This window comes from Panthera pardus, unplaced genomic scaffold, assembly GCF_024362965.1.
Source record: "Panthera pardus isolate Hobbes unplaced genomic scaffold, ASM2436296v1 HiC_scaffold_12, whole genome shotgun sequence".
NCBI classification, from domain to species: domain Eukaryota; kingdom Metazoa; phylum Chordata; class Mammalia; order Carnivora; family Felidae; genus Panthera; species Panthera pardus.
Genome location: NW_026526677.1, coordinates 102,371,500 through 102,633,480, shown reverse-complemented (window position 1 = coordinate 102,633,480; position 261,981 = coordinate 102,371,500). Strand labels below are relative to the sequence as shown.

The 261,981-nt window shown below is 37.5% G+C and overlaps 2 protein-coding genes and 2 non-coding genes across 4 annotated transcripts; 2 read left to right on the top strand and 2 right to left on the bottom strand.

The window, feature by feature from the left end:
• Window positions 1–58,002: 58,002 nt before the first annotated feature.
• On the bottom strand, window positions 58,003–78,732 carry NXPE4 (neurexophilin and PC-esterase domain family member 4). The gene is given in 7 exon segments (XM_053900637.1): window positions 58,003–58,715; window positions 61,604–61,810; window positions 69,278–69,288; window positions 69,552–69,801; window positions 69,804–69,950; window positions 69,953–70,274; window positions 78,634–78,732. Coding segments are annotated over 7 exon segments (1,569 nt in total). The 3' UTR covers window positions 58,003–58,182.
• A 13,394-nt stretch (window positions 78,733–92,126) lies between these two features.
• LOC128776272 (U6 spliceosomal RNA) lies at window positions 92,127–92,233 on the bottom strand. Its single transcript, XR_008421360.1, has one exon. It is a non-coding gene; the product is annotated as a U6 spliceosomal RNA (small nuclear RNA).
• Window positions 92,234–119,726: 27,493 nt separating this feature from the next.
• NXPE2 (neurexophilin and PC-esterase domain family member 2) lies at window positions 119,727–257,624 on the top strand. Its single transcript, XM_053900636.1, is given in 15 exon segments — window positions 119,727–119,750; window positions 181,407–181,498; window positions 181,500–181,829; window positions 181,831–181,896; window positions 181,898–181,938; window positions 181,941–182,124; window positions 187,890–187,951; window positions 203,298–203,412; window positions 203,414–203,505; window positions 203,835–204,323; window positions 223,900–223,961; window positions 231,781–231,940; window positions 249,444–249,612; window positions 257,116–257,194; window positions 257,562–257,624. Coding segments are annotated over 15 exon segments (2,028 nt in total).
• Window positions 126,192–126,294, top strand: LOC128776380 (U6 spliceosomal RNA). The gene has a single exon (XR_008421443.1). It is a non-coding gene; the product is annotated as a U6 spliceosomal RNA (small nuclear RNA).
• Window positions 257,625–261,981: the final 4,357 nt, after the last annotated feature.

Below are 261,981 nucleotides of genomic sequence, written 5' to 3'. Positions count from 1 at the left end.
TTTATATAGAAAGGCAAAGGTGTTAGCATAGACAGCACAATTTTGAAAAAAAAAAGTTTAAAGACTCACATTACCCTATTTCAAGTCCTAGTATAAAGCTACGGTTATCAAACAATGTGGTATTGGTAAGGAATGGAAACACTGAAGGGAACAGAATAGAAAGCCCCAAAGTAAACCTATATAGGAATTCTGGGGAAGATGGTGTAGGAGAACCCTAGGCTCACTTTGCCCCATGGATACAACTAGGTAACTCTCATATCAGTGTAAATAACCCAGAAAATGACCCAAAGACTGGCAAAACAAACTCCACTACTGAAGGCAGAGAAGAGGCCACATTGAAGAGAGTAGGAAGAGCGGAGACATAGTGGAAAGCTAAATCAACAGTGGCCATCTACAAGTGGGAGGGAGCTGGGGACACAGGAAAAAGAAACAGATTATCACACTGGGAAGCCCTCATGGGGAAGAAGAATCCCCATAGCATTTGGCTTGGAAAACTAGAGTGGACGAATTTTCTGAGTTCTTAAAACCAGTGGGACTCAAAGCCTGGAACATTAAAAGTCAGTGGGCTTGTCTCTTGGAGAGCCAGCGTGGCCATAGAAAGCTGAGTCCCCACGCTTGCAGAGACAGCAGGACAAACTGCCTGTAACTATATAGATTAAAAGCAGAAGTTTGAAAAATTTCTGAGGTACATAGGAGAGAAAGAGTTATTTACTCATCTCAGAGCATGTCCTGGGAGGCCAGTGTTCTCTGAGGGACTTGACTAGGAACAAAGGAGCTGGCAATTGTCATCTCTCTCCCCTGCCCCTCAGCATAAATACATGGCTACCTTCAGGAACCATAATGGCATGGACATTCACCACTTGTTTACATCTTGCCATGTCCCTTCAAGCCAAGACTGCCTCAGTCCTGGGGCTGTGGGTCCCCTTACCCAGAAGACTGGTGGTGCAAGCCAACGCTGTGTCTTCTGACTTTGTACTTTGTGGGACCTTGGTCTGTGTTGGTGGCCAGTCAACTGTGGAGGATACCTAATCAAAAGGGTATGCCCTGCCTACTACTTTCAAGAGCAGGAGATGTGGCTGACTTTTCTAAGTCACAGAAACATCAGAGAATTAGACAAAATGAAGAGACAGTGGAATATGTCTCAAAGGAAAGAACAGGAAAAAAATTACAGCAAGAAACCTAAGCAAAATGGAAAATGTAATATGCCTGATAGAGAATTTAAAGTAATAATCATAAAGATACTCAACTTGAGAAAGGAGTGGAAGGCATCAGTGAAATTCTTAACAAAGAGATTAAAAAGAACCAGAGATGAACACAGTAATTGAAATTAAAAATACCCTAGATGGAATAAATAGCAGACTAGAAGAAGCAGAAGAATGAATTGGTGACCTGGAGGACAGAGTAATGGAAAGTAATCAAGCTGAGCAGGTGAGGAAAAAAAAAAGTATGCAAAATGAGAGTAGACTTAGGGAACATAGTGACTACATCAAAGGTAATAACATTTGTATAATAAGGATCTCAGAAGAAGAGAAAAAGGGGCAGAAATTTTATGTGAAGAAATAATAGCTGAAAATTTCCCAAATCTGGAGAAGGAAATGGAAATTCAAATGCAGGAGGTAGAGAGATCCCCCTACAAAACAACCCAAGGAGGTCCATACAAAGACACACAATAATTAAAATGGCAAAATGTAAGTAATTTTAAAATCAACAAGAGGGGAAAAAAAAAAAACAGTTACATACAAGGGAACCCCATAAATCCATCAGATTTTTGAACAGAAACTTTGCAGGCCAGAGGGAGTAGCATAATATAGTCAAAGTATTGAAAGGAAAAAAACATGCAGCCAAGAATGCTCTATCAAGAAAGACTATCACTCAGATTAGAGAGATAAAGAGTTTCTCAGAAAAATAAAAACTAGAGGAGCTCATGACCAATAAACTACTCCTGTAAAAAATGTCAAAGGAGACTACATGAGTGGAAAGGGAAAACCATAAGTAAGACTAAGAAAAACAGGAAACACAAAAGAAGTAAAAATAACCAAGGAACTCACAATATAAAAGCATGTAAAATATGACACTAGATACCTATAATGTGGGGAGGAGTAAACTTAAGTGACCATCTACTTAATATAGACTGCTATATGCTGAAGATGTTATATACAAATGTAGTGGTAACCACAAATCAAAAACCAGTAAGAGATATGCAAAAAATATAGAGAAAGGGATCTAAATACACCCCTAAAGAAAGCCAACTTATGGTGAGAAAAGTGATCAAGGGAAGAAAGGAACAGAGAAGACCTAAAAAAAAATGACAATATATATATACCTATTAATATTTACTTTGAGTGTATATGGACTAAATGCTCCAATCCAAATATGTAAGGTGATGGCATGGATAAAAAAAAACAAACAAAAAACACTCATCTATATGCTGCCTATAAGAGATTCATTTCATACCTAAAGACACATGCAAATTGAAAATAGGGGCATGGAAAAACATTGATCATACCAATGGATCTGAAAAGAATGTTGGGGTAGCAATAGTTATATAAGACAAAATACACTTTAAAACAAAGACTTCAAGAGAAACAAAGAACACTATATAATCATTAAGGGGATATACAACAAGAGGACATAACAAGTGTAAATATTTATACATCCAACGTGAAAGCACCCAAATACATAAAATAGTTAATAGCAACCGTAAAGGAAATCACTGATAATAATACAGTAATAGCAGGGAACTTTCACACCCCGCTTACATCAATGGATAGATCATCTAAACAGAGTATCAACAAAGAAACAGTGGCTTTGAATGACATATTGGACCAGAAGGATTTAATAGATATATTCAGAAGATCCATCCTAACACAGAATACACATTCGTTTCTCTACATTCCTCAGAATAGATTACATATTAGGCCACAAAACATGTCTTAACAAATTCCAGAAGATCCAAGTTATACCATGCATCTTTTATGACCACAATACCATGAAACTAGAAATCATCAATAAGAAAAAATCTGGAAAGAGCACAAATACATGGAAGTTAAGTAACATGCTACTAAACAATGAATGGTCAACCAAGAAATCAAAGAACAAATAAAAAATACATGGAGACAAAGGAAAATAAAACACTATAATCTAAAATCTTTAGGATGCAGCAAACATAGTTCTAAGAGAACAATTTATAGCAATACTGGCCTACCTGAAGAAGAAAAATCTCAAATACCTTAACCTTGTACGTAAAGGAGCTAGAAGAAGATCAAACAAAACTCAGAACCAAGAGAAGAAATGAAATAATAAATATTAGAGCAGAAATAAATGATATAGAAACAAACAGTAAAATAGAATAAATAGCCTAGGAGCTTGTTCTTTGAAAAGATAAGCAAAATTCATAAACCTCTATCCAGACTCTTCAAAAAAGCAGAGACAGGACTCAAAGAAATGAAAGTGGAGAAACAACCACCAACACCAAAGAAATACAAAGGATTTTAAGAGAACATTGTGAAAATTAAATGCCAACAAATTGGACAAGCTTGAAGAAAATAAATTCCTAGAAACATACAACCTACCCAAACTGAAGCAGGAGAAAATACAAAATTTGAATAGAGTGATTACCAGCAATAATATTGAATCAACAATAAACAAAACTCCCAACAAACAAGAGCCCAGGACCAGAGGGCTTCACAGGTGAATTCTACCAAACATTTAAAGAAGAATTAATAGATATTCTTCTTGAACTTTTCCAAAAAACAGAAGAGGAAGGAAAACTTCCAAATTCATTCTATGAGGTCAGCATTACCCTGATACCAAAACCAGATAAAGACACCATGGAAAAAGAGAAACACAGGCCAGTATCTCTGAAGAACATAAATGCAAAAATCCTCATCAAAATCTTAGCCAACTGAATCTAGCAATACACTGAAAAAATCATTCACCATGATCAAGTGGGATTTATTCCTAGGAGGCAAGGATGGTTCAATATTCACAAAGAAATCAATGTGATACATCACATTAATAAAAGGGTAAAAACTTTATGATAATTTCTATAGATGCAGAAAAAGCGTTTGACAAAGTACAACATCCATTCATGATAAAAAACCCTCAACAAAGTAGGTTTGGAGGGAACATACCTCAACATAATAAAGACCTTATATGATAAACCCTCAGCTAACATCATACTCACCAGGGAAAACTAAGAGCATTTCCTCTAAGGTCAGGAACAAGAGAATGGTGTTCACTCTTACCACTTTTATTCAACATAGCACTGGAAGTCCTAGCCACAGAAATCAAACAAAAATAAGTAAAAGGAATCCAAATTGGTAAGAAGTAAAACATTCACTATTTGCAGATGACATGATAATATATATAGAAACTCCAAATCTATTAGAACTAAGGTCTCAGGATACAAAATCAATATATAGAAATCTGTTGCATTTCTGTACACTAATAATGAAGCAGCAGAAGGAGAAATTGAGAAAAGAATCCCATTTACAATGGCACCAAAAATAAAATACATAGAAATAAACATAACCAAAGAGATGAATGACCTATACTCTGAAAACTATAAAACACTGATAAAAGAAACTGAGCATGACACAAAGAAATGGAAAGATATTTCATACATGGACTGGAACAACAAATATTAAAATATCCATACCAGCCCAAGAAATGTACAGATTTAATGCAATTCCTATCAAAATATCAACAGCATTTTTCATAGAATTAGAACAAATAATCCTAAATTTTAAAGTTTTTTTTTTTTTTGAGAGAGGGGGAGGCAGAGAGAGAGAGACAGAGAGAGAACCAGTGGGGGGAGGGGGAGAGAGAGGGGGAGACAGAATCTTAGGCTCCATGCCCAGTGCAGAGCCCGACTCAAGGCTCAATCTGACAATTATGAGATCATGACCTGAGCTGAAATCGAGTCAAATGCTTAACCAACTAAGCAGCCCAGGTGCCCCTAAAGTTTTTATTTAAATTCCATTTAGTTAACATACAGTATAATAATAGTTTCATCAATCCTATAATTTGTATGAAATTAAAAAAGACCCCAAATAACCAAAGCAATCTTGATAAAGAAAAACAAAACTGGAGTTAGCAGAATTCCAGACTTCAAGTTCTATTACTAAGCTGTAGTAATCAAAACAATATGGTACTGGTACAAAAACAGACCCATAGATCAATGGAACAGAATAGAAATCCAAGAAATAAACCCAAATTATATGGTCAATTAATCTTCAACAAAAGAGGCAAGAGTATACAATGGGAAAAAGACAATCTCGCTAGGAAAACTGGACAGCTACCTGCAAAAGAATGAAACTCAACCTCTTTCTTAGGCCATACACAAAAATTAACTCAAAATGGACTAAAGATCTAAATGTGAGACCTGAAACTATAAAAATCCTAGAAGAAGAGCACAGGCAGAAATTTCTCTGACATTGGCTATAACATCTTTCTAGATATGAATACTGAGGCAAAGGAACCAAAAGTAAACTATTGGTACTTTATGAAAATAAAAAGCTTCTGCACAGCAAAGGAACACCAACAAAACTAAAAGACAACCTACTGAGTGAAAGAAGATATTTGCAAATTGCATAACCAGTAAAGGGTTAGTGTATCCAAAATATATTAAAAAAACTTATATAACTCAACACCAAAAACCAAATAATCCAATTATGAAACGGGAAGAATACATGAACAGATATTTTGCCAAAGAATTCATACAGATGGCCAACAGACATAGGAAATGATGCTCAATATCACTCATCATCAGGGAAATGAAAATCAAAACCACAATGAGATATCATCTTACACCTATCAGAATGGTTAAAATCAACAACTCGAGAGAGAACAAGTGTTAGCAAGGCTATGGTGAGGAAGGAACCCTGGTGCACATTTGGTGGGAATGCAAATTGGGTCGTTGCTGTGGAAGACAGAATGGAGCCTCCTCAAAAAATTAAAAATAGAACTACCCTATGATTTAGCAATCACATTACTGGGTATTTACCCAAAGAACATGAAAACACTAATTCGAAGGGATATATGCCTCCCTATGTTTATTGCAGCACTATTTACAATAGCCATATTATGGAGGTAGCCCAAGGGTCCATCCATAGATGGATGGATAAAGAAGTGGTTTATGTGTACACACACACACACTCACACACAATGGAATATTATTCAGTTGGGAAAAAGAATGAAATATTGCCATTTGTGACATGTATGGATCTAAAGAGTGTAACAGTAAGCAAAGTAAATCAGATAAAGACAAATACCATATGATTTCATTCATATGTAGAATTTAAGAAACAAAAACTAACAAAGGAAAAAAAAAGAGAAACCAAAAAACAGACTCTTAACTATAGAGAACATAGGGTTACCAGAGGGGAGGTTGGTGGTGGGATGGGTAAAATGGGAAATGGGATTAAGAATATACTTATCTTGGGGCACCTGGGTGGCTCAGTTGGTTAAGCATCTGACTTTAGCTCAGGTCATGATCTCACAGTTTGTGAGTTCGAGTCCCAGGTTGGGCTCTGTGCTGACAGCTCAGAGCCTGGAGCCCGCTTTGGATTCTCTGTCTCCCTCTCTCTCTCTCTGCCACTTCCCCGCTCTTTTCTTCTCTCAAAGATAAACAACAACAAAAAAGAGTATACTTATCTTGATGAAGACTGGGTAATATATGGAATTGTTGAATTGTTATATGATATACCTGAAAGTAATGTAACACTGTATGTTAACTACATAGGAATTAAAAAAAAAGAGTAAAGAAATTAACTTATACAAATATCATCAACGAATGTTTGACTAAGGCAATTTAATGGGAAAATGATAGGCTTTTCAACAAGTAGCTAGCACTAAACTTAGATGTCCACCAGCAAGTAATGAGTCTAGACACAGACTTCATAATTTACATATTTATCTGATTTGAAAACTTACATCCACATGAATACCTCCACATTAACGTTTACTGCAGCTTTATTCAAGATTGCCAAAAACTGGAAGCAACCAAGAAGTCCTTCAATAGGTGAAAAGATAAAAAAATTGTAGTGCAGTCATACAGTGAAATATTACTCAGCAATAAAAAAAGATGGATCAGCTCATGCAAGAACATGGATGAAACTTAAATAAATATTGCTAAGTGAAAAAAAGGCTACATACTGGATGGTTGCATTAATAAAACATTCTGGAAGAAATACTGTAAGATGGAAAACTAATCAGTGATTTACAAGGGTTAGGGGAAGGGTTAAATACGTGAAGCACAGGAATTTTTTTGGTGTTTCTGGAAAATTTTAACACTTTTTTAAGAGCAATGTTAAATTCACAGCAAATTTGAAAGGAAGGTATAGATCCTTCCCATATGCCCCCTGCCACCACACATGAACAACCTTCCTCATTATAAACTTCCTTCTTGGTCAGAGTGGTCCATTTGTTAGACTTGGTTGACCTACATGTATACAACATAATCACACTGTCTATAGTTTATATCACAGTTCAGTCTTAGTGTTATTTGCTCTGTGGATTTGGACAAATGTATGATGACACGTATCCATCATTACAATATCATGCAGAATCGTTTTACTGCCCTAAAAATTCTAAGCACAGGGGATTTTTTTTAGGGCAGTATTCTGTATGATAGCGTAGGGGTAGATACACGACACTATGCAAAAGCCCAGGCAACATTATAGCACAAACAACAAATCCTAATGTATGGAAAATGTAAAAACAAATCAATTAGGAGACTGAGGGACCCAAGGATGGAATGCAGAGTGTGACAAAATCTAACCATATTATAAATGTATGATGTAACTTCACCGAGGGGCTGGGGCTGGGGCTGACCTTATTAATTTTGAAAATGAGTTGTAGATACTTTAATACTAAAGACACAAGGAATTGCTTATAAGCACTGTACTATTTGCTAACAATTCAGAAACCATTGTATATGTATAATGCAATTGAACAAATAAGCAAATGGATGGTGGCTGGTAGAAACCAGATTTTTCATTGTTGGAGTGGAGAGTTACACATAAGAGAGAAAATATTGAGTGAACCAAATGATAATGGGTAAGAGAAATATTAGTATGAATTCATGTTTAACTTAGTATTGGTTCAGATTATATATGTGTGTGTATGTCTACATATAAATATATATGTATGTATATATGCATGTGTTGTTGGTTAGTATCCTATGTATTTCTGAGTTTTGTTTTCTGAGAAGGGCTAGGAGCAAAGACACTCCAATAGTAACAAACATACTGAGTGCCCAGATCTTGATTTATAATACCATTGTCCAATAAGAGAAACCAGGGCTCCTTGAGTAAATGGCTGATTCTGGGACAGGGCAAGGAATGTACAAGATGAACCTGAAGCATATTATGGTGCCAGCAAATAAGTAAGTACTAAAAAACAAAGAGGAGCCAACTGAAAGAGCTCCCAATGGTCAAAGCTATAACAACTGGAACAACAAAATAATGTAGTGTTGGATTATAACCCAAGGTATGAAATAAATGGTCAAAATAGACCTACTGGCTAGGTCTGGCTACTGGCTAATTGAATTAACACACAGGGAAGAAATATACAAATATACACAAATATACACAATTTAGAAATCTTATGAGGAAAACCTCTAAAAGTCACAAGAGACTTTTTCCACAATTGTAAGCAAATATATATATGAGACTCTAGATAAAATGGATATTTAAGAAAATACAACTTACCAAAATTGATTTTAGTGGAGAAAGAGTCTAAATAGATAAATTCATCATAGAAAAAATAGAAAAAAAGTAAAGGAGCACTCCCACAGCAAAAGCACAAAACTGAATTGGAGGAATTCTACCAAACTTTAAACATCAGTCAATTCCAAAATTACTTAAACACTTTCAGCATGCTGGAACAAAAAACAAACACTCCCAAGTTCATTTTATGAAGTAAGTATAATGTATCTTCCCCAACTTGATAAAATGTGTATCAAAGAAAACTATACATTTATAAATATGTATGTATAAGTCTCAAAATATTAGCTAAAAAAATCCAAATGAATACTAGAATATCATAACCTAGAGAGTTTTATTCCTGGAATATAAATTTGAATCCGTTATAGCAAGTCCTTTAATATAATCTATCATATTCATATAGCTAATGAGAAAAGTTATGCAATTAATCTCCATAAATACATAGTAGGACTTTGACAAAATTAGCACTGATTCACATTACAAACACTCAACAAAAAGAAATTGATCGATTTTCTTTGCACATAAGGAATATACTTTAGCTCAAAAGCTAGCATCTTACATATGGGAAAGCATTAGTAGCTTTGCCACCAAAACCAGGAATAAGAGAAGAATATCAACTATTCCACTACCTTTTAACACTGGGTTGGAGATATAGCTAATGCATTTATGTAATAGAAAGCAACTAGAAACATGAGAATTAGAAGACTTAAACAACTTTTGTTTTCAGGTGCAATGGTTATTTATCATAAAAACTCCAAAATATCAATGGAAAAATTACTTTAAACAGTAAAAGCATTTAGTAAAACAGCAGTGAATAAAATTAATGCATAAAAAACCCACAACCTTTGAAAACAAGTCCACACACACACACACACACCCACCCCAAACCGCACGTGGGGGTACTTATGTCAGCTTAATAATTTCCAGAACTTGGAACCAATCAAAATGTTCCATAGTAGGTAAGTAGATAAATAAATGGTGGTACGACCATGGAATATTTTTCGGCACTAAAAAGAAATGAGCTTATCAAGCCATGACAAGTCTTGGGGAGGGCACTTGAATTCATACTACTAAATGAAAGAAGTCCATTTGAAAATGCTATACATTCTGTGATTCCAATTATATGGCATTCTGAAAAAGGCAGAGCTATAGAGACAAAAGATCACTGGTTTCTGGAGTAAGGGGAGGGATGAATAGGCAGAGCACAGAGGATTTTTGGGGAAGTGAAAATATTCTGTATGTTATTATAATGATGGATATATCTACACATTTGTCCAAATCTGTAGAACTTATAACATCAGAAGGGAACCCTAAGGTAAACTATGGATTCTGGGTGATTAGGACGTCTCAGTATAGGTTTATATTTGGTGACGAGTGTACCATTCTGGTGAGTGATGTTGAGAATGAGGGAGGCTGTGCATGAATGAGTGCAGGGGATATCTGGGAAATCTCTGTACCTGCCTCTCCATTTTCCTGTGAACCTAAAACTGCTATAAAAAATAAAGCCTTTAAAAACAAATCAAAACAAAACACTCCATAGCCTTTATATACAGACAAAAAGCAGAGAGAAGACAAAGTGAACCAGGTAAGATGGCCTGATATAGGATAACAAAATAACAGTAAAGCACTTAGGTACAAATTTAGTATCAATGTCCCAGACTTCTTTGGAGAAAACTCACAGTTTTCTGTGAGTTACTACTAAAGGTAACAAAATTAGACTTGAGCAAATGGATATGAAACCTTGTTTTTGGATAGAAAAATTTAACATTATAAAGATATTATTTCTTCTGTAGTTAATTTATACATTTGATGAAATTACAATAAAAGAAGAATGTTTTTTTTTTTTTCCTGGAGCTGGAAAGATCATTAGAGTACTAATTTAAAAGGAAAATAAGAATAGCAGGAAATATATGGGAGATAAAAAAAATCCAAGGGTGTAGGTATGGGGAGGGTTAGACCCACTAGATCTTAAAACTTGTCCATCAAATCTCTGTAATTAAAATCGGGTTGTATTGGCTCATGAATAAAAAGACAATGGAACAGAATAGAAAATCAGAAATAGACATAATATATACAAATTTAGGATGCTATTGAGGCAGCACTCAAAATCAGTGGATGTATAAGATGGAATTTTTAATAAGGAGATTCAGATAACTGAACAGCCTTATAGAAAAAGGTAAAGTGAGACCAATAATTCATGCCATTCAACAGGATCAATTCCAAGTGAATTATACATTTAAAGAATGAAACGATGCAAGTAAAAAAAAAACCAGGTAAATTCCTGTATAACCTTAGAGTAGGAAAAACTTTTCTATGACTCAACATTAAGAAACAATAAGGGAAACTTTAAAAATCATTTCTGCATGAAAAAGAAATCATAGATGAAAAGAAAAACCAAATTTTTATTTAACAGTAGTACATACACCTGCATTTAGTGACAAGGAAGTCAAGGCCTTATCAAGGGTTATGTAGAACTCTGATTAGCATGGATTGAAGATGGATGGAAAGAAAGGAAATGGATACAGCAGAGAAGGGGAGAAGACAGAGCAGAGTTGAAGGAAAAGGAAGAGAGGACTGGCTGTCTGCGACTGACTTGAGTGAGACATGTCACACAGAAGGGACCTTCAGGTCAAACCGGAGAAAACTCTTCCTACCTTTGTGGAGTTTTGGGAAATTATAAAAATATCCAGGATCCAGGCAGCTACTAAAAAAGACACCAACATGAGCAGCATTTTCCAAAGCATCATATTTAAAAACATGATGAGTGCCTTAGGAGGGGAGATGCAAGAGAAGAAATGATGTAAGAAGTGAATCTCTGTACATTGTTCTGTTCTTAGTGTGTAATTCACCTGAGATTTTGTTCCTCCTTTGTGAACCACTTTCTTCTTATTCTCTTAACCTACAACTCATACCTTCAACTATTTTGCCCACCTATTGTCTACCCATCAAATTTTTAAGTGAGGATTATTGCTTCTGCCTTTCATTATTCTGAAATGGGAGTCAGATACCCCTCATACACTATTTTCTTGCTACACTCTATTTTCTTAGTTCTAGCACTTATCACAATTACAACAAGAAGCAGAAAAAATTAATTCATCAGCTTCTCTTTTGGGGAGGACAGGATAGCTGACGGGCTTATCAGAATATGCTTATGTTGTAAAACGTTATATATTAAGTGCCCTTAAAGAAAGTTGGTCATGTTAACTGAGTGGGGAGGTCGAATTGGTAGCTTTTGTTTTGCTGAGCACTGAATATGAATTTTGGAAGGAGAAACTCCTTCAGGATTGAATTGCTCTGCACAATAAGGAAGAGATGACCTGACAAAACTAGGTACTGTGGAAGGGAAAGAGAAGGAGGTATAGAGGAGAAAGAGGTAAGGGAGAGAAAGGGAGAGAGCACAGCTCTATCTGTATGTTTATGGTAGTGTGGTCAGAGACAACAGAAATCAGATTACATGCATTTTAAATAGCTTGCATTGGGATACACAATGTAAAGCCCCTCCTACCTGTCCCTTGCCAAATTCCCAGTGAAATCCAGATAGTGCGAAAAGCTTTTGCGTGAATGGATTCCTTTGGTGGAACTCAGAGAGGTTCTATGTTTGAATCTGGTTGGCGCAGATCAGAAACAAGGACTGCACATGCAAAACAGAAGATAGATAACAAAGGGTCAGCTTCTATCTGGTTAATCTTCGGGCAGCCCAAGGTGAAATTGTTTGTTTTATTTTTATGTTTAAAAAAATTTATTATTTATTTTGAGAGAGCAAGCAAGCAGGGGAGGGGCAGAGAGAGGGAGAGAATCCCGAGCAGCATCCTCACTGTCAGCACAGAGACTGACTTGGGGCTCAATCCCATGAAATGTGACCTGAGATGAAATCAAGAGCTGGATGCTTAACTGACTTAGCCACCCAGGCGCCACCCCCCACGAAGATGAAATTGTTTTAAATAAGGTGCAATACACAGTTGCAGCCCATATTAAATTACCACCTGTAAGACTGAACTATGGCTTCTTCCAAACTCCTGAAGCATGGTTAGAGGGAATGTGTATAGATATTGAATTCTGGGTCTAGATTGGTGTGGAAAGAAAAATAAATCAATGCAAGAGAGAGGACAAGGGGACAGTTAGAACTGTCACACATTACATTGCAGCAGTTTACTTTCTGATCACCAAAACTGTCAATTACTGGAGAATGGGAATAATGTCGCTCTCATTATTGTATTCCTAGTGCCTAACAGTGTTAGACAAACACATTCATTTAATGAATTCCTTTTAAAACCAAATCTTGCTCTCCACACCAATTTCAATTTTTATTCACTCAAGCTGGATTTTCTCAGAATGTACAGATAGCATAGTTAAACAGGGCAAAAAAAAATTAGAGTCAAGGGCTACTCGGAGTCCCCTTCCTTACCACCACTTCAGAAATTGACCCAGGTCTTCTTGCTTTTAAGTGAATTCAGCAATGTGTGAGTTTCACTGTTTGGTCTGATTTATTATTTTTTTTCTGACCAATAAATCAGTGGGTGTGGATGTTTCATCCATCTTAAATTTAAAAAGTACAATTAAATTGCACTTATGAATCTTACACTCTGAACTTCCTTTTCGTAGATCTTCAAGCTTATTCTGCTTATTTTAAAATATTTTTTAATATTGTTAAATATTCAGTACTTAGCAAATAGCATCAGGTACCATGGAATGTACTGTATAAAGAGAGTCAACAAAATAAACACTGATATCGATTTAGCGTTCAGTAGTGGAAATACCAAGTTCTTGTTGGTCTCTGAATAAACCTTACTCTCCCATGTCTTTGCCTGAAAGTCTCATCACTTCTTCCCTCTTTTATAGAAAGATTATTTTCAGCTGATTATTTTGAGAAACTGCAGGTACAGGAGAAGCTAGAAGGACTATGCGAGAAAGAGGGCTATTACCAGAGATAACTTTTTCATCTCCGAGATTTATCTGCATGGCAGGGCAAACTCTGTTTACCATACATTTCCTTTGCTTACCTTTCTGTGAATCCCTTCCCTACTTGGAAGCTCCGGACCCCTATCTCTTTCCTTAGCTATCAGGATGGGATATAAACCTCAATTGTCTGGCTGCCATTTGAGTCTCCTATCTCTGTGGAACTTCGGTACATATGTAATTAAATTTTTTGTGTGTTAGTTTGTCTTTTTATTATAGAGGGATCGCTGCCAACGACTTAGATAGGTAGAGGGAAAATTATGTTTCCTCCTCTAAAATTTGGTGACCACGAAAGGATCTCCTGAGAGTCCATACTTGCTCTGGAGCCAGTATATGGGATCCTGGAAAACTGGAAGGAGTCAGCCAAGGGTAAGAATTCCTATCAAAGTTAGCACTTCTGGATCTCTAGCTGTAGTGCCTAGTCAAGAAAGTATGGTAAAAGTTCTGTGTTGTCCCTTCCTTTCCAAATTCAGATTACCAGGAGAAAATCATTTGTGAGAATTTATTCTTTATGTTGTGAGTCTGGTTAAAATTTGGTTTTGGGTACTCAGTGGTTATTGATTCTTTCCCTCCCAGGGATAGCTGTTATTTTCCTGTTTGCCTTGTTCTATGTTCTGAGAACTTGTGTTGGCCTTCTGCCTGGGGCATGCAGGTTGTTGGAGCTGTATGTGTAGGCAGCTTTACTGTCAGGATGGGGGACCTGAAAATATGGGTAGACAGAAATGTGGGTTGCACATCATTTACAGTTAGCGTCTTACCGACTGTTGCCGGCTCTTAGGGGGAACTAAGTCTTTTGGCTACTTTTGGGAATGGCTCTGGATCTTGAGAGAGCTGTGTCTCTTGTGCCCTTTTTGGGGATGCCTCTTTAGTTGGTGGTTAAGTCCTAAAAGGCTGAGTCATCTGAGGTATGTCTTTGGTTTAAAAGAAAAAGGTAGGGGGTGGGGGTAGGGAAGCACTTCAATACTGCCAGAAACATTTGTCTGTCCTAGTTAAATCTTAATAAGATGTTTTAAAAGATTTTTTTTATAGAGCTGTATAGTCAGAAATGGCCAAATTAGAGGCAAATATCCAGAGTATGATAGGAACACTTTTAAAAGTCCTTCTCTTCTAAGCTAAAACAAAACTACGTACTCAGAAGAGAAAAAGATTCTGCAAGTTTTATAGAAGGATTTATCAAAATATTCTAAAGACACATAGCTCTAAATCTAGAACATAGGAATCTTCTAATTTCTTAGTTGGAAATCTTCTCCCTCATACAAAGAAGAGGAAAAAAATCTATTTGAATGGGTAGGTCAGCCCTCTGGTATCATCCAAGCTGCAATCCAATTCTTTGAGGATTAAAAATAACTGTCCTTAGCTTACAAACAGAGTCTTTATATAACCAGAAATGTGGCTCTAGAAGCAATTCAAAGTCCTCCTAGGCTTACCAACCCCAAACCTCCCTTATTAATCTCAAAATGTTGTAAATATTTTAAAAGATCAGGACACTAAAAACAGAACTTTCCAACACTTAAGAAAAAGAAAGACAACTTTAAATAGTAATTATCATAGATTTCTGATAGTACACAAATATACCCCAAATACCCTAGGATAAAACATATTCTTTCCCTGTCCTTTAAAGATCTAAGTCTTACCATGTCTTCCAAATGTAAACATTCCATGAGATAACTAAAACACTGCCTGAAATTGCCTGAGATTAAAGGGGAGGAAAAAAAGGAAAAAGAGGATTTTTAAAATCTAAATTTCTATAAAAGTTCCTTTGTCCCAAATCTAGTTCACAGACTCCCTAAGATTACTTGTCAAGGGTGAATACAAATCTTAAAAGTCTTTTCCATAAACATAAGTAAAAAAACTTTAACCATCTGAGCAGGTAAATGTGTTCCACCTGTTAGAAACACCATGTGGATTCAACTGTTGTTTCTAAAGTAGTGAGTTTTGTATTATTATACCTGACTCATAGCTATTTTTTTTTTTTTTTGAGAGAGGGTGCAAGTGAGCGAGGGAGAGGGAGAGAGAGAGAGCGGGAGAGAAGGGGGCTCACCCAGAGCTCGTATTTTACACAAAGTGGGGCTCGTGCTCACCTGAAGCAGGGCTCAAACTCATGAACTGTGACATCATGACCTGAGTCTAAGTCAGATGCTTAATGACTGAGCTAATCCAGACACCCCACATGGCTAACATTTTAGAATGAGCTACAAGGTCTCAATATCTGTCTCTCTGTTTATAGATGTCTGTGGACGTGTGTTATGTATACATGATATTTTTCTAACTTTGGATGATATAGCCAAAATTAATTTGTAAAAGAGCTCTAACCGGCACAAAGAAAAGGGCTTATATAACCTAAGTATTCCTAAAACTCCCAGAAATAAGAAATTAACCCAAATGTTTCTCAAGTTCACATGATTTGGGATAGTCTTCAGTAAAAAAGCTACTTTATATTAGTTGGCTCGATTAAAATAGGCATGTCTTCAGAGTTATCAGCATTAAATATAATGCAGATATACAATTTTATTCTAACTCAGTTTACTAATCAAACCCATACTATCTCTGCTACAAAATTTGTCAGCAAGAAAAATTTATGGTTTATGGCTTCATGTAGTATCTCATAAAATTTTCGTGAGTAACCTAAACATAACTGTAAAGAGCAAGTGAATTAAATAAAAGTAAAATAAAAACATAAACTTTTCAACAATACAATATATCTACTTAAATACTTCCCCAAACGTCTTTCATGACTTACACCCATAGAGTTTTGCTAAGTTAAATGATAAAAATTCACTGAAAGTCTAGACTTTTAAAATGCAGACACATTATTTATTGAATATAAATGTACCACTTTGGGCTTCCAATTACAGAGGAACTAAAGATATGTGAATCTGTTAGTAGACATGTCATGTGCCACACTAAAAAAATTATACTATGAGGAAGCATATGCGTCTATAAATTGTAAAATGTATTCATATATTTGTCAATCTAAAGAATGCTGATGTAACAGAGACAGTTCACAATTAGTTTTCACTAGAAATTAAGTTTTTTGAAAGTGAAGCATTCTAATTAATATATGCAATTAAAACTAAAATTTATAAAAGGAACAACTGTGTATGCAAGGAATGTAGGATGTGTTTTTAGCTGAGAAAATGTATGAGGTATGGAGATGTGTTTTTGTAAGTGAAAAAAAATGTTCTTCTAAAGTTCAATAACTGGTTGTTTCAGAATGAGAAAGAGGAAAATAAATGATAATAAATGGATGTAGTGAGTTGGGAAGAGAGGCATTCTTATCTTGTGTAGTCAAGCTGGGTGTAACTGAAAAATTTTATTGTAAGGTTTTTAATACTAAGATTTAATACGAACAGTGTACTTTTGTAAAACTAAAAATTATCTTACATCTGCTAAAAGGGCAAAGCTTTCTTGAACTATTGGTACATTCTTGATAAGAGACTGTGAAAGCTCTTCTATACCTTTTAAGGAATCCATCGAGAAAACAAAACATTTGTGTCTTCCTTAAATGAGTTCCTACACTTCATGTTGTCTTTATCAGGTCTTCGATTACTTAAAAAAACCAAACAACCCCAAACTAAGTCTGCTCAATATTAAAAGAGCTAAGTTTTGCACAGAACTATGTCACCTTCAATATCTGCGTTTAAATTATATGTTACTTTTGGGGCGCCTGGGTGGCTCAGTCGGTTGGGTGTCTGACTTTGGCTCAGGTCATGATCTCATGGTTCGATTCATGAGTTCGAGCCCTGCATCGGCCTCTGTGCTAATGGCTCAGAGCCTGGAGCCTGTTTTGGATTCCATGTCTCCCTCTCTCCCTCTCTGCCCCTTCCCTGCTTGTGCTCTCTCAAAAACAAATGAACATTAAAAAAATTTTTCATTGTATGTTACTTTGGTTAAGTACACAGTTAAGTATTGTTTCATGGTGATCTGTTGTCTTATTTGGTCAAGTGTCCAAAATCTTTTGATATTTTGACAAACACCTCAAATTAAAATTCGTTTTATCATTTTGGTTTCTGGACAAATTTTGGGATTTTTAGCAGGATCCCTTAATTTCAAAATATTCATTATTTCTCTTTATAAAAAATAAAAACAAAGTTGTTACACACTTAGGTTTATTTGTTATGTTAAATTACATGGGAAGCATCATCAAAGAAGTGATACTATTTAAGTTTAGATTTGTATGGATTACTAATATTAGCATGCCAGAAATCATATAAAATTCCGAGAAATCCGATATGTCTTGCTATAATATTATCAGATATAATTCTAGTTATTATCTTAAAATATATGTGACAAAATAACCAAATTCCCCTATCAATTGCATTAATATAAACTCTCATCAGATCTTTAACCATGGCCGTTTTTAAAAATTGAAATATAGCCGACATACAATTTTATGTTAGTTTCAGGTATAAAACATGGTGATTTGACAATTATATACATTATGTTATGCTCACCTCCATAGGTGTATTTATCATCTGTCAACATACAATTTTGTTAAAGTACTATTGTCTATATTCCTTGTACTGTACTTTTTATCCCTATGACTTATTTTATAACTTAAATTGGTACTTCTTAACCCCCTTTACCTATTTTGCTCATCCCCCAGACTCCTCCCTGCTGGTAACCACCAGTTTTTTCTCTGTATTTATTCTTTTTTCCTCTTTTAATTTTTACATTTACATCCAAGTTAGTTAGCATATAGTGCAACAATGATTTCAGGAGTAGATTCCTTAATGCCCCTTACCCATTTAGCCCATCCTCCGCCCCCCCCCCCCCCAATCCTCCAGCAACCCTCTGTTTGGTCTCCGTATTTAAGAATCTCTTAGGTTTTGTCCCCCTCCCTGTTTTTGTACTCTTTTTGCTTCCCTTCCCTTATGTTTATCTGTTTTGTATCTTAAATTCCTTATATGAGTGAAGTCATAGGATATTTGTCTTTCTCTAATTTTGCTTAGTATAATAACCCTCTAGTTCCATCCATATACTCGCAAATGGCAAGATTTCATTCTTTTTGATTGTTGAGTAGTACTCCATTGTATGTACATATACCACATTTTCTTCATCCATTCATCCACCAATGGAAATTTGGGTCCTTTTCATACTTTGGCCATTGTTGATAGTGCTGCTATAAATATTGGGGTGCATGTGCCCCTTTGAAACAGCATACCTAGTATAAATACCTAGTAGTGTAATTGCTGGGTCATAGGGTAGTTCTATTTTTAATTTTTTGAAGAACCTCCATATTGTCTTCCAGATTGGCTGAACCAGTTTGCATTCACACCAGTGGTGCAAAAGTGTTCCTTTCTCAGCATCCTCACCAACATGTTTTTGCCTGAGCTGTTGATGTTAGCCATTCTGAGGTAGTATCTCATTGTGATTTTGATTTGTATTTCCTGATGATGAGTGATGTTGAGCATCTTTTCATCTGTCAGCCATCTGGACGTCTTCTTTGGAGAAGTGTCTATTCATGTCTTTTGTCCATTTCTTCACTGGATTATTTGTGTTTTGTGTATTGAGTTTGATAAATTCTTTATAGATTTTGGATACTAACCCTTTATCAGATATGTTGTTTGCAAATATCTTCTCCCATTACCTCAGTTGCCTTTTAGTTTTGCTCATTGTTTCCTTTGCTGTGCAGAAGCTTTTTATTTTGATGAGGTCCCAATACTTCATTTTTGCTTTTGTTTCCCTTGCCTCCTGACATGTGTTGAGTAAGAAGTTGCTGCAGCCAAGGACAAAGAGGTTTTGCCTGCTTTCTCCTTGAGGATTTTGATGGCTTCCTTACATTGAGGTCTTTCATCCATTTTGAGTTTATTTTTGTGTATGCTGTAAGAAAGTGGTCCAAGTTCATTCTTCTGCATGTCGCTGGCCAGTTTTCCCAGCACCACTTGCTGAAGAGACTGTCTTTATTCCATTGGATATTCTTTCCTGCTTTGTCAAAGATAAGTTGGTCATATGTTTGTGGGTCCATTTGTGGGTTCTCTATTCTGTTCCATTGATCTGAATGTCTGTTTTTGTGCCATTTTTCTCTGTATTTATAATTCTGTTTCTGGTTTGCTCATTGGTTCATTCGTTTTGTTTTTAGATTTCCACAGTTAAGAGATAACATAGGTTATTTGTCTTTCCTTGTGTGACTGATTTCATGTAGCATAAGAGATAAACTTAGGTTCATCTAAGTTTTTGGAAATGGCAAGACCCCATACTTTTTTCTAATACTCCTTTGTGTGTGTGTGTGTGTTAGATTCCACATAGGTGTAAACATATGGTATTTGTCTTTGATTTATTTTGCTTAGTATAATACCCTCTAAGTCCATCCATGTTGTTTCAAATGGCAAGATCTCATTAATGGCTGGGTAATATTCCTGCATGTGTTTGTATATATATATCACATCACATCTTCTTTATTAACGGACACTTGGGTTGCTTCCATATCTTGGCTATTGAAGATAATGCTGCAAAATATAGGGGTGCATATATCTTTTTAAATTAGTGTTTTCGTTTTCCTTAGGTAAATACCCAGCAATGGATTATCAGATATGGTATTTCTATTTTTAATTTTTGAAGAACTCTTTTATGTAGTGGATGTACAAACTTATATTCCTACCAAAAGTATGTGAAGAGTCTTTCTCCACATCCTTGCCAACACTTATTGTCTTTTTGATACTAGGCATTTGGACGGGTGAGACGTAGTATCTCATTGTGGTTTTGATTTGTATTTCCCTGATGATTAGTGATGTTGAGCATCTTTTCATCTGTCTGCTGGCCACGTGTATATCTTTGGTAAAGTGTCTATTCAATGCCTCTGCCCATTTAAAAAATCATATATTAGGTAGTATGAGTTCTTTATATATTTTGGAAATTACCCCTTTGACATATTATTTGCAAATATCATCTCCCATTCAGTAGATTGCCTCTTCTTTTTGTTGATGGCTTCCTTCATTGTGCCAAAGCCTTTTATTTTGGTTTAGTCCCAGTAAGTTTTTGATTTTGTTTCCTTGGCTTGAGGACACATATCTAGAAAAAAGATTTCTAATGCTGACGTCCAAGAGATTCCTACCTATGTTACCATTAAGGAATATTATGGTTTGAGGTCTCACATTTAGGTGTTAAATCCATTTTGTATTTACTTTTGTGTATAGTGTAAAAAAGTGGTCCAATTTCAGTGTTTTGCATGTAGATACTTAGTTTTTCCAACACCAGTTTTTAAAAGACTGTCATTTCTCTATTGTATATTTTCCCACCTTTATTATAGATTAATTGCCAGTGTAAGCATAGGTTTATTTCTGGGCTATTCTGTTCCATTTATATGTGTGTCTGTGTTTATGCCAGTACCATACTGTTTTGAATACTATAGCTTTGGAGTGTATCTTGAAATCTGGAATTGTGGTACCTTCAGCTTTGTTTTTATTTTTCATGACTGCTTTAGCAACTTAGGTACTTTTGTGGTTCCAAAGAAATTTTAGGACTATTTGTGCTAGTTCTGTATTTTATTGTTTTTGTTGTAATTGTAAATTGGATTATCTTTATTTTTGCTACTTCATTACAGTATACAAATGCCACAGATGTCCATATATTAATTTCGTGTCCTGCAAATTTACCGAATTCATTTATTAGTTCTAATAGTTTTTTGGTGGATTCTTAAGGTTTTCTCTATATAGTATCATGTCATCTGTAAATAGTGCAGTTTAACTTGTTTCTTATCAGTTTGGATGCCTTTTATTTCTTTTTCTTATCTGATTGTTGTGGTTAGGACTTCCAGTACTATGTTGAACAAAAGTGGTAATGGTGGACATCCTTGTTTTGTTTCTGATCTTAGAGGAAAGGCTATTAGTTTATCACCATTGAGTATGATGTTAACTGTGGTGGTTCATATATAGCTTTTATTATGTTAAGGTGTGTTCTCTCTAAAACTACTTTGGTGAGAGTTTTTATCATAATTGTTGTATTTTGTCAAATGGGAAGAAAATCTCGATTGTGGTGAATGGTTCTTTTAATGTATTATTGAATTCAGTTTGTTAATACTTTGTTGAGTATTTTTGCATCTATGTTAACTAGGAATATTAGCCTCCATTTTTTTTTTTTTTTTGCAGTGTCTTTTGTTTTCATAGCATGGTAATGGTAACATAAAATGAATTTGAAACTCTTCTTTCCTCTTCCATTTTTTTGAAATGTGAAAAACTAAGTATTAACTCTTCTTTAAATGTTGGTAGAATTCACCTGTGAATCTGTTTGGTCCTGCTTTTGTATGTTTGTCTGTTAGGAGTTTTTTGATCACCGATTTAATATTGTTACTAGTAATTGGTCTGTTCAGATTTTCTATTTCCTCCTTATTCAGTTTTGGAAGATCGTATGTTTCTAAAAATGTATCCAGTACTTGTAGGTTGTCCAATATGTTAACATACAATTTTTCATAATAATCTCCTGTAATCCTTTCTATTTCTGTGATGTCAGTTGTTACTTTTCCTTTTTCATTTCTCATTATATTTGAGTCCTCTCTGTTTTTATTGATGAGTCTGGCTAAATGTTAACAAGTGTCTATTTTATTTCTTTTTTCAAACTAGTTCTTGGTTTCATTTTTTCTGTGTTTTTTTTTTTTTTTTTTTTTTTTTTTTTTTTTTTTTACTTTCATTCATTTCTGCTTTGATCTTTATTACTGTCTTCCATTTAATAACTTTGGGGTTGTTTGTTATTTTTCTAGTTCCCTTGAGTGTAAAGTCAGATTGAGATTTCTTTTTTGTTTCTTGAGATAGGCCCATATCACTCTAAACTTCCCACTTAGAAATGCTTTTGCTGTATCTCAAAGATTTTGGACTGTTGTGTTTTTGTCTTCATGAATTTTTCCTCTTGACTTCTTCATTGACTCATTGCTTATGTAGCATGTTGTTTAGCCTCCATGTGTTTGTGTTTTTTTCCAGTTTTATTCTTATAATTGATTTCTACCTTCAAACATTGTGTTCAGAGAGTATTTGGTATCATTTCAGTCTTCTTAAATTTATCAAGATCTGTCTTGTCGCCTAATATATGACCTGTCTTGGAGAATGTTTCATGTGTACTTGAAAAGATTGTGTATTCTGATGTTTTTGGATGCAGTGTTCTGTGTGTGTGTGTGTGTGTGTGTGTGCATATGTGTATTTTTTAAGTTTATCTGGTCTAATGTGTTGTTCAAAGCCATTGTTTCCTTATTGGTTTTCTATGTGTGTAATCTTTTCATTGATGTAAGTTGGGTGTTAAAGTTTCCTACTATTATCGTATTAATGTCAATTTCTCTCTCCCTTTATGTCTGCTAATATTTGGTTTATGTGTTTAGGTGCTCTTGTGTTGGATACAAAGATATTTATAACTATTACATGCCCTTGTTGGATTAATCCCTTTATCATTATGTAGTGCCCTTATCTCTTGCTACAGTCTGTCTTTCAAAGTATGCATTATCTGTTATAGGTATTGCTACCCTGGAATTTTTAAAATTTTACTTCCATTTGGGTGAAATATCTTTTTCCATCCCTTCATTTTTGGTCTGTAAGTATCTTTAAGTCTGAAGTGAGTCTCTTAGCAGTTTTGTTTTAATCCATTTGGTCACTCTATGTCTTGATTAGAGCATTTAGACCATTTAAAGTAATTAATGATAGTTATGTACTTATTTCCATTTTGCTGTTTCTTTTTGTTTTGCCCAGTTTCTTTGCGATAGATGACCGTATATAGTGTTATGTTTGGATTCATTTTTCTTTACTATTATCATTTTTGTATATCTATTCTGAGATTTGGTTTGTGGTTACCATGAGGTTTATATTTAACATCTTGCATATATTCCAGTCTATTTTAAGTTGATGGTCACTTAAATTAGAACACATCGTAAAAGAACTACATTTTAACCTCCCTTCCTTATTTGTGTTGTCATGTTTTGTATCTTTTTATTGAGTCCTCTTATCTGTTTTCTGATATAATTAATTTTACTTTTGTCTCTTAACCTTCATATCAGCTTTACAAGTGATTGATCTAGTATCTTTATGTTTGCTTTACTCATAAAATTTTTAAAAATAATTTTCTTACTTGTAATTATTTTTTTCCCCTTAAAAAAAACTCCTTTTCTTTTCAGTCTGGTTTAGTGGTGATGAACTCCTTTAGCTTTCATTTGGGAAAATCTTTCTCCTTCAATATTGTGATATTCTTGCTGGGCAGAGTATTCTTGGTCATAGGTTTTTCCCTTTTGGCACTTTGATGTCATGTCAATGCCTTCTGGCCTACAAAGCTTCTGCTGAAAAATCAGCTGATAGTCTTGTGGGAGTTTAGCCATGCCCATTTTTTTTTTTCTTTTGGCATTAAAGACAGATTTGTTTTACTCTGATATTTTTTTCCAGGAGATTCATGGAAAGGTCTCTTAACAAGGACATTGTTCTGATAACTTTCCAATTGTACTACTGAACTGGATAAGAATTTACAGAACTCTAATGTTGGAAACCTGCTAACAAAAGATCAAGATCAACATGAATTAATTACATGGAACTGAATATACTGATGAGGATAATTGTAATTATTTATGACTTTTTCTTTGAAACATTTGCTGGTTTGTAATGCTTTGCTTTTCCAGATACAAGGAAATCTTTTTCCCTTTTTTCTCAAGCTTTCTATGACTTACAGTAATTTGGTAAATTATACCTTGGAGAACAAAAATGAAACAGTTGCTTTTTCTCCATTTCCCCCAGAATTCAGAAACTCTTAGAGTGTTCTCATTTTTGTGGCAATATAGTTATTTGTGTAAGTTCAATAAAAATATGTTTTTCCTGTAACAGGACACACTTGGAAACATTGGTCATATTACCAAGTCTTTGACTGTTATCTTTGAGAATAATGGCCATAGGATCATATATGACCAGACAATTTTAAGGAACTACAATTGACTTTATAGAGCCAATAAATTCACTTTGGAAAATTGGGCTGTTTTCTTGCTTAGTTGGTTCCTTACATCCTTACCAGGTGAGTAGGGAAGGTCACTTCCTGGTAGCTTCAGGTACCTCAGGATATTTTGGGCACCTTGAGAAGAATCAGCCCAAATCTATAGATATTATAGGCAAATTCTAATGGCAAGTCCTTGAATTGGATTCCTAGCCTTAAGAGGCTTTTAAAAGCCCAATCTGAGATTACAAGTTCCAGAAAAGCCCATATGGTTATTTTCTATTTCAAAGAGCCTATATTCACTATTCTTGCTGTACTTTCCTAAATAATCAGGCCAAGTGTAATGAGACTAGAATAATTTGTTTGCAAAATCAGTCTTAGATTATCTCTGGTAGAAATAGGGGTGACTACAGAAAGAAAAAATTATGTTTCAATGGGAAACTATAGCACACATTTGTGGATATTAGATTCTAGACCTATTCATTGTTTTTAAGATTTTCTTATCCATCCATAAGCTGGACTGGATCCTAAATTCTTCTAGCTTCTTCAAATATCTGGCAACATCTCTCCAAACCAACATTTTCAATTTTTTCCCTACCCATCTGACTTGAGGTCACTAAGAACAAAGACTGCTTTTTTTCCCTGCAAGGAGAAACTGGACAACTTTATATAAACTTCAGTGAAATCACCACAGCAGCTCATGTATGGGGAATTTTTGTGCTTTTGCAGTGTGAGACACTCACAAAGATCACCAGAGACATTCAAACTGCAAACCAAGAAAATCTCTCCAATTGTCACTGCCTGCCTTCATTTCATTTGAAGAGGCTTTCAGCCCAACATCTAGAAATCTTACTGACTAGCTTTCCTCTGTACTCAGAATAGATTTATAGTCTGCTCCAACCATTAAGCATTGTTTTTCTCTTGTTCTCAGAGAAATGCCTCTTTTTAAATACTATTTGCTGGCACCATATAGGCCTAACTTTGGGAGCCCACTTGCATCACCACTTTCTAATGAGATAAAGCCCTGTAACTGAACTGACCTATTCTCACGACTATTGAAATGACCTGTTCTCAGGAGTTAGAGACTGATTCAATGAGATAGGGAGCAGTCTGCCAACTCATCTTCTGAACTGTGAAAATTCTTGAAAGCTTCAAAGACGGGAATAAAGAGTATGAGAATATGCCACTCCCAAATATACTTTTTTTGACATAATTCCCAGACCCTTTATTTCTTTCCTTAGCCTAGAAGTATAAATCCACATACTGCAAGTGGTATTGGCATAGTAAAAACTTGCTCAATGAAAAAAGAATCATGAGCAACCTTGGCCGTAGAGTCCAAGGATTTTGTTGGGCAGCTGTTGCTTTAGCAACAGGTTCTGCAGTATCTTTAAGAATTAAGGAAAAGCCTTAATTAAAAGAATTAAAAGAATTAAGGATCATAGCCTCATTTGCACTTACTCCTAGTGAGGGGCATACATATTTGCCAAAGGAAGCACATTTTGAATTACAAATGCCTCCTGGTAATTCCCATTTGAATCTGTGGCTTGAGATTAAAAAGGTGACAGCTGTGGGGCCAGTAAAACTTTAGGAGATGTAGACTACGTAGATGGTTTTATTCTGGTCATCCTGGCCTTATGTCCCTTATGTACAGAGCCTTGATGCAAGTTTCTCTGTGTTTGGGTTGTTAACCAGTGACAGGGAAATTGATCTCAAGGTTTAGGGAACCTAACATGGTGGATAGAGGGCTGAGTTTGTTCCAGAGAAACAAGGTTTTTGAAAATCAGGGAGACATCTGTGACAGGCAGAACTACAGGATCAACAGCATTGTGGCAAATCCAACAGTTATTTGGAGATTAACTTACCCCCTTGCAATGGCCTGAGAGATGTTAAATGTGGACAAAAGAATTATAAAGATCTTCATGGTGTTAGAATTTGGAAAACGGTGGTTAGAGAGTGAAGAAGGAATGAAAAGAAGCATTTTGGTATCACATCATGGGAGGAGGCTGTCTACTTCAGTGTCGACTATTTCTTTTCCTAGTCAATGTGATTTTTGAGGTCTCCACCATTTGCACAGGACCAGATATCAGGAAGAGCATTCTTCAGTTGTGAAATATGCACATAAAGTTTAACACATTGTAATTTAGCAGCATTGTCAGTGGTCAAAAATACTTGGTAGGGTCCTTTCCGTGAATCTCACTTTTGCAAAAGCATCCGAATAAAGCAAAACTGTTTGTAAGTGACAAGACGTAAACGTGTCTATGGTGAAAGACCTGATAAAACTTCATTATAATGGAATTGACAAGGAAATTTGGTTATTTCTGTGACATACAACATTTTAAGGTAATAACTCGAATTATGAGTGATAACATTATACCAGGGCATATCAGATTTTTAGGTATTTCACACAATTTTTAGAACTATTATAACATGCATCCATACAAATATAACCTAAGTGTTTATCACCACTCGTTTGACAATGCTTCTCACGTAGCTTCACGTAACAAATAAACCTAAATAATTTAACATCTCTTTTATAATGTGAAATATAAATCTTTTGAGATTGTTCAGGGACTCTGTGGAAATCCCAAAGTTACTCTGAGGTCAAAAAGACTGCATTTAGAATTTAATTTGGGAAAGCTGTCAAAATGTCAAAAGATTAGGACATTTGGCTAACAGGATCAAAGAACATTATAAAATAATAGATAATTATCTATTTAATTCATGTGAAAATAGATTTTAAAAACAGATACAGAAGGTTACACAGTAGTGAACCAAAGTTAGCTCTTTTAATACCGTAAAGACTGAGTTTTCTTAAGTAATCAAAGCCGTGATAAAAACAACACAAAGCACAGTAAATTATTTTGGTAAGACCAAAATCATTGCTTTCCAAGAAGATTACCCAAAAGGTTTAAAAAACACACACAACTTTTCCAATATCTTATCTAGATTAGACCAACAGGCCAAGAAAACTTTGTGCTATTAACAGAGAATAAAACAAATCCTAATTTTGCACTAGCATATTGACACTAAAACTCACTTAAAAAAAAAAACTTTAAGTCCATTCTAATCTTAGCCAGCTTGACCACATATAACACTCCTTTTCCAAGATTCTTTTTCTACAAAACTTACACAACTTTTTAGGTCCATTCATAATTTGTCTTGTCTTTTTCCTTTTTATAATTCTAGAACAATCAATTTTACTTATCTTACCTATTTTTCATACACAGTTGTTTCCCTTCACCCATATTATTTCTTTTTTTTTAGTGTTTATTTGAGAGAGACAGAGACAGAAAGAAAGAAAGAAAAAAAGAATGAATGTAAGAAAGGAAGAAAGAAAGAATCCAAAGCAGGTTTTGCAGTGTGAGCACAGAGCCCCATGCAAGGCTCGAACCCAAAAACTATGAGGTCATGACCTGAAGTCAGACACTTAACAGATTGAGCCACCCAGGAGTCCCACGCCCTTATTATTTCTAAATAGTTTCAGTTACATATATTAATTAGCATTCTTAACCCTTAGAATGCTTAATTCCCGGTTCAAACTAAGAAGTAAATGTGGACTATTACACCGCATTCTGTGGACGGGTAAATTTATAAATACATTTTCTAATATCTAGAAATAAATTCTTCCTCATACTACATTTTTTAATGTGGCACAAAAATGTTTCCTAACAGACCCAAATATCTGTAGTTCTTCTGTAAAAGGAAGCCAAAGTGGACAAACCTATCTTCAGTGATATTTCAATATCTTGTATTTGGAAATGATCTAGGTATTTAATGACTATATCATTTAACTTACCTCCATGTAACTTAAAAATTTCAAGTTACTAAAAAGATTTGGAAACTATTTATAGGTAGACGTACCATAAAACCTAACCATTGTTGAAAATTTCACATAAACTTTTATCTTACTTACATCTATTTACTTATTCTTAACAATGATGTTTACGTTACTGCAAGATTTATGAGATATTAATCAGCTAATCATCATCTTAAGTTATTTTTCTTGTTGATAAGTTCCGTAACAGAGATCATGAAGTAATTTAATCATTAGTAAACTTAAGTAGAAGCTGTATGTCTGCATTATATTTAATGCTGATAACTCTAAAGACACACCTATTTTGATGAAACCAACAAACTTAAACTAGCCTTTATTTATTGAAGATTATCCTGGATCACATGAACTTGAACAACATTTGGGTAGTTTCTATGTTCCTGAGAGAATATTTAATTTAAGCCAATCAAATAGAGTTCACAAATCAATTTTGGCAGTATCATCCAGAGGTAAAAAAAAAAAAAAAAAAAAAGTCATATGACTATGTAACATACATTGATATGTGTATTTAACAGACATACCTAAACATAGAGATACCAACATAGATCTTATAGCTTTTGTTTTAAAATTTTAGCCATGCATGAGACAGGTATAATCATGGGAAGTTAACTAGTTTATTTAAAAAAAAAAAAACATAACAGTTGTATCTAAATTATGTTTCTGGCAGATGGAATAAGTTCAGGTTAATTGCTCAGATGGCTTAAACTTTTCACTATTTGTGTTGAAGATTTTTAAGATTTTTATTTGCTTACTTTCCCAATAGCCTTCCCTTTCCTTCCCTTTCTTTTCCTTCTGATAAAAATTACTTCTCTGAAGTCTGCATTTCAAAGCGTTGGCCCTCATTTCTGACAGAAAGCAGGGTAGAATATTTATATCTCAAAGGCACACAAAAAAGAATGAAAGTTCCTCCAAGAAGGACTTTTGTTTCCTAAGACCAGAACTTTTACAGTATCTACAAGCCTTTTGAGATAAATAGGGGAAGTTTGGGGGCCGGTGAAAAGGACAGGTAGGCTTTTTTTGTGTGTGTTCTTGTAAAGACTCAATTTGTAAGACAAGTTGTACAAGTTGTCCTCAATTTTTAGGACAGTTATTTTTAATTCCTCAAAGAACTGGGTTGCAACCTGAATGATAAGATGGAAATCAAAAGATTCCTATGTTCTAGATTTAGGGCTGTTTGGGGAATGTTTTCATAAGTCCTCCCACAAAGGTTTCAGAGTATTGTTCTTTCCCTCTGGGGTCACAGCTTCATCTTGGCTGAGGGGAGAAGGCCTTTAAAAAAAAAAGTTCCTATCAGGTCCTATCAGCTGCCAGTTTGGCCAACTTTTGACCAGAAAGCTACTGAAGAGAAATCCTTTTGAATATCTTGCAAGGTTTCAGCCACTGCAACAGTAAATATTCCTGGCAGTGTTAAATAACTTCATAGACATGAGAAGTGTCCCCAAAGAGGGTGCAAAATATACTACTCTCCCAAGACCAAAGATAACCAAAAGAAAGACAGTCAGTTCCACCTTCGAGCTGCAACAGCTGGTAGGAACCTACCAGCAAATGGAGTACAGCCCAAATCTCTGTTCAGCCATATCTAGCTGGAAGTGGGGTGTGACCCACATTTCCATCCATCCATATCTGTGGGCCCCTCAACCTGATGGTTGTCAAGCTAAATCCTCAGGACATAAAATGAGACAAACAAGAAGGCAATAGCTGTCTGTGAAGCAGAAAATGTATACAACCAGTGGGTACCAAAAAGCAAATTCCTAAATCCCAACTCAAGATCTAATTCTTCCAAATATTTTTTACCTGCAAATCTGAATTTGGAAAAGAAGAGATCATGTGAAATGTGACCATTCTCTCTCAATCAGGCACTATCGGTAGAGATCTGGCAGAGCTGACTTTGGTAAGAATTACTCTTTGCAGGCTTCTGCCAGTTTTCGCAGGATCCCATATGCAGACTCTGGAGTGAGTAAGGTTGTCCCAGCAAGTGTCATTCTGGGCACCAGAAACTTAGAAGAGGAAAAATAATTTTCCTTCTACCCTTTATGGTAAGTGCTTCCCTGAGACTCCTTTTTTCCTAGGGTAGCTTCTAAATGTTTATCTACCTTAGAAGTTCTCCACCGTGGCTACTGTAATTTGTGATTATTTTTGATAAGGTTAACTTGTTGGTTCAGCCTTAAAATTGTATTCACCTAAGACCTCATGCTAGACCCAGTCCAGCCCCAGCCCCAAGTTCAGTTTCTAAGTCAGAGCCGGTCCAACTCCAGCCTGTTTCTGTAACCAGTGGGGAAAGAAATGCTCAAATAAAGTCTGAAAGTTCATAAATAACTGCAGAACTAGGATAAGAAAGGGACTTACCTACAACCACTAGTGGCAGCAAGAAGGCAGTGGGTCCCAGGGGCTCAGTGGGTACTTTTGCTTGTTTGCTCCTGAGGGCTCTCAGAGGTCTCATTCAGTTGCTTCTTCTGACACTAGCACTGTTAAAAGTAAACTGAGGCTAGAGTGGGAGAGAGCCAAAGCATAAGAGACTGTTAAAAACTGAGAACAAACTGAGGGTTGATGGGGGGTGGGAGGGAGGGCAGGGTGGGTGATGGGTATTGAGGAGGGAACCTTTTGGGATGAGCACTGGGTGTTGTATGGAAACCAATTTGACAGTAAATTTCATATATTAAAAAAAAAAATTTCCCAAACAAAAAAAAAAAAAAAAAAAAGTAAACTGAGGCATATTACAATACTTGAGAGTTTATCTGAGCCAAAAATTAATTTGAATCTGGCAGTATCCAATGTAGCAGACAGAAAAGGGCTCCGAGGAACTGTATAAAATGAAAAACTTTTATAGGCAGAAAGGAGTGGGAATAAGGAAGTTACTATAGTAGACAAAAAAGAAGATTGGTTTTTGCAAGGTTACTTTTCTTTCAGGGATAGCAAGGGTCTATCAGGCAGATTACCAAAATTGAGCTGATGAGGGAATTACTAATTGATTTATTTAAGATTCCATTTCTGGGAGAGCTGAAGCTTTAAGTCTGGGTTTGGTGACATAGGGCTTAGCATAAATGATTCCATTTTGGGCCCAATGTCATTTTTGTTTTTTAAAAAGAAAAAGAAACTTGTTCGTAGATAATTTCATTGATTCCAAAAATCAATGACTCACCCAGATTCTACTCCTGAACTTGAGCTCTGCATATGCGAATTTCATCAGAATGTTTCCACGTGGAAATCCTCACCTTCACCAGCAGGGGCGTGCAGGCTCATACGAGCTTGTGAGAGCTTATTGTGCTCATCTTTTCCCAATTCCTGTGCCATGACATCATCTTGATAGCCTGAAAGTGACCATGAGGGATAGATTTACATTATGGGAAGCAGCAATTCCTGCAAACAGGTTTTTCTCCTACCCCTTACCCCTCAGAAAGCAAGTTTATTAGTGCACTACTGCTTATAGGAATCTCAAAGTCAACTTGTCCAAGTGGAATGTTTTCTATTCTTTTGCTTCTTCCTTTACCTTTCTTTGTGATGGTATCACTAATCAGAAAACTAGCCACTCTCTTTGACTCATGTCATCCCCGTATGTTTATATCCAATTATCCTTAGACATGAGTGAGTCAATGTGCAGACTATAGTCTGTTGCTAGTAACAGAAATGTAGCTAGGTAATGGAATAGTGTTTATCTTAGGGTGGTATGCCTAGTGCCCTATCACGGTACCTATGAAGGAAACTAGAACATGTCACCCCCAAATTTGCCTCTTTGACGTAAAAATTATTTTGAGCTGCAGGCAATTAAGAAACAGTAAATGCAAACAAATAAACCCCTGATTTTATTGGAGATAGACTTATCAGCTCAGAGATGGCGTCAGAGGAATCTGCAAACAAACCCTGGTAAACTAACCCTTATCTATCTTAATTAGAAAGTTAAGGAAATTAACTACTTAAGGAAGATAGCAACTACCTAGCCATAGTTCAGCTGGCACTAGCCCAACCCATGTCTTGCCAATTCTTCACAAATTTATTGTTTGTCTAAAAGATGCCAACGCTTTCTGTTTCGGTTACTTTTTTGGGTATTCATTCTCTTGTGAAGACACCCATGTACATGTAAAAATTCAAAAAAAATTTGTGTGCCTTTCTCTTGTTACTGTCAGTTTAATTTTCAGACTAAACCAGTGACCTAAAGAGAGTTGAGGAAAACCCTTCCTCCCCAACACCTGAGAAACACAGTATTTCCCAGCGTCCATTGTGTTTGGGTGTGGCCATGGGACTGAGTTCTCTGAAGTGGAATATAGACAAAGGGTGATGTGTGCCATATCCTGGCCTTTCCCTTAAGGCCATAATATAGTTCCTCCATGCTCTCTTTTCTCTTCCTACTTGATCCAAACTAAATAGGGCAGCAGCCTGGCTTTGACCATGGGGGTGACAAAATCCTAACACAGTTCTTAAAACTTCTTTGTAACATGGTCCCTTTTGGCAGTCTGGTGAAGCCCTTGGATCTCTTCTGCACATAATGTTTTTAAACACATGAAATGTAGAGGATTGTAACAAAAGTTAATTACGTTGAAGTACAGTTATCAACATTTTAAATGACTTAATTATATAGTTATAAACACATTAAATATTTAGCAGCTGAGAATAATTTATGATAATTTAAGAGTGATGTTAGGTGTGAGTGATATTTCCAGATTCTGTAATAACTGAATTGTGATATCAAAATATCTGTGATTTCCATTGGTGACTGGGTCACAGGGACTGTCAATGCTACTGTGATTTGTTGTCACTATTTAAAATTAAAGAGATGACTCAACTTCATTTAGAAGCTAGTGAATATAAAGATGTAATTTTTTTCCCCATTCAAGTTTAAAAATTAACTAAATTCTGTCTGTAGGACGATTTGGGTCTCCATTGGTCTTAGGTTAAGACCACTGGCAGTGGATAACAGCTTCCATGATGGATGCCTGGCTTCCTAGATGACCTCAAGGATCAGAACCTGCCTGAACAGTTACATGAGTGAGAAACAAACCCCTGTCCTGTTTGAGTTATCATATTTTGGGAGTTTTTTTTCCCCCAGCAGTTCAACCTGCCTACATCTACTAAGTATCTCCTCAGTTTTAAGTCTTTTTTTCCATCAGTACTATTGCTGAGGTATTGCTTAGGAATTGTAACAGAGGTTTTTTTTTTTTTTTTTGTAGCTTTTTTTGTGATATAACTTGTATACAACACGTTCATTCTAAGTGAACAGTTTTATGAGCATTAACACATGTATACATTCGTATAGAATCAACATATGAAGTATTACCATTACCCCATCAAGTTCCCTTGTGCCATTTCCCAGTCAACTCTGCCCCCTCCTTGCTCCCACCTACTGTGCTTTGCTATTTTTATAGTGTTTTTCTTTCTGTATACATCCACAACAAAGACGATCAGAAGTGGCCATACTGGGAATCTCTGACTTGTTCTCATTGTTATTTTCATACTTCCCCATATTTGATTAAATGTATAATGTTTGGTGTAGGATATTTGCTGTTTTTAGTGCTTTCTACTGGATTAAGAAAGCTGTCTTCTCAGAAGAATTAAAACTGTCACTATTTGCAGATGACAAGATACTATATAGAGAAAACCCTAAAAAGTCCGATAAGTGAATTCAGTAAAGTTTCAGGATACAAAATTATATACAGAAATCTGTTGTGTTTTTATATACTAATAATGAATTAGCAGAAAAAGAAACTGAAGCAATTTCATTTATCCTTGCATCACAAAGAATAAAATGCCTAGGAATATTTACCCAAGGAGGTGAAAGACCTGTATTCTGAAAACTATAAGACATTAATAAAAGACATTGAATATGACACAGCCAAATGAAACGATATACCATGCTCATAGATTGGAAAAATTAATATTAAAATGTACATACTACCCAAAGCATTTTACAGATTCAATGCAGTTCCTATCAAAGCACCAATAGTATTCTTCACAGAACTGGAACAAATAATAGAATTTTTATGGAACCACAGAAGACCCTGAATAGCCAAAGCAATCTTGAACAACAAAGCCTGAGGTATCACAATCCCAGATTCAAGCCATACGATAATGGTATAGTAACCAAAACACTATGTTACTGACACAAAAATAGATACATAGATCAATGGAACAGAAAGCCAAGAAATAAACCCACTCTTACATGGTCAGTTAATCTATGACAAAGGAGGTGAGAATTTACAATGAGAAAAAGACATCTCTTCAATAACTGGATAGTTATGAGCAAAAGAATGACAGTGGACCACTTTCTTTTTTTTATTATTATTTTACTTATTAAAAAAATTTCTGTTTTCTGTTTTATTTATTTTTGATAGACAGAGAGACAGAGCACAAGTGGGGGAGGGGCAGAGAGAAAGAGGGAGACACAGAATCCAAAGCAGGCTCCAGGCTCTGAGCTGTCAGCACAGAGCCTGATGTAGGGCTCGAACTCACAAACCGCGAGATCATGACCTGAGCCAAAGTTAGACACCCAACTGACTGAGCCTCCCAGGCACCCCGACACTGGACCACTTTCTTATACCATATACAAAAATAAAGTCCAAATGGATTAAAAACACATCTGAACCCATAAAACAGAAGACATAGGCATTAATCTCTTGGACACTGGCTTTAGCAACATTTTTCTAGATATGTCTTCCAAGCAAGGGAAATGAAAACAAAACTAAACTATTGGGACTACACCAAAATACAGAACTTTTTCACATTGAAAGAAACCATCAACAAAATAAAAATGGCAACCTATTGGATGTGAGAAGACATTTGCAAATAATATATCTAATAAGGAGTTAATATACAAAATATATAAAGATCTCTTACAACACCAACCCCCCTTCAATAATCTTATTAAAAATAGGCAGAGGACCTGAATAGACATTTTTTCCAAAGAAGACATACAGATGTGCAAGAGACACATGAAAAGATACTCAACATCACTAATCATGAGGAAAATGCGTATCAAAACCACAATGAGGTATTACCTTACACCTGTCAGAATTGGTACTATCAACAAGAAATAACAACTGTTGGAGAGGATGTGGAGAAGAGAGAAACCTCATGCACTGTTGGCAGGAAGGTAAATTGGTGCAGCCACTCTACAAAAAACAGTATGGAGGTTCCTCAAAAATTAAAAATAAAAATACCACAAGATCCAGTAATTCTGTTACTGGGTAGCAGAACTTAAAGAAAATGAAAACACTAATTCGAAAAGATACATGTGCCTGTAGGTTTACTGCAGCATTATTTACAATAGCCAGAATATGGAAGCAACCAAATCATCCAATGACAGATGAATGGATAAAGATGATGTGGTACACGTACACACAATGGAATATTATTTGACTAAAAAAAAGAAGGAGATCTTGCCAATCATGACAACAAAGATAAACCTAGAATATTATGCTAAATAAAATAAGTCAGACAAAGTCAAATACCATGTATTTGCACTTATATGTGGAACCTAAAAAACAAAACATAGGAACAAACAAAAGAAAAAGAATTATAAATACAGAGGAGAAACTGGTGGTTGCCAGAAGGGAGGAACATGGCAGGTGGGGTGGGGAATGGGTGAAATAGATGAATGGGTCTAAGAAGTCCAAACTTCCAGTTATAAAATGAACAAGTCACAAAGGTGTTGAATACAGCATAGGGACTATCAGTAATGTGGTAATAACTTTGGGTGACAAATGGTTAACTATACTTATTGTGGGAAGCACTGTGTAACGTATGGGATTGTTAAAGCACTATGTTGTACATATGAAATTAATATAACATTGTATGTCATGTATACTTCAACAAAAAAGGAATCTATCTTCTGGACAACAGCTAAGTGTTTAATGGAAGTTGAATTAGTGGGAGGTGAATTATTCTCAAAGGCTTTCTTTCTGATTATAGAGGTGGTTATATGATTTCTCTCCTTTATTTTTAAATGTTTTCTAAAGCGAAACCACCCTACCTTGCTGGCGCTTAAACCCAAATGAGTCATAATATATATTGCATTTTTATACATAAGTCTGTTGTATTCTTGGTGAGTATAAAAACAAGTATAATAATTTTTTAATTTAAATTTTATTTAGTTAACATACAGCGCAATATGATAGCATTTTTTCCCCGTGAAATTGTGTATACTTATGTCCCAAGTCTACGCAATCCAATTTGAGTAAATCAGAGGACGTTTCAGTCACGTCCATAAAACAATCACTTTCAGAATTTGGTTTCAGTTTCCTGTGTATCTATGTGTGTGTTTGTATAGGGCCTTAGATGGACTTTAATTTGTATTACTACGAAATGGTTAAGAAATATGCAGTGGATGTGTAATGTGAGACACTACATTGCAGTTAGAAGCAACCTACTACATTTTAATACAACATAGAGGGTTGCTCAACACATTGCTAAGTGAAGAAAGAAATATTATGAATATTTATCACAAAGTTATTTATGTAAATTAAAACATACACACAAAATACAATATAAGCATACTCCTATATTCAAAGGCGCAAATCAAAAAATCTTCCTGCTTTTGTGACTTTATGACACGTCTTACTTTGGGATGGCTTGCCCTGCACCAATCCAAACTTGATGGGCAGTCAATCCCCAGCTTAGGACCCATCTTTATAGAAATCTTTCCAGAGTAATTCGATACCACATTTATCTCTCCCACATTCCAAATTCCTGTGGCATATTTACACATTTTCCACCCAATGTCTTATATGAAACAAGGTTAAAAAAAAAAAAAAGAATCAGCTGGAAGCAGGTATTTTTGACATACTTATTTCTCCAACTAGATGTTAGGTTGAATGACTGTATATATGCTTGCTCCCCATGGAGCACTGGGTACTTTGGATCATTGGTTATTAGAAAAATACATTATTTTCATGCCATGTCAGGAAAACTAGCCTGTCCTTGTTATGAAGAGAGGCTCTTGTAATCTTTTTTGTTTACCACATTTTTTCTTCCAAACTTTCCCTTTTTCTTCCTTTCTCTTCCTTGAAAAAAGATTTTGGCATAACATCATCTTTCTAATTCCTTTTTCTTTGCTTTTTCCTCTCCGCTACTGACCACAGGCAAGATTAGAGGTAATGAAGTCTCTATAGTTTTGCTTACTCACCTGTTTTAATGACTTCTTCATCTGGGTAGTTGGAAAAGTACCTGAGTTCTTAACTGTCTCTTGTGGCTGTACAAAACTTATTTTTTTCTTGTCCATGAAGACGTTTGTTTTCATCCATGTGTATTCACTGTCACTTGGTTTATGATTAACCCAGGGCATAAATTTGAAGAGACAATAAAGAATACGCAGTTAGATGGTGATATAATTCCACAGGTTCTGTTAACTGGATATGTCTCAGAAATTCTTTGAGATTCCTGTATCTATCCCCATATGTTACCAGAAGCCCTTGGGAATAGAAATTTCTTAGTTTTAAGACACCTAAGTCCTTGTGGCCATAGTGTAACAATACCCCGCGGCTCTAGTGCATGGTAGAATTTCCTCTGAAAACCTGGAGTCTGAAGATAACTCCACATAAGAGGACACATTGTCAGTGAATACCATGCAGAGACATGGTGGGTGGTTGAGCTATTTCTGTCCTGAGTCTGAAAAGGATCTAATAAATAGGAAGAACTATTTGCTCTGTAAGAGCAATTCATATTTCTGCTGGGTGGGGGCTCTTCCATACTTCACGCTCTTCCCCACCTAATACTTTCAGTTTTATCATGTGACTATTACTTTAGCTCTGAAAACTAACTCCGACTTCATCTGTCTTTTTATGCCTGGATGCCTAAAACCCCGTACCAATTCCTAAGATTTGGTCCTGAAGATTGTAAGTGATATATATTCAGCCAACATCCTTGGCACAAAACCTTTCAAACTACCTGTGGTGAAAGACAAGTTACTTATTTCCAAACTGTCAGCTACTGTGACTTTTGAAAAAAGTCTTAAAATCTGCATAGATGTCATGGCAATTGAAACTGTTTAGAAAGTTTCAAATACTTACCCTCAGTTTCCATATGGATCTTGATGAGGACCAGTAGAAGCATTCCGTGGGCTGGCACATGGACTGTATGTTTCTGTCTGTGGACCGTAATTTGAGAATCACTGCTGTAAAAGAAAGGCTGTGAGAGAAGAGAGGTGGTAGAAACACCCTCCAAGACAAGACATCACAGCAGAAAAGTCTTTGCTAGGGAGCATGAGAAGACAAGGCAGGGTTTATCTAAGCATTCTCATATCCCTATATCCCCTTTACACATTTTAGGCCTTTGACATAGAGAAAGTACAGCAATATTTACTGTATTGATAAATTCATTTATGTGTATGACAATGAAGAACTAAACCATTGTACTATACCATGTACATACATTAATTCACTCATTTATTTGTCCAACATTAACCTGATACCTATAATGTTTTAGGTGCTAGTGATTCAGATATGAATAATAAAACATTATCCTTCATCTTAAGAATATCATAATCTAGTTATCCCAAGGTTTTAATCTTTTATGGCATTAACAACATATTCCTAGAACAGCCCATCCTACCCAGAGTTTTATTTGCCTCACAGATATTCCTGTGTCTAGACATTCCCTGAAGACAATATACCATTCTAGTGACTCAAGTTTCAGGTGCCAGATCCAGAATGGAGATGTACTACTCTTGGCTCTTGATCCAGGAATGTGGTCTAAGTGGAAGATGTGGTCAGAGAATAGAAATATTAGTCATTATGTTCTCCCAAGAGTTCTGTATGTTAAAACAGATATTATAGCATCCCCTTTGTTTCTATTTAATATTTTCCGATTTCTTGACCTTCAACATTTTGGTGTCATTATGTTTTAGATGTATCTTTTGAACAGCTTAAAAAGGGATTTTATTTAATTCTAATTTATAAACTCACTGACATTGAACATTAAGGAGAATTTTGCCCACTTAAAGTTAGTGTGATTTGGGGTACATTTGAATTTATTTCTACCTTTTTCTTTTTTTGCTTTCTATTACCATGTTCTTCCCCCTCACTCCCTTTTCTTTCCTTTCCTCTTAACTGGAATAATTACTTAAACAATAGACTTTAAGAGCGTTTTTAGATTCACAAAACTGAGTGGAAAGTACAGAGATTTCCCATATGCCTCATCCACCCCTTCCCCCCTTCACTGTGTCTTCTACTATCAACACTATGCAGTGGAGTGGTACATTTGTTACAACTGATGAACCTACATTGGCACATCATTATTCCCCAAAGTCCATAGTTTATGTTAGATTCACTTTGGGTGTCATATATTCTATGGGTTTTGACAAATGTATAACGATGTGTATTCATGATTACCCTCTTACACAAAATAGTGTCGCTGCCTTAAAAATCCTCTGTGCTTCACCTATTCATTCCTTCCTAACTCCTAGTAACCAATGATTTTTTTTTTTACTGTCCCATAGTTATGTCTCTTCCAGAATGTCATATATTTGGTATCATATAATATGTAGTTTTTTTCAGATTCCTTCTTTTACTTAAAAGTATACATTTAAGTTTACTCCATGTCTTGTCATGATTTGGTAGCTCATTTCTTTTTAGCTCTAAATAAAATTCTCTTGTCTGGATGTACCACAGTTTATCCATTCACCTACTGAAGGACATGTTTTTTTTTTTTTTTTTTCCAGTTTTTGGCAATTATGAATAGAGCTACTACAAACATCTCTGTGCAGGTTTTTATGTGGACATAAGTTTTCAGATCATTTGGGGAAATACCAATGAGTGTAATTGCTGGATATTTTAAGAAGATGTTTAATTTTCTAAGAAAGTATGGAACTCTATCCCAAAGTGCTGTGCCGTTTTGCATTCTGACCAGCAATGAATCAGAGTTCCTGTTGCTCCACCCTCTGCCCAGCATTTGGTGTGGTTAATGTTTTGGATTTTGGCCTAATAGTGTGTTATGATATCTAATTCTTGTTACAATTTTCAACTTCCTAATAACATGAGGATGAGCATCTCTTCATATGCTTATTTGCCATCTCTATTTTTAATGAAGCAAATGTTTAAGTCTTTTGCCCATTTTTAAATTATTGTTGAATTTTAAGATTTGTATATTTTAGAAAACAGTCTTATCATATATGTCTTTTGCAAATCTTTTCTGCCACTCTGTGGCTTGTCATCTTATATTTTGATGATTACATTTTATCCTTCACCTCCCTTTAGAGTTTTACAAGTTTTACTATATATATCATAGATATGGATCATAGATATCTATATGACATATATATATACATACACACACACACATGTGTGTGTGTGTATGTATGTATGTATATATATATATATATATATATATATATCTCATTAGTGAATTAAAAGATTTTAGTATGCATATTTAACAAACTTTACAATCAATCTGTATCTTTTGCTCCTCTTATGCAAAGAAATATTTGGCTAGGGAGGTGTTAAGATGGCAGAGAAGTAGGGGGACTCTGGGCTTTCCTCAACCCTCAAACACAGCTGTATTGAGGTCAGATCACTTGGAACACCCAGGAAATCAATTGCAGAGTGGCAGAGGGATCTCCAGAATTGGAAGGAAACAACTTGGCAGGTGCAGGGTGGGTCGAAGTGAATTGGGGGAGAGAAAAACAGTGGTGCTGTGGAGGGGAAGGAATCCTTTCTGTGGAGAGACAAAAGGGAGAGAAAGGGAGAGAAAGAGAGAGGAGTTGAGTGATATCAACTTTGCACAAGAGGAAAACCTCTCTGGACCATAGACTGGGGAGTGAGAAGTAGTGAGTGTCCCAGTTATTTTTTTCAAATCAAGTTTGGAGCTCAAAGTCTGAGGTTTTGGAAGCCTGTGACTTTCTTGGAGTGGAACTGTGGCTTGCGCTCCTCAGAAGGAGGGAGCTGGCCCTGGAATGAAAATTGTGGTGTAGAGATAATCCGAGGTGCACTGGGAGAGAACATTTCCCTTCTTGCAGTACTTTTGGAAGAGGGTTTCTTACCTCCCCAAGGCCAGAAGCCTCTTCAGGTACCAGCCAAAGATCTTTCATCAGCTGGGTGGAGAGGCTGTACTCCAGAGCAGGGGTGGGGGGCGGTTCCGCACGGTTCCAAGTCCTTTAAAACTTCTAATTTTGAATCCCAGTTATGCACCAAAGGAAAAAAATGTAGGAGAGTTGTGGAGCAAGGCTAGCTGACTGTCCTTGTTCTTTCGTGAGGGCTGCCTGAACGGTGGGGCAGGGGTGAGATCCCCAGTCAGGGGATGAGAGATTGGGGTGGTGCCATTTCCCCCCCAACACCAACAGGGTGTAGCTTTAGAAAGCAACACAGCAGGCCCCAGGAAAGACAGGACACACTTACACCAAACCCCATCCTATGCCTGGCAACTGCTTATTTACTGGGGCAAGAGTGATTCTGAGCCAATGCAGTAGGCCTTTCCTCCAGAAGACCAGCACAGCCAGCCCCCCACCATGCACCAAGTGCAATGAAACCAAGTGCTTCAAAACGACACCAGTTTTTCCTTTTTTTCTTTCTTCTTCTTTCCTTTGGAATCAGGCTTATAGTTTCTTATTTGATTTTGAATTTCCTTTTCTCTTTCACTGGATCAGCCTTTTTAATTCTTTTTTCTTTTCTTCCTTTTTTTCTTTTTTTTTCCTTTCTTTTTGAGTCAGCCTTATAGTTTTTTGATTCTTTGTTTTTTTTTGGTCCGCTTTTCTTTTTGGGGGGTATCAGGCTCTTCGCCCCCCCCCCCTTTTCAGGCTTACTTCAACAAAACAAATCAAAGTACACCTAGTTAAAGGTCCAAACACCCTGCCACTGCAAGCAAGGAGGAGCTCTGCAGAGGACTGACCAGTGGCAAAGAGCAGCCAAAATGCAACAGCAGAGGGCACATGGCATACAGCAGAGACACTTCCGGAAGTGCCATGCCCTGGACAGTGTATGACCCCTTTTTAAGATAGCCGTACTCTCAGGTGTAGGAAACATAATAAACTTTTAAAACACACAAAAGACAGAGACTTAGCCAAAATAACGAGATGGAGAAGTTCTCCCCAAAAGAAAGGTCAAGAAGGAATCACAGGCTACAACTTTTTCAAAACAGATATAAGGAATATCTGAACAAGAATTTAGAAATACAGTCATAAGACTACTAGCTGGGCTTGAAAAAAAAGCATAGAAGACACCAGGAAAAACCCTTTCTTCAGAGATCAAAGACCTAAGAACTAGTCAGGATGAAATGAAAAATGCTATAACTGAGATGCAAAACAAATTGGATACAGTGACAGGATCAAAGAAGCAGAGGAGAAAATAGGTGAAATAGAAGATAAAATTATGAACATTATTAGGTCATGGGGGGAGACTTAGAGAACTAAATGATTCCATGAAATGAAACAATACCCATATCCTAGGAATCCCAGGAGAAGAAAAGCAGGGAAAAAGGGCAGAAGGTTTATTTGAACAAATTATAGCTGAGAACTTCCCTAACAGGCATTTAAGACAAAGCACAAAGAACTCTCCTCCAGATCAACAAAAACAGGTCAACACCATGACATATCTTAGTGAAACTTGAGAAATACAAAAAGAGAATTTTGAAAGCAGGTAGGCACAAAAGGTCCTTAACCTACAAGGGTAGATACATAAGGTTAGTAGGGGACTGGTCCATGGAGACTTGGCAGGCCAGAAGGGAATGGCAGGAAAAATTCAATGTGCTGAATGGGAAAAATATGCAGCCAAGAATTCATTATTCAGCAAGGCTGTCATTCAGAAGGACAAAGAATAAAGAGAGATAAAGAATTTCTGAAACAAAAAGTAAAGGAGTTCATGACCACTAAACCAGTCCTGCAAAAAATTTTAAGGGGGACTCTCTGAGTGAAGAAAAAAAAAAGACCAAAGCAACAAAGACTAGAAAGAACCAGAGAACATCACCAGAAACACTACCCCTACAGTGAACTCAATGGCGCTAAATTCATATCTTTCAATAATCACTCTGAATGTAAATGGACTAAATGTTCCAATCAAAAGATATAGGGTATGAGAATGGATTAAAAAAAAACCCCACAAAACCCAAAATCCATTTATATGCTGCCTACAAGGGACTTATTTTAGACCTAAAGACACCTGCAGATTGAAAGTGAGGGAATGGAGAAATATCTATCACGCTAATGGACCTCAAAAGAAAGTGAGAATAGCCACACTTACATCAGACAAACCAGGTTTTAAAACAAAGATGGTAGCAAGAGACGAAGAAGGGCATTATGTCATAATTAAGGGGTCTATCCATCTGCCAATTGATGCCCCCACTTAGAACAGCCAAATAAATAAATCAATTAAAAACAATCATAAAGAAATTTATTGATAATACCATAATAGTAGAAGACTTTAATAACTCACTTAAAGCAATGGACAGATTGTCTAAGCAGAAAATCAACAAGGAAACAATGGCTTTTAATGACATAATGGACCAGAGGGACTTAACAGATCTATTCACAACATTTTATCCTAAAGCAGAATACATATTCTTCTCAAGTGCACATGGAACATTCTGCAGAATAGATCACATAGTGGGTCACAAATCAGCCCTCAACACACAAAAAGATGGACATCATACCATGCATATTTTCAGATCACAATGCTATGAAACTTGAAATCAACCACAAGACAAAATTTGGAAAGCCGTCAGATACATGGAGGTTAAAGAAATCCTACTAAAGAATGAATGAGTTAACTAGGAAATTAAGGACGAAATTTAAAAAGCATGTGGAAGCAAATGAAAATGAAAACTTGACAGTCCAAACCCTTTGAGATGCAGCAAAGGCCCCTAAGTGGCAAGTATATTGCAATTTATGCCTATCTCAAGAAGCAACAAAAGTTGGGGAGGGAGCCAAACTGAAAGAGACTCTTAAAAACTGAGAATAAACTGAGGGTTGATGGGGTGTGGGAGGGAGAGGCGGGTGGGTGATGGGCATTGAGGAGGGCACTTGTTGGGATGAGCACTGGGTGTTGTATGGAAACCAATTTGACAATAAATTTCATATTAAAAAAAAAAGCAAGAAAGGTCCCACGTACACAAACTGGCCTTACACCTAAAGGAACTAGCAAAGAAGCAGTTTTAGCAAATAAAGCCTAAAGCCAGGAAAAAGGTATATAATAAAGATAAGAGCAAATAAATGATAAACAAACAAACCCAGTACAACAGATCAATGGAACTAAATGCTGGAGTTTTGAAAGAATAAACAAAATTGATAACCCCCTAGCCAGACTTACCAAAAAGAAAAGGGAGAGGACCCAAATTGATAAAATCACAAATCAAAGAGGAGAGATCACCACCAACACCACAGAAATACAAATAATTTTAAGAGAATTCTATTAAAAATCTGGAAGAAATGGACAATTTCTTAAAAACTCATAAACTACCAAAACTGAAACAGGAATAAAAAATATGAATAGGCCCATAACCAGTAAAAAAATTAAATCAGTTATCAAAAATCTCCCCCAAAAAACAAGAGGCCTGCGGCAGATGGCCACCCAGGGGAATTCTACCAGACATTTAAATAAGAGTTAATACCTATTCTTCTGAAACTGTTACAAAAAAATAGAAATGGAAGGAAAGCTACCAAACTCATTCTATGAAGACAGCATTATCTTGATTCCAAAACCAGATAGAGACCTCACTAAAAAGGAGAATTACAGGTCAATATTCCTGATGAACCATTCTCAACCACTCTTAGTAATTAAAATAATTATTCCCATGATTAAGTGGGATTTATTCCTGGGCTGCAGGGCTGGTTCGATAGTCACAATTCAGTCAACCACATTAATAAAAGAAAGGCTAAGAACCATATGGTTCTGTCAAGATGCAGAAAAAGCATTTAACAAAATATAGCATTTTTCTTGATAAAAACCCTCAAGAAAGTAGAGATAGATGGAACATACCTCAACATAATAAAACCCATATACAAAAGATGCACAGCTATTATCATCCTCAATGGGAAAAAAAATGAGAGCTTTCCCCCTAAGGTCAGGAACATGACAGGTATGTCCACTCTCACCACTGTTGTTCAATAGCTGCAAGTTCTAGCCTCAGCAATCAGACAACAAAAATAAGTAAAAGGCATCCACATTGTCAAGGAAGGAATCAAACTTTCACTGTCACAGATGACATGATACTCTACACAGAAAATCCAAAAGACCCTACCAAGAAACTGCTAGAACTGATACATGAATCCGTCAAAGTCGCAGAATATAAAATCAATGAACAGAAATTGGTTGCATTCCTATACACCAATCATGAAGTGGCATAAAGAGAACACAAGGAACTGATCCCATTTACAATTGCACCAAAAAAAACCCCTCTACGATACCTAGGAATAAACCTAACCAAAGAGGTAAAAGGTCTATATACTGAAAACTACAGAACACTTATAAAAGAAATTAAAGAAGACACAAAGAAATGGAAAAACATTCCACGCTCATGGGTTGGAAGAACAAATATTGTTTAAATGTTGATACTACCCAAAGTGATCTACACATTCAATGCAATCCCTATCAAAATGACACTAGCGTTTTTCACAGAACCAGATCAAATAATCCTAAAATTTGTATGGAACCAGAAACGACCCCCAATAGGGACCACAATTCTGGACGTCAAGCTGTATTATAAAGCTGTAATCATCAAGACAGTATAATACTGGCACAAAAACAGATACATAGATCAATGGAATGGAATGGAGAACCCAGAAATGGACCCATAAATATACAGCCAACTAATCTTCAACAAAGAAGGGAAGAGTATCCAAAGGAAAAAAGTCTCTTCAGCAAATCGTGTTGGGAAAACTGGATAGTGACATGCAAAAGAATGAACCTGGACCATTTTCTTACACCATACAAAAAAAAAAGTTCAAAATGGATGAAAGACACAAATGCGAGACAAGAAACCATCAAAATTCTAGAGGAGAAAACAGGCAACAACCTCTTTGACCTCAGCTGCAGCAACTTCTTTCTAGACATGTCTGTGGAGGCAAGGGAAATAAAAGCAAAAATGAACTGCTGAGACATCAAGATAAAAATCTGCACAGGGAAGGAAACAATCAACAAAACTTAAAGGCAAGAAGATATTTGCCTTTAAAGGGAGAAGACATTTGCAAATGTCATTTGGTTAGTATCCAAAATCTATAATGAACGTATCAAACTCAACACCCAAAGAACAAATAATCCAGTGAAGAAATGGGCAAAAGACATGAATAGACACTTCTTCACAGAAGACATCCAGATGGCCAACCGACAAATGAAAAAGTGCTCAACATCGCTCTTCACCAGGGAAGTACAAATCAAAACCACAATGAGATACCACCTCACACCAGGATGAGAATGGCTAAAATTAACAACTCAGGTAACAACAGATGTTGGCGAGGATGTGGAGAAAGAGGATCTCTTTTGCATTGCTGGTGGGAATGCAAACTGGTGCAGCCACTCTGGAAAACAGTATGAAGGTTCCTCAAAAAATTAAAAATACAACTATCCTATAACCCAGCAATTGCACTACTAGGTATTTATCCAAGGGATATAGGTATGCTGTTTAGAAGGGGCACATGCACCCCAATGTTTATAGCAGCACTATCAACAACAGCTAAAATATGGAAAGATCACAATGTTCATGAACTGATGAATGGATAAAGGTGATATGGTGTGTATATACAATGCAATATCACTTGGTAATCAAAAAGAATGAAATCTTGCCATTTGCAAAAATGTGAATGGAACTAGAGGGTATTATGCTAAGCACAGTAAGTCAGAGAGACAGCTATCACATGATTTCACTCATACGTAGAATTTAAGAAAGACAACAGATGAACATAGGGGAGGGGAAGGAAAAATAAGCTAAAAACAGAGTGGGAGGCAAACATCAGAGACTCTTAAATACAGAGAACAAACTGGGGGTTGCTGCAGGGGAAGTGGGTGGTGTGGATTGGGCTAAATGGATGATGGGCATTAAGGAGGGCACTTGTTGGGATGAGCACTGGGTATTATATGGAAGTGATGAATCACTGGATTCTACTTCTGAAACCAACAGTACACTGTATGTTAACTAACTTGAATTTAAATAAATAAATCTAAAAAAATTCTGAGCTATAAGAACACATTATACATGAATTTAATTGCAGGATTTTAATGTATCGGTGGTATATACACAATGATGTATTTTAAATAAATGGTATGTTAGAGTCAATAAAATATTTAGCTCCCATTTTCTCCTTCTATATTACATTATTTAATCTAGTATTTATTTCAATTCTTTAAGTTCCTCAAATTATTCAGTATTATTTTAACTGTCTAATAGAACAAATGTTTTTTACATGCTTGCCAAGTGTCAGGCATTGTTCAAATGATTGAAAAGAAACAACCCAATTTGTCTGTGCCTTACTATCATCAGTTTCCAGGTATATATCTCATAAGGCTGCTATTAGGATTAAATTAATACATGACGGCATTTAAAACAGTGCCTTGAACTTAATGTTCAGATTCATAGGAAGTTGCAAAGATTGTACAGAGAGATCCTCTCTGCCTTTCATCCAGTTTTCCCCAATGGTTATGATTTACATGGCATATGATCAAAACCAAGAATCTGTCACTGGTACAATGCATGCATGTAGTTCTCAGTAATTTTATCCCACATGTAAATTTGTGTTACTACCTCTATGACCAAGATATAGAACTATTCCCTCACCACAAAGATCTACCCTTTTGTAGTCACACCCTCCTTCTCCCGTACCATTCCTAACTTCTGGTAATCACAAATCTATTCTGTCTCTATAATTGTGTCATTTCAAGGATGTTATATGAATGGAATTATACATGGTGTTTTGAGATTGGCTTTTTCACTTAGCATATAGCATAGAGATCCATCCACGCTGTTGCACCTACCAATAGTTTGCTCTTTTGTGTTGCCAATAGCATTCTATTGTATGGATGTACCCAGTTCTCATGACCATTCACCTATTGAGGAACATTTGTTTCCAAGTTTGGGGTATGGCAAATAATGCTGATATCAACAATTGTGAACAGGTTTTTAGGTCAACATAAATCTTGCTTTCTCTGGGATAAATGTCCAGAAGGGAAATTCCTGGGATGCGTGTTAAGTACATGCTTAATTTTCTATTTTAACCTCAACTTTTTTTTTAATGTTTTATTATTTATTTTTGAGACAGAGAGACACAGAGCATGAGCAGAGAAGGGGCAGAGAGAGAGGGAGACACAGAATCCAAACCAGGCTCCAGGCTCTGAGCTGTTAGCACAGAGCCTGACGCAGGCCTTGAACTCACGGACTGTGAGATCATGACCTGAGCCGAAGTCAGATGCTTAACCAACTGAGCCACCCAGGCCCCCTAACCTGAACTGTCTTTTAACTAGGAATTTTACTCTTTTATATATAATATGATCACTGCAGACTTATTTCTACATTATTTTGTAAACCCAATTTCCAAGTCTTGCTTGGTTTCTTTATTATTGTTTCCTTTAAAACATTTATGTATTTCCTTTGTTAGATTTTTTCCTCTTCTGGCTTAAAATTAGATACTTCTTTATGAGCTGTTCTTAATTAAAAAAAAACCGATAGGCTTAAATTTATACTTTAAAAGATGCATCTAGATAGCACATAAAAATTTCCTATTGCTATATTGTTAGCACTCAAACCAGTATTAGTTTGCTGGAACTTCCATAACAAAATGCTACATACTGAGCAGGGTAAGCAACAGAAATTTATTTTCTCACAGTTCTAACGGCTCCAAGTCCAAGATCTTCTGAGGCCCCTATCCTTGGCTTGCAGATTGTCACCTTCTTGCTGTGTCCTCACATGGTCTTTCTTCTGTGCATGTGCCTCCCTGGTGTCTCTTCCTTTTCCTATGAGGGAGCAGAGCTACTGGATTAGGGTCCTACCCAAAGTGCCTGACTGTAACTTAATAACCTCTTTAAAGACATTATTTCCAAATACGGTTATATTCTGAAGTCCTGGAGCTTGGGACTTCAACATGAATTCATGAATTCAACATGAATTGGTGGGGGGACATAATTCAGTATACATTTAATATCATCTGGAATCTCAATGTTATTTTTAGGTTCACATCCTGGCTCTATCACCTACTAGCTCTGTGACAAATGGCAAGTTATTCAACTTTTCTGTGCCTCAGGATTATCGGTTTATAGGTATATAGCTGACAGGATTGTTAGGAAGATTAAATGAATACTTACACGGTATTTAGAACAGTGTTTTGTACTTGGTTTAAGCTCAGCAATTATTGTCCACTACTGTCATTACCACCTGTACTAATATTTATGCTTAAGTTTTACATATAATAGTTCTCAATTATAGCAATATTGTTTTGTAACTGGCTTCTCTAACCGATATTACTTCTAAAAATCTACTCCTATCTACTAAATTGATTTCTCCTCTTGTAAATTTTTTAGTGCTTTCGGAAAGGGCCAACACAACACTGAATAGGTTTTTGCTTTGCATCCACAAATAGTTAAGTCTATCTGGTATAGGATGAAAAGATGAAAAATATTTGTCTTGTATCTTTGAAGATGCTGTTCTATTTTCTTCTCGCATCTAATGTGACTGATGAGATATCCGATATCAATGTTAATATCCTTCTGGAACTTTTTAAAATTTTCTCTTCATCCTTGGTTTTATGAAATTTATGCAAATCTTTTATCTTATCTTTCTTGGTAGTTTTAATGGCTCATGACCCTTTACATCTGAGAACTAATATCTACTAACTTTCCTTTCACAATTTTGATCTCATTTTCCTTGTATTCTATATTCTGGAGGAATTACTGAGTTAATATTTCACCTTACCAGTGTATGGTTTTCATTTCGATTTTCAGTGTGTCCCTCAAGTTTTTTTTATTTCATCTATCTTATGTTTAGTTTAGCAAAACATCTAGCTAACTTTAAGCATGGCTGCAACATCTTCTCAGGTCACTCCAGAAATGAATTATACGGTTTCCTGAACGTGCAAATCTCTTCTCTGTGTTGTGCTTGATGTCTTTTCTTTCAAGTATTCACCTTTTTCAAATGATTGGTAATTTTGGTTAAGTATTCATCTTTGAATGTAAGATCTACTAGTAGCTTCCCTGTATAGACATACCTTATTTTATTCTGTTTCACTTAATCGTGCTTTGCAGATACTGCATTTTTGTTTTGTTTTACAACAACATTGAAAGTTTGTGGCAACCCTGCATTGAACGATCTATTGATGCCATTTTTTTCAACAGCATTTGCTCACATTGTGTCAGTCACATTTTGCTAATTCTTGCACTATTTCAAACTTATATTTGTTATGGTGATCTATGAGCAATGATTAGGATACATTGAAAAATTACCAATAGATTATTTTTTAAATGTTTATTTTTGAGACAGAGAGAGCAGATGAGGGGCAGAGAGAGAGGGGGACAGAGGATCTGAAGCAGGCTCAGTACTGACAGCAGAGAGCCTGATATGGGGCTTAAACTCACGAACTGTGAGATCATGACCTGAGTCAAAGTTGGGTGCTTAACCGACTGAGCCACCCAGGTGCCCCAGCAATAAATTATTTTTAAGCTAAGGTTTAAACATTATTTTTTAGATATAATGCTATTGCACACTTAATAGACTACAATCTTCTCAGGGCTCTCTCCTGAGCCAAGTATATGAAACTTTTGTGGCAATCCAGTCCTGAATTCATTTTGGACTGTAGTTTTCTAGTTTAATCTCCTCTCTTTTGATTTCAGTCTTTGGATTTTCTCACACTCTGTTGAAAGAAATTCTTCTTGTTTTCTGGCATGGTAAGGAAGTTTTATAAATCTCCTTCCAGACATTTCTGTGGACTTATTTTAGAGGGAAGGCTACAGCATGTGCCAAGTCCGCCATTTTGAGTAAGTTCGACAGTTTTTCTTATTTATTGTCAGCTTCCTACTTTCTGTTAGTATCTTGTTATCTCTTTATATTGTGAGTCACTTGTTTATCTTTTATTACTAGATCCTGTTTGTATAATATCTGATAAAAGTTTCTCCTAGACTGGGTTGAGAATCTTGGACAGGTTCTTAACTTTCTACTCTGTAGGCAGAATTTAGTGATCAGTAAGATGGGATATTAAGAGTTTATCTTAAGAAGATTCATAGCAAAAGATAGAAATACTATTATTTCAACTGTTTTCCATCAGGGTATCCAGAAAATTCTCTTTGGTATCAATCATAGGTCCTCGGCCTGTTTAATTCTGTTAATTTCCTAGAGTTTGTAATGACCTGAACAACTGCATCTGCAGTCTTTTATTATTGCTCTCCAGAGGCAAGTTGATCTTACAGGAACACACTATCCAGGACTCTTTCAATTGTAGTTTCCAACTCATGCTAGTAGTTTCCATGACAGCTAAAGGAAAAAGAAAAAAGGGAACTTAATGAGTCATCCAGGGGTTCAAATAAGGTAAGCAAGTTCTCTAAGCCTCTAGGCTCTCCTGTCCTCTCTTTCCTTAAATCCATTCTCAGACTGATTCATTTCACACTGTAGTCCCAAGAAGCTTAAGCCACACATGGGCTTCAGTGTTCAACTTTCACAATGAGAGGGGCCCACATCCTTCCAGAATTTATGTGTCACAGAAAAAAACACAAATAAGAACTCTGATGGACTCAATTGGGACCGATCACTTATGCGGTGGTAGAGTGCTTTGATGGATGAGTAGGATACAAAAATAGGGAGAACCACATGTTTGAGAGTTCCACTGGTATGATATAAAGTGGAGTAAATGCAGTTCTCTAGGAAAACAGGGGCTCTGTTACTAGAAGGAGGAGTACTGGTCAGGAAAGAAACAACAGATGTGCAGTACAAGAGGCAATACAGATGAAGGCAGCTAAGAGAGGGAGTCCTATTTCCTACCATTAACTCTTTGTTTAGGGAAGCTTTATCTGAAACTTTGTTCTATTCCTCACATGAGTCATAAGAGTTGTTCATTCATTCATGCATTCATTCATTCAGTCCCAAACATGTATTGCATGCCCTCGGTTGAAAACTTGGAAATAACTAGGAATCCAAGCATGGTCTCTGAGCTCCAAAGGTCAGGCATTGTTTATAAATGATAAAGGTATATTCCCTGCCCTCATGAAATATATAATTTAGTTTCAGTGTTATGTATGTTATCAGACACATACAGAATTATTTCTAATATATAACATCACAGCCATATGAAAATAGTGCTATGAGTGCACAGGAAAGGAGTGGTTGAGTATGCCTATATAGATCTGGGGCTTGAAGTTTGATGGTTCTCTTTAATTAGAGAATGCTATGAAGGAATTTCTTTCCATTAAAAAGGAACAGCTTGGACGATGGGTTTAAGGCAGGAACATATATTTACTATGATCCTTACCTAGTTCTGGAAGTGGGAAACCCATTTAAGAGATACTTTTAGAGGCTAATTTAGTGTGAGATATAGAAGTTTAGGCTATGCTGGCAGATCCTTGGTTTCATTTCTTAGTTATTTCCATACAAGTTTACCTCTTTAGTTGGATTACATATACTTTCTGGCAGAGACCAAATCTTATTCTTCCTTATTTTTCTAAGTGTGCCAAACCCTTTCCAGGAGACACTTGGAGCATTATCATTGTTCATGTTCCAAAAGAGCAAATCTTTCCTGGCAAACACAAAGGTACAACTGTTAACATATGTTCATATTTTTCTTTCTCTTTTAAAGCTTCAGTCACCAATAGGTAGTCATGAAAAATACCACCTTTGTTCCTAAATTTGAAATTTCTGACTCACAACCTGACAGTATTTCATAATACACATCTCATGGGCTTTTGCAGACTTGATGGATCTTGGAGTCTTTCTGGAATATCTAGATATATCCTCCTGAAAGAGAACATGTCTTTATAACATGCCATTCTATAAATAGCTGTATAATTATTAGCTATTAGCTAATAAGTGACTATTAGTCACTGTGGCATCCAGCTTCCTCCCTGACAAATGTAAAAGGAGTCTTTATTTTATTCAACACATACAGATTGAACCAATATAGTCTGGCTGTTTTCTAGATGCTGTGGACAAAACATCTAGTGAGCAACACAAGGCCTTTATAGTCAGGGAGCTTAGAATCTAGCATTGAGTAGAACAGGTAGAAATCACATATAAACCTAACTTAATAAGATCATCTTAGATAGTGATAGTCACATAAAAAGGGAACATGATAATATAACCGATAGACGGAGGGACCTACATCTAGTTTGTGTGGTCAGGAAAAATTATCTCTTAGGAGACACTTGCCCTGCGGCTGGATTTAGAATCCATTGAAAGATTTTATCTAAGGGAGTGAAATAACACAATCTACAGTTTCAAAAAATCAATCTGACTGCTGTGTAGAGAATGCCTTGAAGAAGTTTCAAGATTATAAGGAGAAAGACCAGTTGTTGCCTAACTCCAGGAGAGAGGTGGCCTGAGCCAGGATGATAGCAATGAAAGTAGAGAAGAGATAGATTATCTACGTTTAAAAAAATATGACAGGATTTTGAGGTGAGAGAAATGGATGAATAAAGAATAGCTTCTGACTATTATATGAGCCTTGCTAACATTTTGTGAATTGGAGAAGACTCGGACAAATGTGTTTTGGGATATAAATCAATGATTCTACTTTGATCATGGTGAGTTTGAGATGCCTCCTAGATAATAGAGTTAAGTAGGCAATTGGTTATGCAATTCCTAAACTCAATCAAGAGATCAGAGTTGGAGACGAATATTTGGAAGTCATTGAAATTTTAGGCAGTATGTAAACCACAGAGTGGATATTACCCAGAATGAAAGTGTAGATAGGGAAAAGCAGTGAAGGGGATGGAACTCCAGGGTATTCCAAATTTAGAGGCCAAGTAGTAGAGGTGGAATGGGCAAACGAGAGGGGGAAAAAGTCTCTAGGCAGGCAGGCAGAAAACACAGAAAATCATGTTACACAAAGGAAAGCGAGGGTCTGAATAAAGAAGGTGTATTCAACTTGAATGCTACCAAGAGTTTCAATGGTATGAACACAGACAAGTGGCCATTATATTTGACAACACAAAGGTGACCTTAAGACGAGCAGTGTAGAACATAAGCCAACATGGAATGTGTTGTAACAGAGAGTATGAGTCATGAGGACAGTGAATAAACAATCACATTTTGAAGCAGGCTTTGTTCAAAGAAGAGAGATGTGTGATGGTAACTGAAGAGAAATGTAATTTCAGGGATGGATATACACATACAAATACATGTATATATTTATATATATAGATTTTAAAATTTTTGTTCATTTTTTTAAAGATGCGAAGTATTATTAGAGCATGGTCTTCTTTCCTAAGGAAAAAAGGAATACACTAAAGACTGTAACAGTTATCAATTTATTTTCTCTCATGTCCAAACATTCCCTTCAATATACTCTCTGCAATAATGGACAGAATTCTCTCAAGCATGCCTCCTGTACAATGAGCACATTGTTTAGCTTTCTCAAGAGAGGGCACTGGAAAGACATTAGAGGAGGAAGGTGCTATCCTGCTATTTCCAGTGGCTACGCAGTGGGTTGGTGTTTTGGGTGTGGGACCATCTGGTGGAGCTCTTCCCCAGGCTTGCTCCCAGAACCTATCCATCATTTGATTGCCTTGCAGACTTGTTCTGAACTAGTGATAATATACCCTGGCCTTTCCTACACAGAAAATGATGCCACAAAGCTTCCTCTCTCCAAAGACCTCCTCCTTGTCTGGGCACTGATTACTTCTGCAGGTCTCCTGCACAGTTTCCCTGTGTTCCAGATCCCCACCTGCTCTGCATGCTCATGCCTCTGCTTGCCACTCACCTGCACCCTGCCCACCATCACCTGTACCCAGAAAACATACAGAAGGTGTTTTCTGCTTGCCTAGCAACAGCCCATGAACTGTGGTCTGGGAAAACCAACAATCTCTGTTACTTTCACCAACAAGGTCTGACCCTCAGCCATGGGAGGCTCCCTTCCAAGTTGCTCTTTCCTTGGATTCCCTCCCTCTACTCTAAGAGTACCATATGATTTCCTTATATGTTACAGTCACTCCTTTACCAGAGTTTGATAATTCTCTAGATGGGACTTTCTCAGTTTAGTTCACTGTATCGTTTCTACCTTCTAATTGGATCCAAACTTACACAACAATGAAAGAGTCTAACTACAGGAATTCAGCACTAAGTGGTACTTAGAAAATACCAGTTTTTGAAACATTTTCCTTGGAAAGGTCCCCGTATATGTAATTAAAAAACGCTTACCTTCTCAGTTTCTTCTCAGTATATTCTTTAACACCCTTGCCCCTTGATAATGGTTTCCCTTGGAAATATTCACCTCTTTGTTTCTTTCAGGAGTAGTTTTCCATGTGTAACAATTCATTCTATCAAAAAGGCTGGGTGCCATTTTTACCTTTTCATCCCGTTGGAAGACCAACTTGCATTTCTGGGTACATACTTGGCAATCATCTCAGACAGGAAATGACCACATCTAATGTCAAGGAGGCATAGCAACAGTTACTTCTATGTTTATGATGATTCAGTTTTTGGAAGAACCAAAAGTGCAAACTTCTGAGAGCTGTTCTGAATGTATTGCCCTATCTGAGCTTACATTTCTCTTAGGATTTATATGTTACAAACATATTTCTCTTTCTTTTCTTAAAAGAAATCTCTAGGTCTCATTCTAATTTTTAGTCTCTGTTCTAAAATTATAGCCCTCTGTGTGTTCTCTTTAAAAATCTGCCCTTTAACATGCCCTCTTATCCATTCTCCCTTCACTTGAAGAGTGATTGTGGAAAATCACTTTATTAATAGAAAACAACACATGCTGTTCCAGGTTTCCATGGTTTCACAACTCTTGTTCATTCTGACCTTAGCAACTGGAACAGTCTATGGTGATGCCCGAGTTAAGGTAACCAGTCCTTCCCTCCCTTACATTCTCTTTTCTTGCTCTATTGCTCCTTCTTTCTATTTTTCCATCCCTCTACTGCCTTCCAGTTGTAATCAGGATAAAATTCAAACTCCTTGCCAAAGGCTACAGAGGCCATACATGATTGGGTTCCTGCTTTCCTCTGTAACTTCTCCCTCCATATTTCCTGCATTGCCAATACTCCAGGCATAATGATCCCTGTTCCTTAAATAAACCCAGCTCCATTATGTCTCTTGGGTTTTGCAATTGTCATTTTTTCTGTCCCTACTTTCTCTCATGGATGCCTCATTTCCAGTATTTTGATCTTATTTGAAGTGCTTTCCCCTGAGAGGTCTTCTCTAACTCTACTTGTCACCTCCATCACCATCATGCCATCATTGTGCATTACATAACATTATATACTTTGTTTATACTACTTTAACAGGTCGGAATTATTTTATATCTACATTATTCTTATAATGTAAATTCTTTCATGGCAGAGAATTCATTTGCCTTTGTGACCACTTTATCACTACAGACTAGAATAGTTCCTGGCTCATGATGGATAAAATTTTTGACCATCTGAATGTGTACTGGGCACTGAACTGTGAACCCTTGTTCCTGGGCAAATAAGTAAATATTTATTATCCTTTACCCAGAAGAAACTGGATAAATAGATTTATGCTGTTTCTACTATAATTGTTCTTTCCTAGAAGTAGCAAGAGTAGGTCAGAGGCCCAGAAGTATGTGGGCATGGTTTGGAGTGAAAAATTAAGGAAGAATATGATGCGAGATTGTTTTTATGATAATGATACTTCCCCTTCCAACTGAAATTCTATCAATCATTATTTTTTAAAATGATTTTAAATTTTAAATGTTTAAGTGATTTAAATGATTACGTTTTGGGAAGGTCTGTTAAAATCCAAGTGAGAGATTAAAATGTTAAACCTCCATGTGTAGGTTACAGAAACCAGTGTTTTGATTATTGGTTTTCAAACAGTTTTAAGTAGTGGAGGCTTTTCAAATCAAAACCTTCCCAGAAGTCCAGCACACATATAGGTTAACATGGCTGATATGCTGGCTGAAATGGCGTAGCAGAACTTGTATTCTGCCCACCAGGCACCTAAGTCCTGTTCCTCCAAGCAGTACCTGAAGGACCACCCATAGCACCCAGATTTGTACAGAGCAAGGTTTGAAAATCACAAATCTTGGACCAACTCCTCTATCTGGGAAATAGGCCCAGAGAGCTGAAGTTGTCCAAAGTTGTAAAATTACTGTTGACAAAAGGACTGCAGCTCAGCTTCTTGAATGCTAGGGCACTGTGCTTTCACCTGCTATTCTATATTCCTGGAGGATAAATTCTATCAAATCAGGTTAGCTTCTAGCAGTGGGAGTTCTTAAAAGGAGAGAAAAGTCAAAGGATTTTAGTATCCAGGGGACCTCACTTGGAATTCTGCTCTTCTAGGACTGAGGACATGGTGAATTACCTCACAAGACTTCTCTTGCCACTTGGCAATCATCTTGAGTTGGTCTTTCACGGTAGAAAGAAGAAAATGGGACTTTCTCCAAATATTTTATGACTTTATTGCACTGAATGTCCATGAATCAGAAATTTTAACCATTTCTCCACATTCTTGCCATTAGAAGTATTGACTTCCCATTTGTGAAGAGTGGCAGGACTCTTATCAAGAAGTGTAGGTCCCTTTCATGAGCATTAAATTTTTTTTTCTCTTAAGTAGAAGCCCAATTAGAAAGAACTGATTTGGTTGAATTGGTGGTTTATGGATTAGCCATAGTGTAGATTATTTCATGCTGATTGGGAGTGCAGAGCCAAATACAGCATCTGACAGGACAGCGAATACTTCATAAATGTTTTTAATTAAGTGAATAAATTTCAGAGATGTTAGCTAGCAAATACAGTTTAACAATATATTAATTTGATTTCTGACTACAGATTGAGGTGGGTGGACACTATTTTGCTATATGCAATTGTTATATCAGACATCAATGATGCCCACATAGAGATCTTGAAAAATGTCCTTAATGGCAAGATACTGGATGTAACCATGAAAATCACTAAATCTTTCCACATCGGTGTTTATCTCCCTGATGTTTTCTGCCTTGATGATAACCATAGTGTCTGGGCTTCTCAGAAGATGACGCTGAACAGCTTTGTGGACACTGAGGGCCCTTCAGATAAAAACATCAGTGGGGAAGGGTATGAAATGCTGGCCCAGAGAAATAACAATGATGGTGTGTTTATCTCCTCCAGTTCTGTCAATGACTCTGGCAATGTACTCAATTTCTTTCACTGAATAGGCCAATGATCCAATCAAGGGATAACCATGTTTTTGCCACTGAATGTTGATATTCTCATCCAAGTCCACAGCAAGTTAGTGTTGAAATTTTCCAGCCTCAGGCAGATCCATTGACTTCAGTGCTGATGACAGGTAATCCCCAAAATCAAAGAAGTGTAAAATTATAAAGATCATAAAGACAGAAGAAAAGGTTTGGTGTTTATCATAAGTTAATCATGACTGATTTATTACTGGTTCAACTGAAAGAATAGCTTTGAAGACTGTTTGAATCAAAAGTGCTACGCAGATAAGAAATTATACATGCTCCCTTGTAGAGCCATGCAAAAGCAAATTGGGGATGGAAAAAATTCAAGTAACTTCACTGGAGTGTGATGTAGTTAATTTTTAAGGTATTATTTTTGTACATTTTGTGAGCTGTAGATTAAGCTTATTTGAGGATAGAGAAAGTACTAATTGAAGTATACATTTCAAAAACCAAATAAACCTAATACTCTGTTTCCTTAAGACTGGAATTATATTCTCTGCTTCTGCATTTCCTTTACCTATTCTTAGAATGGGATTGAGCATGTCATCTATAATAATGGTTTTACTATCCATTTGTGAAGGGCTTCATAGTTTACAAAGCACTTATTTGGATTTATACATTCATTCACCTCAAAGCGTGCTCCTCCTTTCCACACACATGTCCCCCTTATCCATTAAGAATACATTCCAAGACCCACAGTGGGTGCCTGAAACTGCAGATAGCACTGAACCGTATATATACTAGGTTTTTTCCTATACATACATTCCTTTGACAAAGTTCAATTTATAAATTAGGCACAGTAAGAGATGAACAATAAAAAGGAGAATAATTATAATATACTGGAATAAAGTTAGATAAATGTGATCTCTCTCTCTCTCAAAAGATCTTGTTGTACTGCACTCATCCTTTTTCTTTTCTTGTGATGATTTGAGATGATAAAACGCCTACATGAGGAGATGAAATGAGGCGAATGATGTAAGTGCTGTGACATGGCCTTTGGCTACTACTGACCTTCTGACAATATGTCAGGAGAATTATCTTCTGCTTCCAGACCACAGGTGATTGTGAGTAACTCCAACTGTGGAAAGTGAAACCATAGATAAAAGGGGGTGAGGGGGGAACTACTGTGTCTACACACACACACACACACACACACACACACACACACACACACAACTACCATGTTATAGAAAACCAAGAGATGAAATGACCTGCTCAAGATTATACAGCTAGTGACAGAATCTGCACTTGAATTTGAACTTCCTCCCAATTCTTGTGAAAACAGTCTACCCAATCTTAGAACCTATGAAAATGTAATATGAACAGAATAAAATGATGTCCTTCAATTTTTCATCCCATAAATTAGACCTTTATCAGACTATCGGGGCCAGCTGCTTTGTAGTTAGAACTTCTGAGGAAAATATATATAAGAGGATTATTAATGCTTTGTAACAAGTGCCATCTTTGAAGTAAAGGGCTACATTTAAAGTTTTAACCCAGGGGGTTTGAAAATGAAGACACTGGAGCATTAGTTGAATGAAAATGGAAGTATCATTGTCTTCATTCTGCTGCTAATTTACTTCAATATCCTTGCCCAAAGCATGCTGTAAAATTTAACTTTTAACAAAATGTGTAACACACATTTTGCTACAATTTAAAAGATTAGACAAAGAGGGAGGTAACTCAGTAATTCAGTACTTTCTATAACCTAAGAGATCCACTGGTACTGAATGTGATGCTAGAGATTACCACCAGACCCTTAATTGTTTAAAGATTACCACAAAACTGAGGTGTGGAGGAGTTCGGAGGTCACAATTTAAAACTCTCCCCTTCTGGTGGGAATTCTACATACTGCTTGGAGCCAAGGCCCTAACTGATTTTATAATGGGAGGATAAGCTTGCCTTCTAAGTTTGAGATCACAAGAGTGGCATCATTCCAGAAAGGCCATAATGGAGCCACATGAGGTGCACTGTCCCCAGTGATGACAGCCAGGACCCAGGACACAATGGGCAGACAGTAACAGTTTTATAGGTAAGAGTGCTAAGATCTACTAGTGAGTTCTGAATTACTTTTTGTGCATCCTTGGTTTAGTAAATAGAGACCGGGACTAAGATTCTAGCCACTGGATTCTAGCCCCAACCTGGATGTTAGATAACTGCATTGAAGTTTTCTAGGCACTTTCTATGTGTCTGTGTGCCTTGCAACGTGTTAAAAATTTTATAACTATTATCTCTTTTAGTATTTATAACTACCAGGTAGTATCATGTGGAGTTGATCGATGAGGAAAATGACGCACTGACAATAAGTAACATGCCAAAGGTCGTGGCTCCTAAGAGGCAGAGTTTATATATGATAATACTTAAAAGCATGTGTTTTTTTTGTGCCTAATTCTAACTGATGCAAAGTCATCACCTTGCTCCTGGCATCTCTCTTTTCATGTAATGATACAGTGATGATAGCTTATACTAAAGAGAACTTCACTATGTAACAAACAATTCTAAATGCATTGTATATAATACTTCATTTTACCAGGTGGGTACTATTTTCATCTGCATTTTACAGATGAAGAAACTGCGGGGGACACTAGTTATGTAAATTGCACCAGATTATCCAGGTAGGACATGGAGAAGTCAAATTTTGCTTCCAGGGCAACAGGATCTAAAATCCACACTCTTAAGCATCATCCCAACTGTAGAAAATGGGCAATATCTTATGGTATTTTCAGCTCTGTTAACAATTTTCTGAGCATGCTGGATACAAACTGAGGCATGTATTCTGCAGGGATAGGAATGTAATAAACCTTTTCTATACTTGCTCCCTTCCAGTCAGATAAACATATTGTTTTAAAGGAAAGGGAAGGATGTCTGGAAAAGTTTGGGTATGTTGTGATTAAGAAATATGAAGAAGAGGCATTTCTTATTGCTACCTTGAAATAAAAGTAATTTCTTTAAGAGATATAAATAGTAGCTTAGACTGTGGCATACTGCTGATACTGTTTTTGAAATATTCCATCCACTGGCAGATTGTGGAATCTCTCATTAGATATATAAAATTTCCTCTTAGGCATTCTTTCATTTTGATTGGAGCCAAACTACAAGAGACAGGATTCCATGTGTCTTTCCAGACATGTCCACCCGGGATTGTGGATGCCATTCCAAACTCACATTTCTTTTTCATTTGAACTGTTTTTTCTGCCAAAGAATCAGCAAGATAGGATCTTCGAAATATCACCTTATTCATCAGCATTTATTAAGAATCTATTATGTTTTCTAAGTATCCTCTTAATAGGTCATGAGGGAGGGGAAAAAGCCTATTGAAACATCATCTTTTAAATGTCATAGTTTTTTTTTAGTAAAATTTTTTTCTGATATGAATTTTCTAAGTGATGCCCATTAATGTTCATTATAGAGAACATGTTTTCTCCCCTTCCCTGTCTCCCCAAGAAAAAGAACACGCTGGGTAAAATTTAAGCATTTATTTGCCTTTCTATGAAAGTTACCAATTCTTGCTTAGTAATAAAAACTCAATTATTTTATCATTCTATCCCTCTTTACCCCCAAGTTTGCTACATTCTGTCACAGCACCTTAAATGCCATCATCAAACTAAATTCTTTGAACAGAGGGTACAGAACGGCAGCATAGGAAGACCCTGAACTCACCTTCTCCCATGGACACACCAAATCTACAATTACATATACAGCAATTCCTCCTGAAAAAGTGAGGGCTGATTGAACAGCTTCTGCATGACAAATGATAGAGGGACTACATGGAGAAGGGTAAAAAGATGGGAGCATGGTAACAATAGGAGCCTCATTCCCAATGCAACAACCTCATGGAGGGGCCCACATACAGACTTCCCTATCTAAGGGCACAGCAAAAACCAGCTATTTAAAAGGCAACTAGTTTATAAGTGAAGAAAATGCATTAACTAATCCTAGATCATCTGCTAAATAGACAAGGAGCTACTGAAACGCTTTCTGGGGCTGGAGATGCTGGTAAGTGCCATTTTTGCATTCTCCTTCCATCTTAATAGCATTGATGGGAGCAGAGTTCAAGTGCTCTAGCCAGCTTACTAGGGCTGCCCCAAGCAAGTCCTGTGCTCCTAGTTCACAACAGCTCCAGCTGCCCCTAGAAGAACCACCCCACCCTGCAACCCCCAGTTTGTGCCCTCCCCAGCTCCAACTGTCCTGCCAAGGGGCCCCAGAGTGGCACGCCACAGGATTTCTCCAGGCCATGCTTTACCCAGCCATCCTGCCAAGGTGGCCTAGACTGCCCTGGCATGATATACACCAGGAACCCCTGGCACGCACCCACTCCAGACTCAGCCATCTTGTAAGGGACTGTGTGTGACAGGATCTCCTGGCCCAGGCCCACTCCAGGTCCAGCTGTCTTAGCAGGGTGGCCCCAGCACAGTACACCCTAGAACCTCACGACCCATGCCTGCTCCAGCGCCAGTCATTCTACCAAAGCCACCAGGCACACAGTTTACACAGGGGATGCTCCTCCACAAGGCCACACTGTTAAGACTGAGAGACATGATTATTCTGCCTATTTCATAGAAAAAAAAAAAGAGTGAAGCAAAATGAGGAGCTAAGAATTATGTCCCAAATGAAAAAACAAAATAACCCCTACCCCAAAACCTTAATAAAACAGAGATAAGTAATGGTTATAATGATCAACAAAATGGAAGAATGGAGAACTTTAAGAGTTAGAAAATATATAAAAAGCAGAGCCAAAGAATACAAACTGAAATGGAAAATAAACTAGAGTAAATCAGCAGTAGAGTATATACAACAGAAGAATGGGATAGCAATCTGGAAGACAGAATAGTGAAAATCACCCAAACTGAATGACACAAACACTGAAACAAATTAAAAATATAAAAAATATAAGGATAGTTTAAGGTAGCCATGGGATAACATTAAGCATACTAACATTTACATTATAAGGATGCCAGAAGAAGAGAGAGAAGGAAATGGGCAGAAAGACTCTTTTGAATAAGTAATGGCTAAAACTTCCCTAAGCTGGAGAAGGAAATAGACATCCAGGTCCAGGAAGCACAGAGTCCCAAACAAGTTGAATCCAAAGAGATTCATACCAAGACATAGTATGCCAATCAAAATGGCAAAAGTTAAAGGTAAAAAGAGGATCTTAAATCAGGAAGAGAAGGATAACCATATACATAGAAACCCCATAAGGTTATCAGCTGATTTTTAGCAGAAACTTAGTAGGCCAGAAAAGAGTGGAAGGATATAGTTGGAGTGCTAAAAGGAAAAACTTACAATAAGGATACTCTACCTAACAAGGTTATCATTCAGAATTGGAGGAAATATGGAGTTTCCTGGACTAGCAAAAACTGAAGAAGTTAATCACCACTAGACTGGACTTACAAGAAATGATAAAGAGAAAACAGTAGGTCCTATCTGTGTGTGTGTGTGTGTGTGTGTGTGTGTGTGTGTGTGAGAGAGAGAGAGAGAGAGAGAGAGAGAGAGAGAGAGAGAGAGAATTTCATTAGTAAAGGCAAATAGGCAGTAAAGGTACTAAAGAGTCACTTAAAGAACTAATGAAAGTTAAACACAAAAACAGGTTAAGCCACTATAACTACAATAAGCATTTAAGGGATACACAAGATAAAAAGATGTAAAATAAGACATCAAAAAAAAAAAAACAGATGGGGGGAACAAAAAAGTAGTACTTTAGAATGCATTTGAACTTGAACTAACAGCTTAAATATATATATATATATATATATATATATATATATATATATGTATATATTTATACATATATAAATGTATATGTCTTGTTCCTGATCTTAGAGGAAAAGCTTTCAGCTTTTATATATATATATATATATATATATATATATATATATATGTATATATATATATATATACATATATAGACATATATATATGTATATATATATATACATATACATATATATACATATATACATATACACATATATATTTTAATGTACTGTTGAATTCAATTTGCTAGGATCTTGTTGAGAATGGTTCATCAGGAATATTGACCTGTAAGTCTCCTTTTTAGTGGGGTCTCTGGTTTTGGAATCAAGGTAATGCTGTCTTCATAGAATGAGTTTGGAAGCTTTCCTACCATTTCTATTTTTTGGAACAGTTTGAGAAGAACAAGTATTAACTCTTCTCTTTAACTGTCTGGTACAATTCCCCTGGGAATTCCCATCTGGCACAGGACTTTTGTTTGTTGGGAGATTTTTGATTACTGTTTCAATTTCCTTGTTGGTTATGACTCTGTTCAAATTTTCTAATTATTCCTGTTTCAGTTTTGGTGGTTTGTGAGTCACTAGGAATTTGTCCATTTCTTCCAGATTGCCCAGTTTGTTGGAATATAATTTTTCATAGCATTCTCTTATAATTGTTTGCATTCTGTAGTGTTGGTAGTGACATCTCTTTCATTCATGATTTGATCTATCTGGGTACTCTCTCTTTTCTTTTGGGTAAGACTGGCTAGGGGTTACTAATTTTGTTTATTCTTTCAAAGAACCAGCATTGGGAGGCCTGGGTAGCTCAGTCAATTAAGCATCTGACTTTGGCTTGGTCATGATCTCATGGTTTGTGGGTTTGAACCCCGTGTCAGGCTCTGTGCTGACAGCTCAGAACCTGGATCCTACTTCAGATTCTGGGTCTCCCTCTTGCTCTGTTCCTCCCCTGCTCATGCACACTCACTCTCTCAAAAATAAACAAACATAAAAAAAAAAAACCAAAAATAAAGAACCAGCATTTAGTTTCATTGATCTGTTCCACAGGGATTTTTTTTGTTTGTTTGTTTGTTTGTTTTGGTTGTTTGTTTCTATATCAAAGCTAGAAGCATCACAATTCCAGATTTCAAAGCTTGATTATAAAGTTGCAATCATTAAGGCAGTATGGTATTGACACAAAAACAGATCAATGGAACATTATAGAGAACTCAGAAATGGACCCACAAACATATGGCAACTAGTCTTTCATAAAGCAGGTAAGAGTATCCAATGGAACAAAGACAGTCTCTTCAGCAAACGGTGCTGGGAAAACTAGAGAGCAGCATGAAGAATGAATCTGGACCAAATTTTTACACTATACACAAAAATAAATTCAAAATGGATGAAAGACACAAATGTGAGACAGGAGGCATCAAAACCCTACACAAAAAAACAGGCAGTAACCTCTCTGACTTTGGCTGCAAGAACTTCTTTATAGACCTGTCTGTGGAGGCAAGGGAAATAAAAGCAAAAATGAACTATTGGGACCTCATTAAGATAAAAAGCTTCTATACCGCAAAGGAAACAATCAAGAAAACCTAAAGGCAACTGACGGAATAGAAGATATTTACAAATGACATATTGGATAAAGGCTTAGTATCCAAATTCTATAAAGAACTTATCAAACTCAACACCCAAAAAATCAAATAATCCAGTGAAGAAAGGGACAGAAGACAAGAACAGACACTTTTGCAAAGAAGACATCCAGATGGCTGACACATGAAAAGATGCTCAACATCACTCATCATCAGGGAAATACAAATCAAAACCTCAATGAGATACCACCTCACACCAGAATGTAAATGGCTGAAACGAACAACTCAGAAAACAACAAGTGTTGATGAGGATGCAGAGAAAGGAGAACACTTTTGCACTGTTGGTGGAAATGCAAAGTTGCAACCACTCTTCAAGACAGCGTTGAGTTTCCTCAAAAAATTAAAAATATAACTACCCTGTGACCCAGCAATTGCACTACTAGGTATTTATCCAAAGGATACAAAAATACTAATTCAAAGGGGAACATCCATCCCAATGTTTATAGAACCATCAGTAAGAGCCAAATTATGGAAAGAGCTCAAATGGCCATCAAGTGATGAATGGATAAAGAAGATTGGTAAATATGCATATACACAATGGAATATTACTGGGTGATCAGAAAGAATGTAATTTTGTAATTTGCAACAATGTTGATCAAACTAGAGTATATTATGCTAAGTGAACTAAGTCAGTCAAAGACAAATATCACGATTTTACTCAAATGTGCAATTTAAGAAACAAAACAGATGGACATAGGGGAAGGGAAGAGAAAATAAGATAAAAACAGAGAAGGAGAGAAACCATAAGAGTCTCTCAAATACAGAGAACAAACTGAAGGTTGCTGGAGGGGAGATGGGTGGGGGGATGGGCTAAATGGGTAATGGGCATTAAGGAGGGCACTTGTTGGGATGAGCACTGGGTGTTATATGGAAATGATGAATCACTGGTTTCTCCTCCTGAAACTGATTGTACACTGTATGTTAGCTAACTTAACTTTATTTAAATAAATAAATCAATTAAAAAAAACAAAACTGAAAAAAAATAGATGGCATTTGGAAAACTGGACAGCTACATGTAAAAGAATGAAACTGCATCATTATCTGATACCATATCCAAAAACAAATACAAAATATATTAAAAGACTTGAATTTAAGACCTGAAACCATAAAACTCCTAGAAGGCATAACTAATTTGACCCTGGTTTTAGCAATACTTTCAGGGAACAATTTCCTAAGACGAGGGCAACAAAAGCTCATACATACAAATGGGATCACGTCCAACTAAAAAGCTTTTGCACAGTCAAGTAAACCAACTAAACAACACAACAACCTACTGAATGGAATCATAATCCTGTAAGTAGTTAATATCCAATATATATAAAGAACTTATACAACTTAGTGTAACTCCTCCTACCCCCAACAATCTGGTATTGAGCACAGGACATGAAGAGATTTTGTTTTTCCACAGAAGACATAGAGATGTCTAAAAGACACATGATAACATGCTCAACATCATTAATCAATAGGCAAATGCAAATCAAAGCCACAATGAGAGAGCCAATTTGATGGCTGTGAAGTGTTATCATGAAAGATACAAAAACTAACAAGGATTGATGAGGATGTGGAGAAAAGGGAACCCTGTGCAGTGTTAGTGGGAGTGTAAATTGAAGCAGCCACTATGGAGAACAGTATGGAGTCCTCTCAAAAAAATTAGAAGGAGAAATAGCAGAAGAATCACTAATTCCACTTTGGGGTATTTATTTGAAAAAAACAAGAACACTAACTTGAAAACTCATATGCACCCCTATGTTTACTGCAGCAGTATTTACACTAGCCAAGATACGGAAGCAAGCTAAGGGCCTACCAATAGGTGAATGTATAAAGAAAAGGTGTGTATGTAAATATATACACACACATATACATTTTGTAAATACACACACACACACAATGGAATGCAAGTGAACCATAAAAAAGAATGAGATCTTGCCATTTACAATAGCAGGGATGAACCTACAGGGTACTATGCTAAGTGAAATAAGTCTGACAGGAGAAGACAAATAAATGCCCTATAATTTCACTTATATGCAAGCAAAAACCAAGAGGGGAAACTGTAATGAACTCTTTTTTTTTTCTAATTTTTGAGAGAGAGAGAATGTAAGCACACACACATGCACACACACAAGTGGGGGAAGGGCAGAGAGAGGGAGAGAGAATCCCAAGCAGGCTTTGTGCCATCAGTGCAGACCCTGATGTGGGTTTCAAAACTCATGAATGGTGAGATCCTGACTTGAGTTGAAATCAAGAATTGGACCCTTAACCGACTAAGGTGCCCAGGCACCCTCCCCCAACTTTGTTTTAATGAACTAACTCTTAGATGGTAGGTTGCAAACCTTTAGATGGTTATTTTTAGGTTCTTAGTGATGTGGGAAGGGGATGATGGTGGTGATGTGGAGAGGTAAACACCTAGGTGTAAATTGGGAGAGAATTTTGATATTTGAAGGTGACTGTGTTGGATGATCAGGTAATTTGTTGCCTATTAATAGATTAATGGTGAGTTACACTTCTTAAAACAGGTTTACGATAGCCTAGTGATTCCAATCATTCATTCACTTGGGTAACTGATATCTTGGCCCACCACAGAGAAGCCTGATACCCAGAGTACCAACAGGACTGATAACAATAAACAAGTCACCTGAAGAAAGAAACGCTTTAAATGGATTTAGTGGGGCGCCTGGGTGGCTTGGTCGGTTAAGCGTCCGACTTCAGCTCAGGTCATGATCTCACGGTCTGTGGGTTCGAGCCCCATGTCGGGCTCTGTGCTGACAGCTCGGAGCCTGGAGCCTATTTCAGATTCTGTGTCTCCCTCTCTCTGTGACCCTCCCCCGTTCATGCTCTGTCTCTGTCTCAAAAATAAAACATTAAAAAAAATTAAAAAAAAAATGGATTTAGTACTAGCACCTGGGCAGCTCAGTAGGTTAAATGTCTGACTTTTTGATGTCAGCTCAGGTCATGATCCTGCTGTCCATGGGATGAGCCTCACATTGGACTCTGTGACAGCATGGAGTCTGGGATTCCCGCTCTTCCTCTCTCTCTGCCCCTCCCCTGTATATTCTCTCTCTCTCTCACAATAAATAAATAAATATTGAAAAATAAATGGGCTTAGTATTAAGCACAAGTCATTAATTATCTACTGCTTCGGTTACTTCTTAATTCTACGAATTGACTACTGTACCCACAGTTCTAGGCCACTGATTATATTTCCCTTTCTTTGTTTACTAGTCCAGGGGGTGCAGATACCCAGAAGATGTGCAAGGTAATTTACAGAAGTAAGAATATACTCGAGCACTTACTTACATGTATATTTCTGATTCCCTTTTAAGTTTTTATTCTGTTTATGTACCTTTTTGTTTCAATGACAAGGGTTAAATATTCACAAGGATTGGGGACTACTGGAAAGTAAACACTGTCCCCAAATGAATTCAAAGACCTTTTCTAAAACGGCTCTTTATAGAGTCCCAAAATGGACATACACCTAGCACTTTCACTAGATCAACATGTAGGCTAAATCATTACCATATTTTCCCAGGTAGTCTCCAGACTATAATTATTTACCTTTCGAAGAGTCTCCATTCTTGTTTGCTGAGATAAGAAACATCCTTGTTTTTGGAATGCATGTGAGTGAGTGCAGCCCAGGGCATGTGCTGAGGTCTCACACAGTGGAAGGCTACTTGCTCCTGCGTATCCAGGTATGCACATAGCTCAGTGCTTGAGTTTAAAACCAGGCCACAATCAGTATTGACATGGGAGGTGCCCCTGGAAAACTGGCCTGTGAAGATCGCCCTGTCATAGCCTTGGTTCCTTGTCTCCAGAGAGCTGACATCCCTTCCCTGGGGTGGATGAGCAGAAGAGACAGAGATACCCGGCCTTCCCAGGGCGAAGCTGACAAGATGCCATTGTTGAAGTCTGTCGCCTTTCCTGAAGCACCTGCCTTCAGATCTGGGGAGGACATCCCGGCCTCAGGAAATCCCCACCATACATCTTCCTGTGTCCCAAGTGGCCCCTTACCTCCAGAAGGAGGTCTAGCTGATCCCCCCTGCAGTAGGCATCTCGAGGGTGAAGGACGGTGGCTCTGCTGTGTGCAGCACTGGTGGTGGTGTTCACGTAGGTGAAAGGTCTGGGTGGGATCAGCTGGTCTAGTTTCTCCATGATTCCCTTTATTCTCAGCTCAGTCTCTGCTGATCAAACTACTGGATGCAGTAGTACTTCAGGACATGAAGGCTTCATGATAAAATTCCAGTGATAGAGGGAGATGGGCGTCTTAAGTGTAGTCCATATCTGAGGTGATAATGAATACAATAAAGAACATAGACAATGTCTTTATGTAATATAATCATTTTTGGTAGGCTAGCCAACTTCGATCTTTTTAGAATAAGAGCAGATGCAAAACCTGAAATAAAATGATATGGAGATTTTATTATCATATATGTTTCATGGGAAAAATAAGTTTCCTCAAATTTGGTGGTGGAACTGCACTTTTCACCAGCTAATCTATTTTGGGTTCTAGGATCTTCTTCCCTAAAGTGGTGATGATAAAATACACTTTTACTGGGGCACCTGGGTGGTTCAGTTGGTTAAGCATCTGACTTCAGCTAGGTCATGATCTCACAGTTTGTGAGTTCAAGCCCCGCTTCAGGCTCTGTGCTGACAACTCAGAGCCTGGAGCCTACTTCAGATTCTGTGTTTCCCTCTTTCTCTGCCTCTCCCCCACTCTTGCTCTCTCTCTCTCAAAAATAAATGACCATTAAAAAAATTTTTTTAAAAATACACTTTTGCTGGGCAATTGTGAAGACAGGAAAAAAATTTTTTTAACTGCATAGCACACAATTTTTATTGCTGTTTTATTATTTAATCTTAAAGCTAGAACTCAGTCATTAAAAATATTCTTAAGAAAATGTTTAAGGGGCGCCTGGGTGGCTCAGTCGGTTAAGCGGCCGACTTCGGCTCAGGTCATGATCTCGCGGTCCGTGAGTTCGAGCCCCGCGTCGGGCTCTGTGCTGACAGCTCAGAGCCTGGAGCCTGTTTCGGATTCTGTGTCTCCCTCTCTCTGACCCTCCCCCGTTCATGCTCTGTCTCTCTCTGTCTCAAAAATAAACGTTAAAAAAATTTTTTTAAAAAAAGAAAATGTTTAAGATGCATGGGGATTTTATGTAAAATATGATTTTTTTTTCTGTTCTTTTATACTCTGCTTAAACATTTTATGCTATTAGTATTTCTCAGATTGTTCTAGTTAGGAGATAATCAACATAGGTTTATAAAAATATCTATTTTCTAATCATAAAATACCACTGATTATTAAAATGCTTTTTTTTAAGAGTTTATTTTGAGAGAGAGAGAGAGAGAGAGAGAGAGAGAGAGAGTGTGTGTGTGTGTGTGTGTGTGTGTGTGTGTGTGTGAGTGGGGGGGCACACATGTGAACAGGGGAAGGAAAGAGACAAGGAGAGAAAATCCCAAGCAGGCTCTGGGCTGTCAGTGTGGAGCCCAACATGGGACTTGACTCACAGAACATGACCTGAGCTGAAATCAAGGATCAGAAACTTAGCCCACTGAGCCACCCAGGTGCCCCTGAAATAACACTGATTATTAAAAATGGGAGATGTGAAACTGTATAGGGGATATAAATCAGTGATAATTATACCAACCATTGATAATTATTATTAATCTTACAGTGATTTTTCTTTCATTTTTCTGTATGCCATTTAACATGATTATGAACAAATTAAATATTACCAATGAATTTTGATTTAAAAATAGTATTGTTAAAAACTTCACCTTATGTCACTGGCTCATATAGTATTCCAGCCTATGGGTACAACTTAACAGTTCACCTATTTCCATCTTTGGATTTTTATTGCATTCAACTTTTACAATCCTGTGAAGAACACTTTTGGTATAAATCTTTGCAATCCAAGCTATTTGCTGAGAACTCAGAAACAGAATTATTGGTCCAAGGTGGTGAATACTGTTAAAGCTCTTAACACATGATGGCAAATAGTTTTCCAGAAATGTGGTGCTAATTTGTGCTTGAAGGAGAAGTGAATGAGAATTCTAGTCTTACAACATGCTTTCGACACTGGCTAGCTCAATTTTAGAGATATTTACCTGGATTAAAACCTAAGTCTGTCACCCACTAGTTACACAATCTTGGTTAAGTTTGTTAACTTCTCTGTTCGTCAGTTTCATCATCTAAAAAACTGAGTCATAAAGATACACACCTTATATGTTATTGTATTAATGGACTAACATTAAAAACATTGGGAATGGTACCTGGTACACACTAAGTGTTTGTATTGCCATCCCTGGTGTTTGATAAAAATGCTTTTATAAAGAAAAATATCAACATATCAAATAACAAAATGATAATCACAGTAATTATAGTAATATCTCACAATTTTCAATAAAGGCAGAATAACTTGTGTTAGACCAATTCTGCAGATAACAATAAACCAAAAATAAAGAAAATCCTTCCCATAGCGCTAGAGAGTTACCACTAGCAGCTTGACACTGGAGGGAAGTTGAAACTTGTAATAAGGAACAGCACTGGGCTTGCATTATAAGGGGTGCTAACTCAAGTTCTTCAAACAGAAGGGAAATTCAACAAATAGAAACATGGATATTCTGGAAGGAATGAAAAACACCAGAAATGGTAACAATAAGGATAAATATAAAATTCTAAATGTTTGTCTCCTAATTTAAAATGAATGTAATTATTATTATTTTTTAAAAGTTTTTTCTAAAGTTTATTCATTTATTTTGAGAGAGAGAGAACACGAGCACAGCAGAGGGAGAGAGAGGGAATCCCAAGCAGGCTCTGCACTGTCAGCACATAGCCCGATGAGGGGATCCATCTCATCTACCGTCAGATCATGACCTGAGCTGAAACCAAGAGTCAGATGCTTAACTGACTGAGTGCCCCAAAATGTTTGCTTATTTTTGAGAGAGAAAGAGCCCAAGCAGGGGAGAGACAGGGGCACAGAGGATCCAAAGCAGGCTCCATGCTGACAGCAGCCAGCCTGATGCGGGGCCTGACCTCACAAACTGTAATTTCATGACCTGAGCCAAAGTCGGATGCTCAACTGGCTAAGCTACCCAGGCACCCCTAAAATGCATGTAATTATTTAAAGTAAAAACCAATTTTGTAATAATATGAAAACTACAACATAAAGAATGGGGAGATGAGTCAGTGGAAGTAAATAGTTGAAAGGTTATTACAGATTACATGAAGTAGCACGATATTAACTATAAAAGAGTGTATATAATAATACCTACAAGAAACACTTAAAAAAAACCCTTATAGCTGTAAAAATAATAAAGAAACTAAAAGGAAATTCTAAAAAAATTCAATTCATCCCAAAAGAGGAACAGAAGGGCCAAAGAGAAAACAAACAGCAAGTTGGTGGATTTAAATCTAATGAATAATTTTATTAACAGTAAATTGCCTAGGGCACCTGGGAGGCTCAGTTAGTTCAGCGTCTGACTCTTGATTTTGGCTCAGTTCATCATCTCATGGTTAGTGATTTCAAGCCCCACATTAGGCTCTGCACTTACAGCATGGAGTCTGCTTGGGATATTCTCTCTCTCTCTCTCAAAATAAATAAATATAAACATTAAAAAACCAGTAAGTTGACTAAGCATATTTTTTTAATTTTATTTTTAAGTAATCTCTACATACAATTTGGGTTTGGACTCATAGCCCCAGGATCAAGAGTCATGTGCTCTATTGACTAAGCCAGCCAAGTGTCTCTATTTGCTGTCTAACAAGAATGTAGGTTAAGTATGAAGTTATCTACAGACTGAAAGTGAATGGATGGAAATTAATATACCATTTAAGCATAAAAAAGCTAATATTAAAATAGACTTCAAGACAAAACATGTTACCAGACATAAAGATGGACATTTACAAGTGCTAAGAGTCAATTTGCTAGAAACATAGGAATCATAAATGTGTATGTGCCTACACATCCATGTATTTATATGTGAAAAAAAATTGACAGAATTCAAGAGACAGATCAAGAAATTCACAATAATTAGAAACTTAAAAACCTATTTTAGTTGCTATAGGAACTAGATAAGAAATAAATAATAAACTAGAAGATAGGAACATTATCAGAGTAATTTCTTAATCATCAGATATTATCAGATAATTCTCAGAATTTTTAATTGTTATAACTTCAAATAAAAAATTTAAGTAATTTTTAGTATGACAGAATTATACTTCGTGCAAAAAACTTGTTGGTGAAAATAAATAGGAAACTCCTGATTCAAGAAGGAGGAGGACAAGGGATATATTATATCCTCAATTTCCCACAGAAATGAAAGACAGAAAAGTAAAAAACTTAAAACTTTCTAAGTATTCTTGGAAATAGGAAGAGGTACCTTAATTAGACCAGAATTTGTGAGAAGTCTGAAAAAGAGCAGGGCTTGGCTGGCTCAGTCAGTAGAATACATGACTCTTGATCTTGGGGATCATGAGTTCAAGCCCCACGTTGGGTGGAGAGATTACTTAGAAAGAAAGAAACAAAGAAATGTCAACAGTAAAATGCAGGAAAAGTAAAAGGCAGAGGAGATTAGATCAATGAAGAAAACCATGGCTCCAAATGCATGTCAGTGAGAGTTCTGCACAAGATGGAAACCACTTCAGGGCTACTACAAACCTGGAGGAAATTGATGATTGGATTAAGAGGTGGTAAAGGAGTGGCCCATAGGAGGAGTATTGGGATGGTTAATACTTCCCTATTTTTCCCCTTGTGCAAGGCCAGGCAGATAGAAATGGGAACTTTTGTACTCTACTGTGAGTAAAAGCTATAGAAATTTAAGTTTGAGGGTGCAGGGTAGGACCCTGCATGTGTGGCAACACCCTAGACAAATGCAGAGCATTTATTGCCTTGAGTACTTTCTGCAGCTGAGCTACAAACATGCTGGAGAAAATAGGTGACAGTACTCAGAGGCCTGGCCACCACAGAATCTTAAGTATAAGAATGTACACCCAGCCAAGAATTAGTGAAATTTTTATGAAAGCCAACTCATGAAAGAAAAGGTATTAAGTTCAATAAAGAGAAAACAAAGTAATAGACACAGAAAAAGCAAAACAAGACTTTAAAGCAAGTATATTTCTATCATCAGAGAAATTCCAGGTGATCTTTGCATCCATAAATTAATGAATCAGAGACCATGGAAAACAAAATCTTGTTGTTCAATATGCAAAAGTCAACTGTATTCCTTTACATCAGCAACAAGGAATTAGAAAACGTATTTAAAAAACACTATTTACAACAGCAACAAAAAATTATAAAATAATGCCTAGTTATAAATCTAATAAAAGATATACAAGACATATATGCAAAATTTTTAAAATTTACTGAATGATCTTAAAGACCTAAATAAATGGAGAGAGATTACATGGTGCTAAAGACCAAAATAATGTTATGAACATGTCAGTTTTCCCAAGTTGATCTACATGGTTAATATAATGCACATAAAATTTAAGTAAGATTTTTTCCAGCAAATTTGGCAGACCGACTGTAAAACATATAAAGAGTAAAGGGTTGAGACCAGCCAGGAACATTGTGAAGTAGGTTAAGCAAAGGTAACTTGACCTACAAGTTTTTAAGAGTAACTATGAAGCAAATTATTATTATATTAATTATAGCAATGCAGCATTGATATGGGGAAGATACATTAGTCAGTGGAGTAGTACAAATGAAGGAGGATCTGTACTTATCAGAAATTTTGATATATGACAAAAAATGTCATGACAAATCAGCAGTGAAGAAAACTACTACAAAATAAGAACGGAAAAGGTGATCATCCATAAGGAAACAAAAATCAGCCAAGAAAAAACTCAGATCCGTCACAGGATTAAATGTCTAAAGCAACCTTTAAAGGTTTAAGTAGAATATTTAGATAAATAATCTGACACCGAAATAGGGAAGGGTTTCTTAATACTCAAAAAGAATCAACTGTTTAAAAAGGTGGATTTTACTATATCAACATGAAAAGGTGTTGTGCAGAAATGTCATTAAAGAAATGAACAAACAAGCTACACATGGGGAGAAAATCATCACAGATGTGTATGTAAGTGACAGAGGAAGAATGTGTGCACGCGTGCGCGCGTGCGCGCGCGCGCGCGCGCGCACACACACACACACACACACACACACACACACACACACTCTATTATCCTCTCCTGTGCTCCGTAATGGTTATCAAACATGTTAGTTCTTCAAGGTTGTGTAAGCTTTTCAAATTCCCGTACTATGATGTATAACTCTGGTTGTTTGGACTTTCCTAGAACAGGTGAGGTAGGAAGTAAAATCATTTTTCTGTAAGACACAGAAAGAGATTCCCTTGTGGAGTGTTGGAAAACTGTAAACGTGATCCAGGAGGCAAATATAAACAGTACTAACAGTAACTTAGAATTTTTCATACTTGTCATGATTAGGATCCCACAAGAGAGAATACAAAACAAACACACAGCAGAAAAGAAATGCAGAAACACATAAAAAATGTCTAACTCCTGATTCTTTTGTCCTAAGTTTCTACCAGCACAGAACCCTGCCTCCCTCCCACCCCAGCATCTCTTACTATCCCACCAACGGCCACCTTTGGCTATCAACTTGTCCCTTCAACTGAAGCGCTATTCTGAGACATGAGAGCCCACCATGGACTCTATGAAACTGAGCTGTTAATGGCCGGTAAGATGCAGGATTGCTAATGTTGAGGTCAAGTCTCCTGGCTAGTTTTTCACCTAACAGGTTTATTATACTCTTCCCTTAAACACAAAATGTAGACACAGAACACCTCGGCAAATGTTGACCGTGATCGTCACATTATCCCCGGGCCCTTTTAATATCACTTGATTTTCCCAGCATCTTTATTATAATTTTTATTATGTTCCTTATTCTTAATTAGCCTTTTTAGTATCACTGAAGATTGAAAAGATTTTAAAACTTCTATTTAAAAACTTCAATGTTTTTCCATTGTTACATCTTAATTTCTGTCTTTGTGCAAGTACTTCAAGTTGTATTTTAAAAGCATATTGCTTAGTGGTTCTTGGATAGCTCATTTGGTTAGGCGGCTGACTTTGGCTCAGGTCATGATCTCATGGTTGATGAGTTTGAGCCCTGCACTGGGCTCTCTGCTGTCAACACAGAACTCACTTCGGATCCTCTGTTCCCATCTCCCTCTGCCCTTCCCCCACTCCTGCTCTTGCTCTCTAAAAAATAAATAAGCATTAAAAAAAAAGATTGCTCGAGTGCTTCCTTTCTAAAATTTTCCATCTTTTAAATGACTCTCCCCTAGAAACACCTCCTATCCCAGATTCCCAGTTGATACATAGACATTAGAAGTTTGGATACCCAAGAAAAAATGTTACCTTTTCCCTCACCTGCACAGTTGTGAAAATGTTTTCATACCTTTAAAGATTGTGTTTAATATACATAGAAACTACCATAAGCTGAGTGTTGAGGCTTTGTTCTGAAGCCACAAGAGTACAACTGGGGTGCATCTCCTCTGTGCCAAAAGAAAACACAGGCAAAGTTGCCTGCATGCTTTTAATTTGGAAACACAATCTTCTGCTTACTTCAGCAAAGCTATCAGGCATGCCAACTCCACCTTAAGGGGGTGTCTGAATCACAAGCTGTGGTTATCAGTTCATGCAGAATGGGGGAGGAAAAATGAAATTCTTCGAATAATTTTAATGTCTTTAGACTTTATTAGTCTAGTTATAGTACATACACAATAAACACCTGATGAAGTAAAGAGTGGATTTAACTCAATGATTCTTCACCTGAAAAACTGTAACTGCCTAGTTTCCATCTGAGCCTTGTCATCAAGACCCAGTTGCCAGGATTCAAGTGCATATTATCTTGTACATTGTAGGTACTCAATAAAATTTGAATTGAACTGATGGAACCTCAAATACAATGTAGGCAAGACAATGATATTAACTCTCAGAACAACAGCGTAATAGCTTACAATCATGAGTTTGAATCCATCTGGGATTTGGATTCTTAAATTTATAGAAATGGTGCCAGAAAGAGCAGGTACCCGAGGCAATCGTACCAGTGCCCATAGAAAGCAGTAGCTGATTACACTGTGGATCCCTCCACAGTCTCATTTGTGCTGTCCCACACAAGAAGTTAAGCATATTTAAACATGTCTGTTTGTCTATTTAAGAATCAAGATCTGTTTCATAAGCACATAGTTATCCTTTCAACATCTTTGATTATGCTTTACTGAACCGGCGTTAACAATACTTCTTTAGGTCTTCACATGAGGACAGTTGGAGAAGCTGTTTGAACGTAATGTGTATGACTGGGTCCAGGATTGCTCAATTCTGCCCTAGGGACCCTTTAAGAGATAAAGATTTACAGTTCTGGTTTGGTTGCTCCTTAGGAGACTAATGTTAGCAATCATCCAAGTTTACCACCCACTCTAACACACAGATTTATGCATTTTAATTTGCTCTAGTTATATTGATGTTGACATTTAGTGTCAACCTGACATTTCTTCCTGAAGCAAGAATAACAGATATGCTGGACTTAACTGAGAGCACAGAAGAGAATTTAAATGGTTTGTCCCGATTATCTAGTATGCTTGCAAACAGAGCTGAGATCAGGATTCCTGTCACTCTGACCTCTGATTTAGAGCACTTGCCAGCACTCAGCATTACTCCAACACGAATGGTATAACCAAGTTCATGTAGATCCTTGTGGTTCATATATTTATTGTCCATTATGCTTAAAAGACTCCCACCCCCTTTAACCACTCAAAAGCCTCATGTGAGCAAGATAAATGGTCCTCCTTATGTGTGCTCTCCTTGCAGTTAGTGTGTATCTTGGTCATTATCTTTGATTGAGTAGCTTCCTTTCCCCTATGTTTATGGGTCTAAATGAGGGATATAAACATGAGAGCTCAGCCAGGGGAAAAAAGGGCCATGTATTTGCACAGTAAAATACAAGCAAGGAGATCATCAGTTCTTGGGGGGGTATGAGTAGGGTAAGAGTAGTGCTGGCCAGGATCTAAAAGAGCCCAAGGAAAATGGGCACATTGCCAGCATCAGCCAAGTGAAGAACAGATGTCCAGGGAACGGTCACTGGAGCCTGAGCCACAAGTCAGGGAAATGGCTGCTGTGGCTCCAGCAATCAAACAAGATGTGCCTCATTGCCAAGGTGTCAGTGCTGATAGTAGGAGGGATCCTGTCTGTGGGATCTGAGTATCCATGGAAGGATGAGAGAAAATGCAAAAAAAGACTCAGAATTCCTTTTACCTTCATAGGAAACATCTTTCACACTGCTAGTAAATAACAATATAATCATTTGTGTTTGCAATACGTGTAATCCAGCTTCATGAAATTTTGACATTCTCACATTTTAGAATCCTGTCTGAGAATTTTAGGGGTAAGATAAAACCCTCCCAGACCCCCTAACATGTTCTAGTGCCTTATGGAGATCTATCTTCTTTTGAAAACTGTCTGCTCATGTCTTCTGTCCATTTCTTCACTGGATTATTTGTTGTTTGGGGGTTGAGTGTGATTAGTTATAGATTTTGAATATATCTAATATGTCATTTGCAAATATCTTTTCCCATTCTGTCAGTTGTCTTTTAGTTTTATCCAATGTTTCCTTTGCTCAGCAGAAGGTTTTTATCTTGATGAGGTCCCAATAGTTCATTTTTGCTTTTATTTCCCTTACCTCCACAGACACGTCTAGAAAGAAGTTTCTGCGGCTGAGGTCAAAGAGGTTGCTGCCTGTTTTATTCTCTAGGATTTTGATGATTTCCTCTCATAGTTAGGTCTTTCATCCATTTCGAATTTATTTTTGTGTATGGTTTAAGAAAGTGGTCCAGTTTCATTCTTCTGCATGTCTCTGTCCAGTTTTCCCAGCGCTACTTGTTGAAGAGACTGTCTTTTTTCTATTGGATACTCTATCCTGTTTTGTTGAAGATTATTGGCCATATATTTTAAAAATCAGTAAGCTTTAAATCTGGAAGCTTTAGAAATTAGTGGGACTTAACATTAGGAGAGCCAGAGGGTGACAGAAGTGGAGTCCTCACCCTTCAAGAGTCAGCATGTGAAAAAGCCTTGCCTGAGACACCACACAAAAGCAGCAGTTGAAAAGGGGGGCGTACATGAAGGAGATTTACTGACTAATTTTAGGACATGTGCAAGAGGGGCAGGGATTTGTAGGTGATTTGTCCAGGAACAAAAGGGCTGGCAGGTACTTTTTTCTTGCCTTCTGCTAGCCCAGAATGCTGGATGCTTCTAGGAGACCATAATAACACTCTCCATCTACTTTGCTTTCACCATGTGTCCTGCCCTGGTGATTCCCTTATGGACCTGCTTGCCCAAGTCCCTCATCTTAGCACATACTCATCCAAAGTGATTACTACCCTGCCACACCCAGCAGGAAGCCCTATCTAGGACCAGCACCCCTCAAAAATGACTCCTGCCTTGGGAAGGGATGGCAATAACTCCACACACCAACACACCTGTAGTTCCTGCAGCCTTGGCTCTGAGCTGGCTGTGCAGAGTGCAAGCCCTGCCTTTCAGCACACAGAGAGCCAGGCTGAGGGTTGGTTGCACCCACCAGCAAGCCCATGGCAGCTACAGCCAGGCAACTCAGCAGTTACGAACAACCCATGCCCTGTACACCCACAGCAGGTGAAGTGGGTCATTGCAGCCAGTTGGGCTGAGATGGGAGATGACCCAAATAGATAAAATCATGAATGAAAATGGAATTATTACAACCAATCCCTCAGAGATACAAACAATTATCAGGGAATACTATGAAAAATTATATGCCAACAAATTGGACAACCTGGAAGAAATGGACAAATTCCTAAACACCCACACTCTTCCAAAACTCAATCAGGAGGAAATAGAAAGCTTGAACAGACCCATAACCAGCGAAGAAGTTGAATCGGTTATCAAAAATCTCCCAACAAATAAGAGTCCAGAACCAGATGGCTTTCCAGGGGAGTTCTACCAGACGTTTAAAGCAGAGATAATACCTATCCTTCTCAAGCTATTCCAAGAAATAGAAAGGGAAGGAAAACTTCCAGACTCATTCTATGAAGCCAGTATTACTTTGATTCCTAAACCAGACAGAGACCCAGTAAAAAAAGAGAACTACAGGCCAATATCCCTGATGAATATGGATGCAAAAATTCTCAGTAAGATACTAGCAAATCGAATTCAACGGCATATAAAAAGAATTATTCACCATGATCAAGTGGGATTCATTCCTGGGATGCAGGGCTGGTTCAACATTCGCAAATCAATCAACGTGATACATCACATTAACAAAAAAAAAGAGAAGAACCATATGATCCTGTCAATCGATGCAGAAAAGGCCTTTGACAAAATCCAGCACCGTTTCTTAATAAAAACCCTTGAGAAAGTCGGGATAGAAGGAACATACTTAAAGATCATAAAAGCCATTTATGAAAAGCCCACAGCTAACATCATCCTCAATGGGGAAAAACTGAGAGCTTTTTCCCTGAGATCAGGAACACGACAGGGATGCCCACTCTCACCGCTGTTGTTTAACATAGTGCTGGAAGTTCTAGCATCAGCAATCAGACAACAAAAGGAAATCAAAGGCATCAAAATTGGCAAAGATGAAGTCAAGCTTTCGCTTTTTGCAGATGACATGATATTATACATGGAAAATCCGATAGACTCCATCGTAAGTCTGCTAGAACTGATACATGAATTCAGCAAAGTTGCAGGATACAAAATCAATGTACAGAAATCAGTTGCATTCTTATACACTAACAATGAAGCAACAGAAAGACATATAAAGAAACTGATCCCATTCACAATTGCACCAAGAAGCATAAAATACCTAGGAATAAATCTAACCAAAGATGTAAAAGATCTGTATGCTGAAAACTATAGAAAGCTTATGCAGGTAATTGAAGAAGATTTAAAGAAATGGAAAGACATTCCCTGCTCATGGATTGGAAGAATAAATATTGTCAAAATGTCAATACTACCCAAAGCTATCTACACATTCAATGCAATCCCAATCAAAATTGCACCGGCATTCTTCTCGAGACTAGAACAAGCCATCCTAAAATTCATATGGAACCACAAAAGGCCCCGAATAGCCAAAGTAATTTTGAAGAAGAAGACCAAAGCAGGAGGCATCACAATCCCAGACGTTAGCCTCTACTACAAAGCTGTCATCATCAAGACAGCATGGTATTGGCACAAAAACAGACACATAGACCAATGGAATAGAATAGAAACCCCAGAACTAGACCCACAAACGTATGGCCAACTCATCTTTGACAAAGCAGGAAAGAACATCCAATGGAAAAAAGACAGTCTCTTTAACAAATGGTGCTGAGAGAACTGGACAGCAACATGCAGAAGGTTGAAACTAGACCACTTTCTCACACCATTCACAAAAATAAACTCAAAATGGATAAAGGACCTGAATGTGAGACAGGAAACCATCAAAACCCTAGAGGAGAAAGCAGGAAAAGACCTCTCTGACCTCAGCCATAGCAATTTCTTACTTGACACATCCCCAAAGGCAAGGGAACTAAAAGCAAAAATGAACTACTGGGACCTTATGAAGATAAAAAGCTTCTGCACAGCAAAGGAAACAACCAACAAAACTAAAAGGCAACCAACGGAATGGGAAAAGATATTTGCAAATGACATATCGGACAAAGGGCTAGTATCCAAAATCTATAAAGAGCTCACCAAACTCCACACCTGAAAAACAAATAACCCAGTGAAGAAATGGGCAGAAAACATGAATAGATGCTTCTCTAAAGAAGACATCCGGATGGCCAACAGGCACATGAAAAGATGTTCAACGTCGCTCCTTATCAGGGAAATACAAATCAAAACCACACTCAGATATCACCTCACGCCAGTCAGAGTGGCCAAAATGAACAAATCAGGAGACTATAGATGCTGGAGAGGATGTGGAGAAACGGGAACCCTCTTGCACTGTTGGTGGGAATGCAAATTGGTGCAGCCGCTCTGGAAAGCAGTGTGGAGGTTCCTCAGAAAATTAAAAATAGACCTACCCTATGACCCAGCAATAGCACTGCTAGGAATTTATCCAAGGGATACAGGAGTACTGATGCATAGGGGCACTTGTACCCCAATGTTTATAGCAGCACTCTCAACAATAGCCAAATTATGGAAAGAGCCTAAATGTCCATCAACTGATGAATGGATAAAGAAATTGTGGTTTATATACACGATGGAATACTACGTGGCAATGAGAAAAAATGAAATATGGCCTTTTGTAGCAACATGGATGGAACTGGAGAGTGTGATGCTAAATGAAATAAGCCATACAGAGAAAGACAGATACCATATGTTTTCACTCTTATGTGGATCCTGAGAAACTTAACAGAAACCCACGGGGGAGGGGAAGGGAAAAAAAAAAAAAAGAGGTTAGAGTGGGAGAGAGCCAAAGCATAAGAGACTGTTAATAAAAACTGAGAACAAACTGAGGGTTGGTGGGGGGTGGGAGGGAGGGCAGGGTGGGTGATGGGTATTGAGGAGGGCACCTTTTGGGATGAGCACTGGGTGTTATATGGAAACCAATTTGACAATAAATTTCATATATTAAAAAAAAATAAACTACAATAGTTTTGCAAAAAAAAAAAAAAAAACAAAACAAACCACAATTTCTTTATCCATTCATCAGTTGATGGACATTTAGGCTCTTTCCACAATGTGGCTATTGTTGAGAGTGCTGCTATAAACATTGGGGTACAAGTGCCCCTATGCATCAGTACTCCTGTATCCCTTGGGTAAATTCCTAGGAGTAAATTTAACCAAGATGTTTACTCTGAAAACTAGAGAACATTGATGAAAGAAATGGAAGATGATACAAGTGGAAAAATATTCCATGCTCATGGATCAGAAGAACTGATATTATTAAAACATCTATGCAACTAAAAGCAATCTACTTATTCAATGCAATCCTTATAAAATACCAGTAGTATTTTTCTAAACATGAAAGTAAAGAATCCTAGAATTTATATGGAACCAAAAGATCCTGAATAGCCAAACAATCTGGAGAGGAGGAATAAAGCTGCAAGTATCACAATCCCAGATTTCATGATATACTCCAAAGCTAAAGTAATCAAAACAGTATGGTACTGGCACAATAGATACATAGATCAACAGAACAGATAGCCCAGTAATGAGCCCATACTTATATGGTCAATTAATCTATGACAATGGAGGCAAGAATATGCAATAGGGAAATAACTATCTCTTCAACAAGTGTAGCTGCATGGACAGCTATATGCAAAAGAATTAAACTGGACAACTTTCTTACACTCTATGAAAAAATAAACTTAAAATGGATTAAAGACTTAAATGCGAGGCATAGAGCCATAAAACTCTTAAAAGTAAACACGGGCAGTAACCTCTTGGACACTAGCCTTCACAACATATTTATAGATATATCTCCCCAGGCTGGAAAACAAAAGTCCAAATGAACTATTGTTACTACATCAAAATAAAAAGCTTTTGCACAGCAAAGGAAATAATTAACAAAATGAAAACGTAACCTACTGGATTGGAGGAGTTATTTGCAAATGATGTATCTGATAAGGGATTAATATCTAAAATATATAAGGAACTTATATAGCTCAACGCCAAAAAATTGTAAAAAATTAAAAATATAAAAAAATGGGCATAGGACCTAAATAGACATTTTTCCAAAGATGACATACAGATGGCCAACAGGAACATGAAAACATGCTCAACTGTGGGAAATCAAATAGTTATGTCCTGGTTAAGAAGATTACAGGGAACCTATTACACTGCTTTCTGAACCTTCTGAAAACAGCTGACCGGTATCTAATTAATGCATATTTAGGGGTTGGGTCCTGCCTGTGCTCATTAATTCCTTAAACCATGTTATCTATGGAATATCTTATCTTGTCCTCCACCCTGCTTTCAGCATCTGCTCTTTTGTAATCTTGGGAACACCCTGTTTTTCTTTTTTTTTTTTTTTTTCATGCTTTCTGTATGTTCTTACTGGCATATCGCCACTGACATATTGTCCAATGTTTTCCCTTTAATGTATGCCTAATAAATATGGGAGCTTGAGAGCAGCTCTGAGAGACTTCCCTCAGCCTTCCTCTCACCTCTCTTGACTTGAATGGAGTCTTGAGCAATCCTTTATGCTGTCCTCAGTTTTGCTGGACAAAGCCAAAAGCCAAACCCATGCCCCACGTTACTAATCATCAGGGAAATGCAAAACAAAATACAATGAAATATCACCTCATAGCAGTGGGAATGGTTGTATCAAAAAGACAAGGAATAACAAATGTTGGAGAGGATGTGGAGAAAAGGAAACACATGTGTACTGTTAGTGGGAAGGTGATTGGTATAATCTCTGTGTAAAAGAGTATGGAGGCTCCTCAAAAAATTAAAAACAGAAATACCATATGATCTGGTAATTCCACTACTGGGTAAATAACCAAAGAAAATAAAATAAAAACACTATTTCAAAAAGAGATAGGCAACTCTATGTTTATTGAAGCTTTATAATAGCCAAGATAAGGAAGCAACCAAAGTGTCCATTAAGAGATGAATGTATAAAGAACATGGGATGGACATACATACACACACACACACACAGAAGAATATTACTCAGCCATAAAACGAATGAGTTCTTGCCATTTGCATCAATATGGATGAACATAGAGGTACTACATGAAGTGAAATAAGTCAGAAAGACAAAGTGTTAGGATTTTACTTATATGTGCAGTCTAAAAACCCAACCAACCAACCAATCAGACCAACCAAAAAGAGAAACAGACTCATAAATATGGAGAGCAAGCTGGTGTTTGCCAGAGGGAAAGGGGAAGACAGGTGAAATATGCAAAGGAGATGAAGAAGTACACACTTATAGGTGTGAAGTATATAAGTCAGAGATGGAAAGTACAGGACACAGAATATAGGCAATAACACTGTAATAATAACGTATGGGGACTACACCTATTATGGTGAGCTTTGCGTGATGTACAGAATTGTTCAATCACCATGTTGTACATCTGAAACTAATATAACAGTATATGTCAACTATACTTGAATTTAAAAAAAAAAAACGTGATCCTGAAACACACGGCAGGACTAAGCAACTTTCAGAGATTAGAAGAGACTACAGAGATGATTACTAAATTTAATGTGGGATACTGTCTTGGGTTCTGGAACAGAAAAAGGACATTAGTGGAAAAAATGGTGAAATTCAAATAAAGTCTGCACTTTAGGTAATAGTCACTAAAGTACCAATGTTAATTTCTTGGTTTTGTACATTGCACATTAATTCTACAAGATGTGGGGTGCCTGGGTGGCTCAGTCGTTTAAGTGTCTGACTTCGGCTCAAGTCATGGTCTCACAGTTCGTGAGTTTGAGCCCTGCGACAGGCTCTGTGCTCACAGCTCAGAGCTTAGAGCCTACTTTGGATTCTGTCTCTCTCTCTCTCTCTCTCTCTCTCTCTCTCTCTCTCTCTCTGTCCCTCCCTCACTGTGCTCTCTTGCTCTCTAAAATAAACATTAAAAAAATTAAAAAAAATTATACAAGTTGTTACTATGTAAAGTTGGCTGAGGCCTATATAAGAACTCTCTATGTTAGAAACTTTCTATACTTATAAAATTATTTCAAATAAAAAAATTTATAAACTGTCTTAAATGGTAGAAGTAATATATTTCTCTGTGAAATGTTTCATTTTCCCCCTATCATCTACCAAACAAATGTAGCAAATAATTGAACATGTCCACACAGATTGGTGCCACCACTTTCATCATTTCAAGTTGCCATCTATACATGGTATAGTTCAGGGCTCTTCATCTTGCTTGGTATGTTTTTCATCTATAAAAGCTACACTGCTTTTTTTTTTTTTTTTAACTAACATGTCTTGGTATATCTTATTTTCTGGGGAGTGGGTGGTACATCTACTTTTGTTGCTCTAAATTTTCCAAATTAGCTACCCAATGGCCTTTTTTGTTCACATGTTGTTAGGAATCAGTGTGCCTAGAGTAAGGCAGAAAGATGGAATACTAACAAGATGCTGGTTCCTTCATTTGACTCAACACTGGGTATACCCTGGAAGTGACAAGATGGTACCTTTCAGGTAATAGTAAAAGCTCTAAGAAATTCCTAGGAAGTCCAAGATAATTGCCTTCTGATGTACCTGATGGAGGTTAGGGTTTAGGAAGAGGAAGCCAAGCCGGGACAGGAGAAAGCTGGTAGCCATCAACAGGGAAAAGATTGAGGCAAGCATTCTGCATCCTTTGAATTTCCTTCTAATGCCCTGGTTAAACAGTGATTGCTATCTTGCGACTGCAGAGGAGAAGCAGCAGCATTTTTCACTATCTAACTTGTAGTATAATACCATCAGCTACCAGTAGAGAAACCTGAGGGTAGAGAGGAGAAACCTACACGGGCAAATGAATCAGTTAGTCCTAGACTTTAACTCCTCCCCTACTGCCACACATGGGAATGCTATTATCGTTTTATTTGGGACAGTACTTTATTGTGTGGCACTTCTTCACGCGTATAGCGTGTTTAATATTCCCAACCCCTTGCCCTAAATGCTTTAGCAACGTGGTGTCATTACAGAAACCCCTAAATTTCCTTCACAGATTTCCAAATACCATTTTTGGTTGAGAAGCTGTGATTTAGAGGATTAGATCACAAGAAGATGAGAGATCTTGGGAAAAACTGTGCTTGGGTGGAGGTACAGCAATGTCACTTGAGATCACTGTCACATTATGTCTGTGGGACAGACGGGAAATTGGGAAGGATATATCAAAATAGGCTCTTAGCCCTCAAGAACCCTTCTAAGAATCTCTGTAAACTCGCCACACCAAGGGCACAAGCTACAGCTTAGAATTTGGCTTATTCTCCTAGGGAGATATTACTGTTGATAGTAACAGATAATCTCCAAGAAATGTGACATCACAGGAAAAATGAGACATCTGAAGACACAACCATTACATAAGAAAGGGAAAAAAAGATAAACAAGAATTAGGTTTATCACATCATTAGAGAGGGAAAAGGGGAGATACTTATTATCTCACTGTAAAGCAGAAACAAGCAGTCATAAAAAAAGAACCAGTTAAAGATTCTCAGTCTGAAATAAATAATACCTGAAAGTAATAGTCTGGTGCAAGAACAGAATGCATATAAAAGCCCAATTAGTAAACTGAAAGATCAGGTTGAGGGACTCCCCCAGAAATCATCAAATAGCAAAGAGTTTAATGAATATGAAAGACAAGTTAAAAGATATAGACAAAGAAATAAACATGCCAATATCCATAAGAATGCCAGAAAGGTAGGGTAAAACCAAGTAAACAAACTGAGATGCCACATTACATTCAAGTACATAGGAAAATCACAAGTAGAACACATACTGGGTCATAAGGAAAACCTCAGCAACATTCATTATTTAAATGTAAGTTACAATGAAATCACAGAATTTTGAGTGAATAAAAATGAAATTACTTTTATCTAATGGTGTAGCATGCCATCAACTTACACTGGTGGAAATATGCAAATGTAAACATAGATATTACATACTAGTAAGAATTAAGACTAAATGAGCTAGATGTCAATATCAGGAATAGAAAAGAAATAACACAGTAAACCTGAAAAAATAGGGAAATTATAAGTAGAAGAACAGATGTTAATAGGAAATAAAACAAAGAAACAATAATCAACAGCTAATAAAACGCTAATTCTTAGAACAAAACTAAAAAGTGAGCAACTTTCCAATAAGTTTGATCAAACAGAAAGGATAAATATACAGATAATTCATTTAGAGAATAAAAAAAGGTATACTACAGCTGATACAAAGACTTTTGATATTATGACTATATCAATATATTTGCAAAGCTTGACCTAAGAACTATTTTCAAACTATATGACAATAAAACTGATGGGAGAAGATCTAAACTCAAAAAAGGTAACTATTCTGTGCACAGTGCCTTCCTTCCAAAGACTACAGCATGGGAGTAGGGGGAGACTAACTTAAACAGTAGAGAAACATGACAAACATGACCTCAGCCAGGTGATCAAGGTCAACATCAATAGTGACAAATCATATGCATCCTTGATATGCGGTGATACAAAGGACACTTCACCGCTGTAGTCTTCTTCTCTAAAACCCATAAATTCAATCTAACCGTGAGAAAAATACCAGATAAATCCCCACTGATGAACATTTTATGTAAAATACCTAATCAATATTCCTCAAAACTAAGTCATTAAAAACAAGTGAAGTATGAAAAACTATTAAAGCCAAATGGAGTTTAAAAAGACATATCAGCTACATGTCACATGGGATCTTGGACACACAAAAAAGACATTAGATTAAAACTAAAGAAATATGAATAAGTACAGTTTTAGTTAATGATAGCATATCAATATTGGCTCATTATAACAATATACCATAGAATATGTGTTATAATAGTAATATATACCACATATATTTATATAAATGATGATGTTAATAGAAAAGTGCAAAGTATTTGGGAACTTTGTACTATCTCCCTCTTTTTTCTATAAATCTAAAAGTGTCTTAAAATTTAAGCTGATGAAAAATTTAAAAATGTAATTATTAAAGAACATGAATTCACAATTAAAAAAAATCCCTCCCCAACCTGTACCACAAGGCACAAATTTTACCCGATTTTTACCCGATTTTATCTGTTATAAAAATTATTCAGAAATAGAGAAAAGGCTGAAAATTCCTCAAACTATTTTCTGAGGAAAGTAAAGAAAGAAAAAATTAATTTCACCAAGGGACAAAGCTGAATTATCTTTTTAAAATTTTGTTAAATGTTTTTTTTAATTTTTTTAAATATGAAATTTATTGTCAAATTGGTTTCCATACAACACCCAGTGCTCATTCCAACAGGTGCCCTCCTCAATACCCATCACCCACCCTCTCCTCCCTCCCACCCCCCATCAACCCTCCATTTGTTCTCAGTTTTTAACAGTCTCTTATGTTTTGGCTCCCTCCCACTCTAACCTCTTTTTTTTTTTTTCCTTCCCCTCCCCCATGGTCTTCTGTTAAGTTTCTCAGGATCCACATAAGAGTGAAAACATATGGTATCTGTCTTTCTCTATATGACTTATTTCACTTAGCATCATACTCTCCAGTTCCATCCACGTTGCTACAAAAGGCCATATTTCATTCTTTCTTATTGCCACATAGTATTCCATGTGCCCCAAAGCTGAATAATCTTAAATAGATTACTATCCAAGTGAATTCTGTTAATATATAGGAGAAGAAAACCATGATGGTTTAGTTTTGTCCCAGGAAGACAATGATGGACATCCATTGTATTTTCCGAGGAGGGACCCACTCAGAATCTCAGGGTTCACATGGAGGTGATTTTAAGCTGAAGACATTTGAGATTTGATAGATGCAGACAGAAACCTTCTTGGAGCATCCCTTATCTGACTAAAGGCAGCAACTTCTGGGAAATGGGGCTACCACAAATGTCCCTCTAGGGAATTTTAATGGCCATGAAAAGGACAAAGAGCACCTGCATAAACCAACATTATCACAAACTTTCTTCTATCCTATTTGTTCTCCTCAAAAACAAATGGTCTTTTCTAAAGAAACCTTTTTGTTCTTCCCAAAGAGTCTGCTCTCCCTCCTCCCCTTTCTCTAATAAATTAGAAAGATAATCCTCTAACTTTAAACATTTGAGAAGACTGCTACTTTTTGTTGGCTCCCATATACACATATATAAACCTTTTCCTCATGTTCTTCTGTCTTTTGTGAGTGTAATTCACAGGACTCTAGTTACTAAATATGAGGCAATAGAGAAACAGTTTGTCCTCCCTGACCATCACATTCACATTTAGATGGAAGAAATGTGGTCATTTCAATTGATGCTTAAAAAGCATCAATAAAATGCAGCACTCATTTATAATTAAAAAACAAAACAACGTAAAAACGACCTCTCAGAAAACTAGAAGTCAAAACTTGACTAGTATAATAAAGAGTATTTATTAAAGCCCTACATCCAATGCGTTACACTTACCTGTAAAATTTTACAAGGATTTATAATAGTTAGCAATAAATTAAAATTGTTTGTCATCACAACTTTTACTTAATATTTCCCTGGAGTTGTAGCAAAGGTAGGAAGACCTAAAAAGGAAGAAAAAAAAAAACAAAACAATGACAGATAAGACAGGAAATGAGAAAATTGCCTGTTTCATTAAAACACAGAACTCTATATAGAGAATCCACAAATTATTAGAAATAATAAGAAGATTGATTAAATTATTTGATACAAGATTATAAGTGAGTTGAATATTGTCTCCCCCAAATTCACATCCACCCGGAACCTCATATGGTGACCTTATTTAGAAATAGAGTCTTGGCAAATATAATTCATTAAGGATGTAAAGATGAGATCATTCTCAATTTAGGGGAGGCCCCAAATTCACTGAGTGAGATCTTCAAAAAAGAAAAGACAGAGAGAGAAGGAGATCCTGTCAAGTCTGAAGTAGAGATTCGAGTTATGTTACCACAAGCCAAGGAATGCTTGGGGTCACTAGAAGCTGAGAGAGGCAAGGAGGAGTCTTCCGTGAAGTCTGCAGAGGAAATGTGGTGCTTCTGACACCTAGATTTCATGCTCCCAGCTTCCAAAACTATGAAAGAATAAATTTAGGTTGTTTTAGCCACACAGTTTGTGGTACTGTGTTATGGCAACCCTAGGAAATTAATCCACATATAAAATCAATCGTATTCCTAGGCAGTAATAATGACCAATTGAAAATTTATCAGTAGCAATTCTATTTGCACTAACATATAAAATTAACACCAGATATAAAAGATTCTTATGGACAACACTATGAAGTGTTAAAGGACATAAAGGAAGGCATGAATAAATAGAATAGTAAGTAATGTTTATTAATAGGGGGAATATAACCAGTAGTATTTACCAGCACTTCCTACCCCCTACCACTATGTGGACAGTTTCTTCTTTTATATTATAGTTGTACTTTTACTTTTGTTATTTCTTTTAAACTTGGATTGGGCTTCCAGAGCGACCTCTCCAAACCCCAATTTCTGTGCTAATGCACAAAAGGTGTCAGTTCACTGGGGAACTGCCCCATATGTGGAACGCTTCATGAATTTGAGTGTCATCCTTGCACAGGGACCATGCTAATCTTCTCTGTGTCATTCTAATTTTTGTCTGTGTGTTGCCAAAGTGAGCACTATAGTTGCACCTTTAAATTTTTTTAAGTTTGTTTGTTTACTTATTTTGAGAGAGGGAGGGAGGGAGGTCATCCTTATTTCCATATCTTGAACTATTTATAAATTTTCCCTCTTCAGTAAAATGCTGTAGAATTTTGGAAGATAGTTTTTTTTTTTTTAATTTTTTTAACGTTTATTTATTTTTGAGACAGAGAGAGACAGAGCATGAACGGGGGAGGGTCAGAGAGAGAGGGAGACACAGAATCGGAAACAGGCTCCGGGCTCTGAGCTGTCAGCACAGAGCCCCACGCGGGGCTCGAACTCAGACTGTGAGATCATGACCCGAGCCGAAGTCGGACGCTCAACCGACTGAGCCACCCAGGCGCCCCCTGGAAGATAGTTTTTGAAAAGATAAATGCTCTTTTCTATTTCAAGTATTTTGGGGAGTTTTTATCATAAATAACTATTATAAATGAATATAAATAACCTTATCAAATGCTTTTGTGCATCTATAAAAATAACATTAATTTTTCTTAAATCCCTTATTGGGATTTCAATGAATTACACTGATAGATATTTTATTTTTAAAAGATCCTGAGAGAAATCACATTTGGTCACAAGGTCACGATTACTTTACCTTATAAGGGAAATTTATTTATTTATTTGAAAAACCTGGGGTATAAAAGTGAACTCTCATTAAATAATATAGTTACTTAATTTCAATAGGAAGATACTTTAAATATTTTTAGCATTAAAATGACATCCATTTTTACTATAATGATACCAAATACCATTAAAATAGATGCAATTACTTCAGTAGTTAAAATTCATTTTGGGAATATAACCTGCCAAGGCATTTTTCTCTATATTAATTATATAATAGTTCTTATCTCCTCTCATCAAGGAATTTTCTTTTTAAACTATTACACATTTACCCTTAGGAATATGCTAACAAAAGAGGTGTTATACATGATTCTCAACATTTGTGTAATTCAAACTTTAAGGGGAAAAAAGAAAATCCAAGAATTAAAAAATAGAGCAAAAGAACTTTGTGGAAACAAGGCAAATGATATCACACTCACTGCAAAGGTTGGCAAATAAGGGGCATCAGTTCTGAGATTATGTGTGCTGTAAACCAGCACATGTGCCCCGAAATGAGAGGCACCAATAGAGGGTTCATCTCATGGAGCACACCTGCTGCCAAGAGGTCCTAAATTGAAAATAGCCCTTATAAAACCAACTTTAATATCCCTAATCAAGTTGGATTCTTATAACACGAGTGGTTGTTCATCACTGTTAGAGATGTCTTATCTTATACACTGATAGATTTGGCTAACGTTTTACTTAGGACTTCCATATACCTATGTTCCCAAGTTAAATAAGCCAGTAATTGTCTTTTATTGTATGGTCTTTATCAGCTTTGGCATAAGGTTTCATAGGATAAATTGTAGGTTTTCCCTTTGTTTTCTAAAACAACTTGTGTAAGATAGGATCATCTCTTCTATAAAAAGTTTGATAACTGTCACTTGCAAAAACCATCTAAGTCTAGTGCTTGCTTAGAGAAGAAAGTCTTTAAATACCATGTGTATTTTCTTAATGCTTACTGTTCTAAGCTTTTTATTTCTCCTTAAGAGAAGTAAAATTATGGAATTTTATGTTTTTCCAAAAATGTATCATTTCCCTTAGCTTTCAAGTTTGTTGGTTAATAGGTTTATAACATTCTCTCTTAGCTTCTGGAATGTGTGTGTGTGTGTGTGTGTGTGTGTGTGTGTGTGTGTGTGTGTGTATTCTCATTCTGTAGTTCATTAAGACTGTCAATCAATTTTTAAGAAACATTTTTTTTAGTCTTTTCACAAAAACCTTATTTTAGTTTTGTTAATACTCCCTATGGCATAGTAAAAAATATATTGGTTTCTGTCCCTGGTTCTTGAAACAAAGTTCCTAAAACTTCAAATTTCTTGAGTAAGTGCTTTTTAAGAAATTTTTTTCTTAATGTTTATTCATTTTTGAGAGACAGAGAGAAACAGAGCGTGAGCTGGGGAGCATCAGAGAAAGGGGGAGACAGGATCTGAAGTAGGCTCCAGGCTCCGAGCTGTCAGCACAGAGCCTGATGAGGGGCTAGATGACATCATGACCTGAGCCGAAGTCAGACTCTTAACTGACTGAGCCACTCCAGGTGCCCTGAGTGTTTTTATTCATAATGAGCCCCTTTAGACCACAACTGAGCTTATGATAACAAGATGATTCAGGGTAAGGCTCATAGATAGCCTCAGGATGAAGACTAGTCACCACAAAGCCTAAACACATGATTAAAGAACGGGAGCTTACAGTCCTCCTGGGGAGGGAAAAGGGCTGAAGACTGAGTTATAAAAACTCCTGAACAACATTTGTAGAGCTTCTGGGCTCGTGAACACATCAGAGTGCTGAAAGGGTGGTACATCCAGAGAGGGCATACAAACTCTGATCTTCCTTCTCATATTTTGTTCTGTGCATTTCTACCATTTGTTTCTTACTTGTATGCTTCATAATAAATAGGTAATAGTAAAGTGCTTTCCTGAGTTCTGTGAGGGGATAATCAAATAAGGGGGGTGGGTGTTGTACGAACTCCCAAATGTATACTGGTTGGTCAGAAATACAGGTGGCCCTCGAGACTTGTAACTAGTATGTGATGTGGGAGCTGCCTTGGACTAAACCCTTAACCTGTGGGGTCTGTGCTAACTCTGGACAATCAGTGCTAGAATTGAATTGTCAGACACCTAGTTGGTGTTGGAGAAGAGATTGGTATGTGGGTGAATGACATATTTGGTGTCAGAATAAAACCATATACTCTCCATTGTTTTTTGGTTCTCTATCGATCCTGTTTTTTTTTTGTTTGTTTGTTTTCTGACTTGCTTGTTGGGAATGTCTTCTCTGATTTCTTAAATTCAAGAGTTATGTAATTAAAACTTCCTCCTTTTAAATGTATTCAAGGTAAATTTCCTTCTAATTTTGTTTAGAGGTAGGTTACAAATTCTGACATATATCAATTTTGTTGTCGTCTAAACTAAACCATATTAACATCATACTTAATGGAGCAAGGCACAATGGATTCTAAGACCAGGAGGAAGTCTAGAATATCTGTTCTTACTCATCTTACTGACAGTAAACTTGAGATTTAGGAGCAAGGCTGAGAGAGATTCCAAAACATGGAAAGCCTGCTGAAGCTGTGGAAAGGGTAAGAAAGCTGAGCAACATTACTTGGAAGCAGTCCAAGCATTCATCAAATTCACTGCAGTGGCCTGCCAAAGTGAGGGAGATGCAGAGATGGGGAGGACTGAGAGAAATCCTTCCAAAGCTCTTCAGGCTGCATTCATCTAGTGTTTATCAGTGATCTCCAAAGGTTAGAGATGAACCCCTTGGCTATAGAGGATTCTATTAAGGGGCAATAACCTGAGAGTGAGACTGGAGAGCCAACAGAAATCCCCAGAGACCCAAAGAAGCTAGCATCATGAAACAGAAATTAAATGGCTGGTTTCTAAAGCATGGAGGGATCTATGGAGTCTTATGCATGATCAAGACCAACCTGTATTAAAGAGAAATCTCTGATCCTGCCCTCAACATTTCTAAAGCAAGTGATGAATGGACTGAAGCTTAAAGTGTAGCAAAGCCCTGGGGTGTCTGGATGATTCAGGTGGTTAAGCATCTGACTCTTGGTTTTGGCTCATGTGAGTTAGAGCCCCAAGTTGGGTTTATGTTGACAGTGTGGAGCCTGCTTGGGATTTTCTGTCTCTCTCTCTCTCCCTCCCTCTCTCCTGCCTGTATGGTCATTCTCTCTCTCATAAACAACAAACAAAAAAGGTGTAACAAAGCCCAGATATGGCTCAACTACAGATTAAATTGACTCAATCCTGCATTCTGGTAACTTGACAGAAGGAGCATGCCCTTTTTAGAGAGGGAGTAAATATAATTTATTTCAATATCTACTATTTATTTATACAAAACGTCTGATACAGAATCAAAAATTACAAGTCACATAAGGGAGACTCAAAGAAGGTCTGTTTGTTGGAATCATTAGATAGGTATTTTAACATAACCATGGCAAATACAGTAAAGAATATAGGGGAAGAAAATTGCACAATGTGAATAGATGAGGGAATTTCAGCATAAAGATATAAATTATTAGAGAACCAATTATTTTGATGGAACTAATAGATGGAAATGTTAAAAATGAAAAAAATAATGCAGACATGAAAATTTATTTGGAATTATAGCAGACTGGACTTAGAAGAAGAAAAGAACGGCAAACTTGAAGACAAGCCAATAGCAATTATACAAAATAAAAAACCAAAATAAGAAAAGCAAAAAAACCCAAGAGAATATCTAAGATCTGTGGGGCAGTATCATCTGGACCAGTATACAATTAGAGGACTAAAAAAAGAAAACAGATATTGGCAATAAATATCTCTGAAGGGATAGTGACTGAAAACTTTCTAAAACTGATGAAGTACTTCAACTCACAGAAATAAACAGCTCAAAAATCTCCCAGGAAAACAAAACAAAGACTTCCTTAGCCAGGCATATCATGGTCAAACTGTTGAGAAGCGAAGATGTCAAGTCTTATAACAGCCCCCAGAAAAGACACACTACATACAAGGTGTATTAGGTCTCCTGAGAAACACAATCTGTAAGAACACAATCTATAAGAAACACAATCTATAATACATTGTAGAGTTTATAGCAAAAATAGATAACTGGATAACAGCTCACAAAGGGTAACAGGGAGTAAATAGAATGAGACTGCTGAAGGTTCCTACATTAATCATGAAGTAGCATATTCCTAGAAAATAGACTGATAAATTAAAGATTCACTTTAGGGGCGCATGGGTGGCTCAGTTGGGAGAGCGTCCAACTTCAGCTTAGGTCATGATCTCACAGTTTTTGAGTTCAAGCCACAAGTCGGGCTCTGTGCTGACAGCTCAGAGCCTGGAACCTGCTTCGGGTTCCGTGTCTCCCTCTCTCTCTGCCCCTCCACTACTCATGCTCTGTCTCTCTCAAAAATAAACAAACATTAAAAAAAGATTTACTTTATAGAGTAGGGGTGAACAATTTCTTTTGTTATAAAGGATCAGATGGTAGATATTTAAGGCTCTACAGGACAGAGTGTCTCTCTCTCTCAAGTATTCAACTGCTCTGGTGTTGTAGTGCAATGTGCGAACAACCATAGATCATATGTAAACAATAAAATTTTATTTAGAAAAACAAACTGGGGCCATTTTTGGCCTGTAGACCACAGTTGTTATAGATGAGCAACCACTGATTCTAAAATAAAGAGGTATAGCTAGAAATTCAATGAATCATGCAAAGACTTGCAAATGAATTTCATAGCAGCATTATTCCTAATGACTTCAAATTGGAGACAATCTAAATGTCTGTTACCTGGAGAATGTGGTATAGAAAAAATGTGGTATATCTATACAGTGAAATAGTATTCAGCAGTAAACAGGAATGTACTGCTTACACATCCTAGGACCTGGCTGAACCTCAAAACTACTGTGCTCAGTCAGTGAAAGAAGGCAGACACTGGAGATCACCTTATTCCATGATTCCACTTGAAATATGAAAAATTTGAAATGTCCAGAAAAGGCAAAGCTATAGAGACAGAAACTACATCAGTGGTCGCTGGGGTGGGGACGAAGATGAGAGGAGAATGGAGATTAATGGCAAATGGGCATGAGGGATTATCTTGGATATCTAGTATAATGTATGGAGAAATTGAATCACTATGTTATACACCTGAAATGAATTTAACATTGTGTGTCAGTTATATTCAAGTTGAATAAAAAGTCTAAAAAATAAAAACAAAATAAAGAGGGATAAGCCCCTTCAAGAAGAGATGAGATATACAAACCATTTTATCTTTGATGGAGCACAGAAAAAAGAGAAGAGAATGATAGAAAAAGGAAAAAAGAAAATTGTTTAAAGACCAAATGTGGGCTAGTGTGCTAATTTGAAATAGTTGGACCTATCAGAAATGAGCAGGCCACAGTCACCCACAAGCTCATCCTCATGGCTCTTCACAGGTATTCATGAGGAGGACTGAGGTCTGAGCAGGAGACTGAGACGGTACCACTATTTGGTGCAGACCTGAAGCAAGATATTGGCAGCTGCTGAAGGGTAAGCATAAAGCCTTGTAGACTTCTCTTCCAACCCTTAAGCAAAAGCCTTAAACTGCTTGAGGAAAGGCTAACAACTCTTTAGCTCCCAGGGCCCAGACAAAACTTCATTGTTGAGAAAGAAGGTTAGAAATACAACGTCTGCCTTGGAAGATAGACAGGTAGCTTTCCTGTTCCCAGGACACAAGCAAAGCTCCGCAGCTGCAAAGACAGGACTTAAAGGAATAAGCTCTCTACTTCTAGGGAAGGGGCAGGAAGCCACATTGGAGCCAGGGTCTACACTGATAGCAAGTGAAGTTCTGCTACCTCTGTGAGTAGGGCAGGAAACTCCTGCCCAAGACCAGCCATGGATCCAAGCGAGAGAGTGGTTGCCACGAGGAGGAGGAACAGGAACTCAGAAAGTCTCTCTCAAAGACTCAGGCTCACAGGACTTCCCTAAGACTGGGGCTGGACCAGGAAAACCGAGAATCTCTCATGCCTCCACTCCAGGCTTGATACCCAGTAACAAAGGCACAACATCAGCCTGTAACTGGTAAAGGGAAAACACAATGACATTGGCCTCAAAGATGGCTGAGAGCACCGGGGGCAGCAGGAATTCTGAGCAAAGACCCTCCTAACTCTCAGCCCCCACCTGAAGCATAGGGCAACAAAGAATTTGAATCTAGAGGTGCACTCAAGGTTGATGATAACACAACCAAGAAAATGTTATTATGATGGTGCTAGGATAGCAACAGTGCTCCATCTTTCTGTATCCCAGCTTGAAGTGGAATTTGAAACTGGATTGGACTTCAAAAGGACTGGTTACCCAACTGAAAAAGCTATTCGCTTTTCCCAACAGATACACCAATATTTCCAACTGTCCCTTTGTTTACCATCTATAGTGGTTTACACTCTGGGGCAATGAACCCTAGTAAGATTCAAGAAGGGACAGGGATCATCAGGGAGATATGGGTCATAATGAAAAGGGACTCTGAAACCTCACTTTAGTAGGCAGATCCATTTTATAAAAGACTATTTATGGAAGTTGAGTATGTGGAATAGAAAGCTATTTTGTAAAACCTTTATTCCTTTTCACCCTTCGGAAAGGCTTGTAGTCACCAGGGTTTCCTGTACCCAAGCTTGAAGCTATCTACAGGATTTATCTGTAGGATTAAGAGTATTTTTTTCAAGAGTCAGACTGCCACACTTAGAGGCTGTGGGACTTTGGACAGGTGCATTAAGTTTCTAGTGTCTCAATTTTCTGTATTGTAAAATGAGGACTGTGATGGAATTAATCATATAGGGTTGTTGTGAGCATTAAGTGAGATGGCCCATGTAAAGTGCTTAGCAAAATGAGTGCTGCTCAATGTATGTTAGTTATAATAATTCTCACCATGAGGTAATAAAGTCCTTGCATCATTCCTGAAGTCAGAATGAAAAGAAGAAGATAGAAGTCAAGGATATTGTACAGACAAAATCAACTTGTGGACTCATTGAATACAAAGAATGAGAGAGAGAGGGCAGGTTGGAAAATGACTCTGCATTTTGGGACTCCCAAATCCTGGCAGAATGATGGTGTCAGTGGTACACTCGAAAGCATGCATCCGGTCTGTAAAAGGTTTGGCTCCAGCCCATTCCATTTGGGATTGCAAGCTAAGTCACTACTTTTTCAGTTAAAGCCAGAAATCCAGATAATTATGCGAAACCTCCTTAATTTTTTATACTCTTAAAAATATGGAGGAGATAAAACATGACTGTGAGATGCAAATTTGCAACCTCTGTGTAGGACCTTAGAGGTTCACTGCTGTGGAACTCATTAAATGTCCCATAGTGCCTTGCACATTTTTAAGGGTTCTCATTAAAAACTGGTTGAATAAATGGATTTTTGATCACAGTGTTTTACATAAAGCATACATATCAATACTAACTGGTTTTTTAAGTTTCAAATTTATAAAGGTATTTGAAGAAAGGAATTTTAAAACATAGTATTGTGTGATATTTAACACTTTAAGATTAGAGATGCAAAGGAAACAAACATTATAAACATATTATGTAGGCTGAACCCCAGGCAGAATTGTTCAAGGAAGTGGTAACCTTTTCAGTCAGTATATGTTACTTCTATTTTTTTCTATAAGAAATAGATAATACATTATCTTGTTATATAGATAATAAGCCATCTAATTTTCCTCTTGATTCCTCTTCTGATGTCCCATTTTTTTTTTCTGACCTAGAAGACAGCTTCAAAAATGTTTTAGTATTTGCTGCTCATACTCCATATCATATTCTTTTTTCTTGTTAGGGCTGCCTTTACCATGGCTTTCTTCTCCACCTGCCTATAGAAAGCTTTCCTAATGACCAGTAGCCTCTACATTTGTGAGCTCCTGATGCAGGAACTCATTGGGACACCTGGGTGGCTCAGTTGGTTAAGTGTCTGACTTCTGTTCAGGTCATGAGCTCTTGGTTTGTGGGTTCAAGCCCCACACAGGCTCTGTGCTGACTGACACTTTGGATTCTGTGTCTCCGTTTCTCTCTGCCCCTCCCCTACTCATTCTCTCTCTCCCTCCCTCTCTCTCAAAAATAAATAAACATTAAAAAAGATTAGAGAAGAACTCACCGTAAAGTCTGAGTTCCAGTTAGCCGGGAGACAAAAACATAACCTGGAAGAGGGTATGCAAGGTGTTGAAACAATCTTGTACAAATCACAAAGGTAGCCAAATCAAATTATGTTTGGGAATGATAGTGGTGTAGGGTGATTAAGGAAAAGGTGAAGAGGCAGGAGATGAAGCTGGAAAGTTGGTTTTCAGGATACAATGTCCAGTCCTTCAAGACGTCATCCCCAAGCATTTCCAGACTGAAATGCCTCCCTACCACAAAGATGAAGACACATCCAAAGCCCCTCCCGACCTTTGAATGAAAGAGATGTAGGTTTAAATACATGCTCTGTAACATATGAGCTACTTCACCATAGGAAAGTTGTTTAAAACCTTTAGGTCCCAGTCTTCTCATCTGCAAAGTGGGAATCAAGTATGTTTACCTGAGAGAGATGTTTTGAGGACTTAATTACATGTAAAGTGTTTTTTTTGTTTGTTTGCTTTTTAACCAAGAGAGAGCAAAAGAGAGAGGGTGCACATACATGCACAAATGGGCAGGGGAGGGGCAAAGGGAGAGAGAGAATCTCAAGCAGGCTCCATGCCCAGCACGTGCTGGGCACGGAGCCTGACACGGAGCTCAGTCTCACCAATGGTGAGATCATGACTTGAGCTAAAGTCAGGAGCCAGTCACTTAATCAACTGAGCCACCCAGGCGCCCCTTAATATACTTAATACAGTACTTGCCATCTAAAAAGGGTAACTAGTAGTAATAATAGTTGTGTTCCAAAATACAAAATTTCTTTGAGTTCCCTGAATGTGCTACACTCCTGCTCAAGTGCATATTTTGGTAGATGTGATTTCTACTTGGTGTCTCTCTAAAGCCTTCTCTGACTTTCCTCCTTCTACCTCCGATTGCCTTTTTGTTTTAATTCCAGTATAGTTAACACACAGTGTTTTATTTACCTCTGATTGCTTTTGATGGTTCTCTGCTTCAGCAAAGAGGTTGCTTAATCCAGTGTTCCCCTTGGGGGGATCCACAGACAGGAATCAAAGGAGAATTGAACACAGATGGAAAAAAGATTCCGTCTTTATTTTCACCAATGTCTCACTAAAATTCACTATTTAAAAAAATTTGAATAGACAGTAAAGTACCATAGTATTAGCAATATCTAACATTCAAATTATTAGAAATCACAAATGTTTCATATCATGTCACAATTGTTGCAGATATCATGAAATATCATTTACTCTCACTAGTCCTTTGAAATTACAGTAGTTGTTAGACCTAACGGTAGATATTTTTATTTCATGTGGTAGATAGGAAGGATGTATATTTCTACATATTTTAAAATACTTTTAAAACTATAATTCCATAGAATTGGTTTTCTTTATAATCCTATATATTTTAATTCAGGCATTTGGTAACATTTAATAACAGAAAAGGTTTGTAGATTATGAAAGTGTTCTATGGCACACACAAAAAAGAAAGATTAAAAACCCCTGTCTTAGCATTTACTATAGTATACTATGCACTATTAGATAAATATACTGTTTTCAGTTAAAAGTTAGCCTTCAGGTTCAAATTTACATTCTGGGCAAACCTTCTCTTAGTCTCACTTAACGCCATCATATTCCTCCATCAAAAAGGAAGACAGCACACAGTTACTTTCTTTTAGTTGTAGACAATTAGTGCCCAGTCAATTCATTGAGCATGAGTTTTTCTTTAAATTAGGGTTTTCTTCTCTCATTCAAGGGCCTTGTCTCCCTAAAACAGTTTTATATCCTTTAATATAAACCTCAGAGGATGTCTAACTTCAGCTTAGGATGTAGTTAGCCAGCAGGAACTTTATAACTCCCAAAGGAACAAGAAAAATCCAGATGATCTACAAATGATAACTGTTGCTTAACTTACCAGAAAACTGGGGTCATAGGGCCCAAACATCTAACTTAAAATCTAAGGAAAGACAGTACTTCCCAGAACAGAAGGGCAGAAGGGACACAAACATAGACTTTTGAGGAAACAATGAAGAAGATGAATTTAGTTATTTTTTAAAAAAGCCAACTGCTAAAAGCTGAGTGTGGGCTAGTGTGAGAGTACAGAACTCCTAGGAGTAAAGGCATTGGGAACATTGGTACTTACCAGCAGCTCTTCCCCTTGGTCTCCACCAAACACTCATGCGAAAGACTGGGGTCAGTGCAGAAGACTGGATAAAGCCTCATCAGTGGTACAGGCCTAGAGGAGAGAAAAGTTTCTTGATGAGAAAAGGCACCAAGTCACCCCTGCATCCTCCTCCACTGAGAGCTCAGGCCTTATGCCATTGGGTAAGGACCGTGAACCTTGGCCTTTCTAGAGCACATGTGAAGACTGTCTGTGGCTGGAGAACTGCAGGAGAAAGAAAACGGTGTGCTCCTGGGGGTGGGGGCGGGGACAGGAAAGCGACCTGGACCCATACTATTCGACATTTCCTAATGCTGTGGGGAAGGAGGCAGGCTCACCAAGAAAGCCATCCCCAACCCCCATCCAGTCTAGGGCTACAAAACCTGCCTGAAGATTGAGGTTGAGCCAGAACACCAGAGGATCTCACTCCTCCCCAGCAGGGTAGGGTAACAGGAAGGGTGAAATAGGAACACTGAGGAAAACCCTTTGACAAAAAGATACCCACCCCACGCACCAAGCAACTCCAGACAACTTTGAAGCTGATGGTGAACCCAAGGTCACCATAGCAATAACAAAAACCCAAACCCAGCCAACTCCTGACTAAACTGAGTGAACCCCCTTCTGCCAACACACACACTAATGGCCTAGGAAAAGATATGTAACTTTTCTGTGCATAAATACTATTTATTTCAGTCTACAGTTTTTCAACTTTATGTTTGGCAATGAATAAAAAAAAAACACTATGAAACACACAAATATATAAGGAAAAATAATCCATGGTAAAGAGCAAGACAAACAATACAATCAGGTAAACAATAGAAATGACCCGGATATCGGAATTATCCGACAGCAACAGTCACAGAGGTGAACTACATCTGTGGTAGCTGTGATGGTTAATTTTATATGTCAACTTGACTGGGCTAAAAAAATGCCAAATAGCTGGTAAAATATTATTTGGGGAGTATCTATGAGGGTGTTTACAAAAGAGATTTATGATCCTAGGTAGACTGAGTAAAGTTCACCCTCATCCTTCACCAGTGTGGACGCACATCATCCCATCCATTGAGGGCCAGAAAGAATACAAAGATAGAGATAGGGTGAATTTGCCCTCACTACTTAAACTGAGACACCTATTTTTTCTTACCCCCAGATGTCAGTGCTTCTGGGTCTCAAGCCTTCACACTCAGACTGGGATGAATACATATATATATATTCATACATATTTTCTCAATAAAATAAGCAATCCAGTTAGGGAGTGGGCAAAAGTTTATTAATTTCACCAAAGAATATATACAGGTAGCAAATGAACATACCAAAAGATGTTCAATTTGTATTAGGGAGATTGGACATTACAAGAATAAAAATTAAAATTATAACCAGATACTACTACACATACATTAGAAGGTCTTAAAAAAAAAAGTGGACAGGACCAAGTACTGTCAAAAATGTGGACAAACTGAAACTCTCATATATTGCTGATGGAGTATGCAAAAATGGTGCAGACACTGTGGAAAACAGTTTGGCAGTTTCTTATAATGTTAAAATAGACTTACCACCAACCACCCAAGAGAAATGGTAACTTGTGTCCACACAAAAATCCATTCATGCTTGTATGCAGAAGTTTTATTCAATAGTGCCCCAAACTAGAAATAGCCCAAGTGTCCTTCAACTGGGTAAACAAACTGGGATGCATCCATATAATGAAATACTACTCATCAGTAAAAATGAACCAACTACTGATAGAAACACAACATGAATTGACCACAAAGGAACATGAGATAAAGTCTGGGGTAATGGAACTGTTCTGTATCTTGATCGTGGTAATGGTCACATCCTGTCAAAACTCAGAACTATATACTAAAAATGTTGAATTTTACTATATATAAGTTGTATCTCAATAAACTGACTTAAAAAAAACCTGGGCAGAGTATCATTTTCCACACTAGCTGTCAGACGCGTTTGCACACCATGATGGAAAGGGACTCCTTAAAAGGTACAGATTCCTTACAGGACATACATAGAAGTTTGTACATACTTAAACACATGGTATTATAAATTATCTTATATACTCATTTTCCAATAAAAACATAGAGTTTTATTATAGACATGTAAAATAGGTTTGCCATACTCTTCCTACTTTTTTTTTTATGATAATGCTATTATCTTGGTAAAATACAGAACATAGTACCTATTTAAGATAAATTAGAAAATGTCAGTGGGGCGCCTGAGTGGCTCAGTCGGTTGGGTATCCAACTTTGGCTCAAGTCATGATTTCACAGTTCATGAGTTCGAGTCCCACGTCGGGCTCTGTGCTCACAGCTCAGAGCCTGGGGCCTGCTCTAGATTCTGTGTCTCCTTCTCTCTCTGCCCCTCCCCACCCCCTCACACTCTGTCTCTCTCAAAAATAAACCCTAAAAAAATTTTTTTTAAATGCTGGCTATTCACAAAAATATTTTCTTATCCAGTTATATGCTAAAGAGTTTTAAACGCTGATTCCCCCCACCCCAAATCTCTTCAATTAGAATATTGTGGTTGTAAGCCGATTTCACTTTGATGATCTTTTAATGAAAAGGTATGCCCTAAGCTTGTCTGAATTTTTAAAGATTTATGAACCTGGTCGATGATTTTTACCCCATTGGTAGTCATGCTTTACTGAGGGTTGTATCAGTATTCAATTTATCAATTTTAAACATGAAGGAGTTTGAAAAGTCTGAAGATCTCAAAGCATGCAAAGAGACTTGTACCTTTTAAGATATTCCGACAACATCTCTGAAGCCCACATAGTTAACATTGTGTGGTAGGACGGGACATGGAGAGCCAGAACAGACTGTTGGAGTCTGTGTAGGTGGGAGATAATTCAACCTATTAAAAATAATTTAAAATCTGGAATCAGAAAGGCAGAGTGTGTAGGTGGCAAACATGGAGATAAAGTCAAGGTCAGAGTCCAGGGACTCACAGGAGAGCTGAGAGTATCAAAGTTAGAAACTCCCTCTTGCAAGTGTTCTCTCCTCCATGGCCTGAATAACTGAAGCTACCATTTGTCCGACGTTAACAATGCACAAGGGCCTTTACCTGCACTAAAACCTGTATCTTCATGACAAACTCCTGTGCAGTTATTATTATTCTCCTTTCACCAGGAAAGAGACGGAGCTAGTGGCAGAATCAAGAATTGAACTTCTAGCTTTCTGATTCTGATTTCTCTGCTTGTTGCACACTCTCCAGCATCTTACGGAAAACCACCCAGTGGTCCATCTTATTTGGCCCGAATGCACATTTTCCAGATTCTCAAGACGCATTCCCCACCTTCACACAACAATACCATTCTTCCCATTGGCCCTATCTCCTTCTTTATGATCTGTGTTGTGCTCTAGACCTCAGAACTGGCCCCCTCTCAGTAAGGCCCTGACAGTTGGCTTTTTTTTTGAAACTGAAACACCTGTTTTGCCTGGTAGCAGGTGCCTTCCTCTTTACAAGATCTTCTTCCTGATACACAGCATCTTCAGGTTGACAACACTCCTTTCTCACCTGCAGCCTGTATCAGGATTTCCTTTATAGTGAAAGTCCCATAGCTCCACAATTACCCTTAATTTGGGGATGGGAAAATTTCCCGCCTAAAAATAATTGATTATTTCTGTCCTAAGTGCATTGTTTAATCAGCTATGTCGTCTTTAATAAATCATAAAACCACTTTGAATTTGAGTTTCTTGATCTCAAAAATCAGGCATACTTGCCAAATAATTTCTAAAGAGGTCCTAGAGACCCAAATCTCACTCTAGCTTGTTACCATATGCATGGGATAAACTCATGGTAGCTGGAGTATCAGCTCATCATGGAGAGCTCTCAATATACTTGTGTTTTTCTTATATTTATAGTCTTTGTGTGAGCTGAATTCTTGTTCTATCATGAGGGACCAAATTACTAAAGGAAAAACAAGCACCATTCCTCATTCACGATATGCATACCTATAGAGAAGATATACCTAAAACACATCCATACACATATCACATACCCATTTCATAGTGTAAACCCTGAGTGTTTGGTTGTAACACAAGTGCCTGATTTAAGCTTTGATTGCCGAGACACCCACTTCAAAGATGGTTGTCTCTAATAAACATATTGGCAGCCACACAACCAGATAAAAAATCAGGCCACCTTCCCCCACTGAGCCTTCTTAGTTTTAGAGATCTTGCTTCATTTCAGTAACTGACCATTTGGGCCACTTGTTTTTTCTCTTCACACACTTTACATTCTCATTCTTATATTTTAAATTCACCAATGAAGAGTGAGCCTGTGAAACCTTAGGTCCCTACCCTCTCCCCCAATAAAAGCAGAACCCCAGATCCCATCTCTCTCTCCCCACTTCCCACGATCTCACTGGGTGGCTGAGGTGTGCTGTATAATGTCCAGATTCTATACATAATCAACCTTTATTTTTTTCAAGGCTTCCTGATGGTTACTGCTAAAGGGGGTTTTACAATCGTAATAAGAACCACAAGGGCCGGTTGAACACCAACACTGGTTATTGGTAGGCTGATACTGGAGTGAAACAATTGGGATTAACTAAGGGGAATGCCCTATACCTGTAACTTGCTTGACTAGCCACCTAGCCCAGGTGGGTACTACCATCTGGAAAGTTGCCACTACTTGCTGGGGATGATTCGCATGCAACCTCTGTAGTGTACTGCCTGCTATATCCAACCCAAAGGTCACAGCTGCCATAATAATTCAACATCTCCCCTGAGCAGGGTGATCAAGGCCACACAGTCTAATGAAACTATCATGCCACTAATTATAAAGGCCTTAGTTGACTTTTAATGTGTGTAAGCCTCCTCCATGCCTCAAGACCAAGGATAGATAAAGAGGATATGTGGATTGCAAGGCTATTGTGACTGCCTCAGAAGAGGCTCTGGGCTAAAGCCATAAAGAAAACATTCCTGTGGGTGAGGAGGACAGGAGACCTCCACCTGCGGCCACTGAGTCAGTGAGTCATGCTTGGACTAGGTGTCCTAGCACAAGAGTGAAATAGCCTTGCAACCAGAAACCAATGGCGGCACCAGAGGGAAAATAAAACAGAGGATTATGGTCTCTGTCACTATTTCACTCACTACTATTCTCTTCATCTACTGATCCACCTGGATATTATGGGTCCAAATCCCTGGTGTGATATTGCTAAAAAATTAATGGACAAATATAAATGTCCTGAACATCTGGTGCCAATGCCTCCTAAAAACCATGAGTAAGTATGCCAGCTTTCTGATAAATGCAAAAATCCCATGATTGCTTCCTGGATATTACTCAGTGCTATATACTAACATGCCAAAACTGTAATATTTACACTATAGAGACCTGGGCTCTATAGTGTTTTAAAAATTTTTTTTAAAAATATTTATTTATTTTCGCAGAATACAAGTGGGTTAGGGGCAGAGAGAGAGAGAGAGACAGACACAGAATCCAAAGTAGGCTCCAGGCTCTGAGCTGTCAGAACAGAGCCTAACCCTGGGCTCAAACTCACGTGCTGGGAGATCATGACCTGAGCTGAAGTCGGAGGCTTACCGACTGACCCACCTAGGCACCCCAAGCCTGGGTTCTTTAATACACTGTGCGTATCATGCTAGTGGAGACAGAATTCCAGAGAGATCTCTTGGGACATGCTGGAAAGGAAAGCAGCCACCTATAAGGAAGGGCCACAGTGACATTATCCAAAAATTTCTGGTAACAACATGTAAGATTAAGGTAACAGGATAAAGACAAGAAATAGAAACGGAGATCAAAAACTCTGCCTTAACTGAAATTTATACCTTTCTTAAAGATTTTATGCAGCATGAAGCAGAGAGGGGAGCTAATTGGCTATTGTGGATTTTCTCTTTTGGAACAGAAATTTTTACTTACAGCTGACAAAATGTATTACCTGGACAGTACCTCTAAAGACCCTACAGTCTAAAACCTTCTCAAAGATCAATCTGGGCTTGATGCTTATTTCCTCCAAGATACCGCAGAATTCCAAGACTCTGGCTTTCCCCTGACTGGAACAGAAGTGAGCAGCATGTCTCATGAGGCATTTCTGTTCAAGGGAAAAGCTGACAGGGTTAGTGAGGCACCCGCTGAGGGAAAGAGGAAAAAAGGAAGGCAAAGCCCTCCAGGGCCACTGATACTCAAACCAGAGTGCCCCCACTCCTCACTTGGATATTTATTACCTGGCCCCAAGCCCACCCTTCCATCACAGTCATCAACAAACAAGGCTTGCAGTGAATAGGAAGCATTAAAGTGAAGCTGCACAAAATTGACATGGTCCAATGGATTTTATCATTTCCCAAATAGTGACCCAAATGACCCCTCTTTGTTTTTCACCCTGAAGATGCCCCATTTGATCCTGAGTCCAGAGAATTATTCTTCACATGGGACTCCCCCTAATTACAGGATGGCACTAACTACATTTTAATTGGGGCTGCCAAAATAACCCAAAATGTACTAAACCTACTAGGATAAAATTTGCATTTTCTTTCTCTGTCCCTTGAAGATGTAAATCTTACCACGCTTTGAAATGTAAACACCCCAGGAGATAACTAAAACTCTGCTCACAATCGCTTATGAAGGAAAAAAATGAGAAGGGGAAAAAAAAACCCACAAAAAACCCAAAACAGAAAGAGGCCTTTTAAAAATATAAACTGCTAAAAAAGCTCTTTTGCCCAAAATCTAGTCCATAGCCTCAAGATTACTTGTCAAGGACAAATACAAATTTTTAAAGTAAAAAGCTTTAGCTACTGGAGTGGGTAATCTTTATTTTTTCCTCTGCCAGAGAGCATTTGGATTCAGCTGTTATTTATGAACCAGTGAGTTTTATATTGCGCTGACTCATGGGTAAAATTTTAGAATGAAAGCTATAAGGTTTCCGTTTGAATTTGTTTGTATGTGTCTATACATGTATGTTGCAGATGTGTGCAATTTTTCTCCCTCTAGATTGAATTGCCAAAATTAACTTCTAAAAGAGCTTTATTTAATTAGCTTAAAAATAAGCACATAAGAATTAAGTGTTCTAAAAATCACAAATACAGAAACCCAAATATTAAAAAAAATTTTTTTTTTTTTTGAGAAATAGTGAACAAGCATGAGCAGGGGAGGGGACAGTGAGAGGGAGAGAGAGAATCTCAAGTAGGCTCCACACTCAGTGCAAAGCCCTACACAGGGCTTGATCTCATGACTATGAGATCATGACCTGAGCTGAATTCAAGAGTTGGAGGTTTAACAGACTAAGCAACCCAGGTGCCCCTGGATATATGTTATTAACTTAAGTGTTCCAGAAAATGTATCAAATTCCTAAAAATCAGATGTGTAATGTTATCAGTCATAATTCCACTTGTCATCTTAAGTTGTAGGTCACAGAAATAACTATATTTCTTTGTTAATTGCATTATAATGAACTCTCCTCAGATCTTGACATTTTTTATATCTTTTATATCTTTTGTCATTTATAAACAGTTATTGTTTTACTCTGCTGCTTTTGCAAAAGTGCTTCATCTTCAAAGAAATTCAAAGAGGGTTCTCTAACAAGTACAGATTTCTGATAACTTGGAGGTCATAACACTGAACTGGGTAAAGATTCAGAACTCTAAGGAAAAAGTGGGTTCATAAAACTAACAAAAGATCAATAATTAGTTACATAGGACTGGGTGAACAGATGAGGATGATTATAATTTTTCATGACTTTTGTTTGAGACATTGCTGGTTCTTTAATCTTTTGTTCTTCAGATTTAATGAAATTTTCTCTTACGCTAACTGTGACTTCCTGCAATCTGGTAAAGTATACCTTGATGAACAAAGAAGAAATAATTATTTTTTCTCCCTACTTATTAAATACCAGATGCAAACACTTGCACCATATAGACCTAACTTAGGTGAGGTCACCACCTCCTGAAATAAGATACAACCCTCTAACTGAATTGACTTATTCTCAAGACTAAGAGACTAATTCAATGAGATATGGAGCAATCTACCAACACAGGATAGATTCACACCTACTTATACCAGATGACCCAAAATGTTATAGTTTGTCACAATATTCTCCAAATCTTTGGACAATTTCTAGGGCCCCTCAGATTACTGACTTGGTTTCATCATGGGACACTTCAAGCTTTGGATAAGCAGATGGATGTTATGCCAACAGATCAAGACAGCTTAACAGAGAGATCAGCATAAGAGACAAAGAGAACCATGATAGAACTATGGTCATCTCAGGGTGGTTGCATCAATGCCCAAGGTTACACTTTCTGAGGAGTAGCATCAGGGTCTGCATACCCCAGAAGAAATTGACTTTACTAAAGTGTCCAACCAAGTCACTAAACAAATAAACAAGCAGACAACATCATCAAGATTTTTAGGGGTAGATTAGCACATAGAGTTACTGCAATATGTTATCTGAAATGTCCAGTTTTCAACAAAAAAATATGAGGCATACAAAGAAACAGGGAAGTATGACTGGGAAAAAAAAAAGCAAGCAACACAAACTGCCTAAGAGAGGGTTAAGGTGTCAGATCTAGTAGACAAAACTTCAAAACAACAACTATCAATATGTTTAAGGAATTAAGGGCAATTTTGTTTAAAAAGATAAAGAAAGGTATTCTGACAGAATCTCAACAAAGAGAGATCACCAATTCAGAGAAATTACTTAAAAAAAAAAACCAAAAGATAATTTTAGAGTTGCAAAGGATAGTAACTGAAAGGTTCACTAGTGGGGCTCAATATATTTGAGTGGGCATATCAGCTTATTTGAAGATAAATTGATACAAATTATACATTCTGAAGAATAGAGAGGAAAAATAAAAAATATAAACACATCATAGGGATGTGTGGTACAACTTAAGCACATCAACATACATATAATAAAAGAACCATAGAAGAGGAGAGGGAGGAAAAAATAGAAAAAAATATTTGAAAAAAATAATGGCTGAAAGTTTCTCAAATTTGATTAAAAGCACTCATCCATACATCCAGGAACTCAACCCATTCCAAATATGATAGCATAGAGAGAGCGACATCTAGACACATAATAGTAAAAAATGTTGAAAGACAAACTGAAAATCTGGAAAACAGAAAGAGAAAAATGCCTAGTCATGTGCAAAGTACTCACACAAGATTAACAGCTGATTTCTCATCAGAAAAAATGGAGCAAGAAGGGAGTAGAATGACATATTTAAATGACATATTTTAAGGAGGGGAAAAAGAAAAACAACAAAACTCATCAGCTAGAATCTTTTATCCAGCAAAACAGTATTTCAAAATTGAAGGTTAAGAAATAAAAGACATTCCCAGAGAAATAAAAATGGAGAGACTCCAATGCTAACAGACCTTCCTTAAAAGAAATAGTAAGGGGAATTCATCAGGTTGAAAATAAGTGACTCGGTAATTTGACTTGACACACATACATGTACGTGCATGTGTGCGTGAGCAAGCCCATGTGCGTTCAAAGAGTAACTGTGGAACATAACCACCACACGTCACCAGAATCTACTATATATGGTAATTGCAAGAACAACCATTAAAAATTTTTAAATAGTAAAAATATTACTAAAGTAATTAAGAGTTGCCGCAGGAAATGTTCATTTAATGCAAAAGAAAGCAGTAAAGAAGGAACAAAGGAATAAAAAAAAATGGGACAAGAGTAGATGGCAGAGGAGGAAAATCCTGAGCTGAACTCATTCCATGGATATGCCTAGGTAACACCCACATCATAAACCCATAAATATCTTGAATACTGGCAGAAGAGACTCTCCACAGCTATTTATGGATTAGAGGCCACATAGAAAAACTGTAGAAAGGGCAGAGACCCATTTGGGAACCAAATTAACCTTTAAGACTAACCACAAAAGAGACATTGAAAGTATGGAGAAGGGAAAGGAAGAGACCCCACATCAGGCACCCCAGGCACAAGGGAGGTACACTAGGAAGATAAATCCCCATAACATTTCGCTATGAAAAGCAGAAAGCTTAACTTTGTAAGTTTTTATAATTACTGGGGTTTAACACTAGGAATTTTATAAGTCAGTGGGTTTTGCTCTGGGAGAACTGGAAGGAGATAGGAAACAGAGGCCCTACCCTTAAAAAGACAGTATAACAAACAACCACACATAGATACAGCACGGAACCATCAGTTTGGAAAATGCCTGGGGTATACAGAAAGGGGATTTATTTACTAATGTCAGAATGGATACAGGAAGGGCAGGAAATCTGTAGGAAATTTCTCCAAAAAACCAAAGAGCTAACTGGCATGATTTCTTTTTCCTACCCACAAGCCTCAACATATGCACACCTAAGGGAACCAGTGCAAATACCGTCCACCTGGCTTGATAATAATTCACCCCACCTGCACATTCTCTTGTGAATCTACCCCATCAAACCTGCCCCATTCAGCAGGAATTCTGCAAAAGTGGCGCTCATTCCCTTCCAACAAGCAGACCAGTGGGTACATTGCTAATGAACCCCAACCCACACTCCTGTGGATTCGCCCCACCCAATCGGCTGCACTTGGCAGGGATCATTCCAAAGTGATGTCACAAGCATGGCAATGTGCAAGCAATGGCCACCACCACTCCCAAGTGGTTCCTACCCTCTCCCAGGGATGATAACTGTACTCAAGTTTAATTGGAGCCACAGCAGTGGGCCAGGGGCAGTTATCTGGTCTGACTACAAGCCCCACTCGTCAACAAACACTGTAAAAGGGGCAGCACAAAGAGACAGCCTGGTAATTTGGGGTCACTGCAACCTCAACAGATAGAATGCAGGCAGACATGGAGTCTGATTTCAGGCCCTGCCCACTGACAAAAGCATCTTAGGGGATAATTCAGGGAAAGAACTCTGCAGTTTTGTGCGACTGCAGTTCTGGCAAACACCAGGTCTGACCAAACTCAAGCCCAAAGCAGCCTTATACTGGCCCCTTAGCACAGGACAAAACCCTGCCCACAACAATCAAAGCAAGTCATTGCAGATGGCTAGTTTGAAGGAAAAAGCAGCTCAGCCTCAACAGGAGGGCACACAGAACGCACATAGGAGACACCTCTAAAGCAACACATTGTGGGGAACAGGGGACAGTGCACTGCAGGGGAACCAGAGGACCTCTTCTGCATAAGGCCACTACTTTAACAGCAGGAGATATAGCAGACTTTCCTAACAAATAGACACCAATAGTTAGATACAATGAAGGGACAGAGGAGTATGTCCCAAATGAAAGAACAGGACAAAATCAAACCAAGAGAGCCAAACAGAATAGAGGTAAGTAATATAATTGATAGAGAAGTTAAAATAATGGTCATAAAGATACCCATTGGACTTGAAAAAAGAGTGGAATCTTGGGGTGCCTGGGTGGATCAGTCAAGCATCTGACTTTTGATTTCAGCCCTGGTCATGATCTCACAGTTTGTGTGATTGAGCCCTGCATCAGGCTCTGTGCTGGCAGCATGGATCCTGCTTGGGATTCTCTCTCTCTCTCTCTCTCTCTCTCTCTCTCTCTCTCTCTCCCCCTCTCTCTCCCCCTCTCTCTGCTCCTCCCCTGCTCTCTATCTCTCAAGATAAACATTTTTAAAAAATAAAAGTAGAATTTCAGTGAGATCTTCAACAACGAGATAGAAAATGTCAAAAAGAACCAATCATATATGAACTCAATAACTGAAATTAAAAATACATTAGAAGTAATAAACAGACTAGAGGCAGGAGAAGAATATATCAGTGAGCTGGAAGATAGAGTAATGGAAACGACTAGGCTGAACAACAAAAAGAACAATAATATAGGAGAATAAGTTAAGGGAACTTGATGACACCATTGAGAATACTAACATTTGCATTATTGGGAACCCAAAAAGAAAAGACAGAGAAAAGGGGACAAAACATTTATATGAAAAAATAATAGCTGAAAACTCCCTAACTCTAGGGAAGGAAATAGACATTCAGATCCAGAAGCCACAGAAAGCCCCAACAAAATCAGACCAATGAGGTCCACACCCAGACATAGTAATTAAAATGGTGAAAAGGCGTAATAAAGTGAATTTTAAAAGCCACGAGAGAAAAGAAAACATATACGAGGAAAACCCCACAAAGCTATTAGCTCATTTTTCAGCAGAAACTTTTAGACTAGAAGGGAGTGGCATGATATCCTCAAAGTGCTGAAAGGAAAAATCCTGCAAACAAGAACACTCTATCCGGCAAAGTTATCATTTAGAATAGAAGAAGAGATAATGAGTTTCCCAAACAAAAGTTAAAGGAATTCATCACCACTAAACCAGTCTTACAAAAAATATTAAAACAGGTTCTCTGAATGAAAAACAAAGACGAGGGGTGCCTGGTGGTTCAGTAGGTTGAGCATCCAACTCGATTTCAGCTCAGGTCATGATCTCATGGTTTGTGGGTTTGAGCCCCACATCAGGCTCTGTGTTGGCAGTGTGGACCCTGGTTAGGATTCTCTGTCTCCCTCCCCCTGCCTCTCTCTGCCCCTCTCCCACTCACATGCACATGCTCTCTTTTGCTCTCTCTCAAAAATGAATAAATAAATAAACATTGAAAAAAAAAAAAAGCAAAGGAAAGACCACAAGCATGAGTAAGAAAAATAGGAAAGGAAAAAAAATTCACAGGCACATATAAACATAATAAAATTATTAATCACTTACAAAACCAGTATGGAGGTTAAAGCACAAAAGTAGTAAAATCCAGTATATCTATAAAAAATAAGTCATGGGTTCATGAAATAAAACGATGTAAAAGATGATACCGTATACCTAAAAGGTGTAGGGGGTAGCAAAAGTTTACTGCTTTTAGAATAGATTCAAATGTAAGTGACCATAATCTTAGTATAGACTGTATGCATAAGAAATTATATATAAACCTAATGGAAAGCACAAGTCAAAAACCTGTAATAGATCTACAAAAACTAAAGAGAAAGTAGTCTAAGCATATTACTAAAGAAAGCCATCAAACCACAAGAGCAAGAGAAGAAAGCAACAGAGAAGAACTACAAATACAACCATAAAACAAGTAACAAAATGTCAATAAATACACACCTACCAATTATTTTGAATGTAAATGAACTAAATGCTCCAATCAAAAGATATAGGATGAATGAATGGATAAAAAAGTAAGACCCATCTATATGCTGCTTACAAGACACTAATTTCAGACCTGAAGACACATGCAAATTGAAAGTAAAGGGATGGAAGAACATTTACTGTGCAAAGAGAAGTGAAAGGAAGGCTGGGTAGTAATACTTATATTGTATAAAATAGACTTTAAAACAAACTGTAACAAGAGACAAAGAAGAACCCCACATAATCAAAAAGGGAATAATCCAACAAGAATATTGTAAACATTATAAATATTTATACACTCAACATGGCAACACCCAAATACATAAAGCAGTTATTAACAAATATGCAGAAAGAAATCAATAGTAATACAATAGTATTACAATAATAGTAAATCTTTAACACCCCACCTATAGCAATGGACAGATCATCCAAACAGAAAATGAACACAAAACAGTTGCTTTGAATGACACATTAGACTAGATGAATATAACAAATATATTCACAACATTCCATCCAAAACTAGCAGAATGCACATTCTTTCAAGTGCACATGAAAAATTCTCTAGAATAGATTACACTAGGCCACAAGTCAACCTAGAAATAAACCATAAGAAAAAATCTGGAAGGAATACAAATCCATGGAGGTTAAATAACATGCTACTAAACATTAAATGGGTCAACCAAGACACAAAAGAGAGAAAAAATACATGAAGACAGGTGAAAATGAAAATACAATGGTTCAAAATCTTTTAGATGCAGCAAAAGCTGTTCTAAGAGGGATTATAGCAATACAGGCCTGCTTCAACAACAAAAATCCCAAACAACTTAACCTAGCTCTTAAAAGAACTACAAAAAGAAAAACAAAACCCCAAACCAGTAGAAGAAAGGAATAATGAAGATTAGAGCAGAAATAAGTGAAATAGAAACTAAAAAAATTGAACAGATCAATGAAACCATGATCTGGTTCTTTGAAAAGATCAACCAAATTGATAAGCCTTGAGCCAGACTCATAAAAAGAGAGAGAGAGAGAGAGAGAGAGAGAGAGAGATCTCAAATAAACAATATCTGCAATTAAAGAAGACTATTAACAATCAACACCACAGAAATACAAAGGATTATAAGAGAATATTATGAAAAATTATATGCCAACAAACTGGACAACCTGGAAGAAATGTATAAATTCCTAGAAATATCCAGTCTTCAACAAACTGAACCATGAATAAATAAAAAATTTGACTAGACTGATAAGTAATGAAATTAAATAATCAACCCCCCGCCAAATAAAAGTCCAGGACCCGATGGATTCACAAATGAGTTCTAGTAGACATTTATAGAAGAATTAATACCTATTCTCTTCAAACTATTCCAAAAATTGGAGAGGAAGGAAAGTTTCCAAATAGTTTCTACAGGGCCAGCATTACCCTAATACAAAGTCAGACAAGACACCACAAAAAAAGAGAACTACAGGCCGATATCCCTGATGAATATAGATGCAAAAATCCTCAACAAAATATTAGCAAACTACATATAACAATACATTAAAAAGATCATTCACCATGATCAGATGGGATTTATTCCTGGGATGCTAGGATGATTCAAAGTCTGCAAATCAATCATCATGTACCCCATTAACAAAAAGGACAAAAATCATACAATCATCTCAACAGATGCAGAAAAAGCATTTCACAAGATTCAATATCCTTTCATTATAAAAACTCTTAACAAAGTGGGGATAGATGGAACATACTTCAACATAATAAAGATCATATATGAAAAACTCGTGGCTAACATTATCCTAAGCAGTGAAAAACAGAGTTTTCCCTCTAAGGTCAGAAGCAAGACAGCATGTCAATTGTCTTCACTTTTATTCAACATAGTACTAAAAATCCTAGCCAAAGCAATCAGAGAAGAAAAAAAAATAAGAGGCATCCATATTGGTAAAGAAGTTAAACTGTCACTATTCACAGATGACATGATGCTATGTATAGAAAATCCTAGATTCCACCAAAAAACTACTAGAAGCAATGAATGCAGTCAAGGGGCATGTAAATTCAGAAGTTGGCAGTGTCTTTATACACTACAACAAAGTAACAGGAAAGAGAAATTTAAAAAACAATGCCATTTACAATTGCATCAGAAAGACTAAAGCATTTAAGAATAAATTTAACCAAAGAGGTGAAAGACCTGTACTCTGAAAAATATAACACACTGATGAAAGAATTTGAAGATGACACAGACAAATGGAGATAGTCCATTCTCATGAACTGGAAGAATATTATCAGATGTCCATATCACCCAGGGCAATCTACAATTTCAATGCAATCTCTGCCAAGACACCAATAGCATTTATGGCAAAACTAGAATAAAACTAAAATTTGTATGGAATCACAGAAGACCCTGAATAGCCAAAGCAACCTTGACAAAGAACAAAGCTGGAGTATCACAATCCCAGACTTCTAGATATATTACAGAGCTGTAGTAATCAAAAGAGTATGGTACTAGCACATAAAAAACGCATAGATTAACAAAACAGGATAGTGACTCCAGAAATAAACCCACATATACATATGGTCAATCAATCTATGACAAAGGAGAAAAGAATATCCAACAGGGGAAAACACAGCCTTTTCAATAAATGGTGCTGGGCAAACAGGACAGCTAGATGTAAAAGAATGAAAAGGGACTGCTTTCCAACACCACACACAAAAATAAACTCACAATGGATTAGAAATCTGAAAATGAGACCTGAAACCATAAAAATCCTACACGAGAAAACAGGCAGTCATTTCTCTGACATCAGCCAAAGCAACTTATTTCTGGATAGGTCTCCTAAGGCAAGGGAAACAAAAGTAAAAATAAAGTACTGGGACTACATTGACACTTTTTTTTTTTTTTTTTTGCATAGCAAAGAACACCATCAACAAAACAAAAAAGACAATTTACTGAATGAGAGAATATATTTGGCAAGTGATATATCCAATAAGGAATTAATATCCAAAATACATAAAGAATTCATACTACTCAACGCCAAAAAAACCCCCAAACAATCCAATTAAAAATGGGCAAGGACCTTAATAGGCAGTTTTTCCAAAGAGGACATACAGATTGCCAACTGACACATGAAAAGATGCTCAAAATCACTAATCATGAGGGAAACAAATGAAAGCCACAATGAGATATCACCTCATACCTGTTAAAATGGGGAAAAAATCAAGAACATAAGAAATAACAAGTGTTGGCAAGGATGTAGAGAAAAAGGAACACTTGCATACTGTTGGTGAGAATGCAAATTGGTATAGTCCCTGTGAAAAACAGTATGGAGGTTCCTCATAAAAAAAAAAAATACCATATAGTCCAAAAATTCCACTACAGGGTATTTACTCAGGAAAAACGAAAACACTTAAAAAGATATATGAACCCCTATGTTTATTGCGGCATTATTTACAATAGCTAAGACATGGAAGCAATGTAAGTGTCTGTTAATAGACAAATGGATAACGAAATTTTGGTATATATACACAATAGAATATTGCATAGCCATAAAAAAGGATATTGTGCCATTTGAGGCAACATGGATGGACCTATAGGGTTTCAGGTAAGTGAACTAAGTCCGACTGTGAAAGACAAATACCGTATGATTCCACTCATAAATGGAATCTAAAAAACAAAAGTAAGAATCAGAACTATAAATACAGAGAATTGGTAGTTGCTAACAGGGGACAGGGGTTGGAGTTGGGCAAAATGGAAAGGAGAGAGGGAGATACAGGCCTCCAGTAATGGAATAAGTCATAGCGATAAAAAGGTAGAGCATAAGGAACACAATCAATGATATTGTAACAGCGATGTAAATGGGACAGATGGTAGGTATACTTGTGGTGAACATAACATACTGTATACATGTGTCAAATCATTAAGTTGTACACCTGAAACTAATGTAACATTGTGTCAAATATACTCAAAAAAATACAATCATCTCAATAGATGTGGAAAAAGCTTTAGACAAAGTACAACATCCATTCATGATAAAAACTCTCAGCCAAGTAGGTTTAGAGGGAACATACCTCAACGTAATAAAGCCCATGTAATAAAAGCCCACAGCTACCATTCTCAATGGTGAAAAGCTGAGAGGTTTTCTACGAATATCAGGAATAAGGCAAGGATGTCTACTCTAACCACTTTTCTTGGTGGTGTAATTATGTTTTATTCTTAATTTTTAAATAACATCTTTGTTTTTATTCAAAATATCTGAGCAATTTTGACATTCTTTTAAAAAAATAATTTTAACAGTTTTAAAAATTTAAATCCAAGTTAATTAACACAGCGTACTTATGGTTTCAGGAATAGAATTTAGTGATTCATCACTCTGCATATAACACCTAGTGATCATCCCAACAAGTGCCCTCCTTAATACCCATCACCCATTTAGCCCATTTCCCTGATCCAACCATGGTCCAGCAACCCTCAGTTTATTCTCTGTATTTAAAAGTCTCTTATGGGGTCACCTGAGTGGCTCAGTTGTTTAGGCATACAACTTCGGCTCAGGTCATGATCTCATGGTTCCTGAGTTCAAGCCCCACATAGGGCTCTGTGCTGACAGTGCAGAGCCTGAAGCCTGCTTCAGATTCTGTTCTCCCTCTCTTTCCCACTCTCTTCCTCGTGCTGTCTCTCAAAAATAAAGAAAGAAAACATAAAAAAAAATTTTTTTAAAAGAGACTCATATGGTTTGCCTCCCTCTCTGTTTTTATCATAGATTTTTGTCTCCATTTTCATTCAACATAGTACTGGAAATCCTAGCTAAAGCAATCAGACAACAAAAATAAATAAAAGGCATTCAAATTGGTAAGGAAGAAGTAAAACTTTCACTATTTGCAAAAGGCATAGAAAATCCAAGACTCTACCAAAAATTACTAAAACTGACAAATTAGTTCAGTAAACTATGAGGATACAAAATTAATATACAGAAATCGGCTGCATTTCAATACACCAATAATGAAGTAGCAGAAAGAGAAACTTAGAAAACCATTTTGTTTACAATTACACCAAAAAATAATGTTTCAAGGAATAAAGTTATCTAAGGATGCGAAAGTCTTGTGCTCTAAAAACTATGAAACACTGATGAAAAAAACTGAAGATGACACAAATAAATGGAAATACAGTCCGTTCTCATGGATTGGGGGAATATTGATAAAATGTTTCTACAACCCCAAAGCAATCTACAGATTTAATGAAATTCTTATCAAAACACCAACAGCATTTTTCCACAGAACTAGAATAATCCTGAATTATTCTGAATAATTCAAATATACAACTTAATGACTTTGTAAGTTTACATATTATGCTATGTTCACCACAAGTATAGCTACCATGACCCTGAATAACCAAAGCAATCTTGAAAAAGAACAAAACTGGAAGTATCACAATCCCAGATTTCTAGATATACTACAAAGCTATAATAATCATAGCAGTATGGTATGGACACAAAAATAGACACATATGTCAATGGAATAGGATAGAGACCCCAGAAATAAACCCACAATTATATGGTCAATTAATAGATGGCAAAGGAGGCAAGAATATGCAATGGAAATATGCAAGGTCTCTTCAACAAAGGGTGTTGAAAAATCTGGACGGCTACATGCAAAAGAAGGAAACTAGACCACTTTCTAACACCATACACAAAAAGAAACTCAGAATGGATTAAAGACATAAATGTGAGACCTGAAACCATAAAAATGCTAGAAGAGAACACAGTAATTTCTCTGCCATTGGCCATATCACTATTTTTCTAGAAGTGTTTCTTTCCTAAGACAAGGGAAACAAAAGCAAACAAAACAAAAAAACAACTGATAGCACTATATCAAAATAAAAAGGTTTTGCACAAGAAAGGAAACAGTCAACAAAACTAAAAGACAACCTACTGAATGCGAGAAGATATCTGCAAATGATATATGTGATAAGGGATAAATATCCAAGATATATAAAGAACTCCTACAACTCAACACCCAAAAACCCAAATAATCCAATTAAACAATGGACAGAAGACATAAACAGACATTATTCCATAAACATAAAAATGACCAACACATGAAAAGATAGTCAAAATTTCTAATAATCAGAGAAATGCAAATCAAAACCACAATGACCTATCACCTCACAGCTGTCAGAATGGGTAAATTGAAGAAGACAAGGAACAAGCGTTGGTGAGGATGTGGAGAAAATGGAACTCTCATGCACTGTCGGTAGGATGCAAACTGGTGGAAAATAGCATGGAGGTACCTCAAAACATTAAAAATAGAAATACTATATGACCCAGTAATTCTATTCAGTATTTACCCAAAGACAATGAAAACTGTAATATAAGAAAATATGCACCCAGAGGTTTATTGCAGCATTGTTTACAATAGGCAAGATATGAAAGCAACACAGGGTTCATTCATAGATGAATGGATCAAAAATAGATGGGATACTCACACACACACACACACACACACAGGAATATTACTGAGCCATAAAAATGAAATTTTGCCATTTATGACATCATGGATGAATGTAGAAAGTATAATGTTAAGTGAAATAAGTCCTTCAGAGAAAGATAAATACCCTATGGTTTTACTCATACGTGGAATTTAAGGGAAAAAAGTGTGTGTGGGGGGGGTGGGGAGGACAAAAAACACTAGACTCTTAAATACAGAGAAGAAACTTACTGTTTCCAAAAAGGAGGTAAGAGGATAGGCAAAATAGTTGAAGAGGATTAAGAGTACACTTATCATGAAGAGCATGGAATAATGTAAAGAATTGTTGAATCACTTTATTATACACCTGAAAGTGATATAAGACTATATATTAATTATACTGGATTTAGAAAATAAATAAAATAAAAACACCCAAAATGGGACATACTGAAAATAAAAGTACAATTATCCCAGTATTAACATTAAATGTGAATGGATTAATCAATCCAATCAAAAGGCACAGACTGCCAGATTGGTTAGTAAGAACCAACTCTAAATTGTCAACAGGAGACAAACAACATTTAATAATGCTGAGAGACTGAAAGTAAAAGAATTTCAAAAGAATTTCTGTATAATTCATACAGAAAAAAATCTGGAATTTACTATAGATAAAATAGAATTATAGCACTATTACTAAAGACAATGAGGAACATTTTCTAGTGATAAAAAGCATTAATCAGGGATTTACAACAATTTTAAAAAATATACGCATCTAACAATGTTTGCTCCAGTGAAGCAAAACTAAGTGAAGGAAGAAATAAGGCAATTCAGTAAGAATAGTTAGACACTTCAATATTTCACATTCAAAAATATTAGAACAACCAGACAGAAGATCAAGGAAATCTAATATTTTAACATTATAAATGAACTAGACCTAATAAACATCTACCCAAGTCTTCACTCAGAAGACTACACAATTTTATCAAGTCCACGTGGAATATTCTCCAGGACAGAACATGTACTACGCCAAAGAAGAAGCTTCTCTCTATATGTAAGTTGAAATAATGCAGAGCATGTTCTCTAACCACATAGAATGAAATTAGACATTACTAATGGCAATGGGTTTGGTAAATTCACAAATAGGTGGAAAGTAAAACACTACTGAATAATCAATGTGCCAAAGAAGAAACAAAAAGGAAAATTAGAATATTCTGAGAAAGAAATCAATGAATTATAAATTAACCTCCATCTTAAGAAAGCGGAAAAAGAGCAAACTAAACCCAAGGCAAGAAGAAGGAAGGAAATAGAAAGATTGGAGCAGAAATTAATAGAGAATAAAACAATTAGTAAAACCAAAAAAGGGTTCCTTTGTAAAGACCAACAAAATTAACACACCTTTATCTAGACTGGACAGGAAAAAAAACTGAAGACTTAAATTACTAAAGTCAAGAATAAAAGGATAAATCACTGTTAATTTTACTGAAATAAAAAAGATTATAAGGAAGTGCCATGAATAACTGTATGCTAACAAATTAGATAATTTACATGAAGTAGATAAATTCCTAAAGAGACAAACAACCAACATTGAGTAAAAAAGAAAGAAAACGTTAATGACCTACAACAAATTTTAAAAAATGAATTGGTAATTTTAAAACTTCTTGCAAAGAAAAGCCCAGATCCAGATGACCTTATTGCTGAATTCAACTAAACACTTAAAAAAATTAATACCAATTATTCATAAACCCCTTTAAAAAATAGAAGAAGAGGGATCACTTCCCAACTCATTCTATGAAGCCTGTATTATTTGATCTCAAAACTAGACAAAGACACTACAAGAAAACCGTAGACCAGTATCTCTTATGAATATACATGCAAAATACTCAATAAAATATTAACAAACCACATTCATTAACTTTAAGAAGGATTATACACCATGACCACATAGGATTTATTCCAGGAATGCAATATGAGTTTAACATGTGGAAATCACTGTAATGTAACTTATCCATAGAATAAAGCACAAATCCCACAGGGTCATCTCACTACACACCAAAAAGGCATTTGACAAAGTGTAACAGCTTTTCATGATTAAAACCTTCAACATACCATTAATAGAAGGTAACTTCCTCCACTTGCTAAGGGGCATCTATGAAAAACCCACAACTAATATCATACTTAACTGAAACAACTTAAGTGAAATACTGAATGCTTCCTCTAAGATCAAGATAAAGGCAAGGATGCCTGCTTTCACCACTGCTGCTCAACATTGTGCTGGAGATTCCAGGCAGGGCAATTAGGCATTAAGAAGGAATTAATGGTGGAAAAGAAGAAGCAAAATTATTTCTATTTGCAGGTGACATGATGATACCCTGTATAGAAATGCCCAAGCAATCCACTAAAAATTATTAGAACAACAACAACAAAAAAGAATTCAACAAGGTTGCAGGGCAGATCAAAATATGAAAATCACTTGTATTTGTATAAATTATCAATGAACAATTTGAAAGTTAAATTAAGAAAACAATTCTATTTATAGTTGCAAAAAATTAAGTATCTGAGAATAAATTAAATAAATGAAATCTTATAATCTGAATATTAAAAAACATTGTTGCAAGAAATTAAAGAAGACCTGGGGTCCCTGGGTGGCTCAGTCAATTAAGCATCTGACTTCAGCTCAGGTCATGATCTCATGATTCATGGGTTTGAGCCCCACAACAGGCTCTGTGCTGACAGCTCAGAGCCTGGACACTGCATCCAATTCTGTGTCTCCCTCTCTTTCTCTCTCTGTCCCTCCCCTTCTCATGCTATGTCTCTCTCTCTGAAAAATAAGCAAACATTAAAAAGTTAAAAAAAAAAAAAAGAAATAAAAGAAGACCTTAAAAATATCAAAGTCATCCCTCATTCATGGACCAGAGAACACTGTGAAGATGACAATCCTCTCCAAATCGATCTTTAAGATTTAACACCATCTCTATCAAATTCCCAGTTTTTTTTTTCTCGGAAAGTAGCACTTTACTTCCTAAAATTCATGTGGAAATTCAAGGGACATGTAATAAAACAATCGTGGGGGAAAAAAATAAGATTAGAGAATTCACACTTCCCAGTTTGAAACCTTCTACAAAGTAACAATAATCAAGCCTGTGTGGTTCTGGCATGAGGATAGACTTATAAATGAATGGAATGGAATTCACAGTCCAGAAATAAACCCTTACATTTATAATTACTTGATTTTTGGTGTGGGTGCCAAGACAATTCAATAGGAAAATAATCGTCTGAATAGTCTATTTGACAAATGATGCTGGGACAGCTCTGTAACCATAAGCAAATGAATGAAGCTGGACTTCATATGTAGTAATTCACTCAAAATAGATCATAGACCTAAATGATTATACAAGGAAAACTACAAAACTCCTAAAAAGAAAATATACAAGGAAATACTTGTGACCTTAGGTTAGACAAAGCCTTCTGAATTATGATACCAAAACACAAGGAACAAAAGAAAAAAAAAATTCTGCTTCATTGCAAGGAAAAAAAAAAACGTTTGTGGTTCAAAGGACACCATTTAAAAAATAAAACAACAGTGTTTGCTTCAGCAGCAAATATACTAAAATTGGAACGATACAGAGAAGATTAGCATGGCCCTTGCACAAAGATGACATATAAATTCGTGAAGCGTTCCCTATTTTATGAAAAAATAAAACAACCCACAAAATTGGAGAAAATATTTGCCCCCATCTATCCAACTACTTGTAACTAGAATAAAGAACTCTTACACCTCAATAATAAAAACACAAACCAATTTTAAAAATGGACAGAAGAGATGAATAGACATTTCACCAAAGATGATACACAAAAAGGCAATCAGCACATGAAAAGATGCTCAGCATCATTAGTCATTAGGGAAATGCAAATAAAAATCACGTTGGAGATAGCTATAAATAAAAAGACAATAGCAAGTGTTGGCGAGGATGTGGAGAAATGGGGATCCTCATACATTGCTGGTGGGAGTATAAAATGGCACAATTGCTTTGGAAAACTGTCTAGCAGCTCCTCAAAATGTTAAACATAGAGTTACCATGTGCCCAGAAATTCCAGTCCTTGGATATATACCCAAGAGAAATGAAATCATACCTCTATACAAAAACATGTACATAAATGTTCATGGCAGCATTATTAGCAAGATCGCCAAAGGGGAAACAACCTGAATATCCATCAACTGATGAATGGATAAATAAAATTTGGTCTATGTATGCGATGGATTACAGTTCAGCAATATAAAGGAATAAAGTACTGATTCATGCTGCTATTCGAATAAAACCTCATAAAAACTTTTATGCTGAGTGGGAAAAAAAGTCATAAAAGACCATATATTGAATGATTACATTTATATGAAACATCCATAAAACCTAGAGACTCATAGCAGGTTGACAGATATCTATCCGGGGCTGGAAGTGGGAATGAGAAGGGACTGTAGATGGACACAAGGGATCTTCTGGGTACAAAAGGAAATGTGCCAAAAATTTTTTGTGATGGTTTCACAACTAGGTACATTCATTAAGAGTCAGTGAGCCTTAACACTGGGTGAATTTTATGGTACATATACTCTGGCTCAACAACGTTGTTAAAACAAAAAAAATTATGTGGGATATATGCTCTAATAATGGAATGTGTGACATACTGGGAACAAATTAAGGGAACATGTGTTCATTTTGAGGCTAGAGGACACTGAATATAGAATGTGGAATGCAAACCATTCTTGGTCTCATCTATATCACCCTCTTCTATGGAATCCCTCCTGTTATGGAGGGTTATTCTCTCCTGCTAACACCCTCACCACCCTCCTTTGCCTTCTGTCAAGATCTCTCTTATATTTTAATAGAGTTTAGTATGCAGTTCACGACCTTCCTCCCCATTCTCATTTTGGGAGTTTTTAATAGTCTCAAAGATGGCACATCTGACATGTAAGTCCTCCTAGCTTCTTATCTGTCTTCAACCCAGTGACCTTCCCTCTTCATACCACTTCAGATCATCAGACCCATAGGCACATGTTACAGCTTGTCATCAGCCGTATTTCTCTGCCACTTGACTATGCTACCTGCTCAACACAACCTTCTCTTCTTGCTGCCCACTCTTTTATTCTTACGAATCCAACCAATTATTAGATTTAGACCAGGGGTCATCAGCAAACTTTTTCTGTCAAGAGCCAGATAGTAAGTATTTTAGGCTTGGGGTTCATATGACCTCTGTCACAATTCCTCAGCTCTGTGCCCTACTCTGTTGTTGTAGGGAGAACACAACAAAAGGCAGTAAGTAGGTGGGCCTGGTGGTCCTCCAAGAAAAACTTTGATAAAACAGGCCAAAGACTAGATTTGGTTTATGGGACACAGTTTGTACTTCTCTCTCCTTCATGGAATCATAGGCCTAGGCACAGGCTTATAGGAAGGAGTACAAGCAAATTGTTTTACTTTTCTGAGTCTCCGTTTTTCCGTGTATGTCATGGAAATAATGCTTTCTACGTCTTCAAGTTTATAGCAGTTCAATGAGAAGATGAACAAAAAGTTTAAGTGCAGATGATGGCACACAGTAATGAGGAAATTCATGGGTTTTCAAATGAGTTCTAATAAATATATTCTTTTCTCTCCGTTGAGTTCTAAATGAGTTTAGAAATTAGAAAAAAGTAAGCAAGGTTGCCTGGGTAGCTTAGTCGGTCAAGGGTTCAACACTTGATTTCGGCTCAGGTCATGATCTCACAGTTGGTGAGTTCCAGTCCTTTGTCAGACTCTGTGCTGTCAGCTTGAGATTCCCACCCCCCCCCCCTCCACTTCTCCCCCACTTGTGCGTGTACTCACACACATACTCTCTCTCAAAATGGAGAACCACGCCCCAAAATTCACTGTCATATATAAGAAAGGTGAAGTTGGAGAATGTTGCATGTCTACAGGCCAGGGGTCTAATACTGAATTCCGGAATCAGAGAAGCTTACCTGTCCTGCCCAAGCAGCACTAGACCAAGCCAGTCCTTCCGGAACAGGAATAAGTAGAGAATTTTGGGTTCCTTCTTAAAGAAAAATTATCAAATGTTCTTCCAAACGGATGGAAATATCAGGAGTGGGTTCTTAATGTTCTGCCTAGAACAAATTTTCGTTTTCTTCCCCCACTGTCCCTAGACTGGATAGCTATGTTCATGAGGTCAGAGCAACCTCTCCCACAAGGGTACACACACATTCTTGTGGTTTCTCTGAGTGTGTGCCAGGAGAGTTTCTTAGAGGCTAGTTCAAACTTCTCTACAAATGTATTCTAAAAGTAAAGAAGAATAAACTCTAATCTCCAGGGGCCTATGGATATCGCTATAAAATATCCTGCTAAGAGATTAAAATTCTTTAGCGGTCTTTTATCTTAAAAACCAAGCATATGTTGCATTTTTCCCTATGGTTGAAGTTTATTTACCAATTAAAGAGCTTTAATCACCTACCCCTAACGCAAAATAATTGAGTAAAATTAACAGTGTGAAAAAACGTGCTGTGTACATTTTCTAACAACCTTCCTGCCACACATATGGCCTCACTCCCTCCACCATCAGGCAAAATAACTTCGAGAAGCACAAGTCAGGACTATGTTACTTCATCTAAAATTCAGCTCTCTTTCATCATGTTTATTTCCTCTCAATCTGGTCTCAAGGATTTTGGAGCCAGACCCTACTTTCTGTGGGGTGCAGGTCCACAAAGGTCAGGGTCCTGGAGCTCCAGCCCCAACTCAATTGCTGAACTATGAGCTCAGACCGGTTTTGTGGCCTTTCCCCACATCACAGGCTCTTTGTTACTAAGGGTGGTAGTGTTTGTCCTGACCAGCTCAACACTATTACAAAACAACATGAGCTAATTATTTTAGGGGTGCAAAGCAAATGTCTGTTTACTGTGGTATTCTCTATGTGGTCATGGTAATTATGCCAGTAGCTCAGAGCACTGTCTTTCCCCACTCCCCAATAAATTCCTTTAGAAATTATCATATCTCTGAGCCAATCTCCAACATGCTATGATCACAGTTCTGGTATCCATACGATTGTATGGATATGTGCCTGGAAAGATTGGCAAACAAGTATTAAATGTATATACATAGACCCTATATATGAAAAACATGCATGTATACCTACATACATATCTATATGGCTATCTCTATAATTGCATCTATCTATATCTTCTTATACCTCTCTCCATATTTCTATCTATATAGATATCCCCATGCAGAGCAATTCAAGTTGAGCATGGCTGGTGTAGTATGGTGTAACAGGTCATCTGGTAGGTGGCTGTACTGTGAACACGTACCACCTTTAGTGGTAGGGATACTCATGTCCACAGAGTTTGCTCCTTTAGATCTGCCACAGATCTAAGTTGTACTGGGATTTAGACCTATGGCTCTTCCTTTTATGACCTGAGATTTAACTTAAATCGTTGTTGGTTAGGTTCATTTGTAGGTATCTTACTGTTTTTGGTGCAATTGCAAATGGGATTCATTGATTTCTTTTTCTGCTGCTTCATTAGTGTATAAAAATGCAACAGATTTCTGTATGTTGATTTTCTATCCTACAACTTTGCTGAATTCATGTATTAGTTCTAGCAAGTTTTTGGTGGAGTCTTTTGGGTTTTCTACACAGAATGTGTGTCTGTCTGTCTGTCTGTCTGTCTCTCTCTCTCTCTCTCTCTCTCTCTCTCACACACACACACACACACACACACACACACACACACACACAAACACAGGAGTATTACTCAGCCATCAAAAAGAATGAAATCTTGCCAACTGAAATGACATGGACGGAGCCAGGATGTATTATGCTTAGCAAAATAAATCAGAGAAAGACAAATGCCATATGATTTCACTCATATGTGGAATTTAAGAAACAAAACAGATGATCATATGAGAAGTGGTGGAAGAGAAGAATGGTGGGAGAAACAAACTACAAGAGACTCTTAATACAGAGAACTGAGGGTTGATGGAGGGAGGTGGGTGGGAGATGGGCTAGATGGGTGAGAGATAAAAGGAAAGCACTTGTTGTGATGAGCAATGGGTGTTGTATGTAAGGGATGTATCACTAAAATCTAATCCTGAAACCAATATTGCACTATATGTTAATTAAATGTAAATTAAAAAAATCAGTATATGCAGTTGTTTACAGCAAGGAAAGAACTTGTGAAAAAAAGCACTACAAATATTGAGAGAAATCAGCCAAAGCAAGTCTCAGTTGTTCAGGAACTACAGACAAGGGCTTCTGTTTTCCTTCTTCCCAGTTTTTCAAATACTTCTGCTACTGTGGAAGTGACTACTTCCTCATGATAGCAAAACAAAGGCATTAGTAAAGGAAATGCACTTGGTATAAAAATATGCAAGGCCTCAACCACAGGTGGCAATAGGCTGTAATTAGATCTATTCTCTAAAACGCACTGAAGAACTCCCTCCTGGCTTCTTTCTTCTGGCTGTGTGGAGTGAGCAGGGGCAGGTCATGGACGGGAGTTTTGTGATGCCAGGTGGCACACTGTGGCCATAAATGGCATTTCAGCTTTTGACCAATGAAGCTTAGAGGGAAACTCTAACACTGAAAATAAAGACTGCTTGAACCAAAGAAACTCTGGATGGTTGTAATTCCTCTGAGAGAATATGTGCATCCACAGATGTGGTACTTTTCAACTCTTATTTTTAGGTTTAATAGCAAAGACAGGAGGGAGAACCACAGGCTGGTCAGTCTGCTTTTCAAATGGTGCATTACAACCCTTAAGGGGACAGTAAAGTTATTTTATTTGGGCATGGAAAATACTTTACAACTGGAATAGAACGGAAGGGAGTCAAATAGAATAACTACAAAATATCATAATACATTGTATGCGGTTAGGATAAACATTGTTTTAACAGACTTGTGTTTTCTGTATATGCTCTGAAATGAGGTTTCATAGGGTTTTCTTATTGTGGGCCCCAGGAAAAAAAGTTTGAGAAACAGTTACGTAATTTAGGTCTTTGTCACATACTTTTGGGATTCTAGGTTTAAAAAATAAACTAAAATTCTGGCCACTTAACAATGGCCTTTTCTAAAGAATATACCCTTGTCACTTATGGCAATGTTTCTCAACTACTTCAATGTGAAGAGATTTAAAACCTGAGGTGGAAACAAGCTGCCTAAAAATCAAATAGGAGATTTAAAATGAAGTTTCAAGAAATGTATCCATTTCTTCCAGGTTGCCCAATTGGTTGGCATGTAATTTTTCATAGTATTCTTTTATAATTGTTTGTATTTCTGTGGTGTTGGTTGTGATCTCTCTCATTTATGATTTAATTTATTTGGGTCCTTTTTTTTTTCTTTTTGATAAGTCTGGCTAGGGGTTTATACGTTTTATAAATTCTTTCAAAATACGAATTCTTAGTTTTATTGATCTGTTTTTTTTTGTTGTTTTTCTGATAGCATTTATTTCTGCTCTCATCTTTATTATTACCCTTCTAGTGGCTTCAGTCTTTATCTGTTCTTTTTCTAGCTTCTTTAGGTGCAAGCTTAGATTGTGTTTTGAGATTTTTCCTGCTTCTTGAGGTAGACCTGTATTGCTCTCTACTTCCCTCTTATGACTGATTTTGTTGCATCTCAAAGGTTTGAACTGTTGTGTTTTCATTTTCATTTGTTTCCATGTTTTTTTTTTATTTCTCCTTTCATTTCCTGGTTAATATAAAAACTTCTGCAAAGCAAAGGAACAATCAACACAAAAGGCAACAGAACAAAAGAAGATATTTATGAATGACAGACCCGAAAAAAGAATTAGCATCTAAAAATCTATGAATAACTTATCAAACTCAACACTTAAAAAACAAATAATCCAGTTAGTAAATGGGCAGAATACATCAAAAGACATTTTCCCAAAGAAGACATCCAGATGGCTAACAGACACATGAAAATATGCTCATCATCAGGGAAATCACTCATCATCAGGGAAAAACAAAACAACAAAGAGATACCACCTCAAACCTGTCAGAATGACTAAAATGAACAACTCAGGAAAAAAACAGATGCTGGTGAGGATGTAAAGAAAGGGGAACCTTCTCACACAGTTGGTGGGAATGCAAACTGGCTCAGCCAGTTTGGAAGATGGTATGGAGGTTCCTCAAAAAGTTAAAAATAGAACTACCCTACAACCCAGCATTTGCACTAGTAGGTATTTACCCACGGGATACAGAAGTACTGATTCAAAGAGGCATATGCACCCTCATGTTTATAGCAGCATTATCAACAATAGCCAAACTATGGAAATGCCCAAGTTTCCATTGACTGATGGATGGATAATGATATGGCATATATACATATACAATGGAATATTGCTCAGCCATAAAGAGAATGAAATCTTGCCATTTGCATTGATGTGGATGGAGCTAGGGTGCGTTATGCTAAGTGAAGAAAGTCAGAGAAAAACAAATACCGTATGGTTTCACACATATGTACAATTTAACAAGCCAAACAGATCAACATAGGGAAAAGAGAAAAAAAAAAAAGAGACGGAGGCAAACCTTAAGAGACTCTTAACTATAGAGAATAAACTGAGGGTTGCTGGAGGGGAGGTTGGTTGGGAAATGGGCTAAATGGATGCCAGGTATTAAGGACAGCGCTTGTGAAGAACAGTGGGTGTTATATGTAAGTGATGAATCACTAAATTCTTCTCCTGAAACTAACATCACATTATGTGTTAACTAGAATTTAAACAAAAACTTGAAAGATTAAAATAAAAATAAAAATAAAATGAAGCTTCATGAGGAGGGGAAGATCAGGGAGAGAGAACACCAAGTAATACATATATTTGTGTATCTGAGATTTAGACACTAGGATACATTGGAGGGCACCAGAAAATAGTGTTTCTTAGGGTAAACCATTGCTAAAACTTTGCTATAGCCACTAAGTACTTGAGGAGAGAAAAGGCTCAGAGCCCTTATGTCATTCCAAATGGAAGAATTAACCCAAGTCAGGAAAAGGAGTCCTTTAACAAGTTCACTTCCTGGCTTTAGGAAGGACCACTGTGTCTGATTTCTAGTAAAACATTTAAGGGAGATTTCTCAAGACCCAGGAGATAGCATCTGTATAGAACATAAGTAACCTTTTCTGGAAAGTTTTGAGGGATGTATGTAGAGCAGTATCATGTATGTATGACTTAATGTGTGATTATGTCTCCTGTTCTCTCTTAAAGGATACTAACTTGGTTTAAAATTCCATAGTTCATAAATTACTGCTGATGTTGATATTTTTGTTAGTTTTCTGTGTCACTTATTTGGCTGCAGAAGACCATATAAGAAGGAAGAAAGGAAGGAGGAAGGAAGAAAGAAAGGAAGGGCAAGGGCAAGGGCAAGGTCAAGCAAGAAAGCAAGAATGGCTTGACTCATGGGCTTTCAATGCTTTTTCCTTTTCTTGATTTATTCTATTTCCTGGATAAAATTTTACCAAGTATCAAAGCAAAAACAATCCACCCAAAGCCAAAACAAAACCGTCACCACCAAAAACAAAACAAAACAAAACAAAACAAAACAAAACGAAACGAAATGAAATGAAACGAAACGAAACGAAACGAAACGAAAGAGAGAGAGAGAGAGAGAGAGAGAGACCGACCACAATTGTTTCCTTTTTCAAAATTTCAGGAATGGTCATATCCTTTGAAAGCTCACCTTGATTACCAAGGAAAAATTTAAAAATTAAAAGCATGTCATCTTAGAAACAGATGTGAAAAGAGGATTAGTCCCTTTGACAGTGGATTTGCAGCCAACTCTAGTATTTGGCTCTACCAACCATCTTTCCAAAAAATTCTTTCTGATATTGGCTTTTGAGACTCCAGTCCAGTTAAATCTCTGTTTCAGCCCTAGTCTACTTTTTCCATAAGGGTTTTCTTATTTGTTTTGCATAGTTCAGCTAGTTTTTTTTTTTAATTACTTTTCTGCAGTCTTTAACTGATCTTGCTTACGCTTTCTCTTTCTCGCAAGTATATAGTACAAAATTGATCTTTCAAACTTTGTGCTTTCATAATCTTCTTGTCCCAGTCAAAAATTTTCACTAATGGCTTGCACAGATGATGGCACCAATGAGATAAAACTCCTTAGTTTAGCCACTAAAGCCATTAAATTTGAACACAATTTCTTTTAAAAGGTTCTTTCTTACCTCTATCTAATACAAACTTCCAGATCCAAACAAAAAGGACCATAAGGGGTGGCTGGTTGGCTCAGTCAGTAGAGCATGTGACTTTTGACCTTGGGGTTGTAAATTCAAGACTCACAATGGGTAAGATGTGACCTGGGAAATAACAGAGCATTCAGACTATAGCTCAGAAGGTTTGTTTCCGTTTGTGAGTCCTCTCCATCGTATCTGTGCTCTCTAGATTTTTCCTTCTAATCTTTTTCTCTTTCACGCTTACACCTTTTAATTCACCTGCTCAGGTCCCATTATCCACTACTAATATCAAAGTGAGGTCTCGACAGTCTATGCACTGGAACAGCAGCTGGGTTTCTGTGTGTGCGCAAAATGCAGATTCCTGGGCCATGCTTCAGTACCACTGAAAAGAAATTTCTGGGCTTAAGCCTAAAATTACTAAGTATTAACAAGCTCCCCTGCTGATTTTTATGCCTGCTAAAGTTTGAGAATCTCTGCTATGTAGCCCCAGAGCTGACTTCCTCTGTGTCTCACCCTTGAGTATATGCTGCTCATCAGTTTTCTTCACCTCAGTCTTCCACTAGTGTTGGTACCAAAGAAATATATGCTGAATTTATCATCTCTCTTACTATCCTTCTTGGCACAAACAGAATCAAATGAAAACAAATTCCCTGCTCTTTCTCCCATTTCTCCTATGTTGCCACAGCTCATTAGTCAACAAAACCAAAACTCTCTTCACAAGCAAGCTGCCACTAAACCTCATAAATTCTACCTCCTAAATAGCTCTCAAATTGAACCTTTTTCTCTCTATCCCTATTGTCTTGATTTAGTTCAGTCCTTTGTCATTTCTTATCCTTGGTATTGAAATAGTAGTCTTCTAATTAATTTCCCTGTCTCCAGTCCAAGCCTGCTCTCATCATTTATTCAACAAATATTTGTTGAATACAGACTGTGTCTAGCACTGAATTAAGTATTAGGGATACAGAAATACAGGACATCATCCTTGTGTTCAAGAATCTGAGATGATATTTCTAAAATGAAAATTTGGATATGTTACTCTAACCAATTTCAGTGGCTCTTCCTGTAGAGGACAGGGTCCAAACTCCTCAGTACAGTGCTTCAGACTCAATTAAAGGAAACAAAAACCCACTTACTCTACCCCAGACATTCTTAGACTGGCTGTTTCCTCTGACTTCTTTTCCTCCAGGTTTTCACATTGCTAAATCTCTTCCTTCAAGTCTGTTCTCAGTGTCATATTCTTTATTTAACACTAGAAACAGCCTTACTTGCATGTTAGCATTACCCTTACTCTGTTTTTTTGCAATAATGCTTTTCACTTTCCAAAGTATTACATAATTTATGGATTTATTATGTTCATTACCTGTTGTCCATCATCACCTAATAAAAGGTGACCTGCATAAGAGCAAGCATTTTATCTGTATTTATTTATTGGTATATCCCAAGTGCCCAGAACAGTGTCTGGCACATAGTAGGTGCTTAATAAATAACTGTCAAATAACAGGAGATTGTTAACTGATCTAGATGGGAGGTAGTGGTGATTTAAAATAATGTGCTAAGAGAGAGGAGCCAAGATGGTGGAACAGCATGGAAGTTTTTTGTGTATCTCACGTCAATGAAATACAGTCAGACCAATGCTAAACCATCCTACACACCTAGAAAATTGATTGGAGGATTAACACAACAATCTTCACAACCTGAACCACAGAATTCAGCAGGTATGCGGTGCAGAGAGCTGAACGTGGGAAGTGAGAAGGAGCAGTAAGGGAGGTGCTTTTGCGAGCAGAAAGAGGAAGGAGACTGGGTGGGGGGGATACGGGAAAAGCACCCTCCCCAAAAGCAGCTGGAGAGAAAGTGGAAAATTGGAAACAGCCATAGGGACTAAACTAAAAAGGGACAAAGGAGAAAGGAGAGGGTTTAAATTCCATTAAGACTGTAAACAAGGGGAGTGCAGAGTCTGCAGCTCCACAGCTCGATACCTGGCGGTGCTCTGGTGGGAAGGGCAAATCCTCAGGAGCAAAGTGGGGTCTGGGAGGTTCTCGGACCACACGGGGTAAAGTGGTTCCACTGCTGGAAGGACATTTGGTAGAGACTGTTGAGGCCACCTGATCCCAGCAGACCCCAGAAAATGGCCACATTCCCAGGTGCTGGAACAAGGTCATTGTGGGTGAAGCCTGGTGCCAGATGTGTGTTGTGATTTTCCATAATCCCTGAAACGCTGCTGCTACACTGTCTCACAAACTTTTTCTGGGGCGGACTGGCACTTGGCCACAGTCTTGGGGCACTGGCAGCATCAGGGTCCAGCAAGCGTTCACGGATGCAGCTGACATTCAGCCATCGCTCATTTGGCCATTGCTCAGTGAGACCCTCCCACGGGGGGAACAGATCAAAGCCACAGTCCTTCAGAAGTAAGGGGCCAGAGAAAACAGCTGTATCTGAGACAAAACTCGGGAAAGAGGTGCTGCCTGGGGCCTGGGGCCTGGTCACAAAGAGTGAAGAAGCGAGGAGTGGACAAGAGCTCAAGACTGAGGACGGGTGCGCGTTGCTGATCCCGGAAAACCGACTGGGAGCTGGATGGCACCATTTTCACCTGCTCATGTGCAAACGCACGTACAAGCACCACAACAATCCACCCCAGTAGGATAGCAGCGCCATCTAGTGGATAGCATAGCTGTTACACTGAGCCCAGCCCAAATGGGCCAACTTCAAGAACACAAGTCTCACTGCCCGCTCAGTTTATGGACTATAAAGCGCTACATAGTCTGACTTCTAGGGGAAAATGAAGTAATTTCAGTCCTACTTCAATCTGTTAGCAGTTCCATTTATTTAATTTTCTTTCTTTTCTCTTTTACACGTCTTTTCTTTTTCTTGAATGCAGGAAGAGAAAAACTTCCTGTTTACTTTCAATTTCTATTAAAAATATTTTTAATTTTTTTACTACATTGTTTGCTTTTATGTATATTTTTTCAAATTCTGTTTTACTGCCTTCATTTTATTTTAGTCTACTATGGTATATTCACTTTTTCAAATTTCCAACGATTTTTTAAAATCATTTTTCTCCTTTTTCTTTTTCTCAAATACAGAAAAAGAAAAAAATTTTATTTTTATTAAAAATATTTTTCTTTATTTTTTTTCTACTGTATTCTTTACTTTTGTCTATATTTTTTCAAATTCTCTTCTACTCCCATCATCTCATTTTAGTCTACTTCAGTGTATTCATTTTTTCAAATGCTCAAACTATTTCTATTTTTTCTTCCCCCCCTTTTTATTGCCTAATCTGTCAAACCACTTTTAACACCCAGACCCAAACACACCTAGGAACTAGCATCATTTATTCAACTTTTGTGCGTGTGTTTAATTTTTTAATTTTAATTTTTTTAATTTTATTTTTTTAATTTTTAATTTTTCTACCTCAGTAATTCCTTTTCTCCCTTCAAAATGACAAAATGAAAGAATTCACCACAAAAGAAAGAACACGAAGAAACAACATCCAGGGATTTAACCAACATAGATACAAGCAAGATGTCTGAACCAGAATTTAGAATCACCATAATTTAGAATCAGCAAAATTACATAGAATAATGAAGCAGAAAACAGGAAGGAGATTAAGGCAAAAGAGCACGATTTAAGAATTAGAGAAATCAGTGACTCATGAAAAAGGAACAACATCAGAATCATAGGGGTCCCAGAAGAGGAAGACAGAGAAATAGGAGTAGAAGGGTTATGTGAGCAAATCACAGAGGAAAACTTTCCTAACCTGTGGAAAGACACAGACATCAAAATCCAGGAAGCACAAAGGACCCCCCCCCCATTAGATTCAACAAAAACCGACCATCAACAAGGCATATCATAGTCAAATTCACAAAATACTCAGGCGAGGAGACAATCATGAAAGCAGCAAGGGAAAAAAAGTCTCTAACCTACAAGGGAAGAGAAATCAGGTTTGCGCAGCAAACCTATCCACAGAAACTTGGCAGGCCAGAAAGGAGTGGCAGGATATATTCAGTATGCTGAATCAGAAAAATATGCAGCCAAGAATTCTTTATCCAGCAAGGTTGTCATTCAAAATAGAAGGAGAGATAAAAAGTTTCCCAAACAAAAATTAAAGGAGTTTGTGACCACTACACCAGCCCTGTAAGAAATTTTATGGGGGACTCTCTGAGGGGAGAATATGTATATATATACACATATGTATATACATATATATGTAAATATATATAAATATATATAAATATAATATAATATTAATATAATAAATAATATAAATTATATTAAATATATATTAAGTAAATATATATATTAAAATAAAATAATATATATAAATATAAATTTATATATAAAAAATATATAAATAAATAAATACCAAAAGCAACAAAGATTAGAAAGGACCAAAGAACACCACCAGAAACTCCAACTCTACAAGCAACATAATGGCAATAAATTCATATCTTTCAGTACTTACTCTAAACATCAATGGACTCAATGCTCCAATCAAAAGACATAGAGTAACAGAATGGATAAGAAAACAAGATCCATCTATATTCAGTTTACAAGAGACCCACTTTAGACCTAAGACAACTTCAGATTGAAAATAAGGGGATGGAGAACCATCTATCATGCTAATGGCCAACAAAAGAAAGCCAGAATAGCCATACTTATATCAGACAATCCAGACTTTAAAATAAAGACTGTATCCGGTTAAGCGTCCGACTTCGGCTCAGGTCATGATCTCACGGTCCGTGAATTCAAGCCCCGCGTCGGGCTCTGTGCTGACAGCTCAGAGCCTGGAGCCCGTTTCAGATTCTGTGTCTCCCTCTCTCTCTGCCCCTCCCCTGTTCATGCTTTGTCTCTCTCCGTCTCAAAAATAAATAAACGTTAAAAAAAAATTTTTTTTAAATAAAGACTGTATCAAGAGATGCAGGACACTATATCATAATCAAGGGGTCTGTCCACCAAGAAGACCTAACAGTTGTAAACATTTATGCGTCAAATGTGAAGCACCCAAATATATAAACCAATTAATCACAAACGTAAAGAAACTCATTGATAATAGTACCATAATAGTAGGAGACTTCAACACCCCACTCACAACAATGGACAGATCATCTAATCAAAAAATCAACAAAGAAACTGGCTTTGAATGACACACTGGACCAGATGGACTTAACAGATATATTCAGAACATTTCATCCTAAAGCAGCAGAATATACATTCTTCTCCAGTGCACATGGAACGTTCTCCAGAATAGACCATATACTGGGACACAAATCAGCCCTCAACAAGTATAAAAGGATCAAGATCATACCGTGCATATTTTCAGACCACAACACTATGAAACTTGAAATCAACCACAAGAAAAAAATTGGAAAGGTAACAAATACTTGGAGACTGAAGAACATCCTACTAAAGAATGAATGGGCTACCCAAGAAGTTAAAGAGGAAATTAAAATATACATGGAAATCAATGAAAATGGTAACACCACAATCCAAAACCTCTGGGATGCAGCAAAGGTGGTCCTAAGAGAAAAGTATATAGCAATCCAGGCCTTCCTAAAGAAGGAAGAAAGATCTCACATACACAACCTAACCTTACGCTTTAAGGAGCTGGAAAAAGAACAGCAAATAAAACCCAAAACCAGCAGAAGACAGGAAATAATAAAGATTAGAGCAGAAATTAATGCTGTTGAAACAAACAAACAAAAAAAAAAAACAGTAGAAAAGATCAATGAAACCAGAAGCCGATTCTTTGAAAGAATTAACAAAACTGAAAAACCACTAGCAAGTTGGATCAAAACAAAAAAGGAAAGGGCCGAAAGAAATAAAATCAAGAATGAAAGAGGAGAGATCACAACCACATAGCAGAAATAAAAACAATAATACGAGAATATTATCAGCAATTATATGCCAATAAAATGGGCAATCTGGAAGAAATGGACAAATTCTTAGAAACATACACACTACCAAAAGTCAAACAGTAAGAAATAGAAAATGTGAACAGACCCATAACCAGTAAGGAAATCGAAACAGTCATCAAAAATCTGCCAAAAAAACAAGACTCCCGGGGTAGATGGCTTTCCAGGTGAATTTTACCAAACATTTAAGAAAGAGTTAACACCTATTCTCTTGAAGCTGTTCCAAAAAAAAAAAAAAAAAAAGGAAAACTTCCAAGCTCTTTCTATGAAGCCAGCATTACCTTGATTCCAAAACCAGAAAGAAACCTCACTAAAAAGGAGAACTATAGGCCAATTTCCCTGATGAACATCGATGCAAAAATCCTCAAGATATTAGCCAACTGGATCCAACAATACATTAAAAAAAATTATTCACCACGACCAAGTGGGATTTATACCTGAGATGCAGGGCTAGTTCAATATCTCCAAAACAACCAGTGTGATTCATCACATCAGTAAAAGAAAGGACAAGAACCTTGATCCTCTCAATAGATGCAGAGAAAATATTTGACAAAATACGGCATCCTTTCTTGATAAAAACCCTCAAGAAAGTAGGGACAGAAGGAGCATATCTTGAAATCATAAAAGCCATATATGAACGACCCAACGCTAATAACATCCTCAATGGGGAAAAACTGAGAGCTTTCCCCCTAAGGTCAGGAACAAGACAGGGATGTCCACTCTTGCCACTATTATTCAACATAGTATTGGAAGTCTTAGCCTCTGCAATCAGACAACACAAAGAAATAAAAGGCATCCAAACTGGCCAGGAGGAGGTCATACTTCCACTCTTTGCAGATGACATGATACTCTATATGGAAAACCCAAAAAGGTTCCACCAAAAAACTGCTAGAATTGATTCATGAACTCAGTAAAGTTGCAGGATATTAGATCAATGCACAGAAATCGGTTGCATTCCTATATACCAACAATGAAGTGACAGAAAGAGAAATCAAGGAATTGATCTCATTTACAGTTGCGTGCGCGCACACACACACACACACACACACACACACACACACAAATACCTAGGAATAAATCTAACCAAAGATGTGAAAAATCTATCCATTGAAAACTATAGATTGCTTATGAAAGAAACTGAAGAAGACACAAAAAATGGAAAAAGATTCCATGCTCCTGGATAGGAAGAAAAAATATTGATAAAATGTTGATACTACCCAAAGCCATCTATGTATTCAATACAATCCCTATCAAAATAACACCAGTACTTTTCACAGAGCTAGAACAAATAATCCTAAAATTTGTATGCAACCAGAAAAGTCCCCGAATAGCCAAAGTGATCTTGAAAAAGAAAACCAAAGCAGGAGGCATCACAATCCCAGACTTCAAGCTATACTACAAACCTGTATCATCAAGACAGTATGGTACTGGCACAAGAACAGATACTCCAATCAATGGAACAGAATAGAGAACCCAGAAATTGACCCACAAACGTATGGCCAACTAATCTTTGACAAAGCAGGAAAGAATATCCAATGGAATAAAGACAGTCTCTTCAGCAAGTGGTTCTGGGAAAACTGGACAGCGGCACACAGAAGAATGAACCTGGACCACTTTCTTTCACCATACACAAAAATAAACTAAAAGTGGATGAAAGACCTCAATGTAATACAGGAAGCCATCAAAATCCTCGAGGAGAAAGCAGGCAAAACCTCTTTGATCTTGGCTGCAGCAACTTCTTACTCAACATGTCTCCAGAGGCAAGGGAAACAAAAACAAAAATGAACTACTGGAACCTCATCAAAATAAAAAGCTTCTGCACAGCGAAGGAAACAATTAGCAAAACTAAAAGGCAACTGACAGAATGGGAGAAGATATTTGCAAATGACATATCAGATAAAGGGTTAATATCCAAAATCTATAAAGAACTGATCAAACTCAACACCCCAAAAATAAATAATCCAGTGAAGAAATGGGCAAGAGACATGAATAGACACTTCTCCAAAGACATCCAGATGGCCAACTGACACATGAAAAAATGCTCCACATCACTCATCATCAGGGAAATACAAATCAAAACCACAGTGAGATACCATCTCATACCTCTCAGAATGGCTAACATGAACAACTCAGGCAACAACAGATGTTGGTGAGGATGCGGAGAAAGAGGACCTCTTTTGCATTGTTGGTGGGAATGCAAGCTGGTGCAGCCACTCTGGAAAACAGGATGGAGTTTCCTCAAAAAACTAAAAATAGAACTACCCTATGACCCAGCAATTGCACTACTAGGCATTTATCCACGGGATACAGGTGTGCTATTTTGAAGGGACACATGCATCCCCATGTTTATAGCAGCACTATCCACAATAGTCAAAGTATGGAAAGAGTCCAAATGTCCATCGATGGATGAATGGATAAGGAAGATGTGGTGTGTGTACATACACACATATACATATATATACATACACACAATGGAGTATTACTCAGAAATCAAAAAGACTGAAATCTTGCCATTTGCAACTACATGGATAGAACTAGAGGGTATTATGCCAAGCGAAATTAGTGAGTCAGAGAAAGACAACAATCATACGACTTCACTCATATGAGGACTTGAAGAGACAAAACAGATGAGCATAAGGGAAGGGAAACAAAAATAACATAAAAACAGGAAGGGGGACAAAACAGAAGAGACTCATAAATATGGAGAACAAATTGAGGGTTACAGGAGGGGTTGTGGGAGGGGGGATGGGCTGATGGGTAAGGGGCACTAAGGAATCTACTCCTTAAATCATTGTTGCACTATGTGCTAACTAATTTGGATGTAAATTTTTTTTTTAATTTTTTTTTCAACGTTTTTTATTTATTTTTGGGACAGAGAGAGACAGAGCATGAACGGGGGAGGGGCAGAGAGAGAGGGAGACACAGAATTGGAAACAGGCTCCAGGCTCCGAGCCATCAGCCCAGAGCCTGACGCGGGGCTCGAACTCACGGACCGCGAGATCGTGACCTGGCTGAAGTCGGACGCTTAACCGACTGCGCCACCCAGGCGCCCCATGGATGTAAATTTTAAAATATAAAAAATAAAATTAAAAAAATTGGCAAAAAAATAATGTGCTAACAATGAGGATGGCAAAAAGTCAACCTGAGATACAATTGACAAAAATATTGATGGACTGTGGGGGTAAAAAGGTAGGGTTATAAGCAGGAATTATTTCAGGTATGTGCAGATGCATGACTGATGACGCCATTCGTTCAAGTACAGAACAGTAGGAGATATGGTTTTGAAAGAAAAAGAAATTTAGATACAGTCTATGTTTGAGGTACTTTGTAGGTCATCCAAATGGAGACATTGCTTCAATAGACTGTTGAATATAAAGATTTGAAGCTGAGAAGGACTGGTTTAAAAAATTGATTTAGGAAGAATCAGAATATAAATGGCAGTTCAAATCATTGGATCCTGTGACAGTTCCCTGGGTGAACTATAGAGTGAGAAGAAAAAGTTGCTAATGATATTGCCTCAAGGAAAAACAACAAAAAACACTTGTTGAAGAAGTGAGTGGTAGCAGAGAAAGTGAGCACAGGGATTGAAGAGAACTTGTGAGAAGCTTAATTAGGTGACATTGGGAAATAGTAAAAATTAGGGTAGTAGTTAAAGGGAAGATAGAATGCTTTAAAAAAGTATATATTTTTTCCCATATGGGAGATATTTGAATACTGTTAAATTCTTAAGGAAAAAAGCTAACAAATATCTAGGAAAGAAAGAGGAAAGAAAAGGTGTGGCTACAGTTAAGCTGGACAGGGTAACAGGAAGTTGGATTGCTATTTGGCTACTCTTATGGGTCTCTAAAGCTAAGAAGGTTAAGAAGCAAAGAGATCTAGGTATTGAACAAGTTGTCTACATGGACATTGAGGTCTACCTGGAGGATGTAAAAAATATTAATAATAAAGAAGACTATAAGTTAAAATTCTTCAAAGTCTTCAGTAAATGAGTGGAAAACAATCAATGGGTTGGAAAATGACAGAGAAAGGAGAGTTGTGTAGAAATAGGTGATATTTGATCAGATGTATAATGGCAAACAAAAGAGTTTAGAGTCTTCTGAAAAAGACCCTGTCTATTAGGGTCTATAAATTGAAACATGTATTTGAAGTGTGTATGTATTTATATTTATATTTATATTTATATTTATATTTATATTTATATTTATATTTAAATTAAGTATCTCTTTTATACGTGTGTATATATGTATTAATTTATTTGAGATCGATTATAAAGAAGGAGGAAATTGAGTTAAGGGTTAAATTAATCATTGACTGCTGACTCTAGCTCTGCTACTACAATTTTAAAGAGTCTTTCCCCTTTATATGCCTAACTTTAAGGATCTGGCACAAAATTGTTTTCATTTGCTCAGATTTAGGTCTCATATGTTGCATGATTCCACTACGTAATATTTTTAAATGACAAAATAGAAACCGATAACAGGTAAATTATTGCCAGGGGCTAAAGGGGTTAAGAAGGACTAGGGGTGGAAGGAAAGTAGCTGTGGCTAGAAAAGGGAAATGTGAAGGAAATGTTCTGGATCTTGACTCTACCAGTGTTTGTATTCTGGTTATGGTATTTTGCTACTGTTTTGTAAGATGTTGTGGAAACTGGGTAGGGGTACATGGGATTTCCCTATTATTTCTAACAACTACATGTATATTTCAACTATATAAACATTAAAAAGCTTAATTTTTCCTCTTTACTATGCTTTTGTTCAAGTTTAAAACCTTATTATATACTGAATCTTATCCAAACAATATTTCCCTTAAGAGTTTAGAACTCAGTGTAGTGCTAAGCATGCCTCTGTCAGACCATGTTCAAATGTTCTTGCTTAATCTCAGGTGCTACAGGAAATCTAGGGGAACGTATTACGTTTTTCACTCAGGCTAGGAATCCTTCTTCCTGTCCCATGTGTCTGCCTGAAAGACCAAAAGTAGGAACCCTGGAGAGTAGAAAATGTTAAGTGAAATTGCAGAGAAGACAAAGCTCCAAACAGCTATCCCATAAAATTGTGGATGAACTTCTGGGCTCAACTCTGAGTTTAGCATGTGTTTTTCTTACTCTGAAAATACACTCAAGGGTTTGGGAATTGACCTATAGGCTAGACCACTGTCTAGGTCCCAGATTGGCCACGGATGTCACACACATGGGACATATTTGAATAGCATAGCAAAGGTTTTAGAACTGAACAGACTTTAAAGCCCACAAAAGATGAGTTTGGAACTTGTGGTCTTAGCTAAATCAATTACCTAATTTTTAAACATCTACATTATCCTTAAGGTTCTAAACAAGACCCAGAATCTCATCGTCTAATATTTAAAATATCTAAGATATGAGCCAAACTATTCAGCTTCTGAAGAACCAGGAAAATCACCACTTACAAGGGAATAAACAACAGTCACCAACACTAAGATAACATAGATGTGGGAATTATCAAAGAGTAAAACAGCAGTCATCATCATACTGGTTTTCTAATGCTGTTGAAACAAATTACCCCAAACATAGTAGTTAAAATAATACAAATGTATTATCTTACATTTCTGGACGTCAAAACTTTAGGATTGACCTCATTGGGCTAAAATCAAGGTGTTGATAGGTTCTGTACCTTTTGGGACAGTCCAGGGGAGAATTCTTTCCCTAGCCATGTCTAGCTTCTAAAGGCTGTCTGCTTTCCTTGGGTCCTCCATTTTTAAAGCTAGAACATTAGACTGAGTTCCCACACTTCTCTCTGGTTTTCCCTTTTCTGCTTCCTTCACTCACTTGTGAGGACCTTTGTGTTGATAGTAGACTTACCTGGATAACTTAGGACACTCTCCCTATTTTAAGTCAGCTTATTAAGCAACTTTAATTTCACCTTTGATCTTAATTTCCCTTCAACATGTAACCTAACATATTCATAAGTTTGTAGAATAGGACATAGACATCTTATGTGTGTTCTTCAACAGGGAAAATGATTTGCTCCCTTGGCTTTCTACCATGATTCTTCTCTTTGATTTTCTAATGTTTGAATGATATACTTTGGTGTAGATATTTTTGGTATTTATCATCCTTGGTGTTCTTTTAATTTCCTAAGTCTATGGTTTACCTTTGTTATTAATTCTGGGCAATTCTCAGATATTATTTTGAGTATTTTTTCTGTTTTTCTTTTTCTCTTCCTTTTGGTATTCCCATTATGTGTATGTTATATCTTTTGTATTTGCCCCACAGTTTCAGATATTTTGTTGTTTCTTCTTTTTTTCTTCTTTATTTTTTCCTATTCACCTTGGGAAGGTTCCATTGACATACCTTCCAGCTCACTGATTCTTTTCTTAGCTGTGCTCAGCCCACTAGTGAGTTCATCAAAGTCATTCTTCATTTCTTTTTCAATGTTACAAATTTCTACCATTTTGATTCTTACAGTTTCCTCTTACTTATATTACCCATGTGTTTCTGTATGTTTCTTACTTTTTCCATTAGAACCATTAGCACATTATAGTTAAATTACTGGTCTGATAATTCCAAAATCTCTACTATAACCTTGTTCTGATGTTTACATTGTTTCTCTAGCTTTGTTTGGGCATGGCTTGTAATTTTTAAATGAAAACTGGACATGATATAGTAGATAAACTGCAACTGGCATAGATTAGCTTTTAGTGTGAGACTTTATGTTTATCTGGATAGGAGTTTCACTGTGTTTACTGTTTATTACAGATACACTGTTAAAGGCTATAGTTTTCTTAGAATTGTTGGTTTGTTTCTTCTAGAGACGGTGTTTGGTTTTTCCTAGATGCTCTTTTAGGGATCTGAGGCTTACAATGCTTTTAGCTTTCACCCATTTTCATACAAGATTTCTGTTGATGTGGTGGTAAGGTGTTGGAGAGGAAAAGCATTCTACAGTACTATGATTTTAGTCTCAGTATTTTAGTGAGTTTGTACTCCTAAGCTCTTTAAGAACTACTCAGCTTCCTGTCCTTGACTCCCCCACCTCACTCATTAAATAAATTAGGAAGGCTAAAAAGGAGCTGGACTTGGGTATTTTCTTTCTCCAAGGTTGGTTAGGCTTTGGTAAACCCAAGTTATTTAAGCTCTGGTGAAATTCTTTCCCATGAAGGCAAACCTTGTTAGGGAGAACAGAAAGCTCTGGGCATATTTCAAAAATAGTTCTAGAGGAACTAAAAAACAAAAAACCAAAAACAGAAAAAACAAAAACAGAAGAAAATAAAATGGCAGACCTAAGTAAAAGCATATCAATAAATACATATAGTCAACACATACCAATGAAAAGATAGTGAATATCAAATGATTTTTTAAAAAAGGAACCAAGCATAACTACAAAACATCTACATCTTAAATATAAAGATACAGGTAGACTAAAAGCAAAATTATGGAAACAAGTATACCATGCTAATATTAACCAAAGTAATGGTTATAAGGATTTATTAATATCAAAGTTGATTTCAGAAAAAGAAAGTTGACCAGAAGTGAAGAGGTTCATTATGTAGTGATAAAACGATCAATTTACCCCAAATTCTTAATCATAAGTTCATGTACAACTGACATGAGAGCACATATAAATGAAAGAAGGACAAATCTAAAATTAGTAATAGCTGGTGACTTCAGTGGTGCTCTCAGTAACTGACAAACAAGTGGCCAGAAAGTCATATAGTAGGTTGAATGATATCCTCCAAAAAAGGTAAGTCTACCTAAAACCACTGAATGTAAGCTATTTACTCTAATACTTTTTGCAGATGTAATTAAATTAAGGATCTCAAGAGGGGATCATCCTGGATTAGGGTGGACCCTAAATTTAAGGTAATTGTCCTTTTAAGGGAAAGGGAGACAACACACAGAGGGGAATGATGATGTGAAGATAATGGCGAAGATTGAAATGATATATCTACAAGTCAAGAATTCCAAGGATTGGTAGTAGCCACTAGAAGTTAGGACAAAGGCATTGAGTAGATTCTCCCTCAGTGCTTCCAAAGCATTCAACTCTGTTTACACCTTGACTTAAGACTTCTGGCCTCCATACCTATGAGAGAATAATGTTTTTTTAAGCCAGGAAATTTGTGGTAATTTGTGACAGGAGCCCAAGGAAACTAATAATAAGCAAAAATATAAAAGAACTGAGGAATACAATCAATTAACTTGATTTGATTGACATTAAAAAATAGTTCACCAAATAGCAGAATATACATTTTTTTCAATGCACATGAAACATTCACCAAGATAGAACATATTTTGAATCACAAGACAAACCTTAAATTTTAAAATAATTGAAATCATACAAATAAGTCCTTTGACCATAATGAAATTAAACTGCAAATACATAACAGAAAAATTGGTAAATCTCCAAGCATTTGGAAATTAAATATTGCACTTCTATGTAATACATAGATTAAAGATATAGTCTCAAGGAATATTAGAAAATACTTCAAACTCAACAAAAATTGCAATAGAACTTAATACTTATATACAGGTAAAATAGTGCTTAGAGTGAAATTTATAACATTAAGTTAATAGTCTAGAAAAAATTAATAGTTCAAAACCTAATATTCCATCTTAAAAAAACTAGAGAAAGAAGGACATATTACAGTAGAAATTATCAAAATAGGTAAGAAAAACACAATAGAAAAGTCAAAATTGATAAAATGTGAGCCTAACTTAAAAGGAAATGAGACCTAAATAAGCAATATCAGGAATTAAAGAAGGAATACTACTAAAGAAATCACGGACTTTAAATGTATTAAGGGAAAAGAGTTTGTGGAAATGACAGAGTAGGGGGATCTAGAGCTCAACTTCATCACATGGGCACACTGAAGTAACAGCCACATTAGTGCAACTAACTCTGAAAATCAACCACAGGACTGGCAGAACAAACTTTAGACAGTCAATTGTAGAGAGGAGGCTAAATCAAAAAGGGTTGGAGGGGTGGACACCAAACCCTGGTTGGTAACCAAACCCCTTGCTGGACTAACCACGAATGGGAGGGATACCACAAACATGGAGCAGATGATCAGACCCCACTTCAGGTACCCCAGACATGGGTTATCTACAATGGGAAGATGAGTTGATATAACACTTTCACTTTGAAAACCAGGACGCTTTGCTTTGTGAGTTTTTACTATCAGCAGGGCTTAAATGCATACTTTTTTTTTTAATGTTTATTTTTGAGAGAGAGACAGTGTGAGTGGGGGAGGGGCAGGGAGAGAGAGGAAGACAGAGAATCTGAAGCAGGCTCCAGGCTCTGAGCTGTCAGCACATAGCCCGACATGGGGCTCGAACTCATGAACCATGAGATCACGACATGAGCCAAAGTTGGACACTTAACTGGCTGAGCCACCCAGTGGCCTTTAACTCTACATACTTCAAAACTCAGCAGACTTAAGTCTGGGAGATCTAGAGGGTGATAGGAAACTGAGTCCCATCCTTAAAGAGGCAGGATAACAAATAACCTGGCTGAGATACAGCATAGAAGCAGCAGTTTGAAAAGCACCTGCGGTATACAACATTTATTTACTAATATCAGAACAGGTCCTGGGGTGGGGGCAGCAGAAATCTTTAGGAGACTTCTCCACAAACAAAAGTGCTGAGGGTGCTACTTCTCTCCTACCCTATCCGCTAACCCTACATAGCCAGACATTTGCAGGAACTAGAGAAAAAACTTTTTTTTTTCAATATATGAAATTTATTGTCTAATTGGTTTCCATACAACACCCAGTGCTCATCCCAAAAGGTGCCCTCCTCAATACCCATCACCCATCCTCCCCTCCCTCCCACCCCCCATCAACCCTCAGTTTGTTCTCAGTTTTTAAGAGTTAGAGAAAATACTTTACACCTATCTTGCTAGCACTGCACACTCCATTGTTTTCACGTTCTCCTAGGAATCTGCCCCCATCAACCTGCCCCACTCTTCAGGTATTCCTCCAAAGTGCCTCCTGCTCATACAGATCGTGTAAGAAGTCTTGGCAGACAAGCACCACTCCAAAGTGGCCCCTGCCCTGAAGAAAGGGGAACACAAACACATGCACCAGTGTGCCCTCAGTTCCAGCAGCTGAATTTTACAGCTAACATCACAGGTAGAGTCCCCTTGCAATCAATGCAACTGCAGCCATGCCAAAATGGACTAGGGGCAGGCACCTGGCCTGATTGCTAACCCTGACCATCAGTGAAAGACTCATAGGGTGAAGGCAGGGAGGATCTTGGCAGGTTGATGCAACTACAGCACTGGCAGATGTGCTGAGGACAGGCATCTTGTCTGACTGCTGATAACATTAAACTACAGCCCACATCAGCCCCAGACTTGCCTCTGAAGAGCAGAGGGACCAAACCCTGCTTGGTGTACCCACAAAAGGCAAAGTGTGCCACTGCAGTTACTGATTTCAAGGCAAACGTGGATCAGCTACAATAGTATGACACACACAATCCACAAAGGAAACACCACTCAAGTGCCTGGTTCTGGTGAACAGGGGGCATTGCACTACAGGATATCAAATGACTTCTTCATAAGGTCACTACTTTCAAGATCAAGAGACATAGCTGATTTTCCTAATACCTAGAAACAAGCACCAAGAAAGGGAAAGGGAAGATGACACAGAGGAATATGTTCCAAATGAAAGAAGAGGGAAAAACCACAGTAAAAGAGCTAAATGAAACAGAGATAAGCATTATGCTTGATAAAGAATTCAAAGTAATGGTCATAAAGATACTCAACAGGACTGAGAAAAAGGTGGAGGATTTCCATGAGACCTTCAACAAAGAGATAGAAAATATAAAAAATAACTAGTCATAGATGAGGATTTCAATAACTGAAATGAACAAACTAGAGGGAATCGATAGCAGATTAGAGGAGGTGGAAGAATGGATCAGTGATCTGGAAGACAGAGTAATGGAAAGCAACCAAGCTGAACAGCAAAAAGAACAAAAAATAATATTTACACTAAAAATAATATGCATACAAATAACTTTAACCAAAGAGATGAATTATAAAATTATAAATTTATAAAAGTATAAATTTATAAAAGTATAAATTTTATAAAATTATAAAACATTGATCAAAGAAATTAAAGATGACAGAAACAAATGGAAAGATATTCCATGATCATGGATTGAAAGAACTAATATTGTTAAAATGTCCCTACTACCAAAAGAAATCTACAGATTGAATGCAATCTCTATTAAACTCCAACAACATTTATCACAGAACTAAAACAATCCTCAAATTTGTATGGAACCACAAAAGACCCTGACTAACCAAAGCAATCTTGAGAAAGAAGAACTAAGCTGGAGGTATCAGAATCCCAGATTTCAAGATATACTACAAACTTATAAGCATCAAAAACACTATGGCACTGGTAGAAAATAGACACATAGATTAATGAAACAGAAAAGAGAGCCCAGAAATAAACCCAAATTTATATGGTCAATTAATCTACAACAAAGGAGGCAAGAATATACAATGGGGGAAATACAGTCTCTTCAACAAATGGTACTGGGAAAACTGGACAGCAACAGGCAAAAGAATGAAACTGGACCACTTTCTTATACCATACACAAAAATAGGTCAAAATGGATTAAAGACCTAAATGTGAAACCTAAAGCCTTAAGACCCTGGAAGGAAACACAGGCAATAATTTCTTTGACACTGGCCATAGAAACATTTTTGAAGGTATGTTTACTCAGGCAAGGGAAACAAAAGCAAAATTAAACTATTGCGACTACACAAAAATAAAAAGGTTTTGTACAGTGAAGGAAACCATCAATAAAAGGACAAGGCAACCTACTAGAAGGGAGAAAATATATGCAAGTGATATATCTAGTAAAGGGTTAATATCCAAATTATATAAAGAACTTATACAACCAACTCAACACTGAAAACCACAAATAACCCCATTTAAAAATGGACAAAAGACCTGAATAGATATTTTTCAAAAGAAGACATCCAGATGGCCAACAGACACATGAAAAGATACTCAAAATCACTCATCATCAGGCAAATGCAAGTCAAAGCAACAATGAGGTATCATCTCACACCCGCCAGAATGTCCAAAATAAAAACACAAGAGTAAGTGTTGGTGAGGATGTGGAGAATAAGGAACACTTGTGCACTATTGGGGGGGAGGGATGCAAATTGGGACAGCCACTGTGGAGAATGGTATAGAGGTTCCTCAAATAATTAAAACAATTCCCCTTTCTCCACATGCTCACCAACATCTGTTGTTTCTTGAGTTGTTAATTTTAGCCACTCTGACTGGGATGAGGTGCTATCTCAATGTGGTTTTGATTTGTATTTCCATGACGAAGACTGATTTCCCTGATGTCTTTCTTGGTAAAGTGTCTATTTATGTTTTGTGCCCATTTCTTCACTGGATTATTTGGTTTTTGGTTGTTGACTTTGGTATGTTTTTATAGATTTTGAATACTAACCCTTTATCCAATATGTCATTTGCAAATATCTTCTCCCATTCTGTTGGTTGCCTTTAAGTTTTCTTGATTGTTTCCTTCACTGTACAGAATCATTTTATCTTGATGAGGTCCCAATAGTTTATTTCTGCTTTTGTTTCCCTGACTCCACAGACACGTCTAGAAAGAAGTTGCTGCAGCTGAGGTCAAAGAGGTTGCTGCCTGTTTTCTCCTCTAATATTTTGATGACTCCTGTCCCACATTTGTGTCTTTCACCCATTTTTGATTTATTTTTGTGTATGGTGTAGGAAAGTGGTCCAGGTTTATTATTCTGCATGTTGCTGTTCAGTTCTCCCAGGACCATTTGCTAAAGAGACTGTCTTCTTTTCCATTGGATGCACTTTCCTGTTTTGTTGAAGATTAGTTGGCCATATATTTGCGCATCCAGTTCTGGGTTCTCTCTTCTGTACCATTGGTCTATGTGTCTGTTTTGTGCCCAAACCATACTGTCTTGAAAATTACAACTTTGTAGTAGGGGCTAAAATCCGGGATTGTGATGTCTCCCACTTTGGTTTTCTTTTTCAACATTACTTTGGCTCTTTGGGGTCTTTTGTGTTTCCAAATAAATTTTAAGATTGTTTGTTCTAGCTCTGAGAAAAATGCTAGTACAATTTTAAGTGGGATTGCACTGAGTGTGTAGATGACAGAGCAGCATGGAATTTTTTTTTTTTTTTGCTGCTCTCATCCATGAAATGCAGCCAGATAAACACAAAACCATCTTGCACACCTAGAAAACTGATTTGAGGATTAACACAACAATATGCACAACTTGAACCCAGAATTTGGCAGGTATGTGGGGCGGAGAGGTGAAATGGGGGAGAGAGATGCCATGGAGGGTAGGAAGCTATTTTTGCTTGCAGAGAGAGGATGGGGACAGTGGGGGAGAGTACAGGAAAAGCACTCTACCCAAAAGGAGCCAGAGAGAAAGAGTGGAAACACCCACAAGGGACTGAACAAAAGAGGGAGAAAGGAGCAAGAACAGAGTTTAAATCTAATTAGGAGTCTATAAAGAGGGGAGTTCAGAGTCTAAAACTCCACAGCTCAATACCTGGCAGAGTTCTGGTGGGAAGAGCAGATCCCCAGGAGTATACAGTGAGGTCTGAGGGGTCCTCGGACCACATGGGGAGTGGCAGAGTTCCTCTGCTGGGAGGACATTTGGTAGAGGCTGTGTGGCCTCCCCACAGGCAAAGGTCCCAGAAGATCCCAGAGAACAGCCACATTCGCTGGTGTTGGAACAAGTACATTAAAGGGGAAGCCTGGTGCCAGATGTATGTTGTCATTTACCATAATCCCTGAAACGCTGCTGTTACACGATTGCATGAACTTTTTCTGGGGCAGCCTGGCACCCAGCCACAATCTCTGAGCATCTGCAGCAGTATGGCTGTGTGAACATTCCTGGGGGTGGGCCAGCACCCATGAGACTCTCCCTGAGAGGGTCTGAATGGGTCAAAGCCACAGGGCACTCAGAAGTGAGGGTTTTGGAAATATAGACCCATCCAATATAAAACCCTGGAGGGAGGGGCCGCCTGGGAGACTAACGGTATGGTCATGGACAGTGTAGAAGCAGGGAGTGGACAGAAGCCAGAAAAAAAGGTGGGGAGCTTGATTGTGGGGCAAGAGCACATAGTTTTGATACTAGAGACTGTATAGCTGGGTGATGCCATTTTCATTCCTCTTGTACATGTGCATACATGCCTACAAGTACCACAACAATCCACCCCAGTAAGCTAATCAGTGCAATCTAGTGGAGAATGGAGCCATTACACCAAGCCTCTTCAAACTGGGCCAACCACGCTCTAGAGGAACACCACAAGTCTCTCTGCCTGCATAGCTTACACACTATAAAGTGTTGCATAGTTTTATTTGTAGGGGAAACTGAATGTAATTTCAATCATATTTCATTGTGTTCACTGCTACAACTATTTAGTTTTTTTTTCTTATTCTTGAATAGAGAGAAAAAAGTTATTTTTATTTTCTGTTTTTATAAAAAAGATTTTTATTTTTTTCTACTTTTTTGTAAATTTTTAAAATTATATTTTTATCATTTCATTTTATTCTATTCTGTTGTACTCATTTTTTAAACATTTCTAACGTTTTACTCCCCGTCCCTGTTTTCTTTTCTTTCCCTTTTTTCCCTCTATTCTATCAAGCTTCTTTCAACAACCAGACAAAAACACACCTAGGATCTAGCATCCATTATTTGATTTTTTTCTTTTTTTCTTTTTTTCTTTTTACTGTTTACATTTTTAATATTTTTATTTTATTAATTCTTCCTTCAAAATGATGAATTGAAGTAATTCACCCAAAAGAAAAAACAGGAAAAAATGACAACCAGGGACTTAATGAACACAGATACAAGCAAGATGTCTGAACCATAGTCTAGAATCATAATAATAACAATACTAGCTGGGGTCAAAAATAGGTTAGAATCCCTCTCTGTGGAGATAAAAGAAGTAAAAGCTAGTCAGGATCAAGTAAGAAATGTAACTGAGCTGCAATCTTGAATGGATGCCATGGCAGCAAGGATGGATGAGGCAGAACAGAGTCAGTAATAGAGGACAAACTTATAGAGAATAATGAAGCAGAAAAAAAGAGGGAGACTAAAGCAAAAGATCACGATTTAAGAATTAGAGAAATTAGTGACTCATTAAAAAGGAACAACATCAGAATCATAGGGGTCCCAGAAGAGGAAGAGAGAGAAATAGGGGTAGAAGGGTTATGTCAGCAAATCATAAGAGAAAACTTTCCTAACCTGGGGAAAGACAGAGACCTCAAAAATCCAGGAAGCACAGAGGACCCCCATTAGATTCAACAAAAACCGAACATCAGCAAGGCATATCATAGTCAAATTCACAAAATACTCAGGTGAGGAGAGAATCATGAAAGCAGGAAGGGAAAAAAGTGCTCAGCCTACAAGGGAAGACAGATCAGGGTTTCAGCAAACCTATTCACAGAAACTTGGCAGGCCAGTGACAGGATATATTCAGTGTGCTGAATTGGAAAAATAATCAGCCAAGAATTCTTTACCCAGCAAGGGTGTCATTCAAAATATAAGGAGAGATTAAAATTTCTCAGACAAACAAAAATTAAAGGAGTTTGTGACCACTAAACCAGCCCTGCAAGGTATTTTAAGGGGGAATCTTTGAGGGGAAGAAAAGATGAAGAAAAAAAAAAAAAGACCAAAAGCAATGTAGACTAGAAAGGACCAAAGAACACTACCAGAAACTCCAACTCTACAAGCAACATAATGGCAATAAATTCATTTGTTTCATTACTCACTCTAACCATCAATGGACTCAATGCTCCAATCTAAAGACAAAGGGTAACAGAATGAATAAGACAACAAGATCCATCTATATGCTGTTTACAAGAGACCTACTTTACATCTAAAGACACCTTCCAATTGAAAGTAAGGGGATGGAGAACCATCTATCATGCTAATGGCAGACAAAAGAAAGCCAGAGTAGCCATACTTTTATTAGACAATCTAGACTTTAAAATAAAGACTATAACAAGAGATGAAGAAGGGCATTATATCATAATCAAGGGGTTTATCCACCAAGAAAACCTAACAATTGTAAACATTTATGCACAAAATTTCGAGGCACTGAATATATAAATCAATTAATTGCAAACATAAAGACACTCATTGATAATAATACCATAATAGTAGGGGACTTCAACACCCCATTTACAGAAATGCACAGATCATCTGAACAGTAAATCAACAAGTAAACTTTGAATGACACACTGGACCAGATGGACTTAACAGATATATTCCGAACATTTCATCCTAAAGCAGAGGAATATATATTCTTCTCCAGTGCACATGGTACATTCTCCAGAACATATCACACAATGGGACACAAATCAGCCATCAACAAGTACAAAAATATCGAGATCATACCATGCATATTTTCAGACCAAAACGCTATGAAACTCGAAATCAACCACAAGAAAAAATTTGGAAAGGTAACAAATACTTGGAGACTGAAGAACATCCTAGGAAAGAATGAACGGGCTAATCAAGAAGTTAAAGAAGAAATTAAAAAGTACATGGAAGCCGATGAAAATGGTAACACCACAGTCCAAACCTCTGGGATGCAGCAAAGGCGGTCTTAAGAGGAAAGTATAGCAATCCAGGCCTTCCTAAAGAAGGAAGAAAGATCACAGATACACAACCTAACATTTCACTGTAAGGAGCTGGAAAAAGAACAGCAAATAAAACCCCAAACCAGCACAAGATGGTAAATAATAAAGATTACAGCAGAAATCAATGCTATCAAAACAAACAAACAAAAACCCAGTAAAACGATCAACAAAACCTGGAGCTGGTTCTTTGAATTAACAATATTGATAAACCCCTAGCCAGTTTGATTAAAAAGAAAAAGGAAAGGGCCCAAATGAATAAAATCAAGAATGAAAGAGGAGAGATCACAACCACCACTGCGGAAATATAAACAATAAAATTATGAGCCATTATACACTGATAAATTGGACGATATGGAAGAAATAGACAAATTCCTAGAAACATATAAACTACCAAACTGAAACAAGAAGAAATATAAAATATGAACAGACCCATAACCTGTAAAGAAATCAAATTAGTAATCAAAAATCTCCCAAAAAACAAGGGTCCAGAGGCAGAGGGCTTTCCAGGGAAATTCTACCAAATATTTAAGGAAGAGTTAACACTTATTCTTTTGAAGCTGTTCTAAAAAATGGAAATGGAAGGAAAACTTCCCAACTCATTCTATGAAGCTAGAATTACCTTGATTCCAAAACCAGACAGAGACCCCACTAAAAAAGGGTAACTATAGACCAATTTCCCTGATGAACATGGATGCAAAAATCCTCAAAAAGGTACTAGCCAACTGGATACAATGATACAGTAAAATAATTATTCACCACAACCAAGTGGGATTTATACCTGAGATGCAGGACTGGTTCAATATCTCCAAAACAATCAATGTGACTCATCACATCAATAAAAGAAAGGAGAAGAACCCTATGATCCTCTCAGTGGATGCAGAGAAAGCATTTGACAAAATATAGCATCTTTTCTTGACAAAAACCCTCAAGACAGTAAGGATAGAAGGATCATATCTCAAGATCAGAAAAGCCATAAAGGAAAGACCCACCACTAATACCATCCTCAATGGGGAAAAACTGAGAGCTTTCCCTCCAAGGTCAGGAACATGACAGGAATGTCCATTCTTGCCACTGTTATTCAACATAGTATTAGAAGTCCTAGACTCAGCACTCAGACAACATAAAGGCATAAAAGGCATACAAATCGGCAAAGAGGAAGTCAAACTTTCACTCTTCACAGATACCATGATACTCTATATGGAAAAACCCAAACTATTCCACCAAAAAACTGTTAGAATTTATCAATGCTTTCAGCTAAGTCACAGAATATAAAATCAATGCACAGAAATTGGTTGTATTTCTATACGCTAATGATGAAGCAACCAGAAAGAGAAATCAAGGAATCGATCCCATTTACAGTTGCACCAAAAACCATAAAATACCTAGAATGAACCTAACCAAAGAGGTGAAAAATCTACACACTGATAACTATAGAAAGCTTATGCATGAAATTTAAGACACACACACACACACACACACACACACACAAAAACGGATTGGAAAAACAAATTTCATTAAAATGCTATCTACATTTAGCTATCTACAAAGCTATGTACATATTCAATGTAATCCCTATCAAAATAACACCAACATTCTTCACAGAGCTAGAAAAAACAATCTTAAAATTTGTATGGAACCAGAAAAAAACACAAATAGCCAAAGCAATCCTGAAAAAGAAAACCAAAGCTGGAGGCATCACAATCTGGGAATTCAAGCTGTATTGCAAAGTTGTAATCGTCAAGACAGTATGGTACTGGCATCAAAACAGACATATAGGGGCGCCTGGGTGGCTCAGTTGGTTGAGCGTCCGACTTCAGCTCAGGTCATGATCTCACAGCTCGTGAGTTCGAGCCCCGCGTCGGGCTCTGTGCTGACAGCTCAGAGCCTGGAGCCTGCTTCGGCTTCTGTGTCTCCCTCTCTCTCTGCCCCTAACCCACTCACATTCTGTCTCTGTCTCTCTCAAAAATAAACATTAAAAAAAAAAAAAACAGACATATAGATCATAGGAATTGAATGCAGAGCCCAGAAATGGATCTACAACCATACAGCCAAGTAAATTTTGACAAAGCAGGAGAGAATATCCGTTGGAAAAAAGACAGTCTGTTCAGCAAATGGTGCTGGGAAAACTGGACAGTGACATGCATAAAAATGAATCTGGATCACTGTCTTATACCATACACAAAAATAAACTCAAAATGGATTAAAGACCTAAACACAAGACGGGAAGCCATCAAAATCCTAGGGTAGAAAGCAGGCAAAAACCTCTTTGACCTTGGCCACAGCAACTTCTTACTCAACACGTCTCTGGAGGCAAGGAAAACAAAGAAAAAATCAACTATTGGGACCTCGTCAAGATAAAAAGCTTCTGCACAGCAAAGGAAAAAATCAGCAAAACTAAAAGGCAACCCACAGAATGGGGGAAGATACTTGCAAACGGCATATCAGATAAAGGGTTAGTATCCAAAATCTATAAAGAACTGATCAAACTCAACACGCAAAAAACAAATATTCCAGTGAAGAAATGGACAAAATACATGAATAGACACTTCTCCAAAGAAGACATCCAGATGGCCAACTGACACATAAAAAAAAAATGCTCAACATCAATCATCAGGGAAATACAAATCAAAACCACAATGAGATTCCACCTTATACCTGTCAGAAAGGCTAAAATTAACAACTCAGTCAACAACAGATATTGTTGAGGGTGTGGAGAAAAACGATCTCTTTTGCACTGCTGGTGGGAATGCAAACTGGTACAGTCACTCTGGAAAACAGTATGGAAATTCATCAAAAAATTAAAAGAACTATCCTATGACATAGCAATTGCACTACTACTAGGTATTCGTCTAATGGATACAGGTGTGCTGTTTCAAAGGGACACAGGTACCCCAATGTTTATAGTAGCATTATCAACAATAGCCAAAGAATACAAACAGCCCAAATGTCCATGAACTGATGAATGGATAATGATGTGGTATATTATATATATACATACATACATACATATACATATATATGTACACATGCATGTATGTGTGTATATATGTATAGATACATATATATGCATAGATATGTATACATATACATGTATATGTATGTGTGTATATGTATACATATACACGCATATATATGTATACATACACACATACATACAATGTAGTATTACTCAGCAATCAAGAAGAATGAAATCTTGGGGCTCTTGGGTGGCTCAGTTGGTTAGGCATCCAACTTCGGCTCAGGTCATGATTTCCTGGTTTGTGAGTTCGAGCCATGCATTGGGCTCTGTGCTGACAGCTCAGAGCCTGTAGCCTGCTTCAGATTCTGTGTCTCCCTGTCTCCGCCCCTCTCCCAATCACACTCTGTCTCTCTCTCTCTCAAAAATAAACAAAATTAAAAAAAAAGAGAATGAAATCTTGTCATTTGCAACAATGTGGATGGAACTAGAGGGTGTTATGCTAAGCGAAATTAGCCACAGAAAGGCAAATATCATATCACTTCATTCATATGAGTAATTTAATATACAAAACAGATAAACATAGGGAAAGGGCAACAAAAATAACATAAAAACAAGGAGGGGACAAAATTCTTAAAGAGAACAAACTGAGGGTTGCTGGAAGGGTTGTGGGTGGGGGATGGGCTAAATGGGTGAGGAGCATTAAGGAAGACACTTGGGATAAGCACTGGGTGTTATACATAGGGAATGAATCACTGGAATCTACTTCTGAAATCATTGCACTATATGCTAGCTAACTTGGATATAAAAGGAAGGAGGAAGGAAGGAAGGAAGGAAGGAAGGAAGGAAGGAAGGAAGGAAGGCAGGAAGGATAGAAGGAAGGATAGAAGGAAGGATAGAAGGAAGGATAGAAGGAAGGATAGATTGCTGTGGGTAGTATTGACATTTTAACAATATTTGTTCTTCAAATCCATGAGCATGGGGTGTGTTTCCAATTCTTTATGTCGTCTTCAATTTCTTTTATAAGTTTTCTATAGTTTTCAGCATAGAGATCTTTTACCTTTTTCGTTATGTTTATTCCTAGGTATTTTATGGTTCTTGGTGCAATTTTAAATGGGATCTTGCACTGTGGTGGGAATGCAATCTAGCAGCTACTATGGAAAACAGTATGGAGGTTCCTCAAAATATTAAAAATAGAATTACCCCATGACCCATCAACAGCACTACTAGGAATTTATCCAAAGGATATGGAGTGCTGATTCATAGGGGCACATGTACCCTATGTTTACAGCAGCACTATCAATAATAGCCAAATTATGGAAAGGGCCCAAATGTCTATCAACCGATGAATGGATAAAGAATATGTGTTTTATATATACAATGGAATACTACTCGGCAATGATAAAGAATGAAATCTTGCCATTTACAACAATGTGGATGGAACTGGAGGATATTATGCCAAGTGAAGTCAGTCAGAGAAAGACAGATACTGTATGTTCTCACTCCTACGTAGAACTTGAGGAACCTAACAGAAACCATGGGGGGAAGGGGAGGGGAAAATTAGTTTCAAACAGAGAGGGAGGCAAACCGTAAGCGATTCTTAAACACAGAAAACAAACTGAGGGTTGATAGGGGTGTGCGGGGGGAGGGGAAAATGGTTGTTGGGCACTGAGGAGGGCACTTGTTGGGATGAGCACAGGGTGTTGTATGTAAGCGATGAATCATGGCAATCTCTCAAAGCCAAGAGCATATTGTACACACTATGTTAGTTAACTTGACAATAAACTGTATTTAAAAATAAACTTTTAAAAGTTAAAAATTTAAAAAGTAAACAGGTAACAGGCAACAATACTGTTATTTACCTAAGCCTTTCTAAAAGCCAACTAATTAGTTACGATGTCACCTTCAGGTCTTTTATCCAGATATCTACAGACTTCTCGTGGGTTTTCATCACAAAACAGTGTTGAGTGCCTTGTTAAGGGATAAAGAGATTATCATTATTCTGATACTCCTGTGTACTCATTCAATTATGTCAAAAGACACACTGTGTTCTGATGTAGTTCAGGCTCTTACAAAAGTGTACCGATAACTTGGTTACATATCCTCCTTTCTGAGATAGACAAAATTAACTTCTTTGCATTGTTTTCAAATGCTTTTTGGAGATACCAACACACAAGTCATTTTAGTGATTAACAGTTGACTCTGTCCCTTCTCAAATTTGACTCACATCATTTCTACAGCTGTGGAACAATTCCTTTGATGACTATAATAAATCAAAGATATCCTTTCCAATAATTTGCTGTCTCATAATCCTGATAAGATTGTTAATCTTCATTACTGCCTGTCTTCACTCTTGCATCTAGGGATTGATTATGACAAACTTGAATTGTACATTAATCCATCTCTAGTTTGTTTCAAGCTTATTAACTGAAATTTATAAACCAATTTCTGTTTATATGCCCCTAGAACAGTAACCTTACACTGGACTGTCTCAGAGGCTTAAGGTACATAGCAACTGGTGACACATAAAAGACTGGGTAAGTAAAATAAATAAATAAAAATGCAAATACCATAAAACTCAGTAACTTCAATGAAAATGAGAACGCTAATTAAAAAAGTATATGCACTCCTATGTTTATTGCGCCCATATAATTTATTTATTTATTTTTAAAATTTTTTTAATGTTTATTTACTTTTGAGACAGAGAGAGACAGAGCATGAGCAGGGGAGGGGCAGAGAAAGAGGGAGACACAGAATCTGAAACAGGCTCCAGGCTCTGAGCTGTCAGCACAGAGCCCGACACGGGGCTCGAACCCACGAACCGTGAGATCATGACCTGAGCCGAAGTCGGACGCTTAACCGACCGAGCCACCCAGGCGCCCCAACGCCCATATTATTTATAATAGTCAAGATAAGGAAGCAACCCAAGTGTCCATGGATAGATGAATGAAGATGTGATACACACTTACGCAGGCATACGTGTGTACGTACACACACACACACACACACACACACACACACACACACACACACACGAATATTATTTGACCATAAAAAGAAGGATATCTTGCCTTTTGTAACAATATGGATGGATCCCGGGTGGTATAATGCTAAGTGACATAAGACAAAGACAAATACCATATGATTTCACTCACATGTATGATTTATGAAACAAAAAAAGAAGAGAGAAAAAATATACTCTTGAATACAAAGAACAAACTGGTGGTTGTCAGAAGAAATTTGAGAGTCTGAGTGAAATAATTGTTATCAAGAGTACAATTATCTTGAGGGGCACTGAGAAGTGTATAGAATTGCTGCATCATTATACTGTATACTTGAAACTAATGTAATACTATGTACCAATTATACTTCAATAAAAAAACAATTAAAAACCCAGAAAACAATTAACAAGATGGCAAGAAGTACATACTTAACAATAATTATTGTAAGTATAAATGGACTAAATAATCAAAGACATACAGTGAATAAATGGATAAAAACAAGTCCTTTCTATATGCTGCCTACAAGAGGCTCCCTTCAGACCTAAAGACACATATAACTAAAAGTGAAGAGATGGGAAAAAAATTTCATGCAAATTGAAGCAAAAAAAAAAAAAAAAAAGCTGGAGGAGCAATACTTCTATCAGAAAAAAATAGATTAAAAAAAGAGGCTGTGTAAGTGATGAATCTCTAAATTCTACTCCTGTAACCAAATTTACACTATATGTTAATTAACTAGAATTTAAATAAAAACCTGAAATGTGAAAAAGAGACTATAACAAGAAACAAAAAGGGCATCACATAATGATAAAGGGAACCATCCCACAAGAGAATAAAGCAATTATAAATACCTATGCACCCAACTTTAGAGTACCTAACTATAAAGTAGATATTAACAAAGGGAAAAATTAACAGTAATACAATGAAGAAGGGGACTTTAACACTTTACTTACATCAATGGATAGATCATCCAGAAGAAAATCAATAAAGAAACAGTGAGTTGAACACCACACTAGATTAGATGGATTTAACAGACATATGTAGAACATTAAATATAAAATACATACTCTTTTCAAATGTACATAAAACATTCTCTAGGATAGATCACAAGTTAGGCCAGAAAAAGTCTCAATACATTTAATAAAACTGAAATTATATCAAGAAGATTTCCTGACCACAATGGTAAGAAACTAAAACTTACAAGAAAAAGATTCTGGAAAAAACACAATCACACAGAGGCTAGAAAACATGCTACTAAACCATCAGTGGGTCAAATAAAGAAAAAACTAAAAAATACCTTGAGATAAATAAAATAAAAATACAATGGTTCAAAATCTTTGGTACAAAGCAAAAGCAGTTCTAAGTTTAAAGAAATACCTGCCTATCTTGAAAAACAAAAATCTCAAACCATCTAATGTTACACTTAAAGGAACTAGAAAAAGAAGAATAAACAAAGCCCAAATATAGTTCAAGGAAAGAAATAACAAAGATCAGAGTGGAAATAAAGTACACACACACACGGGAAAGATCAATAAAACAAAGAGCTGGCTCTTTGAAGATAAAATTGATAAGCTTTTAGCCAGAATCATCAAGAAAAGAGGACTTGAAATAAAAAAGTGGAAATTCTACAATTAACACCACAGAAATACACAAGATTATGAGGCAACTACAAAAAATTATATACCAACAAATTAGATAACCTAGAAGAAGATAAATTTCTAGAAACATACAGTCTTCTACAACTAGGAAAAAATAGAAAATCTAAACAGACTGAAACCAGTAATGAAATTGAATCGGTGAGTAAAAACTCCCAACAAATCTAAGTCCAAGACCAAATGGCTTCACAGGTGAATTCTACCAAATATTTGAGGAATTAACACATATTCTTCTCAAATTATTTCACAAAGAGAAGAGGAAAGAAACTTCCAAATTCATTCTACAAGGCCAGCATTACCCTAATACCAAAACCTGACAAAGGCCCTATGCAAAACAGTGGGGCCAGAGGGAAATTACAGGCTAATATCCCTGATGAACATAAATGAAAAAGCCTTCAATAAAGTAGTAGCAAACTGAATTCAAAAGTGCATTAAAAGGATTGTTCACCAAAATCAATAAACATTTATTTCAGGGATCCAAGGATGGTTTAGTATTCCCAAATCAATCAATATACCAATACTGTGGCATGATATATCACAGTAACCAAATGAAGGATAAAAATTATCTTCATCGATACAGAAAAAGCACTTGACTGAATCAACATTCATTCATGATAAAAACTCTCAACCAACGTGGGTCTAGAGGAGATGTATCTTATCACAATAAAGGCCATATATAAAAAAAAACCCATAGCTAATATCAATAATGAAAAGCCAAAAGCTTTTTCTGTAAGATCAGGAACAAGACAAGGAAGTCCACTCTAGTGACTTTTACTCAACACAGTACTGGGAATTCTAGCCACAGCAAAAAGGCAAGAAAAAGATATAATGGTCATCCAAATTGGTAAGGAAGATGTAAAACTATTGCTATTTGCAGAGAATATGATACTATATACAGAAAAACCTAAAGAGTCACAAAAATTATAATAAATTCAGTAAAGTTGCAGGATACAGAAGTTGTTTTCTATACATTATGCCAGGAAGAGAAATTAAGAAAATAATTCCATTTACAAATGCATAAAGAATAGCTAAAAAGAAATTCTCCAGGAAGGTAAAAAATATATATGTATGTATACTGAACACTATAAGACATTGATGAGTGAAATTAAAGACCCCGTGAATAAATGCAAAGATATACCATGCTCATGGATTTGAAGAATAATTATTTTTTAAATATCCATACTACTAAAAGCAATGTATAGATTCAATGCAATCTCTATAAAAATACCAATAGTATTTTTCACAGAATTAGAGTAATCGAATTTATATGAAACCACAAAAGACCATCTTTTGCACAGCAAAGGAAGTCATCAGCAAAATGAAAGGACAGCTTCATGGAATGGAAAAAGATATTTTCAAACGATCTACCTCATAAAGGGTTAATATTCAAAACACAGAGTTCCAGGTGTAGGAATACCCTGAATTATCTGAATACCCTGAATACCCTGAATTATCTCTTCCATGGATAAGCCAAATCTACATCTATATACAGAGTGATCCTGCTGAAGAAGAACTGAAGGCTTATTGAGCAGCTCATGCCCAACAAAAGATGAAGAGACCACACAGAAAATGGCAAAAGAGACAGAGGCATGGTAACAAAGGGAACTTCCACCTCTGATGCTACTAACTGCAGTGAGGAAGAGTAGGACTAAGGGTCTCTGAGCAGATACATATATCCTGGGACACAGAAAAATAAAAAGCTGCAGTTTAAAAAAGCAACTAAAATATAAAGGAAAGGAATATAAAGACAGAACCATGCCATATGTCAGGAAAGCTGCTGGAACTCTCTCCAAGTCAGAGCAGCTGGTGAACACCATTGTTTATGTTACCCTCTTCACCTTAATAGTGAAGATAGAAGCAGGGTCCCAGTGCCATAGCTGGCTGCTTCCTCAGTGAGCCCTGGTCCCTTAGCCCATATCAGCTCTGGAGGCCATGAGGCATATAGAAAAGGCCATGATTTAAAAGAGCAAATAGAATATAAAAGATTCAGCCCTAGAACTCTAATAAATGGTAGGGAAACTGCTGAAATTCTGTTCAAATAGGGGGGCTGGTGAGCACTATAGTTATGTTCCCCTTCTACCATGATAGCATGGACAGCAACAGGAGTTAGATGACCTACTTGGCCTCCCACCTCAGTGAGCCCTATTCCCCTAGCCCATCACAATCCCAGAAGTCCCACCAAGGCAGCCCAGCATGGTACACAATGGGACATCCCAGATCAGCTCTCAGTACATTTCCAGCCATCTTGCCAAGGTAACAAGGTGCACGACACACTATAACACTTCAGGCCCACACCATTTTGGCTTCAGACAACTTGCCAGGGCATCCTCAGTGCAGAATGCCCTGGTACTTCCTAGTTTATGTTTGTTTACTTTGACTCCAAACCACTCACCAGAGCATCCCCTGCAAAGCAACCCAAGGATCACCTTGGCCTATACCCACTTCAGCTTCAGGTATTTTGCCAAGATGCTTTCTAAAAAGAGCCCTGAGAATCCTGGTTTGTACCCACTTTAGTTAGCTTCAGCTGTCCTGCCAGGGAGCTCTCTATGTGAAAGCCTTGGGACTGCCTGAGCCTGTGTCCACTTCAGCTCTGGCCATCCCACCAGGGCAGCCCCTGCATGGAGTGATTCTGGCTGGTAGCCCAAATCAGCCACAGCTGCAGCCAGCAAACCAAAGTTGCAAGGCACACATGGACAACCATACATAAGAACACTCCTTCAAGTTTAAGATAAGTAGCTATTCCGTCTAATTCATATATAAACCAACACAGAACACAGACAAATGAGACAGAAGACTATGCTCCAAATGAAAGAACAAGGCAAAATCTCAGAAAAAAAAAGAATAAATTTAATGGAGGTAAGCAATCTACCTGATATAAAGTTCAAAGTAATGGTCATAAAGATGATAACTGGACTGGAGGTAAGAGTGTATGAACTCAGTGAGTACTTTAAGAAAAAATATAGAAAAGAACCAATCAGACTGAAGTATACAATAACTGAAATTAATACCACACTAGAGGGAATCAATACCAGATTACAGAATGTAGAATGGCTCAGTGGTCTGGAAGACAGGGTAATGAAAAGCACCCAAGGTGAACAGCAAAATAAAAAAAAAAATTTAAATGAGGATAGGTTACAGGATCTCTTGGATAACATTACGTGAACAAACATGGACGTTCATGAAGGAGAAAAGAGAGAAATGGGTTAGGAAACTTACCTGAAGAAATAATAGAAGAAAATTTTTCTAATGTGGGGAAGGAAACAGAATTCCAAACAAGATGAACCCAAGGAAGACCATGCTGAGACACATAGTAATTAAAATGTCAAAAATTAAAGATAAAGGTATTTGGGTAATGATTGCCTCAAAATGAATTTGGAAGTTTTTCTTCCATTTCTATTTTTTTTTTTTTTTGGAATAATTTGAGAAGAATAGGTATTAACCCTTCCTTAAATGTTTGGTAAAATTCACCAAACATAGCTTCACCCATGAAGCTATTTGGCCCTGAACTTTGTTTCTTGGGAGATTTTTGATTACTGATTCAATTTCTTTGCTTGTTATCAGTATGTTCAAGTTTTCTATTTTTTCCTGTTTCAGTTTTGGTAGTTTATATGTTTCTAGGAATTTATCCATTTCTTCCAGCTTGTTCAATCTGTTGGCATACAGATTTTTCATAATATTCTCATAATTGTTTGTATTTCTGTGATGTTGGTTGTTATTTCTCCTCATTTGTGATTTTATTTGAGTCTTTTTTTCTTTTTGTTAAGTCTGGCTAGGGGTTTACAGCATGGTTCTGGAACAAATATAGACAGATCAAGGGAACAGAATAGAGAACCTAGAAATAAACCTACAACTATATGGTCAAGTAATCTCTGACAAACCAAGAAGATATCGAATGGAAAAAAAAAAAAGTCTCTTCAACAAATGGTGCTGGGAAAGCTGGACAGCAACATGTAAAAGACTGGAACTAAACCACTGACTTACACTATAAACAAAAATAAATTCAAAATTGATCAAAGACCCGAATGAGAGACAGAATACCATTACAATCCTAAAAGAAAACAAAGGCAGTGACCACATTGACATTGGCTGTACCAACTTTTTACTAGATAGTCTCTGGAGGCCAGGTAAACAAAAGCAAAAATAAACTATTGGGACTTAAGATAAAAAAGCTCTGTACAGCAAAGAAACAATAAAACCAAAAGGTCAACTGCAGGATAGGCGAATATATTTGCAAATAACATAATGGATAAAGAGTTAGTATCCAAAGTATATAAAGAACTTATCAAACTCAACACCCAAAAAACAAATAATCCAGTTAAGAAATAGGCAGAAAACATGAATTAACATTTTTCCAAAGATGACATACAGAAGCTAACAGACACATGAAATGGTGTTCAACATCCATCATTTTCAGGGAAATACAAATCAAAACTACAATGAGCTATCACTTTACCTCTGTCAGAATGGCTAAACACAGCAAACATGCTATGCAAGAATGTGGAGAAAGGGGAACCCTCTTATACTGTTGGTGGGAATGCAAACTGGTGCAGCCACTCTGGAATTGAGGTTCCTCAAAAAATTAAAGATAGAACTACGCTATGACCCAGCAATTGCACTACTAGGTAATTATCCAAGGCACACAGGTATGTGGTTTCTAAGGGGCACATGCACTCCAATGTTTATAGCAGCACTATCCACAATAGCCAAAGTATGGAAAGAGCCCAAATGTCCATCGATGGATGAATGGATAAACAAGATGTGGTATGTATGTGTATATATATATATATATATATATATATATATATATATACACACATATATATATATACACACATATATATATATATATATACATATATACACACGTACATACATACAATGGAGTATTTCTTGGAAATCAAAAAGAATGAAATCTTGCCATTTGCAACTATGTGGATGGAACTGGAGGGTGTTATGCTAAGTGAAATTAGAGAAAGACAAAAAAATCATATGACTTCACTCATCTGAGGACTTTAAGAGACAAAACAGATGAACATAAGGAAAGGGAAACGAAAATAATATAAAACTAATTTGGATGTAAATTAAAAAAAATAAAATAAAATAGAGACTGAAAAACCAATGTAAAAGATCAATGAAACCAAGAGCGGGTTCTTTGGAAAGAGAAATAAGGTTGACAAACTTTTAGAGTCATCAAGGAAAAAAATATAGGACCCAAATAAAATCAGAATTTAAAGAGAAGTAACAACAGATATTACAGATACACAAAGAATTAGAAGAGACTACTTGAAAAATCACATGCCAACAAAGTGCACAAAGTAGAAGACATAAATTCCTCAAAATGTATAATTTTCCAAACCTGAGTCAGAAAGAAAGAAAAATATGAAATCAATTACCAGTAATGAAATGGAAGCAGTAATTAAAACCTCACAGTGATTCCAGGACCAGATGAGTTCACAGATAAATTCTACCAAACATTTAAAAAAAGAGGGGTTGCTTGGGTGGCTCAGTTGGTTAAGCATCCAACTTTGGTTTGGGTCATGATCTCACAGTTCCTGAATTCAAACCCTACCTTGAGTTCTGCGCTGACAGCGTGGAGCCTGGAGCCCACTTTGAGTTCACTGTACCCCTGTAACTCTGCCATTCCCCCACTCATGCTCTGTCTCTCTCTCTTTCAAAAATAAAATAAACTTTAAAAGAGTTAATACCTATTCCTTAGACTATTCCAAAAATAAATAAATGAGAAAGGAAAACTTCTAACTGCATTTTACAAGGCCAGCATTTCCCCGATGCCTATGTTAGACACACTATTAAAAAAAAAAAAAAGTACTGGCCAATATCTCTGATGAACAGGATGCAAAAATTCTCAACAAAATATCAGCAAACTGCATTCAACAATACACTATAAAGATCATTCACAGCAATCAAGTGGGATTTGTTCTGGGGATGCAAGGGTGGTTCAATATCCACAGATCAATTAACATGATAAAACACATTAACAAAATGAAGGATAAAAATCATCTGATGATCTCAATAGATTTAGAAAAAGCACTTGAAAAAATTCATCAGTAGTCATGATAAAATTCTCAACAACGTGGGTTTTAGAGAAAATATACCTCAACATAATAATGGCCATAAATGACAAACCCACAGCTAACATCAAACTTAACGGTGAAAAATAGAGCTCTTCCTGTAAGATTAGGAAGACAGCAAGGATGTCAACTTCTGCCAGTTTTACTCAACATAGTAATAGAAGTCCTAGTCACAACAATCAGGAAAAAGAAGTAACAGGCATCCAAATTAGTATAGCAGAAGTAAAACTGTCATTATTTCCAGATGACAGGATACAATACATACAAAACCCTCAAGACTCTATCAAATAAACGATTAAAGTCATAAATGAATTCAGTAAAGTTGCAGGATACAAAATATTCAGAAAATGTATCTTATTTCTATAAACCAGTAACACATCAGAAATAGAAATTAAGAACATAATCCTATTTACAAGTATATGAAAAAGAATTAAATTCTAGAAATAAATTTAACCAAGGAGATGAAGGACCTATACTCTGAATGCTATAATGATGGAAGCTTCACTCATGAAAGAAATTAAAGAGGACACAAGTGGAAAGATAGTCCAAGCTAAGGAATTGGAAAAATATTGTTAAAATATCTATACTTCCAAAAGCAATCTACACTTTCAATGGAATCCTTATCAAAATATCAATAGCATTTTTCACAGAACTAGAAGAAATAGTATTAAGTTTGTGTGGATCCACCAAAGCCCTGAATAGCCAGAGCAATCTTGAGAAAGAAGAATGAAGCTGCAGGTATCACAATCCCAGATTTCAAGATATGCTAGACAGCTGTGAAAATCACAACACCTTAGTACTAAACCAAAATAGACACACAGATCAATGGAACAAAGTAAAGAGGCAAAAATAAACCCACACTTATTGGTCAATTAATCTACAACCAAGGAGGCAAGGATATACACGGGGAGAAAACAATCTCTTCAATAAATAGTACTGGAAAACTGGGCAGCTATAAGCTAAAGAAATGAAACTGGACCACTCTCATGTCATACACTAAAATAAACTCAAAGTGGATTAAAGACCTAAATGTGAGACCTGAAACCATAAAATTCCTAGAAGAAATAATAGGCATTAATCTCTGACATCAGCTTGAGCAACATTTTCCTAGCTGTGTCTCCTCAGGCAATGGAAAGAAAAACAAAAATAAACTATTGGGACTACAACAAAATAAAAAGGGTTTATAGAGCAAAGGAAACTATGAACAAAACTGAATGGGAGAGGATATCTCTAAATGATACATCCAGTAAGGAGTTAATATCCAAAATACACAAAATTATACAACTCCATCTAACCCCCCCCCACTCCAAATAAAAAATGGGCAGATGACCGGAGTAGGTATTTTTTCAAAGAGGACACACAGATGGCCAGCAGACATATGAAAAGATGCTCAACATCACACATTATCAGGCAAATCCAAGTCAAAATCACAATGAAATATCACCTTGCACTCATCAAAATGGCTAGAATAAAAAAGATATGAAGTAGTGTGTTGGTGAGGATATGGAAAAAATGTATCCCTTGTGAGCTGTTGCTGGGAATGCAAACTGGTACAGCCACTGTGGAAAACAGTATGGAGGTTTCTCAAAAAATTAATGGTATCTTCCATGAATTTCTGTTTATAATGCAAGGAAAAGGTTGTCTGTTTAATTCTGAGTATTATCATTAACAAGAAGTCTGAGCTTCCGGTGACCTGATAAACGTAACAGTAAGATTTTTAGCATCAAGAAATTTTTGGATCATGTTTACATTAGCTAGAATAGGAAAAAAACTTAGATTTCTGTTGCCCACAATTTTCTACATAATAGAAAAGGTGCTCACACTAAGAATCAAGAACAAACACGGCCTCATAACAACATTCTGTTTACAAATTTGATTCCTGGTATTAATATATTTAAAGTGGGTTTTCTATTATCATTTTAGGAAACTTAGATTTGATGGAGGGGGATATGTGAGATAGCTTTTACATGTGTTGTCACTGTATAAATGAAATTTATCTTTTTTTTAAAAATTAAAACACAGTTCAAAACAATAGAAATACTTTATGATTTACTAATTCCACTACTGGGTTTTACCCAAAGAAAACCAAAACTCTAATTAAAGAAGATACATGCATCCCTATGTTTAATGTAGCATTATTTACAATACTCAAGATACGGAAGCAACTTAAGTGTACATCAACAAATTAATGAATAAAGATGTGGTATATTATAAGTGAAATATTTAGCCGTTAAAAAAGAATGAAGTCTTTCCAGTCATGAAAATATACAGGGACCTAGAAGATATTATAATTAGTAAAATGTTAGAGAAAGACATACCATACAATTTTACTTACATGCAGAATATAAAAAACAAGTCAGCAAACAAAACAAAAATAACCCAGAAATGGATATAAATACAGAAAACTGGTGGTTGCCAGAAGGAAGGGGGTGAAGGATGGACAAAATAGGTGAAGGATATGAAGAGGTAAAAACTTTCATTTATGAAATCAGTCATGAAGATGAAAAGTATGGCATAGTTAATATAGTTATTAATATTGTAATAAATTTGTATGGTGACATATGATAACCATACTTACTGTGGTGAGCATTTTGTAATGTATAGAATTGTTGTATTACTATGCTATACACCTGAAATATAGTATTGTTCAACTCGAATAAAAAAATCACTTATTAAATGCTAAGAGCAATTTGTAAATTAAACTTAAGAACTTATTCTGTATGTGGATAAAATGATAGTTTATTCTTATGCCTTTATAAATGAGTATTCATCTTTTATGATTCATTCTCAAGTATACATAGATTAAACAATATGATTTTTTGGAAATAACCCAGTAAGAAGAGGATGGGAGGTGAATAGCAGTATAAATGAGCTAGGATTGGTCACCATACAACAACTAACTGGACAAAGTAGAAGAAATGGATAAATCCCTCAAAACATACAACTTCCCAAACCAGAGTCAGAAAGAAATAGAAGAATCTTAAATCAATTGCTAGCAATGAAATGGAATCAATAATTAAAAACTTACAACAATTCCAGGACTAGATGAGTTCACAGATACATTCTACCAAACGTTTAAAAAACAGTTAATACCCTTTCTTCTCAAACTATTCCAAAAAATAGAAGAGAAAGGAAAACTTCTAAATACATTCTACAAGGCCAGCGTTACCTTGATACCCAAGCCAGACAAACACTACAAAAAAAGAAAACTACAGGGTATTGTCTCTGATGAGCAAGATGCAAAAATGCTTCACAAAATATTAGCAAACTGCATTCAACAATGCACTGCAAGGATCATTCATGGTGATCAAGTGGAATTTATTATGGGGATGCAGAAACACATTTCTGAAGCTAAGTGATGAGTACATTGCAGGAATAAGAGTTGCTTACACTACTCTCTGCTTCTGTATGCTTTTAATATCCATAATCAAAAGCTAAAATATCTTAAAAATGATAACATATGGCTTAAAATGTGTAATGCCACTAGATTGTACACTTTTTTGTATGTATGTTTTAGCACAAAGAAAAATGGCCCAAAGGAAAAAAAAATTTAAGAAGATGATCCAGTGATTTGCTATTTATAAGGCATATGCGGAATTAAATAGATGCATTTTATTTTTTTTATTTCAACACCAAGGTCTCCTGTGTAAAGAAGCCTGCTTTAACAGTGAGGAAATGGAACCTTGTCTAATGCATTATCACACAGGTAGTAATTGGTGATACCAGGAATCAAAACTCAGTGTTTTTACTGGAGCATATAATCACTATATCTGTGATGAAGGAAAAAAAATCCTGTTTTCTTGGAATAGCAGATGTCTTAAACTGTCTATTCTGAGTCCTTGGCAATCTCATTCTCAATAATACTGAGTTGGATTTTGAAGTTTCAGGTATGACCACTGGCTAATGGAAGAGATCCCAACTCTTCAACTTCAGAGTTTGTCCCATGTATCATTTAGGACCCAGTGTTAGGAAAGGGGTCCTGAAGCCAAGAATTTTAACAAGCTCAGGAATATATGTTAGCCCTTAGTAATCAGATGAACATTCTGATCTTGAAGTTGTGTGTCAAGAATAAGTTACAATTCTTTTTCAAAAACACTAGCGAAAATATATATGCATCCCTATGTTTATTGTAGCATTATTTACAACAGTCAAGATATGGAAGCAGCCCAAATGTCCATCAATAGATGGATAAAGAAGATGTGGTGTGTATGTGTGCGTGCCATATGCCAAATATATGCCATACAAATAGTATGTGTGTATTATATAAAGGAATATTGCTCAGCCACAGAAAGGAATGAGATCTTGCCATTTGCAATGGCATGAATGGGTCTAGGGGGCATAATGCTAAATGAAATAAGTTAGACAAAGACACATACCGTATGCTTTCATTTGTACGTGGGATTTAAGAAACAAAACAAATGAGCAAACAAAAGAGACAAAAAAAAATGAACTTTTTAATACAAAGAAAAAACTGGTAATTGCCAGAGGGGAGATGGGGGTGAGGTAAAGAGTGAAATAAAAGGGATTAAGGTTACACTTATGGTGATGATCACTGAGTATAGAATTATTAAATTATATTGTACTTTTGAAATTAGTTTAACACTGTATGTTATCCTTCAATTAAAAAAAAAGTTACCATTCTTCAAAACCAACCAGAATGTCTTTATCACCTGTTAGCCTAGACTCTTCTTTAATTTGGTTATTACTTGTATCTTTTTAATGTAAGAACATTAGGATATTCGCTAGTATTTTTTTCATGTTTATTTTTTTTGAGAGAGAGAGAGAGAGCTGGGGAGGGACATGGAGAGAAAGAGAGAGAAAATCCCAGGCAGGCTCCACTCTGTCAGCACAGAGCCAGAAGCGGGGCTCCATCTCACGAACCATGAGATCATGACCTGAGCCAGAATCCAGAGTCCAACATTTAACTGAGTCAACCAGGTGCCCCAGAGGATATTTATTACTATAAAAGGATCAGGGAGCAGAACTGCCTAGTTATAATCAATGACTGTCTGTGTCAGATACAAGGAAACCAAGATAGCTGACTGTCTTTATTAAGTTTGCTCCTCAGAGCTTCTCCAATCCTTTCAAAATTTTTAGATTAACCCCTCATTTTTGAACACTAATAGCCTTCTTGCCTCAAGAAATTGTTCTTAAAGCAAGGTTAACAGTTCTGGACTTATGGACACACAGTTTACAGTGTGGAAGTTACAGCTACACAGTTCACAGATACAGTGAAATTAAGATTTTTTAAAAAGAAAAATCCCATGGCAAATATAGATTTCCCTACCTAAAAGATGGTTTTTTCCTCCCCTCTGATCATCTCCTTCTAGTCTTTTTAGAATCAAAGGGCATCAGTCCTGTACAGTCATTCTTTCAAGGAAAAAAAAGTTTTGATAAATTGTTTACCTACTATATAATTCTCATTTAAAGTCTATAATTCTATAGTTTATGGTACATTATATTATTAATTATAAAAATTATGGTTATAGAGGCCCCTGGGTGGCTCAGTCAGTTAAGCATCTGACTCTTGGTTTAGGCTCAAGTCATGATCTTGCAGTCGTGAGACTGAACCCTCCATCATACTCTGCTCTGGGCATGAAGTCTGCTTAAGATTCTCTTTCTCCCACTGCCTCCCCCCACCTCAAAAATATTATGGTTATAGATAACATAAAACTTTTCTCTTTTAACCATTGAAGTGTATAAAACAATGGCATTAATTACATTGACAGTATTATGCAACCATCACCACTATCCTTTTCATCACTCCACATGGAGACTCCCATGACCACTAAACTATAACTTCCATTCCCCCACCCCCTTGAAGCCATTCTTAACTGTCCCAGGCCAAGTTTGCTACAATCTTTTAGGTACCCATGAAATTTTGCTTATGTATCTTTCAAGTTACTTACTTTTTTGTAATAAGTATACATGTTTGTTCTTCTCATGAGATTGGCTTCCCTGAGGGTATAATCATATCAGCTAAAAATAACAATTGTAGGTCCCTTTCATAATTAGTAATAATTAAGATTATTATAAAGATCAGTAAGAGAGCAGAGAGTATCTTTATCATAATAACCAGTAGAGTAGAGTTTCTATCCAATTGGCTGAATCTAGGTACACAAAAGAATAAAAAATCCAATGACAGAAGATATTTAAAAAATAAAATTAAATATTCAGAAATAAAAGTGTGGTGAACAGTCTAAATTTAGAAGCAATAGAAATAGGTCACAAAGGAATTCTTCACTGCTTTAACTCTAAATATTAAATATTTCTAAAATGTTGAACAATTAATAAAATATTTTCTGCAAAATTGAGAGACTGAGTGTTAAGATGTTTGTTATATAAGAATTGTCAACTAAGAAAGTGAAAACGTTGACATCAAAATTAAAACAATGGGCAAAGGAAATAGATGATTTAGCTGAAATACCCTGGTACTAAAAGTCATTTAAAATAGGAAGTCTCCATTTTCGTCTGTAATATTGGCAAATATTTTTAATAGCATTTTATAATTTTACCAAAATACTTAAATTGAGAACAGTTATCCAAGTGCAGTCTTGGTGATCATTCATTCAGCTATTCATTCACCAATCAGAAGATGGATTTTCTAAGGATCTTTCTTTCAGGCAACTATCTAATTAGTAGCATATAATATAGGAGGTGTTTTAATTTTGGCATAATTAAATATCTTATTTCAGAAGAATCTTTAACAATTATGACAGAGGAAATAGTGTAACTAGGCTTCAAGCCTTTCTGTATAAATATTAAACAGCAGTTTAATTTAATTTGTAGATCTTGTTTCTTAAGTTCCACACAGGAGTGCAATGACATGGTGTTCGTCCTTTTCTGACTGACTTATTTTATTTAGCATTATACCCTCTAGGTCCATCGATACTGTTTTAAATGGCAAGATCTCATTCTTTTTTATGGCTCAGTAATATTCCATTGTGTATATGTACCACGTCTTCTTTATCCAATCATTTATCAATGGACACTTGAGTTGATGCCATATATTAGCTAATATAAGTAATGTTGCAATGAATATAGGAGTACAAAGATCTTTTTGCAGTACTGTTTTTATTTTGTTTGGGTAAATACCTAGTAATGGAATTACTGGATCCTATGGTAATTTTTTTATTTTCTTGGAGAAACCTCCATATTGTTTTCTACAGCAGCTGTACCAATTGGCATCCCCACTAACAGCACATGATATGTCCTCATCAACACTTGTTATTTCCTGTATTTTTCATTTTAGCCATTCTGACAGGGTGTAAGGTGTTATGTGGAATTTAAAAAACAAAGACCAAAAACCAGATGGTTAAACACAGAGAACAAACCGGTGGTTTCCAGGAGGAAAGGGGATAAGAGGATAGGTAAGATAGATACAAGAGATTAAGAATGAACTTATTTTGATAAGCAAGGAGAAATGTATAGCATTTTTGAATCATTATATTGTACACCTGAAACACTGTGTGTTCTACTTCAATAAAAACAATAAACACATTTTCGGCTAAACAAAAAAAAAAGGCAACTTAAAAAAATAAAGGAAAAAACAGGCCAATTAACAAACAGGAGTAGATTTCCAACTTTGGCTTCACCTGTATCATTTTAGGCCATGGCTAAATGTACCTCCATGGGGTTAGGAGACGCCTGGGACCGTAACAGATGAACAGACTTTAATATATATGCTGCCAAAGGGAGCACAAGATGAACAGAATTTAAACTGGTGATGACATTCTCTTTAGTTACTTTGTTGTCCAAGTGAACACAATGACATTCAGTGTCAGTTAAACAAATATTTTTTATTAAATATTTGTCTTAGTATTCTTGTTGAGGAACACTATATGCAACTTTTGTGCTTTGTGTGTTGAGAAGCTGGAGTGGTGTACCGAAATGAGAACATGTAGATTATGACCTGATGAATGAGGGGGCACATGCCACACACGTTGGATCAGCAGGTAGTTCCCTCAGCATCCGAATTCCAAGTTTTTGGGGGGAGTAATAAGATCCACAGAGTCCTTTTGATTAAAGGTGCAGTTTCAATATACTCACACAAAGGAAGTAGAGTTACAGGATTTATTCTTACAGAGAGCTCCCAATTTACAGTGGTTAGATTTATGATTCTTTGACTTTATGATGGTGTAAAAGCAGTAAGCCTTCAGCAGAAACCATACTTTGGATTTTGAACTTGAAGCTTTTCCCAAGGCTAGGAATATATAGTACAACACACTCTTGAGACCCTCTGCAGCAAGAGTGAACCACAGCCTACGGGCAGCCATGGGATCATGCGAGTCAACAACCCACACACTGACAATCATTCCATACATACAAGCATTCTGTTGTTCACTTTCAGTACAGTATGCGATTAAGTTACCTGAGATATTCAACATTCTTATAAAATAGGCTTTGGATTAGATGATTTTGCCCCACTGTAGGATAATAGAAGTGGTTCACATTTAGGGTGGGGTGGGTAAAGTAAGCTATGTTTTGTAGGTTACATGTATTAAATGCCTTTTTGTCTTATGGTATTTATTTTATTATTTTTTAAAGTATTTTTTTTTATTTTGAGAGAGCACGCAGACAAGTGTGCAAGAGCGGGGAAGGGGTGGACAGAGAGGGAGAGAGAGAATCCCAAGCAAACTCTGTACTGCCAGTTCACAGACTGATCTCATCAACAGTGAGATCATGACCTGGGCTGCAATTAAGAGTTGGATGTTTATCTGACTGAGTCACCCAGGTGCCCTGGCTTATGGTATTTTTTTCTAACTTAAAATGGACTTATTGGGATATACACCCTATTATTAACTCAAGGAAAATCTGTACTTAGAAATCCCAGAAGGGAAGAGGGGTAATTGAGGGGGTGGGGAGTCCTTCATCAAGTAACCAGTAAGCGGGAGATAGAGCAGGGTAGCAAGCACCTATTACTTATAAAGTGGTTGGGGTGGAGATTACTGACTTTTCATGGGCTCAAGCCTAAGTGGTTCTTTTACTTTTTTAAGTTTATTTATTTTTGAGAGCAAGAGAGAGAGAAGGAGAGAGAGAATCTCTGTGCTGTCAGCACAAAGCCCGATGCAGGACTTCATCTCACAAACCATGAGATCATGACCTGAGGTGAAATCAAGAGTTGGATGCTTAAACGACTGAGCCGCCCAGCCGCCCCTCTAAGTGGTTATTTTAAAAGGTGTCCAGGAAAAGTAAAAGGTGAACCTGGGACAGGCACCCCAAACTCAAGTCCTTATCTAAAAGTCCAGACTCGTATAGAGCAGGGTTATACTGTAAAATGTCTGAATAGCAACTCAGAAGAACAAAGTTGTTTTCCTCAAAAGTTATTTTCCTCATCACAGTTTGCTACGAAGACCAATGAGACACCTGTGTATTGTAACAGTCTTCCATACTGCTGGTGGCACTGTAAACTCTTACCTCGAGAGTATGTTTGACAGTCAAGAAGAATAAAAACGCATACGTGCTTTGGCTGATTATTTAATTCAATAATATATAATCTGGTACTTCCACCCCTAGGTATTGATCATTAAAAGTCATGTAAAATAGCTATACTCCCGTTGTCCAATATCATTGGCTCCACAAGCCATTTCACATCCTCCTGTAGACTATTATGTGATTATAAATGATCACGAAAACTGATTAACTGTATTAAAATGTTTATACTGGGGTGCCTGTGTGGTTCAGTTCCTTAAGCATCTGACTTCGGCTCAGGTCATGATGTCATAGTTCATGGGTTCGAATCCCAGGTCAGGCTCTGTGCTGACAGCTCAGAACCTGAAGCCTGCTTCTGATTATGTGTCTCCCTCACTCTCTCTGCCCCTCCTCACTCATGCTGTCTCTCCCTCTCTCAAAAATAAATAAATATTAACAAATTTAAAAACTGTTTATAATGGTATTACTGCAAAAGGTACTAGTACTAATTTTAACGTGATTAGTAAACAAAATACATACGTGAAAGAAAAAAGGAAAAGGCGACAATAAATAAAAAATACCATAAAAACAGCAAAGCGTAGGCAGGATCGTGTTTTTAAAAGTTTGCTGTTTTCCGTATTGTCTATAACATGGCTATGTGATTTTTATAAAGAAGTAAGTGAGGATACGGCAAAGGGGCACACTTCAAAATTCAATCACAAAATGATATATACTTATTTTATGTAGTTAATTTCTAAGCCAATGACTTCCAAAAAATCATCTGTTGGTAACAGAGGAAGTCACATTTCATGGAAATTGATTCTTAGGATTCCAAAATTGAAAACCGTTAGAATCCGTTTTTGGTATGTGTTTACGCCAACTGAAATGTGTATAAGCCGGGCCATAATAATTTATATTGAAAGCAAACTATATTGTTTGTTGATAGTACCTTCCTTTTCCCTCAATACTTCAGTTCTTGTTCAGTTTGAGAAGCCCTATTGCCCTGAATCAATGGAACATCTTAATAAAGACCTTACATCTTGAAGTACCACTGGATCCAGCAGTTTGACGAACAGACTGAGTTGAGAATAAAGGGAATCATGGAGAAAGTAAACCAGCTGATCTGACCCAGACGTTTCACCCACACGAACACCACCACCAGGGCTGCACATGGCACAGCCACCATCCTCCAACCTCGAGACACCTATTGCAGGAGGAAGCAGCTAGATATCCTACTGGAGGCAAGGGACCAGTTGGGACACAGGAAGATGTATGGTGGGGATTTCCTGAGGGCCAGGATGTCCTCCCCAGCCCTGAAGGTAGGCGCTTCAGAATAGGTGACAGACTTCAACAACAGCACCTACCTTGTCAGCTTCATTTTGTTTAGGGAGGGCTGGGTCTCTGTCTCTCCTGCTCATCCACCCCAGGGAAGGGATGTCTGCTCTCTGGAGGGCAAGGAACCAATGACCGAATGATTGCCACAGGCCAGTTTGACAATGGCACCTCCTAGTCTTCGCTCTGTGTGGTCTGAACCTGAACTCGACTGCTCAACTGTGTAAAGACCTGGACTACCAAGACCAAGAGGCCTTCTACCGCATGAAGCCTCCACATATTCCCTGTAGGTATGACTCACATGACCACCAGCGAGGGAAATATTTGCTATCTTAGGAAGAACCAAGTCTTTTCCACAGGTAACAGGCCTTCACATTCAATAGGCAATACAAAGAGGTAGGCTTAGGTTCAGACCAACCCTGCCTAGAAACTTTTCCTAATCAAGCTCCCTCACACCAAATAAATGTTGATTTGGTTATAATCCTATCGGAGTCGGTTCAGCTGCTGGTATACTCACAGGCCCCATACAGGTCATCTCTACACCTGTGGTTTTAAGGAGTATAACCAATGAAGCACTTTACATATCCTGATTGTTATCCATTGGTTTGTAATACTTCCAGAGTTGGTAAGAGACCAACTTTTTAAGAGACCAGTATTTTCTGTAACATATTCTATAGAACAACAATCCTACAGAATATTAGATGCCATGTCAAAAAAAAGGGGGGGGTGATGAATAATATCATTGGTCTACTTCACCCTGTACATTAAATAAATCACCAAATTCTATGCACTGTACCTCCCACAGAGTTACTGAACCCAGTCATCACTCCATTGCTGTTGCCTCTGTGGAGAAACTATCATTGTACCTCAATTAGATTATTCCACCCATCCCCAGAGCTGGTTTCCTTGTCCACAGTCTTGTTTCCTTCAATCTACTGTATCCAAACTAAGGTTTCTAAAATCTGGATGACTTTTACTTTTCCGTGCTTAAATTCCTGTATGTGACCCCATTGCTCTAAGGGTAAAATCCATACTCTGTAATGTTTACAAGGACTTGCCTAGCTCTAAACCTTGTTGTCTCACCCTTATGCTGCCTTGCTCTGTCAGACAAGCTAAACGTTCATTTCACAAATGGACCATGTGCTCCTTCAACTCTGTAATTTTACAAGTCTTGGTTTAAATAGTACTCTTCCACCTTTGGGTAAAGTGCTATTCGCATATTCTTTCAGTACATTCTGATTTTTTTCCCAATGATAACACTCATTATACTGTTAAATTTCACACATATTTTTATATCTTCTGCTACATTGTAAGTTCTGTGAAGCAATAACCATAATTTTTTTTGCCATTTATTTATTCAATTTTTAAATAGTTAGGATTTTCTATGTTCCAGACATAACTCTGGTTTGTGGGGAATAAGTTTAGGAATTCCCTGAGTTTGCACCAATGGGTTAACAAGGTTTAGGATGAAAGAATCCAAGATTAGGTAAACAGGGCACCCCAGTATAGAAGTATAGGAGTAGGAACCCACAGGATGAATGCATCCAAGATTAGGTAATAGACTGCTGGTGAAATTGCCTGGAGCAGAGGTAATTAGCAAAAGAAAGGTGCCATGTTGACCCTGGGGTAGCATGCTCTGTCTTATCCCCTAGACAAGTTGAGACAAACAGACTCACTCAGCACCTGATACTCACACCAGGATTTTGTTTTGTATTGACCCAAACCCCTAACACTGCATATCTTTGAAAGCCCCTTTCTTTCACACACATGAATTCATGATTACTGTTTCATTGTCTCTTTCTGCACACCCATCACGTTTGTAAGCCTTCTGATCCTAATAAAAACTGAGCAAGGACCCTTACTCGGGGCTCTTATCTCCTCCCAGACATTATTAGCCTCTCTCACATTTAATTTTGCATCTGCTTTCTTGCTGGACAAGAGAGAACTCCAGACTCATTCTGTAACACTGGGTATTTGGAATTCTATATTCTAGTGGAGTAAAAAAACGGCAAACAACAAGTTGTAACAAAGTCACTAGAATAAGGATTGTTAATGAAATGGTGAGTGCTATTTTAGAAGAGGCAGGTGAGACCTGTTTTGAATACCAACCTGAGAACAGGTGAGTTGAGCAACACCTTGAATGAAGTGAGGAAGTGAGCCAGATGAATTTTGGGGGGAAATACCATTCCCAAGAGAGAGTATATGAACTGAGTTGAGAACATGCTGGAATGTTTCAGAAATGGTGAGGGGAACCACTGAGGCTCGAATGCAATGGATGAAGGAGCAAGGAAGTCAGATGGGTAGGCAGAGCTTAGAGGCCATCTATATATGATAGGAAGCCATTAAGAGCCACCACTTTGTCTCCTAGCCCAGTGATGCCTAACATGTGGAAGGTTCTCAACTGCGGAATGGAAAATAAGTGAAATACAATCAGGGAAAATAATTAAATAGGTTTATTTTCAGCTGGCTTATTCAGTAACTTTAGTATGTATCCCTTCAAGTGGGGATGGAAGACAGGGGTTCAAAATTATTTGACCATGGAACAGTTATACCATTTTAAGAGACTTTGGTTCCATAATTTGGTAATTGCTGCTATAGAAAGGCCTTGTTTTGTGATGTGGGTTCAAAAAAGCAAGTGGAATAATATAGTATCCTGAAAATTTAAGTTCAAATACATTTCAAACATTATGACGACACCAGGGCAGGGGGCAGGGCACAACTGACCCTAGGTTTCTACAAAATGTCCCTTTCACGCTCTGTCACCTTCACTTTTTTGTTTTCCTGATAAAGGTATGGAACAATTCCTTTATCCTATGGCTCAGACAAAAGAGGCTGGGCTTTTCCAAAAAACTATTTTAACTAATACCTAAAGGAGGTATACTCATGAAGATGTAGAGCCCTTTTCATTTTGAAGGCCATGTTTTAACTCTACAGGCAGAGTCTTCCTGTGCTGATTCCATTTTCCCTGTTGGCCACATACAGCTCCCTCTTGAGATGGTCTTCAACGCAGCCTGTGTTGGGGGAGCTCTCCCTACACACTTTCCTCCTTGTTCTCAGGAAACCCTAAATTCCTGGTCTAGCTAACGTACATGTATTTTTGGCCCTATCATGCTTCCAAAGTGGACTATATTTATGACAATTTGCCTGACCCTGTTTTACTTTCCAATACACACATTTACTTCTGGATTCCAAGCTTCATTAAAAAACGTCTTTTTTTCTCCTCTTGCATGGAAGTAGACATACATTTCCTCACAGGTGAATAGTCAGTTTCACAGTTGATTCCATATCCAAGAACTCTTGCAGATTATTCTAATACAAAACTCTAAGCCCCATTCTTCGGCCCAAGTCAGGTGTTAGGACATTTCTTCCCACAAGTCCAAGGACTAAATTGGTTTCTTTCATTTGTAACATAGTAAATACAGTTTCTCCCTCATATTCTCTCATCCTAGCTACCCAATCAGATGCTACCTCCTCAAATACTCACTTCTTCCAAGTTAAAAAAATATTTTTAATTTTAGTATTTTTTTTGATAATCATGGTGGGAAAATAAGCCAGTGGTTGCCACCTGAGAAGACTTCATACAGGAAACACAGTTGTTAAGAAATCTTTCAGTTTCTGTCATGGTCTGTTACAGACTCCCTTCTGAAACGTAATATGCATGTGTGTGTGAGTGTGTGTGAATGTGTGTGCGCACATATGTATATATACACGTGTATGTATATGTGTGTGTGTATATATATATTATATACATACACATATATAATATATATATATATTATATACATACACATACATGCACACTTAATACTAAGACAAGACACATTGACATGAACGTCATACTGTGTTTTTAATTCTACTTTTTTATATATTTATAAATGTTTATTTTTGAGAGAGCAAGAGAGAGCAAGCACACACAAGCAGGGGAGGGGCAGAGAGACAGGGAGACAGAGAATCCCAAGTAGGCTCTGCGCTGTCAGCACAGAGCCTGACAGTGGGCTCATACTCACTAACGGTGAGATCATGACCTGAGCCTAAGTTAGATGTCTAACCAACTGAGCCAACCAGGGGCCCCCTTTTAATCCTATTTTTAATGTCCCAAAGTTTGGCTTTGGTAATCCAATTCACAAGGTTGTCTCTTGACAACTTCAACTTTACCTTAAATAGATGTGGGAGAATAAATATTTCAAATTTCAGAAATCCAGGTTCTGCAACAAGACAAATTTTAACCTTGTGCCAAAGACAGGTCTGACAGGATCCTCAGTAAAAATAATCTGGAGTGACTATTATGCTTATTTAACATATGTGGAAATTTCCGCCCAAATATATTAAATAGCTTGGCCAAAGTAAGTTACACCTAGCAAGATGCAGTCAGAACCTGTATCCCAATCTACTTTATGCGAAAGTCAAGAGGCTATATATAACACTGTCTCCCATGACTCCACCACTCCCGACAGCTGTTACTGTCCAAATACCCTGACCCCTCACCTCTGCAACCCTATGATGCCCGTGATGAAGGATTATTCTCATTTGACTCCAAAATTCAGACAATCTTTTTCAATTTTGGAAAATACTTCCTTTGTCCTTCCTGGAGGTCTCTGTGGATCTGGCCCCTGAAGTCCTTCCTTTCCCAAGATGGATACTATGTTGATGGAATGAATTCAGTTGACCAGATATACTCACAAACTTAATTTGTAAGACCTATATACCTCGAGGTGAAGTTCACTGTGCTAGGCCACTAAAACATTATAATGAATAAGACTGACCCAAATGTTACTCTCAAGGAGATGACAAAGTACAGAAAATAACCTCTGGGGATCTTGTGAAGGTCAAAAGTGCATGAATAGGAGGCTGGACAAATGGATTTTCATAGAAGGTTGTAGTCAAGGAGCTTGGTTCTTATCCTGTAGGTTGATGATGGAAAGTCATGGAAGTATTTTGTCTAGGGGAAAACAGGCAGCACAGAGGATGTTTTAGTTGGGATAAACCAAAGGAGCAGAAATACACATATACCTTGTAGAATAGTTACCATAACCAAGTTGAATAACATATCCATCACCTCACATAGTTTGCATTTTTGTGTGTGTTTTATTTTGTCTTTTTAAGTAATCTCTGCACTCAATGTGGGGCTTATAATCTTGAGACCAAGAGATGCATGCTCTACTGACTGAGCCAGCCAGGTGCTCGTGTGTGTGTGTGTGTGTGTGTGTGTGTGTGTGTGTGTGTTGTGTAAGGACACTTAAGATCTGCTTTCACAGCCAATTTTAAACCTACATTAACTATGGTTATCATGCTGTACATTAGATCCCCAGACCTTAGTCATCTTATAACTGAAAGTTTATACCCCTTAACCAACATCTCCCCATTTCTCCCACCCCCAAACTCTGAAAACTACCATTCTACTGTTTCTATGAATTTGACTTGTTTAGATTTCATATACAAGTGAAATTTATCTTTCTGTATCTGACTTATTTTACTTAGCATGTCCTCCAGGTTTATCCATGTTATTGCAAATGGCAAGCTATTTTTCACTTTTAAGTCTGAATGATATTGCATTGTATATTTAGACTACATCTGTATTCATTCATCCATCAATGGACACTTAGGTTCTTTCCATAGCGTGGCTACTGTGAATTAATGAGGCTATGAATATGGGGTGTAGGTATCTCTTCAAGTGCCCCAGAACTATTGAATCAGAAGCCCTGGGGATACAGTTCAGTAAGCGGAGTTATAATAAGCTCTCCAGATAATCCTGATGTACACTCAAGTTTGAGAAGTACTGCCATAGGAAAATGTTGATGAAGGCCTGAATTACCACAGGTGGTAAAGATGCAAAGGCTGGCTTGCAGTAGAAAATCATTTAGAAGATAAAACCAAAGATATATGTTTTATGAATTCCACATGGCCCTCTTTCTGGATCTTTGGATCCCTTCCCTTACCAGGAGAATGATTTTCCAGAATCCTAACCCATTTACTTTCTCAGAATATCTTAAATATATCAAAGTAAAGGAAAATAAAGCATTTGTAGAGAGTGAAGAGTGGCTCAATCTCTCTCAGCTAGTGATTCATTTTTTACTTTAATATCTGGGCAGATATCTGGCTAATTTATTTTCCCATTTTTTTGAAGATCAAACATGGGGGTTGAAATGATAAAGAACTTTACCTACATTGAAGTCTTACCACATAATAGTAAGTCTATTGTGCTATTGCTTGCCGTGTTCACAATTTATCCATTTAAATGACTTACTTTGAGAAATTTCTTAGACATTAACTATTTCAAACTTTCATTTCCTCGGACAAAGAGTATCAATCATCTTGGGTTTTACAGGGGGGACTTTATTATTCTTAGAAATTATTTTCATATCAATTTAAATCAATTTTAATACTAAGTCAGATCTAAATGCCTAACCAACTCTTAATTTCAGCTGCCTGCTCTCAAAATGTACATGTTATTTTTATTTAAACTTAAGATTTATTCTTAAAAATCCAATAATTAGGTAATGTGAAAATGTCTCAGATAAGCTACAGAGTTAGATAATTTCTTTGGTGGTTTCTCATATCTGTTTCAGCCAAACCATCTTAATTAAAGTTCTATGAACTAGCAATTTCTGTGGATATTTTCATTTTATCACAGGAAATTCAGTGGTCAATACACAGCCATCTAACTCATAAAAGCGATGGTTTTGCTATACCGGAATTTAAGTGAATTTCAGAAAAGCAAATGACTTCTGTTATAACAATCAATGCTGTATGCATTTGCACACTGCCCATTTTTCATATATTCAGTAAATGTTTATGGAGGGCCTACTGTAGGCAAAGTACTTTGCTAAACCTTGTGGAGAACATATAAATAAATCATGAACCCACTGAAAGCTCAGTCTATAGAAAAGACAGATCCCTTATCTCTGCCATGGCAACCATCATTCATACCAACTATTACACCAAAAAAAGTTGTTAGACTTGAAGCAACTGGAGGCCTTTTAACACCTCTGTGGTTTCCCTATTTCCTGGACCATAATTTTTAATACAATTATGTGGTTCCTTAGATGATAACGCCAGATTGTTATTTTTAGATCCATTTATAAATCTGATATAATTCAATATACATAAATTTAGTTGTCTTAACATATACCACAAATCCCAACAATGTAGAGAGATGACAAAGAAGGTATATTGTTTAAGCGGCTAAATATATAAATGACCTCCATCTTGAAAGAGAGAAGACAGTGGATTAGGAAAATCCTGAGCTCACCTCATCCCATGGACACTATGAGGCAACAACTATACATATTGCAACTAACTCCAAAAGAATCTGAAGTCCAGGAGAACATACCTTCCAGAGCTAGTTGTAGAGAGAAGGCCACATCAAAAAGGGTAGGAGGGGTACAGCTGGAAACCAAACCCCTGATATAGTATAACTGACCACAAATGGGAGGGACATAACATGTATAGAGGAACAAGAGAATCAGACTCCATGGCAGACATCCCCGGTCCCGGGGACCTGCACTGAGAAGACCAGTCCCCATAGCATCTGGTTTTGAAAATCAGCAGGGTTAACTCCAGGAGAGCCAGTGGGCAAAAGGAAACTGAGTCCCATCCCTTCAAGAGCTAGCCACTAAATAACTCAGCCTGAGACACAGTACAGGAGCAGCAATTTGAAAAGTGTATGGAGTATATGTGAAGGAGATTTATTGACTAATTTTACGATGTGTTCTGGGGGAGGGCAAGTGTCTGCAGGAGCTTTCTACAAGAATGAAAGTGCTTGTGGGTGCCATTTTTCTTACCCTCCCCAAGCCTAGATAGCCAAATGCTTTCTGGACCCAGTTCTTTTTTTTATTAAAAAAAATTTTTTTTAATGTTTTTTTTTGAGAGAGAGAGACAGTACATAAGCAGGGGAGGGGCAGACAGAGAGGAAGACATAGAATCCTGTAGCAGGCTCCAGGCTCTGAGCTGTCAGCAAAGAGCCCGGTGTGGGGCTCAAACTCACAACCTGAGATCACAGCCTGAGCCGAAGTCAGATGCTTAACCAACTGAGCCATCCAGGTGCCCCTCTGGAGCCAGTTTTAATACTCTCCATTCACCTTGCTGGCACTGCATGCCCCACCCCAGCATTTCCCTGTAGACCTGCCTCACCCAACCCACTTGCCCCAGCAGGTACCCCTCTAAAGCACCCTGTCACATCTATTGGGCAGGCCATTCTGCCCTGTGGAGGTGGCAAACTAACCCCACACACCAGCACCCTCCAGTGCTTGCAGCTGGGCCTCTCACCTGGCTTTGCAGGGAGCAAGCCCTGCCCTTTGATGTACCCACAGATGTCACAGGGGCTAATGGTGAACAGATAGTCTGAGGTCCGGTCCTACCCACCAGTGGGTCTGGGCTGAGCCTCTTACCAGCACAAGGAGCAAACTTGGCTGCCCAGGGCTCCTACAACAAGCAAAGAGGGTAATTACAGCAAGTAGAGCTGAGCACCAGCTTAACCCACCCAGCATCCTTACAGCAATTGTGGGTCAGCCATAACAAGATGGCATATGTAGCCTACATAGGGGAGACCCATGGAGGGCCTAGCTGTGGTGACCAAAGGGGATTATGCTACAGAGCACCAAAGGAATCCTTCTACACAAGGCCACTACTTTTAAGACCAGTAGACATACCTGACCTACCAAATATATAGAAACAAATACAAAGATAAACAAAATGAAGAAACAGAGGACTATGATCCAAATGAAGAAAAAAAAACACAGAAAAACAGGTAAATGAAACAAAGATAAGCAATATGGCTGTTAAAGAGTTCAAATTAATGGTCATAAAAATACTTTACTTGACAATAGAGTTGATAAACTCAGTAAAAACTTCAACAAAGAGATAGTAAATATAAAAAATAACCTGTCAGAGCTGAAGAATATGTAACTGAAATAAAAAATACACAAGAGGGAATCAATAGAAAATTAGAGGATGCAGAAGAATGGATAATTGATATTGAAGAAAGGGTAGTGGAAAGCAACCATGCTGAAGAGAAAAAAGAAAAAATGAGAATACATTAAGGGACCCTGTGACATCATTAAGCATAATAACATTCACAGTACAGAGATCTCTGGAGGAGCGAGAGAGAGTGAGCAAAAGGGAAGGGGGAAGATCACTTAAAGAAATAGCTGAAAACTTCCCTAATCTGGGAAGAAGGGAACAGATATCCAGGTTCTGGACAGATGAGCCCAAATTAGATGAACCCATGGAGGTCCATACCAATTTAAACACATAACAATTTTAAAAGCAAGAATCCTGGGTGGCTGAGTCAGTTAACTATCTACCTTCAGCTCAGGTCACGATCTCATGGTTTATGAGTTCAAGCCCCACATAGGACTCTCTGCTGTCAGTGCAGAGTCTGCTTCAGATCCTCTGTCCCCTCTCTTGCTGCTCCTGCCCCACTCATGCTCGTGCCCTCTGTCAAAAATAAATTAGGAAAAAAAAGCAAAAAACAAAGATAGAGAATATTAAAAGCAGGAAGAGCAAAGATACTAGTTATAGGCCAGAGAAACTCTATAAGGCTATGAAGTGATTTTTGAGTGGAAAGTTTGCAGGCCAGAAAGGAGTTGCATGGTATCTTCAAAGTGCTGAAAGCAAAAAACCTGCAACAAACAATAGCCTACAAGATCATCTATCAGTATTGAAGGAGATCTAAAGAAATTTCCAGACAACAAAAAGTGAAAGGAGTTCATCATCACTAAATTTGCCTTTCAAGAAATGTTAAGGGGAAATTTTTAAATGGAAAGAAAAGACCTTAACTAGAAGAAAATTATGAAAAAAAATTTCACTGGTTAAAGCAAACATAGTAAATGTAGTAGAATAATCACTTATAAAGCCAGTACAGAAGTTAAAACATAAAAATAATAAAATCAATTATGTCTACAAAAAATACTCAAAAGATATACAAAGTAAAAAGATGTAAAGTGACCTATATATAAAACATGGAGGGAGCAGTAAAAATGTAGTTCTTTTAGAATATGTTTGAAAAATTTTAATGTTTATTTATTTATTTTGAGAGAGACAGAGAGAGAGAGAGAGAGAGAGAGAGAGAAAACGAGCAGAGGAGGGACAGAGAGAGAATCCTGAGTGGGCTCTGTACTATTGGTACAGAGCTTGACATGGAGCTTGAACCCACGAACCATGAAATCATGACCCGAGGTGAAATCAAAAGTCAGATGGTCAACCAACTGAACCACCCAGGTGACCCAGAATGTGTTTAAATTTAAGGTGTCATCAACTTAATGTAGATTTATATATATATATATATATATATATATATATATATATATATATATATATATATATAATCTATGTATGTGTATATATATAACATATATATATTATATATATATTATATATATATTATATATATATTATATATATAACATATATATATGTAACATCTTATATATATATATAATATATATATAAGATGTTACATATGAATCCGATGGTAACTATAAATCATAACTTATTAATAGATACAAAAAAATAATGAGAAAGTAATCCAAGCACAAAACTAAAGAAAGCCATCAAAACAGAATAGACAAGGGAAGAAGAAATCAACAGAACTACAAAAACAACAAAAACCATAACAAAATGACAATATATATAGTTATCAATAGTTATTGTCAATATAAGTGGTCTAAATGCTCTCATCAAAAGACATAGTGTGTCTGAGTGATTAAACAAACTTGACCCATCTATATGCTGCCTACTTGAGATTCCCTTTTGATTTAAAGACATATATAGCCTGAAAGTGTAAGGGCTGGAGAAAGATATTCCATGCAAACAGAAGCAAAAAAAAAAAAAAGAAAAGAAAAGAAAAGAAAAAAAAAGCTGTGATAACAATACTTATATCAGACAAAATAGACTTTAAAATGGAAACTGTAACCAGAGATAAAGCAGGGCATTACATAATGATAAAAGGATTATTCTAACAGGAGGATTATAAAAACTAGAAATGTCTAGCACCTATGTAGGAGCACCTAAATGCATAAAGCAATTATTAACAGACAGATGGAGAAATTGACATTAACACAATACTACTATGGGACTTTATACTGCTATCAATGGATAGATCATTCAGACAGGAAAATCAGTGAAGAAACAGGGACTTTGAATGACGCATTATACCAGATAGACTCAAAAGATACATAGAGGACCTTTTATCCCAAAACAGAATACATATTCCTTTCAAGTGCACATGGAATATTCTATAGCACATATCACATATTAGGCCATAAAACAAGTCTCAATAAATTTAAGATTGAAATCATATTGAGCATTTTTTTCTGATGAAAATGGTATGAAATGAGCAATTAATTACGAGAAAAAAAACTGGCAAAAACACAAACACACAGAAGCTAAACGACACACTACTAAACAACCAATAGGTTAAAGAAGACATCAAAGTGGAAATAAAATACCTGCAGACAAATGAAAATAGAAACAATGGTCCAAAATCTTTGGGACACAACCAAATCAGTTCAATGAGGAAAATTTACAGCAATACAGGTATACTGCATAAAACAAAAATCTTAAAAAGGAGGTGGGTGGGAGAAGAGCTAGATGGGTGATGGATATTAGGGAGAGCACTTGTCGTGAGGAGCACTGGGTATTGTATGTGAGTGATAAACCACTGCATTCTATTCCAGAACCAGTACTGCACTGTATGTTAACTAAAGTTTAAAAATAAAATAAAATAATCCAATCTTATACCTCAAGGAACTAAAGAAAGGAAGAATATCCAACATCTGTAGAAGAAAGGAAATAATAAAGATCAGAGTATAAGTTGAAACTTAAAGTAAAAAAAAAAAACCCAAAAACCAAAAAACAAAGAAAAAAAACAAAAAACAAAAAAAGACGCCCAAAACAACCCCCCCCCCTAAAAAACAATAGATAAAAACAATGAAACTAAGAGCTGATTCTTTGAAAGGATAAATAAAAATGATAAACCTTTAGCCAGATTCATCAAGAACAAAAGAGAGAGGACTCAAACAAATAGAATAAAAAATTAAAGGGGAGAAATAACAACCAATATCACCAATACAGAAAGGATTATAAGAATACTATTAAAAATTACATGTGAACAGGGGCACCTGGGTGGCTCAGTTAGCTAAGCTTCTGACTCTTGATTTCAGCTCAGGTCATGATCTCACAGTTGGTGAAATCAACTCCCTTTGGGCTCTGTGCTGACAGCATGGGGCCTGTTTGGGATTCTTTCTCTCTCCCCCTCCTCTGCTCCTCCCCTGCTCATCCTGTCTCTCTCCCTCCTTCCCTCCTTCTCTCTCTGAAAATAAATCAACTTAAAAAATGTCGTGTATAAACAAATTAGACAACCTAGAAAAAAAATGGATAAATTCCTTGAAATTGGGTGAATTGGTAATCAAAACTCTTAAGCAATAAAAGTCCAATACCAAATGGTTTCACAGGTGAATTCTACCAAACATTTAAAGAAGAGTTAATACCTAGTCTCCTCAAAGTAGTCCAAAAAGAAGAGGAAGGAAAATTTCCAGACTCATTCTACCTGTCTGGCATTCCCATGCTAGCAAAACCAGATAAAGACACTTAAGGGGGGGAAAAAAATAAAGTTCAATATCCCTGATCAATATATATGCAAAATTCTTAATATTGGCAAACCAAATTCAATGGTACATTTTTAAAAATATTTATTTTTTAAAATTTACATCCAAATTAGTTACCACATAGTGAAACAATGATTTCAGGAGTAGATTCCTTAATGTCTCTTACCCATTTAGCCCATCCCCCCCTCCCACAACCCCTCCAGTAACCCTCAATTTGTTCTCCATATTTATGAGTCTCCTCTGTTTTGTTCCCCTTCCTGTTTTTGTTATTTTTGTTTCCGTTCCCTTATGTTCATCTGTTTTGTCTCTTAAAGTCCTCAGATGAGCGAGGTCATATGATTTTTGTCTTTCTCTAATTTCACTAAGCATAATACCTTACAGTTCTATCCATGTAGTTGCAAATGGCAAGATTTCATTCCGATTGCCAAGTAATACTCCATTGTATGTATGTATGTGTGTGTGTGTGTGTGTGTGTATACACACACACACACACACACACACACACACCACATCTTCTTTATCCATTCATCCATCGATGGACATTTGGGCTCTTTCCATACTTTGGCTATTGTGGATAGTGCTGCTATAAACATGGGGGTGCATGTGTCCTTCTGAAACAGCACACCTGTATCCCATGGATAAATGCCTAGCAGTGCAATTGCTGGATTGTAGGGTAGTTCTATGTTTAGTTTTTTGAGGAACCTCCATACTGTTTTCCAGAGTGGCTACACCAGCTTGCATTCCCACCAACAATGCAAAAGAGATCCTCTTTCTCCACATCCTCACCAACATCTGTTGTTGCCTGAGTTGTCAATGTTAGCCATTCTGACAGGTGTAACGTGGTATCTGATTGTGGTTTTGATTTCTATTTCTCTGATGATGACTGATGTGGAGCATGTTTTCATGTGTTGGTTGGCCATCTTGATGTCTTCTTTGGAGAAGTGTCTATTCGCGTCTTTTGTCCATTTCTTCATTGGATGATTTGTTTTTGGGGTGTTGAGTTTGATCAGTTCTTTATAGATTTTGGGTACCAACCCTTTATCGGATATGTCATTTGCAAATATCTTCTCCCATTCTGTCAGTTGCCTTTTAGTTTTGCTGATTGTTTCCTTTGCTGTGCAGAAGCTTTTTATTTTGATGAGGTTCCAGTAGTTCATTTTTGCTTTTCTTTCCCTTGCCTCCAGAGATGCAATGATACATTTTTTTTTTCTAAAATTTTTTTAAGTGTATTTATTTTTGAGACAGAGAGAGACAGAGCATGAACGGGGGAGGGGCAGAGAGAGAGGGAGACACAGAATCGGAAGCAGGCTCCAGGCTCCGAGCCATCAGCCCAGAGCCTGACGCGGGGCTCGAACTCACGGACCGCGAGATCGTGACCTGAGCCCAAGTCGGACGCTCAACCGACTGAGCCACCCAGGCGCCCCATGCAATGATACATTTTTTTAAATCACTCTTTTGTGTGTAGCTGTCTGGTTTTCCCAATGCCATTTATCAAAGAGACTGTCTTTTCCCCATTGTGTAATCTTGCTTCCTGTCATAAATTAACTGACAAGTTTGGGTTTATTTCTGTGATGTCTCCTGTGATACCAATCCACATATCTATTTTGTGCCAGTAGCATACAGTCTTGAATACTATAGCTTTCTAGTATATTTTTACATCTGAGATTGTGATACCTGAAGTTTTGGTCTCCTTTCTCAAGATTGCTTTGGCTATTCAGCATCTTCTATGCTCCAAACCAATTTTAGAATTATTTGTTCTAGTTCTGTGAAAAGTCCTATTGTAACTCTGATAAGGATTGCATTAAATCTGTAAATTATTTGTGGTAATATGGACATGTGAACAGTATTAATTATTCTGATTATGAGCATGGAATACTTTTCCACTTACTTGTGTCCTCTTCAATTCTTTAATCAATGTTTTACAGGTTTCAGAGTACTGGTCTTTCACCTCCTTGGTTAAGTTTATTTCTAGGTATTTTATTTTTTGTTGCAATTTTAAATGGGATTGTTTTCTTGATTTCTTTCAGCTATGTTATTATTAAATTGGGCCACTTTCTATACCACACACAAAAATGAACTAAAATGGATTAACAACACAATTTTGAGACCTAAAACCCTAGAACTCCTGCAGGAAAACAGGCAGTAATTGCTTTGACACAGCCTCAGCAACAGTTTTCTAAACAAATCAACTATTGAGGGTACACAAAGTAAAAAGCTTTTGCACAGGAAAGAAAAACAACAAAATGAAAAGACAACCTACTTAACGGGAGAAGGTATTTACAAATGATAGATCTTATTAGAGGTTAATATCCAGAATATATAGGGAACTCGTACAACTCAACACCAAAACAAATAATCTGATTAAAAAATGGGCAGAGGACCTGAATAGACATTTTTCCAAATAGATATACAGATGGCCAACAGACACATGGAAAGATGCCCTAAATCAGTGATTATCAGGCAAATGAAAATCAACACAATTAAATATCACCTTATACCTGTCAGAATGGCTCAAATAAAAAAAGACAAGAAACAACAAGTGTTGATGAGGATGTAGAAAGAAGAGAAACCCTTCCGTACTGTTGGTGGGAATGTAAATAGATGTTTACTGTGGAAAATAGTTTAGATGTTCCTCAAAAAATTAAGAATAGGATTACCATATGATTCAGTAATCCACTAATGGGTGTTTACCCCCAAACAATAAAAAACACTAATATGAAAAGATATATGTACCTGTATGTTTTTTGCAGTATTTACAATAGCCAAGTTATGGAGGCAACCCAAGCGTCCAATGATATATGAATGGATAAAGATGTTGTGGTATATAAATACAGTGGGATACTAGTCAGGCATGAAAAAAGAATGCGATCTTGCTATTTGTAACATGGATACACCTAGAGCATTACACTACAAAATAAGTCAGACACAAAGACAAGCATCATGTGATCCATCTTATATGTGTAATCCAAGAAACAAAATAAATGAAGAAATAAAGCATAAACAGACCCATAGAGAACTGATGGTTTCTGGAGGTGAGGGGATGGCCACAAAGGGTGAGGGGAATGGGAGGTACAGGCTTCCAGTTAAGCAATAAATAAATCTCAGGATTAAAGGCACAGCACAGGGAATATATAGTCAATGGTATTTTAATTGTGTTGCATGGTGAACGATGGTGGCTATACTTGTAGTACACATAGCTGAACATACAGAGTTGTTGAATCACTGTGTTGCTATGCATGTGAACTTCATGTAACATTGTGTCAACTATACTTCATGAAAAAAAAGGATTATTTGCTATAATCAAGTGGGATTCATTCCAGGGATGCAAGAATTTCTAAATATTTGCAAATCAAATCAATTTTATGTATCTCACATTCAGAAGAGGAAGGATTAAAACCATGTGATCATCTGAATAGGAAAAAACACTTGACAAAATTCAACATATATTTATAATAAAAATTCTCAAGGTGGGTTTAGAGGGTACCTACCTCAACATAAAAAAGCTATATGGGACAAACCCACAGCTGACATCATACTCAGCAGTGAAGCTTAGCTTTTCCTCTAAGATCAGGAATAAGACAAAGATGTCCACTCTCATCACATTTAGTTAACATAGTACTGGAAGTCCTAGACAATGTAATCACACATGAAAAAGAATTAAAAGACATCCAAAATGGTAACAAAGAAGTAAAACTCTATTTGCAGATGTGATTCAGTTTACGGTAAACCCTATAGACTCCAAGAAACTACTAGAAATAATAAATGAATTTAGTAAAGTTGCAGGATATAAAATTTACAGAAATAGGTTGCATTTCTATACACTAAAAATGATGTGTCCGAGAAATTAAGAAAACAATTCCATTTACAATTTTACCAAAAAGAATACCTAGGAATAAACTTAACCAAGGATATGAAATAAGTAGACTCAGAAAAATATTAGATATTGATGAAAGAAACTGAATATTTCACAAATATATAAAAAGATATTCCATACTTATGGATTCAAGGAGTATGATTAAAATGTGCTCATTACCCCAAATCTACAGACTCAATGCAATCCCTATCAAAATAGTGAGTGACTATAAGTGAGTGAGTGAGTAAGTGAGTGAGTTTGTTTTACAGAACTAGAATAATCCTAAAGTTTGTATGGAGCACAAAAGACCCTGAAGAGCCAAAGCAATCTTGGGAAAAGACCAAAGGTGCAGGTATCACAATCCTAGATTTCAAGATGTACTAAAAAGCTATAGGAATTACAACAGTATGCTACTGGCACAAAAGAAGACACATCAATAGAACATGATAAAGAGCCCAGAAATACACCCATACTTACATAATTAATCTATGACAAAGGAGGTAAGAATACATAATAGGGAAAAGACAGTATCTGCAATAAATGGTACAGGGAAAACTGGACAGCTACATAAAAAGTGATACAAGTGGACCACTTTCTCACAGTCATTCACAAAAATAAACTCAAATTGGACTAGAGACCTAAATGTGAGACCTGCAACTATAAGACTCCTAGAAGAAAACAGGCAGTAATCTCTGACACCAACCTTAACATTTTTAGATAGTTCTCCTCAGGGAAGGTAAACAAAAGCAAAAATAAAGTATTGGGACTACACCAAAAATAAATCAATCAACGTGAATACACCACATTAATAAGACAAAGGATAAGAACCATATGATCCTCTCAATAGGTACAGAAAAAGCATTTGACAAGATAGAGTAGCCTTTCTTCATAAAACCCTCAAGAAAGTAAAGATAGAAGGAACATACTTCAACATTGTAAAGTCCATATATGAAAGACAGTTAATACCATCCTCAATGGGGAAAAATGAGAGCTTTCCCCCTAATTCAGGAAGACAACAGGGAGGTCCACTCTCACCAGTTGTTGAACATAGTCCTGGAAGTCCTAGCCTCAGCAATCAGACAACGATGAAATAGAAGGCATCCAAATCAGCAAACAAGAGATCAATTTTTCACTCATTGCACAAAACATGATACTTTATGTGGAAAACCCAAAAGACTCCCCCAAAAATCAGGAAAGTTGCAGGATATAAAATCAACATACAGAAATCAGTTGCATTTCTATACACCAATAATGAAGAAGCAGAAAGAGAAATCAAGGAATCAATCCCATTTATAATTGCACCAAAAACCCTATGATACTTAGGAATAAGCCTAGCTAAAAATGTGAAAGATCTGTATGTTGAAAACTGTGTAAAGCTTATTCAAGAAATGTAAAAAGATGCAAAGAAATAGAGAAACATTCCATGCTCATGGATTGGAAGAATACCATCAAAGTGTTGATACTACCCAAAGCAATCTACACATTCAATGCAATCCCTATCAAATAACACCAGTATTCTTCACAGAGCTAGAATAAAAATTCTAAAATTAGTATGCAACCAGAAAATACCCCAAGTAGCCAAAATGATGTTGAAAAAGAAAACCAAAGCTGGAGGCACCAGAATCCCAGACTTCAAGGTATATTACAGAGCTGTAATCATCAAGACAGTATGGTATTGGCACAAAAACAGAAAGTGAGATCAATGGAATAGAATAGAAAACCCAGAAATGGACCCACAAACGTGTGGCCAAGTAATCTTTGACAAAGCAGGAAAGAATATCCATTGGAAAAAAGACAGTCTCTTCAGCAAGTGGTGCTGGGAAAAATGGACAGTGATATGCAGAAAAATGAACCTGGACACTTTATTTCACCATACACAAAAATAAACTCAAAATGGATGAAAGACCTAAACATAAGACAGGAAGCCATAAAAATCCTAGGGGAGAAAGCAGGCAGCAACCTCTTTGATCTCAGCTATAGCAACTTCTTACTAGACAGATCTCTGGATGCAAGGAAAACAAAAGCAAAAATGAACTACTATGACCTCATCAAGATAAAAAGCTTCTGCCTGGTGAAGGAAACAATCAGCAAAACTCAAGGCAACCAATGGAAAGGGATAAGATATTTGAAAATGACATATTGGATAAAGGGTTAGTATCCAAAATCTATAAAGAACTTATCAAACTCAACACCCAAAAAACAAATAATCCAGATAAGAAATCGGCAGAAGAAACACTTTTCCAAAGAAGACATCCAGATGGCTAACACACATTTAAAAAAATGCTCAAAATCACTCATTATCAAGGAACTACAAATCAAAACCATAATGAGATATCACCTCACACTTGCCAGAATGGCTAGAATGAACAACTCAGAAAACAACAGATGTTTGCGAGGATGTGGAGAAAGGGGAACACATTTACCTTGTTGGTGGGAATGCAAACTGGTGCAGCCACTCTGCTAGACAGTGTGGAGTTTCCTCAAAAAATTATAAATAGAACTATGCTACAACCCAGCTATTGCACTACTAGGTATTTATCCAAAGGATATAAAAACACTGATTCAAAAAGGGATATGCACCCCAATGTTTATAATAGTGCTATCAACAAGAGCCAAATTATGGAAAGAGCCCAAATATCCATCAACTGATAAATGGATAAAGATAGGGGCACTTGGGTGGCTCACAGTTAGGTGTTAGACTTGGGCTCAGGTCATGATCTTGCAGACCATGAGTTTGAGCCCCGCACTGGGCTCTGTGCTGACAACTCAGAGCCTGGAGCCTGCCTCAGATTTGGTGTCTCCCTCTCAGCCCCCCACCCACTTGTACTCTGTCTCTCTCACTCTCTTTCACAAATAAACATTTATAATTTTTTTTTTAAAGATGTGGTATGTGCACGCGCACACACACACAATGGGATACTACTCAGTGATCAACAAGAATGAAATCTTGCCATTTCCAACAACATGGACGGAACTAGAGTGTATTATGCTAAGCAAAGTAAGTCTGAGAAAGACAAATATATGATTTCACTCACATGTGGAACTTAAGCAACAAAACATGTTCATCTGAACATAGGAGATAGGAAGGAAAATAAGATAGAAACAGAAGGGGAGGGAAACCAGAAGAATTTCTTAAATACAGAGAACTGAGGATTGCTGGAGGGCAAGTGGATGGAGAGATGGGCTAAATCAGTGAGGAGCATTAAGGAGGGCACTTGCTGGGATGAGCACTGGGTGTTATATGTGTAAGTGATGAATCACTGGGTTTGACTCCTGAAACCAATACTACGCTGGATGTTAACTAACTTGAATTTAAATAAATTAAACAAAACCCAACAAAAAAGCTTCACACACTGTAGGAAACTGTCAACAAAATTAAAAAGCAACCTACTGAATTACAGTGGATATTTGCAAATGATTTATCTGATAAGGGGTTAAGATCTAAAATATATTACTATCTTTTACAACTCAGCACCAAAACAAACAACCCCATTAAAAAAAAATGAGCAGAGGACCGGAATAGACATTTTTTAAAGAAGACAGATAGCAGACACATGAAAATATCCTCCATATCACAAATCCTCAGGGAAATGCAAATCAAAACCACAAGGAGATGTTACCTTACACCTGTCAAAATGGCTAGAATCAGAAAGACAAGAAATAACAAACTTTGATGAGGCTGTAGATGAAAGGGAACACTTGTACACTGTTTGTGGGAATGTAAATTGGTGCGGCCACTGTGGAAAAGAAGTATGTAGGTTCATCAAAAAATTAAAAATAGAAATACTATGCAATCCAGTAATTTAATTACTGATTATTTATGCAGAGAAACCGAAAACACTAACTGAAAAAGATATATGCACTGCTGTGTTTATTGCAGTATTTATAATAGCCAAGATAGGAAAGCAACCTAGGTGTCCATCAACAGATGAATGGCAACAGAGATGCAGTATATATAAACACAATGGAGCATACTAGGCCTTATAAAGAGTGGGATCTTGCCATTTGCAACAAAATGGATGGACCTAGAGGGTATTGTGTTAAATGAGATAAGTCAGAAAGACAAAGACCATAGGATTTCTCCTTTGTGTAGAATCTAAAAATAAAAAATAAAAATAAAAAACCCAGAAAACCAGGAACAGACTCTGAGAACAAAGTGTTTACTGCCAGAGGTATATAAAGCTGGGGAGATGGATCAAATAGGTGAAGGGTATTCAGAGGTACAAACTTCCAGTTATAAAGTAAGTAAGTCATGGGGATGAAAAGTACATCACAGGCAATATAATCAATAATACTGTAACAATGTTGTATGGTGACAGATGACGACTATAGTTATTGTAGTGAGCACTAAGTAATGCACAGAATTGTGGAATCACTATGTTGTACACTTGAAACTAATATAACATTTTGTATCAACTATACTTCAAGGATATTTGTTTAAAAGGCCCAAGTCTTACCTGGATGAAAGCATGATGTGAGTCAATGAATACAGCTGAGGCTACTTTTATAGTGAAGTGTTCAGAATAAGGAGGTATCAGCCCTCCCTTTTTCTACATTTATCAGACCGCACTGTTAAGATGTTCAGCCTGGGCCCAACACTGAAATTTTAACCCGAGAACCGGATTCTGGTGCACACAAAATAAACAATGTGTGTGACATCATTTCATAAACACATTCAAGGTTTCTCCATGGAGAAGAAGAGTTTGAGGGGAAATTTCACAAGTTACCAAGGTCAATGTTATTGGTACAATGTTTAGCTGAGTTACTGAGGCCTGCTATTTCATGGCCACTTATTTCCTCCTCATTTGGCTAGCTGTTGAGTAGCTTGGGGGACTAGGTAAAGCCTGAGGAAAACATTGCAAATGCACAAGAAAAATTATCCCTACTCCAGGACAAACCGTTCATTAGTGAGATTATTCAAAAGTGAGACTTTTAAAATATTTGTTGAAGAGAGGAGAGAATAAATAGAGAAGGGTGGAGAGAAAAGAGAAAAAGAAGGGAGAAAATGAGGAGTTTGTTTCAAAAATAATTTGTGGTAATAAAAATTGTTTACTGCACGTATTTTTATTGCCAGAGAGTGAGAACATAGGAAAAAGTCAGACTGAAATGAAGACTCCTTTCCCCAGTGGTCATACTGTGAAAAGAAGGTGGATTACAGCATTTTGTAAATAGAGCAAGTTAAACACAAATTAAAAATGACTGCTTGAAGAGAAAACTTAATTTCCTCATTGAAGATTCAACACTGCATCAATGGGTTTACTATTTACAAAAAGTGGTGAAAAGTATGTATTTTTATTTTGAAATTAGTTGATTTATGAGTTTCTTATAAAATAATGTTTGTTTTTTTAATTTGCCAAACATTTGGATTTGGGTTTTTAACTAAAAGTCAAATTTTATTTTTTCATTCATAAATACTAACGTTTTTCTTCCTCTTTCTACACCCATTTTGTTAAGATTTTAATGCATCTGGTAAAGTTGTTTTCTTCCCCTTAGCAGTAATACTATTATCATTAGAAATTATCTTGGTCAGAATTTTACAAATGTGTACATTTAAAAATTATATAATTAATTTCATTTAGTTACAAAGAATTATTGACTTGTTTTCCATCAGACTTAAAATATTTTGATCATCATGGAATTGGGGTCTTTAAAACACGTATACTTCTGGATGCCACAAGACATATTTTGATTCAGTGGAAAAAGCATGGTCCTCCATGTATTACCAAACATCTGTTTGGTAATGAAAACTATATCCCAAGGAAAATTGATCGAGCAGTCAGAGACAATGACACAGCCATTGTCATTACCCCTGGCCAGCACCTCAGACCTTCTCCTGTCAAAATTTTCATTCAGAAGGCCATTAATGTTCAAAAGGCCATTGAATGTCTACTCTCACAAAGCCCAGAGACCAAGTTGATCTTAAAACTGAAAATACCAGAGATGATTAGTGATTTCCATGGTTGTATTAAAAATCTTATTGTGAAGGATATTTTTGTGGATTTCGATGTGGGTATTATTGATGTTTGGGAGAGGACTATTGCATACGGTGCTAATAATGCTCATCCACCTGATTATGTGACTGGAAATCTTATTAACATTTTTTTTTTAATTTTAAAAAAATGTTTATTTTTGAGAGACAGAGACAGATTGTGAGTGGGGCAGGGACAGAGAGAAAGGGAGACAGAATCTGGAGCAGGCTCCAGGCTCTGAGCAAGCTCTCAGCACAGAGCCTGACATGGGGCTTGAACTAACAAACTGTGAGATCATGACCTGAGCCAAAGTTGGACACTCAACCAACTGAGACACCCAGGTACCCTGAAATCATATTAACATGTCCTTATACTCTATTTGCTAGAGGAAAAATACAGAAAAACAGTACTAGCTATTCTCTATAGATGACCTAACTTAGACTACCAGGACAATTTAATGTAATCCAAGAATAAAGAAATGAAATTAAAACAAATTAATGTAATAAATACAGAATATACAGAACATAAAAATTACCATTGAAACATTTTTTAAAATGTTTACTCATTTTTGAGAGAGAGAGAGAGAGAGAGAGAGAGAGAGAGAATATGCAAGAATGCACATGAGCAGGGAGGAGCAGAAAGAGAGGGATACAGAGGATCCAAAGTGGCCTCTGAGCCAACAGCAGCAAGCCCAACGCGGGACTCGAACTCACAAACTGTGAGATCATGACCCGAGCTGAAGTTGGATGCTCAAGTGACCAAGCCACCCAGGTATCCCCATTTAAACAATTTTTAAGTGTACAATTCAGTGGCTGTGCAATTCAGATGCATTCATATTCATACTGTTATACAAACATTATCATGATCTAGCTCCAGAACCTTTCATCATCCCAAACAAAAACTCTATGCCCATAAACTAACCCCTCATTCTCTGTTATCCCCCGGACCTGGCAACCACCATTCTAATGTCTCTATCAATTAGAATGTTCTATGTATAGCTCATAAAGTGGAATTATACAGTATTTGTCTTTTGTATCTGCTTATTTCATTTGACATAATGTCAAATTTTATCTATGTTGTTGCCTATGTAAGAATTTCCTTTTTTAAGGCTGAATAATATTTCATTGTATACGTACACACACTTTGTTTATCCACCATCTATCAATTAACAGTTGGGTTGTTTCTACTTTTTGGCAATTGTGAATAATGCTGCGATGAAGAGAAAACCAAAGTTGAAAGGAATGTCTCTAGTGCTTAGTGTGAGGACAGAAAAGATCATCATTCATAATTTAATTGTAAGAAATGCATTGCCCAGAAACAAAGAGTCTAAATAATTTAAGTTTAGAGAAAATGGAATTTGGTAACCAGTTGTTCTTTAAATTCCAGTAAGAATCAGAGATCACAAACACCCATCAATGCATTGAGAGAAACCAAGTATCAAGTCAACATAACAGATCCTGAAACCCTGCTTCCTGCTGACCCCAAAATTATGAGATGAGATACCCTCCAGAGGACACAAAATGACTTTATAAATGTCTCTAAATATTCCTTTCAGCATTAAACTATGCACTTTTCCCATTAACATGTTCAAGGTCTCAAGAGTGGAACTGTTTACTCCACATTTGAAATGTGTTTCTTAGTGAGAGGAAGTGAAACTACAATACTTTAGCATTAATGCCATAGCCCAATCACACAGGTTAGGACTGGGATCCTCTCACCAAAGGAACGCACATAGAAAGCTCTTTCTTGTATCAAACTTACCCACTAGTTCTATTTCTTTTTAAAGAAAACTTTTTCTAAAAAAAGATTTTTTTCTTAAGTAATCTCTAAGACCAAACTTGGGCTCGAACTCACAACCCCAGGACCAAGAGTCACATGCTCTACTGAGCGAGGAAGCCAGGAGCCCCTAAAGGAAAGCTTCAAAATAAATGCATTCTTCCATGTACTGCAATCTTACCTGCTTACATGAGTTAGCATTTTCCCTCCAAGGCCACTTCAAATTTCTTCATTCTAGTTCCAATACAACGAAGTTTACAGTTTTCTTACCATGGCTCTTCTCTGAATACACTAAAGTTTGTCTATGTCACTCTATAACATGCTTTCCACCCCATCTCACATGCTCTAATGCAAATGCGATCATTAGTATAAAATAATGAGAATCTATTATTTTTCTTGTTCCAGAGCTGCATCGTACAACAGAATTGCTCTAAGTCACATGTGACTGTTTAAGTGAAGTGAAAAATTAGCTCCTTGGTTGCAACAATCACATTTCAAGTGTTCAACAGACACGTGTACCTAGCGGCACTATAATGACAGCACAGTATTTGCTTTCATTGGTCTCTGGAGAGTTTTTTTTTTTTTTTAAGTTTTGTTGTATTTGGATGTATTTTAAAAATAAGTCAGTGGTATTTTATTAATTTTATGATGAGTAAAATAATCAAATGTTAAGTGTTAAGGTCTTGACTTTTAAGTCATTAACTTCTGGCTCAGTTTTTTAGAGAAATTCTGGTGTCTACATATTTTATAATGTTTTGGCCTTGAAGCGATAGTTTCAGGTCACTGCAGATATCGACTATGTTGCTAATGTGTAAGACTTGAGTAAGCCATTTGAAATGGTAAAAAGGCTCCTGACCGGAATTATCAGGCTTCTTTCAGAAGAAAGAAGTATACACAATGGATGTATGCACAATGGAATGAAACTAGAAATCATTAGCATAAGGAAAACAGAAAAATACAAATATGTGGAAATTAAACACTGCATTCTTTATCGATACGTCAAAGAATAAATAAAATTTAGAAAATACTTGGAGACAAGTGAAAATAAAAACACAACATATCAAAACTTCTGGGATGCAGCAAAAATAGTACCAAGGAGTCTTTTCAATAAATGGTGCTGAAAAACTGGATAGGACAACAAATTGGACAACCCAGAAGATATGGAAAAATTCCTAGAACCATATAACCTACCAAGACTGACTCAGGAATACATTTAGAAATATATATAATTACATTCAACACAAGGAGTTTATTGAAGCAGTAATCAAAAACCTCCCCCAAAAAGAAAAGTCCCAAACCAGATGGCTTCACTGGAGAATTCTATATAACATTTAAAGAATAATTAACACCAATCCATCCCCAAATCTTACAAAGAATAGAAGACGGGAACACTGACTAACTCATTCTGGGAAGGCAGCTTTACTCTAATACTAAAACCACACAAAGGCACAAAAAGAAAACTACATACCACTATCCCTGATGAATATTAATGCACAAATCCTAAACAAGATACTAATAAAGTGAATTCATCAGCATATTGAAAGGATTGTATGTCATGAACAAGTGGAATTTATATCTGGAAACAAGGATAGCTCAGCTTATTAAAAATCAGTGTAATACACTACATTGACAAAATAAAGGTCAAAAGCCACAGTCTTAGTCAATGCAGAACAAAACATCTGAGAAAATTCTATGTCCTTTTATGAGAAAAACATCTGACAAACTAGGAAGAGAAGAAAACTACCTCAAAATAATAAAGTCTGTATATCAAAAGCCCACAGCTATCATCATATTCAATAGGGAAAGCCTGCAAGCTTTTCCTCCAAGATCAGGAAAAAGCAAGGGCTTGTAGCACATTCACCACTACTATGTAACATAGGACTGGAAGTCCGAGCCAGAGCAATTATATGAGAAAAAGAAATAAGGGGCAAATTGGAAAAGAAGTAAAATTATATGTTTGCAGATGATACTATCTTATATTTAAAAAATCCTAAAGATTCCACAACAGAATTCTTAGAACTAATAAATTTATTAAGTTGCAGGACACAAAATCAACACGTAAAAATCAGTTGTATGTCTATACCTAACTATGACCAATCTGAAAATCAGTCCCATGTTCCATAGCATCAAAAAGAATGAAATACTTTAGAATAAGTTTAACCAAGGAGGTGAAAGACTTGTACACTTGCAATATAAAACATTGTTGAAATAAATTAAAGAAGAGGGGCACCTGGGTGGCTCAGTTGGTTAAGTATCCAGCTTCGGCTGAGGTCATGATCTCATGGTTTGGGGGTTCAAGCGCGCATCTGGCTCTGTGCTGACAGCTTGGACCCTGGAGCCTGCTTTGGATTCTATGTCTCCCTCTCTCTCTCTGCCCCTCCCACATACGTACTCTCTCTCTCTCAAAAATAAATAAACATTAAAAAAATTTTAATAAAAAAATTAAAAAATTACACACACAATGAGATAATCACCTCACACACCAGGATGGCCACTATCATAAGAAAACAGTATTAGTGAAGATGTGGAGACGTTAGAACACTTGTGTACTGTTACTGTAAATGTAAACTGATACAGCTATTATGGAAAACCATACGGGGGATCCTCAAAGAGTTAAAACTAGAATTACCATGTGACCCAAAAATTCTACTTCTGGTTATACATCCCAAAGAACTAAAATCAGGTTTTAAAGAGATAATATACACTTTCATGTCCACTGCAGTATTGTTCATGATAGTCAAGACAGGGCAACAACCCGATGTTCATCAACATATGCACAGGTAAAGAAAACGGGGTATACACATACACTGTAATACAATACCGTCTCTAAAAAGGGATTCTGTCACATGCTACGTGGATAAATGTTGAGGACTTCTAAGGGAAATAAGCCAGTCAATAAAGGATAAATATTGTATAATTCCAGTCATACAAAGTTTCTAAAATAGTCAAAATCATAAAAACAAAGTAGAAAAGCAAATACCAAATGTTGAGGAGGGGGTATTAATGTTTAGTGGGTATAGAGTATTAGTGTTGCAAGATAGAAGTTCTAGAGATCAATTGTACAACAAAGTGAATATACCTAATGCTACTGCACTGTAAATTTAAAAATGGTTAAGATGGTAAATTTCATGTTATGTTTTTTTTTTTTTACCACACAAATTCCTGATGTATGTTCTTTTCCTTTCGTAGCAAATAAACTTTAATGTGAGAGTCAAGAGTATTTCATTTTTTTTTTTTTTGCCCAACCTGCTGAAATCAACTTGTGTCAGTTGCTCAGTAACCAATAATGACTTGAATTCCTTACCTTCTTCCATAACAAATCAACATTAGGAAGCACGGTTTTTAAAAACTGTTCCTTTAATAACAGAGCAAGTCAAGTGGCTTCAGGTATGGCACGCTGTACACATAGCTGCTGCTCCATTAGGAATAATCCCAGTGTTCCTTTCCATTTGACACCATAGTTCACAAAATAATGCTCATGAAAATTCCTCCTCTAGAGCAGGAGTTTTCGATGACAACCAGAAGCAAAAAGTCATCAAGTGCTTCCATCTCTTATAAATGTGTACAGATGCCAAGGACTTTTTCATACTCCACATTATCACTTCCACAAAGCAAAATGCGTCTAGTACATACCTTTCAATTGACACTGTATGCTACTGACATAATGTTTGTACAGCACTATCATTTGATGAAAGAATTTTGTCAGTAGTTCATTCAGATTTAGCTCTAACCATGTTTGTCATTAACTCATGACTGGCTTTATAAACTCATCAATGGTTTGACTTGTACCTTTTCTCTTGATGAGGAATGCAATACGGAGTGATAGCTTGGTAATTCTAGCTTTTCCTTTGACTTTATTGATAGAATTCATCAAATTCATACTGGAAGGCAATATTTTGTTCTTGTCCTAGAGAAAAGCACATTGCTTTAGCAGAGAGAGGACTGTGCTTTGTATGCCAAGTATGAAATCTTTGATGGCTTTCCACTTTTGTGTTAAACAGAACATTTTTTTTTTTTTTTTTACAGGTGATAGAAATCCACCTCAAACTCCTTAATGAGGGATGGGAAGGAATGTATTAACTCGTAACTAGAAAGTACAGAGAGGGCAGAAAAGTTGAGGGGTGTTGCATCCAGATGCTTAAAGTACAATGTTAGTTCTCTGTCTCCCCTTTGCCATCTTTTGGCTCTGTGTTTCTGTGTTGGTTTCATTTTCAGGTGGGATCTTTACATGTCACAGCTGAAAAAGGTAACATGTCCTTGTGAGTTGTAATCCCAGAGACCCTCTCCTAGTGTATACATATAGATAGAAAACAGAGAAGACTCTGGTTGTCCCATTTTGGGTTACATGTCCATGTTGGAACCAGTGCCAATAGCCAAGGGGATAACGGACCTTGATTGTCAAGCCTAGACCATATGCCAACTCTTGGGCCAGAGTCCATTGACAGAAATGAAGGAAACATAGACATCAAATATTTTTCTTCTGCATATTTGACAAAATCTCATTAAAAAATAGTACCCAAAGGACAAATAGATTATTGATGCCATAAAATTTAATTACCAGAGATTCATGGCTATATTGCCTTTGTATACTTTCTTTACTTAATTGCATAAAATCACCACATTCACAGGTATTTAAAAAGAAGCTCTTTACTTTATGTTTAAAAATTACTTAAGTATTTATGTTACTAATTTTATCACTACCTTTACTTTTAATAATCTATTCTTAAGTCTTTGTTCCATAGTGAGCATAGAAAATCAAATAGAAACCAATAGAATATTAACACATACAAAACAAAACACTGTAATAATGTAAAAATATGTTCAGAAAGATCAAACTGTTAACTGAATATTAGTCAAGAAGGACTTCCAGGGAAGATGGTGGAGTAGGAGGATCCTGGGCTCACCTTGTCCCCATGAACACAATGAGATAAGAGCCACATCGGTGTAAATAAACCAGAAAATGATCTGAAGATTGGCAGGACAGACTCTGTACAGATAAATGTAGAGAAATGGCTACATCAAAGAGGGTAGAAAGGGTGGAGACGCCATCAGGAGACAAACCTTCAGGACTACCCATGGGAGGGAGGGATGCCCCACGTGCAGAGAAGGGAGAGGAGCAGATCCCCATGCCGGCACCCCAGGGTCAAGGACCCACACTGTAAAGACAAATACCCCTAACATTTGGCTTTGAAAACAAGAAGGGCAATCAGTGGAGTTTAACAACTGGACGCTAAAAATCAGTTGGCTCTGCTCTGGGAGCACAGAACAAGCAAAGAGAGCCATTATAGATGACTGTACTAAAGGCAAATGCAGCTCAGCCCCAACAATAGGATACATACAACACACATGAGGCATCCCTAAAGTGTCAAGTTCCTGGTGAACAGGGGACATTGCACTGCAGGGCACTACAGGAGCTTTTACTTATGAGGCCACTATTTTCAGGAGCAGGAGATACAGCTGACTTTCCTAACAAAGAGACACCGATAGATTTAGACAAAATGAGGGGACAGAGGAACATGTCCCAAATGAAAAAAGAGGACAAAAATCAGAGCAAAATAGCAAAGCGAAACAGAGATCAGCTATATGCCTGATAGAGAATTTAAAGTAATGGTCAAAGTCCAGGACCAGATGGCTTCACAGGTGAATTCTACCCAACATTTATTATTTTTTTTCTTTTCTTAATATGATATTTATTGTCAAATTGGTTTCCATACAACACCCAGTGCTCATCCCAACAGATGCTTTCCTCAATTCCCATCACCCTCTTTCCCCTCCCTCCCACCCCCATCAACCTTCAGTTTATTCTCAGTTTTTAAGAGTCTCTTATGGTTTGCCTCCCTCCCTAATTTTTTTTCCCTCTTCCCCTCCCCCATGATCTTCTGTTAAGTTTCTCGGGATCCACCTAAGAGTGAAAACATACAGTATCTGTCTTTCTCTGCCTGACTTATTTCACTTAGCATAACACCCCCCAGTTCCATCCATGTTGCTACAAAAGGTCGTATTTCATTCTTTCTCATTGCCAAGTAGTATTCTATTGTATATATAAACCACAACTTCTTTACCCCTTCATCAGTTGATGGACATTTATGGCTCTTTCCATAATTTGGCTATTGTTGAAAGTGCTGCTATAAACATTGGGGTACAAGTGCCCCTATGCATCAGGACTCCTGTATCCCTTGGGCAAATTCCTAGCAGTGCTATTGCTTCTACCAAACCTTTAAGGAAGGGTTAAAATCTATTCTTCTCAAACTATTCTAGAAAAGAGCAAGGAAAACTTCCAAATTCATTCTCTGAGACCAGCATTACCCCTACAGGAAAACCAGATAAAGACACTAAAGAGGGAGAGAGAAAAGAGAACTACAGGCCAAGATCTTTGATGAACATAGATGGAAAATTCCTCAACAAAATATTAGCAAACAAAATCCAACAATACATGAAGAGAATTATTTACCATTATCAAATGGGATTTATTTCTGGGAGGCAAGGGTGGTTCAGTATTTGCAAATCAATGTGACACATCATTTAAGAGAAAGGATAAAAAGCCTATGATTATTTCAATAGATGCAGAAAAAGCATTTGACAGAGTACAAGATTCATTCACAATAAAACCCTCAACAAAGTAGATTTAGAGGGAACATACCTGAACATACTAAGGGCTATATAGAAAAAACTCACAGGAAACATTATACTCAATGGTGAGAAACTGAGAGCTTTCCCCCTAAGATTAGGAACAAGAGAATGATGTCCACTCTCACCATTTTTACGCAACATAGTATTGGAAGTCTTAGCCACAGCAATCAGAAAACAAAAAGAAATAAATGGCATCCAAATTGGTGAGGAAAAAGTAAAATATTCACTATTTGCAGATGACATGTTTCTCTATATAGGAAACCCTAAAGACTCCACCAAAAAACTACTAGAACTAATAAATGAACAGACTGAGGTCACTGGATACAAAATCAATATACCGAAGTCCATGCATATCAATACATTAATAATGAAGTAGAAATTTAAAAAAATCCCATTTACAATTACACCAAAAATAATACCTAGCATTAAACTTAACCAAGGGGATAAAAGACCTATACTCTGAAAACTATAAAAGTCTCATGAAAAAAACTGAAGATGACACAAACAAATGGAAAGATATTCCATGCTTATGGATTGGGAAAACAAATAGTGTTAAAATGTCCATACTAACCAAAGCAATCTACACATCTAATGCAATCCCTATCAAAACATCAACAACATTCTTCACAGAACTAGAATAATCTGAAGACTAGTATGGAATCACAAAAGATCTCAAATAGCCAAAGCAATCTTGAAAAAGAACAAAACTGGAGGTATCACCATCCTAGATTTCAAGATTCACTACAAACCTGTAATAATGAAAACAGTATGATCTATGTGCCACAAAAAGAGACACACAGATTAATAGAAAAGGATAGAGAACCCAGAAATACACCCACAATTATATGGTCAATTAATCTTCAACACAGCAAGAACATGCAATGGGAAAAAGATGGTCTCTTCAACAAATGGTGTTGGGAAAACAGGACAGCTACATAAAAAAACAATCAAAGTAGACCACTTTCTTATACCACACACAACTATAAACTCAAAAAGAATAAAGGCCTAAAAGTAAGACTTGAAACCTTAAAAATCATAGAAAAGAGCACAGGCAGTAAGGTCTCTGACACTGGCTGCAGCAACATTTTTCTAGATAGGTCTCCTGAAGCAAAGGAAACAAAAGCAAAAATCAACTATCAGGGCTATGTCAAAATAAAAAGCTTCTGTGTAGTAAAGGAAACAATCAACAAAACTAAAAGGCAACCTACTGAATGGGAGAAGATATCTACAAATGAGATCCAATAAAAGGATAGACGTATATATATGTACCCAGATATGCATGTGTATATGTTAATGTGTATCCATGTGTTTGTGTGTATATGTTCTTGTGGATATGCGTGTGTACACACATGTATATGTATGTATGTGTGTATATATGCTTATATACACAATTATACATGTGCATATTATGTCTCCAAAATATATAAAGAACTTTTATCATAGTCAAAAATAAACCAATTAAAAAATGGGCACAAGACATGAATAGACATGTCTCCCAAGAAGGCATACAGATGAGCAATGGACACATAAAAAGATATTCTCCCATCCAAGTACTAACCAGGCCCGACCCTGCTTATAAAAAAATGTTCAATACCACTAATCACAAGGAAATGCAAACTGAAACCACAATAGGTATTACATCACACCTGTCAAAATACCTAAAACCAAAAACACAAGAAGTGTTGGCGAAGATGTGGAGAAAAAGGAACCCTCTTGCACTGTTGGTGGGAATGCAAACTGGTGCAGCTGCCACTGTGGAAAACAGTATGAAGTTCCCTCAAAAATTTAAAAGTAGAATTACCATATGACCCAGTTACTTCATTACTGGGTAATTACCCAAAGAATATGAAAACACTAATTCAAAAAGAGATATGCACCATATGTGTATTGTAGTATTATTTACAATAGCCAAATTATGAAAGCAACCCAAGTGTCCGCCAATAATGAATGGGTAAAGATGATGTGGTACCTACATAAATATCATGCAGCCATAAAAAGGAAACGGGGTCTTGCCACTTGCAACAACATGGATGGACAAGAGGATGTTGTGTCAAGTGAAGTAAGTCAAAGAAAGATCCATAAGATTTCACTCATATGTGGACTATAAGAAAACAAATGAAGAAAGAGACAAACAAAAAAACCAGACTCTTACATATGGAGAACAAACTGTTGGTTGCCAGAGGGGAGGTGGGTGGGTAATGGGTGAAAGAGGTGATGGGAATTAAGAGCACATTTATCATGAGTACTGGAGTGATGGATAGAATTGGTGAATCCCTGTATTGTATACCTGAATCTAATATAACTCTATATTTACACTGCAATTAAAATTTAAAAAAATATTAACTGACTCATAATTCATGCCTCACCTTTGAGAAAATATTTTTTAACAAAAATATAGAGGAGTTTTAGGAAGATCATAATTTTGCCTGACAATTATATACATCCTTTCATGGCTTTATTCCTTTGTAGTCAAGACTTTTTTCTTTAAACAGGTGACAGAAACTCACCTTAAAATAGCTTAAGGAGGGGTGTGAAGGAACGTATTTCATTACACGTTTATGAAATGTAACACCAAGTTTAAGTGGTTTTCTTTTTCTTTGTTTTTGAGAACTACCCAAACATCTGAAGACTGCAGGCACACTCTGAGAACTAATGCTTTCTCCTAACAGGGCACCTTTAGAGCAAGCTTCCCCCATTAGCCTGGGTGCCACAGGTACCTCAGGAGCCTTTGGAAGACACGGATTGCTAGATTTAACTTTTGATCAACCCAGAGAAGACTTTTCCTGAGAGATTCCCAGTAAGCTATCTTCTCATATAGTCCTCCAATGTAATTCGGCTACATCCACCCTGGCAATAGATCAATTTTAGAATCACACCCTAAACCATCCTCTCCAGTATGTTCCCCAAGGCCCCAAGCTTTTGTATGTACATGTGTCTTGTCCATATCCCTCCTAAGTGCTCATCCAAACCTGTTGTCTGACTTCTCACCATAGGACCCATGGGAAGTGGAGAGAAGCAAATCCCAAAATGGATAATTCACAAACCTTGTGAAAGCTTTGTCAGCATGGTTGACAAGAAAAGCAGACTCTGTGGGGCTCGACGCCAGGAAGCTCGTCTCTACCCTCCCTTACTCTGGATGCAGCCAAAGTAGGTCTCTATGCCTCCTTTTCTATTCCACTTCCTGAAAAAAGGGATTCTGGTGATCAAAATTACATATCCCACTAAGCCAAGTAGAAGCTCTGTGATTAAAAATATCTGTCGTGGGGCACCTGGATGGTTCAGTTGTTTGCGAGTCTGACTCTTGATTTCGGCTCAAGTCATGATCCCAGCAGGGTGGGATTGAGCCCCACATGGGGCTCTGTGCTGAGTGTGGAGCCTGCTGGATTTGGTCTCTTCCTCTGCCCCTCTCTCTGTGTCACGTGCTCTACTCAGCAGGCAGTTTGCTATCAGGCTAATGTCCTTTAGTGGGTAGGTAGGTGGTGTTGCAGTGTTCCATGCTCTAAGCAGATGAGGACAGTATTCTTCCCAATCACAAAGAATGCTTTCTCTAAGAGTAATTAAAACAAATAGGTTTGGCTTTTCTATATATCTGGTACTAGTTTATAGCAGGGGTCAGCAAACTAATGGCTGCCAGCCAAATCCAGTCTGCAGCCTGTTTTTATACGGCCTGTGAGAGAAGAATGGTTTTTACCTTTGTCAAGGTTTCCAAAAATAAATACAGGGCCAGCAAAACCTAATACATTTACCATCTGGACCTTTACGGCAAAATTTGCTGGCCTTTGGCATACAGTCCTTTTAGATTGCTTTACTTGGTTACCATTTGGCTGGCTTTCCCTCATTCCACCATGCAAACTAGCTAAGAGTCATTTCTAACCTAGGTCACATGGCAGTTCTCCATTTAACAGATCCCACAGGTGTGCAGGTAAGTGTTCAGCAACCTAAACTAAAAGAGCCCTGATTTTTAACATCTGCCACCTTCTGTGGTATTAAGCACTCCTCCAGGACTGATTTCAAACTACCAACATGGTATCACTGAACGTGGAAATGGAGGAGATACACATAATCACGTAACAGAACTGAGGTTTGCACAGAGTTGTGACAATGAGGCTTTTTTTTTTCCCCTAGGAAGCAACTGTATTTGTGCTGCCACAGGCTCAGTGGGTTCATACCTGAAAAACTGAGCCCTGAGCACAGTGGGGTGTAGCCTTTAATAAAATTTCTACTTCTTTGTCTCCCATACCTGGTAACATACAGACATATGGTCTGATTGGGTTGTCTTATGTTACAGAGTCGTGATAAATGGTACATACATGCTCATAGCTAGGTTGCCTTCCCTGGTCTTAAAGGGTTTTCACCACATTCCTTAGGGAAGGGCCTCTACCACAATCCTATCTCATCAGACTACATGAGCCAACTCCAGCAAACTTGGAAGGCTTGAAGTATCTGCCATAGTGGAAAGAGCATCAGCCTTTGGTTAAACCTTCTTAAATTCAAATGTCATCTTCACTACTTAACTAGTTGGTTGACCTTCAAAAAGCCACTTAGCTTTGATGAGTTTGTTTTCTCATTTGCAAATTTGAAATAATACTACAGGCCTCACAGAGAGAAGGATTTGGGAAGATTAACAATAGGTACAAGTAAATACACCACACACTGCTTGGGGCATACATTCCCTGGTTTCCCTCCACTGTTCTGATAGAGTGGGTTGGTTGGTTTGTTTTTCACTCCCTCTTCTATCTTGTAAATGGCTCTCTCCCCTTAAGCCAGGACTGGGATGTGGGTCCAGTGGGTCCTCCTTCTGGGTCTGTTTTGAGGTAAGTGTCACCTGAATTGTTTGGGCCCCAGGAAAGTTTAAGTTCTCAAAGAGTTGGCTGGAGACTTTGGAACAGGACAAACTTAAAAGCTTGGATGAATTGTCCTAAAGATAAGTCTGTCAAGGAAAAAGTGCTCACTAGATTCCACTTTAAGGGAAGAGTTCTGGTCTTATTTTTCTATCTATAATGCCTAGCATAATTGTGTGGGATACAAGCACTCAATATGTAACTACTGGATCAATGAACGAATGGATGGTTGTTTGAATGATGAATGTATCTGACAATAAATGATCACAATCATAGTCAAATAGTGATTAAGAGCTCGAGTTCTCAACAGCCTGGATTTGAATCCCAGCTTTGTCCTTTACTAGCCGTGCATCCTCGGACAAGTTACTTAACCTCTCCGTACCTCAGCTGCACCATCTACAAAATGGATAATTATCTACTTGCTAGGATTAAACTAAAGTACTTAGTAAAATAAGTCTGGAACAATGTAAGCGCTCCATGTAAGCTGTTACTGTCTTTATCAAAATCAACATTAACAACCAACACTTGGAGATATATACTATGGATTATGTTCTTTGTTCAATCTGTTGTTCAGATTGGCATTTCAAGGAAAAGATGCATGCCTCAGGATAGTTCTACTCTAAAATGTTAAAAGGCCTAATTTTAATAAACCAAATGCATCATAGCCCAGTTTTTCTATTTATTCACTCATGCTCATCAGATTCAAGGAGCAAAGAGTGCAGTGCAGTCCAACCAACTCTGAATTATAGTATCAAAAGAATATTTTAAGTCCCTATGGCCCACTCTTGACAGAGAGGTGCTCTGCTTCAGACATGTCCACCCCTCCCCCATCTGTGTAACTGTGCTCAGTTCTTAGGTTTCAGAGCTTTATGAGACATAAGCAAGATAATGGTTAAGAAATAGTAAAATTTTGATGCAGACATTATGATTCGGTCATTTTTTATCCTTTTCAGAGGTGGTGGTCTGGGGTAGCATTCACTTTTTACATTTTATTGCTGCTTATTAGGTGATGTAAAAAATGTATGCCCTCAAATCATTGCCAGCATTTACCCTACTTCTGAACATAATCTCATTGCCAACATGTCATCCAAATATTTTACTTTACTAACATTTACTAACTTTATTATGGACATTTTGCTGTTAGGTCCTACAATTAAACTTTGGTTTTACAATTAAGCAACAAGATTTAGATTCTGGCTTAAATGTTGGCTTCACTGCTTTTGAATTGAGCTGTAACTTAGGTAACATCTGTTGTCATACGAGGTTGTGCCAGTATATCAGTAACCAATGTTGGGATTGGACTGGCCCTTGTGGTTAGGATTGCAAGACATCCTCAGGTAAGAACCATTGGGAAACTTTGAAAAAAAAATAAATGTTTTACTTATAAGGCCTGAAAATTACACAGCACAGCAAGATCACGAGTGGAACAAAAGTTGCTAGGGGCACCTGGGTGGCTCAGTCGGTTGAGCGTCCAACTTCAGCTCAGGTCATGATATCACAGTCTGTGAGTTCAAGCCCCGCGTCAGGCTTTGTGCTGACAGCTCGGAGCCTGGAGCCTGCTTCGGATTCTGTGTCCCTCCCTCTCTCTGCCCCTCCCCGGCTCATGCTCTGTCTCTGTCTCAAAAATAAATAAGAACACTTAAAAAAAAAAGTTCCTATAGACCTAGGGTTCTGCCTATATTGGGATTGAGGGTGAAGGCTTTGGATCTTGCAGTCTTGCTCTTCATTGTAAGTTTCAACAGAAGAACAATCAAGTGTGAGAATAAAAAAAAAAACAAAAAAACAAACAAACAAACAAAAAAAACCACTGGTGAAACCAGCCAAGATCTCTAAAACAAAGGAGCCTCAGTTGGGGGAGGTGCTCGGCCTCTTTATGCACATGGCGGTCAATATACTCATTCAAAAAGAGCCCCCTTCATTCATTAGGAAGATGTGGTAACTCTCACACACTCTCACACACACAGAGGCATGAAGCAAAATGTTTATAGCAGTGTTTTCACCAACAGCCATATTATGGAAAGATCCTAAATGTCCATTAACTGATCAATGGATAAAGAAGATGAGGTTTATATATACACAATGTAATACTACTTTGCAATGAGAAAAAATGAAATACTGTCATTTGCAGCAAGGTGTATGGAACTGGAGGGTATTACACTAAGTGAAATAAGTACAAGAAAGATGTAGGTTTTCAGTCATAATGTGGAACTTTAGAAACTTAACACAAGACCATGAAGGAAGGATAGGGGAAAATAGTCACAAACCGAAGGAGGGAGGTAATTGTAAGAGACTCTTAAATACAGAGAACAAACTGAAGATTGACGGGAGTGAGGAGGGGAAAATGGGTGATGAGCACTGGGTGTTGTATGTAAGTGGTAAATCATGGCAATCTACCCCCACAACCAAGAGCACACTGTATATACTGGATGTTAGCCAACTTGACAATAAATTATATTTAAAAAATAAAATACAAGGGCACAAGGAAACTTTGAAGTGATGGACAGGTTTATTACCTCGATTGTAATGATGGTTTCATGGGCATATGCAAGTGTCCAAACTCCAGTTGTATATTTCTTTATTATGCCTCAATAAGCCTCTCTTAAAAGGAGACCAAAAAGCTTTAGGTGGTAGAATATGCAATTATTGGAATGTGTGATCATTTATTGGATCCTGGTTTGACTAAAGAGGTTTTGGAGGCAACTGGGGAACTTTGAATATGAATAGGATTTTAGATGAACTTAAGGCATTACTATAAATCTTAGAAATGCTAAGGACATTGTCCTTATGTGAGAAATGCCAATTTTTTTAAAAAAAGAGACATACATATATATTTGGAGGTAAAAATGTCATTCGTCTGACATTTACCTTAAAATACTTCAGCCAACACAGAACAAAATAGATGGATAAATATATTAAAATGTTATTCACTGTTAAAACCAGATAATAAGTATTCAAGGATTCATTATATTATTCCATTCTACCCACTTATAGAAATATTTTAAAATGTTCAAAACAAAAAGTGAAAAAGAATTTGAGTGCCCAGAATTCCGGTGGTACAGGGAAATGGAGGAGGTCACATCCATCATGACTGCTTCTCTCTAGGTCAGCTGAAATTCCTAACAAGGGTATAAATCTGGTCACATTTCCAGTGAAATTACTGTGATTATAGTTACCTATAATCATTAGTGTGACTAGAATGTTCAGGCTTTAAGAATCTCTGACAAAACTAAAGGTCACAATTTTTTTTTTTTTTTTAAGAATATATATGTGAAAGCAAGCCCAAGTACAATGCATGGTATTACATAGAAAGTGCTTTGCCGTAGCCCCTCCCTCTAAAGAGGTAATCATTTCTGTTTAGATCATCAGGTAGTTAAAATATGAATTCAATTTTATACTTCTGCTTACTGATCACACAGACATTACAATCTACTGAGTAGCCATTGGGAAAGAAGAGAAATCTAGATCACTTCCAGCTTCTCTCCATTACTGTGAAATGTTGTTGTTTTATGATTGCTTTTAGTGCTTCCGTTCATCTTTTATGTTACGTTAGTTTATACAGTTAACTCCTAAATAACGCAGTGGTTAGGAACACTGACCCCCATGAACGGTTGAAAGTCCATGTTCAGGGGTGCCTGGGTGGCTCGGTCGGTTAAGTGTCCGGCTTCGGCTCAGGTCATGATCTCACGGTCTGTGAGTTCGAGCCCCACATCGGGCTCTATACTGACAGCTCAGAGCCTGGAGCCTGCTTCAGATTCTGTGTCTCCCTCTTTCTCTGCCCCTCCCCTATTCAAGCTCTGTCTCTCTCGGTCTCGAAAATAAATAAATGTTAAAAAAAAAAAAAATCCATGTTCAACTTTTGATTCTTCCCCCAAATTTTAATTGTCTCTTATTGACTTATCAACAGTTAACACATTTGATATGTTGTATTACATATTGTATTCTTAAACTAGAAAAAAGGTTAATAAAATCCTAAGAGGAAGTACATTTCGAATACTTTAGAGGAAAAAAAAAAAATTGGTGTAAGTGGACCTGTGCAGTTCAAACCCATGTTGTTCAAAGGTCAACTGTACATTTCATGTTCAATTGACTGTAGTCAGGTCTTTCCTACCAGCATGTAACATAAATGGTACACCTCTGCTACTTCATCCTTCCTTTGACCACCCTCTCCCCCCAAAATGACAGTGTTTTTAAAGAATAATTTAGGGGAGCACCTGGGTTGCTTAGTTGGTTAAGCATCCAACTCTTGGTTTCAGCTCAGGGTATGAGCTCGTGGTTTCAGGAGGTCAAGCACCGTGTCATGAGGTCAAGCCCCTAGGCCCTTGCTTAGGACTCTGTCTTCCTTTCTCTCTGACCCTCACCCAACTCCTACAGTCTCGGTCTCTCTCAAAATAAACTTAAAAAAATAATTTAGGAAATAAGAATACCAATAGCAGATAAGAAATAGTAATTTCTCAAACTCAGAAAACTTTGCATCAGGGTGGGTATGGGGAAGCTCTCAAGTTGTGACTCTGTTCTCCACATTGTTTGGGGTGGACTGTTCACCATTTTCTTGTTACTGTAGCTCTCGGTTATTAATCAGAGGTGGTAGAGACTATCAGAACTATTGGATCCATACATGCAAAGAGAGTTTACAAGTGAAACAGAGGGAGTCTTAACCTCCCCAGGCTTGGTGGAGGGTCTGCAAAAACCACCGCTGCCAGCCTTAGGCTTTTGATGGCTGTGGCACTGGGGGGGGGGGGGGTGGGGGTCTCAAGGCACAACAGGAGTATCTTGTGTCTTCTCTCAAGTAGTTTCCTGGTCTCATTCCTCTGCTGAGAATCTTTTAAGGTAAGTGGGGTTTGAAGGTCAGTCCAGAGTACCCAGCCTCTGGCCCCGGCTCTCTAAAGCCATCCCCTTCCATAGGTCCTGCTGGAAGCTGCATATTTCTCAGCATACAGAAGCTACACCCCAACAAAGATGGCAAATTGGGAGAACACCCAGCTGTGAGCCAGACTGTGTCATGTCTGACCCCTCAAGACTGTGCATCATTCCTGGTAAAGGAGGAACCTGCAAGGTCAAGAGGCTGCCAAAGATGTTGAGGAGTTTAGGCCATGGGCAGCCAGAGTCCACTCTCATTTCCCTCCTCCTGGGAAACCTAGAAGTTTTTTTTAGAGTTCCATTCCTTTCTCCAAAACCTCAATGTCCCTTATCCCTGAAAAGGGAAGATTCTCTGGCTGGTGATCAGAGCTCCACAGACCCTGTCCTGATTCCCCTCCATCATTCTGCTACACCAACCACTTCCAAATCATTGTTCCCTTCCATTCTCATGCTGTTACTTCCTTAAAACCCAGTTCAAGTGCTCTCTTCTTCCTGAACTCACACGGACACACTTGTCTGTCTCACCTGTCATCGAGGGCACATTGTGTCTGCCTCACAGGCTGGGGTGCTGTTGGGGTGGTCTCAGACTTCAGCAACGATCCAAGCTCAGGTCTTTTCTTACCCATCAACGGGATTTGAGAGTTTAATAGTGTCTCCTCCTTGAAACCCTCTTCCAGGGAGGTTGCTTTTCTGGGTGTTCTCCTTTTCAAGACCCTTTCAGGGAAAGGAGGTTGGAGCAGTGCAAGTAAAATGAACAGTTTTCTGTAAATAGACTCCCTAAGAGCAGTTGACCTGGAGGCCACAGAGCTGATGGATCTGACTGCTGAACTCCACATTAATAGCAGAGCAACTCGGCTAGGAAAAGACCCACCTGAGGGAGTCTGACCTGGCTCTAGTCTCATCTTTCTGCATATCTTCATGAAGGCCTATTTATCTGTGGAGCAAATGTTTTCTCTGAAACTAAGAAAAGACACTTTGCTGTTCCTGTTCTTTCGTATGGGTCAGGGAACAGGTCAGGTTTCATGCAGAAGGCTTCTTGGTCGAAAGCTACAGTGTCCACTTCAGTAGCTATCAACCACATGTGGCTACTAAGCACTTGAGAAGTGGCTGGCCCAAATGAGGTAGGCTGTAGGCATAAAAGGCACCCATTTCAAAGACTTAGTATAAAAAAAATAGATCCCAGAATGTAAGCTAGCTCATTAATAACTTTATGTTATATGTTGAGATAGGTGTTGGGTTGAACGTATTAAAGTCAATTCCATCTAAGTCTTTTAAACAGGTATGGCTCTCCTGTTTCTATTTTTAATGCATCCAGGTCCAGACACTGTTGAGATCATTTTGTACTCAGGTCACACTCAGGATTTTGAGAGGATGTAGCAAAGTGTTTCTTGTTGTCTAGAAAACAGAAGAGCCCCTCGTTCCCAGGGAGGGATAAGTAAAAGAAACATAGTGACCAGGCCTTCCCAGAGCCAGGTAAGCTTGACAAGGTAGGTCCCATCTTTGGAGTTGGTTCCCCTTCCTGAGGTACCTTCCTTCATGTCCTGGCCTTTTGAAAATATCCACTCTATGTCTATGTTCTCCTGACACCCTAATGTTCTCTCAGCTCTAGCAGGACATTTAGGGGACTCCTCTGAAGTAGAAGTTGATTACTGGGAGTACATGGAGGTATGAGCTGACAGCAGTGTTAAGATCTTCTGGTTTAGCTGGTTCATGATTTTTCACAATTCTCAAGTTGGTTATCCTGACTCTGTGCTTCAAAGTACAATAAATGATTCCTTAGAGCAGGACCATAACGGAATAAGAAACTTACTTTAGTGTTCTATGCAAATCACACACTGTCTCTACATTATCTACATTGGTAGGTTTGTTACTATCCTGTTGCTGTTCTTGTCTGCAATAGGTCCCATTTCTAGGTACCCATGGGTTGGAAAAACACAGCCTGAAGGCACCCACAGAAGAAATTAAGGGGGCTGTGGGGCACCTGGGTGGCTCAGTCAAGTGTTCAACATCAGCTCAGGTCAGGATCTCACGGTCCATGAGTTCAAGCCCCACGTCGGTCGGGCTCTGTGCTGACAGCTCAGAGCCTGGAGCCTGTTTCTGTGTCTCTCTCTCTGCCCCTTCCCCGCTCATGCTCTGTCTCTGTCTTTCAAAAATGAATAAACTTCAAAAAAAATTTAGAAGAGAAATTAAGGGAGCTAAAGGAAGCCAGGGGAGTAAAAACAAGTGACAATTACCTGACAAAAGATAGAAAAGGATGGCAAATAGAGTAAAATGTGGTGATGGGTATTTAATAGCTTTGGAGAAAGGACTAGGTATCAGTCACATGCAACAAGTTTCGGGTATTGATGCTTTTCTTTTATTTCCCATAACCCCTGTGGAAGGTACTAAATACAGGGAACTCAATTTAACCTAGGAGGTGAAAGAACTGTACCCTAAAAACTACAAGATACTGATGAAGTAAATTGAAGATGACACAAATAAACAGAAGGATATATGATAATCATGGATTCCAAGAATGTTGTTAAAACATCCATAGTACCACTAGCCAAAGCAATGTACATCTTCAACGCAATCACATTCCAAGATTTTAAACTATATAGCAAATCTTGGGTAACTAAAACAGTATGGTATGGACACAAAAATAAGCACCTAGGATATAGAGCTAGAAATAAACTCAAACCTCTATGGTCAATTAGTCTATGACAAAGGAGGCAAGAATATGCAGTGGGGGAAAAGACAAGCTCTTAAGTGGTGCTGGGAAAACTGGACAGTCACATGCAAAAGAATCAAAGTGGAGCCCTTTCTTACACCCTAAAATAACTTCAACAAGGATTAAAGACCTAAATGTCAGGTCTGAAGCCATAAAACTCTTACAAAAAAAATTAAAAAAACAAACAGACAGTAAACTCTCTGACATCAGTCTTAGCAGATGAATTGACAAGGTAGGTTCCGTCTTTGGAGTTGGTTCCCCTTCCTGAGGGACCTTCCTTCATGTCCCGGCCTTTTGAAAAAAAATGAATTCATTTTTTGGATTCATCTCAGGCAAGGACAACAGAAGCAAAGACAATTGAAACTATATCGAACTAAAAAACTTTTGCACAGACAAGGAAACCATCAACAAAGTGGAAAGACAACCTACTCAAAGTGAGAAGATGCTTACAATAGATATTCGATAAGGGGTTAATATCCAAAATATACAGTTGACCCTTGAACACGGATTGAAATTGCACATGTCCACTGAACATGGATTTTTAAAATACAGTATTGTAAGTCTATTTTTCTTTATGATTTTCTTAACATTTTCTTTTCTCTGGTTTGTTTTAAAAATACATTATACTCAATTTATTTAAATTGACTTATTAGTAAAGCTTACAGTTCACAGTAGGCTATTGGTAAAGTTTTAGAGACAACCAGAAGTCACAGGTAGATTTGACTGTGTAGAGGGGTGGGCCCTTAACCTCCACGTTTTTCAAGGATACACTGTATAAAGAACTCCTACAACTTAATACCAAAAAACCAAGCAAGCCGATTTAAAAAGTGGACAGAAGACCTGAATAGAGATTTTTCCAAAGACATACAGGCAGCAAATAAGAAAATGCTCATCGCTAATGATCAGTAAAATGCAAATCAAAACCACAATGAGATTATTACCTCACTCCTGTTAGAACGGCTAGTATCAAAATGACAAGAAAAAAGTTTTGGTGAAGATGTGGAGAAAAAGGAATCCTCATGAACTGTTGGCAGAAATATGAAATTGGTATAGCCACTATGGAAACAGTATGGAGATTTCTCGAAAATTAATAACAAAGGTACCATATGATCTATAAGAACAACTACCATATGATCTATACTTCTGGGTTTTTATCCAAAGAAAATAAGTGTTCATCAATAAATGGGAAGATAAAGAAGATGTGGTGTATATAGTCAAAGGAATATTCCTCAACCATAAAAAGCAATCTTACCATTTGCAACAGCATGGATGGATACAGAAAGCATTATGCTAAGTGAAGTAAGTCACAAGAAGACAAATACTATGTGATTCCACTTAGGTAGAATTTAACAAAATAGACTCCAAAAACAGAGAACTTGTCTTTGCTGAAGAGAAGGGAAATGAGAAGAAGGGTGAAATAGGTCAAAGAGACTGACATACAAACTTCCGGTTATAAATAAGTAAGTCACAGGATGTACAGTATAGGGAATGTAGTCCAATATTTTAAATTTGGTATGCTATATTACACACAGTAGCTAGCCTCATTGGGGTGATCAATTTGTAATAGATGTAAATATTGAATTACCAGGTTATACACCTGAAACTAATTTTGCATGTACATAATTCAATTAATAAATAAGAAAAGGTGGAAAGAAAAAGCAGCTTTAAGTTTTTCTTTATACACTTGGCAAATCTTATTCTCACCTTTACCAGCTAAGCCTCTAAGCTATTTTTTTCCTGTATGGTTTAGGGAGTTCTGCTTGACACAATTTATGTGGGTGCTACTACAGCAAATTGTGAAGAGACAGGTGGAGTCTTTGTCAGAGGGGACACGGATTCTTCAAGTCAGTCTTCTGGGGTTGGGGGTGGGAGTGGGGAAAAGCACTTTTCAAGAGTATGAGTGTTTCTCCCAGAGAGAGACACAAGGGAGCCATGGTCTGCATGAAGACAAAAGGTACCTTGGATATTAGCTCCAAGTTAGGCCTCTCAAATGTTGTCCTGCTTTTCTTGCCTAGTGTTCTGTAGATCCTCAGAAGCATGCAGAGCCTTGAAGATGCTAGCAAGGATGGGCAGAGATGCACTTACACGTTGCTGGACGGCACCCTCTTCTCAGCTTGGGAGGACGTTTCTGTCAGTCCAAGGTTGAATAGGAAAGGAAAACTGATCCAGTACCTTACGTAAGGTAAGTATACACCATTTAAGAAAAATGTCAAAATGTTGGCTCATTCGTGGGTCACCTTTCATCAAAGACAGACAAGAGTATCATCGTCTTTAAAATGTCCTTTTGGTGAATAAAAAAAAATTGAAAACCGTCTCCAACAAAATTTTGAGCCAAATGCAACAAAAGGAAGTTTCAGAATAGAAGTCATAGGCTCTGAGCTGTCAGCACAGAGCCCAACTGAGGGCTCGAACCTACGAACCTCGAGATCATGACCTGAGCACGGTGGGACATGTAACCAACTGAGCCACCTAGGCACCCCTGCAGTTTTAAAACCTACAAACAGTACCTATATGTACTATAGTTACATACCTATGTGGTAAAATTCTATCATCACCAGAATGAGAAACATTACATTGTGTGGATGCTTTTAGTAGTGGGAGCAAAGAGTAGCTGGATTGCAGAGGGTATCCAAGGAACTTTATTTTATTTCTTAAACTGGGAAAGGAGTACATGGGTGTTCAATACATTATTCCCTAACCTTTACAGAATGTTTGCCGTTTACTGAAAAACTCCAAGGAAAAAAGAAAAGACAGAGTTTAAGAAAGAATGGAGGGAGGTAGGGATAAGAAGGTATGGAAGGCAAGAGAGAAGGGAAGGATTACTCATTTTGAAATCCCAAGGGTGGAAAGCATAGAATTTAAGAGGGCTATAAAAAAAACAACAACACAGTAATAAAGGATATATTTGGGCAAGAAGAGAGGAAAAACTCAAGGTTACACCATATGGCAAAATTCTGTGGGGCATTCAGAAGGAAAGATCCTCAGGATGGAATTCATGTTTGTGTGCAGTTATAAATTCCTCTGAGCATGCACCAGCTGTATCCCCAAATGTGAGTTATCCTTATAAGGAGATGACTTTTCATGAAATGACGCCTTTACCTAATATAGGGAGTGAGCAAACACTTCCTAGCTTTACAGAGTCTTTTGCAAGGTGGTCACAAAAATGATCCAAGTGAGTACAAACAGCAATATAGAAAATGATGTAGGGTCTTTCCTCCAAATCTAAAATATATAGCATGAATCTTATGATAGGTAGATATCATAGGGAAATTCATGTTGAATCACAAGCAATATAGCACCCCTGGGTGTTCACACTGTTCACTCAATCTTTTGTGCTCAGAAACTTCTCCTGGCTGGCATTCCAGATTTTTTCCAGCTGTCATTTCTTTGTAGCTCAGCATTCGTCAACAGTAGTTCCTAATTTTTCCCTCTACAGTAACCAGGAACCTTCCTAAATTTCCTCCAAAGACTCAAACATCAAACTGGTTGGAGATAACAATAGCAATTTTTAATATTTTTAATGTTTGTTTATTTTTGAGACACAGACAGAGTGTGAGCAGGGGAGGGGCAGAGATAGAGAGGAAGACACAGAATCTTAAACAGGCTCCAGGCTCTGAACTATCAGCACAGAGCTTGACATGGGTCTCGAACCCACAAGCTGTGAGATCCTGGCCTGAGCCGAAGTTGGAGGCTTAACAGACTGAGCCACCCAGGCACCCCAACAATAGCAATTATCTTATCCTATGGGTCAAGTCTAGGATTACCTCCACTTTACAAATGAGGAACCTGAAGTTCAAAGAGAAGTGCAACATTCAAAGTCATGTGAAGGTTACACTGGTATCGAGCTTTAATGCCAGATCTATATGGACCCCTAAACCAGATCCTAATTACAACACGATACTGCCTCTCATGCCGCCAACAAAAGCCCACATTCTAATTAGATTCTCCTCCTCGACCCTCAAGTGAAGGGCAGAATAGAAGTCTCTTTCCCCTTATCCCACCAGACGGTGGCCACAGAGCATCAACAGGTGGACACTGAAAACATTACACTCACTTCTGCCTGGTAATGAGCAATGTTATAACCAACAGTGTGTCAATGCTTACTTTCAAAACTGATGGTCACAGTTGACATTCTTTTCCATCACCTTTTTCCTAAAACTTGACTATTCCCTTGCCACACACACACACACACACACACACACACACACACACACACACACACACCTTTGAAGTGCCTATTAGCTGGAGACACCAAAGACAGTGGTTTACTCCATCATGTTTTAAGTGACTGTGAGACTCCTACGAGCTCAAGCAAAACTATGCAATGCTTTATTACACTTGGTCTTCCTATTTGCTACTCCCCCCAAAAAAGTTCTCCTCGTTATTTCTGATCATTTCCAAAAGGGTGCCTCCTGTATGCCTCTGAACCAGTCTGTTGGCCATTACTTTGTCTGTCTCCTCCACACCTCCTTACTTGGGTTTATGCCGGCTGACAAACAGGGAGTGCAAAGTTACTTGTGGCTTCCATGGCTTTATTTTACACTGTAGGTAACATGAGCTTCAGAAACTGTTGCCTCCTAATGCTAACAAAGGCAGTGATGCTCAGGGTCCCATGATAGTGCTAGAGTTCAGGCAGTGGTTGGAGAATATTCTCTCAAACTCTATGCTACGCTTCTATACTGAGCATTGCTTGTACCCGAGCTCATGAAAGCTAGTGTCCACCCTAAAAGTACCTGAGGCATGTCTCAGGCAACCACAGTTCCTTACTCTATGTTCTTCAGTCATACAATCCTACAACTTCAAGGGAATGGTAAAAATTTAGGTTCGCCTTGTACAAAGCGCCAAATTTCTACTTTACATCCTTGATTTTCAATATCTAACATGTATCCGAATCACCAGGGAGGCTTGTTGAAATCACACGTGTTTCTTGAAGTGTATACCCATTGACAAGTGCTTTTAGTTTATCTGTATAGATTTATATATTCAAATAACTAAGTTGTTCTTTTTTTAATGATTTAACTTTACTTGCCTTGGAAATCTTAATTGCCACTTCAGTTGAACAGAAATCTAAGAACTGTTGCACAATTACCCATGATCCTGTTTCATCAAGTGTTTTTAGCATTTTGCCATTTGTAACAACTTGCCCAAATCCAACTCTGAAGTAAAGAAAATATAAGAAGCACTCATCTATCTGGACTTGATACATTAAGTTGTATGGGAAACATCATGAAATAAAATATTTAACCTTTCGGATCACATTGATGTGACATGTAGGTCATTAAAATAAGCAATTCAGAAATTATAGCCAAGTCCTAGAAATCTGGCACGTCCTGGTATACTGCCATCAGTCATAATTGTAGCCATTATCTTAAGATATTGTTTATCACAAAAATCAAACTTACTTGTCAATTGCATTATGTCATTGTATATATGTAAACTCTCACCAGATCTTTAACTGTGGCTATTTTTTTTTTTAATTTTTTTTTTCAATGTTTTTTATTTATTTTGGGGACAGAGAGAGACAGAGCATGAAAGGGGGAGGGGCAGAGAGAGAGGGAGACACAGAATCGGAAACAGGCTCCAGGCTCTGAGCCATCAGCCCAGAGCCCGACGCGGGGCTCGAACTCACGGACCGCGAGATCGTGACCTGGCTGAAGTCGGAGGCTTAACCGACTGCGCCACCCAGGCGCCCCTAACTGTGGCTATTTTTAAAAGAGTTTGTCACTCACAGGAAGTTATGTTTCTACTCTGATGCTTTTCCAAAAGTGAAAAGTCAGTTTCTATACCTGACACGTCTGGAGCTGGTTTCTTAGCCTCAAGGGACTTTAAAAGGTCCAATCTGAGATTCCTTATTACCAACAATTTTAAACAACTAAGGTTGACTTTATGGAGCTGGTAAAACTCCATGGTTATTCTCAAAGCTTTGACTTAAACATACTATTTGAGATCACACATAGAATCACTATTCTTATTATAATCATGTAAATCATCAAGGCAGTTCAGTAAGACTAGACCTCTTTTACCATCAGATTAGTTTCACCATATTTTTAATAAAAAAAGGACTACTAGAATGTTTCAATAGAAAATACAGCATATCCACAATCAGATTCTAGTAACCAGCACCACAGGTCACACAGGGACAACCTTCGTGGCTATTGCTGTATGGACCACTCAAGAAAAAAGTCAACAGAACACCTACTGACAAAGACAGACTACAACCTAGGACAATCTGCCACACTGAAACGGCCATCTTCATTCTACCATCTGGAGGTACTTCCAATTCAAATCTAAAAGTCTTCTCAACAAACTGTGCCCCAATCTTTGAAACGGAGTTCATAATTTGCTTTATCTATGAACACTTTTCTTTTGTCCCAGTAGAAATGCTTCATCAACTTACCTGATTGCTCACATCATACAGGAGACTAATTCAGATCAAAGTTCACCTGCAACACTGCGTTCTGGAATAAAACATCCTCACATCCTGAGCCATCAGGAGAATACGTGTTTGCTAATGCATCACGTTGTGCCTATGTAAAGAACTTAAGAACTTGAAACCCAAATTGCACATAATCCAAAACAACTGTAGATGTGTTAGAAAGGTAAAACCTTATTCTGAGAATAACCCATTTGAGTTATTGAGTTGTTTCAATCTTGATTCCTGGGGATCTCTTGCTTTGGGGAATTTTTGAATTCTGGGCTGCTGTTCTCTAAGTCCTCATGTGAGCCCATTTAGTACAGTGTATATTCTCAGGGGTTTTAAATACCTATTGGCAGGCACTCATAGACCAAATGGGATCCATGGAGATCAGGCCGCTGAATGATATCAACATTAATTATGTAAGGGATGAGTGTGACCACATGGCCCTCTGGCCCAATAGATCAACTGGTGGAAACTGTGCCTATGTGATTCTTCAGCTGGACCACATTAATGGTGGTAACTTAGAATAATGCTATACTGGTTGGTCATATTCTCAGAATGGGGGATAAAGACCAAAAGGAGGGAAATGGTTAACAACAACAACAACAACAACAACAAAAAACAAAACAAAAAACCCAAAAACAAATGGAGACCAGCCTTGACAATTCCCTGAGCAGACAAAACCCAGTTTAGACATACAAGCAAAACTTAATTTAGCTTTGTTTGCAAGACTCACCTAACCTGAGTCATTTCTTGTTCATCAATCCCATGATTGCTAGGAAGTAACCACTGATCATGTCCCCATCCTTGAAGAAAATGTTAGCCTTCTAACCCATCACAGTGCAAAATTAATAGTCACTATCTCCTTACTGTAGAAGCTGAGCCTCATTCCCTGTTTGGCTTGAATGCTCTGGGTTTGCAAACTGAATTTTTATTGGGTGTGTGCACAGACTTCTATTTACTACAGGGATTCATTGTTTTTCCATGAGCTAATTTCTGAACTTTTGACAGATTCTAATTCCATACATGTTAGACATTTTGATATTGTCCCTGAGGCTTGGTTCATCTAAAATTTTTTTATTTTAAAATAATTTAAAAATTTACATCCTAATTAGTTAGCATATAGTGGAACAATCATTTCAGGAGTAGATTCCTTAGTGCCCCTTACCCATTTAGCCCATCCCCCCTCCCACAACCCCTTTCATCTAGAAAAAAAAAAAAGTGTTTTAAAGACGGAGTATTTCCTATCAATTTACCTTTAAGTTCACAGACTCACTTGTATTATCTCCATTCTGCTGGGGAGTATATTCAGTAACCGTTTAAACCATTCTCTCTAAAGATTTTAAATTTTAAAATTAGTGTTTATTTCTCTGCTGAGATTTCCTGTGTTTTCATGTATTACAAGCACATTTTTAGGTCACTGAGAGTAAAGTCTGCTAATTCCACAATTAGAGTCACCTTCGGGTTGGGGTCCATTGAATGTTTTTCCTCCTGAAAACAGGTCACATTTTCCTGTTTTTTCATAAACTCAGAAATCAGGAACTGAATCCAAGGTATTGTAAATGCTATGAAGTCTCTTAATGTGAAGACTCTGTATGTCTCTGTATTTTTCTGATAAATATTGTATAGGTGTTCTTGTTTTAGCATTCAATTGACCTAGTTGGATTCCAACTGCAAACCTCCTTCTTTATCCTTTGCTAAGCAGCATTTGCCCTCACATTCATGGTCTAGGGACAGCCAGAGATCCAGTTAAATATCGTACACAGCATTTTGGCCTCCTCTACTCTCATTTCTAAGATTCTCTTCTTTCTTTCCAGGGGCTAGCTTTTCTGGCTCAAGTCAGAATGACAGAAGATTTGTCATAGGAGCTTCAAACACCCTGTGTAGTGCAGACTAGCATTTCCCTTAGGCTCAAAGCTGTGAAAACACAAAACATACCCAGTACAATTTCCAAATGCCAACCCCTCTTCAAAATCTACCTACTTTTAGTTTTTCGCCTGCTCCTTTAGAGAGTTCCTCCCACCCCAGATCTTCCAGTAGTTATTCGTGGAAGGATTAGCCCCCTAGAAGCTGACTTGGCTATATGAGAATAGCACTACCACCAGTCTTAATGGTTAACTTGCTTCAACTTCACACACTCCTTACTTGCTGACCTAAATCCCAGGATCCACAGCAGACAGGCCACTGGCCTTGAGAAGGACCAGAAAGAACCTCCCTACCCACAGAGACCAGCAAGTCTATTTGAAGCCACCATGGCTTTCCGATTAGCCTAGCAATTTTTTGGCAAAAAGGTTTTTCTTTCTCAGGTCACAAAATAAGTTTACTTACCTCCCACTTTGTGGATCTACAGAGTTTGCCCTCCTTCCCATCAAGGACAGAGGCCTCCTGCAGGTCACGAAACAGGAACTGGACCCCTTTGCACAACCCTGACACTGAGAAAAAACATCTATTGCTGACTGAATGGTGCCAGATAAAATCAAGAAATGTTGCAGACTGCTGCACTGCCTGATTAACTGCTTCCAAAACCCCTGGACCAGGCAGAAATTTTGGAGTTGCCTTTCTGACAAGAGTCTGCCTTTTCCCGAAGTGGCCAGCCTCCAGAATAAACCTCAAATTCCTTTCCAATCAAAACTCTTGAGTATTGGCCTTGCTTGGCCTTTTGAGCAGATGGTGGCCGAACTTGGGCTTTGGTAACAGAACCTCCTCCAATAATTTGAAAGATACATACTCCTTTTCCTCTTTGGTAGGAACCCTAAAAATATTAGTATACACCTTTAATTTTTATTTAGCCATTAATATCTAGAGTTACTCAAACTACATCTAGAGCTTACCAAAACAAAAACATACACACACACACACACACACACACACACGAAGAAGCTTAGCAGAATTTATTTTTATTTTCTCCTTCCTTTGCTGTCATTTTGTCTATTGAGATCATCTGAAATGCAGATTATGCACTCTTTCACATTTAGCCCTCTTTAGCTCTTTGGACCAGTTTTTATTATGAATTCATTCCCTACCCCTACTGGGGTATATCCTCTGATAATTCTGCCCGAGTATGAAGTTAGTAACCTTTGATTTAGTTTTTTAATCAATATATGTACATAGATTAATGGCATAATGACAAAGTTTATAATAAGAGCAATTGTCTACATCCTTACTCCTCACTCAAGTTGTTTTCTAGTTCATTTAGTTGTTTTTGTTATTTTCATTTTAGACGTTATTCACTGGCTTATTTGGGAATATTAGCATTTCCTTTTTACCTACTTACCACCCCTGTGTACACATACATCTTTTCCCTTCTCTTTCTTGCAAGGGATCACAAATTTCAATTATTATCTGTAAAAATATTTTTGAGGGAAAGAGCAAGAGAGTGAGTGCACAAGCACACATACGGAGAAGGGGGGGAGGGAGGGAGGGAGAGAGAGGGAGAGGGAGAGGGGGAGGGGGAGGGGGAGGGGGAGGGGGAGGGGGAGGGGGAGGGGGAGGGGGAGGGGGAGGGGGAGGGGGAGGGGGAGGGGGAGGGGGAGGGGGGGGAGAGAGAGAGAGAGAGAGAGAGAGATTGATTCTGAAACAGGCTCCAGGCTCTGAGCTATCAGCACAGAGTCCAACAGAGGGCTTGAACCCACAAACCGTGAGGTCATGACCTGAGCCGGAGTCAGACGCTTAACCGCTAAGCTACCCAGTGCCCCAAAAGATCACAATGCTAATCACTCAGGATTTTATATCACTAGGTGTATTTGTCTCTTATTACTGTCAGAACAGAACACCACCAACTAGTAGCTTAAATTGACACACAACTATTACCTTACATTTTGCAGGTCAGAAGTAAAAACGGCGTCTCACCGGGGTGGAGTCAAGGTGCTGACAGTGCTGATTCCTTCTGGAAGCTCTGAGGGAGAATCTGTTACCCTGTGTTTGCCAGTTTCCAGAGACTAGCTACATTCCTCGGCGGGCTCCCTTTCTCCACCTTCTGCCCAACCTCCTAACATCTACCACGTCTCTGACTCTCTGATCCTTTGCCTTACCGTCACATCTCCTTCGCTCACACAAAGCCTCCCTCGCGCCTCTCTCTTATAAGGAAGCTTGTGATTACATTGGGCTCACCTGGATAATGTCCCAGCTTAAGATCCCTAACTTAATCACATCTCCAGGTCTATGTAAGTCAGTGCATTCACAGGCTCCAGGAATTAAGATGTGGCCATCCCGGGGGTCTGACAGACATCACTTTGCCTACCACACTAGGATCATATCAGTATTTCTCATAGATGAATCACATGGTATCCTATGATCACTTTTCATTCCTTACACAGTTTTTGTTGGTGTTGATACTTATCTTTTGTTGTTTGCTTAATTTTCTGTGAATGTACGGAAATTCTTTTCCCTATTCTATGTTAGAATAATAAAACTCTTCTTAATATATCAAATACACTGTGTAAATGATTAGTTCCTGTGACGGTTAATTTTGTGTCAATTTGGTTAAACCACAGTGCACAGATATTTGGTCAAGTATTATTCTAGATGTTTCTGTGAAGTGTTTGTTTTTTTTTAATGTGAGACTAACATTTAAATCAGCAGACTTTGATTAATGCAGATTGCCCTCCATAATGTGTTTGGGTCTCATTCAATTAGTTCAAAGTCTTAATAGAAAAAGGCTGGGGCTCCTGGAAGGCTCAGTTATTGAGTATCAGACTCCTGATTTTGGCTTAGGTCATGGTCCCAGGGTTGTAAGATCCAATCCCACATCAGGCTCTGAGCTGAGTGTGGAGCCTCGTTGAGATTCTCTCTCTCTGAAGTAAAAAAAAAAAAAAAAAAAAAAAAAAATATATATATATATATATATATATATACACACACACACATATATACCATCTCTGATGGTCCTGTCACATGTTTATATATATATATATAAATATATATATATATATATATATATATATATATATATATATATATATAGAAAATGAATGACATTCCCTGAAGAAGCGGGAATTCTCCCAGCTGACTGTCTTGGAATCCTAATTGCATTTCTTTCCTAGGTCTCCAGCCTCACAGTCTACCCTGCAGATTTTGGATGTTCCAAGCCTCTATAATCTCATGAGCCAGTTTTTTAAAATAAACCTCTCTTTCTCTCTCTCTCTCTTTCTCTCCTTCAGGATATATATGCATTCTGGTGGTTCTGTTTCTCTGGAAAACCCTGACTAACACAGACTTTGGTACCAAGAGTGGTTCTAGAAAAACAGAATCTTAAGGATAAGTTTCCTGAATTGGTTCTGGCGTCTCTGGAATGGGTCCTCTGATCTGAAAGATTTCAAGATGCTAATGACTTTATTTCCAGCAATAAAAAATGGCATCCTTATAAGGCCAGAAGACCAGGACCCAGGCAGGTATAGAGGAAAAGCCATTTGAAGAGTCAGGGAGAAGACAGTTATCTACAAGCCAAGTAAAGCTGCCTCTGAAGAAACCAACCATGCCAACATTTCAATCTGGGACTTCTAGCCTCCAGAATTGTGAAAAATAAATCTTTGTTGTATAAGCCAGCCATCAACTAGCTCTTTACACTAATTCTATAATTTCTGACTTTCTCATTTTTTTAGCCTGTTCTTATTTAATTGATGTAATATTTTGTCTTCCTTCTGAGGATATTACCTTCACTTAAAGAATGCTTCTGTTTGTTCTTTTAACTGTTTTCTTCAGTGTCCTCTCTGTTGAGTGCAGTAGCTTTTTTTTTTTTTTTTTTGGTAATTAATTTCCACAATGTTAGGCACTTGTTGATGCCTACTCATCCTCTGCAAGAGTTTCCCTACTCTATCAGTGGATTTTTTTTTCTTACAGGGGGAAGGGGGGACACTCTTGCCTCAAGTGACTGAGGATACTTTAAAAATAAGATATACTTTAAGCAGGTGATAATAGCTGTTTTGAGGGGCATCGTTTTCCTGCTTCTGGATGTTGCAAGTCCCCCAGTATATTACCCTTCCTCTTTTGCGCAGGCACCCATATTCAGTCTTAACCCAGAAGGGAACACCCTGTTGGCCGCTGCTTGGTACAAGCAGACACGGAATGTCGGAATGACGTTGTCCAATGGGGTCAGCTCCCCTGGACGTCCACGATGCATTTCTTTAACCACTCAGCAGGTGTTTTCCTTCCCGATGCCCTGCCTCTACATCTCCCACCTGAAGCACTTCCAGAAGCACTGCCACCTTCTCTGATGGTCCTGTCACATGTTTTGAACAATAGTTTCCTCTGTTAACCGGTGTGTATTTTCGGACTTCTGTGGATTCACCATCTCTGGTATGTATTTTTGTTTTACCTACTTTAATAAATTTATTCTTTTAAACAACATCTTTGATGCCATATCTAAGAGTTTAGGTCAGGAAGTAAAGACAGGAGTTTGTAGTCAATCGTTAATTTGTATTTTTTTTGTGTGTATGCCATGCAATACTTTAAATAGCACTAGAGTTAGTATTTTAGGTCTTGACAGAAATTATCTTAAAAATGGAAACCCTCTGGGCCTGTGTTCATGGTAGAGTTTGGGCTACCTATAATAATTCTCCAATGAATATTAGACTTTCCAAGTTTTCTTTACCTTGGTCAATTGGGATCATCTGTATTTTGTTTGAAAACCCATCCTTTTATATGGCTCTTTTAATCTGATACAAATTTGGCATAGTAAATTCTTATGACTTTAAAAGTCTCCTGTGTATCTCTAGGTATGTCTTCCAAATACTGTTCACCAGTGTAATGTGCAGTTTTTAGGGAAGAGATAATTCATCTTGTTTCCTCCACAACGTATGAGCACATCCCTTTTTCTCTTTCAACGTGCTCACCGTAATGGCACTGGTTATGGTTCAGGGAACTATGACTTTTGCCACCACCAAGTATATGGCTAATAATTTACTTTTGTATATACTAATCATCTTTAAAGCTATGGCTAGCAATAGGAGGCAGTGAAGGTTAGCATGACCTATATTTTACTTAGTTTCACAATTGTATCATCTCCTGAATATGTTATTTGCACAGTTGTAGGCTTGGTAAGCTTGGTAGGCTCCCCACCCCCTTCTCCTAGATACATATTCCTGGAAAAAGTAAGCACGTGTCCCTGTGTGACTCAATGGTCACTTCTCTGAACTATAACAGGGAGTTATTAGTAATCTTTGCATGTCTTTTCCCTCTGTGGTGATTGGGAACTTTGGGGGGGGGGCATTTCTAAAAGCATGATTTAGTTTTACTTTTTCAGTCTACAAAAGAGCTCAACTCTATATTTCTAAGAATATAAGTGTTTCCCTTTTTTACCTCTACTGTTGGGATCTTTCAAAATCTACTTCTTATAAGTGGTTTGCTTTTACCACTGTATTTTTACAGAAGAATTTCTTATATTTTATGTGAGAATTTTTCTTCTTCTCTGATAAGCCAGGCCTGTAGCCCAAATCTGTAAGTTTCTAGCTACGTGAATGTAGGCAAACCCTCTTAGCTCCTCTGACCATAGTTTCCTGTTAAAAAATTGGAGGAGTTAAAATTGTATCCACATAAGGAAAGCACATTGGCACCTAGGGATTAATACACATGAGGTGGTGCTGTCAGTCATAATCATCATCATTGTTGCCATTTGTGTACCAATTGTTTTCCTATAGTATCACACAAAACTCCAACATAAACTTGTAGGAGCTATCTGAGGGATTGCCTACAACAGAAAAGTAACCACAGCCCCTTGTCTTATCGGCCTTTGTTACAAATACTGCTCTCTGTACATTTGATCTTTAGTTAAGCAGCCCTGTGTGGGCACCACCTGTGCCTATCCGTGGTGTTCCTGGAAATTGTGCTTCTAAAACCTGCTTATTCCCTCCTCTCTCTGGAAGTGATAACCTGCCAACCTCTGAGTGCTAGCAATTTGCAAGGTATTGATTTACCTGACTCTTGCACTGCCTCCTAGAACATGCACACACATTGTAAAACTTGTTTCTTCCTTTATACAATTGGATTTCTTTTATTTTCCGTGTTCTTGCCAATAGTCCAATTTTGATCTTTGCCCCAGAATTTTAGTGCCGTATTTTCCTTTTCAACCAGTTCTTTTAGCACTGATACCAGCTAATGCCCCAAACTCATCTCTGCTGATATCAGTAATATCCCAATCCCATCTCCGCTGACATCAGTTAATGCCCAAACCCATCCTCACCAATATCGGTTAATGTCTCACATCCCTCTCCACGTGGACTGGGTGGAGAGGTATTTGGGGCATTAGCTAATGTCAGTGCTGAAAGAATGTGTTTGTTTGTTTGTTTTGGTTTTGTTTTTTTAAACAGCAATATATTTCTGCAGCAAAAATCAAAATTATAATGAAGTATAAAAATAAAATTAGAATATTAAATTACAACATTTCTCGGGAACTTAAAATGTGCCAATGCCTCAGCTAAACATTTTTCTTGGGTAATGCAGTCACCCTGCCAAACAATCCTTGAGGTAGTTTCAACTATTATTCCATTTCATGGATGAGAAAACAGAGACTTGAAAGGATTGAATCACTAACTCATGATCACGTACATCTGTTGAGCAGTGACTCCTAGGTACAAGTCTGGGGTTTATTAAAATAAAGGACACTCCTCGGCTCCCCTCTTGAATTCTAAACCAAAATCATCAGAAAATGGAGATCAAAAGTTTGCTCTTTTACTTGTATAGAATTTGGACTAGAGTTGGACTGGCTTATGCAGCAACAATCCCTACTTCCCTTACTTATCAGTGCCCCTCAGTTTAGATCATGGGAAAGTTTGGTTTTGTAGGACAGTCATACGTAACCGGCTTGCTGCCTTTTATCACTCCAGGATGGAGAAGAGAAAAGTAGAGAGTACATTCCTGCATACTATTTTTATTACTAATGAAGACTGGATTGGAGGACATGTTTTAAATTAGCCAAATGACTTTCTGTGTCAAACCTCATAATCAGGCAGACTGAGCCACCAGAGTTTCACTGCTAAGGAAGCTGCCATTGTGGACAGGAATGAGAAGCATCTACAGCTGCCACCATATTCCTCTGGCTCTGTCTCTGTCTCTCTGGCTTCCTTGATGTTATTATTCTTGTTCTTTCCTTCCTTGGAACTTATGTCTGAGCCGAGGCTTGGAATTTCCCCTCTTTAGGCCAGTTGTATGAATCTCAGGCTTGGATATTTTCCCAGCTGTGACCCTAGGTTCTATTTGCCTCAGGTGTTGTGGTCACTTCGGGAATAGTCTGAGACGTGAACCTTTCACTCCAACTAATGTGCCCATTCCCTCTCTATCAATAGTTGCCAGGTCAACACTGGTGTGCAGAAGAATCACCTGACGCTGTCTTAAAAAAGAACAGAATCTCAGGCCTGCCCGCCCCAGGCCCCGCCAAACCCTCAAGCTGCAGGATCCTCTTGCCTTGTTTGGGAAGGCCCACTCCCATACCCATTATGGAGTGAATTCTTGAATGCAGCCCCCTTCCAATTGGTCCAAAGCAGAGCTCTATGGTGACTGAGTGCTACCTCTGATACTTATGTGGATTTGACTGTTCCACCAGGCCACCTTTGTTGTCCCAGGTCAGCCAGCTTACCGTGGTGCTGACCGACCTCAGTGTGGCTAGTTTCTTTGGGGCTTTCCAGACTGGGTTTGGGCATTCTTTGAGGCATGCAGATAGGTCATCTGCCTGGCCTCAGGAGGCTTATCAGTTCTCACAATGAATATTCAAACACTTTAAAAAATATTTCAGGCAGTCATCTTCCTTTTCCAGTATTTAAACAAACCTTATCTTTTTAATCTTGTAAATGTGTCCTAATGGAATAAAAAGAGTCAACACTGAGTGCAAGGGGTTATCAGGCAAGGCTTGATGTTACTGCACTAGACATTTATTTAGCTAAGTAATCATGTACCAAGGCTTAGGTTCAGCCTTGAATGTTCTCAAAATTTAGATTTGCTGGTAAATTACATGTCATGATGCTTCCTAGCTGTGTAACTGTAGCTCTGTGCCTCTGTTTCTTATCTGTGAAATGGAAATTATGGCAGTATCTACTAATATTGTTTTTTAAAAATGTTAACATATAAGCATGATCAAAATAGTATCAAGCAAACTGGAGAGGTAAAGGAGTAATCAGAATAGATAAAATTTTTTTTTAATAAAGAGCTTACTTGGAGGTTTAAAACCTATTTATTTTATGTAGAGTTTTAGAATTTACAAAACTTTCAACTTCCCTATACTTTATCAATTTGATAATATGGATACCTATCACCTACATTTTGTAGATGGGACCAACTCAGGCTCAGGTGGATTACATGTCTTTTTTTAATGTTTATTTATTTATTTATTTATTGGGGGGGGGGGGCGGGTAGTGCATGAACAGGGGAGGGACAGAGAGAGAGGGAGAGAGAGTCCTAAGCAGGCTCTGCCCTGTCAGCTCATAGCCAAATGTGGGACTTGATCTCATGAACCCTGAGATCATGACCTGAGCAAAAATCAAGAGTCTGACACTTAGCCGACTGAGCCACCCAGGTGCCCCAGATTACATATCTTGATTAACGTGGAAAAGTGAATAAATAGCAGAAGTGGGAAGATTATCCAGAGCCTCGCCCCATCACCTATTTCCCTGTCCTTTTTATTCGGCTCTTTGGCTAGAATTGCAGATGAGCTTTCCATATAGTTGCATGGCTCTTCGTTAGCAAAGCTAGGAAAAACTGTGTTCTTGCATCCCTCTTTTGCATCTACAGGCTTTGCTTTGCTTGTTGCTACCTTTCCTTGGAGTTCATTGCTAACCCAGCTCAGTCCTATGCACATGAGCTGATCTGCCTCTATAGCAGGATTGCTTCCCTTAGTAAACTGTGCCTAGCTTGAATGTGGTCTTTGGCATTCCCCTTCTGGTAAATTCTAGATAGCCAAGACCTTGCCTTCAAAGCACCGTGAGTACACATTGGAGACGCACCACAGTTTGGCTTCACCTTAGAAATTCAGCCAAAAAATATGCTATTCAGCCTGACTTCATCACGTTCAGACTCTGGATATCAGAAAAGTCTAGACAGGTGTTTAAACATAACTTTGGGCACCTTTGAACTTGCCTATGGTCAATAACATCATCCTGTGGTTTGCTACTATGTCTAAACAGTTTAGCAACATACATAAAGCAAACATTACGCTGCTATTCAGATTATCATTGATTTTTTAAATATAAGGGAGCATTCTAGATGTAACTTAGAGTGAAAATCTTTATATGTGTTTTATATATGAAAATTCTTAGTCCATTGCAAGTATGAAGGTGAATTTATTCTTGCAATTATAAAAGTGAACAATAATGAAAGATACTCATTTTTTGTACAAAAATAATTGAGTCTTTAAATAGATAAATAAGGATATAGGTTAGCAGTTAATACAAAAATTGAGGGGAGCTATCTTAGTGGGATAACTTCAGGAAGTTATTCTTTCTCAGCAAATAAATATTTATAAGAATTTAAATAATACAAAGCAGAATAATAAAAATGTGATTATACGATAGTTCTAATGTTTATAAAACGATTAGATCTATATTAAACAAAATAAGCTTTAGGAACTGTACATAAATTTTAGTTTTCTAATTCCATTTAGGCTGTGATTCTTTTAAGAAAAATTTCTTTGGGGAATTCTTTACATCTTCTAAGAATGAAGTAAGAAGGTCAACTTGGTGACTTCCAAATTTCATGAGAAGGGAAAACTCTAAAATGATGTATAAGAACTTGCCACGACAGGCACCTGGGTGGCTCAGTAGGTCGGAGCGTCTGACTTCGGCTCAGGTCATAATCTTGGGGTTAGTGGGTTCAAGCCCCACATTGGGCTCTGTGCTGACAGCTCAGAGCCTGGAGCCTGTTTCAGATTCTGTGTCTCCTTTTCTCTATGCCCCTCCCCTGCTCGTGTCTCTCTCTCTCAAAAATAAATGAACATTTAAAAAAATAAGAAAAAAAAAGAAACTGCATGATTAAAAAAAAAAAAACTAGAGTGAGAAGCCAAGAGGAAAACACGAGAGAAAAATTAGGTGCCCCTAAATTTCTTGTTCTTTTACCAATTTTAGTGAATTATCTAATTTCACAATTGTGCCAAAAAGGAGCTGTCGAACAGCTGTCTGTACTAAGCAGGTGTTATCCTTGCAGTCACATGATAAGCTTAAAATGTCAAAATTTCAATTGTAAACATTTAATGGTACATTTATAATAACAGCAATATTTTTGGTATGTTATATTAATATAAATAATAAATTTTCTATAAAGATAAATTTTGTATATACATAAATAAGATAATTTATATCCCATAACATCCTTTTAGAATGGCTATTTTCAGCTTTGATTCGGCTCTAATTGAATATTGATTTTAACACTTGACCATTGAGCGTTTGACCAAAATCTATATTTAGGGAACTTCTACTACAGACTATCTCATGTGATTTTGGCAACCATGTTTTATCTTCAGTAGAGGGGTACCGATACTTATTAGGAAGTATTTCCGGTAGCAGAGTAACTCATTATGGTGATGGGTGTCATTGTAGTATCTTAATTTCCATCAGCTGAGCCAGCCTTTCTGTCAAGACTATCCATCTGAAAACAAAACAAACCTTGAAGACCTTAGGAGGAGTGAGCTATTGTAAGAAATCTAGAATGCCAAATCCAGAGATCATTACCCAAGATTCTTTTCTCCCTGGAATCACATCTCTGCAGCTCCTACCTTTCCACAACGTGGCTTCTTTTCTCCCTCTAGTTCTGCAGTTTGTTCTTTGGGCATTCAGATCAATCTCTGGGGTGTGCAGAATGACTTGATATTTATCTAGCTGTGTTTGAGGGACGAGACAAGCATAGGGTCCTCCTGCTGTTCTGCCGTCTTGAGGCATCTCCTCCTTGAGGATTGTTACCAAGATCAGGTAAGTGAGGAGACAGAATTCCTAAGACCAAGAACTAATGAGAGATCGACTTCAGGTGCCGAGATTCCAGCTCTTTAAAGGGCCAGGATCAAAAGGGTGTTCTTTCCCTTTTTCTGGCTCTCGGCCTAAAGATAGCAAACTTCTCTCCTTGCTGCTATGCGAGTATAGTTAAGTCTATCAAGAAATCCACACCCTGGTCTCTTTGGTTAATTTGTAGCAGCATCCCCCAAATAGACCAGTCTTACCCCTTTTTTTTTATCTTCAATCAGATGCTCATGTCTTTTACCTCCCTCTACTCAGGTTTATGCTTTGAGCGAAGTATCCATACAGGCCAGATTATACTAAAGTAATGAACAACCTCCAAGCTTACTGGTTTAATCACCCCCAGTTTTTTGCTTACTCACTTTATTTCATGGTTCCATTAAGTGTCTGACTCCACGATGACACTCAGGACCCAGGCTGATAATCTGTTATCTCATAGCAGCAACATCTGGAGCATGTGACGTCTTCAGTCAGTACAGCCAGGCCAGACCGGGGAGTAGCATTTGGATTCTTCACTGCCTCTATAAAAAGTGATGCATATCAGTTCCTCTCACCTTTCATTGGTCGAATCTAGTCACAAGTCATTTGGGTTAATAATTCCACATGCACAGAGGAAAAGAGAACCAGATTTGGGTGAATACCAATAATAGGTACCACAGTCACTCGTCCAGGTACCAAATGTTCAGTTCACTCTCATTCAACAACCTTTCCCAAGGGAGAAACCTGAAAGTCCCATTCAGTCATGGTACTGAGTTCAAAGCCCAGGGGCGGGGTGGGGGTGGGGTGGGGGTGGGGTGCGGGCATTGGGGGGTGGCTCTACTTCACATCCAGGTGTGGCTCCTCCTGATCTGGAGACTATGAGTGCAAATGGCAATTTAACTGTCCTGCATGGGCCAAATATACAACATCCAGGAAGGGAAAACAATTACTGGTCCATGGGAAGTTTTCATTCTCAGGGCACCTGGGTGGCTCAGTCATTTGACTGTCCAACTCTTGATTTCAACTCAGGTCATGATCTCATGGTCATGAGATCGAGCCCTGTGTCAGACTCCATGCTGAGCATTGAGTCTGCTGGGGATTCTCTCTCTCTCTCTCTCTCTCTCTCTCTCTCTACCCCTCCCCGCTTGTGCTCTCTCTCTCAAAAAATAAATTTAAAAATTAAAAAATGGGGAATTCTTCAATCTCACTGGCAAGTATTGTGAGGCCACTCTACCCTGAAAGCTTCTTTGTCCTTTGTTTCCCTGTTCCCAGTCTTTGGGGGGATCTTTCTTTTACCATTTTCTTCTTGAGCCACAACTGACATTGACTTTGGGAACTAGATCCTCTAGGAAGACCATATAGATATCATAGCCTATGTTCTAGCGAGAAAGGGTTGGGAACCAAGAGTTTCTCATGATCTTTCAAAAACAGAATATTAGCTTCTTTCCATTTGATTCCAGTCCTCTTCATGTGCCAGAAACCACACCCATATTCACAATTCTTTTTTTGCTTATTATTTTTATTTTTAAATAATCTCATACTTGCAGAAAAGCTTTAAGAATGGTGCAAAGAATTTTCTTTTCCTTGAGCCATTTGAGAGTAAATCCCTGACCTGATGTAACATTGTTCTCTAGTATGTATATCTCCTACTAACAAGGATAGTCTCCTATAAAGTCAAAATATAATCATCAAAATCAGGAAATCAACATTGATAGGTTCTATCATTTAGTCCTCAGACACATGAAAATTTTGCCTGATATTTTAAAAAATGTCCTTTCTAGCAGAAGAAACCAGTTCAGAATCACGAATTGCTTTTCATTGTAACGTCTTAGGGTCCCTCACTGTGGCCCATTTCCTCAGTCTTTCCTTGACTCCTGTTATTGTGATACCTTTGAAGATTACAGACCAATTACTTTGTACAGTGTCCTTGATTTGCATTTGTTTCATGTTTCCCTATTATCAGGCTCAAGCTGTACATTTTGTCAGGAATATCACAGAGATGATCCCGCATTCTCATCACCTGCCACTGGGTGACACAGAGTTTCATTTCTTTACTGTGATCACTTGGATGAGATGATGTCTACCATGCTTCTCCACCCTGAAGTTATTCTTTTTCTATTTGTAACTAATAACTGTTGTGGGACTGTACTTTGGAACCATGTCTATATCCCATTTATTATCATACTCTCAGGGTCTTAATTTATTAATTAGAATTCAGAATATCTTTGTTTCCCATTTTATTCAGTGGATTATAATCCATTACCATCATTGTTTATTTTTATGATCTAACTGTCCCAGATTTGGCCAGTGAGTGACCCTTCAAGTGGACACCCTCCTCACCCCGCTCACGCTCGGACCCAGGCAGTTGTCCTGTGCAGATGCTCTCCTTATTCAACCCAAACTCCATTGCCCTCCTCTGGGCCACTGTGATTGCCCCAACCTGGCTAAAGTCTTTAAGAAGGAAAGGGAAGAGAAGAAAAAGGTCACACGGTTCCATTTGGGACAAATTTCTTCTATCTGATATGTTTGTATGCGTTATCACTCGTACAATTCTCTTTCTCCATCTTAGTTCTGTGGGAAAGTTTTACCCTTATTATTTGACATAAGTAATTTTATACAGTTGGAAAAGATTTACTGAGCAATATACCCTTAATCTGATCCTTGCCCTTAGGTAATACAATCTGTTGAAAGATTTTATTGGCATCTACCTTAAAATTGCTTTTTGATTCATATTTTACTATTTGGAGCCTAGAAGCAGTTTTTTTTTTTTTTTTTTAACCTTGCAAGGCCCCAATTCCTAAATCTCTCAATTTCCTTTTATTTCTGCTTTCAAATTGGGCAATTCTCTCCTGGGTCTATGTCTTTTTTTTTTTTTTTTTTTTTTTTTTTTTAATACCTAGCCACACATGATACCAAACAAACATTCTACCACGGTTTCCCCTAGAGCTGCAGTTTCATTCAAACTATGATCTATTTCTCGAGTTACATGAGTGACAGCTTTACTAAATATTTGGTCACTCTGAAACTTGCATCACAGTCTTTCTAGCCTCTGGTATCATTTTCCTTGCCAATGACCATCAAACTATGACATCAATGCCACGTATTTGGGGTTGTTTTTCACAAGGACACTCAAATTCTGGTTGGAAGTTCTGTATTAATCAGAACAGACCAGGTTATGTTCTGGTAAAAAAGATTTCAGTGTCTTAATGTAACAAGAGTTGATTTCTTGATCATATTGTATGTTCTCCTCCAGTTGATGGGGTCAAAGGAAGGCTCTGTTTTTCATAGTCAGAAGCTGAGATTATTAGAGGTTGTGCCATCTGTAGCTACACCATCTGAAACAACTAGATCCCTCGTTGCCTCAGCAAGGGAAAAGGGACTGGGGACGAGTACATGTGTTTTTATTGCTTCAGACTAGATGTGAGTGACATATATCATTTGTGGTCACATTCCAATGGCCAGAATTAGTCATGTGGCTCCAACCAGCTGCAAAGAAGCTGAAAGTACATGCTTCCACATGCCAATGAGGACAGAACTAGATATTGGCTAACACTCCTGTCAAAAGTCCATAAATCACAGAAGTAAACCTAATGAGTCACCAAAGTAGCATTTAGTAAAAGTTTGTTGTGTACACACCAAAGACACAGGAGCACTAACACCAAAACATGGAATGAGGCTCAGGGGTACATTGTGATGAAGCCACTAATGTAGTGAGAAAACACTGTTTGTCCTTCCCAGTCATTAGTTATATCAGACCTTTCTTAAATGACAGTTACCTCATATCAATCTTGGGAAACAGTTCCAGTTTTGCTTATGACTTTCAGAGGCATAAGCAAGAAATGACCCAGGTCAATTAGTATGACTAAACTGCTCAGGGAATTTTAAAGACTGGTCTCCATTAAAAAAAAAAAACAAAAAAATAAAAACTAGTAATATCTTCTACATCTAAATTTTACTAGCAGATTCCAGTTTGCAACTCTCATTCCACCATATGTTATTTATGAAATGTCTTTTGCACTTTCTCAACAGACATGTATTGAGTGCCTATGACATTATAGGTACTCTTCTAGGCACTGATGCTATAGCAGTGAACAGAGGAGATAAAACCCACCTATTCCCGTGCTATCAGCTAGACAAACAAATTTTAGACATATAGTGTGTCAGGTGGTGATAAGCACTATGAACAAAAATTAAGCAGAAAAGAAATCAAGGGCTTTCTGGTGGAGAACTGACATTTGTAAGCTTTGATATTTTAGTGAAGGAGGTCTGCTAAAAAGCATTGTGGTAGGCTGAATAATGGTGCCTAAGGATGTCCATATCTATATCCCCAGAGCCTATGAAGATGTGATCTCTGCAGATGTGATTAAGTTAAAGATCTTGAGATGAGGAGATTATCCTGGTTTATGTGGGTGAGCCCATTATAACCACAAGGGTCTTTATAAGGGGGTAGTAGGAGGGTCAAAGTCAGAAAAGCCAATGCGACAATGGAAGCAGAGGTCAGAGAAAGAGAGATTTGAAAATGGTATGCAGGTAGCTTTGAAGGGGCCAAGAGACAAGAAATGTAGAGGTGCCTCTAGAATCTGGAAAAGGTGAATAAATGGCCTCCCAAGAAATGCAGCCCTGCTAATACCCTGATTTTACAGTTTCTGACCTCCAGAAATGTAAGGCAGTATGTCTTGTTTTAAGCCACTAAGTTTGTGCTAATTTGTTACAGCAGCAATTAGAAGCTACAACAGACACTTGGAAAAAAAAAGATAGGAAGGAAGCAAGGGAAAGTCTATGAAGGTATCCATGGGAAGAGGTTTCTGGGCAGATAGAACAGCTGATGTGAAGACCCTTAGACAGGAGTGTGTCCGTCACGTACATGGAGTGGAAGGGCTGGAAGCCAAGTAAAGAAAGAAGGCCAGTCAGAGAAGAAATGTACTATCAACTCATAAAGGGGCCCGTGGGTTACTATGATGGCTTACGCTTGTACTCTGAATAAGACAGAAATCACTGAAGGATTCTGAATTGCAGAGCCACATTATCTGCCTTACATTTTAAAGGAATGATCCATTAAAAATCAATAACAGAGAGTAGGAGAATAAGTGTAAAACCATGAGACCATTAAGCAGATAGTGCAAACAACCAAGGTGAAAATGATGACGGCCTGGCTGAGGGCAACAGAGGAGGAGCTGGTGAGAAGTGGTCAGGTTCTGGACCTATCTTGAATACAGATCCTAAAAGAATTGCTAACAGATTGGATGTGGGATTTGAAGAAGAGGAATCAAAAATGACTCCGAGGTTTGGAACTGGAATAATTAGATGGATATAGCTGCTATTTCCCAAGATGTGAAAGATGGTGGGTATTTGGAGAAGATCAAGAGTTGAGTTTTAGACATAATAGATTTAAGATGCCTCTTAGATGCCCAAGTGGAGCTGTCCAGTAACCACTGGGATATAATAGTCTGGTGTCTAGGAAAGAGGTAAGACTGGAGGCCCACCTTTGCCAGTGTGCACTTTACAGGTGGTATTAAAAGCCATGATACTGCATGAGATGACCAAGAGAGAATATAGACAAGGAAGACCAGAGATCCTGGGACTGAGTCTAGGACACACTGAGATTTGGAGAGGTGGATGAAGAATAGTCAGCAAAGAAAAATGAGAAGTTTCTGTGGTGAACCAGGAGGAATACAAGAGTGTTTGCATTAAAGTCCATTGAAAATGTGTTTTAAGGAGGAGGGAGTATCAAATGCTAGTGAAAGACAAGGTGACATTAAAAATATTTAACTATCACCATGGTGAAATAAATTAAAGTGGAAGTATCTGTATGTATAATAACCTCAAAGAAATCCCCCTTTATCTTAAAAAAACTAAGCTAAATATAATCTCATCACGTGGCATAGTAATAAGTTGTAATAAATTCCAAAGCATTTGTTAAATTTTAGAAATTGTTAGTGTGATCTTTTATTTGAGGATGTCACTAGCTAAATGACACCCCTGTATGAGCTGTGCTTTGATAAAGAGGATTGCATCAAACACACAAAAACCTCACCAGTAAATTGCTTAGCCATTGGTGACTTAGAATGTCAAATTAACATCAATAATATAGATCATGGTGCCAAATTCTCTCAGCTTCTATTGGAAAGCAATTACATTAAAAATGTTCTACCCTCCCAAATGTTTTAGGCTTTATATTACTGAGATTCTGTGAATTAAAAATCTTTATTATCAACTAAATCAAGAAAATCATTTTGAAATGTCATACATAATTGGGTGGCATACGATCCTTTGGGCCAAACAAGTGGCAGAATACTGTAGCAGTTAAGAGCATTGGCTATGTGCCAGAGTGACTGAGTTTGAATCTTAGTTCTGCCATTTACGTTTTAAATAGCCTCTCTGTGCCTGTTATCTTATCTAGAAAAATGAGGATAATAATGATGATTAAGTACTTAAATGAGTTTATATGTATCAGATACAGAGCAAATATTTTAAGTGATTGCTCTCATTTTTATTAATAAAATTATTGCTGCTAATTCTTGGGATGGGTGAGTGCTTGGTGGGTTTTTAATGAGCCTGTCCAGTCAAATAGAAGAGAAATTCAACAGTGACTCACTCCAGATATCTTTGACCTCTGTCTCCAAGGGCCTATCCAGTCCTTCTTGCTCTCCTTTTCTTCCTGGCTCTCCCACACCCTTTCTGAGGCAAAGTCCTATGGAGGCTACTGTCCTATGTAGGCATGTGAAGATAACACCAGGATAAGCACCAGAAGCACTATGCCAGAGCTTTGGAAACCAGATGGAGCCTAGAGATTTTATCACTTGAGTACCAGTGCCAGCAGGGACATGTTCTACAAATGTCTGGGTCTACCAGAGCCAGGTTCTATAGTTGGCTCATGAGATGGGCTGCCTGGCATTCCAAGAGCCTGGTGGATACCAAGAAGCTTCTCAAACATTGCCACTCAGAGATCCTCAGAGCTGTGTTTGGAGTATGGTCAGTGCATGGACTACTCCCCTTGGGGACAGTGAAGAGGAGGGATAGCAATGCAAAGAAATAAGGACACTTGAAGGGCGTAACTGGCCCCACATTATTGACCAATGCTAATAGTGTCTGGCCTTACTGCTGGAGCAGGGACCTGGATCCCCCTGTAGTGCCTAGGATTAACCCTACTCTGGATTCTGAGAAAGTAAGAAATGAGTTCCAGGGAGGAGTAGCAAGGATTGGCAGGGGCTCTCAAAGGGATCAAAAATGTGGCTATTTATCAACAGTGTGGAACTATTTTAATATTTTAACAACCAAATGGCTATGGCTGTGCATATGGCTGGATGTTTGTTCTGCTGTTAGTTTAAGCAGAGAACAGGCTATTAGGTTTTGCAACATGGAGATCATTGATGTTTTGCTGAGCTGATAAAAGTAGGAGTCTGACTGAGTGGGTTCAGAGGAAAATTGGTGACTCTTTCAAGGGGTTTTGCTATAAAGAGGAGTAGAGAAATGGGATCAGAGATGGGGGATTAAAAGAGAGTTTTCTTAAGGTGGGAGAATTAATAGCATGTTTGTAATGTTGATGAGAAAGCTCTTGTAGAGACATGACGCCTACCTTTGTTTATCACCCAGAGGCTGTGGGTGGGATGTACTAAGGCTACACATTTTTTTTCCAGTATTATTTTCAGGTTTCTTCCCATTATTTCTGTTATGAAATACCAGGTATCCCTTCCACTATTATTTTTTCTTCTCTTGTTATAGATGCTGCTCTGATTCATTTCTGGGCATTTTTCTTTCTCTGCCTCTATTTTTAGTGTAAAGTCTGCTTGATAAATCAATAAGCACCAGGTAGCCTGCATATACTGGATGTGTGCTCTTTTCTCTGCCAAGAGACCAACATTACAGTATCTTCAACCATGGCCCAGAAAACCAAATGCCATTCTGTAATATTAGCTTTGTAGGCAGCTCTTGCTTATTTCTTTCTACCTATTATCTATCTATATACCTATCATTTGTTTATCACCTATCATCTACCTATCCATCCATCATCTATCTATCTATCTATCTATCTATCTATCATCTATCTTTTTAAAAAATGTTTATATATTTTGAGAGAGAGAGAGAGAGTAGGGGTGGGGTCGAGAGAGAGAGACGGAGAGAGAATCCCAAGCAGACTCTGGGCTCTCAGTGCAGAGCCCAATATGGGGCTCGAACTCATGAACCATGAGATCATGACCAGAACCGAAATCAAGAGTTGGATGCTTGTCATGGACTGAGTCATCCATGCACCCCATATATATCATCTATCTATCTATCTATCTATCTACCTATCTACAGTGATAAATCCCTGTCTAGTGTCCATCACATCCTAGATTCCTATGTATTAGAGACAGCCAGCGCCCTCCTCAATTCTCATATCCACCCTCTAGAGCTTCTCCACGTTATGTAGTTGATGGCTACTTTCCTTCTTCCTGGGCCCAGTGAGTGGGTTTCTCTTACTCTGTAATATTTGGGAATTTTCTTTATTATCCCATGGAGGATGAGATGCTGCTTCTTTTCCAAAGGATACGGAAGGAGGCAATAGAACAGAGGGGTTAAGAGCCCAAACTGTTGCATAAGACAGGCTGGGTACTAGTCCCATGAACAGTGGGACTAGTCATCCCATGACTGCTCTGTGCAGCGTGTTCCCTGTAAAGTGGGGATGAAATAAACCATAATGCTTTATTAGGGTTGTGGACCGAATGAGTGAAAAAATTAAAGTCCTTGGTTTTAAAAACAAGTCCTTGTTTATATTCTATAGTAAAAGGTTTCTGCTTTATTATGAGTCCCATACTTAGAGTATCTAAATGTGATTTCTTCCATATTTCTAAATCCTTAAGCATAATTCTCAGTAATGTTTCCCTATAAAGAAAGCTTCCTTATTAATACAATGGATGTCAACAGAAAATATAACATTCTGAAATCTTTATCTTGTGGTGACCCTCTCAGAAATCTGTTGTTTTTCTTTTTTCTGTTTAAGGAATTAAAGGAATTTTGGAATGGTTTTAATGTTTTTAATTGAAGCAAAATTGACATACAGCATTATATTAGTTTCAGGTATATGATACAGTGATTCAACAATTCTATACATCACTCAGTGCTCCTCATGATAAGTGTACTCTTAATTCCCTTCACCTATTTCAGTCATTCTCCTCCCCTCACCCCCCCCCCCCACCTCACTTCTGGTAATCATCTGTTTGTTCTCTGTATTGAAGAGTCTGGTTTTTGTTTGTGTTTTTCTTTGTTCATTTGTTTTATTTCTTAAATTCCACATGAGTGACATTATATGATATTTGTCTTTCTCACTGATTTATTTCACTTAGCATAATACCCTCTACCCATCCACGTTGTTGAGAATAGCAAGATCTCATTCTTTTTTATAGCTAAGTAATATTCCCCATTACACCCCCCCCCCCGACACACACATACACACCACATCTTTATCCATTCATCTATTTTTGGAACACTTGGGTTGCTTTCATATCTTGGCTATTGTTAATGCTGCAATAAACTATAAATAAATTTAAAAATAAATAATAAAATAAATAGGTATGTGCAGGCAACATCAGTTTCAAACTTCTGTGAGGAAAGAATTTCACGGATTGAATGAAATAAATGGTGGGACTCTGGTAAGTGTTTATTACCTGTATTTCTCCCGTCCTCATGGCAGCATTGGGTGGATTAAGTGATATGCCAATGCAGAGTTGGCAGGTACAAGAAGTCATGACACTCCTTTCTTCTCTCCACAATAGACCTTCCTTGTTAACGCAACACAGATCTTTTCCCAGCTGCGGGTGATAAGGTCTCAGCATCCTTCTCGATGCAGTGCTGCAGCAAGCCATTACCAATTAATTGGCACTGGCATGCGCATAGAAATCAATTTTCTATCCCTGGAATAAAAGTATTTGTTTCAGTGAATTTATCTTCATGATATATAAGGAACACTTGGTAATAGAGTTTAGTTTTCTTTCTTTTTTTTTTTTCCAAGACTATATCAACTAGAATGAAAACCATCATCTCCCACCAGAGCAGAATCTTCCTGTACCAATTATGCAACTGAGCATCTATTCACACTTCTGCCTTCCTCCACAGGAGGTGGGGCAAGACATTTCTCAGGCCAGTCACGTGACCACACCTTGTTTCAGTCAATGGAGCAAAAACTATTTCAGTGACATTTGTTTTGGGAACAGAAGTTCTTTTTTCTCTATTATCTTAGTTCTTTCTCTCTCAGTAACCTCTCATTTGAAGTTTCCAGAACTTTAATACCCTTTTCTCTCCTCAGAACAGAGAATAATCATTGAAAATGAAAATTTATGGGATAAAATATTACTACCCCTATAAAAGAGGGATTTGGAGAGGGTCATGCTTAGTCTATAGCAATAACTTTCTATGATAGGATTTCAGGAAATAAGACCAAAGGAGATATAGGTCAGAAAGAACAGTTTTTCTGCTATATGGCAGATTTTACCATTTGGCTTTCTGGCAAGGTAGGACAAGTGGGGTGCACGTAGGGAAACTCATGTTCTTTTGAGAAAGAGTTGGGGTTCTTAGAGTTCTATGGAAGATGTCAGAGATGAGATACAAACAAATTCTCACATTCAGGAGCAGTGACATTTAATAAAGTGATTAAGCAGTGGCATTAAATAAGTTCTCAGGCCATTTTGAAGTGATTAATGTGGGTGGATGGAGGCCAGGATTCACTGGGGAAGGAATATAGGGATGTTCTTCTTGATTAAAACTTGCAAGCAATGATGGTAAAAATTTTATGGGACGTTTTGTTTGATTGTCCTTAGCATTAAATGACATTGATTATTAAAAATCTTGTCCCCTTCCCTGCCACAAAGGTGAAGATAAAGGCTATGGAGGAATGGAAATATTTGTGAACAGATTCTGGGTTGTGTTTCAATTGTTTGCAGCCACTTCAGGGTTCATCTCCATCCATTAACTTACCCATTTTCTAGGTGGATTTCACTGACCCCAGTGTTGCTCCTTACTAGAAGGGTATTGCCTCCATGACAGCATAGTGGTTAAGTGCCTACCTCCAGGGCTATTGGGGGGATTCAGTGAAGTACTCACTGTGTATAAAGTACTTGGCAGAGAACAAGGTATGTGGCAACTGTTCTAAAATGCAGATACTATTGCTGTTGTTATCATTATGTTCTATCCTTACCACCAGCTCTGATGGAAGGAGACTTGTACAGTCTTTATCCAGCAGCTATACTCACTGGGTACTGTCTCTATGTCTTAATCCAGTGGAAAGGTATAGGGGGTATGCTTGCATTTGTCATCAACCACACTTGTTTCATTCACCATTAAATCAGGTATATGACACATAACTTGTTGAAGGAAACTGACCTGTGCAGAATTTACAAGTGAATGAAAAAGGATGGGCAAATCCCACTCCGGCCAAACTCTTGCTGCTGGGGATGGTAAAGGGAAGTAGAATGATTCCTTTGGAAGGTAATATGGGGCTCTCTGGCCAATTTCCTACTTAAAGCAAGAATCACAGTCTTAGCTTTTCTTCAAATGGTTATCTGCTTCTCCTTTGATACTGGGATTGGGAGGTTTCACATTTTTCTCAAACAAAAGACAGGATACATTCTTGGACAAAAATGAGTGAACTTATCAAGATCTGTTGATGCACTGGTTGATCATGGTGGAAGTCTGGGATATATTGTTTTTCTTTATATGGAGCAAAGAACACTTGTATATGTGTCATCCTTGAGTTTTGGTTCTGGTTCTTGTACTAAAGAGGCAGTACGGTGCTGAAGAGGTTGGGCTTTGGAAGCAAACCTGAGCTAGAATCAGAGGAGAAAACTTAAGCCAGGGGCCTTCATTTGCATGGGTGTGTTCCAAGGCCTGGGAGGGGCCCGAAGAATGTATTCACATTATATCCAAAAAAGTATATATATATATATATTATATATGTATTCACATATTTTATAAATATATATAACATGCATATATATTTTATAAATATAAATTTACACATTTTCATATATATATACATATATGTATGTATATATATACATACATACTATAATTAGTTAAGACTGAGGGGTCTTTCTACCCCAATTTTATATGAAGAGGCAATCAAAGATGGATTAACCACTAAAATAACAAACACTGATGAAATGGCTATTTCATACATTTTATTGGACATATTGTGAAATATACAGCAATGGGAAATAGAAACAAAGTAACAAATACAGTTAGAGACCTCAACATGCTTCTCTCGAAAATCAGTGTAACATGTAAACAGATAATCAGCGTCAATAAAAAGGACTGAACACTATCAAGCAGCTGGACACATCTGACATTTATTGAACGTCTAACCAACATCAGTGGAAAACATGACGCCACTTTGTTATCTGTCAACTTGGATAGGCTGAAATATACTTCCCAGAATGTTTACTCTTACGCATCTCTGATAGTGCTGGGCCACAGGGAGAGTCATGTGGAAGATTTGGGAGGTGGAAGGGAAGCAGCAGCTGTCCATGGTGCCTAGGTGCTGTTTGCTGATTTGCTGAGTCAACCTGATCACCTGAAGGTGGACAGCAATCGTTCCCTCTTGCCCTGGATCTTCCACCAGCTTCTACAACGCCTGGGGCTGGTATGCATGATTCACTCCAAAATGAAGGGCCTCGCTTCTACCAGACCCCCATATTGCTATGTCAGAGTCAACAAGAAAGGACCCAATTTTCTGTCCATCCTCATGGGTTTTCAGCTTCTGATGTTGCCTGCATCTGTTCTGTATGTCTCTTTCCATCCATCCTCTCTTCCCAGCTGCCTCCCCAGTGGCTTGTACTCCCCAGTGGGAGATGTGAAGAACACACCTTACAGAACGGTTACTCAGCTCCCACAAGTGTGTGAAGTCAAATTCCCATAACAAATCCATGCATGTGTTGTTGTTCTTTGAATAAACCTTCTCTGGTACAATTAACTCCCACCTCCCCCCCCCCCACACACACATACATACACACAGCAAAGAGTAAGTAACCACCCCCCCACCCCATAAATAAGGCAAGGAAAGTAGAGATGCATCAGGTAGTTAATTAATAAAAATGTTACTTTTCTGCACTTTGTAGTGTTTGGCATATATAAGCTTTTAAAAATGTGTCATTAATTTATTTTTAATGTGTGAAAAGTGTTATGGTTTCTTTTCTCATTCTAAGTGTCTTCACTTTTGTACCTAATTTTGTGTTGTTAATTTTGTGTTCTTTTTCTTCCAGACATCCCTAAAAGATTCAGACCTCTTATTCATCTCCAACCAGGATCCTAGTACCAATGACTAACTCTGTGATGACGGACAACCCATTTCACCTGAGTCCCAGTTTAATCTATAAGACAGGAATAATACGTTAAATAGGGTAAGAATATTATGAAACTACTAAGGTCATTGCTAGGATTAAATAAATTGATATGTGCACAAGTGCTAATAAATATGAGCTATTGTAATTGTTATTTATAATAAGGTCCTGTTTTCCTATGGGTTTTTCCATCTCAAAATGGACATTATACAATATACTCTGTCATGCTCATAAGGGTTCTTAAAGAATCAAATGAAATGATGTTTACATTGCCATGAAGATGTTGGCAATGTTCATTGCCATGAAGATGTTTTTTTAATGTTTTATTTTATTTTTGAGAGGGGGGGGGGGAGAGAGAGACTGGGGGAGGAGCAGAGAGAGAGGGAGACACAGAATCCAAAGGAGGCCCCAGCTTCCACTCTGTCAGCGCAGAGCCCCACACAGGGCTCGAACTCACAGACCGCAAGATCATGACCTGAACCGAAGCCAGCACTCAACCAACTGACCACCAAGTGCCCCAGTTTTATTTTAATCACGTAAAGAAGGGCATGTACACATGCCCATATCCTACACCCTCTACACGTACACACACACTCTCACTTACCCACACATGCTCCTCCTAATTCCAACGTAAGATTCAAATGGATTGGCTGGTTGCACCCACATAGGCTGTTTCCATTTCGGCCAGGTAACACACAAGGGTGTCCTAGGCCTTGTCCAGACTGCCTGGGTTTGAATTCCAGCTCCACCAGCCTCTGCTGTAAGGTGCTGGGCAAGCCACTGAACATCTCTGTACCTCAGTTTCTTCTCTGTAAAATGGGGGTGACGATAGTACTCACCTCTAGGGATGTTGTGAAGATGAAATGAATTGCACATGCAAGAACACATATAAAATAAACTGAGTATTATCACTCCCATCTTACTAACACCTAGGGAGTGCTAGTTGAGCGCTAGCTCCTGCTCTCCCTATGAAGTCAGTGTCTGGGGGGCATACCAGAGCCTGCACTGAAGCCAACCTCCAAGTTTTGTGGCTGAGTATTTGGTTGGTTAAAAACTAAGCTCCAAGATGAGAAAAATGATGTTAAAGTGTTAAATTCTTCATAAAGCAAATTGTATTCCATTTCATATACCTTAGTCACCTGGATTATGTTCTTCCTACTTTTTCTATTTTATGTAATTTTGCTAGTGGCAGATGGTAATTTAGTTATTGCTTTATTTGACAATGTAAAAAATTGTTCTTCCTATCAAAGAAATTTACTGGCCTATGACATCCAAAATTCTGGGAATCATCAGTCTGGAAGATTTTTAGGCTCCTATTAATTCCATAGACATAAGTTCTGCTTCTAAGGGTCACCACTTTCAACAAAGTACTGGAGTCAGTGCTTAATGAAACCTGCATCCATCTTCCTTTACCACCCTTGATTTTTTTCATGAAGCTCTTAAACCAGATGGAGGGTGCAAACTCAGGCATCTTTGCTCCACTCTGACTAGCCTGGGGTTACAGATAAGGGACTTAAACATGAAGCTACAGTGATTCCCAGGACTGCTCCATCAACTGGTGGTAAAATGGAAAGTTAACGAATCCAGAAGCTTCTTTAACATTTGAGTCAAGGCAAGGGAGTGTCAGTGGATAAAGGGTCTGCAGACAACGAAGTGTCTGATTCCCACAGAGGCCACTTGGCATCAGCACCTTTCCTCTGTCCTTTACTTGCTACTCCTTTGCTCTACCACTGTGAAAAGAGAGAGCTATTTATTTAATAGTCAAGGCCGTTTCAGGGCCAAAGACAACCAGTTAATGACAACACTTCCCTGAAATTTCAGCCCCCCCAAACCCACACTTCTTAATCAAAGAACAGCCCCCCACATCCCTCCCATAATAGATCTTGGCCTCCATCCACCCACATTAATCACTCCAAGATGGCCCAAGAACTTATTTAATGTCACTGCCTAATCACTTTATTAAATGTCATTGCTTCTGATCGTGAGGATTTGTTTTGTTTCTCATCCCTGTCCATCTCCCTCAGAATCTGACTGAGGGGTGGTGTCAGGGTCCCTACTGTGCACCAACCTTTCGCATCCTCACCAACATCCCAGACATTTTGAAAACAGGTACATTTCTGCAAGCGTGACATACCATCACAGAAACCTTCAGAAAGCAGGTAATTCAACTCCCGATACCTACTGCTTCTCTCGCTTTCCTTGTGAGGCTGGAAATATGGAGATGGAGCTATTTGCAAACCATTATTATGGGAAAGCACCCAGTTTTGTGGCCCTTTTCAGGAGAACAGTATGTTCAGCTATGGCCTGAGAGAGAAATCAGCTATTTTCACAATTACAGGAAGGAGAATCTGCAATGATTTTTCTTTTCTTTTTTATTTTCTTTATGCTTATTTATTTTGAGGGAGAGAGAGACAGAGTGTGATCAGGGGAGGGGCAGAGAGAGAGGGAGACAGAGAATCTGAAGCAGGCTCCAGGCTCTGAGCTGTCAGCACAGAGCCCAATGCAGGGCTCGAACTCACAAACCGTGAGATCATGACCTCAGCCGAAGTAGGACGCTTAACTGACTGAGCCACACAGGCGCCCCTGTAATGATTTTTTTATTGTTTGAGTTATAAAGCCAAAGTTTCTCTGCCTGACATCAGAGCACCCCACAATTCAGTCTCATCCAGGCTTCTCAGTGGCCTGTCCTATTACCTCTCTAGAAGGACCTCAGATCCAGCCAGGCCCATGATTTTCCTTCATGCCAAATGTCTTCACTGGTGCCTCTAACCTTGCACTATCCTTTCCTATACTCTAGCAAGTCCTCTTCTGACTTACTTTTTTTTTTTTGACCCAAAACTTATTTATTAACCTTTTCCGTGTGCCAAGCATTGGGGACTGGTAACAAATGAAGGAATACCGTCACCTTTCCATATAGGACCTTATATGTAAAGACTGACGTGTCAATGAAGACGTAGATGAAGATTTCATGGGTGAAGGCTGTCTGCTCAGGAACGTGGCAACATGAAGGACAGAGTAGGCAAGTCCACTGGGGGTGCTGAAGGGAAAGGTTTCATAGGCGAGATGACTCTTTGGGAAGAGGTGTATGTGTTCTCCAGGCGGGGAGGCGTTGCCTTATGCATCTCTGCAAAATCTGTGCCTGGGGTGGGGCTGGGGGCTGGGAGTCCCACTGGGGGCACCTCTCCCACTGTCCCAGAGCTTGTCTGCACAATGTGAGCGTGAGTGAGTGTGTGTAGGTTAGAGTGTGGTGTATGTTTCCCGGTCTGGTGTTTAGGAGGCTCGGTGCACACATCCAAGGCAGTATGTGAGGCAATGAGGCTTACTTAACATTCACTATGGGACAAATAAGAGAAAATTAAAAGAGCAATTTTAGGAGGGAATAATTGTTTTCCATACACCATAATTACAACTGCTTGTAAATGTGGCTATCATAAACGAATCTGCTTTTTAGAGTTCTCTTAAATTCTCTTGGTAATGAACAGACGCTAAAGGAGAGGGACCTAGTAGCCCTTACGGAGAAGCTGGGTCTGCACTGACCCCTGGTGTCCGCCTTGTGCACAGGACTCTCACCGCTGGGCTGGCGCACAGCTAGCTGGTGAGCTGGGAACGTTCCCACCTGGCCCCTGGCTTCAGAAAGACCCTTCAGCACCAGAAGTGAATCTTAGACTCAGCCTTCCTCGGCCTTGTGAGGTCATTTCCTAGTATTCATCTTCAATTCTCTTCCCCTCTTGCACCCCCACTCTCCACAAAGGGCACCTTGGAAAACTGCGATTTAGAATCTGAATGTCATTTTTGATGCTTCCTGTCATTCCCCACCTTTGTCACACCTGTAAGCTGATATCCACTCAGTCACTGAGGCCCCTTGATTGTACCTCCTACATAACACTCCAATCCACCCATAGCTTGAAATCAGGACACCACTTCCCCCCCTCCCCCCGCCCTTAGCTTGCAAGCAACAGCCCCCTGAAGACTTCCCTGCTTGAGACCAGGCTGTCCCCAGGGACATCCCACTGTTAGCTCACCAGATTTATTCCTCAACTAACCTTTGATATGCTAGAAGGATTGCTGTTAATTGCTTCTATTAAGTAACTGCACAAGCTTGGGTATGTCACTTGGGGAATCTCATCATCTATAAAATGAAGGTTTGGGGCAAAAACAGTCTATTTCTGTTCTAAGGACTTGTACTGTTAGTTCCCTCATCACCTTGCCCTTTCCCCTTGCTTTAAAAATCTCTTCCACCAGATAAAATCACTGGTTAAAGACAATTAAGTTGTTACCCTCCTTGTTTTTGTTTCTTTTTTTTTTTTTTCCATGAAAGACATATTTGGCTGCTATTGGAACA